The 218,866-nt window shown below is 45.7% G+C and overlaps 3 protein-coding genes across 21 annotated transcripts; all 3 read right to left on the bottom strand.

The window, feature by feature from the left end:
• Positions 1 to 7,729: 7,729 nt before the first annotated feature.
• Positions 7,730 to 166,008, bottom strand: LOC126519271 (uncharacterized). 14 transcript variants are annotated; one of them, XR_008610015.2, is made up of 20 exons: positions 165,721 to 166,004; positions 157,973 to 158,068; positions 156,076 to 156,155; positions 147,707 to 147,782; positions 117,344 to 117,438; positions 113,569 to 113,747; positions 96,125 to 96,171; positions 93,689 to 93,750; positions 88,387 to 88,490; positions 82,877 to 82,985; positions 68,657 to 68,745; positions 65,178 to 65,253; positions 60,295 to 60,333; positions 59,709 to 59,927; positions 56,346 to 56,483; positions 52,301 to 52,345; positions 43,878 to 43,922; positions 24,346 to 24,390; positions 11,563 to 11,682; positions 7,730 to 7,878 (listed from the first exon to the last, which is right to left on the bottom strand). XR_008610015.2 is itself a non-coding variant. In XM_055065236.2 (20 exons), the coding sequence occupies exons 2-20, from the start codon at positions 158,013 to 158,015 to the stop codon at positions 7,872 to 7,874; spliced, it is 1,620 nt and encodes a 539-aa protein (XP_054921211.2). In that variant the 5' UTR covers positions 158,016 to 158,068; positions 165,721 to 166,008; the 3' UTR covers positions 7,730 to 7,871. The 14 variants fall into 14 exon arrangements, 12 of the variants coding, with proteins under 12 accessions (XP_054921211.2, XP_054921209.2, XP_054921210.2 ...); XM_055065236.2 differs by having other exon boundaries at positions 24,341 to 24,390; positions 52,301 to 52,342; positions 165,721 to 166,008; XM_055065234.2 differs by having other exon boundaries at positions 24,341 to 24,390; positions 165,721 to 166,006.
• Positions 166,009 to 175,027: 9,019 nt separating this feature from the next.
• Positions 175,028 to 191,295, bottom strand: LOC129381918 (uncharacterized). 5 transcript variants are annotated; one of them, XM_072284847.1, is made up of 6 exons: positions 191,187 to 191,295; positions 184,093 to 184,248; positions 181,016 to 181,287; positions 179,947 to 180,084; positions 177,998 to 178,023; positions 175,028 to 175,333 (listed from the first exon to the last, which is right to left on the bottom strand). In XM_072284847.1, exons 1-6 carry the CDS (start codon positions 191,237 to 191,239, stop codon positions 175,301 to 175,303), a joined length of 678 nt encoding a protein of 225 aa, XP_072140948.1. In that variant the 5' UTR covers positions 191,240 to 191,295; the 3' UTR covers positions 175,028 to 175,300. The 5 variants fall into 5 exon arrangements, 4 of the variants coding, with proteins under 4 accessions (XP_072140948.1, XP_072140950.1, XP_054921158.2 ...); XM_072284849.1 differs by lacking the exon at positions 179,947 to 180,084 and having other exon boundaries at positions 191,187 to 191,294; XM_055065183.2 differs by lacking the exon at positions 179,947 to 180,084 and having other exon boundaries at positions 178,003 to 178,023; positions 191,187 to 191,292.
• A 3,815-nt stretch (positions 191,296 to 195,110) lies between these two features.
• Positions 195,111 to 204,259, bottom strand: LOC140213746 (uncharacterized). 2 transcript variants are annotated; one of them, XR_011890672.1, is made up of 5 exons: positions 204,173 to 204,259; positions 201,752 to 201,898; positions 200,721 to 200,789; positions 199,586 to 199,666; positions 195,111 to 197,268 (listed from the first exon to the last, which is right to left on the bottom strand). XR_011890672.1 is itself a non-coding variant. In XM_072285036.1 (5 exons), exons 2-5 carry the CDS (start codon positions 201,802 to 201,804, stop codon positions 197,156 to 197,158), a joined length of 312 nt encoding a protein of 103 aa, XP_072141137.1. In that variant the 5' UTR covers positions 201,805 to 201,898; positions 204,173 to 204,259; the 3' UTR covers positions 195,111 to 197,155. The 2 variants fall into 2 exon arrangements, 1 of the variants encoding a protein (XP_072141137.1); XM_072285036.1 differs by having other exon boundaries at positions 201,756 to 201,898.
• Positions 204,260 to 218,866: the final 14,607 nt, after the last annotated feature.

Raw genomic sequence — 218,866 nt, 5'->3', positions numbered from 1 at the left:
GGTCTACCGAAAGTATTCCACTATTTTGATGGAGTATTAGTGTCGACCAACTCATAGGAGGAGCACCTGAACACACTTCACATGCTGTTTTCCCGAGTTCAAGACGCCAGTCTGACAATCAAGCCTTCGAAAACCCATCTCGGATATAGTTCAATTCAAGTTCTTGGTCACGAAATAGGCAAAGGGACGATTAAGCCTGTGAACCATACCGCAGAAAAATCAAGAATGCTGGCAACAACAGACAAAGATGCACGTACAGTCCTTCCTAGGACTTGCAGGGTATTACCGACAATTCATACCAGATTACGCCCAGCTAACCTATCCGTTAACGGTACTAAAAAAACGCGCACCAAATCAAGTCATTTGGACAAGTGAGCACCAAACCACGTTTGAGAAAATAAAAGGGGCCCTTTCCAAAGAACCGGCGCTTAGGGCTCCCAATTTTACACGCGAATTTGTCCTCAGAACGGACGCATCACAGCAGTGTTTAGGGGCGGTACTTCTCCAAGAACATGACTCAATACTACATCCAGTAACATACGCCAGTCGAAAGCTGTTCACAAGGGAAGTACCATACTCTGCCATAGAGCGGGAATGCTTAGCAGTAGTTTGGGCAATCAAGAAATTTCATGTCTTTTTGTACGTTCAACGTTTTCCGTTAGAAAGATACCACCAGCCCCTACAATACCTCAACTCAGCTAAGCACTCCAACGCACGCATTCTCCGTTGGAAGATTGGTGTAAGAAATGTAGGGAAAGGACAAACAACAGAGGCGCACAAAAACAAAATACCCAATAGGGGTTCAGAAAGTTTGATGATAAAAATTCTTAGTGATTTTTTTTTTTACGATAAGTAGGCCATTAGGCAATATAGTAACAAGAGCTTGGTGGCGCAAACCACCGCCCTGTTCCAAAGGGGCCGCTCATAGCACCCCCCCCCCCCATTCATACATCCATATATAATTTTATTTCTGCTAGTGGCGTGAAGTCCTGTGCTTACGTATATTTTATTATTTATTTAGTAAGACCTCAGAGGCCTACGAAGAGGCAAAGGGTGAGGGGGGCATATGGCACACTTTATCAGAAGATACAATTGGTAAAAATACGATACATCGATGCATAAAGGGATTCAAATATTGGCACAACACGATGAAATTTACATATGTACACAAAGATGTCAAAAATACAGAAAAAGATTTCGCTGCAAGACCTGCTTACAACACGCGGTGTTACTTATGTGGCGCTGTTAGCTCTTGTCAATTCTGTATTACTGCTTCTAGTGCTATTTGCGAAGAAGGAGGAGGAGGAAATAACATTAATGTGTGTCCTGCGAGTTGGTGGGTAGGGCCAAAGGCTCTGCTTAGGTGACGGCCAGGAGTTCGTGGGTCCTGGTGGCATCCTCGGCCCGCTGGACGGCCCAATGTTGATCCTCGAGGACGGGGCTGAGGAGCGCGGCCTCCCAGCGCGTACGCAGGCTGCTGCTAGAGGCCGCGCTCTTTTTATTGTTACATATCCCTCGGCATTCCCATATGTTCCAGAGTGGCTCTGAATTCACATTTGTTGCATTTGTCCGTTTGATATATATCCGCATATATGATGTGCAAGAGCGCAGGATTCGGATACGTCCTAGTATGTCTCTGCCGCCATGTGACAGACAGCTTTTTCGTGAATTTTGGCTGAGGTCGCGGGAATATGGCCCTCTGTAACCTATAGCGTTCTGTGGTGTCATTATATCTGGTCATTCTGTCCTCCCACTCCAACTCATTTACCTCGCAGTCAAGTGTGGAGGGTGCCGAGGCGTCGCTTACGACCGTGACACAGTCCGTAAGCCCTCGAGCGGCATCGTGTGCCGCCTCGTTGTTACCGTCCTCCACAAGGGCGTGAGCGGGTGTCCATATGATGTATATCTTCCTTTTGCAATCTTGACCTCCTGCAAGAAGAATGCGTAGTGCCTCCGGGGAGATTGGGCCGTTGGCAAAGTTTCTTCCTGCCGTCTGAGAGTCGACAACTATCACGGTTGCGTTAGTCTGAGCTTCTGCGAGTGCTATTTCTTCCGCTGTCTCGTTACTTGTGGTGCATATCATCGCGCACATCTTACACTGTTTCTCGCTATCGATTACGGCTGCCGTAAACCCCCGTCTGCGATTGTATCGACCCGCGTCTACGAAGACTGCGTCCTTGTCGCCGCCGAATTTCTTCTGTATCCAGCTGCTTCGCTCTGTTCTCTCGTCTATCCTTATTGTGTTCTGGGTGCATGTTCTTTGGTACGGGGGGTATTATCATTGTTTCCTTCGTCTCTCTTGGGATGTCCACCTTGACACCATGCCGTGTGTGGTAACCTATGCCTAGTCTCCCTAGGATGTGTCTGCCTGCTCTAGTCTTAGGCGTTCGTATTGTGCCGTACATTGCGCTTGAATGAGCTCGTCTATCGTGTTGTGTAGGCCTAATTGTAGCAACTTGTCCGTGCTGGTGCTGATCGGTAGCCTTATGGCTAGTTTGTATACTTTTCGAAAGAAGCATTCTAGTTTGATCTTTTCCCCGGCCTGCCATTTCAAGTACGGCGCTACGTATACTATTCTACTTATGACAAAGGCTTGTATTAACCTGATCGTGTTTTCCTCTCATCCCGCTGTTTGTTTGCTAACCTTTTGATTAGCCTCATGATTTGCACTACAGTTCCCTCCAGTCTTCTGAGGGTTTCTCCGTTGTTGCCCTTGGCTTCGATGAGGAGCTCCAATACCCTGATCATGTCGACCTTGAATATGGGTTTTCCTTCAGCCGTGCTTAACTGTACCTCCTCTATATAAGTGAGACCTTCCCTGTAGTTGCCTGCTTTGCGACCTCTGCGAGTCGGTCTGTACAGCAACACCTCCGATTTCTCTGCCGAGCAGATTAGCCCTGTCCCCTCTAGATATCGTCCGACTGTTTCGACCGCTGTTTGAAGCGTTTGTTCTATTTGCCCATCACTTCTGTTTCTCACCCATAGGGTGATATCGTTCACATATAAGGTGCGACTGAGTCTCTCGATTTTTTGTAGCTTGGCTGGCAGCCCGATTAGCGCCAGATTGAATAGCATCGGTGATAATACCGAGCCCTGTGGTGTACCTGCGCTGCCTATCTCGATCTCCTCCGAAACTAGGTCCGCTATCGTGATCTTTGCCTTTCTGCCCGTTAGGAAATTGCGTACGCAATCGTACGTCCGTTCTTCCAGTCTATAGTTCTCCTACTCTAGCTAGTATCGTTGCATGTGTTACGTTATCGAAGGTTTTTTATGGGTCCAACCCGGGAATCGATTTTGTTGATTTGCCCGGATCTTCTATGATCTCATGTTTTAGTTGTAACATAGCGTCCTGCACTGAGAGGTTTCTCCTGAATCCTATCATCGTGGGTGAGAGCGCGTCCCAGTCCTCGAGGCAGGTGGTTATCCTCGCTAGGATCACGTGCTCCACGAGTTTCCCCACGCAAGAAGTGAGAGATATGAGTCTCAAGTTCTCAATCTGCAGTCACTTGCCCGGTTTGAGTATTAACACGATTTGTGCCGTCTTCCAATGCTGCGGAGTCTGCCTTTGCCTACCGGCATTCGTTAATGCATTTTGTTGTAGACTCATTGTCCAAGTTCCTTAGCGTTTTGTTCGTTATACCGTGTAGTCCGGGTGCCGACCTGTTAGTGAGTTTCTGTAAGCCTGCCCCGACCTCCGACTCGCCGATTTCGTTATTTGCCTGTCCTGTGTAGTCAAGGTGCATGACGGGCATCCCTTGCGAGATGTATCTTTTCTCGATTTCCTTGAGGAAGTCCTGCTCTGTTCCTCAGTACGCTTGCATTAGCAGGTTTATATTTTGCCTATGTGCCGACTTGCTCCCGTCCCGGTGTAACAAATATCGAAGGATATTCCACGTTTTTGCCATTCCTCTTTGACTGTCCATGCCGTTGTATTTTCCCTCCCCCTGTTGTCTACATAGCTGCTGGGCGTGCTGTTCTGACCCTGTTCAATTTAGCTACCCTTCTACGAAGCATCCGACTGTGTTTTTGTTTTTTCCATCTCCGTTGCAACCCTGCCTTAGCTTCCCACATGTGTAGAAGCTTATTGTCTACGTTCTCCAACTGCGCTTACGGCGGGACCAGTTTCGTAGCTGCCGCCACGTCTCCCTTTAGTTTTTCGGTCCATTCCTCAATACCTTGTGTTGTTGTCGGCCTCCTCCCTTATTTTCCTGAATTTGTCCCAGTTGACCATTTTAAGTTGTCTACCCTTTTTCTTGCGCGGTCCTGCCCTTGCTGTTATTTCTAGTATATTGTGATCGCTCCCAAAATCGTGTTGCGTATTTGTGCACTGCGTGTCGCGTGTTCTTGGTGTATGTTAAATGTGCATTGTATCCGCGCAAACGTTAGGCCTATTCGATTCAGCCAAGTTTCTCTGCACCTATTCACGGTGCACTGCACCCAGACCCTCGATTCCCCAAGGTGCAGCAGTGCACCCTGCACCCCCGTGCTCGATTGAACGGGGTGCAACGCGAGGTGCCGCCGCGCTGCACTGCACCCTTGAACCTTGCTGCGGGTGGGTGCAGCCCGGCACCCCCTGAACTTTTTCGTTTGAGGTGCCGTGCACCTTTTTCTGAATCGAACAAACCTGTTGGTACCTATCTCGTGGGAACCGATGGCTCAGTCACGAGGGTCCGACCTTCCTGTTGCGCGTCTAGCCAGAGGTTCCTGCCTTTTTGAGTTTCGATATTGTATCCCCATGCCGCGTGTTGAGCATTAAAATGGCCTCCGATCACTACCGCTCGGTTGTCCGATATGGCTAGGGTTTTTCTAAAGAGCGTTCGAAATTTATGATGTCTGCATTTTGGACTGCTGTAAATATTTATTACAAAGAGACTGTCCTAGGTTTTCCGCGTGGGTATACTTCTAGGAGAATCATCGACTGACTCAACTTCTGTGTCGTGTTCCGCGACCGTGTGAATTCACTTTACCAACGTCGTCAGCACCTTCGTCTCCCCTTTGGCACCGCCAAAGGATTTGTATCCCGCAGCTACAGTGTACTACCGCAGCCCGTGCGTTTCCTGCATCAATATCCGAGCTTTCTTTGTCTTTAAGGTGTTGTCGCAAAATGTATCGTTTTCGATCGTATCCTCCACAATTCCATTGCCAAATCGTGTATCTATTTCGTCTGTCTGTGGCGGTATTACAGGTTTTTCAATTCCTCGGCGGGTACCGGGGGCCTAGTGTACGGCTTGATGGCCGTCTTAACCGGTCCCCCCCCACCCCTTACTTGTTTGCTGTCCCCATATTGCTAGTTTCGCTTCGAAGTCAGCCATCATTTGTTGCACTTGCTGTAGTACTGCCTTTCCAAGCGCCTCTATCTTTGCCCCAAGTCCCGCTTCTAGTTGTTCGAGTTTAGTTTCAAATTTGGTTTCGTTCCGTTTGATGCTGGCTTCGATTTTCTGTTCAAATTCCTCCTGTCTTTCTGGGTGCATCGTGGCTGGCTTGGGTTTCTTTACTGCGGTTTCAATCGATGCGTTCTCTGTTTTTCGTTTAACTTGGGAAGAAAATTTTAATTTGCATCTAACAACCTACCAACTCGTTCTTAGATCTTGATTTCCAGTGTGGTCATCCATTATAGAAAGTCTTAGTTGGTGCTTTTCAGCACATTTCCCGCGTACGTTTACTCAAGTTACTAGCCCGGTCTCAAACCTTGCACTTGTCTAGCTGTGCATGTGTTGTCTCAGGCGAGAATTGCTGCACCGCAGCCTCGACTGCGCGTTGGCGGGCAAGCAGTGGTGGAGTACGTGCGAACATTTTTGTTTGGATGTAAGAGAAAGCTGGAATTTTCATCTGAGTTCAGCCCCTTTTCACATATTGTTTTGGTGACAAAGAATTGTTCTAGCATTTATGTAGCTATCACATGCATAATGCAAACTTTAATATATTTCCCGTAGAGAAATTTCTGTACAATCTTGTGCTTATATTTTCATTTTCGCCCCAGCGTTCCATGTTAGTATTCAATATAGTGGTGGACACTACTCCGCATGAAATAAACGATTACAATAAACAAACTTGCAAGACACTCTTGATTTGAACCGAGTATGTGCCACGGTTTGTGCGGCTATAGGGAGGGAACAATGCTCAGCGTTCACAGGCCTGGAGCGCCGCGCTTCTCGTCTCTGAGGCCACGCATGGACTTCTCAGCAATGAAAGTAGATGGCGCAGCGTGTCTAGAAAGAAGCGCGAGAAGGGCCCGCTTGCCGCATGACGAGTTTGCCGCGCACCGGCGGGCCATACATTTCGGAGGCTACACACAGGCTTCGTAGTGGCAACGCTAGACGGCAATGAGTGTTCTTAGGGAAGAACGAAACAGCAGTTACGCTCGAGCCGCCCATCGCTGCAAGCCGCACCGCACGCGTGCGGTCGCGCGAGAGATTGCACGTATAAACACTTGTGCACAAATTTCGGTTCACAATGTGTAAGGTATACACTGTGCACACAGTGTAAATGGTAATTTGTGCACAAGTGCTGGATACGTACAATTTTTCGCGCGACCGCAAGCGTGCGGTGCGGCTGGCAGCGATGAGCGGCTCGAGCGTAAATCGGCCCTAAACACTTCGAACATAACTCGTTTCGACAGTGACAATATCTTGTGTTGCTATTTAAATCGAATTCTAAACGCATTACTCTCTACAGTCAACGTGCGATATGGGTTCCATCAAATTTTTATTCTCTCGAACATAGGCTACTTGCTGGCCGAAAATCTGAAAAATAACCCCCTCGTAACGAACCACAAGCCAGTTCAATATATGAAACTCGGGATACCTGCTGCTACACGCATGCTGCAAATGCGCTGTTCAGGGCCGGTATAACGTAAAGCTATTCCGATCTGTTCTTATTCCAAATCGGCCGTCGGCTCTCCGCGATAGGTGAAAATGGCTTGGGCTCTGCCCATGAGCGTGGTGCCCACCCATGCGGGATGGACACTAACCATCCTGACCTAACACGGAGGGCTAATGGCCGATTTGGAATAAAAATAGATTGCAATAGTTTTACATTAAACGGCCGAAGGAGTTTTCTATCCTTTATTTCGTCTTTTCTGAAAATTCGTGCCAGAACGCTCGGAAGCGTATCGAAGCGACATCCACTTATGCCTGCATTGCAAACATGCGTTGCTTTACTGCTAACACGTGCTTCTGTTCCTAACGCGAGACATCTTAATGCTTTTGCGTAGCATCTTCAGCTTGGTACGGCACTCTTAGCAATGCAGAGAAACACTTAAAAGCACGACCAAAGTTACTGCCTACTACACGAAAGTTTCATTGTAATACATGGGCTCCCTTGCTTTTCTCCACTGCAGATATAACAAATTCGTAAGTAATGAATGCAACACAAAAGTTCGTCATGTGTGTCAGATGAGAGTTTGGGATATCGGAATATTTTCTAGATCAAGCTATTCTCAGTACATTATCTTTCTTATAACAGGATTCAATTGAATTCTCATCTCTTATGTGCCAAAATCATGATTTAATTTCAAGGCATGCTGTATTATTGACTTCGGTTCAATTTTGACTGCAGGGAATCTTCAATGTGTCGCCAATGAACAGGACACAGACGTTTTCGCTTCTTGATCTCATCGAAATGCGGCCGCCACGGCCGGGATTTGATCCCGCGACCTGGTGCGTAGCAGCGCAACACCATAGCAACAAAGCCACCGCAGTTGTCATAACCGGATTCAACTCTACGAAACTGTCAAAGAGCCGCAATAGCACACGCGGCAAGATTTATTGTCACACTATTTCACACTGAAAACAACAGGCAACAGGGACATTCTTTTTTTGCCAGTCTAATCCTTGCAATCTTGTTTGCGTCTGCTGGCAGTGTCGTACACTTCACGACCTGCAAATCACGACCAGTAATTAGAACACACATTGATGATTTTCATCTGTGCAGGAAACGTACGAGAAAGCATATAGGCAGTTTCACTTGCGCATAGTTCGCCAAGCTGCTACACTCGCCAACCTTGTAGCCGAAATTTGGAGATATATGTACAATGGTAGTGAGCTGAGCTAGTTGGCCCATACTTTTCAGGAAATCGGCAAAGTCAATTTGATGTACAGGACGAACGCACTTTGACTAGCATGCCAAGAACATTATGACATCACCATCATCAACATCACGCTGTTTATCTCGACTGTAAGGACTACGGCGGTAGACTACACTAACCATGGCCTCCGAGATTGTCACGCGCTGGCTGGTTTTTCTCCGGCCGTCCCATTCGCTGCGCTCCCCAGCAAGAATGCGTCGCGCGCACCCGTTTACCCCGGAATCGCACTGTTAACTGAGGCGCGCGGCGCCAGCAGAGGCCGTGGAAGAACGCAGACCGCGCGAGATCTCAGCGTGCGTATTGACTTTTTTCGCCTTTTGCAGAGCATTTTTCACAGCCAAGGGGAAAGAGCAGGCCCAGATCTTCCCAACGCATTTATTAACGGGAGTGCGTTAAGAACCCCGTGTCGTAGAATATCCGGTGTCGGCGTTCACCGTATTTGAACGAAAAATCATTCCGAACCACGCATGTCCAACCACGCAGGCCTTCCGCGTAGCGCAATGTTACTGACCTGACTTCCGAAAGTAAAATGCCTCAGAATATATTAAAGTACGACTGGCACACAACCTACAGATATGATAGCACAGGATTGTAATTTGAATATACCAGAACATACAATTTTGTTACGTGGAAACTCAAACATAAACCCCTTTTCCAGCATTTCTAAAACTCATAGGGTGGCGCGCCGAGCTCGGGTTCTTGCATCACCATCCAGATGGCATTCGCATTCCCAGCCTACACAAGAGGCTGCGTTTCCGCCAGAAAGCTCGCCTTCGTACATAGCTTCCGCCGCCAACGTTTCCCCGTGGCCGGGAAGCGTGGAAGCAGTCGGGGATCTTTTAGTGCCATCGCATTTCGCTCTTCAAGGGAAGCTTAAGCGTCCTCCGAATTTACGAAGGAAAACACAGCAACTTCTTCGTTTTTCGAAATTATATCACTGTAAGGACGTACTTTTTTGTCTGTGTTATTATTACATTATTTTAATCGTGTTCGCTTCTTCGCAGCGTAGATTATCTAGATGTGATACCCTGATGTTTGAAAAAATAGAGGTATTCCATTCCATTCCAATTTCCATTCAGATAGGTGAATGGACGATGGGCTAATTGTGGTCGGTGATGCATTCTGTGGTGTTCATACCGTGAAACAACGCCCTATTATTATTGCGATAGCAAACACTCCAGGCCCATCTCTGCCGTCGGCCTCGCCATCGCAGTGATGTTCCATATAAAATCCAAAGGCGGTAATGCATTTCACGCGCGCCCTACGCTGTACGCACGAGTCAAAGCTTGCGAGGGGAGCCGACGATCGCGATTTAATTTCACCGCGCACGCGAAAAGGAGAGAGCGCATCGTCTTCCGTCTTGCGCGAGGCACCCAACGTTGCGAGGCACCAAGGGGAAGGAAGGCTAGGGGGTGGGGGAGGCAGCGTTCCACTCCGGCTGCAATTGCGCATGTGGCGGCTGCATGCGCGCGGTAGCGTGTCCCTTATCTCGTGAGCGATTTGCGTTGGAGGCAGAGTCTAGGTGTGTCGACGGCTCGTAGCTCTGCACGTGCTGTTTTTCGGGGCTGGGTTTGCGTTGAAGCGATAGACAGCACGAAGGTCACTTCGCTCGCTGCAGCTGCCGCGCTTGCTCACGCCAGCGTTTCGACAGGGTGTGTCCGCGGTCACCGAGTGTGATGTGTGCATGCTTGCTGTGCGCGCTGACACCATACTTGTTAATTCAGTTAGCGAGCGAATGTTTACAACTTGATACGGCCGATAAAGTGCTATCCTTACTTCGTATCGATGTCTGCTAATTTGCTATCGCACTCGATGCTTCGCCTTTCTGACGAAACTCGGGACTTCTTTGATCGCGCAGATATAGACGAGGTACGGACGAACCCAAGCAGGGCTGCTTCCTGTGTTATAAGCCCGTTTGAACGCTAAAGCCATTGGGGGTTGTCGGCTGTGGCCCCCCGTAGGATGCTGTGCAATGAAGGCTGGTAGCTCTGAAGGATTTTAAAACATTCTGAATCCCGACAGCTGCTCGTGGCTTACATTCTATTTCAAGGGGCAGACAACCGCTGAGAACATGATCACAGATAACCCCGCTGCAGGAATAATTCCCTATTGTAGTGGCTAAAACGAGTCATGTTTTTCTCATTAAATGTGGATGCATATTTTTAATTCATCACTAAAAGTCGAGAGAAATTGCCTTTGGCGCCCCACGCGGCAAGAACATGAAGCTGCATAAGAGGTTTGCCACGTGACCTTCTACTAGTGTACGCGGTTGCTGGTCTTTTTTTTTTAGTATTGACACGCAGTACACTTCTTATAAATTATTAGTTTTTCCTGGCTTACAATGTGCAGATAATCCTTCCATTGTAGTGAACAGAAAAGTGGCGTTGCCTTCGTCTTCATTTTCAATGAATTAGCTTGGCTCACCTATGGACAGAACGACGACGGAGGCAAGCCAGCCATGGCGAAGGCGTGCACTTCGGGAAAAACATGGTACAAATATAAGAAATGTCTGTACAATTAACAACGCGAACTTATTACCAGCTTTTTATTTTCAAAAGTGGTTCAAAAGGCAACAATGTGGGTGGTTAACCTCAGTTACACTCACTCCCGTGGAAGCAGTACGATGGGCGGCTTTCACAATTTAAAAGGCCGGATATCGAGGCCGCTCTCACAGCATTACTGGAGGGACTTATTTTACAGGCTGCTCAGATAGAAAAATTCTGATTAAATATCCAAGCGCTTTTGGAAATGCTGCAGATGTAAACACTACCAAGGGTGACTTTTGCGTTGCGCCATAAAAAAACTAGGTCCTCAAAAATCTGTTGTCAGTCCCTTTAATGTTTGCATTAATACATATGTCTACGCAAGTCATTTCTTTCCTTCAAATCCTGCACGTATTTCCGGAAGCTTGGCAAAACCAAATAGTATCTGCTGTCAGGCTAGTTGGTGCGGGAACGAGCCTAGTCATTACAATTTAACTGGTATCGGAAAAAAATTCATGGGAAAATTCGTCACAACAGCCAGCTGGTTCGATGCCATCTCAATAAAAATTCTGGACAAGGTGCCTTGTCTTCATTTGGATTTATTGTCACCGCTACTACGCGAACGAAAGCGCTGAGCTCAAAGAGGAATGGAAAGTATGACATAGGCCAGCAAACTCACGGGTCGACTTACTCAAACTTACACTGACCTGCGAGTCTGAGGCTGGCTGAGTGAGCCCTAAGCAAAAAATAAATGTCCTGATTATTTTCTGACAATACGGTGAATTGGAAAACAGGTATCGCTAAAATCGCTCCGACGGCGCCGACGTCAAAACTTTAACTAAGCGGCACGCACCGTACTCCGAATGACTGCATCGAGAGAAAAGGACTCATCACGGAACTGCGCCACCACGGCATTATTGGGCGAACAACGTTAACTTCCCCATTCCTTCACACACGCGTGCGCACGCACAAATACGAGCTCTATGTATGCACCTGTAGCTCCAGGTCGCAGCTGCAGCGACGCTCAGACTTGATGTACGGTCACTTCCACCGCCCTCACCGTCCAGTGCTTCTACTCTTGCTCTCAACAGTGTGCGTCCACATGTCAAGCCTCTGCGGCACGACGAAGGGAGTTGGGGAAAGGAAACGTGGGAAGCCTCGAAGGCAAGCGCGAAGCATTGTGCGTAATGCGAGCATAGCTTTTGCGTTCACCGCCCGTGCCACAGGGTCATAGAATAAAAGCAGGGTCTGGCGATTCCCAACCCACCTCACGAATGTGAGGCGAGGAGGGTCGGGCATCGCCACACCTGGCTGCGCCGGCGACATTGCGAGAGGCGAACATGTTTGATGCCGAATGCCGAGTTTGGTTAGCGTGTGCTGGACCATGTTTCTTTGCAATGCGCGCATGCTGCTTAAACTGAGTGTTTGCACTGTTACCTTGTTCAATGCATTCATCGTAACTGAGAGAAAATGTCGATGTGACCGCCTGGAGTGTCCACATAATCGCTATCTCAATACAAAATTCTGCATGTACGGGCAAAAAACAATTATAAGGCACGCCGTGGTGCGGAGCTCCGACATAATTTTGACCACTCAGGGTCCTCTCACACGTACATCAATCTAAGTAAACTGGCGACTGCGGCAGCTTTCTGTGGCCGTGTCGTGCTTTCTTGCTTCACACCGTATTGTGACGGCGAAATGCACAGACGAAAGCAAGCGCCGATACCAGCTGGCGAAGCTGCTTTCGAACTGGCTACATTGGTGAACCAGCTTTGAAACTGGTTCACAAAACGATATATAAATATATCTATATAACTCATAAATTTCGAAGTATAATGTCATTACAGCACACGACGATGTTTTGGAGACATTTCACTTCTACGCGCTCACTTGAATGTAGCAAGTGTGTCAGCAGAAAAAATAAGTATTTGAGAAAATAGGCTCCAGCGTGCATATTGACCCTCGTACACATTCAGCCGTCATTTCCAAATCAGTAAAATAAAGGTAGGCAGCCCTAATCTTTGGCATAGGCATCTCTCAGTGGCACTCTCACCTCGGCGTTGGTCTTCTTTAGGTTAAGCGAGCGAACGTCTTTCCCCTGGCACAATGTGCAGGCGAGAGACGGAGGGCGAGTAGGAAGCGCAGAACGTGCTCGCTGGCAGGGCCTAGCCCCCTAGCGAGCGGCACATGTTAAACGCCCTCTTCGGTGTTGACATCAGAGCATGTAACGACCGCTTGCAGCTGTTGCCAGAGAGCGGGTAGGTGAGCACCAGGAGAGATGCGAGAGAACGGAGTGACGTCACATCTGCACTGCTAGGCAGATGCTCAGTCTATGCCACGCAACTGTTTTCCATTAATTAGCTGGGTAAATATAATGGCACCTTCTTGTGTGTGACGTCATTAGTGAAATAATACTTCCGGTTTCTACTTCAGGATTTACAGGAATTTCACCAAAGTCGTGCTCACGTGGTGAGTCTCTAACGTCTACGATTCTGTTTTGGTGTGTCGTAATCACTTATGCTCTGACATCACATCTATAATGAAATACATTAACTTTGCACGGTACTACATTTTTCTTATTTATTTTGAATGCCGTCCCCGGTCGTCTCAGGAGGTGAACTGGAAGGCAAGACACAAGAGTGCCACTTGGTGCTCGTGCCATCAAAAATAATAAAACAGCGCAAAAAAATTAATTGCCTCGCCTCATCCAAGTCGCGGCAACAGCACCAGAATGCCCGAAAGCCTCCCCAAAGCCTCGTTTCTGATCGCCGCGAAGGAGGAGCCGGCCATGCCCCCCACCTTTGAAATTGCGCTCTATCCGTGCTATTGGGACGGCCGAAGGAAAGCCAGCCTCCGAGCGCAAATCTCGGAAGCCAAAATGCTGCAGACGCAGCTACGTGCAGCACAAAGAAATGATTTTTAAAGTGAAGCTTTCTTTGCCTCTTCCTTCGACTTTCCCACTGCTGCTGCTGTCAGGCACACTGCGCCATGGGGGGGTCACAGCATGTGCATACCTGACAGGAGCGAGTCAGAGAGGAAAGGTGACACTAGAAACTCGTTTTAACCCCACTGCGTCGAATGTGCACAATGCCCTCTGGAGCTCCCTGGCCATGGATACATTAGCCTCTTGGCAGTTGTAATTATCCGTGACTCCCCTCAGAAGCATTGCCCAAACTTCTACTAAGGTGCGAGTCCAGAGGGGACACAGAACTGTAAGGAGGAGGGAGGAGAAGAGGCAGTTCCAATACAAGGGCAGGGGGGGGGGGGGAGGTGACGTGAGAAGGCAAGCAAACCATACTACTATAAGACTGCGGTTGTGGGGAAACTGGAAAAGCCTAAGTACAAAGTACGGCACAGTATGTTGCTGCTATTTCTGAAAAGTAAACACACTGCAAATATGTCAAGCAAACTATGCAGGGCATGCAGAAGTACATTTGCATTAATTAAAGCACACCGCAGGGTCCAGGCAACATTACGGCAGCAGTCGGCTGTCAAATCAGCACTTCTGTTCCCGCCACTTTAACTTTGCGGCCATGGCATTGCTAGAGGCTGTGGATTTGTTCCCAACCGTGGCAGCCACATTTTGACGGTGGTGAAATAGAAAGCGCACGTGCACTTAGATTTTGGGACGTGTTAAAGAACATCATGGTGTCAAAATTAATCCGAAGTCCGCCACTACGGCATGGCTCATAATTCGATGGTGGCTTAGGCACGTACAGACCCATAATCCAAGTTTAATACTTCTGCCACAATGCGATGTGCCATATGAGGCAATGACTATGCTCAACTCCTCTCAGAGGTTATGAAATATGGTGCGCAACAACGCCTGAAGCAAACAGCTCTCCCTGTATGTTCTGTGTACTAAACAAACAGCAGCAGTGCCCGTAAGATAGCGTTTAACATCAACTCACCACTCTCGTTTTAGACTAAACGTTGAAGAAATTAAGCATTAGCCATCAACATCACCGCTAACTATCGTCAATCAAAGCATCCAGCATGGAATGCTTCACTTACATCGATTCACCCAGTGTGTGGGATCTGCATAACTTCTGTCTTTTTGAGATCGCAGGTATACATAATTTTCAGTCATTTAACTAAATCTAGGAATTATGTATTCTGAGAATGCTCTCACGGTCAAAAAATCAGCCAATGAAATTGGTAGGTCCAGTGGCTTTCCATGACACTGCATGACAGCATTGAAAAAGCGACAGCAAGTGATTCCTTGCTGCTTTCGACACCAGATTGTAAATTCCTTGCTGCATGCAGTACAGTAATATTTACCTGATATGTTCTCTGCACACTTTACGCAGATAGGCAATGTTTTCTTACAATGTTCAAAAAAGTGTTTCATAGCCCCTTTTACGTGCACAAGGCTTTTGTTTTTTGCCCCCAATGAAATACGTCCGCCGCAGCCTGGATTCCTTCCCACACTCTCAAGCTTAGCAGCACAGCTAAGCCACTACGAAAACACAGCGGCTTAGGTGTGGAAACACAACATGGATTTCTTCAAATAACTATACGGTTGCCAAAAATCAAGAGGTTCACAGATAGAGTACTACACTGTGGCATAAATGTTGAAAACAGGGATAAGGTGCCTCAGAAAGACTGGCGAACGTTTTGATAGGAAGACACATTGCTACGGAACAGCAGCCACATGTGGCTGCACTGAGGCGAAAGAAGACGACGTGGACCCGCTTGATATAGCGTCGCCATTTTGGCCTTCCGTTAGCGTCCCTGTAAATAAATTGTATATAGAATTGGGCTCCAGCTACACCTAACATTAATTTGGTGGAAGTGGACGTTCCCCGTACCCGTCATGGAGCTTTGCAGCGGTCACAACGGCGACAGTGCAACTTCGGCTCCTGCTAGCGGCACTTCATCTACAGAACCGTCTCCGCCTGCAGCCCCGACCTACGTCGCCGTTTCCCTCCCTCGGGATCCTGGTGTTTTCAACGGAGTCGGCAGTCCTGATGTTGACGACTGGCTCCGCTTATACGAATGTGTCAGCACCGGTCACAGGTGGGATCCGACTATTATGCTAGCGAACATTCTTTTCTATCTCGACGGAGCTCCACTTGCATGGTTCCAGACTCATGAAGAGATCTCGAGCTGGGATCTCTTCAAAGAGAAGCTCCACGACCTTTTTGGCAATCCGTTCGGTCGCCAAGTCAATGCCAAGAAAGCCCTTGCCACACGTGTACAGACGTCGACCGAGTCCTACATGTCGTACATTCTCGACGTCTTGGCCCTTTGTGCCAAGGCTGGCCCGACCATGTCTGAGAACGATAAGGTTAATCACGTCCTCAAAGGCATTGCTGACGATGCCTTCAATTTACTGGTGTTTACAAACGTCACAGCATCGATACGATCCTCAAGGAGTGCCGCCGCCTTGAGCATGCTAAAAGCCGCCGGGTATCCCAGCACATCACGTGACTTCCCAACACAGCTGCTACGTCATCCTGTGACGACCTCTTCCACCAGCCGTCGCGATGTGACAACTTGACCCACATCATTCGTCGTGAGGTTGAAGCGGCACAACCGGCGGCCCCTTCATTCCCGTCACCTGATCATTCTCCGGTGACAATCTCCTCGATCCAGGCCGTCGTCCGTCAAGAGTTGTCCAACGTCGGCCTGCAATCCATTCGTTCCGTACGCTCAGAACCTCTTTCTCCACGCCCGTCCCCACCCCGCTCTTCTTACTCCTTTTATGGACAGCGCAACCCCTCCGAATGGCGAACCGTGGACGACAAGCTGATCTGTTTTAACTGCCGACGCATTGGACATGTCGCTCGCCAGTGCCGCAGCGGCTGGACTTCTCCGACACGCTCTTCTCCTGATTACCACCCTCGCCCTTCTAGCGCATCCTTTTCCTTCGCCCCTTCTATGCCCGCTCCATCATCTAACCCTGCGACACCTTTGACACGCCCCCGCTACTCCCGCTCGCCTTCTCCCTCCCGTCGTCAATCTCGTTCGCCCCCGTCCCGCCGTGCTCCTTCTCCGACCTACTCGCCGCACCCCCGACCGGAAAACTAGACAGTGCAGCTTCTGGAGGTGAAGCTGCAATGACGACATTGGCACGAAATCCTCGCTTCACATTACCCACGAACAAGAATCTTTTGGACGTTCTCGTCGACAATGTTCCTGTGTGTGCGTTGATTGACACTGGGGCACCTGAAACTGAGGCACATGGAAAACGTCAGCTGGTGGGGTCTTATCGCCCGATAAGCCTTACCAACATCAACTACAAGATATTTATGAAGGTGTTGGCCAAGCGATTGCAGGGTGTGATAACGAGGCAGGTTGGCAGGCATCAGACCTGTGGTATAAAGGGTAGAAGCATTGCCACGAACATACACGTAGCTCGAAGTGTGCTAGAATGTTGTGATGTATTTGGCGATTGAGTGGCTATGATGCAACTAGATCTCGCTGAAGCCTTCGACCGTGTTTCCCACGATGTTCTCTTCGCCATATTAGAGCATTCCAACGTAGGAAGCGTAATAACAGACGGTGTCAGGATGGCGTATGTTAACTGCTCAACTCGGGTGATTGTAAACGGGGACCCGACAGACAGCGTGCAAGTGCTGTGTCCGCTGTCGCCCCCGCTATTCGCGGCTTACCTTGAGCCTTTGTGCAAGGCCATCCTAAACAATGAACGGATAAATGGCTTCAGGTTACAGTCAACACAGGTGAAAATATTGGCGTGTGCCGATGACATCGCCATATTCTGTTCAAATAGAAATAGTATTTGTGAGGCCGTGGCGGTAGTTGAATCCTTCTGCAAGTGCACCGGGGCGCACTTAAACTGCGAGAAGAGTTATGGGTTTTGGCATGGTGAATGGGAAGGAACGCCAGACTACTTCGCTCTACTTCGGTGGTCAACCACTGCAACAAGCTACCTAGGCGTGCCTCTCGACTCTTATCGCGACCGTGAGCCGTACTGGAATGAACAAGTGGCGAGAACAAAGGAAAAGGCTAACGCGTGGCAGGGGCGACAGCTGTCAATGTTCTCGCGCGCCACAGTCTGTAACCTATTTCTTACGTCCAAGATATGGTATGTCATGAATGTGCTGTGTGCTTCGCGGATCAACATCCAAAAAATCCACCGTATCTTCGCCGTTTTTATATGGGCATCGACTTGGGAAAGAACCAGCCGCAAACTTGTTCTTGCCAGTAAAGAAAAGGGGCCTTGGGATGCCACTTTTATTTGTGCGACAAGTTCTGTCGCGCTTTATGCACCTTCGCGATCAGAATGATGTGTTCTTTCGCACAGTCATGCAAATGCTTTTATGTCGTCACCTTCCAGGGTTTGCTGTATGCTCGTGTGAAGCAATGCATGGTGCCGTTAAAGGTTACCTGCGAGAAGTCGTGCTTGAGTACAGAATGTTGCATGTGCGGTTTTCTGTGCAGTATCTCGCCAATATTACTAGGAAAAAACTGTATAAAGACCTTATTGACACCATGTTCCCTGTACCGATTTACTGTATGTCAAACCGTGGAGGCCCAGGAGATGTCCTCAAAAGGGTTAAAAGAATGCCAGTACACCCTTCGGTAAAAACATTTTTCTTTAAACTACACACTAACACTAACACATTATCAGTTAAAACATGGATGTATAACAGGGGTATTTTTGTCCCGTGGTCCATTAACTGCTTCTTGTGCAAGAAACCTGAAACAATAGAGCATGCGTTTCTAGATTTCTGGGACCCCATATTTTTCTGGGATGTCCTACAAAGGACTTTAAAGACAGAGTTACCTTTAGATCTACATGGAATAAGATTCTTACCGGTAGAAACGGAGGCTTTTCCGTATGACGCTATAATGCTCCTGGGCCTCCAGTTTGTGGAAAGCTAGAACGCAGTTCAACAATGCTGATGTCAATTCGCAACCTACACGTGATGACTTCAATGAATCTGTAGTACGGTTCAGGGATGTCCATCGGGCAATCCCCGAACAACCAACATGGATTGACATGCTAGATAAGCTTGCAGTATTTAAAAAAAATTTAATATGTCGTGCCAGCAAAATCCTTGTTGACATGTTTGCTTTTTTGTGTATTGTTTTTGTATGTCAAAGCCGGCAATAAAGACAAAAAAAAAGAACTCGTGGCTGAGTGGTAGCGTCTCACAATCCGGAGACCCTGGTTCGATTCTCACCCGGCCCATCTTGCAAGTTGTTTCTATTCATGAAGTGCCTCCAGGGATTTATCGCTCACGGCTAACGCCGCCGACGCCGACGATACCGGCTTTTCTGCGACACGAGCTCCTTAACGCCGTCGCGTTAAAACGAAACCATTCGACCGCCCGCCTCGTTGTCAGGGGTAATGAAAAATAGTTTCCTTTTCTAGAAATGAAATATAACTGGACAAAGAGCATTTTCTTTTGTCTTATAATGCAATAGAATGATGTTTTCATAATGAGAGGTTGAGTACCATTCAACATTTAAATGGGTGCCTTCGTCATCAAGCAGGTAGTTGAATGTCTCGGAGTCTAATCGTGTGGTGCACTTACAGGGTGTCTACCAAGTTGACATTTCCAAATTCCCCGAGTTTTCCAGGTTTTCCCTGAGTGCCTTTGCAAAATTTTCTGAGTGACCCAGAAATTTGCTTTACGTAAAGATGGGCTAACACCCATGTCGCCCAATGCCGTCACTCTCTAGCAAGCATGCTAAAAAAAAACGACTTAATCTAGTCTGAATAGTAAGGAGCAGCGTTTGTTTTGCTCCAAAAAAAAAAAAAACAGAAGGCAGATGTTAGTAAAATGCACAGCGAATAAGATAGCTTCAAAAAAAATATGGTACAGCTAGCCCATTGCAAATTGAGTCGAGCATTCTCCAATGTGAATAAAAAGGAGATGCATGCAGAAGCAAATGTTTTCAAATATGAGCTATTCCTATCAACTTATAGCAAGCTCATTGGTATGAGGCCCGAACATTGTAACAAGTGAGATTATCTCTCAGCAGCTGGAAAGTCAACCTCAACTCAGCCCGCGCACAACACCTCAGTGTTGTGTTCCACTGCTTTTAAGTGTTTATTTGGTTTAGATGAGGGACACCTGCTTCTCGGCGTCAGCCACCACTTTGCTTTTTGAGCTCAAGCTCCTTGAAAGAAGCGATGGCACGCTTCCTTTCTCGTTCATTCCTCAATGCGTAGGTCCTTTGTGTTCTCGTCCTCCTTCCGCAGCGCGTTCGCCCCACGGCCTATTTGAAGCATCCTCTTGGTGACTTGTACAGTCAATGTCCGACGTTTCGAACTCTTTAGGGGCCGCGAAAACGTCCGAAAAATCGGGCAGTTCGCAAAAAACATAGCATGTCTTTTATTGCCCTTATGGGTTGAAATCGCCACAGGCACATCCTAAAAAATCTGACGGTATGCCAATACACTTATTAGGCATATCGGTGCTCCTACTGTGACAAGAGATGACGGGTGCATGCGCGTATAATTAAGGAATACGTAGTGTGTTCAGGAGAACAGACTGGTGGGCTAGTTGGTACTACATAATTAGCGCTGCGTCTCCGTTTCCTTCTCTTGTGCTTTTTTTTTTGCGCTTTGTCTCAACATGTGTCTCTTACGAATGGTCACGCTGAGAGAAATTCTCCTGCACTACCGCAGAGAGCGGTTACGCTACCCCCCAGCACACAAAACACTGAATAAGTCTCAATCCACCACTTGGCGACTCCTTCAGACACGAACTTTTCCGAACCCCGTGCTTTACAACCGCATGTACCCCGATGCATACTCACCACTCTGCAAAGCGTGCAAGGCCCGCGCCGACCTCAATCATATTATCTGGCAATGCCCCAAAGCCTCACCCACCAACACCTCTCGCACTAACACACGCATCATTAGTACGGCCGAGCAGTGGGAGACATTGCTGCTCAGCTTGGACCCAGAGGAGCAGCTCTGGGCCGTCCGGATGGCCGAAGACGCCGCCAGAAAGCAAGGACTGGCCGCCGTCTGAGGAAGGGGGGGAATGGGGGTTAGTCTCCCAACCCCCGCCACCCCTTAACCCCATCAAGGACACCATAAAGTTTTATCTCTCTCTCTCTCTCTCTCTCTTAAGAATTGCCCCTTCCCACACTTTTGCTTCACCGCAATACACTTGCGTATGCTTAACCGCATGGCTCAACTATACTAAGGTAAAACTAACTTTCGGAAAGCGGCTTTCTGCAACGCATTGTGCTTTCAGAGCATCGAAGCCATGGAATCACGATGACCACAAAGGCGGAGTCGGTGCCATTGCTGACAGCGACAATTCTTTCAATGAAAAATACGGCATCGAACGGCAAGAAGCTTAATAGCGAACGTCAAAGCAGCTAGGCTTAGCGTTGCGGCGGAGGTGGCTACGGCTGCCATCGGATCTATGTGCGAGAGTGCCGGTTCGAGGCGGCGCGGCAATGAAAACGGCAGCGGTGGTGGCTTTGATTAATGCCGTTTTGGACCTTCGGTAACGGCAAAAAGTTCCGAAACTCAGACGGCGAAGGGTTCTTGCGCTCAAAATTTCAGATACGTTTCGAGAGAGGTTCTATGGTGCCGCGAAGCCGTCCGAATTATCGGGCATTCGGAAAGTCGGCCGTTGACTGTACACTGGTAACTCCTCCAGCCGATGACAGGGCGTCAAAGACAATTAGTTGCGATTGCTTTCTCTTACTCGAGTCAGCTCTACAGCGACTTTCGTGCCTTTTCAATAATATTACAGCTAATTTTCCCTGATAGAAGCACAAATTCCCCGAGTTTTCCCTGAGTATTTCCAGACTACTCAAAATCCCTGAGAATTCCCGGTTTTCCCGGTTGGTAGACACCCTGACTTATCTCAATTTCTCGATTACTAAGACTCTTTTCGTGATAATATTGGTGCCTTAGAAGTTTCTGAGCACTAATCTATCGCTTACCTTGTCTTTAGTGTCTAATAGATGCGCTCTAAAAGATATAAGGTAAAAGACTGACTTGAGTAGTGAAGCAACAGTGCGTAAGGTAAATTTTAAGGTGTTAAGATGACGACACAAAGTCTGGGGGCAATGGTAGGGGTAGTTGGAAGGCAGTGGCTTGGTCTGTCCAGGCACACTAGTCTGAGTAGCTCGGCATAGGCATCATCATGGCCGTATACAGAAGTGGTGCTACCTTGTGCAGTAGAGGCGCTGAAGATGTATTCTGGAGTCTGGTAGTTTGAAATGCTTCGTTAGGGGTCTTAAAAAAAGAAACTGAATAAGATGAAGACAAACAGAAGAACAAATAGGAGGGTGACAGCAGAAAAATGATGCAGAAACTTCACCGTAGTTGTCTGAATGGCCTACGTGACATACATGTGTGTGTGCGCGCGCATGCACAATCGATTGAGGCTCAGCCAGCAGGCTTCAGCGGCAGCTCACCATGGCTGCCGCCTCTGCAAGGCATCCAGCCACGGACAGCAGCCTGGCTTCCTATGAGACGTGAAACTGCCACCAGTCCTCTACATATTGTGGTTGTTTAATCTAGAATTGCAGCTTCACATCTCGTCGAAGGAAGCCATACTGTCCGTGACCAGCTGCCGTCCAGAGGCGGCGGCCATGGCAAGCTGCTGCTAAGGTCCTGCTGAGCCCCTAGTCCTGAGTAGAACGTAATAAGCTGAAGGAAGCTTAGCACACAAGTTATGAATATATTTCTGCCAGTTAAAGTTGATGTTTACGGTTACACCAAGAAATTTACTGACGTCAACTTGCTCAAGGAATATGTTATCAAGACAAATATGTAATTGAGTATCTATGACAAGTTTGTGTCTGCAGAATTAATTGCCAGTTTATCAGCATTTAAGTAAGCGTAAGCATGTCTCCAAATGTCAAGTTGGCCTACCCTCAAATTTCAGCTCGCCCATACCCAAAGTTCAATTTAACCCAACCCCGAATTTCAATGTGGCCCACCCTCAAACTTAAGTTGGCCCATGCTTAGGTGTCCCCATGCATTTTCTATGGAGCCCTATGTATTCCCAAGGACACGCATAAATCTGACCACATGGGTATTCTCTTCGATCAATTTTATTTTTTTTCAAGGCTATTTTCAAGCTGCTGTCGTAATGACAAAACTTAGCAAGCAGGCTCATATCCTGCGATGAAAATGTACTCGCGATTCAATTGCTCATGACTGAACGATGAGCCTTTTTTGTTTAACAATTACGCTTTTGTGGGCAAGACCATGTCAGCTATGGAGCCAGCCACCGGAAGCCTGAAACCGATCAATGCATAACTAAAGCGCAATCTAGTTGGCTTTTTCTCAATAAAACTGTACCATCAATGTTCCCACCAGTCGCAGTGACTTCTTTAAGCCAAGTTAACAGAGCTTCCTGTAGCTTAACGTGGTGGGTTTATCTGCCTCCTTTGCATCGACGCTGAAGTGGAGTACATTCTCCATTATTTAATAACGTTGTCCAACGACCGTGCACAATGTCGACCCTGCAAGGTTCAGTTCTTTTGCCAAATCCATGTGTTTGCAGGAAAGTCTATGCTTCAGCAAGTTGTGTAATTGCACCACAATGCCAACAGATGGCGGCATTTACAGCTGCCGACTGATTTTCCAGACTCCAAAAATTCGGACATGCTCGATTATTCGGTCTGCTTCGCTGCACCGCCGTTCTCCCCATAGACCATAATGTATAACAACTGCCGAAAGTTCGGACACCTTGCAACCTCTCACCTGATTTTTCGGACACTCCTTGAGCCTACTCGATTGAGAGCACCATGCACCGACTCTGACCGGTGCATGGTTCGACTTGCTGAACGCCATTTTTGTTTTGAACGGAGCCTCCTTGCTGCCCCACGAAGTGGCACTACTGCAAATCCCCGCTCATCATCATCGTTTCTGCCTGATTCGATAGAGTGGTTCTACTACAGTGGCTCTACAGCAGTTCCGGTTTCAGCTTAGTAAGCCATGTCAAGACAATCCAGCAGCTGATTTGTTCTTCGCGCACGACGCTGCGAGTGCGCCACGTTTTTCGTTTGTGCGACTGGTGTCAGCATGGTGGTGTTTGCTTTGTGTGCTGTGTCGAGGTTCCGGTGATCCAACGCAGCATACGGAAACATCGCGTCAAGTGTCTAATGGCGCCGAGAGTGCCCGTGCAGACTGCGCTGGGGAGTGCCGGCAAACGGGTGCTGGGAGGCCTAAGATTTGTCGCCTTCCGATGTGCTCCCTACCGACGCAGCAAATGTTCTGCCAAGATTTGCGCAGTGATTGCATTGCGATCCCGGACACTGTCTCATTTGACAGTTTCACAGGTGCTGACTCTGCTATACTGACATGCGCAGAACTCGACGACGGCGAGATCATTCGTCAGGTTTCTGCTGCACCGCCGGATGATGACCGAGTCGGAAGATGACGCACCATGTGCTACGCTGCCGTCGCATGCGAAGCGTGTACAAGCAGTGACTGTGCTTTCAGCTGCCTATAGTGACCGTACGACCCTCTCCGAGATTCAGGCTTATCTGATTGCGCGTAAACGGAAGAGCATGCAACGGTGCATTCACGATTTCTTCAAGCCTACTGCCGAGCCCGAATAAGTGTGTGGAAATAAAGGATTTCATTTTTTGTCCCTTAATCTGCTTTTTTGGACACCTGTTCATTCGGACATTTTCGCAGTCCCCGTGAGGTCCGAATAAACAGTCGGCGACTGTACACGTGCGGCCTATAGTCTATGAACATTTGACGCACAAAACATGGCAACAGGTCTTTCTGATCAGCAAAGGAATGTTCATACACAACTTGGGTATTAGAGCTGGCATTTGCTAGCTTACGAAATTGATTACTGACCTTACCTGTTCGGAAGACCGCTCACTGCGGAGTTTTGCTGTCCTTGATCTCTGTAAAAAGACATACATTGGCACAATGCTTTAACACTGGCGTGGTGGCGCAACGAACTTTTCACCGAGAAACATGAAGTGAAGCTGCATCAATGCGCAATGAGGAATGGCTTGGAACATAAAATCACACTTCCTCACAAAAAAAAGGAAGCGGGCTGACTGGGCTAGTTAGTACTCCACTACGCTGCAAGGGTGCATAGTGCGAAGTAATAACAACAGCACGACATCCGAGTCGGACAAGTGCTAGCTTCAGACTGAGGCTCACGGTGAAAAATGCAGTGATTTATACAGCTTACCACTGATTTGTACATATCGTCACAGTGTAGTGATGGTGAAAAATAAAACTGCCAAAAGCTCCAGTTAAAATTGACGTCTTTATTGGGCGAACGAGGAAAAGCAAGCAATTCCAAATGCGCAATGAAGTGGCAAGCCCAGTTGTCAAAATCTGATCTACGGGTCACCAAGCCCACCAAGTGATAACTCCACAACAGTTGCTAGACTGTGAAAAATGGCCACAATAAACAGATAACGTACGTGTGTCGATATTTTCCTTGCACTTGTATATTTATTGGGTCATTCTACACCAACCATTCCAGACACTGCCCTCAGCCATTTTAGATTTCTCCATAAAAAATTATGGCAGATCGGTGCTTCAAAGAGAGCGTTTGCTGAAAGTTATTTTTTTAAATATTACTCGTGTGATCGAATGAATTTTCTTTGAGTGGGTGAAACTACCTACAACATAAAGATCAATTACACATTTGGAATTAGTGCATGCTTTCAAGAGAACCTTTTGCATGATTTAGGAACTTTGTTCATTAGCACTTGCAGAGACTGACATTCTTTGCATCTGGAGTCTTTTATTGCCTTTTTATATTGTAAAGTATAGCACAATTACAAATTTATATTCAAACATAGTGTTACGGCACAAGCAAGAGTGGTGGCAGTCAGAAGACGACAATCTGACGTGTAGAAATGGAACTGGTCTCGAGAGCCATCTTGTTTGTGTATCCTTGCCTCTCTTGTAACTATTGTAAGTACACCATTATATGTAACTTCCCCAATGTTAAAAATTCGCGAGAAGTGTGGGTTAACCTCAAGATACAACAATAGAGCTCCACAGTGATCATCACCTCGGACTGGACAATGTGAGAGATGAAACAGGAATTGATACAGCATGGCCCACATCAACGCCTACGACGGTTCTCTTGGCTTAGCCGTGGCATCCGGGAACATTCTGCCACAGCACCAACCACCTCGACATAGAAGGCTGGATCACCACGTGTGAGCGTGTAAGTGCCCACAACAAATGGGATCTGATGAATACGTTGGCTAACTTGGTGTTCTACCTACTAGGCATGGCAAAGGTGCAGTATTATAACCCAATGAAGAGCTTAACAACTTGGACACATGTAAGCAGAAGCTAAGGAACTTGTTCGGCCATCGCGCCAGGTAGAAGAGCAGTGCTAAGGAAGAACCAGCGATACGCGTCCAAATGTCCACAGAATCATACGTCTAACATCCAGGACATGCTGGCTCTCTGCCATAAGACCGACAGCGATATGGCTGAGTCAGACAAGGTTGTGCATGTACTGAAGAGGATCGCTGACAACGCTTTTAACCTGCTAATGTGCAAAAATTTTGAACCAGTACATGACATCATAAAAGAGTGCCAGCACTTTAAGGAGGCCAAGAGCCGCCACATTGCAAAACCGTTCCCATGTCTGCCGACCACAGCTGCGACATCCTCTTGTGACAACAGGGTAGGAATGCTGCAACGATCATCATCAGACGACCTAAGGCGAATAGCAAGGCGAGATGAAGCCACGGCTCCTGCAGCCTTTTTTCCGCCTCAGTGAGCCTTACTTGCTTACAGTGCCATTTGTGCAGCCACTAGTCGGCAAAGAACTCGCTAACCTTGGAGTTCATTCTGCATGTGCAGTTGCCGCTTCACAGCTGTGTAATAATCCTTGTCCATCCACTGGTCAGCAGAACTGGTCAGCAGTATCAGAGGTTCCTCTGCAGAAACCTCCAATTCACTTACTCTCGACACAGACGAACTTAGCAATAGGACTGCACCTGATCTTTCTGCACAAGCTGCTGACCTCTGCCTTCTCTTGAAAACTTACTGCGACATTTATTACCTTGACAGCCGCCCTTTAGCCCAGACATCGGTGGTTCAGGGTGTCTACCAAGTTGACATTTCCAAATTCCCTGAGCTTTCCAGGTTTTCCCTGAGTGTCTTTGCAAGATTTCCTGAGTGACAAAACTTCATTTTATGTCAAGATTGGCTGACACCATGTCACCTGATGCGGTCATTCTCTAGTAAGCATGAGAAAAATAAAAAAAAAATGATGTGATCCAGTTTGAACAGTAAGAAATAGTACTTATTTTATTCAAAAAGAAAACAGAAGGGAGGGCACAGTAAAATGCATAGCAAATAAAACATCTTCGAAAAAAGAACGGTAAAGCCCATTGTAAATCGAGTCGAACATTTTCAAGTACGAATAAAAGGAGGTGCATATAGAAGTAAATGTTTTCAACTATGAGTTATTTCTATCAAGTGATAGCAAGCTCATTGGTATGAGGCCCGAACTTTGTCACAAGTGAGATCCTGACTCAGCAGCTGGAGAGTCTACCTCAACAGTCCTGACATACTCTCAGCCCGTGCGCAACGCCTCAATGTTGCATTTCACTGCTTTTAAGTGTTTATTTTGGTTTGGATGAGGGACACCTGCACCTCGGCGTCAGCCAACACTTTGTTGAACTCAAGCTCCTTCAAAGAAGTGGCAGCACACTTCATTCTTCATTCATCCCTCAATGCATGGTCCTTTCAATTCTTGCCCTCCTTCTGCCCCACGGACCATGTGAAGCATCCTCTTGGACAGTTTCAAAGTCAACACCCAATTTTTCAGACTCCCTAGGGGCCGTAAAAACGTCCGAAAAATCGGGCAATATAAAAATTGGTATGCATGCCTTTTACTGCCCCCAAGGGGTTCAAATCGCCACAGGCAGGTATGAAAAAAGCTCTGAAGGACTGCCAGTACACTTATTAGGCATATCAGTGCTCGTAATGTGACAGGAGACTGCGTGTGCACGCGTGTACAATTAAGAAATACATACTGTGTCCAGTGAAAATTGTCCCTTCCCACGCTTAAGCTTCACCCCAATACTTTTTGCATGCTTCACCGTGTCACGTTTCTGTATTGAGGTGAAGCCAACCTTCAGGAACCGGCATTGTGCAACGTGCAGTGCTTTCCCAACTTCGAAGCCAATCGCGAGGATTACAAAGGCGGAGTCAGTGCCATTGCTGACAACGGCGAATTCTTTAAATGAAAACCATACCACCGAACGGCAAGGAGCTTAATAGGGAATGTCGAAGCAGCTAGGCCTAGCGTTGCCGTGGTGTTTTCTCTATAGTTATACTCTTAAGCAAAATTACACCCTTTGAGTAGTATTTTGCCTCACAACAATAATCGTCATCTGTCTTGTCTGCCTTTCCTTTCTTTAACGCTGTGAGCCCGGTACTTTCAAGTCACAAACAGCCTGCGTGTTATCAGCGTGACAGAGCATTCTCGACAGGGAAGTAGCAAGCGCAGCGTTTTCAAGAAACAAAACGCAAGCAAGACAGATGACGATTGTTGTGTGGCACATATACACCCCAAAGGGTGTACATTTGTTTAAGAGTGCACGGCTGCCAGCAGATCTGCGTGCGAGAGCTCCGATTCGAGGCAGTGAGATAATCGAAATAGCGGCAGTGGCTTTCACGGCCGTCACGGCAAAAAGTCCGGAAAATAGGACAGCGAAGGGTTCTTGCATCCGAAATTTCAGACGTTTCCATACATTGACTCTATGGGGTACGCGGTGGTGCCGCGAAGCCATCCGAATTATAGGGCATGTCCCAAAAATCGGGTGTCCTGAAAATCTGTCGTTGACTGTACACCGGCAACTCCTCCAGCCAACGACACGGCATCAAAGACAATTCGTTACGATCCCTCTCTGTTACTCGAAGCCAGCATTAGCGCGACTTTCATTCCCTTTCAATAAATTTACAGCAAATTTTCCCTGATAGAAGCACGAATTCCCTGAGTTATCCCTGGGTATTTTCAGACTATTCAAATTCATTGAGAATTCCTGGTTAGTGGACACCCTGTGGTTACTTATCATATTTACACCAGGGAAGGCAATCCAATACTCCGCTGGCCATACCGTGTTTCACATGCTGAACGACAAGTGATACAAGAAGTCGAGATAAGATGTTGACTAAAGGTGTTATCTAGCCATCCTGCAGTCCGTGTGAAGGATGGCAGTTGGTGCTTTTGTGTCGATTAGCGACACCTTAACAAATTCACGCACAAGGATATCTACCCTTGCTGCATATTGATGACACATCAGACTGCTTACACGGAGCTAAGTAAATTTTGTCCATAGACCTTCGATCAGGCTATTGGCAAACCTCGGTAGATGGCATAGATCGTAGAAAAACTGCCCTCATAACACCAGACAGTCTCTACCAATTCAAGGTTATGCCATTTGGTTATCATAATGCCACGGCAACTTTAGAAAGAATGAACTCCTTAATTCGTGGCTATAGACGGTCCACATGCCTGTGTTATCTAGACGACGTGATAGTCTTTTCACCAACTTTCATGAGTCATCTAACGCGTCTGTCGGTCATTGCTGTCTTCCGATGCGCGGGCGCGCCATTGAACTCATCCAAGTGTCACTTTGGACGTCGTCAAATCACTGTTTTCGGCCATCTCGTCAGTACTGCTGGCATTCAACCCAACCCTGACAAGATTCACGCTGTCCAGAACTTCCCTGTTCCGTCATCCACTGCAGGCTCATATTTCTGTCATTTCCTCAAGAATTTCTCCAACACTGCTTGTGCACTCACCGACTTATTTAAATAGGAGGCTGCTTTCATATAAACCCTTGCTCAAACTAAAGCCTTCTCCGCCCTCATATGCTTGCTAATGGCTCCCCTATTGCTGGCTCATTATGATCCATCAGCCCCCATTGAACTTCACACAGGTGCCAGTGGCCGTGGAATTAGGGCCGTACTTATTCTATGGCAGCTTAATGCAGAGCACGTAAGTGCATAAGCCAACTGTCTCCTGTCACCTGCCGCAAGAAATGTTTCAATTATTGAACGGGAGTGCCTGGCGTTAGTTTAGGTAGTGGCAAAATTCTGGCCCTACTTGCATGGCCACCCATTTTCCATGGTTACCAGTCACCACGCCTTGTGCTGGCTTTTGTCAATTAAAGATCCCGCTGGACGACTGAGCAGATGGGCGGCACGGCTCCAAGAATATTCGTTTGCTGTTTCATACGAGGTCGCTTGCACAAGGACGGCGACTGCCTCTACTGTCATCCTGTCAACTGCCCCGAATATGATGCACGACACCAATGCTTGCACCCTGGCTATTTCTAATCTGTGTGACATTCGCGCTGAACAAGGGTATGATGACTGCTTACCGTATTTACTCACATAACGATCACACTTTTCTCTAAAAAAAATTGAAGCAAATTCAGGGGTGAGATCATTACGCAGGTTAAATTTCCCGCAAAAAGAAACAAATTTTTTTTCATCCCGCGTTTGCTGCAGGATGACAACAGGTCAACAAATAGGTGGCTGCCGATGTATGTAGTGCGGGACACCAAAACAAAAATGGCGGCAGGTGGAGCAAGCCGAACGCGATTTTTTTTTTCTTCTCGTGAGTGCATTACGTGCATTGAAACAGCTTCTTCCGTATCAGTAATGAATAATATCGTTAATATCGGCAAGTTTGCGGCAATAACTTAGCCATGTCCACTTTGAGGGGACAGAAACAGGTGGGCGCGCTTGGCTGCCAGTGACATAGGAACACATGGCCGGCATGCTGCGGAAACTGCGGCATTTCTCTTCACTACTATCCTAATACGGCACGTTTCCGCTAAGGGTGGGCGAATATCTTAGATCTTAGCAGTGTTACAAGCGTCGGCGAATGAATAGGGTACATTTTTAACGTATCAGTGTAAACGTGGCTACTATCATTGCCGCTCGCGATTTGTTGCGTGCCCACGAGTGCAGATGAGAAGAATTGAAAGGCACCTTTTTTGTTGTTGTTGACCACAACCATTACAAAGCCTACACATAATAAAGGCAAGCTTGGTTGTAGCTTTTTTTTTTGCCATGGAAGTGCGGAAAGTGATGAAAGGAATAAAATGGGGCATCTGCTTAAGAATGTTTGGTGCGTGCAGACCACTTGCTTTGTCTTGGAGAGTCATTCGCGTAGCCTTCAACAGATGGTAAGCGCGATCATTATTAGCTAGACTTGGCAAACGACATATCGCTGCGGCAAGTTCGAGGTGCGAGCATTACACGGGAAATTAAAAAAAAAAGAATTTTGACGACAAAATTCAGGGGTGCGATCATTATGGGAGTAAATACAGTATGCATTCTCATCGATCGTCTCAATTCTGGACATTCAGAGTACACGCTGCACATGTTCCTACTCCGCGACGACCTTCTCTACAGTCGCAGCTTGCTCCCTGCTGCACCAGAATTTTCACTGCTTGCACTGTGCCATTTCCGGACATCAGTTCTTGAGCAGTTGCACGACGCACCTACTACAGGCCGCCTCACCATTTCTTGTACTTACGACTGCATACGGTGCGCTTTTACCGACCAGGCCTCTTCCGCCCTGTGTGCCACTACCTTGCAGCCTGTGCACTGTCAGCGCCACAAAAAGCTACTGTGCTACCCATCTTCAACCCCATCGATGTGCTCTCAGAACCATTCTTTCGCATCGGTCTCAGTGTTCTTGGACCTTTTCCAACATCGAAATCTGACAATACATGGGTCGTTGCTGCGACTGATTGCACCACCTGGTACACAATCACGCGAGCTTTGCCCACAAGCTGTGCAACTGAGGTGGTGGAATTCTTCACATGACATCATCCTCCATCACGGCTCACCCCAGCAGCTCCTCACTAGTCGTGGCCGCGCCTTCTTGTCCCGAGTTGTTGAAGACGTATGTCGCACCTATTCAACTAAGCACAAGCTTTCTACCACCTAGCACACACAGACAAACGGTCTAACGAAGCAGCTCAATCACACATTCACAGAAATGCGTGTTTCTGACTACAACAGTGGTTGGGACAGCATGTTACCCTTAGTGACCTTCGCCTATAATTCGTCCTGTAAAGAGACCACCGGCTTTTCACCGTTTCACCTTCTGTTCGGCCACCACCCTAACTCTGCCATCTGACACACTGCTTCCTTTGTCGATGAACGCTCGCACTGAATATGCTCAAGACGTCTTCACCCGGGCTCACACGGCACACCAGATTGCCAGCTCCCACCTCAATGAGTCTCAGGCCACGCAGAAGGTCCAATAAGACAGCCAACAGTGGGATGTTCGATTTCCTCGTGGTTCTGTTGTTCCCCTATGTACACCATGTTCCTTTGCCCCTATATTTTTTTAACCCAAATTACGATTCTAAATGCAAAGTTAACATATCAATTCCCAGTGGTGGACCTTTCTTGGATAGGCCCAGCCTCATCTGCTGGTAGCTTCGCGGCACGGCGCTGCTGTCAGTTGTTGAAGATAACGGTTGTGCTTCACACGTCCACGGTGTACGAACAAGGAAGTGTGACAATCAGAACTGTTGACAAGCTCCGGTCATTCTACTGGGAGTCTGGACCACCTACCATACAGTCCGGACCTCGCCCCAAGTGATTTCGACTATTTCGGTCTGCTGAAGAAGTTTCTGGTAGGACAGCAATTCACGTGCAACTATGAATTAAGCCAAGGCAGCAGTTTTGATGGTGGTTCCACAGTCATCCTAATTCTACCACAGGGGCATCTCAAATTTAGCGCTGCAATGGGACGATGTCTGAACCAGTGTGGGGACTAGTATGTGGAAAAATAGTGCAAGGTACGTACAACAGTATGTATATTTGTAATTACGTGTATGTACCTTATTTTGGCTAACAAGATATAGGGGTAAAGACTGATTGGCCCTTGTACACGATATTTTGTCAGCTTGGCGATGTTAACTACGAGACAGCTCCTCTGGACATGCCTGTCCCCACTGACATTGTACATGTGTGTGGGCTGAAGCCTTACTTTGCATCAAGTTCAGTTCCTTTATAGTTAGCACTGAGAAGGCACCTTTCCATGCAGGGGTTATGTTATGGCGCAACCTGTTGGTTTTGTTCAGTACGCAGGGTGACCAGATCTTTTGGGGTCGCGGATTGAGTGGATTTGGCACGAAGGCAACGAAACGACACACAACTGTCAAGCTGCCATTTTGTTTAATAGCGCAGGGCAAAAACAAACGAGAGGGGAAAACAAGAGTGGCTTTGAAAAAGGTGAAACGACGACAGTGCACAAATGGATACATGGCACCATCTCGTGACTGGCGATTACACTACTGACATTTCCCCTTAATAGACTGTCATTGCGCCCACACTTTTGATGCCCAAACATTCAGTGTTGAGAGTCATTCTTCCATTTAAGGCCTTAGTGAAGAGGTCGGCACAGTTGTTCAACGATTCGATGTACTGGAGCTGTAACTTTCCCTCTTCGACCTTTTCTCTCAGGAAATAATACTTGAGGTTGTTGGAATCTCGGCGCTGACTCCCGTTATTGCATTCTCAGCGCTAGCACGAGTTGTTGCATATGGGTTGCAAGCCCCAAGGGTAGCGTTGGCCTGGCGGCCTGGGGCACAACTGGAAGCATCCGAAGGTCCTAGCAAAGCACGAGTCGACTGCTAACAGAACAACTTGTTTATTCTAGCATCGCAAAAGAGCGGGCGGTCAGGTCGACCGAAGTGGAGAGACGGGAGAGCACGTTACTCTACAGAAGAAATCGGAGCCTCTCTCTTGGCGTCCAGGGGCAGCTGCTCTTATACTCTCGGAGTTGAGGGCAAGAGGAAGGCCTCGTGGCGAGGCCACGTGACGGCGGGGCACGGACAGGCTGAGAGACACGTTGAGACGAGTGCAGTGATGCATTCGCCGGGCTGGCGCCGGACAGACCTCCTCGCTTCACACTTGGGGAGTTCCTCTCCCCGGCTGGCGCGCTTTGACAAGCGTGGGCACCACTATGCACACACACACACACGCACACTTGAAGACACGTGGCATCGAAACATGCCTGGACGCGCTTGGCGGGGAGGCGTATCGGCGGCGCTGAACGGGCCAAAATGTCCGCCGCTTTGAACGAAGCCCCGGCATCCGTTGCATCCGCGACGGCTATACCGCGCGTTGTAGGCGAAACGTAACAGACCGCCCCGCCGGGGGAAGGAGATCCCGATGGTCAGGGGACTGCATCCGCTGTCCGGAGGGATGTCGCTCGATGATGCTCATAACCGAAGTCGGGCGTCCTTCGGCGTTTCTTGAGCGCAGCGCACAGAGAAGGCCTCGTTCTCTCGTTCAGGTTCACACAGGACACTGCAAAGTGACTTCGGGAGAGTTGACAGTTTTGTTCTTGTTCCCGGCAAGCGTTAGAACTACGCCGAAACTCAACCGCTCAGTCAGCAAGCACGAAACAACCCTCACTAAGCCATGCCAGGCTCTTTACCCTTTTATACTACTGCCTAGTTCCTTACAGTAGTCTAGCAGCACTCAGAACGCGTCCACAAATTGGAAAATTGCACTAGAAAGCACGTCATCACTTTGAAACACTACACAAAAGCAATATGTTAAAAATCCTGCCTCAGGAAGAAAAACATCAGTAACAAATAACTTTGAGGCTGATTCTTACGTTAGGGGCTTCGACTTAAGCCATCGGCGTTAGCGTTGAGACTCCCCTTTTTGTAACGCACCTCAAAGGAATTTTGTTGCAAAGCGAGGCTCCAGCGCAGGAGGCGGCCATTTGTGGAAGAGATAGTCTGCAGCCATTGGAGAGGGCAGTGATCCGTCTCGAAGCATGCGAAGCGGAGATCGCAGCGAGCGACCGTACACTAGCTCAGCTGGCGAAAACCCCGTAGCCGCATGCGGCACGGTCCTTAATGCAAACTTCACCCCAGGCAGACACAGCTCCCAGTCAGTTTGTTGTTCAAAACACAATGCTCTCAACACGCGCTTCATGACGGAGTGGAGCTTCTCAACGGAATTCGACTGTGGGTGGTACATTGAGCTGTGTAACAGCTTTACCCCGCACCTTTCGAGAAAGGCTGTCGTCAAAGCGCTAGTAAACACTGTGCCCTGATCTGATTGGATTTCCGCAGGAAAACCAACTCGCGCAAATATCGACAGTAGTGCATTGACTATCTCAACTGAGCTGAGTTCTTTAAGCGGCACTGCTTCAGGGAACTTTGTCGCTGGGCAGATCACAGTCAAAATGTGTCTGTACCCCGTGGCTGTTACCGGCAGAGGTCCCACTGTATCAATAACGAGCCGTCTAAAAGGCTCCGTAATGATAGGTACCAACTTCAACGGCGCCCTCGATTTGTCCCCTGGTTTGCCCACCCGCTGACAGGTGTCACATGTCCTCACAAAGTGGTCTGCGTCCCGAAAACATACTGGCCAATAGTACTCTTGCAAGAGACGGTCCTTAGTTTTCTTAACTCCTAGGTGTCCGGACCACGAACCCCCATGCGACAAGCGCAACAGATCCTGACGGTAGCACTGAGGCACGATCAGCTGATCGAACTCCACTCCCCTGCGGTCTAGATACTTCCGGTACAGGACCCCACCTCTTTCCACAAAGCGAGCATTTTTCTTGGCGATACCTTCCTTGACAATGCAGCGTATGTTTTCTAGGCTGCCATCCTTCTTCTGCTCGGCTATCAAAGCCGCCCGGCTGACTTTTAGCAACCTATTAAGTCCGTCTGACGTAGGCGCGATGAGCAAATCTGCAGATAGCTCTTCTAACTTTCCCGTGTCGGGCATTTCCTCTCCAGTATCTGGTGCCTTCAACGCTACAGGCTCAATTTTATTCAGTTCGGACGTGCTCTGAATATCAGCTTGCTGCGCCTCTGATCCTTTCTCATTGTTCGACAGCGTCGGCCCCGCAACTACCGCCTTTGCAGCGAGCTCCCGAACCTTTGATCTGGTTAAGGCCTGAACGCTAGCCTCACCAAACAAAAGCCCTTTCTCGCGCAGGAGGTGATCGGACCTGTTCGAAAATAGGTACGGGTACTGGGGGGGGGGCAGCATAGATGACACTGCGGCCTCCGTCTCAAGTGCTCCGAAAGGTCCTTCAATAAGCACTTTTGCTACGGGCAGACACACGCTATGAGCTTCCACGGCTTGCTTGATCCATGCGCACTCGCCGGTGAACATATCGGGTTCTACGTAAGAGGGCTGAACTACATCCATCGTAGCTACGGAATCGCGAAGCACTCGGCACTCTTTCCCGTTCACGAGGAGGTCTCGCATGTAAGGCTCGAGAAGCTTCATGTTCTCGTCAGTGCTGCATAATGACAAAAACACGACTTTTGTTTTTGTTTCCGGACACTGCGCCGAAAAGTGACCCGGCTTCTGGCACGTATAACAAACGCGCGCTTGCCTCGTCTCGAACCGCTTTCTGCGTTCGGCTTCGTCTGCCGTCTCCTTAGGTTCGGTCGGACTGCTTTCACTCGCATCCGCACTACGTGTGTTCCCCCTTGCTCTCATGGGTGTGAACTTCGGCCTCTCAAACTTGGAGCCAAATTCACCCTTTTGACCGTCCTTAGCTCCGCGAGCCCGACGCGTCACAAACTCCTCGGCTAGCTCAGCGGCTCTAGCCACCGTACTAACGTCTGGCCTATCCAAGACCCAGTACCGCACGTTCTCAGGTAACCGACTATAAAACTGTTCTAGCCCGAAACACTGCAGAACTTTCTCGCGGTCACCAAACGCTTTCTCTTCTTTGAGCCACTCCTGCATGTTTGACGTAAGCCTGTAGGCAAACTCTGTATATGACTCACTTCTGCCTTTCTCATTTTCCCGAAACTTCCGACGGAACGCCTCCGCTGACAGCCTGTACTTTTTTAGCAGACTCGATTTCACTTTGTCGAAATCCTCTGCCTCCTCTCTATTCAAGCGAGCTACTACGTCGGCCGCCTCGCCGGGTAACAAAGTGAGCAAGCGCTGTGGCCACGTTTCCCGAGAGAACCCCTGCCTCTCGCACGTTCGCTCAAAGTTAACCAGGAACAAACCAATGTCCTCTCCAAGCTTAAACGGCCGCATCAGGTCAGTCATTTTGAACGATACTCGTTCTCCTGCACCGTGTGCCTGACTTCCATTACGAGCGCGTTCCATCTCTATCTCGAGACGCTTCATTTCCAAAGCGTGTTGACGGTCGCGCTCCTCTTTTTCTTTCTCTTTTAGCTCTTTTTGCGTCTTCCTCTCCTCAATGGCCTCAAGGCATTCCGACAGCTCGTCATCCTCAGCTTCTAACTCAAGAATAGCCCTTAGCAGTTCTGGTTTTCTGAGTTTGTCTGAGACATCCAGACCCAACTCTCTTGCAAGCTCCAGCAATTTCGGTTTGCGCAACGACTTCAAATCCATGGCTGCTCTGAATGCTGCTTTCTCTACTGCCTACTATTGTCTTGCCGCAAACTAACCCGGCAGCAACGACAACCACAATTACCAGCTCTGTTTCTGACACTAACAAAAGCCTGGCAAAACTCAGAAGAAGAAAGTCCCGCACTCACCAAACCTCGCAGCCAAGAATTCAGCGCAGTCGTTCCGCTGCAGGCAACCAGTCATCACACAGGGCTCGTTGCACTGCTACCGGATGGTCGTTGTGCTGCTCAGCATACAGTCAACCGCATAGCTTCGCTGCTGGCCTCCGTTGTCGCGATCTCACCGCTACCAGCCAGTTGTTGGAATCTCAGCGCTGACTCCCGTTATTGCATTCTCAGCGCTAGCACGAGTTGTTGCATATGGGTCGCAAGCCCCAAAGGTAGCGTTGGCCTGGCGGCCTGGGGCACAACTGGAAGCATCCGAAGGTCCTAGCAAAGCATGAGTCGACTGCTAACAGAACAACTTGTTTATTCTAGCATCGCAAAAGAGCGGGCGGTCAGGTCGACAGAAGTGGAGAGACGGGAGAGCACGTTACTCTACAGAAGAAATCGGAGCCTCTCTCTTGGCGTCCGGGGGCAGCTGCTCTTATACTCTCGGAGTTCAATGTGTTTGCTTCTATCTGAAGTAACTTGGCTTTTCGCAAGCGCAATTGCACCCTGGCTGTCAGCCATTAAAATCTGTGGTTCGTACATGAATTCGTGCACATTAAGTTCCTTCATGAAATTTTGGAGCCACAATACTTCCTTTATAGCGTGACACATTGCTACACATTCCGCTTCGACTGTTCACAATACAGTGCTTTGCTGCTTCTTACTACTCCGGGAAATCGCAGCACCAGCTAGCGTGAACACATACCTGCTGAATTACTTCCTGTCAGCCTTGTCACTAGCCCAGTCTGTGTTGCAAAAGGCTTGTATGCACTTCCTAGCTCTCTGGTAGACTAGTGCATTATTCTTTGTCTGTTCCACATAGCGAAGAATGTGCCTTATGCCATTACAGTGTTCTTCTGTGGGATGTTCATTGAACTGGCTCATGTAAATAGTCGCAAAAGCCAAGTCTGGACTTGTGCCTCCGACCAGGTAAAGCAACACACCAATTGCTTGTCTGTACTTGCGGGGCAGGTCCTCACTTGATGGGTTATTGTTGTCTCCTCTTTGGTACTTGCTTCCAGGATCTAAAGGAGATCATGCAGCCTTTGCATCTGACATGCCCAATGTCTCCAGTATGTCGTTAGCATAGGCCGTCTGGTCCAGTGTCAGTTTTCAATTTTTTTCTTTCCTCAGTCGTATGGAAAGAACGTGGCTAGCTTCACCCAAGTCTCTTGCATCAAATTCTTGACCTAGGCGGCTCTTGAAGTCGGCAATCTGTTTCTCATCTTCTGCGATGATCAGCAAGTCATCAAAGTAGACTCCGATGAGGTTCTTCTTCTTGCTGACATAAACACAGGGTCCTGCTTTTGATCTTGTCATCCTTTCTGACTCAAGCATTTTGTGCAAAGCAAGGTTCCGCTTCCTTCCAGACTGTCGTAGCCCATAAAGACTCTTCTTCAGAAGGCAGACTTCATCCTTCATACAGTCATTCAAAGGCTGCGGTTGTTCTATGTAGATGGTGTTCTTCAGAATGCCATTTAAGTATGCTGCCGTGATGTCCATCTGGTGGATCTTCCAACTCCTCTCAACTGCTATGGATGGCCAGCAGTGTCCTGACGGACTTCAGCTTCAATACAGGAGAGAAGGTTTCCTTGTAATCGGTACCTTTCACTTGTGAGTATCCGCATGCAACCAACCATGCCTTGTATTGCACTAGGTCACCATTGTCGTCGTACTTCTTGCGGAACACCCACTTGCATTTCACGTCTTGTCTGTCTTTCGGTCCTGGCACTAGCTCCCATGTATTGGAAGTTTCGAGGCTGTCCAGTTCACTCTGTATAGCTGCTTTTCATTCCTCCTTGTCTGGTGCAGATAAGACTGTGTAGAGTTTCTGGATCTCTTTGGCTGTTCCGCATGGCTATGTAGCAGCCATGATATTCACTTTGACGTGGTTTCTTGTTTGCTAGTCTTTCCGAGCGTCTTAGTGCCTGTGTGCCACAATTTGTCATGCTGGACAGTCGCTGTGTAGCTCCTTTGTCCTGTGTAGTTGCCTTGTTTTCATCAGCTGATGAGCCAACTTCTTCAGCATAGTTGTAATAAGTATCATTGCGATTTGAACTACGAACATCATGTGGCTCGCTCAAGCTGTCTTCAACTTGTAACGTGATTGTGCAATAAGTGTCGATATGTGCTTCAGTCTTGCTACTTGCAACTTGGGTAAGCTTGCATGGGAAGGACTCTTCTTTAAAGGTAACATGCCGACTTACAAAGAAGCGATCTTCCTTCTGGTTCCACAGCTTGTACCCCTTCACTCCTTCTGGGTAGCCAACCAGTATGCACTCTACTGCTTTCAGGTCCAACTTGCTCCCCTTGTACCCTCTGTTTCGCTCATTCCATGCTCTGCACCCAAACACTCTTAGGTGGTACACTTTCACTTCTCCCCCTGTCCACAGAGCTTCTGGTGACTCTCCTCCAACCGTCTTCGATGGGCACTAGTTTCTGATGTGACTTGCAGTGACAACGGCGTCAGCCCAGAGCTTTTTAATGACCCCTGATTCGATGAGAAGGCACCTTGTCTTGTCAAGCAATGTTTGGTTCATTCTCTCTGCGACGCCATTCTGCTCAGGCATGCCAGGAATGGTCAGCTGGTGCCTTATGCCATGCCTGGCCAGGTACTCGTTGAACTCTTTGCTTGTGTACTCTCCTCCATTGTCACTATGCAAGGTCTTCACCTTCGTGTTGTGCAAATTTTCCGCCATGTGTCTGTACTTGTCAAACGCCTGAAACACTTCGCTTTTGGCCTTCATGGGGTACGCCACAGTATATCTTGAGTAGTCGTCTGTGAAGGTTACAAAGTAACTGGAGCCCCTTTGGCCGTTGATGTGATCTTTCCAACCACATCTGAATGCACCAGCTCCAGTAGAATCTTAGCCCATGTTGCCTCACCCTTTGGGAAACTGCTTTGCCTTAGCTTTCCCAGACAACATGTGTCACATTTGTCCTTCACAGGGTCTTCACTAGCTCCACAGAGGCGTCGAACAGCATCCTGGTTAAGGTGGCCTAGTTGTTTGTGCCACAAAGCTGTGCCTTTTATCTATACCATCTTCGTTGACATTATTTCTTCTTTGACAGAGTACAGTCTTCCTTTTCGAGTTGCAGTAAGGATCAGCTCACCGGTGTCCTTTGTAATTTTGGCTTTGCCCCCCGCGAACGTCATGTGCAAACCTTGCTCTTCAATTCTACTGACTGATAGTAAGTTGCCGTTCAAGTCAGGCACATAAAGGACATCTAGCGTGATGAATGACCCACCACACTCTTCAGATAGTTGAATCTGAACTTTTTCTTTCCCCATGACACTCATGGATTATTTGTTTGCAGTTTCTACTCCTGACTCGCATGGCTTGAAGTCAGTGACCTTTGCCTTGTGCAATGTCATGTGATCTGTAGCACCGCTATCAAGATGCCACACATGAGGAGGCGCTGTTATCACATTTTATCACAAGCAAAGCACCGCACCTTCTTCTTTTGCATACTTGAGGTGCACTGACGAAACTTCTCGTTCTTCTTGACAGTGAGTTGATGATGCACCTTCTCATTGGGTTGCTTGCTTTCAGTCCTTAATTAAGCTTTAGTGATCAGGGCCCTTGTCTGACTCTCTTCGCCGCTTAACCGATCTTCGTCACGACGCAGCTTTCTGTATTCTTCGATCAGCAGCCTTGTCTTCACTGCTTTGGTCAAGAGGGTTTGTTCATCTTGCTCCAAATTCAGAATGAGCGGTTCATATGTGTCAGGAAGCCTCATTAGCATCACTAATGCAACATCTCTGTCCGTAAATGCATAGCCTGCATTTGACAACTTCCTATGCAGCACCATCAATCTTCCCAGGTAATCTTGCATTGACTCGTCTCTTTTCATCTTTATGGTGAAAAAGTCGAGCATCAGCTGGACTATATGCAAAAGTCCAAACTTTGAGTGCATTTCCTGCAGCGTATTCCAGGCTTCTTTTGCAGTTCTGCAAGTCCTGATGTCATCCAGGTAGTTGCCCTCGACGATAAGGAACCGAAAGGTCAGGGCCTTGTTGAAGGTCTGCTTTTCTCGCTCGTTCATTTCTCTATTCGAGAATCCAGGGTGGATCGCTTCCCAGCATCCCTTCTGTACGAGAGCTGCTCTTGCTCTTATCGACCATGTGTGATAGTTATCTGATGACAACTTCGGCAGTCTAAACTCGTCTAATGCTGACATGTTCGCTGATCCTCTAACACAAGAGGGACAACACACTTCTTTTTCGGAGCTGTTTCTCAAATAGCATACGCGAAAACGATTTGCCGGTCACTTCCTCCCGAAAAATTTCGCCACTAACATCCACTGAAAAGATTTTGTCAGCCACTTCTTCCTGACACTTTTGCCATACTCACGCCAGACGTGTCTATGTGTCTTCCGTACATATCCAACATGGAGCCTAAAGCTCCATGTTGGAGCTTTAGGCTAAAGCTGCCACATGATGGTCACCTGAGACAATCAACGTTGGCAAGGCAAATACCTTGCAGTAGAATGTGCTTTGCCAATGCAAAGTTAAACATAGGCATGCGAGTGCGGAGTATACTGTGAAACATGGTAACGTCATACTGCAGTGGAATGTCGGGTAGAAGAATGACAAGGTACTCGCCATCAGGAACTGGTGGGTAATACAACAGTTCAATATAGGATATTGACTTTGGTGGCAGGCGAAGAAAGCTGGTGCGGCGTTAGCGGCACTGGGGTGCATCAGAAGGTTATGCGAGAATCGGCAACTCAAGGCGAAGGCTACTGGCAGAGCAGTCAATAGCATAATGCGCAGAGAGAAAATTGAGGCCAAGAATTAGGTCTTGGGGGCAATTAGCAATCAAGGTGAAGAGAACAGGAGTGTGGCAGCTGGCGATGTTGACATGTGCCGTGCACATGCTGATGATAGGCACAGTACCGCCATCTGAAACGCGGACGACACATGCCGATGCGGGGGGAGTAGCTTGTTCAGTCGTCGTCGAAGGGCAGCACTCAAATTAGAAAGATGTGCTCCTGTATCAATGAGTGCCATGACAGGATAGCCGTCAATGTCAGGAAAGTTCTGGTTCGTAGGTAACGTGAGCAGAGGATTTGAGGGCAGAGTCGACAACGCAGCTTCACCTCCAGAAGCTGCAGCGCCTAGTTTTCCGGCTGGATCCGAGAGGCGATAGGCGACGGAGAGAAGCGACGGGGTTGGGGAGAATGTGACTTATGGCGTCAAAGTGAGGGCGAGCGGCTGTAGCGAAGGTTCGGAGCAGGGGCATCAGCAGCAGTGGGTTCATGGTGGGTGGCATACAGAACAGAAGGTCCAAAGGTGCAGGAATAAGTGGCGGCGTATGTCCAAGGAGGTGGTGGCCATCGGTTGGGGCAGTGACGAGCGACGTGGCCGATGCGACAGCAGTGGAAGCAGATGGGCCTGTCATCAGGGGTACGGCATTCGCATGGGGTGCGGCGAGATGTGGCAGAAAAGGACTGCTGGAGATGAGGAGGACCTCTAGAGAACTGGGGAACACTGGGCTGAGACGCTGAACGCACGGAATTCAGACCCATGTTCTCAAATTCGTGTCTTACGACGGCCTAAATCATCGCAATCGTGGTTGCTGGCGGATCGGTAGGCGTCATGGAGAAAGCTGGCGAACAGGCGGCCTCGGGCTCGCGGCGAACAATATGAGTTACGTCGTCACAGGTGGTGGTCTGACGCGGTCGACCCTCACATGCCGACGTAGCAGCAGTGTTGGGTAGCCACGTGATGTGGTGTGTGATACGGCGGCTCTTAGCTTGTTCAAGGCAACGGCATTCTTTTCTGATGGAGTCGATAGTCGAGACGTTGCTGAAACAAGCAAATCGAAAGCGTCGTCGGCGATGCTTTTTAGCACACGTGCCACTTGATCTGCTTCAGTCATAGTATCGTCAGCTTTGCGGCATAGAGCCAAGACATTGAGGATGTATGAAACGTACGGCTCTGTAGATGTCTGAACACGAGACGCAAGAGCCTTTCTCGCGGCAACCTTGCGCCCAGTGGGGTCGCCGAACAGTTCCCGTAGCTTTGCTTTGAAACTGCCCCAACTGGTTATCTCGTCGTCATGCGTTTGGTGCCACACGTGTGGGGTGCCACCGAGATAAAAGATGACACTAGCGAGCATAATCGTTGGGTCCCACCTGTTATTAGCACTTGCGTGCTTGATCATAGAGCTTGATCCATTCGTCAACGTCCTGTCCCTCCCAGCCAGAGAACACACCAGGGTCGCGATGTTGGGCAACCGTGACGATTGGAGCAGTCGGACAAGCCGAAGCCGTTGCAGAGGCAGTCTCGTCACCGGGAGGCCGGGTGACAAGCTCGATGTACCGACCACTTCGGAGTTGCATGGCGAGGACGGAGATCGCTAACCTCTACCAGAATGTTACGTGTGGAATGACACAGACGAGAGAGGCTATTTACAGGCTATTTACACTGGAGCCAGACAGTCAGGCTGACCCTTGCTCGCGCCAAGGGCACAGGCCCACTTCATTCGTTCTCGCGGTGACTCGTCTCTTGAGCATCTCTCGATATCGTAATAATATACATATATTACAAAATCCTCACATCGTTGAAAAATGGTCTACGAATGAGCGAAGATCAATGATCTGACTACACCAGCCGACAAGTTGTACCGATTGCACTGGCCAATGAAATTGAAAGCCTCTCATACAACTCTAGCACAAAGCTGCAAAGGCTACCTTGTACAGACTTCTACAGACCGCCATATTCAGTACCTGCTGGCCAATGTATGCAACCAGACAAATAATACACTAACAAATGGATAATTCATGCAACTTAATGGAACTCATTGCATAATGGAAAGTATCATGCTCACCGTATTGTAAGTTCGTTTGACTGCCTTTCCAGCACGTCCACGCTTCTGAAAGAAAGGAGAGCATGCTTGAGCACCAGTGCATCCAAAAGTTTATGCTAAAGAGACTGTCTACCACTCAGAACATGTCTGTAGATTGTAGGGGGGAATAGGATCATGTGTCACATTGGCAGACTCATTTTATTCCGTACATAAATGTCTGTATTAATTTGGCACTGGAAGCGGTGCGAAAATAACATGGCATCGTCTGACAGTGAAACGGTGTAAAGCTAACTGTGCACCACCTTAAAACCTGCGCAGGGCAAGTTATTTTGCTTAGATACAGTAACACCTCATTAACTCGAACTCGCGTATCTCTAAAAGTCAGCTAAGTCAAAATTTTCCACGGCACCGAATCATTTCCCATATCTCAGATCGGCTCATTAATAGCCGAGATAGAAATATTTCAGTGCTGCGAACCCGTGACTTCGGCAGGCGAGCTCCACTACCAAGCAAGACACTCTCTCTACTTGTCTCGTCTAGCCTCCACAGGCGAAATTGCTTCCCTGCATTCTCCCATACTGGACCTCGAGTATTATGCGGCGCATACATCACGGGCCCCGCCACTCTTTTTTCTCCTCGCTTTCTTGCAGTGCGTCGCACTCCCACTGACGGCATCGCACATGAGCTGTTGTGATTGTCTTGTTTCGCGCAGTGCACAGTTTTGCGCACTTTGCACGAGGACATCTGACTAGCGCTATAAGTCAGTGCTACACGAATACCGAGGCAGACACAAGTGGATCACAGAGCATGATTCCGCGCTGGAACATGGTAGAAAATGACAAAGTTTCGGTGTCTGTGCGCACAATTGCACAACGGTGGGGACAATCAGACGAAAGGGAAGTACATCTCTCTTGCTGCGGTGCAAAGTAAAACAAAAATGTGCAGACGTTCGGTTTGTGTTTTATTATTTCTCTATGCTTTACGTCCTCAATTCAAGCAACAGATCACGCAAATGACAGATATTGCCTTGAATAATTCTTGAAGTCATGTGTCTCGATGATTAACGTCACACTGCGAACACGAGTACGTATGTGCAGGAACACATGTACGTCACCATCCGGCTTGGAGAGCGATCGCCACGAGGGAAATAGAAAACGGTCTTCAGATTGAAATTTCAGACCTTTCCGTGGCACGTAGCAATGTAATACTTTGCAAACACGATCGTTAGCATGCATTGTATGCTCTGTGCTTCAGCTAAAAATGGGCAGACCTAGTGAGGGGCCCTTTAACTTCTTCATAAGCTTTTTCATTAGCCTGTTGATGTTTCTGCCCTGTAGGCAAGTACCGGTACACGTTTACTGTACTTTCTACTTTAGAACCATACCTTTTTCTTTTCAAAAGGTCACCAGCAAGCCGACAGTCATCACTTGAGCATCATCATCACAGGCCTATTCTTATGTTCACTGCAGGATGAAGGCATTGCCTTACGTTCCCCAATTACCTCTGTCTTGCTCTAGCTGATTCCAACTTGCGCCTGCAAATTTCCTGATTTCATCACCTCACCTAGTTTTACGCCTTCCTTGACTGCTCTTCCCTTCCCTTCGAACCCATTCTGCAACTCTAATGACCCACCAGTTATATACCCTATGCATTACATGGCATGCCTAGCTTCATCTTGATGCGAAAGCATTAAATGGCCCATTGAGCGAAAAAGCCAGCATCTAACAGGGAAACGACACCTAAATTCTTATCGGCTGCGATGCCACATCACGTGCGCGCCTAGACGGAGCAGAACGGGCAAACGGGAACACCTACCACAGTGGCACACCAGGTAATGCACGAGGGGAGAAGACATCGCAACAACACGTCACCCTCACTCTCGCTCTCGGAAGCGTGTTATGCATGCGTTCCTTGTCCGCACAAGCTCTCGCCTGCGTTCTAACTTCGCCATGGTAATCGTTCGTAAGCACTATGAAGAAATTAGTGTATAAAGAAACAAAATAAATTCTAAAAAAATAATGTTGGAGGCAGTGAGTTTCTAACCTACGAGCCCACGCTCAGAAGCCGAGTGTCGTAACCACCGGGCTTAGCCAGCACCCCCTGGGTAGCAGGCCTGTGCACTCTGCTTTATGACATCATGCTACTTGGACCAAAATTTCCATTGCTAAGCCCGGCGTGACGAAAGCGGTGCTGTTAAAATCACCGGGGCTTACTCGAGAGCATCCCCGTTAGGTTCTGTGGCAGTTGGGCAAGGTAGCTTGACATCACGGATTGAAGTGCACCGGCCTTGTGCTATCTAGGAGGCATTGGCCAAGCGTCTCTACATGCTCACTTGCCCACGAGGAATTCATAACTCGAAGGACTACTCAGCAGCGTTGAATTGGCCATTACAGTCAAACCCGGCTATATCGAACTCGCAAAAAAACGCCTATCAGTTCGATATAGGACGTAATTCGATATAGCCTGCTAAATAATTGGATGTCATAAAAGCACATACCATTTATAAAATCACTTTATTGAACAAACTAGCGTAGTTTCGCATAAATTAGTCCTGCATTTTCTTCTGCTTGGGCAATTTGGCTGCCTGCGACGCATGCACTTCCCCACGTTGTCTGAGGAGTCGGAGCAGCTGAGGCCGCAACCTTCCGCATTCGCGCAGAAGCACCGGACTAATGCGAGTGCACCAATCACTTCGGAGGATGTGCGCAAAGGAACGTAGTTGCTTTCCTCAATGTGCCTACTTTCATTTGTGCTCGGTACGATGTCGGCGATGTAGTCTTCGTTTCCGGGCTCTTCCGTGGTCGCGACACCATCATCTGCACTCACAAACTCGTCCACCGTTGATTCGAATGTCCCGGAAATTTTGACAGCTCGCTCCAAACTTCGGCAACACCAGCAACGGCTTCGTCGCATTCATTAAAATTTACAGTCATCACCGAGCACGCGGAAAGCGGCACGTATGAAGAACCCCTCATACGCGGCCGTGCGTACGCGTCGGGCGCCATGGGCACCGGGTTGCGAGTCTGGCCACTTTAGCCCTAATCGTGCCGAGAGTGCTCCGCGGAATCTTGCGCGCTGCGGGAACATCCAACTTCTCATCGCGTTCGAAGCAATTTATGATTTTGAGCTTCACGACGAAAGGCGAATTCTGCCGCTTCATCACGGCAACACTGCGGGAGACGGCCCACAAGGCGCAAACATGATAAACTAGAGAAGCAGCCAGACAACTCGCACTTTCGCCATCTTGCACGAAGACAGCACAAGAGCCTCTTCTGATTGGCTGTCTGAGCGAGCGCTGAGGCGGGCCAGGATCCTTTTTTGCTGGGGAATGTCGATAGATAGTGATCTAAAGAAAGGAAGGACCCTTGATTCTGCAACCCGTGATGGAGCACGGCGAAGCGTCGTCAGGGGAGAGGGAATGGGAAGTGAAAGACGATAGAGAAAGAGGGAGGATGTGGCCTAATAGACTCCACTATGCGCGACAGGGAGAGTGTCGACGGCTCGCCCGAACAGCCCGAGGCAGCGCGGTCACGGTAGGGAGAGCGGTTGGATGGAGCTGCGCCGCCGGGTTTCCCCGCTACCGCGTGGGAAAGCCAACTTCTGGGGGCACTTTTCCGCCGCTTGACGTTCGATATATCGGGAGTCACTGCAATATTTGTTCGACGTAAGCGTAATTTTTGCTATATATACTCATTGTAACTGTACCGTGACCAGAAATTGTTCGATATATAGAATAATTCAATGTAAACGGGTTCGACTGTAGTACTTTCGCATTCACAACTCACAAGAAGTGCTCAGATGTTCTCAGATCCTTTCTCTTAATATAATAGAATATCGGCCAGCTTCGTTTCTTCTCCAATCCACACCACCAGGGTCCTTAAATACTTTCTATCTGGTCGCGAAACTTCCGCATTATGCTATAGGAGAGCTTAATATAGCGCCCGCAGTGGACGCACCCCGGTGCTGGCGCAAGCAGAACTGGAGCGGACGCCGAAAGGACACCACAGGTATTCTTGTGTGAATGCTCGCTACTGCGCACGGGTTGACTGCGTGTACTCGTGTGTGAATATAGCCGACACAATGTGCAAATCGCCACCCTGTTTCTGAACAGGTTTCAGAAACTTCAACGTGAACAATTTTGAAACAACTAGAACGCCTTGTTTCATTTACAGGTTCAACTGCATTCGCAACAGTGGCTTAATTCATAATTCAAATTGTACAGTTGCACTACTCCATCATTGGAAACCGACTGTGCAGCAAGTTCAAGTCACGCTTTTATGCAATTGTACGTAAAACGACCAGCGTGTCAAACTAGTAAAGCTAAATTGTACAGTTGCACTACTCCATCATTGGAAACCGACTGTGCAGCAAGTTCAAGTCATGCTTTTATGCAATTGTACGTAAAACGACCAGCGTGTCAAACTAGTAAAGCTAACTAACTGATTAGTAAACGAATTACTAAACCAACTACTAAATGACTAAACTTATTACTGATTGTTACTAAATTTCTAAATTATCACTAAACTAATTACCAACTACTTACAAATTACTCATTGCCAAGTAATCACTAAAAGCAAATCAACTGTAAACCAACTGATAAACTAACCACACAATCACGTGATTACTAAACTAACTATCAAACTAACAACTAACTAACTGAACATACCGTAAAAACCGGACTATAGGTCAGACCGGAATAAAGGTCGATCCCCGAACTAACGAATTCTACAAATGAAAAAAAAAATATTTTTCAATGGCAAAAGTACCGAAAGACACCCTTACCTTGAAACAAATGCAACAGTATTTATTTAAATGCTGCTCGCATGTGCACCCGGCCAATTTTTAACAGTATCGCGCGACCATCGACCCGCGTGCTTGTCAGCACCTCATTAACGACGCTGAGCGGCGAAACAAACGAGATACGCCCATGTGTACACCTGCGCTTACTTTCGCTATTTCGCCGCTCTATGCCGCGATGATAAGGTGCTGACAAACACGCGGGTCAATGGTCGCGCAATACTGTTAAAAATTGGCCGGGTGTACTGTACATAGAAGGGCACGAAGTGTACAAGCGCTACTCCGAATCAGAGCAATGCCTTTGATCACAGTCGTCCGAACTAGAGTTGGATGACGAGTGCTCTTGCTGCCCAGTCCAGAGGCGCGCGCGATCTCTACCGGTTTCAATTGGATGCATTTGGCAGTCACAGGCAGCGATCTTACGCACAGCTCCCAGACGAACTCCGCAACCTTGTCTTCCAGTTCTGCGGTCCGCCCATGAAATGACGTTTTCTGTTTGTTTGCTGTTTCTGCCTCCGCCAGTACCAAATGCTCTTGTCAGATACTATAAATTCGCGCTGTGCCGAGAGGTTGCCGTGGGCTTCCGCGCACTCAATCGCCTTTTTCTTGAAGGCGACGGTGAATTGCCGTCGGCTTCCGCTCATTTTGAAACAAAATGTGAAAAAGCAGCCTTTAACCAATATAACTTTGTGACAATGTAAACGCAAATTGACGGTGCCACAATGTCGCCACGCCCGCGCTGCTGCTGATGGTGAAGGTGGCTCTTTACTTCATCCGCCCATTGTTGCAAGACTTCCGTAGTTTTTCCGCCAATGTCCGGTATATAAGACGAGGGGCGACTTTTCACAATGTTTTTGAAAAAAAGTTCGACTTATATTCTGGTTTTTACGGTATTAAATAATCCAACAACTACATTAACAAAACTTCATAATGAGCTTGAAGAAAAAGCAGCACTACAAAGACACGGACTAAAAGAAGAACACGTATGATGGACAGGTGCTAGTCCACCGTACGTATCGTTCTTTTAGTCTGCATCTTTGTAGCATTGTTTTTTCTTCGAGTATGTTACACCAACTCGCCCATATCAAGCTCCTGCTGCCTCAGTTAATACTAAGTAACCTAAGAAACTACAGTAACAAAAATGACTCAACCAATTAACTAATTGCACAATAATAACTAAGCCATACACCAACTAAACTAAATAAATAAGGTAACTAACAAAACTCATTACCTAATCAAACTGCCAAACGTAACTGATTAATTATGCAACTGAAATAAAATTATTTACTAATAACCTACCTAACTATAATAAGTCAGCAAATATAACTAACTTAGCAACTTATAATTAACGCACTGAACTAGCTAACCAAATATAGCTGACTTATCCAATTAACTAACTAGACAAAGTGCAAATAGACACAGCCAAACGAAAGTTTGTGCAAGGAAGACTACTATGGGCTAGGGGTGCGACGTCGATCAAAAAATCATTCTGCCAAAATTTCCCGTTGCATGTTCGCTCTACAAACACGCAAAAATAAATGCGGGACAGGTGCCTTTGCTCGTGAAAGATTTGCACGATCGTGCAGTCTGGCTATGCGGAGCAGCCGATTGTTGGCCTTCTACTTGTGCCAGCACCACTAGGTGCCACCTATATGTGTCCCTATATGATACTCTCGGGGAAATTTCATGACCAGATGAAAAGTACTGAAAGACCCTGACACCGTTCTCTTAACTTTATGCCTAACACTTTTCGATCCATTGCTCTTGGTACATGCCATGACTTCGTAATACTTGCCATATGGCCTCGAATCCAATTTTATTTCGCAAATTTCCTTCTCATAATCAGGGTCCCCTGTGATTGGCCTAGATAAACATATTTTCCGCAGAGATTCTAGAGGCCGACTGCCAATCAAGAATTCTCATTCTCTTTCCAGGCTCTTGAACATTGCCTTTGTCTTCTGCATATCAATTATGTACCCTACTCAGACTATGTTAGCTTAAATCCTCAATCGTTTGTTGCATTTGTTTTAAGTTGTGTGGGGTAGAGGAAGAACATCTGGTTTCAATGCTTGCTTTATCATGCCACCATTAAATTTTTTTAATGCTTTATGAGAATGTTTTGAGGCTCTGCAAGTTATTTTAACGGCTAAAGCGGAAACAGGCCAGCATGCAGAGAATGAAAGAAATTGCAATCATGTCGATTACAATTAAATCTAACAGCTTTCTTCGGCCCAGCCTGAAGGTTTGATAGATCAGACGCACAGTGATGTGACCAGACAACACACACATTTCTAGAGTGGGTCTCATGAAGAATTTATAACCGGCTAGTTCGTAGTCCTTGATTGCTGTTTGTAGTGCTCTTTTTAAGTAGCCAAGTAAATTTAGTGTTCCGGAACAAATGAAATCGACACATTACGCCATTTCCGTGTTTATAACAGCTGATTGCAGTAGATGGAAGATGAGTAGCGAATGAACTGTTTGGCTTGAAGTCACTTTTAAGAGATACGTTGATTCCATAGGCCACTGCATAATCATTTTTTTTCTTCTGTGAGAACTGTTCAAAACCCTTACATATAGATACACACATTCAGCCCACTCCCGAGCTTACATCTGCTGTTTACAGCAAAGGTAGAATGCACCGGGCCCGCTTTTTGACAGTTAAAAGGCATCATCGCAATCAAGAACACGATATCCTATCATACTTCAATATATAGCAGGACACGCAATTTTACCTCTCTGGTCTAATGATTCCTGTAGCAATCATAAATGTTTTGCAGGAAAAACCTGACATTAAAAAAAAAGTTAAGTACAAGACTACATTCAGAAATGTGTGTCAAATATTCCATCTACCTGATTTGTCGACTTTGTGCCGCAGACAAATATGGCTCTAACTGATATTTCACAAATGTCCTTGCATCGCGTCCTGCGACGTTAGGGCTCTGTGCTGTATGTTTGGAGCCAGCAGCCTCGTAAACCCGTACCGTAAACCCTTGTTCTAAGGAAGTAATCTGGACAGAAAATTGACTTTGTCATATAAGCAGTATTTCATTAAAAGCAGAGCTGTAAGAGTGTCACAGAAGATCGAGAAGATGGAAAGCTTCAAATAAAGCACTATTTCGGATTCAGCAATTTTGGAAAAAGAGCAGTTTTTTAAACGAGGGTTTACTGTTCTCGGCTTTAGGAGGCACAAAATTGGTCATCAAAATGGACTTCATTGTGATAGCTAAGTAGCCTGAAGAACCTCATGCTGCTTTTCACACATTCTTTTGGCAGTTCATTAGAAATACTTTTAATTCATTGCCATAAGGTTTCAGTGAGACATTACTCATTTTATCCCATAGTTTGTCGTTCATATACTTAATTATAAAATCCTCACATCGTTGAAAAATGGTCTACGAATGAGCAAAGATCAATGATCTGACTACACCAGCCGACAAGTTGTACCGATTGCATTGGCCAATGAAATTGAAAGCCTCTCATACAACTGTAGCACAAGGCTGCAAAGGCTGCCTTGTACAGACTTCTGCAGACTGCCATATCCAGTGCCTGCTGGCCAATGTATGTAAGCAGACAAATAATACACAAACAAATGGATAATTCATGCGACTTAATGGAACTCATTGCATAATGGGAAGTATCATGCTCACCGTATTGTAAGTTCTTTTGGCTGCCTTCCTTGGACGTCCACGCTTCTGAAAGAAAGGAAAGCATACTTAAAGGGACACTAAAGGTTACTATTAAGTCAACGTGGACTGTTGAAATACCATCACAGAAACCTCGAAACGCTTGTTTCGTGCCAAGGAGAGACTTATTTTAAGAGAAAATGCGTTCTGAAGCGTCCGCGTACCTCTAGCGCAGTTCAAATCGCCCGCCCTCCGATCGAGGAGTACTGACATCATGGTCTCATAGTGACGTTGCGCCATCGGTGAATAGAACGGCGTCCGCAGATGGCGCTACGGCTTTTCTGCGCAAAACGCAAATGCGCGGCCAGAAACAGAGCCAAGACAGAGCCGACAGCAGAGCGAAACCGGGAGTATGGTGGCTAGCGGAAAGAGAAACGAATTACGTCCCACATTACGTCCCACAGCACACGGAGAGTCCGTTTTCGTTAAACTATAGGCTGCGGCGAGCTCGCAGCGTGGTCGGCGTGATCTGTGAGAAGTGACGAGCCTTTTCGCACTCGCAACAGGGCATAAAAAAGTGCGAATCGACGCAAAACTCTGCCTAGAAACGTGCTTCGCCACAGCCAGGGCTCAATACGACCCAAGCTGGCGCGACCCAGATGTCGTTTCCCGCACCGCCACCAGGCGCCGCTACTATACCTCAAACTCCAGCGCAAGACGCCCATAAGCTGGTACTTCATTTTATGGCGCAAACTTCGACGCTCGTCGCAATGGACCCTGACACCGACAGATTGGCTCGCGATGGTGGGCTCAACTTCAGCGATTTGAGCACCGACGAGCGCGACCTGCTGCTGAGGGCTCGCACTGCCGGCGTCGTTGCGTACTACGACGGCGGCCTCGACACCGGCTCTCCGGAGCGGGAAAGCAACGAGGGCTTCCCACGACATCACATGGACGTGGCATTCTCGCTGCTTGTTCCAAATAAAACTTTCGCGAGCCAGCAGAACCCTCACAGCACGACGCGATAACGAAACTACTGAAACTCCAAAGCGTGCGCGGCGCAGAGTCGAGTGCGCACAGTCGAGCGAAAACGAAACCTTTCGAACACCCATATTACTGAAGGGTAACCTCAAAATGTTATTTTTTCTTAGAATCGAATAGACGTAGACAAGTAGCACTTTCTTCCGTCTTATAATCAAATGAAATAATATTTTTAATACGAGTAGTTGAGTATTAGTAACACAAATTATGAGGAGTGCTTTCGTCATCGGGCTAGTACCGGAATGTCGCTGGGGGGTCTCAAATCATGTCATGCATATACCTCAATTTCTCGGTTACTAAAGCTCTGTTCGCGATTATATTGACGCCTTAGACGTTCTAGAACATTGCTCTACCACTTTAACTTGAGTTTCTGGTAACCTTTAGTGTCCCTTTAAGCACCAGTGCATCCAAACGTTTATGCTAAAGAGACTGTCTACCACTCAGAACATGTCTGTAGATTGTGGGGGGGAATAGGATCATGTGTCACAATGGCAGACTGATTCTATTCCGTAAATAAATGTCTGTATTAATTTGGCTCTGGAACTGATGCAAAAATAACATGGCATCGTCTGATAGAGAAACAGTGTACTGGTCCCGGGTTTGATCCTCAGAGCAGCACAAATTTTTTCTTCTATTGTAAAGATGTTGTTCCTAGAAGCCTGTACAAGTTTCCTTTACAGGAGTGTTTCCTTATTAGTTTATAGTGTTTCCTTTACACGCCAAGTGGATGAAAATTATCTCTTTTAGCACTCTGCATAAACACAAACCAGAACAAGAATGTGACTGCAAGTGGGCTGTGAACCAGAAGGCACAAAGGCAAATGCACCCTTGATGTCTTGTCACATGCTGTGATCCAAAAGATCCAGTCACTTTAAGAAGCACAAGTCACTAAAAGAGTGAAAGCATCACCAATAGTTCAATGGCTATAGCATTCTGCTGATGAGCACAAACAAGCTTGTGGTTTCGATGTCCAGCCACATTACGATGGGAGCACAATGCAAGAACACTCCACCACTGATCATATCAACTCGGTTTTTAACGAGACGCCTTTTTAACCATTTGAGGGATAAACTTCTATTGCGGAAACCGTGCCCCTAGGGTAATATTTTTTTTATTATTACAGATTACAGCAGTAGGACATGATTGAAAACTCACAAGTACAGCAAAAAATAATTGCAAACAATACTTTGTCTGAAACACGCTTTACTTGCCCTGACAGTATACAAACGAATATGCTTACAGCAAGAAGCAAAAAAAATGCCCTAGCAAAATTTATGGTTATTAATTTGGTGTCCCAAAAAATTCACCGACAATAATGATGCTCCCTAATAAGAAACTTCAGCGCACCTAGTTAGGTGTTTTGAATTCACGCTACACTGAAGCAAATTTGAACCTGAACCTGAGCAGGTTGCTCTTGGCAGCGGTGCCGAGCCTCCGCTCGTGCAGCTTGTTAGCAGCAGTGGCAGATGAAGCTACCGGTTTGTCGCTCATTGTTCAGAAAGGAAGAAAACATTTGCAAATGGCTGGTGGGGCGCATTCTCTAGCGGAGGTGGCGCAGACAAGGTAGCGAACGTGCAGTGGGTCACTGCCGCGGAGCATGTCCTGTGTGGCACTCCCCCACTTTTCTTTCCATCCTTTCATCCTGCTTTCCTCCTCCACCTTCCACCTCATGGTTCTGCTGCAGCCTCCTCCGCTTTCCTCCTCCCACCCTCTTCAGTATTGCCTCCTTTCACACCCCACTGTGATCTGCATTCATTCTTTCATCCTTCGCTGTGCTCATTCGCTCGGTTATGAGGGGCACCGGCACTCAACGCAGGAACGGCTGCTCAAGAGCTGCACTCTAAAACATGTTTTATCAGAAGAAGTAATACGTCAGAAATAATTAAGAAGAAACATTTGAGCAGCCTCCGCAAAAAGAGGCACTGCATGGGGCTATACCGAAATGACAACTGCGCGCACCCCAGTGTACTGGAATATGCGAGCTGAAACCCGAAGGGTGACTGCTACCAAAGGCAAAAGAACCGACGATTAGTACCTCTGACTTTTGGCCACACCACGCTACCGGTAATTCGACATCCTCTAATAAGAGATTGTCGCCCTGGAACACGATAACTCTTAATTCATTTGAACTCAACCGGTGAGCTAACCACAATAATGCAGCAAGGTGAGCTAGTTGGTACAAGTGTTTCAAGCAAGCAGTACTAAAAAAATGCAACAAGAACAAGTGCATGTGTGAGCCAAAGTGTTAAAATGCATGCATCCTGATGACTTATCGCAAGCAACGTGCTCAGGAAATTTTCAAAGCTCTCTGTCGCAATGAGGCGTCACGTGTGTCAGCATTACGTCCACTGGGCTCAGCAACAGAGAAATCGCTTACCTTTACGATTAGTGCATTCATTGCGCCTTAAAACTGCATGATTCACTGCTACCTGTCTCTTTCTCCTTCACACCTGCCAAACTGCAAACTTTGAAATTAGTCACACTTTTGCTGGCACACATTATTTATAAAAGCTTTCCCTGGGTACACACCTTTTGTGGGCTACACATGCACTTAATGATGATTTACCGTTTGACAGCACGCACAAACAGCAGCAAACTATTTCCTAGTGACTTTTTTAGCGACTCGCACAGCGACGTTGTTGTTGCAGATTACGTCTGCATCAGGATTCCTTCCTGCATATAAAGTTGCTCGAAGCAAGAACCTTTCTGTGTAGCCTTTAAAAATCCATAGACTTGCACGGAAAGCTTCGAGAACGATGAGAGAAAGTTTTTCACAAATAATTTCTTTTTTCGCATAACTTGATGAAACATTCATAAAACAGTGGGGCGAGCCCAAATTCATCCACTTTAAAGAGAATTTTAGTAAGAGAGTCGCTTATTTTTTTTTTTTTTCTTCTCTTCCTCTTGTAAGGTTTATAGCTACCATTCATGCAATAAACCTCTCCATCCATAGTCTGCACACCATCTTCTGCCAACTTGTCCTCGTCTCGTTTTTAGTGCTGTTAGCTTCCAAGACCATATTACTCACCGTTTTAGAACGCCGGTTCGATGTGGGCACCGTGCCGTGATCGCTTGAGGGTAGTTCCTCATCCTCATCCATAGTAGAGTATGCGTCCTCTGCCTCCTCATTGGCTTCGGCTGCCGTAGCTTCGGGAGGATTCACCAGCTAGAGAAAGCGAGCAAAATTCTGTAGATGAATAAATACTAACGTAATGTGTAATTCCATAGCTTCCACACAGGCACCATTTTTAATGCAAGGTGTCGGCCAGTATAAATGAGAGGTCAATGAGTTGAAACTATACGGTACAGCGCTGACAATAGTACAAGCCTGATGTACAGTTGTCGTTCACCCGAAATGGAACAGGCAAGCACAGCATTGAAATGTGGTTGTGAACAAAATGCATCCCAATATTACCCCGTGCGAACTCTCATTGTGAACAGTTGACGACAGGCGACAACCCGGGAGATTTTCTAGTAATGGGAGAGGAAACGGAGTGTGTGCCGGCGTTATCACGCGAGATGGGCAGGAGAGTATTACGGGGAAGCTGCTGCGGCAGGCAACTACTACAGTCTAAACAGATGATAACAAAATCCCGCGACAATGAACTGCCGCAGCCCTACAATCCCACATTAACAAAATTTGCCAAAAATTAAGCCCCCGAATTACCTATTTGCGCGAGACTAGCAGGCTCCAAAATGTGCTCAAATGCGATTTGCTTTTCAGAAAAATTTCGCAAAATACCACTACACAACACTTGCATAGGCACCGCCATTTTTGTTTACAAAAACAACCAAGCACCGGAAGCCATCGCATGCGCTGGAAACACATCAGGGCCACCATCTTGTTTGTTGATCGCCCGTTTGTAGCGGCACTCGTGTTGCTACCAACATGTGACGACGATTTTTGCGCACATAGTGCAGTGTGTAATGAGCACCTCGGCGAGAAAAATACAGCAAGAACAAAAAAACCCACGTCCCACCTACATGGAATGGCTTATGGCACCCAAGATGGCGGTCGCAGCATGGAGTACCATGCAGTGAGCCTTCATTGAGCGATCTTCACGGAATACGCATCGCTTGCTTCAAGAACACTGGTTTTGGTGCCAACCGACGGGCATCGCGTGCGGATTCGGTGCCCAACATAGATTTGGACGAAGAGACTGTGATGTCGATAGATTGCCTTTGGGTATACGATACACAATCACTTTTGTGCTCTGCACCGGATGCACTGGCGCCTACGGATGACAGCGTGCGCTGGAGAAATGCAGCTGCATGCGTGGAGCGCCGCTGCTCTGCGTCCGGTGCAGAGTTATGCAAAATTTAGCAAAAGTGATCGTATATCAGAAACTAATTGACAGAGAATACTGCTCCACAGCAGTGCTGCCGCTGCTGATCGAAGCAGGTGGCCATCTTTGTACTGTCGACAGTGCTGTTGTATTTTGACACTAAAGTTTCGTTCTGCATTACCTATCCGTGCCGTCTCGTTTCGGAACAACGAAAATCTTGCGAAAGCGAATGTTTTCGCATTCCCCGCTGATTTTGTTATTGCGAGGTTCAACTGTATTCCCAATCGTGCGCGCCTTCTCTTGTTTACGTGGGATCGCACAGCCGGAAAACATATCATATGATCGCAGTTTGGTGATGTAGTGAATGATGGTGCCAAAAGATCATGTTCTTGGGAAACGTATGAACCAGTTAAAAAGAAGCATAACTGTATCGTGTTATTTCTTGTGTTTTTGATTGCGAACATTGGTGCCGGGAAATTGTACCTAACAGGATTGTATCAACAGGGTTCTACTGTATCACCATTGCAGTGGAGAATTGAACCCACAACTTCCAGCTGTAATGTGGTTCTCTAGAATCTCCTGAAGCATGGCTGCCCACAATTTTACAGAAATGTTGAAGTACAGCCATGTTGGCATACTAACACTGTCATTTTCTAACTTTAAGGACCAAGCACACAGTACTTCGGTTCATTCACATGCATGACAACAGTTGCACAGATGCATTCTGTGTTGTTACCTTTCTGCCACTTAGTGCAAAACTGAGAAAGTGTTTGTGCAACAGCCCAAGGTGGTGGCACCCATGAATTGAAAATAAAATAGTTATACCTCGATATAACAAAGCCGGCAAAATCAGCAATTTCCTTCGTTATATCGAAATTTTGTTGTATTGAAATTTGACCTTTAGCGCAAGTAAGTAAAGTCGCCAACAGATTTTTCTTACACGGAGTGGAGCCACAGAATTCTCCGAATTATCGGGCAATCAAAAAAAGCAAATCTGAAAGAGAAAGCATTTCATTTTGACGTATTAAAGAGCCAGCAACGAATGATATCGTTTCATGCCACGTCTACAATATCTTCCTATTGGCAGTACGAATTAAGCAAAGCCAGCTGCACTTTCGCATCCTTTCGCATCCACTCTGCCACCGCGGTTGATAGCTTTGGCTGCACTGGGACAACGCCGTCATGAAAAGCACTGGCAGCGGGAAGCAAATGCTTCGTCTGGTTCTCGCTTCGAGTCACAGACGAAATTGCGCAACCTCCAATACCAAACATGTGGGAAGATGGCACATGTGATGGCACGCCGTCACGGTACACCCACTCTTTGCACACGCAGCAGATTACCTCCAAAGCAGGGTGTGAGGCGGCGTATGTGCCCAGCCTCGTTGCAGCCATGGGCAGCCACGACCGAGATGCGCACGAATGCCCCCTCACGTACGCTTCATTGGGCTACTGCGAGCGCACTCTCCTGCCCCTCTTTCTCTTTGCTCACATGGGAATGCGGCTCTCATGAAGCCGCCTTCTTTCCCTCCTACTTTCCCTTTCACCTAAAGCATACATTACACACGGCACGATAAGGTCTCATCGCACTTGGACTTTATACGGAACATGATGCAACTCCGCTTCGGTGGTCACTCTGGTTGCGCGGTGTGCGATTTGAAAGGTGCGTTTGAAAGCAACCACTTGTAATTCAGTCATTTGAAGACCTGCATTTGCGGAAGTTTACATTGACCATATTTACTCGATTGTAATGTGCCCTTGAGTGTAACGCGCATCCGTTTTCCGTGATAAAAGAAAGGAAAAAAAAAAAACGCCCTCGATAGTAACGCACATCCATTTGAAAAAAAGTGTGCATTAGAATAAAGTAAATATGGTATGGTCTCGGCATTCCTTTGTGGCAGCAGTGAAATTTCGTTACGTTGAAATCATACACAAACACACTTCATTATACTGGGGGTTCTCAATATGTGGTGTTCTATGAACAAGAGGTTATAAAAAATTAAATACTTCATTATATAGAGAATTTCATTATATTGAAGCTTGTTATATCAAAGTTTAACTGTAGACTGAAGAGTAGATGATCGAAGTTTCAAATATACAACACCCACCGACACGTCAGCTGATCTAACACTACTGTCCACTTGAGCAGATGGCGACAATGCCAGTAATGCCATGCGTTGTGTTTCAAGGCTCCTTGGTCTGGCGCCAGTTAACGGGGTTGCATCCATGATGATTGCTACTAAGGATGCACTGCTGTGTTCTTCAATGGCCAGTTGCGAAATTTTTGTTTGTTCAGTACTGTGTTCGAGCTGAACTGGCTGCACATCCTGGAGGAAATCAAAAAGAATGTACAACGGTAGGCGAAATACAAAAACATTCTGCACCAGCTATGTAGGAAAAAAAACGTAAAGTGGCAGGTGTGGGAATTTTACTTTGCGGTAGTTAAATTTCAGTAAAACCACATCCCTCTAACAGATATTTAAACTGAACTGATCCTTGAATTGACTTGTACAGTGCAAGAAACCACACAGACGACAGAGAAGCGCACATGGACAGCATTGTGGGATTAAAAGATAAATCAAGACCAATTAGCCCAGCTGTCAGTTCCGTTATTTAAACTTAAGCTAACCAACCTTTATCAACAACTAATAATTTTAATAATCACATGGGAAAGAAAAAAGAGCAGCTTCTTACCCCCAGGGTGCGTTCCATCTGCGTTCTGGAACTCATGTTCTGCAAAATCAGAATGGAAAAAATCGATTAGCATATGCAACAGCACCAAGATTACGAGGGTGCCAATGTACAAAGAATGAATGGGATAATGAATAAATGAATAGAACACTTACAGAGCCCTCTGTCTGAATGCAGTGATTTTTTTTTTCTATTTTTATTCTAAATATTGTTAAAGGCCTGCCTCTGAGTTTGTTATGTAAATAGGGGAGAGAGTACAGACATCAAACAAATGACTCACTACCACAAAAATAGGGAGTAGGAAATGAAAGCAAACTGATTATAAGATCTAAGCACTACAGCAAAACAAAAGATACAAAATAATGTACGAAGATATATTTATGCAACACCTGCAGTCCCCCCCACTAGTCTGTAGGTTAAGGGCGTCGGCTTTTGTACATGACATGTCAAATGTTCCAGCATAATCACTGGTGTTCGCATACATTCCAGAAAGTAGAACACTATTCACATTGTGCATTCAGTCTTAATTACATAGGTTTGGTGAATGCAAAGAAAACAGATAAAATCAACGACAAGATTCGAGTAAGTTCCAAATGATACAGGCGCATCTTGCACTAAGCGATAAGATTAAGTTGCTAGCAGGTGCCACGGTTCCTGGAAAAATGATAAACAAGTACGCATGGCAATATTGTCACGTAGTAGTGACGGTAAAGAAGGTAGCAAAACTGTGATTGACGAAACTAACGTTCTATTGGGGGAACCTGTGCCCTCAAAAGCAGGCTACACTCAAAGGACAACGATAGCGGCGTAAACAGTTGACGATCGTTGAAGATCTGATCTGTCGGTCAAGTGCATCTGTTTTTATACACGGATCATTGAAGATTCCAGAGTAATTGCAGGTGCCTGCGTGTCATCCAGAAAATTCGATACAATTTGCATCGCACATGCAATCATATTACACAAGCTTGCAGGAGAACAGACAAAGGGTAGAAACATCGATAACATTCAATATTCGATTTGAAATTGAATATTTGAGTATTTTCACACCTCTACTTATTAGGCGTCTGGGTGCAGGCATTGTAACTGGATGCAGCAGATGCGCGCCCTTATAATTAAGGAATGCATACTACGTTTCATGACAGTTGTAGCTGTTCATACTTAATATGCTTCACTGCATAACATGTCCGTAATGCGGCGAAACTGACAATTTCAGGAATTGAGTGTTAGCATCTGTTCCGGCAGAGCTTAAGCGACAGCGACTACGCTGAAGATGCATAGTCTCCCTTCGAAAACATCTATTAACGCAAAAGCGTTAAGGAGCTCGTGTCGCAGAAAAGCCGGTGTCGTCGTCGTCGGCAGCGTTGGCCGTGAGCGATAGATCCCGGGAGGCACTTAACGAATCAAAAACAACTTGCAAGATGGGCTGGGTGGGAATCGAACCAAGGTCTCCGGAGTGTGAGACGGAGACGCAACCACTCATCCACGAGTTCGATGCTTCAAATCGGTACAAAAGCGCCACTAGTGAATGCGGTGTTGCCATAGAAACGTGCCGTAGAAAGTTATACTGCGGTGTATATCTATTTATCAGCATGTAACTTACAGAAGCCGCAGTTACACGAGTAGCGAAGAACATTTCCGCTACATTTCTTCTGTGCTCTGCGCACACGCAGAGCTATCTTGCGGCAAACACAGAAGACCCCATCCTCGCAATGTGCGGCGCTGCACCAACACGTGGCGCGCCACTCGCCCACTTCTCCCCTTCGAGCCATGCGGGGACCGGTGCGAGGATGCCCCACTACCTATGCGTTTAATAAGTTTTCTCACTCTCTCCCCTTCCAACTTCACTCGTCACGCGCACCCTCGCGTTTTGGCGACGTGGCTCCTCTTTCTGCTCACAGCGCGATTCCTAGGTGCAGCGTCCGATGCGGGACGCCTCTGACCTGATCGCGTCCCCTGCTATGCGTGCCGAGCTGCTTCCGAGGAGTCATGCGGCTGTGTGGTGCTCCCAAGCGAGATAGAGGACGATCCCATCGAGGCGTCAGCCCCATGATCGCGTCGGCCTTCATGGCGCGTCGCGGCCAGGCTTTCCGTGCTGATCACGACGTTTGGCTCGCGTAAATAATTTCTCCCTCCGAGACACCGAGTTCTTTGGTTCGTTCCGCTTGCTCATGCGCACGTTTCGTTGCCGCGCTGAACGCTGCGTTGCTCGGCGCTCACCGCGTGATTGGTGGGTGCAAAGTCCGATGCAGGGCGCCTCATAGGTGATCGCTGCACCGTAGCGCAATGTCTTACACCCCTTGGCGGGTCGACGGGAATGCTATCGTGTTCTACACTTGAAGGCGAAGCTTAAGCGTCCTCCAATTTTTTTCGCCCTGCTCGAGGTCGATTTTCAAGAAATAACCACTGCAATCACACATGAAACCAAAACTGTCTTTGCAGCGTTTTAGGCTTTACCACATAACACAAATATACTGCACTAAAGCTGACTTTAATGTGTGGAAAAGGAGACTTCAGGAAATCGGCCACCAATGTGCAACACGTATTAGACGCTTGCCCATTTTTCTTGCTAAAAATTGAGTGCATGTTAGATTTCTACTTTGTTTAGGTGCTTTATTGTCATCTGTACATCAATCGGCTGCTTTGGACACATAGAAAGCAAGGGCCCGTTTTGTTTGCAGGCGTGTTAGAATAAGGAAAATATTGCCAAATGAATCAGCGGGTTGTTTTGTCGCTTTTGCTGCATCTACTTTATTTCTACTCACTGGATAACTCAATCAATTGATGTATTATATAGTGTAGTAACTTATATATTATACGCATGGGTTCAATCTTCAATCCAGTGTCTTCTCTCCCTCTCTTTCTCGAGAGAGAGCTGATGTGGTGTCATGGATCTCTGCATGAAGGGTTTCGGTTTCAAAAGGATTCTACAGGGAACACCTAGTGTTAATGCAACGGTTCAAAGTGACATCATTGAGCCCCATGTATATAGACTGTGTGCATATTGAAATCAGTTCCAGCCCAATACTCTGTTTTGCCTGACATCCTTTTGTCATGCAATCTTTCGTTCAACGGCATTTACGTCGCCTTTGCCAGCGATACGGCAGTAACCAACCAGTCGGTCGCACAGTTTTCTGTGCGACCGACTTTCGGCCTTGTCTCTACAGAGACAAGGCCGCTGCAGTAATATCTAGCAAGAATACCTCGCCTGCAATGCATTTTTCACAAAGATATCCCTTCCACAGTGCATCAGAAAAATATTTTTTTGCCATTACACAGAGCGCAATGAAAGCTATGATCAACCAATGACTCACGCATCAGTGAAAGCATAAAATAATCACATTGTAAAGAAATCTGCTCAAATAAAAGAAGTATACCACGTACATTCGTGTACATGGTACTACCTTTACACACTCTTGATAAGGTGTAGCCCTTATGCAAGGACAGGCTCCATTTTGATTGAAGTTTTCCAAGCATACGTAATCCAGGTGCTACTTTTGTACCAAAATAATAAATCCTACCGATTTGCTGATGCAGTTATTTGTTCATGCATGCACACCATGCATCTGGCACCCGTCCAGTCCTCACCACTGTCACTGTCCGTCTCGCAGGCTTGGTTAGCCATCCCACTCATGGATATCTGCCATTGTCCATGCCATCGATGGTGTTGATATGGCAATAACATCAGATTTTTTCACAACCCTATCTGAAGTCAGCACACACCACGCACTCGGAATAAAAAAAATTATGCAGCTCCAACGCACTTGTTGAAATCTATGTGAAATGAAGCCTTCCTGAAACATTTCTTCAAATGCTATAAATTTGCCTGTTTCGTTCCTGCGTCTTTGGCAAAAAAAGGTATCATCACCCCATGAAGTGATCGTCTCAAAGAGTTATTTGGTGGCATTATGTGTACCATCTACTTATGGGCTGATCCCCCATTGTGGGTAAGTGCCCCCCCCCCCCCCCCCCCCCCATAGTATGAAAATTATCACAATAACAAAGTGAACGCGCTTCCAGATTGATATCATTAAAAACTAAATTGTGGAGTTTTACGAGCTGAAACCACAATACGACTATAAAGCATGCCGTAGTGGGAGACTCCAGATTAATTTTGATCACTTGGAGTGCTTCCAATGTGCACTCAGTGCACGGAACGTGGGCATTTTGCACTCTGCCTCCATTGAAATGCAGTCGCCACGGCCAGGATTTGACCCCGCACTCTCGGGCTTAGCAGCACGAAGCCATAGCCACTATGCCACCACGGCAGGTAGGCTAATATCATGCTGTGTGTATATGCTTTCTTATAGAAACCATAATCATGAATGCGCGGGGATCATCTCGAAGAGCTGATTGCTGTTGACACAATTTGTACGACCCCCATCTTTGCCAATTCCATGTCGTGGGCATGTACCACAGCATTGAAATCATCATCATAGTCAACACGCGGTGACCACCCAAAAGAGCTACTAGGTGTCTTGGCACAAGAGAAGTATGCATGCAATTATGGCCTACTAGTTAGAGCTTTGGGCTGCTGCATGCGGGGGTCGAGGTTCGAATCCCGCTGCCGGTCGCACGTTTCTTTTTTAAGTGTGACGAGGAATCTGTAGAGTGAGAACCCGAGAAATGACGAGCCGAACCTGGAGAGACTACGGGATCGTAAGCAAAGAAAGCTTCTCTTTAAAAGCAAAGCTGCAGTAACACACTCCCTCCGCTTCTTTTTTTTCATTAACATCATTTTGGGGGGGGGTGGGGGGTGACAATATGGCTACTACATCAGTAGGATAGACACTTGGGCCGGCTGCTCGAACTAGCCTCTTACATGAGTGCAACAATAACCTTTTTTTTTCACTCTGTTTAACTGGTACACAGGATGGAACACAACATACTGTGTTTTGCTGCAGTTGCTCTTCCTGGCTGGTTGCAAGGCTGGTGACGGGGTGCCCCAAGTCCCGAACGGCGCCACTACGCAACACAGAAAACAGATTTGTCGCAATTCAGTATGCAGCTCCCAAACACTTGTACAACATGCATTTAAAAAGGCAGCTTTCTCAGCAGAGAGAGAGGGAAACAACTTTACCTGACCAAGGGGTTCGGGCACGTAGGTCCCACAGTCCCCGCACGACCGCAGTGCATTACACGTTTGTGAGTTCATGGAGTTCCATGCAGTCTAGTTTTTGAATCACTTGTAGGGGGGGGGGGGGGGGGGGGCGCATATATTTGAGATTTTCAAATAACGAATTGGATACTGTCCTATTTTATCCACACCTACAATCAAACAGTCACTACTTGTACATAGACGCAAATATTGTTTTAATACTTGACATTGCCAGCTGTACACAATCAATCATGAAACTGAAGCAAAAATGAAGCAAATTTCACCCCTGCCACAATGGACATAAGTGACGGGATGCTACGTAGAGCACCCTCTGTTGCTCAGGGAGCCAGACTTTTCGAGTTAAACTACAATCATTTGCACTCACACTTCACCTAAACATGAAATTGGGCAGCGTGTATTGTTTTCTGGCACTCCTGTATTTATCGATGCTGCAACTGTGTGTTTTCTTGGGATTAAGTCTGAATACACTTGATTGCAGCACTGCTCATATTAGGGGTGTACGAGTACACCAAATAGTAGATTTCGAATCGAATGAAGGAAGAAAGTCAAATGTTTAATAGAATATCAGGAAATATTAACAAGAATGTTTAAGCTTACAAATTTTGTGCAAAAAATATTGTACTGCACGTGCTCAGGAGGTTAATCACATTACTTGAACAGACCCTGAAACCATTTTGACGATTTTGTACAAATGTACTGAGTCGTTAGGGTAGGCCCTTCTGATCATTGAGAAATGCATTTAGGCGCTCCATGTAATGCACACAATTTATTATAGGGGTTTAAAAATGTGCATCACTACCGATAACCGCGGCAGGGCTCTCGGATTTTCGGCCGCCCCATCAGTCTACGTAGCGGGTGTGGGTGACGTCACTCAGGCATGCTATCCGATTGGCTACCGACATAGCGTCATCGACACTTTTTCCAACTTAACTTTTCTTAAAAAATGTCAAAACCAAGATCTGCTTATGAGGCTTCCAGTAGTCGGGGGTTCCGGAAATTCGGACAACCTGGGGTTCTTTAACGTGCACCTAATTCTTAAGCACATGGGTGTTTTCGCATTTCGCCCCATCGAAATGCGGCCACTGTGGCAGGGATTCGATCCCATAAAGGCTTCCTTCTCATTTCCTTACAATATTTCATCTCACCTTCTGACCGAAGTCAGCGAGTACAAGTATCTAGGAGTTACAATAACGAAAAACCTTAGCTGGAATAAACATGTGTCCAACGTATGCTCCTCAGCCTTTCGTAAACTCTGCTTTCTTAGACATAAACTAAAACTTGCCCCACCTGAACTTAAAAGATTAACCTACTTTTCAATAATAAGGCCATCACTAGAATATGCGTGCACCGTCTGGGATCCCTACACTAAACGTAACATCGAGGCCCTTGAAATGATTCAACGCAAAGCCATCCGTTTTATTTTTTCAAAGTATTGTGTAACTGACTCACCAACGACCCTCATGCGAACTCACGGTATTGAAACATTACAGCTGCGCCGGAAAATTCAAAGACTGAAACTACTGTTCTTACTAAAAAACCATAAGCTGTCTATGAATGCAGACCCCTTCCTTAAACCTAACACTACGCGCCAAACACGAAATCATCATGCACAATCATTAACCCCTTACAGTGCTAGGATTAACGCCTTTAAATACTCATTTTTTCCACGCACCATTGAGGGGTGGAACAGGTGTCCGCCAGATCTTTTAACCAGAGCTGATTCTTTTGACTCAATGTTTTCTTCACAGCATTTAATTTGAGAGCCATTTATTTCTACGTTTACTTTTTGTATTTTGCATCTGAGCCTTGTATTTATTGCTGTATTTTGTGTCACAACTTGTATTTAGCATTTTTCAATTTTGCTAATCCTGTTCTTTTGCATATATTATGTATTCGCCCCTCCTGCTTGGGCCTACTGTAGGCCTGCAGTATGTTCTAAATAAAAAAAAAAAAAAAAATAACCTCGTGCTTAGCAGCCCATCACCACAGCCACTAAGCGCAACCACGGCGGGTCTTTTTCCAACTTTACGGTGAACAAATAAATGTTGTTCGTAATAGTTGGAATACAGATTAATTTGTTTCCATAGAAACATAATGGAAAGAGAATACACAATGACAATTTATCACTAATCTCAAGCACTTCCAGCACACAGCAAGTGTCGTCTGCTTGTTTTATAACGTGCAAATGCAAATCTTCTGTACTAGCATGGCAAACAATGTTCAGTTAGCTAACTGTCATTTCATTAATTACAGATGACTTCATTAATTTGTACATTTTGATCATTATCTGCTATTAATATTCCTGGTTGGACAGCTATTCTGTGCAGTGCTGTCTTTGTTTTCTGTCATTATGGTGAATAAGAATTGTATCATGTCTGCCACTGCTGCGTGCCTTACGAAAAGCAAGTGCTAGTCAATCTTTTTACCTCCCTGCTTTTAAAGTGAAAGATATCAATCCCTCCACAAAAAAAGTTTCCCACACTTAAAAACAACACAAAGCACAAACAAAACAACTGCAGAACAAAGACTGGGTAGCAATTAGGTAATGCTCATTTAGCAGAACTGTAACAACAACCACCACTTTTGAAATATCTTTTCTCAAGATGTGAAACAAAATGTACTGGTATTCTATTTAATAATAGGTTTCTCAAAAAGCTTCATTGATGCAGTCCTATGCAAAGCTAAATGGAGTGCAAGGGTATTTCACATTTTGTAGATGGATATGACCATGACAGTACTATACTCCCTCAATTTTGGCTAAGTGGATGTTTATTTATTTATTTTTAATTATTTATTCATTTGTTTATTTATTGCATGCTGTTGGGCAACTTCAGGCAGAGCAGACAAAGAAAATAAACAATACTGAGGTGAGGTCATACAAAGTGAAACACTGGTGCACAATACTCCACATGCACTGCAAGTTGTTTCACTTTATTTATAAATTAGAAAAAATTCAGTACTCAATATTAGAAGGCCCTTTTTCTCTAACGTTTGTACTTGATACAATTTCAATACCCGAAAAATTATGCAACATTTTAATTTACCTAGCTGAACATCACAATGTGTCCTCTAAAACTAATGTCTGCTTTATCGAGCAACCAATGTAGAGAGCTACCTGCTCAAATATAATTCTCACGCATGCTCAGATCGACATTTTCCTGGGGTCACAGCGCGTGCAAATAAATTAGCACAACTCCGGAAACGGACAACCAAGTCAGCACAAAGCATTAAAAAGTAGGCATGGCAGACCTTGGAGCCTCTGCGACGGCAACCGCCATTGTGCATGGCTGCAGTCTCCCGGACACGTGCTGCAATCCAGCCAGCTTCTCTTCCGCCGCCTGGTGGATTTTGCAAAAGGGCAGTAAGATCAGGACTTTAGTGCCATAAAGCAACTAGCGCCCTCAAGTGGTCAAGTGATAAACATAACAAAAGAAAGTAGCATTTCATCTCTTTATGCCAGTCAAAGCAGTCCTGCAGCGCAGGTTGCAAGAAAACACCGCCGGTGCCATGTGCAGGACAGTGTCAGCATTCTAAACTTTTACAAGATTGCAGAGAGTCTACCACGATGGCTACAAGGACGGCTTTGTGGCCAAGTTAACCAGGTACAGTAGAACCTTGTTCATACTTTTTCCCCAGAACACAAGGTTGTACTAACCTACAATCCGACATCCCTAAAATATTTGGTAGACTCAACTCCAGTTGACATCTACATAATCCAAAGCATTCAGCACGATACGGCCACGCAAATTAACCAGGTAGGGCCCAAGTGACTAGAAGACGCGTGTTTTCGTTTTACTATTGCATAGTATTTTGAGCAGCCGCAGGAACTTGAAACGAAATCGAGCTGGTAGGAAAAGCCTCAACACGATATGCCAAAGCAAAACATTAAGCAAAGCCTGCACCTCGAAACAGTGGCACGTCTGAGTTTTGCCTATTGAAAATGTGCAGTGCGCTTCCAATGGTCCTACACCGCCCATGCTGAGAAACTGATAATGAAGATGCTTATCGGAACAGGGCTGATAGCTATAGCTGGGAATGCAACGTGCGACGAGCCGCGAGTAGACTTGCTGGTATTAGAAGAGGAAGCCGAGTACACTCCAGCATTTTTGCATGACGCAAGCAGGCGAGTGCTGCGGGGAAACTGCCGTGGTGAGCCCCTACTGCTCTCAATCCTGTGAGCCTCGTGGCTCTTCTTCACACAGGATATAGCAGCCGGGAAATGTATCATACGACCACAGTTTCGCAATGACGCAGTCACAAATCGCAGTCGACGCTGACGCTGAAAAATCGAGTTTTCCTCAATTGTACGAAGGCAAATAGGAAAGTCATTGCCCCCATTTTTTTAGGAAATTACTGCTGTAAATGTGATGTCGACATATCCATTTCGAGCGGTGGACCTTCCTTGGATCTGCCCGGACTTATCTGCCGGTAGCTCCACGGCACGATGCCGCTGTCAGTTGTTGAAGACAGCGGTTGTGCTTCACACGTCCATGGTGCACGAGCAACAAAGTGTGATTCACTTTCTTTGGAGCAAGAGACGGATGCCCATCGAGATACACAAGGAAACACAGCCCACGTATGGGGAAAGGTGTCTCGCTTTGAGAAGTGTGAAGGTGGTGGTCGTGAAGACTCGCACGACAACGAGCATTCGGGGAGGCTGCGTGTGTCGTTCACTAACGACAACATGGCAGAGGGGCATCCCAAATTTACTCCTGCGATGGGACAAATGTCTGAACCAGTGTGGGGACTATGTGGAAAAATAATGTAAGGTACGTAGAACAGTATCTACATTTGTAATTACCACTTGCCTATGGTTCAGCCATAGAAGCACCTCATACTCTGCCCAGAAGGCAGGCACTCGTCAAGACAAAGCAGACACTCCGTATCAAGACAGAACGCAAATTCCTTGCAAGCAAGAGTTGAATGACCTAAACCGGTGCAAATGGTGTCTACCTGTGCTATCAGCACGGATGGATCGACACACTAAAATCGCTATCTTTCAAAGGGCAGTGGCCACCGCCAGCGAGCTCATTTTCCATATTCGTCGTAATTGTTGCTTCTTTCCTTAGTTAACCTTTCATCTCATGTCGAGAAACTGGCTACTAGATATTAGCATTAGTGTTAACTTACATCATGATTAAGCTTGCGTGCTAGTTGTCACACTTTTTGTTTTTCTACCGCCAATCTTTTACCAGTTTCTACCACACTTTCCACCACTGCCTTTACATTCGAGGACCGCAGCAAAGCTGACCGTATGTCTGTATGTACAGTGCGTTGAACTGTTAGAAATAACATGTAATCACGGCTCAAATTTTTCAAAGACTTCAAGCCAGGCAGTCTGCAGGAGCAGTACACTGCACAGGCACGTATAGTTGTTGTAAAATGTTTATGAGGCGCTGGTTCCACGATAACAGAATTCTCACACTGCTTTTCCGTGCAGCTGGCAGAACAATGTGCACTATGATGGATGCGCATACTAGTGCAAGGCCTGAATTCCACTCTGGCTGCACACGCTGCAGAACCATCCAGCTCTCTTGCACGTACCGTGCACCATACGCTTTTAACATCAACCATATGAGCAAGAAGACCGTCTCCTGCAAGTCATCTACCGCTGCAAAGTCGCATACTTTAAGACTTGTCACAGCGGGAAATATGCTCGTGCTCCATACGCTTGCGCATTTCTTTTAAGAGAGTACCTCAGCTTACCTCTATGCTGATAACTGAGAAACTTGAACATGTTTGACACATCAAGAATGGCCATGCCACACGTGACATCGACGCCCCAGTTTGCTCTTGCTTGTGCCGGTATGTATTTCTTTCTCTTTTACAGTGAAGCTCTTAAGGGGAGTTACACGACTATTTTATTTCAGCAGTGTGGCAGGTAGTGAATGTCGCTCAAAGAAATGTCAGCGTCACACCGTGCACGGGAGCCCCGGAGCAGCCACATGACCACAGCGACAGTGATGAACCATCACCAAGAACAGCTAGAAATGCAGATTGTACCACAGCCCCAAAGCAGCCATATGACCAGGGAGTGTGCAGCCAGCATAAATAGAGCCAGTGCAGAATAGACAAACATAGATCACTCATAGCAAGCACTATAGAAGAGCCAAGATTTATGTAGTGAAGTGTTTCAAAATACTCAGGGCAAAGCGAAGGAATCACAGCAGTTATAGTGAAGCATTTGCTGCAAGGACTTTGGGCAATGGCATACCAGATACAGTAAAAGCTTGTTAATTCGAACCGCGAGGGGAAGCCGCTTCAGTTCGAATTAACGAAAGTTCAAACTAACGAAAGTGAAGGAGAACAACAGTACACTGCGATTTGGAAGCAGTAGGGCATGTCAGAAATTTAATGCTTGAAAAAGTCCGTGATTGTAGTCTGCCTTTTTTCCTTGAAGGCGACAGCTAGCACTTCTTGTTCTAACGAGCGAATGTGGTTGAAGGCCTCCTCTTCGCCTTCTTCAAAACTGAAGAGACGGGCAACATTCAATCCAGCCATGACCTTCGCAGCGGAGGGACACACTGGCGCTTCGTCTTCCTCCTCCTCCTCGTCACTGGCAGCGACAGGTTCAGCGCTTCTGACCTGAGAAATTATGTCCTCATCTGTCAGCGCACCACACACCACTGCACTCTCGTCCACGTCGACAGTCAGCAAAGGAGATGTCATCCAAAACGTCCGCCATGGGAGCGGTGACAGCATGTTCAAGCGCAGGTGGCTGGTTTCCTCCTTGTAGAGCTTGCGCGCCGAAGCTGCAATGGCGATAGCAATTTGCTATCGTAACTGCAGTCACTTGCTCCCAAGCACGTACAAGCATGTGTAGCGCACTTAGGAGCGTCACCTGATGATTATTACACAAAATAATTTGCTCCAACAGATGGCGCCGGTAAAATGATTAAAAATTTTTAATGATACCTTGGTCCATTGGCTGCAGCGCCGCTGTAGTGTTAGGTGGAAGGAAGGCTAACTCAATGGCCTTCATCTCAACGTCGACCTTATGAGCCCAACAGTTGTCAACGAGCAGGAGGGCTTTCCGTCCACAACGCTCAAACTTTTTGTCCACCTTCGCTAGCCACTGTCCAAACAGTTCCCCCGTCATCCATGCATTTCTGTTGGCCGCGTAGTCCACTGGGAGGGACCGGATCTGGGAGGTCAACGTAGAACAAAGAACGGCTCTCTCCCTTAATAGATCGCTTAATTTTTCGACTCCTTGCGACTCTTGTTTCCACTTACCAATTTTCCACGAAAGCTGCTGTACAATGAGGCAAAAGCCAGTCGAGGTAACAGGTGACATTCATATTGCTTATGGGTTTAACAGCTATTGCAGGGTTTGATGACGGACGCTGCTTCACACAATTTTCTTTTCCAGCATACCTAACCCATATCGTGGGTATATGGTTGCGAGAATCTGCCAGGGGTCGTGGCGAGGCGTCACTCGAGGAAATAATGAAGCAAATGGAAAAGTTCAATACAACTGCCGTTTTTCTTCAGCCGGAACTCGGTCCACGACCTTACAGACCAGCTGACTATGCACTGAATCTCACTCCTGGGCCCTGGATCAGTCTAAACAAAGGAGGTTAAGCTACCGAAGCAACAGCAATACGCGTAACCGTTGCAATAGATGGTGACAACTGAATGCACCTCGAGTTAATTGCACGGGCACTGAATCAATGAGAAAACTGGCCTTCACAGCCCAGGAGATGCCAGTAACTACCGCCATCCAAAAGGAGCCAAAAAGACAGCAAAATATTGGCCACTGAGTAGTAGTCAACTCTCAAGATTGATTGTGTGTGAGGAGTGGTGGCATGGATGCGGGGCGGCCCGGGCTTCCCCCCCCCCCCCCTCAGCTTCCCTGGGTATGTGCCTGGAGCAAGAGTTATACATGACTCTTCTTGCTAAACCATAGGCTTTTCCGTGCTCACAGTTTGCACATAGGTAGCACTTTGCCACAAGTTTAGTTTTTTTTTGCCACATTTCAAGGCAACACGTAGCCCCCAGTTTCATCTACAATAAATCCAAAGCCATCTGCAGCAATGTCACTCAAACATTTTTCTTCCCATTCTGGTGAAATGCCACTTCTAGACTAAAAATGCATTGTTCATAATGTTTGACCCTTTCCCTACGGCGAATACTGGAGAGAATTCTACCAAATTTAGCAGAATTTTTTTTTTGGCCTTAGTTTGTAGAGCTTTTTTTTCTGAAATCTAAAACGGCACCATTATTTCAGTTCAACCTTTATTTCACAAGTTGCGTAAAACGATAGGTTGTAGAAGGCTTCACTGCATCGCCCTGGTGTCCTGCAAAAGCATTTGCAAGGATCAATATACTATGAAAAAGGAATATGAAGAAACAATAACCTAACGTTACAAAAACATGCACATGAATAGTGGCTACTTTTACGCAGCTCCTAAAGCAGTTAGTAGGTCATCTTCATACTGCCGCCAGCATTGCGAGAAGAAATAGACGGTCGACACATCCCCACTGCGTTTCAAAGAGCCGCCACACCGCGAGCGTCAAGCAAAGCACCACAAGGCAACGCTGGGCCAGTGCTGACAGACCGGCGGCTCGCGCGTGAGAATCGGATTATTGGCACGCGACAGCAAGCGACGAAGACGAGAACGACGTTCGAAGAAGCGAAGCTCGAGGGACGTTTTTGTTGTTGTTGAGTATTCAGTCGGTTTTTGTTGACGGGCAGAGGTTCGCCCAGAATAAATTAGTTTTCGTAGAAACGGTTGTCGTAACTGTTGGTTACATAACTGGTGGAGGTGCACGTGCCAGGGAACGTAGCCCGGATCCCCGAAGTTTGGAGCCAACGGAATTGAGGCCTGTCCACCAACGCACGAGCCGCCGCATACGAGGTGAGGCCCCCGAGTTTGGTCCTCTCGCCGATTCACCAAGGGCAGCGGCAGCAGTCAGCCTAGGTACAAGTGCAATGGCTACTCAAGTAACCCCTCCTCACGTCGTCGTTGACTCACCCCGGACGGCAGAATCCTTTCACGGAGACACATTCGAGGATGCCGAGGACTGGCTCGAAAACTTCGAGCGTGTCGCCAGGTGTAATGGCTGGGACAAGACAAAGAAACTCCGGTATGTGTACTTCGCGCTGGAGGAATCTACACGCTCATGGTTTCAAAACCACGAAGCGTCGTTATCATTGTGGAACGACTTCCGACGAGAGCTGCTTGCTACGTACCCGAGCACGGACCGCAGAGGGCGGGAAGAAGCCGCTCTTCAGGCGAGGAACTAGCGGAACAACGAAAGTGTGACTATGTATATTGAAGACCTGACCCACCTCTTCCGCCGAGCCGACCCAAACATGGCTGAGGACAAGAAATTGCGGCACCTAATGTGCGGTGTGAAACAGGAACTCTTGCCGGCCTGGTTCGTAATCCGCCCCGTGCTGTAGCCGAACTTCTATCAGAGGCGACTATGATGGAGAAGACGCTGCAGCAGCGTGCGAGGCAGTACAACAGAGATGTAAGCGTCGCATCATTTGACGTTGGGTCAGGAGCACTCCCAAACAACATGGACATCCTACGCGAAATGGTGAGGTCCGTCGTAAGGGAAGAGCTGCAGAAACTGCAGCTGGCCCAAAGCTCTCCTACGGTGTCCTCACTTGCTGATGTCATACGCGAAGAAGCCCGGCAAGTAATTTGTGAGCCAGAGCCTCAGGTGCGGCCCCGCGCACAGCCAGAGCGTCAGCCGCGGATATCGTACGCCCAAGCTTTACGTCAGAACCTAGGATGCACCGACTTTGGACGAACGGCCGCATCACCCCAGGTACTTCCTCGCAATGGGCCGCCCATGCCAGAAGGAAGTCCACGTAAAAGCGATGTATGGCACACTACAGACCGGCGTCCCCTCTGCTACCACTGTGGACAGGCTGGTCACCTATACCGGGAATGCCAGTATCGCCGAGTAGGACTACAAGGCTGCTCTGTGAATGCGCCTTGCCCCCGAAACGGTGAGCGGCCCTATGAAATTGAAGCTTTTTTATCTACGCGCCAAACTATTCGGAACCCCCAGCAACATGAACCTCGATCGGCAGCGCCTATGCGTCATAGGTCGTCCAGTCCGCGACCCTCATCCATTTCACCGAGGCGTCACTCAAAAAGTCCGCGACGAGAAACTAGAGCCAGCGACCTGTGGAGGCAAGGCCGCTGACGCCCGGAACACCAAAGGCCCTCCATCCCCAATCCGACAAGACAGCAGTGACGAAACAACAAACAAGTGCAGCGATGACGCCATTACTTCCGAGTTGCGCGTCATCGACGCCTTCGAAGTGACTGCGTTGATAGACACTGGTGCGGACTATTCAGTTATTAGCAGTGTACTCGCCAGAAAATTGAAAAAGGTATTAACCCATTGGACCGGTTCTCCAATACGTACAGCAGGGGGACACTTAGTCGACCCCGTAGGAATGTGCACCGCAAGAATCGGAATTAGAGGCTTTAGAAACATCAGCAGCATTATTGTTCTCTCTGAGTGTTACCGTGATCCGATACTGGGCATGGACTTTTTGCAAACAAATGGCGCAATTATCGACTTGCAAGAATCACGCGTTGTTTTCCACAGAAAATGCTGTTACCGTTTCTGATACAGAAGAGCCACATATTTCCTCTCTCCGTATTGTGGATGAGCACGTGACGGTGCCGGCACGGTGCAGTCTGACTGTTGTTGTAAGGAGCGACGCATTTCGCGACTATGAGGGACTTGCAGACAGAAATATCGGGCTGCTATTGGAAAAGCAAATATGCGTGGCAAGAGGCCTAGTTCAACTGCGTAACGGATGTGCGGACATCCTATTGACTAAGTTTGGCAATGAGGCACAACACGTGGCGAAGGGAACAACCATAGCGTCTCTTCATTACTATGCACAACTTGCGGATGTGTCAACCCTCGATGTAGCATCACCAGCTTCTGTCACTTTAGACAGTGTCCGTACCTCTATCAACATTGACCGAGAGCTGTCATCACTACAAAGAGATAAGATTGTGAACTTGGTCACAGAGTTTGCAAATTGCTTTTCGACTTCATCGAAAGTCCGTCGTACTCCCATCGCAAAACACTGCATTGTGGTTGAAGAACCTGCAAGACCAGTGCGCCAACACCCGTACCGGGTGGCTCCCAAAGAAAGAGAAGCGATAAGAAGTCAAGTACAGGAAATGCTCAAGGACGATGTAATACAGCCATCCAATAGCCCGTGGGCATCTCCGGTAGTCCTGGTCAAAAAAAAGGATAACACTAAGATTTTGTGTTGATTACAGGAAACTCAACCTCGTCACGAAGCGGGATGTTTATCCACTCCCACGCATCGACGACACCTTGGACAAACTACGCAATGCTTACTTCTTCTCCTCTTTGGATCTCAAAAGCGGATACTTGCAGATAGAAGTGGACGAGCGAGATCGCAAAAAACGGCGTTTGTGACACCGGATGGTCAATACAAGTTTAAGGTGCTTCAATTTGGTTTGTGTTCTGCACCCGCCACATTCGAGCGGATGATGGACACTGTTCTCTCCGGACTGAAATGGCACTCGTGCCTCGTCTACCTTGATGATGTGGTGGTCTTCTCCACTACATTCGAGCAGCACATGCAGCGACTGAGAGCAGTTCTGGATGCTATTCGCACGGCGGGATTGACCATAAAACTCGAAAAATGCCACTTCGGCTTTCGCGAGCTCCGCTTTCTCGGGCACATTGTCAGTGCTGAAGGCGTCCGCCCCGATCCTGAGAAGATCACTGCAGTAGAAATGTTTCCGAAGCCAAGAGACAAAAAAGCTATTAGACGTTTCCTAGGACTGTGTGCCTACTGCAGGCATTTCGCAGAAAATTTTTCTAAAATTGCTGAACCACTCACGCGACTGACAAAAGAAGATGTCCCTTTTGTGTGGGAGGAAGAACAAGAAGACGCCTTCTCTGAACTACGACGGCATTTGCAGAGTCCTCCTATACTTGCCCATGTTGATGAAAATGCCGAAACGGACATCCACACTGACGCGAGTAACGTTGGTCTCAGTGCCATACTTATTCAGTGGCAGAATGGAGAAGAAAAAGTCATTGCGTACGCAAGCCGTACCTTATCGAAAGCCGAGACAAATTACTCAGCTACAGAAAAGGAATGCCTGGCGGTTATATGGGCCATCAGTAAGTTCCGGCCATACTTATATGGTAGACCGTTTCGAGCCATAAGCAACCATCACTCATTGTGCTGGCTGGCGAACCTCAAGGACCCTTCTGGAAGACTCGCTAGATGGAGTTTGCATCTACAGGAGTATGACATCACGGTCGTTTACAAGTCCGGTCTCAAGCACAATGATGCTGACTGCTTATCACGCGCACCAATCGAAGCTACGTCACCCGAATACGAGCAAGATTTCCCATTTCTTGGGGCTGTGAATACAACGGAAATGGCTCATCATCAGCGTACTGATCCGGAATTACTCCTGCTCATCGAGTACCTGGAGGGTCGACAAGTGAAAGTGCCTTGAGTTTTCGCCCGTGGATTGTGTTCGTATGTCCTCCGGAACAACGTCCTCTACAAACGAAACTTCGAGCACAGTGGTGAGATGTTTCTACTTCTCGTACCATCATCGTTGCGAGCTGAGATCTTAGGGGCTTGCCATGATGACCCTGCAGCTGGCCACTTAGGCATTAGTAGGACTCTGGCGAGAATCCACCAGAAATATTACTGGCCGAAGTTGATGAATTCAGTGCAGCACTATGTCAAATCGTGCCGAGATTGTCAAAGACGCAAAACACCGCCGCTCAAACCAGCAGGTTTTCTGCAACCAATACAGCCACCAGCAGCGCCATTTGAACAAATAAGAATGGATTTACTTGGACCATTTCCCGTTTCAACCTCAGGAAAGCGCTGGATTGTGGTTGCAACCGATTATCTGACCCGGTATGCTGAGACCTCTTCTCTTACAAAAGGAACTGCCATTGAAGTGGCTCAGTTTTTTGTCACACACATAGTGTTACGACATGGCGCACCTAAGGTACTCATAACAGACAAAGGAACAGCTTTTGTGGCCCGTTTGATGCAGTCTGTTATGAAACTAACACATACTGCTCATAGAAAAACCACAGCATACCATCGGCAAACAAACGGCCTGACTGAACAGCTCAACAGAACGCTCGCTGAAGATCTCAATGTACGTGGACGTCTAGGACAGTATTCTACCATATGCCACCTTTGCGTATAATACTGCAGTACAAGAGACAATGCATTTCCCGCCATTTGAACTTGTCTACGGTCGGACAGTAACAATGACACTAGACGCAATGTTACCCGTAAACAACAGCACCGAAGACAACCCTAACGTTAGTGAGTACATAGAAAGGGCAGAAGAAGCACGGCAGTTAGCAAGGCACCGTATTGTACAACAGCAATACGTCGACGCAAACCAGTACAACCTAGGGCGACGAGAGGTACAGTACAACCCCGGAGACAAAGTGTGGGTGTGGACGCCTATCTGTACGCTCGGTCTTTCGGAAAAGTTACTGCGCCGTTACTTTGGCCCCTACAGAATACTTCGCCAGTTAAGTCCCTTAAATTACGAGGTAACTCCTGAAGGCCAAGTCTGCTCCACACGAAGCAGGACTCGCCCAGAGGTCGTACACGTAGTACGACTGAAACCATACCATGAAAGGCATTAACAGAAGTTGCATGTACGATCAAGCCCAGCACCGGCCACCATCTGACCTCTCTCCTTTCAAAGCAGATGGCCTCTCTAGGCATTTTCTACGCATCGGGACGATGCTTCTTCGGAGGGGGCTAATGCCGCCAGCATTGCGAGAAGAAACAGACGGTCGACACATCCCAACTGCGTTTCAAAGAGCTGCCACACCGCGAGCGTCAAGCAAAGCACCGCAAGGCAACGCTGGGCCGGTGCTGACAGACCGGCGGCTCGTGCGCGAGAATCGGATGATTGGCACGCGACAACAAGCAACGAAGAGGAGAACGACGTTCGAAGAAGCGAAGCTCGGGGTCGTTTTTGTTGTTGTTGAACCTTCAGTCGGTTTTTGTTGACGGGCACAGGTTCGCCCAGAATAAATTAGTTTTCGTAGAAACAGTTGTCGTAACTGTTGGTTACAGTATTGTGGACTCACAGGCAGCCGCAAGGTCCTCCGAGCCATTTATAGAATAGTTGTCATAAGACTCCCCAGATGAAAACACATCGCTTTCCATTTCCGAGCAAAACTCTACAGAGCTGTGGTCTAATAAGGAGTCGTGAAAATACTTTCCTTCACACGCACTTTCATTTGCCGCGCTTCGAGGAGGCAGCCATGCTTTATGCAGGGTTGTCAGAGGCGGCAATATTGACACGTGTACTTATATTTATCGGGCGACCACGTTTCGCCGCCTAACAAATCTTATCGCACAGCGCGGGACGCGCTTGCATGTATCCGAAGTTTCTGGAAAGTTATCGATGCTTCTATCCGCAGTCTGTTGTCGCCGAACCTTGTGTTATCTGATTTATTCGCCTGACGCGAATGGTGTAGAACTTTGTGGAAGGCACGCGGGTCCCAACGATTAGTCTGGAACATTCGACGATTCTGTATAAAAGCCGACGCGCTTGACCCGCTGATCAGATTTCCGACGATCGCCGACCGTGTTCGCCGCTATCGTTGTGCTATAAGTGTAGCCTCTTTTGTGGGCACCTTGGATTCTCCCGGACGCTGTCGAGGATACAGGAAAGGTATTACTGGCCGCGTCTGACCGCCGACGTCGCCCGTTACGTCAAGACATGCCGAGACTGTCAGCGGCGCAAGACACCACCGACAAGGCCAGCAGGGTTACTACAGCCGATCGAACCTCCTCGTCGACCATTCCAGCAGATTGGGATGGATTTGTTGGGGCCGTTTCCGACGTCAACATCCGGGAATAAGTGGATCGTCGTGGCGACGGACTACCTCACCCGCTTCGCTGAAACTAAAGCTCTACCAAAAGGCAGCGCAGCCGAAGTGGCGAAATTTTTCGTCGAGCACATCCTGCTGCGACATGGTGCCCCAGAAGTCCTCATCACCGACAGAGGAACGGCTTTTACAGCAGAGCTCACCCAAGCCATTCTGCAATACAGCCAGACAAGCCACAGGAGGACAACTGCCTACCACCCGCAGACGAATGGTCTCACGGAACGCCTGAACAAGACCCTCGCCGACATGCTAGCAATGTACGTCGACGTCGAACACAAGACTTGGGATGCAGTCCTGCCGTACGTAACATTCGCTTACAACACGGCGGTGCAAGAAACAACACAGATCACGCCGTTTAAGCTGGTTTACGGCAGGAATCCGACGACGACGCTCGACGCCATGCTGCCGCACGTCACTGACGAGGAAAATCTTGACGTCGCTAGCTATCTCCAGCGCGCCGAAGAAGCCCGACAGCTCGCCCGCCTGCGGATCAAGAACCAGCAGAGGACTGACAGCCGACACTACAACCTCCGACGACGCTTTGTCGAGTACCAGCCCGGTGACCGTGTTTGGGTTTGGACCCCTATACGCCGACGAGGACTGAGCGAGAAGCTCTTGCGTCGCTATTTCGGACCGTACAGGATCATCCGACGTATTGGCGCACTGGACTATGAGGTCGTGCCAGACGGCATTTCGCTGTCACAGCGGCGCCGCTCACGACCTGAAATTGTCCACGTTGTGCGACTCAAGCCGTATCACCAGCGTTGACGAACTTTGGGACTTCACATAACTGACCTTTGGACTTGATTTCTTTTCGTTGTTTTGTTACTTATGTTTAATAAGTGTCCTTTTGTGTTTCGCTCTCTTATATTTGTAGCATCGGGACGATGCTATTTAAGAGGGGGGTATTGACACGTGTACTTATATTTATCGGGCGACCACGTTTCGCCGCCTAACAAATCTTATCGCACAGCGCGGGACGCGCTTGCATGTATCCGAAGTTTCTGGAAAGTTATCGATGCTTCTATCCGCAGTCTGTTGTCGCCGAACCTTGTGTTATCTGATTTATTCGCCTGACGCGAATGGTGTAGAACTTTGTGGAAGGCACGCGGGTCCCAACGATTAGTCTGGAACATTCGACGATTCTGTATAAAAGCCGACGCGCTTGACCCGCTGATCAGATTTCCGACGATCGCCGACCGTGTTCGCCGCTATCGTTGTGCTATAAGTGTAGCCTCTTTTGTGGGCACAGGTTCGCCCAATAAAAGTTAGTTTTGTGTTCCACAGTATTGCTACTGTGTTCTTTGACGTCACGACCACGTGACAATATAATGAAAAATGAGATGCAGATGGCCCAACATGGGCAAGTGTGGCCATCTAGTGTCAGGAATCGCAACTAGATGGAATAGGACAAATATAGTCACCGTAGGTTTACTGTATGACAAATTTTCGTTTATGATGACTATATCATCACCGATTATATTGGTACAAAATTTCACGACTATACTCGTCAACAACCACCACCGGTCAACGACCACTCTGCTCACCATTCTGTTCCAATGGCATCGTCCCATTTTGAGGGGTGTCATGCCACAGATGACAAGCACTTTAGATTTATTGTTGACAAAACCCAGTGGGCGTAATCACATTTAGTGGGTCCATTTCAACAGCCACTGCAAGGAGATGGATACCCTTGGGTTGTGCTAATTTCTCCAGCCGACATCCTTCGCACCAGTGTTTGGTCACACTTTCCGTGTCCTGAGGACATCCCGTTGTATGTGCATGAGGAACATCATGGTGACATGCTGGGTATGTTGCATGAACACGTTAGGGGAATTTTGCACAGTTTGCTATAATGAATACAGGTGGCTCCCAATAATTTGACCCTCCCGAGACCCCGAGATCTGGCCAAATCATCCAAAAGGTCAAATAGCGAACAGCAGCAAGTGAAAATTTTCAAATGTGTTTTTTGCTTTAAGTAGCCTGTAAAGTCTTCTCGTTTTTTGGTCTTGGAAGTGCAACTCAATCAGCATGAGGTGAAGACTGCCTAGAAGTTTAAGCACTGCCTCAGTGTGACACAACACGAAACAAGCAGCTGCAGACTGCTTTCCGGACAGAAGGAGAGTTGGCCTCTCAAAGATTTAAAGAAAGAAAGAAGTATATAAAACAGCATCATGCCTATGGGAAGCAAAAGCATCGTCTAATAAATTTCTTATGTTTTCAAGCTTTACTAACTGTTGTGCACCTGAGGGGGTGCTGCTGAGGGTCAAATTGACTGCAATGGCAATGCTTTTGACTTTTAACTAAACAAGCTTTTTTTTTCTTTTCCATAGCAATGTATGGTTTTTCGCTCTAGTCCGTTCGAGTTAACAGAGGGTGAATGAACAGGAGTGAACTGCAGAGTCTTGGCGCTTCTATGCTTGCAACACAAAGTACAAGTCGCTTGGAAATGCATACACATCCGCAAAGGGTTTTCTTTTGTTTGTTTCTCTTACAACTGCGTATACATCGCCATAGCATACAGCAACTGTCACATTCAAACCACACCTTGAGCTTCTCTCGAAGATCCATTATCAAGCTGTCTTTTTCGTGGATCACGGCGGCTTCTCGGCGGCAATCTTCTGCAGAACTGCCGGCTGTAGCCAAGGACTCCCTGCTGGTGTGTACATGCAAGCAGCCACCAACACCATTAGCAACAAGCTTATGCAGACATGCCAGTGTGCAATACAAGGAGTGCAATAGAAGGACAAGTCGCCAGGCCTCATTCATACAGGTTGTCACCATCGCAGTGGGAAAGGAAAAAATTTCAGCAGGCTCTTTGCCCCCAAGTCAATGGCAAGCCTGAGCTCCTAGGGTTAACTTGTATGATCACCTGAAGAGTGTTGCTGCAGTGTTGTTGCATGTGGTGCGTTGTATGTACATGCATACATACAAATTATCGTTCATGCTATAGTTACGCCTTAGGAATCGGGTTATGTTTTCCTTTGTTACGGTTTGTTTGAGAGGCAGCACAATGTGATGTAAAGAAAGATGTTGAACTGAAACAGACGTTATTCACTGCCAAGCCCATCATTCAACCACTAAACCACGGCCAGACTGTGCGTGGGAACAAAAGATGTTGCGTTGAGTGCTAAAAAACTACCATACCTACAGACCTACCGTGCCTTCTTTCTTGTCATGCCCACCATCAGCAATGGATAATTCACCAACTGCCTTCACCTTGCACAATTTCTCAGTTGTGTGGGTGCATTGTTCTTTCAGGAACAGTTTTCCCCAAAGAACGGCTGTTCCTGAAGAAAAGTTATTCCTAAAAAGTGAAAAACACACCTTCTTTGTGAAAGCTCGTGCAGGACTATCTGCAGCAGCCATGAACCTTTTATATTCAAGGGAGCACTTTGCCTCACGTCACCCTTTTTGAGACATCCCCATACTTCAATGCTGACAAAATTGACCATGCACTGAACACTCTCATCACAGGTTCCTACAAAATTTATTAGAGGAAACTCAAGCACTAGTTGCTATAGAAGCATCAAGTGTGGAATTTCACCCGGCACAGGAATGGTGTTTAGCATACAGATTTGGCTAAGCTTCGTCCTTCTGGCTTTTAATGGCTATTCAGCTTTTTCTCAGATCTCGTGGTCCGTAAACTTTTCTGCCCAACTGTGCTAGCCGTCATTCCCATAGTAGCTGAACAATCGCCGTTCCAAAGTTTCCTCTAGTAGTTATTATAGGAAATTTTGGTCTATCTGGCCTGAATTCAACAACTGCGCAAAACGAATGCATAAAATGCACTCCCCACGAGGAATCGAACCCAAATATTAGTGTACAATTCAGGCCCCTCATGGTGCCTCACATTTAGGCAGGCTAAAGCAACAGATTTAATGCAGGGGAGTGAATTTGAATACCATGTGATGAAGCCTGGCACAGAGAGAGGCGAATGGGAGCCAGTGTTTATGGGTTCCAAAGTGAAATGAGTTCCTGCCTATACAAATGTAGTGTTCATTGCCAAGCACAAGCCACACTCGGCGCCAATCATCTTCACTTTCTGTTCATGCCACGAAACCCATATTGCCCCTCAACAAGAAGGTTTCACCTCCTGTACTAAATGTAAATAACAAACACAGTACAGCCTTTGCCCCCTCTATGGCACCCTGCATTAAGAATTCAAAGAGAGGCAATGAAGTGACAGGAGTCAATAGACACTTGCAGTTCCATTCACTGTCTATGCTGTTTATAAAGTAGCCCAGATACCCTCAGGTTTGCCCGCTTCTGTCTGTTTACATTGCTAGCCTTCTCCACGGATGCATGCAAGCTACTAGACATGCGATGCAGGCCACGATGAGAAGTCACAGCAGCCAATCACAGAAGTCAGTCTGAAAAGGATGTCATGTGGCCTTCGCAACGTGGTCTACCCATGGCCCAAGGAGGTTCCAAAACTAAATTGTGGGAGTGGAGATACGCCATCTTACCACAGGCATGTAACAATATTCGCACATAGTGGAGAATACAGAAAGCACTTTGCTCCCACTTTGTGCGGGCTAAGACGGCTAACATTGCCCTACAGATCTCTGTCGACATCTTATCTTTGTGTCACCGGCTAGAGAATAAAACCTCAACATCTTGTCAAGTTTTATGGCAGATGACAAATCAGTACTGTGCCTAAACAAATATTTTGTCCAGAAATAACGAGCTATGTTGCCATCATTTTATACACTTTTGCGAGTTGCCCAATGGCTGACATATGTAGTTTGCAGTTTTATGCAGTTATACTTGTTATTAACAATCATGGAGGAATGGAAAGCGTAGGAGAGGTCCCGGACAGCACGGACACGTCGGGGAAGTGTGGCGGGATTCAACGTGCCATGGAAAAGCACAGGAGCACGTCTGCGTCATCTAACTGTTACAGAAGTTTCGTAGGCTTTGTACTGACATGCGTCGGCAGCACACACTTCCAGCGGCTTGTAGCAATGCAAGTTCAAAGCTCGCGCCTATCTGCTCAGGCAAGCTGATTGGACGCACAACGGGAGATCGCACACCAACACGGCTGCCTTTCAGGCTTCAAAAATGTGACGTCAGGGCCTCTCCTATTTTCGTTTCTTTCCTCCATGGTAACAATACTCTCTTCCCATGCTAGTGTGTGCTCAAAGTTTGTATTTCTTTCTTAGCTGCTTTTAAAATGTACTATACCTTCTTTCATGGACTGGATGCCCCCATACAGCTCTATGCTCTAAGACCACCTCTGGCATAATATTCCAATACGAAAGTTGCCTGAACTGAAAATGAAATGCGATTGAGCTGTGAGCACACTCCAGCTGGCGTGGCTCTTTATTAGAAGTGAAGTATGGGTGAAGCGCCGGCTTTACTTCAGCTGGCAAGGAGTTGTAGGGGACTGCCACTTCAGCAATCTTGTTTTAAAACCTCCTCAATCAGGCCATGCAAGACAGAGCACCAGGCAAGGCTGTATTTCCAGGACAAAATGTTAGAAACAGGTACCTCAGAGCAAGCAAAGTAAAACGTCGTTAAACCGTACCCGCTTAAATAGTAGCTGCGTTTTAAAAGTAGTAAAGTGAAATCTTCGACTCAGCGACCGTTGAACATAATGCATTTTGCATCCACATAAACAGTACCAGCTTATTGTGCAGGTTTCGGTTAACATGTAGCGTTTTCACTTTTCGTCGCAAAATCATGGTGGTACGTCGGCCCGGCTGAACGAGCTTCAGAGATTGGAACGGCCTCCAAGCGCAAACGCAGAGGGCGCTTGGAAGGGTGAAGCCACATAAACATCTACAACATTTTGGCGCCGTCATAGACACCGTGCCAGAGTCAGAGCGTTGTGGCCCATGTTGTGGTGCTGCACAAGCTAGGGCGAAAACCGGGTGCTCAGCATAGAAGAAAAATTGGACGTCGTTCGTGCTGTCAAACGTGGCACAATGAAGTCGGTGCTGGCACGCGAGTGGGATCTACCGTTAACTACAGCATGTGGCATTTGGAATGCGAAGAAGTTCGTCGGCAATGCTGCTGCGACCCCAGAAATACATCAGCTACGACTTTAAACTTTTCACCACTGTTGCCTCTGTTATTTCCGAAGTGTCACCTAACGACAGTGATGAGGACGACACAGTGACAGCAGGAGCAATTCAGGCCCAACAATGGCAGATGCTGAGCGTTACGTCAGCCTCATGCGGGTGTTAGCCAAGAAGAGGGGACTGGAGGGAAAGCTGGCTAGTAGAGTGAGCGAGTTTGACGCCACCGTCGTCGCTGCTAGCTCGTCGCGGTATCAAATGAAAATAACATACTTTTGTTGCATGAGGTGAACAAATACTGCACGTTTTCCGTTCTTTCATCGCACTTTCTCATAGTTCTATACTTGACAGGTAAGTGGGCGATCTCGCGCTATTTCGGTTAAGGAGTACTACCGTTTAGTATGTACTTTTCCTGAGCTCCAGCCAACTACGGTTTAACGAGGTTTCACTGTACTTGTCTTACGCATGACTAAACAGGCTAACAAAACAAGACAAAAGGTTAGTATTCACAGCAAGGCAGAGATTTCAAGTGATATCACCAGTGTGCAAACAAGGGGAGTGACTCGAGCAGACGTTCCAACAAGGGGACCTGTTTTCGTTAGGGCAACAACTTATCTTTCTTGCATTGTTTATACAGTAAGCTTTAGCTCTTTTGTGCCAAGCCTTAAATAAGCTAGGTGTGGTAAACACGAATGCACAAACTCAGCATTGTTGACTATCCTCACGTGCAACACATGTTTTTATATGAGCCTAGGTCATTATTCAAAAAAACTTAATAACCTTTAAAGCATAGACTCAAACACAAAACATCTAATGGAGATATTGTAGAGTGTATTCATAAATATCTAATTCATTACTTTTCATGAATATGAGCTCCAAAGACAGCACATGAAATCTCAAAATGCGCCACGTGACTGTGTGCTTGCTCGCAGCAACATTAATGCCCTCGAACATGCTTGGAAAGAATAGTCGTCAGTACACAAAGACGTGATACATGAATAGGGCGTAAGCAGCAAAGATGGGTCGAATTTAGCAGCTTTGGCTTCAACTTTTCCAGGATAACTTGTTTGCGGAAGCAAATGGAGCTGCAGTACAGACAGATAAATAGCAAATAAGTATTCTTCAGGCTCTGTCGGCTGTTTTGCTGTCAACAGACTGCGTCAAGGGCAAGGATGGTTTAGTAACAGATGGCAACACTGTCAAAATGAGTCGCGGCTGCCACACCGCAACTGCCATTTTCATTTGCGGCTTATTCATATATCCTCTCTGCATGAAGCCCTGATAATTAATTAAAAACATGCACAGGGGGGGGGGGGGGGGGGCACTAGAGTGACTGAAAGCAAGTGCCTAGTCACCTGCTAAATTTTCAGATTTCACACCCTTTCTTTGGAGCACCGTAAAAAAAAAAAAAGATAAAAAGCAAAGCAGTGATCATGTAAAGAATTCAACTGGACGTTTCTCAATACGCTCTTCAACTTTTTCTTTGAAGGTATTGTGTTTCAGTCAATACAATTGGCTAATTATGTTAATGACTGACTTATACATTTTTTTTTTCAGAGTTGCTGAAGAAGACACTGAACAATACTACTGAACTGGTCGCATTTGCATAGTGCCGACCTAGTTTTTTTTTTTTTTTTTTTTTTTAAAGGCTTGGGAGAAGTTAGCTGCAGCACTGTGTATATGTAGCTCACTAACATCCCATAGGCAAGCAGCTTAAGAAGTTGCAAAGGAGTTTGGTGAGGGTTAGATAGCTGGAACGTGTTCAATAGGAGGAATTAGGGTAGTAAGGCATATGGAGATTGTGCCTCAAATTCTTCTAAGAAGTAAGGTTGACATTACAAAAAAAAAGGAAGAAGAAACAGTAAAAGACTGATGTATAAGCTGACAAGGTTTATGTGGTGGCCTTAGTTCTGAATTGCAGCCGAGCAGTTGCTGCCCTGATGACAAATTCCCTTGTTGAAACAGCACCAGAGACACACCTGGTTAGCCCACTGTTGAACGATCACTGCTACAAAGCTATGATAAATCACAAACTTCAAAGATGTGATCTGTTCTTGGGCAATGGCCAGCTCTCTGTCCTTTTCTGCGGTAAGCGCCACGAAGTTTTCAACTCCTTCGCTGAGGACTCGGCATTCGTCCTGCAAGTAATCACACAGAGGACCGACTTCAAATGGTCGACTTCGAGCAAGTTTTCTTGTTCTGTGGCAGAGGATTTGTTTAACGCTGCTCAAAACGAGGTGGGTTCGACTGCTCCAATGCGAGTCGCTCTTTTGTGCTCTTTAAGCACCCACCGTCTTTGCCAGAATTAGGTTGTAGCATTTTACAGCCGAGCGTTGCTTCTGCTGACTGCACATGTCAGCTCCCACAATGGTGCAGCAGGGACCAGTGCAGGCAGATGTGCATTTGTGAAGCAGCAGGGCTATCTAAGCATTCATTCACGGATTTGGGTATACTTTCTTTCAAATGGCCAGTGCATTTTGCCTTTCTATTTTTCACATATGTGCAATGCCAAATTATGAGATTACAGCGTAGGGTTGGGAGGCAATAGGACAAGTACAACAAAGAGTGCAGATCAGTTGAGGTTAAGCACAAATAAATAAAGTGAACACAGCACTAGAAAGAAGAACGCAAGAACGATTACTGGCAGTCACACATCACACGTTACAACCATTTGACGACACACATCACATCACGCACATCAAGAGTAAAGTAGCCTCACTGATCTTAGGTTAATCAAATCAAATCTTTGTTTACAAACATCCTTGTGGTGCAAATATACATTTAATTCGAGTGACATGGTACGCTAATACATTCAACTGCAAGGCTTTTTCGAAAAGCAGAAACCACGGAAATGTAAATTTTCTTGTTGCCCCACAAGGTTCAAACTTCTGGTTGCCACAGCATTGCCCACACTGCACTGTTTTTATTCTAGGGCGTAGGTGTCGGTGTCGAGGAAACTTTGTTTTCCTGCAAGATTCATGCTCTAAACAACTTTTTGAGGTTAGAGCTACTTTATAACCTCTTTCGTCCTTTGAATTAACCGAGTTTGCCAGGGTACTCCAACTAACATTCGTTTCTTTTTTTTTTTTTTCAATCTCAGCATTAGAGACTGGAAATTAAGTTAATATGGCATCTTTTTCCTTACGTCCTTATGGTGCCCATTTAACTTATAACTACAAACCATGGGCCCAGAAACCTTTTAGTGGCAGTACTTTTATAGCGCTTATAAATGCCTATTTTGATGTTGGTGCCTATAATGAATTTTCAGAGCCTGAAACTGCCCTTTTCATTGTTTTGTCCAAGCTTAATTTTGCATATCATGTTACCACCCGCTGTGGAACTTGGCTGAAGGCCCAACTGAATATTAAACACTCTGCTTGCATAAAGGGTGTTATTAACAGTGTTGCTGCAAACTAGAGCACTGCTGTGAAAAAGGGTTCGAACTGCTCTATGTGACAATGCACTTGAAGAGCACTTGGTGTACTTGCATGCTCACCTCCCCCTTTTTAGGTGACATCATCTGGAAACTTGCATGCCCGGGTGCTACAGCAACCCCGAGTGGGGGGGGGGCAGTTATTTCGGACGTTTAGGAGAGGTTTGCCACACTCCCCAAACGACCTGTTGCTGATAGAGTTTGATTGAAACCGCAATTTGTTATGGATAAAAAATTCTGGGTTGCCAGTACTGAAAGAACTGTCAAAGGTTCTGGCCAGTGCAACTCTGCAATTCTATAGGGCACTGGTTCATTGAACGTTACGAAGTACAGGTTTGTGCTGATAACTTTGATGGGCATTGAGCGTTCCTTTTCTGCATGCAAACTAACATTCTTGTTACATTCTTAACTTGTTCTTAACTGGATCCAGTGTTTTTTAACTAACCGAAAACAGTTTGTATATGCTAACAACCTTACATCTTCCGTTCTATCTGGTGTACCTCAGGCTACTGTTGTTGGGTCACTCCTATTTTTAATCTACATTAATGACCTGCCATTCACTGTAACCTCTGCAATACATCTTTTCACTGATGATTGTGTCCTATACCGCCCTATCAATACCGTCGCCGACGTATCTTCCCTTCAGGAGGACCTCTTTCATATTCAAGACTGGTGTGCTACATGGCTCATGTCTCTAAACGTTAGTAAGACCGTGCATATTTCATTCCATCGTCGACCTAACTACATCCCCCCTGCCTACAAGATTAACAACTGCACTATATCTACTATTGACTCCTTCAAGTACTTAGAAATTCACCTATCCAAAGATTTGTCTTGGACAAATCATGTAAGCCACATAATTAATTAAGCTAACAAAATTCTTGGTTATCTTCGCCGTAATCTCTTCATGGCACGACCACCCGTGAAATCAGTTGCCTATAATACGCTTGTGCGACCAAAACTTGAATATGCATATGCTATCTTTGACCCTTACCAAACTAATCTCACTAAAGCCCATGTAAATGTTCAGAACTGTGCTGCTACATTTATTCTTTCAGATTACTCATATCACACTAGCGTTTCATCACTAAAATCTGAACTAGACCTATTGCCTCTTGCCTCTATCACGTTTTTTTTTATTCCATACCTCGTGACAGCCAGCTGGTCCAGCTGGCTAATTGTGTTCGTCGAACAGGCCATCCGAACTCTGTAATCCCGCCACAAACCCGCCCCACTACGTTCCTGCAGTCATTCTTCATCCGAACTGCCCGAGACTGCAATGGCCTTCCCAGAAAAACTGCTCTCATCCACAATACAGCACTCTTTAGATCTGCCATTGAGTGTTCCGACTCATCTTTCTAATTTCATCATAATCAATCCCGCCTTTTCGTGCCCACCCCTCATATAATGTCCTATTTTGGACCCTAGAGGTATTAATAAATAAATAGATAAATAAATAAACATTCAATGAAAAAAGGCACAACATGGAATTTAAAAAATCTCAGGGTGGTGCTTGTTTGTCACTTATGGAATCAAAGGTAAACATGCGGCAGATATCTGCCTGGTTGGGACCAACTGAATTTTCAAGCAACATTCATAACTCGAGACCTTTTACTCATGGTCGACACGCATAAACAGCCCCACCCCTAGGTTTGACAGCCTCCCAAAGATTAAAAAAACAGGAATTCCTCTACGGCCCGTAGTATTTCACGTGTTACCCCCGACGAGCTGTGTCAACCTATATTCGTAATATACTCTCTCTTCTCACCGGAAAAACGGAAGACTACATTTGCCATTCAAGGCACTTCGTGGAAACAGGTCCAATGCGGGTCCCAACGAAAACAACTGCGTGGTGTTCTTTGATGCGGTTTCACTGTCCACACTAGTGTGCCTGTACCCCTCGCACTTTATGTGGCAAGTCGTGCGCTCGAAAGCGACCCCATACTGAAAGACCAAGCCCCCCTCTTTCTATTAATCACATCTGTCGGTTACTGACTGCCTTTCAAGCACTTCTCTTTCAACAACCATTTCTGCAAACGTACTAGCGGAACTGCCGTGGGTGCCGCAATCTCGGTCACTGTCGACATGGAGGACGTTGAAAAGCGGGTGCTTTGCACTTTTACAAATGTTTGCCCACTACGTGGACGATAGTTTTTGCAAGGTGAAGATTCATCCGAGGTGAACAATTTGCTTGTGCACTTGTACTCCATATAGCGTGCCATACGGTTTAGAGTGGAATGTGAAAATTCTCGTTCTCATCCTTTCTCAAACATCCTCACCAAAAAGAGATAGACTGAACCTGTCCTCTTCCGTATTCAAAAAAACCAACACATACATAACAATATCTTCACTTTATTTTATTCAACCCACCTGCCACAAGCTTTCTGTAGTTTCCGAAGCCTCAACAAGAGAGTCAAAAGAATTTGTTCATCTCCGCACCTCCAGAAGGGAGAAAAGAACACGGTAATCCATGACCTTGGGATGAATGGTTACACAAAGGCATTTATTAAATGTTGCCTCTGCCAACGGCACTAGAATGAAAGGACGACTGTGGCTGCAGCACCACCCAGCCAACAGCACAGTGTCTAGATGACATAGGTTCGAGGCGTCAGTGAGACATCAGCCTGTGTGCCATGACGGGCGGTCATTGACATGGCTCACAAGCCTCTGCCCACGGTTGGCAGCCTCCTCCCTCGTCCAAAAGACTGCGTTCCTGACAAAAAAGCACAGGACATTGTGCACAAGATTACCTGCACCGAATGCCCCGCATCACATATTGGTGAGACTAAAAACTTCACGGAAAGAATTCATGAACACAAGAATGACCTTCGCCACCTAAACGGAGAATGCAGTGCTAAGTCGGAACACTGCGTGCCTTTTGATCACCTAATTAGCCTCGACGGCCTTGTCGTCTCTGAGAGAGAAAACAGCCAATGATGGTGGCTCATCTTGGACTTTTGCCATGTCCAAAAGGGGCCGGGCAACATCAAATGTTCGCCAAGAACTCTTCCCGCCACTCAACGCTCAAGGTCTACGAAAAGCGTCTGCGTGCCTGCCATAGCGCCAAACATGCATATAAGCAGTGCTACACCCCACGCCATCTCACCCCTGGAGAAGCTGGTCTGGATACGAAATGTCAGGCTTTTAAACCAAATTTTAGTTGGCGTTTTTTCTCTTTTTAATTGTTTGTCACTGCTTTCACAACTTTTCCCATGTTGTCAAGTCAAATTAGGTTTCAGATAAATCTTGAAACCTAAGCAATCTGCCTAATTCAGTCTTATAGAAAATGAATTTCACGAAAATGGGCTTTAGTGGGTTGTGTGCATTAAAAAAATTATAACTATTCCTCAGATGCACAGTACAAATTCTCATTATTTGAGCCAATATATATCTATAGGACCATAATTCCTACCTATATATGCCTTAAATGGCAGCTTTAGTGCCTGGTTTATGCAGCTAAAACAATATTTAGTGCCTAAGCATCTGATATATACTCATAACTGACATCATTTCTGACTGCATGCAGTGTCAGCTAAGGAACCAGTATGGTGGAAGTTGCAATGTGTGTTCTTTCAATTTGTTGTAACCTGTTAAAAAAAAATGCTGTTAGGACCCTACAGTAACAATCAAATATTTCAGCTCTTCTCATGATATGATGCATCATCTATGGCAGACCAATACATATATATACATATATATATAATTAATTTTTGTAATCCTGATGACTGGCCTAATTGACAAGTAATTTGTGGTACAGCTCCAAAATTTCTTTCTGCAAGGTCACTACCATGTTTCTAGCAGAAACACTTAAGTACTGAGGCCTTGAGAACACTTTCATAATTTGTGACTGAAGCAATTACAGTGAACGAGAAAGCTGGCATTTTTATGGCTAGACCAGCCCACCTGGAGGTCGTCGTAGTCCTTCAGCTTTCTTCTTAGTCCTTCGTTATCTGCCATGATCGCGTCTAGAAGAAAAAAAAGGGGGGGGGGGACAAAAAAGGAAAGAAACAGTGATGAGTATGTGTGGTGTCATAATCTCTCCAGAAGATGCAGCCCATCTGGCTTACACAAAACAAAACAAAAAAGGCTTGTTGAATGAGACAAAAGTTCACAAACTGTAACGAGACTGACACAACATAGTAAAAGACTAACATGAAACAGCTAAAAGGGTTAGAGGGCAATGAATGATGAGTGAATGAATCAATTTTTACTGATAAGTCACGTGGGATACTAGATATGAACTAGCTGGATAAAGTATAGCCTGCTATCACTAGTCGCTGGCACAACAATGAGTACATCAAACAGGACAGCAGTGCAAGACAAAATATATATAGTAAAAATGTACGAGGGCATGTCGGTAACTGCATCCCTACAATAGACGAACAGGCAACATAACTGAAATACACTGCGGACATCAAGTGAAAAGATAGCTTTTTCCTACCCTAATTTTCAGGGGTAGCCTATTGCAAATTTTTGTTCCATGGAATTGAATGAATCGCATGGAACCGAAGACATTGTATAATGCCATGAGTTTCACTCACCTTCACTCTGCTGATTTGTTATCTCACTCCTGCTGTGGCATAGGAATCCACTTGCAACATCAGGTAAAACACGATCCTTAACAGTCGCCGACTGATAATTCAGACATGCTTGGTTATTCGGACACCTCTATGGCACTGCCTCTAAGCCCATAGATCAAACATATAAGGACGATCGCAATTTTGGACACGGTACAGTGTACCCTGCTATAATTCAAACCCATGACTACATGACCAGTGCTAGCCTGACAAAGAGACGAGCAGAAATAGCTATATCTTGCGCCTGGCTTCTAGTGCCCAACTTAAGCAGGTCAGATAATGCAAAAAGACTGATTTGTTAGCAACAATACTAGCCATAATAATGCCTATATATTATATGTGGGAATGCAGTAGCTTCATGAATGTGAAAATGGGCGAGTATTATACAGGGAGCATTTGTTTCTACTCATTGCAGCAGGCACCTGGTTGGTTCTCTACAGCATTGCTTACGCTCGCAAAGCGATGGTAGTCAGGTCAGGGAGCGTGCAGAAGCCTCCTCATACTTGATTATTGCGTTCGATCAGCTTTTCTGTGCAAGCAAGGTGACCTAGTGGACATTCGAATGGCACTGGAGCTTCCACGTGCATCGTTCAGTTCCTGTACAGCACTGTAATGCAGTGTTGCACAATATTGTACAGTAATGAATGATAGCACTTGCACGGGCAGTGTTCAAAATGTAAGTGATTAAACTACCCATCAAGCTTCGGTCGAAGGTCAATCCGCAGAACTGTGTCTTCTTGTGCGAGCAAAAAGTATTGTTGAAAAGGATGGGAAAGACTGCTCGTAGTAATTTGTACATACGCTGTCGAAACGCTGACGGATAAAAGCAACCCATGGTGGGAAAAACGAAGTACTTTTTGCAGCAAAGTAGTTCTGAAAGAGCCTATTTTTACTTAAAATGCATTTCTCCATTTCTATATAAAGTGGTTCAGGGCCCTTTTAAAAATTATGTTGCCAAGTCGACCAAAGCGCTAATTTTCTGTCATTTTATAGAGCAAGTGCAACGAGCACTGGAACCTAGTTTCGACGACACCTCCAGTTGAAGTTATATTTTTTCCCTTTCCACCAATCCACCAAAAATTGTAAAATTTGGCCAATAGTTCAGTCATCCTTTCGGACGGCGCATGAGACTGCTAGTAAAAGAATCGCACTGGAAATATTTAACGTGTAAAAAAACTGTTGATCAAATTGCCCGATTTCTATCGGCCCGGTAAGGAGAGAGTTAGGGTATACTCATGTGGCAGTTGATGCGCACTCATGGCCATGTCTGTCCATCTGTGTTCGTGTGGTGTACACGTGTGCATGCGCGCACATGTGACACGGCTTGCGAACTGTCAGTGTTGCTGGCATCTCATTTTTTTATACGACTGGCACAAAAGCCTGCTACTTTTCGAGAACTCTGATTCAGAAGGCTTGGATATTGATTACGAGGTATCCTCAAGAAACAGTGACAGGGACACAAAGGTATTTTTGCCCGAAACCTTAATTAACCTAATTAAGACCGTTATAAGGCATAAGGTATCACCTTTGTTTGAATTTTCAGATTTACAAAGCTTTAGCAAGTTGAGAAACATATCGCAAATAAATAGAATTTAAATTTAAAGCTTTGAAGTTGTTGCACTTCGAAGAACACCTGATATCCGAATTAAAGCCATAGTAAAGCTTTCACAAGGGTTGAGTAAAAGTAATAAATTAGAGGCCTTGTGGCTCATATTTCCAAGGCAGAAGTATAGCTAGCACAAATGGATCCATTGGAAAGTACCTCTTTCTGCTGATAAAGCGTCGACTTTTGTCTGGTCCCAGGATTCCCTGTAAAACAATTTGAAATGCCGTGTTTTTGAGAAGTTATACAGCTGGGGATAAAAAAGAAGGAAGAGAAAAAAAAGGCCACGAGGACCAGTTTTAATCAGCATCACAACAAGACAAGACATAAATGCACAGTGACTTAAGGTTTACTCCGGGAGCAAATATAGGAACACTCGAGGCACAATTCCACCATCGTCATCAGCGTCACCGTGATGTTCCATACGACGTTCAAGGGCGATAACATCATGGCCCCACGCAGTATGTTGCAGGTGCAAGTGAAAGCATGCTGGATTGATCTCACACGCACAGGGGAGGAAGGTGGGGAGGAAGTGCGCTGTGTTCCATTGCCCACAAGGCACTAGGAGGGGAGGTTCCACTCCAGTGGTGGCTGCATATGGCACGGCTGAGTACAGCCGCGCGGGGCCGATCTGGAAAGCCATCTGTGAGGAGTACAGAGTCTAGGTGCATCGAGTGCCGATAGCTTTATGTGGGCTGTGTTCTCGCCTCTCAGTTCACTTTATAGCGAGAGGCAGCACGAAGGTAAATTCGCTCACTGCTGCTGCTGCTGTTCTTCCTCCCGCCAGTATTTCGACAGCGAGTGTCCACACTCATCGAGCGAGATGAGTATATGTTTCCTTGTGCACACGCGACAGCATGTTGTTAATTTAGTTAGTAATGTTTTAAAAGTTCACACGGCCAATAAAACTACTATCGTTACTTCGTATGGCTGTCTACTAATCTGCTATTGCAATCGATGCTTTACATTTTGGAAGAAACTGTTAATGTTTTTCTTTTACCCTAAAAAAAAGGTAAAAGGTAACGCTTTTGTCTTGCTCAAGCTTCGAGGCAAGATTGCATTTTATTGTTCAGATCATTCAAAGAAACCCTTGGCAGTGACACTGGCCTTGTTTATGCACAAACACACAATGGAAATACGCTTAAATAGGTGCGCGGCCCATCCTTAGCGACAAGAGATAACCCAGACCTGAGCAGATGTCATCGAGATATAGTACTATGTCTGGGAGAGCTGGTGTGGAAGGCGCAGCATCACCACCCATCGTTCATTCTTACGTCTTTTCTCACTTAGCACGCCTCCCTTCATGGTAAGAGTGGCTTTTTTTTTTTTTTGAAGTTGTACAAGTGCAATTTACTAATACGCCTCAAATAAGTTTTCTGTTTGGTGCCCTTTTAAAAGAAAAATTTATGAGAAAACATAAATCTGTTACGTGCAAACAGAAAGACAAAGCTCTTTTCCAGCTGCCCTTTGAGGTCTGTCTGAGTGGCACGGCCCGTAGGGGGGGGGGGGGGGGGGGAGCAGTACTGTTAGGATAGCATACATCCTCATTCATGTCGGCCCTCTGCCTAACATAAGTGCACTATTGAACTAATTGAATTTCTCAAAGTAAAATGCATCAGAAAACCTGAAAAGTACAACTTACACACCACCTGCACACATGATAGCATCAGACTGTAATTCAAATATACTAGAAAACGTGATTCTGTTACGCAGAAACTCAAACACAAACACAGGGATGAAAGTGGCCAAGGAAGTTTTTGGAGCAGCTCTGGGAGCAGTAAATATTTATTTATTCAGCATTGATTTAGACACAGTGATGGTCTTGGATGGCAAGGCTAAAGGCAGAACATTGTCTGCCTGACTAAGGCCCTATCACCCATACATTGCTCAACGGTAAGGTAGCATATCATAAAATATAGTATACACACATATCAATAGCGTGGATTACACGTACATAGCATACATTACAAACATACATGCATTAAATACAAGAATCATTGTGCAACTTTCTAATTAGAAACAGTTTAGGTCCAACAGAGTAATATGGCACCTTGGAACAGGTTTGGAGCAGCTTAGTAAAGTGCAATAGGAGTGAAATGCAGGCATATGAAGAAAAGGTGTTCCTTATTTGATTTCACAGAACACTATTAGGCTACGGCAGATCAGTTCTGCGGAAGCCCACAAGGCAGAGCAAAATTCATGACAGGGAAAAATTGTTATCTACCCAATTCCAGCATCAAGTTACAAAGGACACCCATGCAGGCTTCTAGAAACCAACATTAAATTGCATACCGGATGTGACAGCCAAATGTGGCCGATAAAGAAATAACCAAGCTTTCCGTGAACAATGCCCACTCTATGTTGATATGCTTGCGTTAATGCTAGTCGAGCTTTTTTTTCTTACTGTGAACAAGCAACTAATACATCACTTTAATGAACTTTGAAGAAGAAGAGTCGTCTCGCAGCACAGCCGCATCGCCAACTTACGGCTCGGCTCGGCTCGGCTCACGCTGTTGATTGCTGGCGTCTTTTTGGACAGTGTTTCGGGCTGTCTTGCTGTTCCCGGTCGCTGTGCCTTTGCATAAGGAGCCGCACATAAACCTCTTCTCAATTGGTGGAGGTGCGGGGATTCAAACCTCGTCGCTTCAAACCCTGGAGCTGTGATCAAGAACGCTACCGCCCACCATGACTGACAGTTCATCCCAAACGGCACCGATGCCAGAGTCCGTCACCTGCACCGGTGTTCCACGACAACGGGACCCCAAGATCTTCAGCGGTGCAGAGGACGAAGACGCAGAAGACTGGATTGCGTCATATGAACGGGTGAGCGCGCACAAGTGGGATGATCCAGCAAAGTTAACCCATGTCATCTTTTATCTGGCTGGTGTTGCCCAAGTCTGGTTTCACAACCACGAAAGTGACGTACCCACATGGTCAGTCTTCAATGAATGAATGAACGTATAGTTTTTATTGGCGCAAGTGCAAGATATGGCCAAAGAGCGCCAGGTCTGTGGTGATGAGTTTGCAATGTAGGTATGAGATCTATAAAGTTGGTGTGGCGTGGCTGTAAAGGGGCCTTAAAAATAGTCGCTGTATAGTGCGTAAAATCTTTCTGTAATAAGATTATGTCGATAACAAATGACGAATACTATGAACATTAAAATCCATCGTAAAAGAATGATGCAGAATAGAAAATATATGAGATGGTAAAAATACCTGGAGCACTGTTGCCTCGCCGGAGCCCTTGAAACACAAGGGCCTAGAGGCACGTGCTATACGAAATAACTATCACAGCGCCATCCTCTGAAGAGAGGAGACGCTACGAGCATGTGGGACTAACAACATGCAACACAACATCTTTCAGATAACTTTGGACTGCGTTGGTGTCAAATAGCGGGTCTGGGCCGAGTAACATTACTGGATGAAGGGGAATGTGCTGCCGGTATGCTAAGGAAAAATGTTTCTTTCTTTCAGATTCGGCTTTCCGGCACTCCAGGAGGACGTGGAGGACGGTAAGCCTCTCCTCGCATCTACCGCAGGTTGGAGGGTCATTTCCGGTGAGTAGAAAATTATGGGTGCCAAATGTGTGTCCTATTCTGAGACGACAGAATAGGACATTTGTTCGGCGCGATTTTGTAGTAGAGGGCGAGAATCCTAACTGTGGTTTTATCAGGTGGAGCTTATTATCCGTTTCCGCGTCCCACATGCGTTGCCAGTGGTCTCGCAATCTCCTTCGCGAGAAAGGCCTCAGATCTGTGACAGGCACCGCAGCGGTAGGGTTAACAGCTTGCGATACGATAGACGTGGCCATCTCGTCCGCCAGAACGTTACCCTCGATGCTCCTAAGGCAAGGCACCCAGCATATAATGATATGCTGGTTAGATATGTACGCTTTACACAAGACGGAGTACAGTTGATTAAGTACTGGATTCTTGTGTCTATAGAGTGACATCAAGGCCTTCACGACGCTTAGAGAGTCTGTATATATCTCTGATTTTTGAAGTTTTGATTTTCTTATGTGATTTACAGAAGACAATACTGCGTAGGCCTCGGCCGTGAAGATACTTGTTTCCGGATGTAGTACACCAGATTCTGAGAAGGATGGGCCGAAGGCAGCATAAGACACCCCGGCATATGACTTCGAAGCGTCTGTGTAAAACTCTGCGCAGGAGTGCTTGTGCTGGAGTTCTAGAAAATGCATTCGGATTTCTATCTCTGGTGCGTGTTTTGTTACTTCTAAAAAGGATATGTCACATTCTATCAGCTGCCACTCCCAAGGTGGTAACAGCTTGGTTGGATGCATTAGGCGAAGCTCGAGGAGTGGGAAACGCATTTCATTACTAAGCTCCCTCACACGAAGCGAGAAAGGCTGTCTTACAGAGGGACGGTTATGGAAAAGTGTAGTACATGTCATATCGTTAACAGTGTTAAAACATGGATGTTGATGATTGGAATGTATTTTTAGGAAATATGTAAGGCTGATGTAAGTTCTCTGTAGATGGAGGGACCATTCATTTGATTCCACGTATATGCTTTCAATTGGGCTTGTTCTGAAAGCGCCAGTGGCTAACCGGATACCTAGATGGTGAACAGAATCTAGCATCTTTAGCGCGCTCGGGGCGGCAGAGGTATATACTACAGCACTTTAATCCAATCGAGACTGAATTAGGCTCTTGTATAGGTTCATTAGACACTTCCTGTCACTACCCCATGTAGTCTGGGATAGAAGTTTCATTAAGTTAATTGTTTTTAGACATTTTTCTTTCAGATATTTAATGTGTGGAATGAAAGTGAGTCTGTAGTCAAGTATAATACCCAGGAATTTGTGCCATTTGTTGACAGGTATTTGGTGTCCACACAGTTCTAAGGAAGGATCCAGAAACAGGCCTCTCTTTCTTGTAAAAAGAACACAAGAGCTTTTGTGGGGGTTGATTTTAAATCCGTTTTTTTCTGCCCACTTGGAAATCTTGTTCAAGCCCTGCTGCACCTGTCTCTCGCATACTGAAAGGTTACAGGATTTGAAGTCGATTTGAATGTCGTCAACGTAGACAGAATAAAGAATGGCAGGTGGTAGCGAAGCATGAAGCGTGTTCATCTTCACGATGAAGAGCGTACAGCTCAGCACGCCTCCCTGTGATACACCTGTTTCTTGCGTGAAAGGTCGCGACAATACGTTGCCGATTTTCACTCGGAAGATGCGATTCAACAAATAGCTTTCAATTATTTTCAGCATATTGCCACAGATGCCCATTTCCGACAAGTCTCGCAAGATGCCGTAACGCCATGTTGTGTCATATGCCTTCTCCATGTCAAGGAATATTGACATGAAAAACTGCTTATGTACGAATGCGTCCCGAATATATCCTTCAATGCGTACAAGGTGATCTGTTGTCGACCGGCCTTCTCTGAAGCCACACTGATAGGGATCAAGTATATTGTTGAGTTCAAGGAAATGTATAAGTCTGCGATTAATCATTTCTTCAAAAACCTTACACAGGCAGCTTGTAAGAGCTATCGGACGATAGCTTGCCGCCATGGATGGGTCTTTCCCCTGCTTCAAAACAGGGACCACAATTGCTTCTTTCCATGCAGTTGGAAAGTATCCTGCAGCCCAAATAGTGTTGAAAATTGTGAGTAGTGTAACTTGGGTGTCATTGTGTAGGTTTTTGATCATTTCATACATGATTCTGTCAGAACCCGGTGCGGAGCTCTTGCATGATCTCAAGGCAGCTCTGAACTCAGCAATACTAAAAGGACAGTTGTATGGTTCATTCCTTCGACATTTTCTTATGGGTGGCTTACATTCTTCTATTTGTTTGTAATTGAGAAAGGATTCTGAATAATTTGTTGGACTTGACACGCTCTCAAAGTGCTCCCCAAGTGAGTCTGCCTGATCTTGCAGTGTATCGCCCTGTGTATTTACCAGAGGGAGTGAGTACGTTTGTCGACCTCTAATTCTATTTACCCTGTTCCAGACTTTGGCCTCATCTGTGAACGAGCTAATACTCGATAAAAAGTTCTGCCAACTTTCTCTTCTGGCCTGCCTGCGGGTTCTCCTGCCTTGAGATTTTACTTTCTTAAAGTTGATAAGATTCTCTGCAGTGGGGGAAGCACGTAGCAGCCCCCACGCTGGTCAGTCTTCAAGACAACCTTTACGGAAGTGTTCGGCCGACCTGCTGTTCGCAAGCTGTGCGCTGAACAACGCTTGCATGCCCGAGCACAGCAGACGGCAGAAACGTTCACGAGCTACATTGAATACATTGAAGACGTCGTGGACCTTCATAAACGAGTCAACGCCGCCATGCCCGAAGCTGAGCGAATTCACCATATAGTGAAAGGCATTGTTGATGGCACATTCCAGATGCTCCTAGCCAGGAATCCGCGCACCATTTCCGAAATCATCAGCCTATGCCACAGTAACGATGAGTTAAGGAAGAAACGCGCTTCGACTTGGCGTGCTCTGGGAAGCGACAACTAGTTGGCGAGCCTTGACAGAATGTACGACCCATCCTCATTCTTTCAGCGGGTCAAGGACTCCATGCGTGAGGAAGTTGCCGCCAACTTTCTTTAGCCCCCCTTCACTCAGGAGCCCACCTCCCGTCTTCCAAACATGCTCCGCACCCTCATTTCCGAAGAGGTTGCTCAAGTTGTCTCTTCCGCACACCATCAGCCGCCTGCAGCCGCGAATCTCAGCTCTGTGCTGACAGTGCAGCCTGACGCCCCGCCTCTCACCTATGCACAACCAGTCCTGCCTGTGGCCGCACCTCTTATGTATGCGCAGGCAGTACGCAGACCTCTGCCAGAGTCTTTCTCGACCCAGTCCCAACCAGTGCCACCAGAAGCCCATGCTGCAACTTGGACCGCACCTAGAGCTATTCCTTGGAGGATGCCTGACAATCGTCCCATCTGTTATTCTAGCTGCACTCCCGGACACATCACATGATATTGCCGCCATCGCCCTCAAGCTTTCGGTGACGGTTCTCGGCCCTTCCAGTATGGCAGCCAATCATTTCGCAAATACGCCACTCCTTCCCCGCAACAGTTTGCTCGTGCTGACCTCCCAGAATTTTCACCGCGTTGCTCGTCATCCCTTTGCCGACGCTCGCTCTCCTCAATGTGTCGGCGGCTCGCACCATCTGATCAGGAAAACTGAACATCGCAGTTCAAGAGGCAAGAACTGCGCCCCATTCGAACTGTCTATGTCCTCGCACCTGTCCTGCTAACGTGGTTCAAATTTCTGTAGAAGGTGTCCCAGCATTCGCTCTGGAGGATACCGGCGCAGCCGTTTCTGTGATAGCCACCAAACTGCCGTTCACTGCGCCGGTGACCAAGCGCTTTCTGGACTGTCACTTCGTACAGCAAGCGCACACCACGGCACTCCGCACCACTCCGCACGCAGCCTGTACTCTATGTGTGCTTATCATGGCATTATTTATATCGTCGAGTGTATTGTTCTTCCTGCCTGCTCGCATGTCATCCTCGGAGGGGACTTCTTATCCAGTCATAAAGCCATGATCAACTGCGCACGCGCCGAAGTAGAACTTTACCCTCTGTGTGACGCACCATTGCACAAAGATTGTGATCGCCCTCCTAAACTTACCGTGCACAGGGACACAGATATTCCGCCTGGCTCCTTCGCCCTCGTACCCATCTCTTACTATGTCATCACTGATGCAACGGTCCTGTTCGCACCGTCCAACGTCTTCATGAGCCGTAAATATCTCCCACTACCCTTTGCAACACTTGACATTGCCGGCAGCTGCAGCAATATATATTTCTAAAATCCCCTGTGTGCGCCTATTACATTGCTCGTTGGTGAATGCCTTGGCTTTGTAAAACTCCTCGACTCCTCGTCTTTGGTTGACGTCCCCGGAGACTCTTTTGATGTCGACTCCGGCCAGTGATCTTCGATTTCTGCGCTTCAGGAGACGTCCAGAGATGCGTTCTCTAGTGCCATCGCCGATACCCTCACACCTGCCGATCGCGCCGACCTTCTTGATCTCCTGCACCACTTTCAAAATTCATTAGATGTTTCACAACCTCAACTGGGCCGCACATTTCACACAGTTCACATTAACCGTTAGTCAACGACCGTACCACGTCTCCGCCGAAGAGTGTCATGTCATTACCACCCAAGTCGAAGATATGCTGCGCCGTGATGCTATTCAACCTTTGCACAGTCCCTGGGCATCTCCTGTCATTCTCGTTCGCAAGGATGGGTCTATTCTCTTTTGCGTCGACTACCATCGGTTAAATAAGGAGACGCGCAGACATCTGTTCTTTGCTGTGCATCGACGACACCCTCGACAGTCTTCAGGGAGCAGAATTCTTCTCATCCCTTGAATTTCATTCAGGGTACTGGCAGGTCCCGATTGCTGCGGCCGATTGCCAGAAAACCGCATTCATTAAGCCTGACGGCTTACATGAATTTAATGTGATGCCTTTCGGGCTTTGTAACACCCTTGCCATGTTTGAACGACTCATGAACACACTGCGTGGCCTCAAGTGGTCTATATGCGTGCGTTACCTCGACGATGTGGTTTTCTCGCCCAATTTTTCAACTCACCTGCTCCGCCTCAGACATGTTTTGACCTGTCTAATGAAAACTGGCCTCCAACTCAACCTCAAAAAGTGCCGCTTCGCTGCAGGAGAGCTCACCACTTTAGGCAACGCTATGTCCAAGCACGGCGTTCTACCCGATACTGCAAAACTTCAAGCAGTCGCTGAATTTCCAAAGCCTCAGACCATCAAAGAACTTCGAAGCTTTGTGGGCCTATGCTTATATTTCCGGCGCTTTGTTAGGAATGTCGCATCGATCGTGGCGCCATTGACTCAGCTTCTACGCGGTGACGCCGCCCTCTCCTCCTGAACAAGCTCGACATGCTCCTTCAGCACGCTCGTTCCATACCGTTCTGACGCCTCCAAGTGTCTACCTGTGTCCGACGTCGCCCGACAAGCCGAAGAGTGCCTCCAGCTAGCTTTGCTCCTTTACGACAGAGCAACAGCAGCGCCAGAAAGAAAACCGCACAGACTCGCTACCAAACACCACCTACGCTCCAGGCGTTCTTGTGTGGCTATCTGTCCCTTTCCAAACACCGGGGCTTTCCTTGAAACTCGTCCCGAAATTCGAAGGGCCTTATGTAGTCTTGGAGCGAACATCCCTAGTGAATTTTCTCATTAAGCCACTGTCACCACCTGATGACTTGCGCCGGCGTGGACGTGATACTGTCCACGTCTTGCGTCTCAAGCCCTACCATGACCCTCTGCCTCCCGATTCTTAAGGTGCCAGGATGGCTCTTTTTGTTCGGGGGGAGATTGTGAAGAAGAAGAAGACACATCTTGCGGCACGGCCGCATCGCCAACGCGCGGCTCAGCTCGCGCTGTTGATTGCTGGCGTCTTTTTAGATAGTGCTTCGGGCTGTCTTGCCATTCCCGGTTGCTGTGCCTTTGCATAAGGAGCCGCGAATAAACCTCTTCTCAGAACCATCTGTTATTACCTTATCTATTTAACAAGGTGCCAATGCAAAGGTTATAGAATGTGTCGACAAATGACCAACAACAGTGTACATAACGACCTATAGTTGGATATTTTAGAAAAAAGGGAAGCCCCGCCCAGATGACCGAAGCGTGACAGCCGATTGCCTCCGCGACTAAAATAATTCCACTCAAGAAATCGTGCTTCTGAAACGCGCAATTCTCGGCATAAATAAAGACTTTGTATTTTGATGACTGGTTTAGTAGAGCTCTCATGTGCTACAGTGCATGCCGGATAGCGACAGAAATATAACCCCGTGCCTTCCACAACGCTGCCCGTCGTCTGCTCCTTAGCTTCATTGCGCAACTGACAAAAGTAGAAAGACCAGCTCTGCATGGCTTCTGCGCTTGTTTACATGTATATGGCACATTTACTACTCCTTTTACGAGCTTAAAATGAATCATTTGCTATTGAACAAGTATTTATACAAAACAGTGCATTTATCACAACCATTACAAACCTGGGGCGTGAATACTCGAGGCAGGAAAGGTACAAAAATGCTTCATTCATCATTTTAAATAAATACTCTTGGTGTTAAATAGCATAAAATTTATATTTTTTGGTTTTGTGTTTTCACAAATTGATTCCTTCTCACTTTTTTTTTGCGAGCCTGCAATCTCGCCAGTTCACGCAAGGCATTCCGTGCGAGTTTTCCAACATGGAGCGCAGCGAGGTGACATCGGAATGCGATCCTTTGTCGCCGAACGAGCCTTGTGTCACCTCGATGTCCACACGACCAAGGAACCTCGACAAGAACAAGAGTGGCCACATCCTGAACAGCGATTCAGGCAACATGATCCTCCACTTCTACACGTATTAGCGTAACAGGGAGCCTGAACACAGCGTGGAGGCCACGACCAACTTTGTCGCAGAGATGCTCGGTCTCTGCGAAAGCACAGTGTTCAAGGTGAGGAAGGAGGTCAAAGCGTCACATATTTCGGGTGGCAAACTGTTGACGCCCTCGCGAAAGCGCCCACGAAATGCGGAGAAAAGAAGACGCAGCACGAAGTATGGCACCTTCACGTTGTGCACGCTGAGGTCATGTGTGCACGATTTCTTTTGCCGCAACGAGATAGACGGTCGAGAAGATAACTAACGAGTTCTCGAAGCGTATGGATCTCCTATCACTGAAGTGGTGTACTGTGCGTCGTCTGCTCGTCGAGATAGGATTCAAGCACGAGAAAAGGAGCCACAATTCGCTGCTTATTGACCGGGATGACATCGCTGTATGGCGGAATCGCTATCTTTGTGACGTGGAGCGCTACCGGGCAGAAGGCCGAAAGATCTTTTTCCTGGACGAGACATGGGTAACGGCGGGACACACTGGGTCGATGGACGGCAATCGCTTCGAGGGATGGTTTAATGACGTTCTGCGGAAGTTGCCTGCTGGTAGCATCATTGTTTTGGACAAGGCACCTTACCATTCCCGGCGAGAAGAGAAATTACTGACAACAGCTGGGAAGAAGGAAAAAATACAGGAGTGGCTCAAAAGCAAAAACATCCCCTACAGCAAAAGGATGGTTAAAAAGCAGCTGCTTGAGTTGGTAGCATCTGTAAAGCCACACTTTCTGAGCTACATCGTAGACAATGCAGCTGAAAGGGCCGGTTGCATTGTACTCAGGCTCCCACCGTACCACTGTGAATTTAATCCTATTGAGCTCGTGTGGGCAAAGGTGAAAAATGGCATCGCTGCGGACAACAGAGACTTCAAGCTGTCCGCGGTCGAAGACGTCCTGAGGGAGAAAATCAAGTACGTAACGGCGGAAGACTGGAGGAAGAACATTCACCACGTGATGGACCTGGAGGGAAAGTTCAGGCTTGATACGTCTGGAAGTGACCACATCCAACCCATCATCATCCAACTGGGTGAAGGTGACAGTGAAGAAAGCGACTCCGACTGCGAGCTGTCCGGCATTAATCCACTCAAAGCATAACAGCTCCTTATTAACAAAAGAAAAGCCCTTATTAGGGCTACCAAAATTTTGCCGGTGGGTTCGCAGCAGCCAAGCATTCTCCCGTGACCTCTCAAATAAATAAGCAGTTTATTTCGGAACTTCCACGTGCTTGTCTCTTTGTCCTAGGTGACCAACTTTCCTGAAATTAATTGGCAGAACCCATCTGACACGACTAATTCTTGTGCACACGATTTCTTGAATACTTGTCACACTTTTGGTCTGACCCAACTGGTCACCAGCCCAACAAGGCAGAATGCTCAATCATCGAACATATTAAACCTAATACTAACGTCACATACAGAAAACTTGATATCACTCTTGAATCTGCAGGGAATCAGTGACCACTCAGTAATACACGCCACGTTTCTCAACCGCTTACCGCACCCAAAAAAACTAAAACAATCACACTTTATGACAAAGGAGATTATGAAAGCATCAACAGTGAACTTGATACGTTCCGAACCTGGTTTTTAACTGATTCTCGTGATCGCACTCCTGAAACTAATTGGCTACTGTTCAAAAACAAAATGCATGCTCTAATTGAAATATTTATACTTACCATCACCGTAACTGAGCGCCATGAATCACCTTGGTTCAATTCCGTGCTAAAATGCATGAATAACAAAAAGAAACGACTTTTCCGAACCACCAAAAATACCAATAACCCCACCACGTGGCAAAATTATTACGAAGCAAAAAGATCCTATAACCTACAAGTATACAAAACTAAACATTAATTTTTTTCTTCTACTCTACCCGACATGATTAGTACAAACCCACATCAATTCTGGAAGTGTATCAATCCTAACCCCACAAGAAATATAACAGTGTGTGACGATGATAATAATACAATTGACGATCATGACGTTGCAAAAGTTTTGAATTTATCATTTAGCTCAGTTTTCACTCACGAACCAGATAACGAATTACCCAATTTCCCTTCTTTTAACTTTCCACCTATGCTGGACTTCAGCTTTGAACCTGATGGTATTGTCAAAATAATCGACTCTTTCAAATTAACCGCCTCCGCTGGTGCTGACAGAATTAATACTAGTGTTAAAAAATACAAAATATGCAACTAGCACCATATGGTCTCATATCTTTCAGCAATCCCTTTCATCAGCCATTATACCCCATGACTGGAAAATAGACAAGGTCATCCCAGTCCCCAAAAGAAGGCCTTCATCTTCTCGCCATAATTATCGACCAATATCTATCACATGTATCACCTCTAAACTAATGGAACATATAATTTTCTCTCAAATTATAAAATTTCTAGTGTCCATCAACTTCTTCCACCCTAACCAGCATGGCTTTTAAAAGGTTTATCTTGCGAAACACAGTTAGCCCTCTTTATTAACGACCTTAGCTCTACCATTGACCTTAACATTCCTATTGACGCCCTCTTCCTCGATTTTGAAAAAGCTTTTGACAAAGTTCCTCACAAACGACTATTCCTAAAACTTTCTCGTCTCAATCTTAACGAACATGTTTTTAATTGGATATGCAGCTTTCTCACTAATCGGCAACAGTTTGTCTGCTAATAAATGTTCATCATCTTATTCCTCTGTTATATCTGTGGTACCTCAGGGCAGCGTCTTGGGCCCTCTTCTTTTTCTCATATATATTAGTGATTTGCCTGCTAACATATGTTCTAACATTCGCATATTCGCTGATTGCGTTATCTGCCGGCCTATTATTAACACCGATGACATTATGTTTCTTCAGTCTGACATTCAGCACGTACTAACCTGGTGTAATTCATGGCTAATGTCCTTAAATGTGAAAAAAACATCTCTGCTATCATTCCACCGACGTCACTGACAACCATCTTCAAGATATCTAATGGGGAATGCAGAAATCACTTCAGTATCAACTTACAAGTATTTAGGCATCCATTTGACACCTGATCTAAATTGTTTTTTTCATATATCACAGGTTACTAACGAGGCAAATTGCGTCCTTGGTTACTTTCGACGAACCCTGCAACTAGCGCCCCCATCAGTGAAATCCCTTGCTTCCTTAACACTTATCCGTCCCAAATTCGAATATGCATGCACGATCTGGGACCCTCATCAAAATAACCTTTCCACTACTCTCGAATCTGTACAAAATTGCTCAGCTCGTTTCATTTTCTCAGCCTATTTCTATCATGTAAGTGTAACTGAACTAAAACGTAATGCTCATCTCACAAGTTTAGCGAATCGTCACGTACCAGTGCGTGTGGCATAGAGCCATTAGAAGCATACTGCATACTTTTAATAGGCGATAACCCAAACATGCTGCCATTCCCTGCTGCACATTGTGCAAAGTGACCTCCATGTTTTGTTCATGAAGCGTTGGACCCAGGCGTTGCCCACCAACCCAATTTCAGTTTCCTCTCAGTCTCAAAACACTATGCAATAGGAAAGCAACACTGCATGTCTAGGGTTGCTTGGGCCCCACAAGCCTAGCATGTGTCAGAGTGTCGTGCTGCAACAATCCTCGTCATGCAGGTGTGTCGAAATTTCATGCCAATTTGCACCACCCGGAAAAGCTCCCGGCATGTGGCAGAGTTCAAGGAGCGCAAACGCAAGCTTGCAAAAGACGCAAGAACGACACCGTGTGTCTCGGGCTGCTCAAACTCCATCAGCTCGGTGTGTGTTGGTGTCTCTGCAACAATTCACGCAACGCTTTGCATTATGTAGGTGTCAGCTATGGCAGTCTGCTATATTATTTAGAGAGTTCAGGTGGTACATTTTCCCTGTTGCTGCATTCTTTCTTGCATTTTTTTCTAGAACTTATGAATGATGTTCTACTGTACTTATCTAGAACAGGAGTATCTGATATGCACTCCAAAAAAGTTCAAATATTTGTACAATCCCTAGAACATACTGGTATTATTCATATCTACGTCAATCCTTTCTTTTTCTTTTTTTTTTTTACCATGAGTTATGAAATTTCTTAGTTGGCTTAGATCAGGGAATTTCATTAGGAGCCATCTAAACAGGGCCTCTTGCATGAAGGGAGATTTACGAAAGATATATGCACACTGTGATTTACAAATGGATTTGTACAAATATTTGAACTTTTTTGGAGTGCAAATCAGATACTCCTGTTCTAGATAAGTACAGTAGAACATCATTCATAAGTTCTAGAAAAAAAATGCAAGAGGCATTCGCCAAAACTAGCGAAGAAATTCCCAACACAACACCACTGCAATAGTAGGCAACTAAACTGAAACACACATGTCTAGTGTGCTTCTAGCCACTTCTTTTATTTAAAGAATCCTGCACTTAGTGACAGTCACTCCATCTGCTGTCTCCTGCAAGAGTGCAGTAGGGCAGGTAGGGCCATTGGCCTCCCGCAGCCGATAGCCGATTGCCCTCTAAACGATGTTGCACCACTGCACGGTTACTTTTGGGACTATGGCAAGCTTTTCTATATAACTTTCGTGACCACAAAATAGGAAGTATTAACAGAACTCTATCTAGAAGGATTTATTTCAGCTGTATTACCATGTTACTCTCATACAGCACAAAAAAAAGCCATTCTTCCCATTAAAAGAGGCTTGCTGAGCCATAAAAGCTGCAAAAAACGAAAAACAGGTCAACACTGCCCTGAAGTTCCCGCTACAACGCGCCACGAGATGACAAATTTTGATGGTGTCTGTTCCAGTTTAGTTGATTTGTAATCAATAGAAATCGACCACACTGCATTCTACAGGTTACACAGACTGAACTTGACAAGCTTTGAAAACTTATTGCAAACCACAATGGCCCAAATACGAAAAAGTACTTGGAAATCCGTGACGTCACACCGACGTACTGGCACCAGGGTTCGGTCTGAATTTATTTAAGGCTTATGGGAACCTTGATGTCAATTTTATTCTCTAGTGCACAACCTGTTCCAGTGAAATCAGTCAAATCCACTTACCGTATTTACTCGATTCTAACGCGCCCTCAAATGAAACGTGCACCCGTTTTTCGTGATCAATAAAAAAAAAAAATAAGCCCTCGATCATGACCTAAAGAAAGAAAGTCCTTTACAGTACCGCACACCTTATTTTTCACGCAGAAATACAACTGTCTCTCATTTGGAAAAAACAAACATTTACTCCCAGTGTACTAAAGTTGCGATAAAGAAAAAGATGCCACAGTTTTGCACAAAAGGTGAAGCATCAATTACGATAGCAAAGTAAGGGCAGTAGTTTTATCGGCCATGTAAACTTTTAAACATTCGCTTACTAACTAAATTAACAAGCATGGTGTCATGCGCACACAAGCATGAACACATCTATCTCAATGACCGTGGAAACTCTCTAAACGCTGGAGTGAAAAAGCGCAGTAGCAGGTGCGAGGGAATTGACCTTTGTATGGCCTCTCGCTTCGAAGCAAACTGAGCCACGAGAACACAGTGCGGTGCGTCTCCGCCGCAGATCGCTTTCAAGATAAGGGCTGTGCGACCGTGCCGTACGTAGCAGCCGCCGGGGTAGAACGCCTCTCCTGTTTGCGCCAGTCCCGCACGCAAATTTCGGAGTCCCCGCACGCCCGTGATGTGGCCCAATTTCCATCTGTCTCCGCACACGTGATTGCTTTCCTTTTAATTGTGGCATTGTGATCAACTCGGCATGTCTTTGCAATCGGCACTTCCATGCTGATAGAGCAAACACAGAAAACGGGAAGACGGGCGTTGCACCAACCTAAGTCAAAGGAAGCATTGCCTAAGCACACATACTACAGCACATGGAGAAAGCTACGGTAGCTAGGCTCGAAGTGCGTCTGAGGCGGCCATATTGAAATGTCTATGGCAATATGGTAACGTAGATTTAGGGTCGTACCAGATTCTAAGGCGCATGCAATTTTGGGACCCGTTTTATCGGAAAGAAAGTGCGCATTAGATTCGAGTAAATACGGTATATCGAATTTCCAAAGGAAACAAAGGAATTAGTTTGATATATCGTACAATTAGATATGAAACCTTTAAAGAATGTTAAAATATAAAAACACGTACCATTTGTAAAAGCACACTATTCCCGAAATGGAGTTAAACGTGGCTCGGTGTGGCACAAAATACTCCTGAATCTTCTTCTGCTTCTATATTTTTGCCTGCCTGGGAAACACTGATTTTCTTTCGCGTGGTCCAAAGAGCATCTGAGGCCACAGCCTTTCAGGTTAGCCCAGAAGCGCCAGGACAGGGTGAGCTTATGCATCAAGTGGGTATGCTCTTATGCTCTTCACAATTCACAGTGCTGACTGTGAAGTCCTCATTCTCGAGCTCTCCCACGGCAGTGGCACCTTAGTCCGCAGACACACACTTGTTAACCGGTGACCCATAAATGGCTTCAGGAAATGCTAACAAATCGCTCCAGGCTTCATCGATACTGGCGACGTTTTCAGAGCACTCGTCAGACGACTTTTGAAATGCTTTTCACAGTTGTCATCGCGAATGTAGAGGAAGTCAGCACGATAGACGCTGTCTTGAACCATTTCCTTCTTAATGTCAGCGTGGCGATATGTCGGATTTCTTTTCACTCTGCACTCTGCTCAATAATTTCCTATGCCACGGTTAACGACAAATTCTGTCACATCACACTAACCGTCACCCATAAACAAAGGAAACGCGTGGTAAAACTACAAAACGAAACAGTGACACAAGCTCTACAAGCCAACAATGCGTAGTAAAGGATCTGTGGCTGTGTGAGTGAGTGCAGGCATCCATGGCAAGTGCTGGGGGGCAGACCAGAACCATTTCTTGTGGGCGGCGGGGACCGGGCTAAACCACTTCTTCTGAGGGGGTGTTGGCAGTTGCCCACTCACCCAGCCGCCACGCAGGAAAGCCAACTTCTGGGGCAGTTTTGCGCTGTTTGCAGTTGGACAAGTCGGCAGTGGCAGCTATTTGTGCTCGATGTACCCACATTTTTTGTTATATATTTTCGTTGTAACATTGCAGTGTTCTAAACTTGTTGCATATAAGTGAAAATTCCATGTGCACAAGTTCAATATAGTCAGGTTCAACGGTTACAAAAATACAGTTTCAAAAGAATACCTTATCGGGCTAAGCTAATTTAGTATTACTCTTTGGTAATCTCCTCTTTAGAAGGCTACGTAATATTAGGCTGATACCATACTTACCTTTCCTTCCATAGGGATTGGTATTTCCTACTAAGTAGCTCATATTCATGCGATAGGTGGTCCACCATGATACTGATGCCATTGGTCAATTCTGTCGCCGTCATGTTGCTGAAGTCATACTTGTTGCACAGTTGGCCGGCAAGTCTCCGCAGGTACTCTACGAGCCGCCTATGCTCCTCCTGGTGGGAAGTGGGACAGGCAACGGTTTTACTGCACAGTTTACAGACGGCCAACGAACACAAGAAACAAAACACGCACAGCACTGAGTTATAACTTGGCAGTTTTGCTCCTCCTTAAGAGGGCCCTCACTAGGCACCATTGCAAATTTTGGTCATGCAATGGAAGTTGTAGGCCCCCATCTAAAGAGCATTTTCACACATCATGCCATAAGAAGGCGTGCGTCACTGTCAATCGAGACACTGTCCCCCTTTGTGTCGACTGGCATTTGCAAGGCGCCTTCCTTCCGTGCCTTCTCCTAAACTAAGGCTGAGGGACTGCATTATGCTGACAGCATTTAAAAAAATTTTTTGTTTTATTCTCTTCGTTTTCCTTGCCGAGCTTCCAGTCAGCATTGCATGTCCTGCATTGGATGATTAACCGAAGTACTATGGTGGTGTCGGTGACGTTATAAGCAGTGCATCTTGCGTAGAAGCATTCTTGTGTGTGTGACCTCGACTCTCTCAAGGTGCGGCTCACTTTAGAGAAAGGGCGTGCAGCCTTCCGTTTGAAATTACGACTGTTTTTGCAACACGCAGTAATTTCATACTGCAATCTACATGCTGCACTGGTCTGTTCGCAATGTCCAAGCCTGGTGTGGGGCCCGGTAAGGAAGTCAGAGAATAACATATATAAATGATGGCTTCCACTCATGCTTTCCCTTTTAAAAGTATGCCGGCTTTGTCAAAACAACAGCGCAGGCGTACCTCACTACAATGCACCAGCTAGAGCGTCGCAGAAAAGGCTCGGATTTCAGCAGCAGTGCCAACGAAAAGACAGACTACACAGACCATGCCAGTAGAAAACAGGCGAGATTACATGTGACTAAGAAAAAGAAACTGATGACTTATTAAACCAACTGCATGCCGGGGTTGGCAATTAGAGTCATAAATTCAGTATTTAACACTAAGTGACCATTCCTGCAGAAACTTTATGTAGTTCACGTTTCTCACTCTTACTGGTACAGCGTTATTAGCGGGCATGCATGCGAAGTTTTAAGAGGAGACTATGCAGCCAGAAAAATTCTGTCTTCAATTTTTTTGTTCGCTTCTCAAAGAAACCACTACATATTCAAACACCTTGAATAACAGGCTTTCTATTGTGCTACAATATAGGAGGCCCTTGAAGAAGGTAAACAGTCCCTTTGCGAACGCCTGCCTTGTTAGTGTCAACGCAACACTCTCGGGACACACAGAGTTTTACACAAGGGACGGGTCCCAATACTCAACCATAGATGGCTAAGTTGATCATGAAGTGAACAGTGGCCAATTTAAGTCTTGTTTCAATTCTGACTAAGCCAGCATAGAGTGGAGGCAACATTGAAGCCGAGAATGATGCAGGCTTCTTTGCTGTCTAATAAAATGGTGGCTCAGTAGCTTGTTCAAGAGTCCGGCAAGAAGTTTTGTCTGCTTGAAGCCCATGCTTCAGAAAACGTCATGTTTTCCTGTTGGCTTTGACGAGACACCAAAGAGAGAAATTATTTTAGCTGTATTAGTAGACTACCTTTCTGCAGCACCAAAAAAGCCCCTTGCTGTGACAGGCGGCTTGGTAAACAGTGTTCGGCCATTGTGGGAATGGATCCTTCAACTATTTCACATTAGTTCATTAGTTTTTGAGCACCATGCATGAGTGCAGTAAAACCTTGACACCGTGAATTTCCATCAATTCAACCCTGACAGGATCGACAAAATTGACTGAGTTATCCAGCGGGTCGAATTAAAAGAGATGCATAAGAAATTCGGCGAGGATTATGATACTCCCTACTGCGAAATTTGAGCGCAGCTCTATACGCATTTTCATTTCGCGTTATAATGGATGGCACGAACAATCTGTCTCATGCGGCATGTTGCAAACGAAGCGAAATGTGGTGTGATTGGCTCGTTAATTGGGAGATCACGAGAGATGGGGCGTGGGTGATGCATGGGCGCGATTCACAGCAGCCGCCGCAGACAGACCTCCGCTCATGCAGTGCTTTGTTTACATACAGATGACGCGCGCTACTCTGGCACCATTTCGTAGCCATCATCGCCGCAAAGACCGTCTTGTGCGGCACTACGCTTTTCTTGTAATGCTTTTGCCATACTCTCCTCTTCCACTTTCAATCCCACGGTTCCCCTGCACCCTCCTCCTCTGCTTTCCTCCTCCCACACTCTTCCCTGTCACTGTCTTTTATCCCCCACTGCGCTCCACACATTTGCTCTTTCATCCTTTGCTGTGCTCATTCGCTCAGTTACGAGGGATGCAGACGCCCGCTGCAGGAACGGGCACCTAAGAGCTGTGCTCTAAAATGTAAACACACACCATCGATTAATTTCGCAGTATTTCACAGAATCCAACACAAACCAGAATGAAATACGAACCCACAATCTAGACCTCTGCAGCACAGAACAAACGTAGACATTAGATTAAAGCCGCTGAACAAAGTAGAAATCTAATGTGCACCCAGGTCTTTAGCAAGAAAAATATGTTCTACAATGATGGCCGTCTTTTTTTTTTTTAAATCACTTTCGTCGCAGTACACTTGTGTTATGCAGTAAAGCATACAAATGCAGTTGTGGCTTCATATTCGGTTGCACCGTGCATGCAATTTATGACCCAATTTTGCTGAAAAAAAAAAAAGAAATACAATTGCGTAAACACTGCAATCAGGCACTGTTAGCTGTGGTTATAGCTTCAACAATCTCAAGGGGAGGTCGGAAATATGTGTTTTCGACTCGAGATGACATGTATTCGACACATTCACTGTCGCCTAAGCTCAGCCCAGACAGACAGAAGGGGTTGCTATTGGGGTATCCATAGTGGTCAGGCGCATGCATGCCGACTAGGTAAGTTCCAATTACACAGCAAAGGCCAATTTTAGGATCGAAATAATAAGAAGTCTATCGGCGACTGCTTGTGTACATGAAAGGTTAGAATTCAATATAATGAAATTTCGATATAACAAAGCAAACTGCCGATTTTACTGTATTCGTTATACAAGATTTGACTGTATATACCTAGCTTGTCACCAATGCACACGCCTTAGCTGTGCCCGAATTAATTCATGAAGAACATTCGTTGACTGGTTGCATCATCTACTCGGAAGTTAGTTAAACTAAGATGTTATGGCAAGTTTTGTTTTTTACCTGACCTATGGCATGACAAGCTTATCGATCAGTCACATTGCTCACATCTAATTTTCTTGCATGACCGACCCCAAAGCGTGCATGGGAAGGATGCAGAAATTCAAGAACTTCTTATGAACTACAATCCAGGGAACTTCAATGTTGATTATGAGGTGTCTTCAAAAGTCAATGACAGTAACATAGAGGCCATGTTCCCTGAAGAGCACTATCCATCGTAACTAAGGTCATTTCTTATTATGTCGGATTTTTTTTTGTGTGTGAATTTTACAATGAGGAACTTTTGTAAGATAGTTACAACAAAGCGGCAAAAAGTAGCACTAGAACAGAAAGTCGGCAAATGTGTCACTTAATCAGAAATCACACAGGTTGCACTTTTGAAAAACACATGGCTACCCAAGGGATTAGAGAGGCTGATGATGACATCGCAAACAGACCTTCTTCTGCCTGCACTCATCCTCCAACGCTTCCCGCTGAGCCAAGAGTTGGCAGTGCTCGTCGGCTAGCAGGGACATTCGGTGGACGTTGGCATCTGCATAGCAGAGAATAACTACATCAGGCACTGTGCATTGAGGACGCTGCCATTCTGAAATCACAGTGCCATCGTCTGGTGCCATGCTGGCATGTGAAGAGGCGAGGGAGGGTGCACGACAAACATGCTGTGGACGAGTGGCAAGTTCTTGGGTTTTCCGGAGAGGTGTCAAGTTTTGGGAAGTAGAAAACTTCTTGGCATATCGTTACTAAGCTGTGAGCTTCAATATGCCTGCAATATTGAACGACAACAGGCCTAAAGGCACTGCCATGGCTCTGCCTGCAATCAAAATAAGAGGCGAGTCAAGTCCGAACATTGTCGATACGTAACACACCTGCAACATGTTGTTATTGTATATCACACAGGTGATAACAATCAGAGGTGCCTCCGTGTGCCATGCTGTGTGCCACACCAATTAGAGAAGCTCCGAGGAAACGTTTTGCTAGCTTTCGTACTCCTAAAATTTTCGCAGTACAATTTTCAAAGTATTGTTTACCTGGCGACCAGTCATCAAGCTGTACGAAATAAAGGAACTGCAAAGTAACTCGACCAGAATGGCTGGTAACATGCATAAAGATACCTGATGACAGTGGCCACAAATTTGCCATGATCAACCAGATGCAAGCGACGTGCTGAAATAATATTTGCACTCTTAGGTCTTGAGCGGTGCCTGTGCAAGGGGCACCTAACTGACTCGAGATATGAAAAACAAACAACTACACTTTTCAACGGCAACTTTATTTCTGAAGTAAAACAACACACATGGTGCAGAGTTGCCCAGACAGCTTGCTGGCTTGATTCGGAAATGTGGGAGAGCTCATGCGAACTAGGGGCGGCCAGCACACAATAGGCATGCCATTGGTTGCAGAACAAAAAAGAACCCACTTTCATTTTTTAGCCGGCACACCATGTTTTCGTATGACACCCAAAGACAACTTCCACTAGGACGTTGCCTGCCAAGCATGATAATCTTAGAACACATTTTAATTGAATGAACGTGCTTGTACGAAGAAACAGTAGACTTCATCTATTTGCAATCACTGACCGACACATGCTTTTCGCTCATATCCAGGAGCATAGAGTTTCATATTACTATAACTAGAGGGAAATCTGGTGCTGCGATCGTTCAACTATCATGGGGATGATGGGAAGCACAGGCTACGGATTGGTATTCTGTTGACTGGCGAACTAGTCTACAGGTATTTTTTGGCAGTATTGGTTTCGCTCAAAGCACAATTGCTATAACCTGCAGTGGGACAGGGTGACGAAAAGCTCTCTGCCTTTTTTCTGTTGCTCGAAGTGGCGACAGCGCACTGGGCTGATGTTTGTGTCGTGATGTGGTGTCGAAGCCCTGACAAGAAAGTGACGGCATCGTAAACTTTAAAAGAAAGTGTTTTGACTATTTTGACCTTGGTTTGTTAAGTAAGTTAGGTTGGCGCTGTAGCGTTACATGCTCTATGAAACTTCAGAAGAGCAAAGAAGATACTACTGATACAAGACATATACAGTTGTACTTCTAGTGCCTTGACAATCAAATTTGATTGAAGGCTTCATTACACATTGCTCGTTTACGTGCTCACTGAAATGCGTGTTTTAGGACTTTGAGAACACAAACTTACTTGTGGTAGGAAAGCTTGCTGCTTCCTGGCTGTAGTCTAGTATCGCAAAATGGGTAAGTGCAAAGCCACGCCGTAATGCTTCGGAAGCGGTACGCAACATAAAATAAAATGAAGCATGCTCATAGGAAGCCTCAAGCATCCCTGCTAGCAGTCCAGCAGATGTGCTTAAAAGTGCTTGAAGACGTTCAGCCATCGTGACAACCGACGCAGCCCTTCGAAAGAGCGAGAGAGTTTGCAAGTGCCTGTCGTCTGCGAGAAAAGTCTTGCGTTCACTGCGAGCAGGCGTAGTAGCAGGCAACACCTGTAGCATTCCTCTCAAAGGTGCAACACTTTCTCCCACTACAATTTCCATAAAAACTTGATGAGTATTTTTACTTAAGTACATGCACAGCTGTTATTGCTGTTGTAAAAATAAATAATTATTCTCTGGCACTAAATCGGGAACATAATTGCAGAAGAATGCATACACTGGTGTGCCCTGGTGGTAAACCGTGCTTCAATTTCAAAGTTATAAAGTTTATGTAATGTGTTGTGCATTGTATAAGATGCTGCAGTAATAAAATGAGATTTCACGCGATAATATTTGAGTATAGCTTCGTTTACTGCGCCACAAGCAAACGGCACTAGTCTAAAGATCGAAGTCAATCCGAAGCCTGTACTTCCCATCATCCCACGTAGGTTGAGGCAACGCTCAGAAGAGGCCCCGTAGACACTAGCGCCACATTTCCCTCTAGGGTATTTATTAAGAAACTATGTCCTGGGTGCCGAGTTCATTGCCGAGTGCTCAGTGGAAACAAACTCCTATGAACACACACGCGACGAAGCTGATGGTGTCAAGTCCTTTCTGTATATGCTGGCAATCCAAAGTCAACGCATGTCTGCAACCGCAGTGGTGGAGTCCACGGAGTCGGCACAGCTGAGGAGTCGCTTCAAGTTCGCTTGCTGAAGTTATTTTTTTGCAGCCAAATACAGCACAGTGGTAGCTCATTGACTTTCAGTCATCTGACATCACAGCAACCACAGCCAGAATGTGATAGAACCACAGTAATTTGCAATAACACCGCTACTTTTCCAAGCGGCCGCTGGAAGAAACGGCGATCTGCACATACAGTGCGAGGAGCTGAGTGGCGCACTGGTTTGAAGCTATGTTCCTCCTCACCAATAAAACGGTCTATGAGTAGAACCTTTTTGAAAACCATAAAGCTAGCGTTCTTGCAAGGCAGTTTGCCCATGAGGGCATGGTCATTTTTGCAAATGGTTTACCGTTTACTGTAGCTAGAGAAGCTACAGGTAGCGTCCTAGAGGCCCTGTCAAGCCTTAAAAATGGCGGGCCACACTAAAGAATTTTATCATATGGCAGTGGAACTGTGCCAGTTTTCAGAGGCAAAAGGCCCCACAGCAGCAGTTGCGACACAGGCCAACAAACCACATCTTATCTTACTACAGGAAACTAGAAATGAAATTTCGTCATTTCCAGGTTACTGAGCTATCTCGGCAACCAGAGGGCAAACTTGGCCTGGCGGTTCTAGTTGCAAAGAAGTGCTCCTTTCAAGAACATAAATTGCAGTTGGGCAACACGAGGGTGGGGGTTATGCTCATCGAAATCATTCCTAGTAGCTGGCTTAAAAACAATGTTTTCATTTTAAGCATTTACAGTTCCCCGAGAGACCGTCACCAGGCAGTCGTGTCGATTATAGCCAAGGCGGCGGCAAAAGCAAAAGATGCTGAACTTGTGGTAGCTGGAGACTTTAACGCGGCGCATCAGGCTTGGGGTTATGTGAGACACTCCCCTAAAGGAATAAATCTACTTCAAGCGGTTACAAACTGCTCATTAGAGCTAGTTACCGACCCACAGTTTCCCACACGTATCAGTAATTCAGTGTCGCGTGACACCACGCTGGATCTGGCCTTCGTTAAGTACGCCACCTCTGTTAATTGGCAAAATAAGCAATAAAACCTGGGAAGTGGCCATTTTATTGTGGAAATGTCTCTGGAAGTTCCCGCAGGCCCCCTTAGGGCATTCAGCATAGTAGACTGGGACGCCTTCCGTAAACGGCAGGAGAATCAAAGAGGACGTCAAGGCTGTTACTAAATTAGTCGAAACTGACTTAGAAGTAAACAGGATGCGCACTTGGCGCACCTGGTAGAGGTAAAAAACTCCTTACTCGCCAGATGGCAAATGCAGAGGCTCAATCAGAGGCTGTGTAAGAAAGTAGCGATGTTAAATCGTGAAAACAAAGCGTATTGCCAAGTTGAGCCGGCAGCAATGGAACGAGGTTTGCTTGGTAGTTGATGTACAGGTGCGTACGGCAGGCAAATGGAACCTCCTGAAGCAACTGCTGGATGACTCACAATCCAAAAGCAATCAATGCCTAGCTATTCATAGAATAATCCATGATCTTAAAGGAAAGATGTAGACATACTCCAGAGCCTAGCAGACAGGTACCTCCCCGTAGGCACCACGGGGCACGAGGACTACTCAGAGTATACAGGTGAACCCATAGAGGAGCTTGATGCCACGATGACTAAAGCAGAAGTCAGAAAGGAGCTACACGACCTAAACGGCCACTCGGCACCTGGGCCAGCTGGCATCTCCAACGGACTCCTGCGTAACCTTGATCAGAAATCAATTGAGAAGCTTACGGAACAGATCAACCGCACGTGGGAAACTGGCTGGGTCCCAGAGGACTGGAAGACGGCCTCTGTGGTCCTTATCCCGAAATCAGGTAAAGCACTCACACCCAAGAACCTCAGACCAATCTCAGTCACGTCCTGCGTGGGCAAGGTGGCTGAGCACATCTTCCATGACAGAGTAATGAGATACACACAGGAACGAGAACTGTTCCCGTAGAACATGGTAGGCCTCAGGCCCTCTCTATCTGTGAAGATGTCGTGCTTCTCATCAAAAGGCAGATCATCAATGTTAACACCAGGGATGTCAGAGGTATTTTGGCATTAGATCTCGTCAAAGCGTTTGACACCATCACACACAGATTCATTCTGTCATCGATCTTGCACCTAAACTTAGGGAAATGCTTTCACACTTACGTCAGCTCTTTCTTAAGGGACTGTAAAGCCACTATTAAAATCGGTCAACTAAGATCCAACGAGTTCAAGTTAGGGACTAAGCGCACTCCGCATGGTGCAGTAATCTCGCCCATCCTTTTCAATATAGCAATGAAAGGCCTCTCGAAAAGGTTTGCTAGGGTCGAGAGTGCGAATCATGCCCTCTATGCAGACGACATCACTGTCTGGAACGGTGGGGGGTCCAAGGGAGCCGTAGAGCGTGCCCTTCAGGAGACCTTGGATATTACTGAAGAGTACTTAAAAGGGACGGGATTCTGCCTGTCACCATCAAAGTCAGGACTACTGCTTTATAGACCAGATCGCAGACACAAGAGACGCTCTACCCCTCTCGACCAGATTCCCATTAACCTATACGCAGAATCTGGTCATATGATCCATAGAGCTGAATCGGTCAAGATTCTAGATTCTAGATACTAAATGCAAAGGAAAGCAACAATCAAACTGTTGTCCGTGTCAAGGTAAAAACGGAAAACATGCTCCGATTATTCACAAGAGTCTCGAACCGCAGAGGCGGCCTCAACGAGAGCAATCTCTTTAGACTGTATCATGAGCCACATAAACTACGTAACATCGGCGCTCAACTGGTCCCGCTTGAAGGAGGCCAAAATTGATGCGCTGATGAGAAAAAGTATCAAATGCACACTGGGAATTCCCACTAGCACCAGCACGGAGCAGCTCCTTCAATTAGGGGTTCACAATACCCTGACGGAGGTAATTGAAGCACAGAGAATGGCACAAACCATCCTCCTCTTGTCTTCAAAGGCAGGCAGAAGCATATTAATGTATGCAGGTCTGGCCTCCTTGGCCGTTGACGCGAATGCCATCATGCTCTCTCACACCGTTAGGGCACACCTTTCAGGTTAGCCCTTTCCCTCGGAATGTACACCCCCAATATAATGCAGCTAGACGCAAGGCACGAGCCCACTCTCTCACCGAGTGAGTTGGCAAGTGTGAGTGAGCATGAGCGAGAGTGGGTGCCGGTTAAGTGTGCACAGAAGCGACTGTGAATGCAAATGAGTGTTCATCAGCATGAGTAAAAATTTAAGTTCTGACGAGTGTGAGTGCAAATACGTACGTTTGTATAAGTATGTATGTATAAGTACGTAGCGCGTGAAAACATTTACATAAGCAAAATATAACTGACTACTGACTAATTCTGCCAATTTATGCCAGAGAACATTGTTTTGCATGTGCACAATAACTGTGCACATCACATAACATTGCAGTGGTCAATATGCATTCATTACCACAAATCAATAACAGAACACTGTCTTTTTCTGTTATAAATGCATGAATGTTGTGTTACTGTAGATGCCTACAAGATGTTTCTAAAAATAATTCGATATGGTGACCATCTCCCATGTAAATGGCGTCTTTAAGCTTATTTCTGTCTTTTTCCAAGCCTTCACATTCCCTTAAAAGTTGAACACAATAAATTTAAGAATCTGAATTTCAGCGCAGATACTGCAGACACTTTTTTTGAACTGGTGAAGCACAGGATTTATGCTAAGTAAATCTTTATTTCACTGCTGCTCTGTTTCAATTCTGCAGTTGGAACATGTGCTCTAAGGTGGTGAACTCTTTCCCTACCGTGGGGAAAATAGGTATTTTTGCAGGTTACGCAAGATTTCTTTTTTTCTGGAGTGCACCACTGCACTTAATATTTTATTTAATACAAAAACACAAGGCAGAATGAATGCATTTTTTCCCACATGAAAGTTTTATTAATGAGACGCATGTCATACAAAAATTATAAATTGCCAGAATCAAGATTGTGGGATAAAATTGAACAAAGTTTGTAAAGACGCTCGTGTATCTACTCACATAAAATGTAACAAAAATTGTGACATATACAAAACGTATTGCTGCCTAATAGGCACTATCTCCGACAAAAAAAAAATCTAAACTTTTCATAGAACACGTCTTCCACTACAAAAATTTACCTGAAAGCATTACAATTGGGCGTGCAATGCAGCGAAGCGGTTCCTTGTAAAACATTGCGGAAACTTACATGTTTTGCGGTAAACTCTAGTATTTTGTCATTGTAGCATTTCTTGCAGTTACTATATGCCTCCACCTTGTCAGGCTCTCAGGCACTCCAAACAACACAGACTGGCCAAAGCAAAACGCAGAACCAATTGGGCTGCGGTCGCCAACGTTCCAGGCTGGTTTGTGTTGTCGTCGCTCTCAGAGTCAAGTCTGCTGAAAAGACAGCATCCTCAAACTCGCCACTGCTTTATACATCAATAAAATCATCCACAGATGCAGCGTAATCATGAGATCTGCCGAGATCACGAGAAATGGCTGCTTCCGGAGGTTGTCGTTTTTGCTTTTTACTCTGACGATCGCGAAGCTTCAGAGCGTGTTCAAAAATCACCACCAAGCAGGAAAAAAGCAAACTGCTTAGGAAACAAAAATATAGTTCTCTTCCTCCACGTCTGATGGTGCAGCGAGTTCATGAGTGGCACGGAAGGTCTCGAAAGCGACGTTCCAAACTATCGATAACAGGCTAACCATTCCCAGTGGGCACGGTAGAGAAAGAGTTAATTATCAAGTTGATAAGTAAAAGTGTATAATTTAGCTGGCATCCTTCTGCTTTTTTTTAATGAACGAGAAGGAAAACCGAGGGGCCAAGTTTTCTTAAGTCATAATCGCACGAAGCCAACAGAGAATGACACCAAGGCCAACACAAAGTGAATTGTTGTCATTTTAATTAAAACACATGAATGATAAAGGGAAATGAAACTGGATGAAAAAAACAACTGGCCACAGGTGGGACACGAACCCATGTCTTTGTAGATGTGGGTTCATGTCCCACCTGTGGCCAGTTGTCTTTTCGTCCGCTTTGATCTCCCTTTATCATTTACAGTCGAACCCGGCCATATCGAACCCGTTTACATCGAATTATTCCATATATCAAACAATTTCTGGACACGGCATAGTAACAATGAGTATATATAGCAACAATTATGCTTACATTAAACAAAAACAGCAGCGACTCCAAATATATCGAACATCAAGCTGCGGAAAAGTGCCCCCATAAGTTGGCTTTCCCTCGTGGTAGCGGAGAAACCTGGCAGCGCGGCTCCATCCAACCACTCTCCCTATCGTGACCACGCTGCCTCGAGCGAGCCGTCGACACCCCCCTGCAAAAAAATTATCCTGGCCCCCCCTGCAGCGCAGCGCTTGCCAATCAGCCAATCAGAGGATCTTGTGCCCTCGTCATGCAAGATGGCGAAAGTGCAAATTGTCTCGCTGCTTTTCTGGTTAATTGTATTTGCGCCTTGTGGGCCGCAGTGTTGCCATGATGATGTGGCAGAATTCGCCATTCGTCGTGAAGCTCAAAATCATAAATCGGGTTGAAAGCGGTGAGAAGTCGGATGTCACCGCAGCGTGCAAGATTCCGAGGAGCACTCTCCGCATGATCTTTCAGAATAAGGGGGACATTAGGGCTAAAGTGGCCGAACTCTTGACCCGGTGCCCGTAGCACACGACGCGTACGCATTACCGTGTTCAAGTGGTTCATCCAAAATCGATTCAGACGTACCGGTTTCCCCGTGCTCCGTGATGACTCTAAATTCTGATAAATGCGACAAAGTCGATGCTGGTGTTGCCGAAGTTTGGAGCGAGCTGTCAGAATTTCCGGAAGCTGTTGACGAATAAACGGTAAACGAGTTTGTAAGTGCAGATGATGGTGTCGCGACCACGGGAGAGCCTGAAAACGAAGACTACTTTGCCAACATCGTACCGAGCACAAGTTAAAGTGGGCACAATGAGAAAAGCAACGAGTCCTTTGGCCACATCCTCCGAAGTGACTGGTGCACTCACACTAGTCCGGTGCTTCAGCGCGAATGCGGAAGGTTGCGGCCTCAGCTGCTCCGACTCATTAGACAATGTGGGGTAGTGCTTGCGTCGCAGGCAGCAAAATTGCCCAAGCAGAAGAAAATGCAGGATTATTTAATGGGAAACTAAGCTAATTTCATCAGTAAAGTGATATTGTAAATGGTATGTGCTTTTATGAAATCGAATTATTTAGCGGGCTTATATCGAAATATGCTCTATAACGAATTGATAGGCATTTTTTTACGAGTTTGATATGGCCGGGTTCGACTGTATGCATATTTCACCTACAATGAAAGAAAACAAGCAGGTCACAGTTTACCCTATGCTTTGCTTGGTGTCATTGTCTGTTGGCTTCATGTGATTCTGCCCCTTCTGTTGTGCAGGTTCTGTGGCCTCATCCTGTAATAGAGCTGATGTTACCAGAATTACAATATCTACCCCAGAGATCTTACATAAGTCTGATTTCATAAACCCTTTCAGTACCATGTTCAAATGTGCACTCATTTGGCTGTTGATGCACACTACCAACTGTGCTCGGGATTCATGGACGTGAAACATCCAAAGACTGGTTATGCCACCTACTCAAAAGTTGGTTAAGCTAAAATTTATGGCAAGTAGTATTTTCATACACAATAGATGTCGCGCCGAAGCTCATCGGCTGCTCGCATCCCATCGCTTTCTGATGTGACCAGCACGAAAGGCTGCAAGTTTTTTGAACGCATCAAATTCAAGAACCTATCAGGAACTCATGATTCACAGGGCTTCCAAGTTGAATATGAGGTGTCCCCAAGGGACTATGACAGTGACAACCCAATGGACCAGATATCCGACAGTCATCCCAATGAAGTCCGAGCGTCAACATCCATAAGAGTGCATTCTAGGATACCAGCTCGACACCCTGGTAAGATATGAACGCCAACGTCCTGCACAGAACATTGACGGATATCTGCTGGACATACGGATAACATCCGAACATTCAAATCCGATATAGGTGGTTCTGTGGACAAACAAGTTTAGAAGAGCTAATTAGTTTTATCCAGTGGATATCCTATGGACATCATTACTATAGGATATCCAACACGGGAAATTGCTGGGGGCTATACTCACTACAACAATCAAATGTTGATACACCATGCTCAGCGTTTCTCTCTTCTTCCCAAAGGTTTACTGTGCAGTAATATTTTTGCACTATGCAAATACAGCTCACTACCCATGCTAGTGCAGGTAACCCACAGCGCAGCAAATGTATGGGTGGTAATACAGCCTGCACTCTGTCATTTAAGATAATACCAGGAACTAATTTCTACAGTCAGCACCAAAAGTATGTCATATATGCCTGTGTGTTGTTTTTCTGTGCGGAGTTGCTGCACCATGTCTCCGTGTTTCCAAACTACGCCGGTACACAATGAGAAGGAGCACAGCCAAGTAGTCTGGCCTTCCGACAATGGCGGCACAAAGAGTGATCGGCTACATCATCCATTTATCTACAGCCCCCACGCTTTGATATGGCTATTCGTGTTCTTGACAACATTGAACCTGGAAATGTATTTGTTTATTTATTTGCCTCATGTCGATGCCATAGCAAGGAGGCATATGATTGAATGTCGGATTTGTACAATGAAGAAAGGAGCATGTACATATGCATAAAGATATCTGAATATGTGCAGGTTTAACAAGCCGGTTAAATGTACACATTTACAACAACAATTGTGCCCAAATCCTATAACCAAAAAAATACCAAGTAGCATGCTCAGTACACTTGTTAGAATGAGCAGCAAGTGAAGTGATTGTAACGAAATTTGCATGCTCTATATATGTTTGACCGTGTGTTCTAACGCGCTGACCAAAACAGCCAATCATCACAACACAATCAACATTAGATCCGTGACTGATAAATCATTGCAATGAAGTCGGAAGTGCTCGTGGATCCCTGTCGTGTTCAAGGCGATTTGTTCCATGAAATCGTCGTAATACAGTCAATGACCAATTTTCCAGACGCCTTCGCGGCCACGCACACCATACAGCCGTATGAAATTCCAGATGCAAAAGCCCTTCGCTGTCAAATTTTCCAGACTTTATCCTGCGACCAAACAGGAATAATCAAACAAAAACAGGAATAATCAAAGGCACATGCCACCACTATTTTAACTATCTTGCAGCCTCAAAATAGTGCTCTCGCACGCCAATCTGCTGGCAGTCGTAGCCATCACCATGGCAACGTGTTTTTCATTGAAAGAATTCACCGCTGTCAGCAATGGCACTGACTCTGCCTTTGTAATCTTTGCCAATGGCTTCGATGTGAGGAAAGCATGATGCATCGCACATGCCGGTTCTCAAAACTCAGCTTTGCCGCAGTAAAGCGGTGTTACGCAGTGAAGCTTATGCAATGCATTGCAGTCAAGCATGCTAAGAGTAGAAAAGGGCCACTGTCACAGGACCCAATACATACACTCAGAAGACATGTACTGTCTCCTGTCACCGTACGAGCAGTGATATGCCTAATAAATGTACTGGCAGGTCTTCAGATCTATTTCGGACATGCCTGTAGCAATTTGAGCTATTAGGGGCAGTAAAAGGCATGCATTCATTTTTTTCGAACATTTAAACATCCCCAAGGGAGTCTGAAAAATCCGACTTTGACTGTATTATGAAGATGTTGCCATGCATGCAGATAGCGTGCTTTGCTTGCATGTCAAGTATAGAAAGTGAGCTTGTTGTTCACTGTTGTGGGAAAGCTGTGGCCATGTATTTACTACAGCCGTGCCGACTACCTTCAGTCTGAAGTCATTGTCATGCCTAACACTGAACTGCACGAGGCACATCAAGCTGTTACAGTACGTATTTTGCAAAGTGCCATGCACCACATTGAAATCATGTATGAACATTTTGAACAAAGCAGGACAAGCTTAGTTTGCACACCGGCTGTTTGTACATTTGTTTAGCTCTGTTCAATTATTGTAGTGCGTATAAGGCTTGGTGAAGATTAAGATTTTTCTGCTTTGTGTTGAAATATGTATTTGTAAGCTGAAAAAAAATGTTTTCCTTGTTTTCTTGAGTACGTTCAACGTGTGTGACTGCGTGATTCATCCATTGTAGCACTTTTTTCTTGAAACTTGCAAAGTTTAAGAAGGCATCAATACATCTGATGTTTCAGACGCACATTGACTGAGGAATCACCGAAAAGCAAGTAGCTTGTTGAAGACAGCCATACAGCATTTTTTAGAGCATGTGGATAACACGAGTTTGCCGACCTCCTTTTCGTAAATGTTGCGTAACCTGCGTAGAAGCCGAGGCCTACGTCACCTGAACAACCTTTATGTTAGGCCGAATGCCTGCACTTGCTTGAAAAGTGATGCGGTATCCAGAAGTGCTGTGGAGGGACATGCATATTTTGCTTAAAGTATTTGAAACAACATTTTGCACCCACCACTGCACTGTTCTTGCTCAAATTTCGTAGAAAGGTCGCATTTTGGAGTCTACGTCGTTCTGTGCAACCCTTGGCACAGTTACTTGCCCATTTTTTAAAGAAAATAATGATAAACTGCTTTCGCCTGTGAGAAGAATCGCTACCATGAAGACGACGCTAGCACTGACTTGTGTAGCCGCCTGCTGGCAGCTGCAAAAACAACTGTTCAGACAGGGTTGCCGCAAGCTCCAGAGGGTGGGCAACAGGTGGCAGCCCTCCCTGACCGACTGCTTTCTGCAGCTGTCGGCAGGCAGCCACAAGTTTGTGCTTGCAAAGGCAACTTCGTACTTTTTTTTTTCTTAAAAGCCAGGCAATTGACTGTGCCAACTGTTAGACACCAACATGGACTCGAAAAGCTCATCTTTCTGCAAAATTTGAGCAAGAAGAATGCAGAAGAGCGCAAAATCCTTTTTCGAACACTCACGCAAAATATGTGCGTCTCTGCATTTTGACTGCTACATGTTGCTCTTGTGCCGCAAATAAATCTTTAGAAGAAGCGGTATGAAGATCTGTTCCTAGCTTTGCACCAGCACAATGGGTCTCTTCAAATTGGTGCCATAATTGTTTGTGTGTTGCAGCCTTTAAACTGCGGTAAAAAAAAAAGAAAAGAAACGTGTGTGAATGTTGCAACAGCGCTGACATGCTGTTGACCTGAGAGACGGAAGACCAAACCTGGTGCCAGTATACAAGGTGTCCCACGAACACTCGCGAATACACTCAAAGCTGCCGCTCGATTGGCCACTCTAGGCACTTTGCTTGAATTCAAAGATATCTTTTGCTTGTATTCACAGGCATCTTTCATGCTTGGAAAAACACTTTTATGTAGCATGTATTTAGCAAGACAACAAAGCTGTATTGGGAGTTTTTCATGTTGCTCTACAATTCTCTCTCACACTTTTCATCTAATTATAATATATTAGGAGTTGATTACTTAAGATGAATCATTTAATTATGCACAATGTGAAAAATAATCTGAGTATCTCCAAGCGATGACAAACAATGTTACCTTGGTTCTGTCCAGCTACGTGGCATTTGCATATTTTTAAATATTGGTGGTAAAGTATTGGGAAGAATTGGGGATAGAAGTTAATGGAGAATACCTTAGTAACTTGCGATTTGCTGATGATATTGCCTTGCTTAGTAACTCAGGGGACCAATTGCAATGCATGCTCACTGACCTGGAGAGGCAAAGCAGAAGAGTGGGTCTAAATATTAAGCTAACTAAAGTAATTTTTAACAGTCTCGGAAGAGAACAGCAATTTAAAATAGGTAGCGAGGCACTAGAAGTGGTAAGGGAATACATCTACTTAGGACAAGTAGTGACTGCGCATCCGAATCATGAGACTGAAATAATCAGAAGAAAAAGAATGGGCTGGGGTGCGTTTGACAGGCATTCTCAGATCATGAACAGCAGGTTGCCATTATGCCTCAAGAGAAAAGTGTACAATAGCTGTGTCTTACCAGTACTCACGTACGGTGCAGAAACCTGGAGGCTTACGAAAAGGTTTCTACTTAAATTGCGGACAACGCAACGAGCTATGGAAAGAAGAATGATGGGTGTAATGTTAAGGGATAAGAAAAGAGCAGATTGGGTGAGGGAACAAACGCGAGTTAATCACATCTTAGTCGAAATCAAGAAAAAGAAATGGGCATGGGCAGGACATGTAATGAAGAGGGAAGATAACCGATGGTCATTAAGAGTTACGGACTGGATTCCAAGGGAAAGGAAGCGTACCAGGGGACAGCAGAAAGTTAGGTGGGCGGATGAGATTAAGAAGTTTGCAGGGACGACATGGCCACAATTAGTACATGACCGGGGTTGTTGGAGAAGTATGGGAGAGGACTTTGCCCTGCAGTGGGCATAACAAGGCTGATGATGATGATGAAATATTGGTGCATAATAGTTGGGACACCCTGTATATGCAATGAAAAAGTTGGCAGTCACTTTAGCATACGCCAAAGACGATGAAGGAGAAAGCTTGTGCGTTCACGAGACATTCATTAAATTACCCGACATTCCCATTTGAATGCACTGTTACCTCCTATTGTTTTCTCCCACGAAATGCTGCGAGTTGGACTCCCACCAGTGTTCGTGGGTTCGATCATCAATTTTGGTAACAGTGATTTCTGATACCACCAAAGGTCGAAGCTTAGACTCGCACCAAAGGTAGTGGGTTCTGGTGCCTTAATTAAAGGGCCCCTGAAACGGTTCGGACAAATTTTGTAGACGCGTAGGGTACAGCTTAAGTAGAACATTCGCACCACAATTTAAGTGAAGCGTTACGTATTAATGGAGCTACAAGCGATTAGAAGTTACCCTCCTCCCCAGCCATGCTTTTCCTCCTCAACTCGTTCGCCGAGCGAGCGGGGCTAAGCTCCGCCTTCACTGGTCCTGCGTCACGATGCGACGTCACATCGTCCACTTCCGGTTGTTTTGAAGCCCTTCCCGCCCGCGCGAAACCTCTCCGCTAGCCGCTTGGCTGTCGACCCCAAGCGAGAGCTATCGAAGCAGCGTGCGTTGCGAGCATTCTGTCGTAGCGCCGAACGTGTCTGGTATTCCGTTAGCCACAGGCAAGCTGGTCATATTGGCAAATGACTGGAGGCATAAACTCAAGCTGATGAAGGAACTTTGGCGCAGACGTACGTGAGCGGCCTGATCGGTCTGCACGGTCCAGACACTTGTTGGCGCAGCGCTTAACCAGCCAAACACAGCGCTAATATTGCTCTAACCAAGTGTAAAACATTTTAAACATTCATAAAAACAATGTGTTGATGATTACACTCCTGTGAAAAATACGCACCAGCAGCAAAAAAGAATACGCTTCGTTGCTGCTACTGTGTATGGTTGAGCTCTATGCCACCAGGTGGCTGCACCGTGCAGACCATTCACATTTGCCCTTCTGCTCATCTCGGCTCATCCCGTTACGGCACAGTCAAGCGGCCAGACCCTGTCCCCTTGCGCTTACGTTTGCCCTAATACGGGACTCGCGAAACGCTAGTGCGTTAGTAATCTTCCGGTGTAAAGTGACGGCCACAAACGCGCAAATCCTGGCGCCGATCGGATAGCGGCAGTCCGATGCGCAGCAGCCAGTTCGCTCGTACGCTGCCCTGCAGAGGGACACGATGTCGCAGCTTGACATATTGCCAGTCACTACGTTTGCAGTCCACAAGGCAACAAAGTCAAATCATAGTGCTCTGACCGCGGAGCTCTCGTCAAAATGGAGTACGTTGTAACACAAGCAGACGACACTTGCTGTGTGCTGGAAGTGCTTAAGTGTACTGAAAAATTGTTCTTGTGCATTCTCTTTCTGCTACTTTCTCTTTATAAAAACAAATTAACTAACATTCCAACTATTACGAAGATCATTTGTTTACCATAAAGTTGGAAAAATTATCGATCACGCGCCCTGGTCAGCCAATCAGATAGCTCGCCCACGTGACGTCATATGGGTTATTTGCATCATATGGGTAGGGGCGGCTTAAAATTCCGCCGAGCAGTGCGCTGCGATCGACAGCGATGTGCATTTTTAAAACCTTATAATAAATTACACGCTTTACGCAGAGCACTTAGATGTGTCAATTAATGATCAGAAGGACCTACTCTAACGACTCAGTACGTTTGTAGAAAATCGCCAAAATCGTTTCAGGGTCCCTTTAACTCTGTTTTAATTACCTACGCTTTATTTAACGCCAGAAGTCTCGAGTTAAACACCCAACAATGGCCGTGGGTTTGACCATGAACGGTGGCACCATAAATTTTGGTGCCACTGAATTTTCGTCGCACCAAAAGTCAAGGGTTCGAGTGCCTTCATTAACTTTGCCTTAACCGCTTAACCATTTCAGACAACCCAGCTCGTATTTGCCAAACTGTCCCAAAACCATATTGAACAAGTGCACCGCATCCGCTTGAGATCATATTTCCTTTTGAGCGTTTTGAACGAGTCACACTCGTTTGCGGGCTAGTTGGTATGTCACTTTGCAGATGGCAGCATTTTGCAGGTGGTTTGTTCTTTTTTTCAACTGCCGTTTCACATTTCTCTGGTAGGGCAACTCGTGTTTCAAAAAAAGACCTCCGGTGGAGGCAACGCATGTGCTGCTGGTCCGTCATCACGGAAGATAAGCCTTTTGCCACCGATTCAGACACTGAAGTTTACATTGTTTCTAGAAAGGAAGCAAAAGCGACAGCGATGATTTCAAGATTAGCAATTCATCAGATGGAGACGACCGCTCAGAAGACACTGTTGCCAGTGAGCGTCGTTGGTGGCTCACTGATACTAATGCCATCCCCATGAAGCCCCCATGGTTGCCGTTTTTGGGAGTCCCTGGTGAGGCGTTGTCGGAATGATAAATCTTTCCCAACTGCGCTCTTGCTCTGTTTTTTATTGTTGATTACCAGCAGGTAGCTGGCCTCATTTATCATGAGCAATAATAAATTTTATTATGGTAATTTGACTTAGTATGTGTTTTAATTTCTTTTTCAACATCGAAAACTCACCTTTTAGATGCAAAATATTAGATATCTATTTTTTTTTAAATAAGCAGTTTGTGCATGGAAATTGTTAAAGTATATAAAACAGGTAAGGGGTTAACCCCAAAGGTTGTGGGTTTGACTCCTGCCAATGGTCGAGTGACACCATCAATTTTGGTGCCATAATGCCGGACGGCCAATTTTCTGATAACACCAGACGAATTTTTCTACCCATGAGACACTTAAGGATTTACCCTTAACAAAAAAACATCGACATCACTCGGACAACCCATATTTGTTAAATATGTATCTTATGGATGTCCCACAGGCATTTTGAAAGAGCGAATGGCCAGTTGTATGCATTCCTTGGAAATCTGAATATCCGGCTTTGACGTCCATGGGATCTTTGCTGGACGACCCTTTTGGTTTGCGCCTTAAGCTGCACGAATGTCTGTAGCAAATTGAGCGGATAAATGCGGATGTCCCCACGACATCCAAATGTCCACTAACTGTTGTCCTCTGATTATCCAGTGACATTCATAGTCATTTGGGAAAGATACCATATTGCCTGAGGGATGCTACTTATCTTATCAAAATAATTAGCATGTCTTATATCCTATGGCAGCTTTCAGAATATAAATTTTCAAGCATTCAGCAACATATCACCAACACATAGCACTTGAATTTAAAGCCTGCAATAATGTGTTACTTATACAGAGATTAAATTTATTGCACTTCAGAAAAACACCCAGCACTAAAAGAACCAAATTGCTAACGTACTTCTGCAATTTGTTGCGCAGGTTGTGTCCACCCTCTTCAAGTAATCTAGCTGATAAATTCAATAGAATCATGATATCTACCACACAAGATCTTACATAAGTCCGTTTCTGTTAACCCTTTGATGGTCAACGATGTAAATATACGGCGCCGCGAACAAGTCCGAAAATGGTCGATGCCGTATATTTACGGTGCCATCTGTAAGCTTAAAAAGCGCGCCAATTTCCTAACTTTTTCTTTTCTGTCATGTGCTGCCACTATGCGGGGATACAGGGAATTTTTTTCGCGTGTCTCCCTTTCTCGGTTTTCATATCATCGTTTGATTTAGCGCCAGTTTTTTCCCGCGCGTCTATATAGTACTGCTCGCGCATTGGCGTGCGCGCGAGCGGGTGGCCGTGTGGATTTTTGTTTCACGAGCGGTTTCGGCTTTTTGCGCTTGCGAAACTGATGGCTATCTCGTTCCTAATCGTTCGAAGGGCGACCACTTGTTTCACGCTCATTTACTGCTCACAGGGGTGCACATATGATGATGATGTGTGGTGTTTTGTGGCGCAAGGGCCAGGTTTGGCCAAAGAGCGCCATGACAAGTGGTAATGTTGATGTATTATGGATGGCGTGCACAATGAATTCCTTATGATAGATGTCACATGGCTGTAAAAGGGCCTAAAATCTGTAGCTGTAAGTGGAGTAGAATATATAGTTGCTAAAATAATGACGGTGACTAGGCAGCGATGTGGGTTATGGCAATGGGCTGTCGTAAAAACACTGTGCAATAAAACAACACTGACACCAGAGTTTTAAGAGAGCCCTTGAATGCAGGGCTGTTAGTCACGTGCTAAAAATTGCCTGGCCAAATGATTTTCAGGATGTCGGTTTCTTCTAAAAAATCTAAGACTGTTTGCAGTTTGAAAAATGGTTCGTCACTAAGAAAAAATGCAGGATGGAGAGGTATATTTTCGCGATATGCAGAAGGGAAATACTTTTTCCTCTCCGTTTCTATTGCAGGGCACTGGATAAGAGCATGGATGACTGTGAGGCCATCGCCGCACCTACTACAAGTAGGAGGATCCCCGCCAGTCAATAGGTAGGAGTGAGTACTGTAAGTGTGTCCTATTCTTAATCGGCAAAGAAGTACTTCTTTGTACCGTGCTGTTTTCTCACTTATCCAACTCCGCAATCTTGGTTTTATAATATGTAACTTATTCAATGTTTGTGTATCCCACTCTGATTGCCAATGTTTCCTCAATTTACGGCGTAAAAAGGGCTTTAGGTCTGTGGCAGGAATGGGGATATTTCCATCTGTGTCGCTAAAACTCACTGACGTAGCGTTTTCGTCAGCAGCTACGTTGCCTTTTATACCTTTATGGCCAGGCACCCAGCATATAATAATCGCTTGGTTGCAGATATATGCGGAGCACAACAAACTATACAGCGCATTCAAAACGGGATTCTTATGTTTTCGTAAGCTAATCAGGGCTCTCACGACACTTAGTGAGTCTGTAAAGACAACAGCCTTAGCGACATTTCTGCGCCTTATGTGTTTAACAGCCGAAAGTATACCGTATGCTTCTGCCGTAAAGATACTGGTGTGTGGGTTTAGTGGCCCTGATGTTGAAAATGAGGGTCCGAGAGCTGCGTAAGCAACACCAGCAGGAGACTTCGAAGCATCTGTGTAATATTCGTCACAGGAATACTTCTCTTTAAGTTCAAGAAAATGTGATTGTATGTGAGCCTCAGGTGCTTGTTTTGATATTTCTAAGAAGGAGATGTCACATTGGATAGTTTGCCACTCCCAAGGCGGTGGAAGCCGAGAGGGGACCATTAAGACATTCTCTAAAAGAGAGACTCCTGTTTTTTCTGAGAGTGCTTCCAACCGGAGGGACAGAGGAGGCCGGACACCTGGGCGGTTACGGAATAGCCTGGCCGTGGAGGAGTCGTGAATAATTGAATGACATGGATGATCCACAGCTGATTTTACCTTCAAGGCATACGAAAGACACAAATATGTCCTTTGGTAGTACAGCGACCATTCATTAGATTCGACGTAAAGGCTTTGCACAGGACTAGTTCTAAAGGCGCCTGTTGCAAGGCGGATGCCTAAGTGGTGGACAGGATCTAGCATTCTTAGAGTACTAGGTCCAGCAGAATTATAGACTATAGGCTGTTTCACATGCTGCGACTGCAACGACGAAAATCGGTGCTGTCGCACGCGTCGCAATGCGATTTTTAGAGTGCTCATTTCACATGATTGCGATTTCAACAATGCGACTGGTGCGACGCCCAGGGTTGCTTACTGACAGGTTTCGTGGCACACGCTGCATAATTCTTTTATTGTAGTGAATAAAACGTTTAAACTATAATATTATTGACTTCTCTTGATTATAAGCAAATAATATGTACGTTTACTAATTTAAAAACGTTAGTTAAGATTTGTCTTGGGGTGCGCGACGGCGGTTTCTGTAGTTCAGTGCGACATCGCGCACGTAAACAGCTGTTCGCAGGTGGTTCAGCGGTTCTTTATTCTATGGTTCAGCGCTGTGTGTTGTCTTATCTACCTTCTATTACCGTTTCGTTCTGCCTGCGCTACAACAATCTACAACATGACCTATCGACAAGTTCATATAGCTACCCTCACCGCATATGCAGTATTCGGAATTCGGCTGCCACGAAGTTGTCGTGTCAGCCCAACAAGATCCTCGCGCTACCCGTGCTCGGCGTCAGCTTCTGGAGAAATTATGCGTGTATATTGCCCGTAATTGCGCATATGTGGTGCCTGCTCCTAGCCATATTCTTACGCCAAACGCAACAAGAAGCATCAACCCGAACGCCCGCGTGTGCCCCTGAACGAAGCCTCAAACGATCTGTGGGATTACGACGTGGAATGAAAATTGTGTTGTGAAATTCAACCTTAGCGCTAGCCTGGTTCGTCCATCGCCGTGCTTGCGCTGCGAATATATATATGGGAGCCCTCTCTAAATATTTCTAAAGGCGCAAAAGCCGACGCATCAAATGTTTCGAGCAGTTACCGTCACTTTTGTAGAAACCTGTACGTCGTAACATAGCATTCTAAAAGACACGCTTCTCGTCCACTTTGCTGTCCCGTGTCTCGCGCTGGTAGTATACTCGGAACTTCTAACAAGAAGACCATATCAATACGCGCTATTCATAATGCAGGATCGTAGGCCCACGGCAGGCGCACTTGCCGTAGAATTTTTCAGCTTTCTGCTCAGCCTCGCACGCCTCTCAAAGTTAGCCTGTTTTGTGGAAATAAATATTATTATTATATTATTAATGTTATTAGATATTATAGTTTCTTCACTGTAATTTATAGCAATCATCCAGATTTCTTAAGCTATTCATGCATTTAACCTGTATTAGATCAACATTGTTACAACATGCTTATGGGAGTCATTTCAAACTAGATTGCTCAGCCAGAGAAAGTACAAATGCAAGCGTCAATGTTTATTCCAATTTGGTATTCCTAAACAGATTATATTGGCAGAATTTTATGCCTGCTTGCATTTCCTGCAATTCAATGTTCAGAGCTGGAAAAACTGATTCGTTTTCTTGCTGTCGAAAGGCTGCTTCAGTGTCGATAGCAAGCTATAATTATTCATTTCAAAAGTGTGAAGCAATGACTATATGTCTAAGCTTATCAATGCATTTTTGTTCCATGAACAAAATGAATGAATGACGTGCTTATGTACTTATTTATTTATATACCTCGCAGGCTGCAAGGTTGGAGTATTATGCAAGGGGGAATAAAAAAGTTGTTACAAAAGGAAGAAGGGCACAACATTAAGAAAAAAAACAGCAAGAAAAGCAGTACCAATACATTGCACCAACTAGCCCAACGTGTTTTACTGGCACAACATTATACAATACTTAACAAACAATAACAGAAAAAGTTACTGCCCATGCACCCTGTAGAGACGGTAAACCAGCGAAGCTGAAATGTGCGGCCCCGATGTTTATCACTGGGTTAATTCCAATGGTTTATTCAAGTCTTTCTATATTATTGCTTATGTCTGTGTTTCTTAATGAGGTTATGCACATGTTTGGCTTGGATTTATCACACTGTTTATTTGGAATGCCACACATTGCACTTTGCAAGATCACCATCATGGAAAGTGCAATGAGTGGTTCATTGTGTTAATCCAGCGGGTCCATCAAAGTCTTTCTGAATTATGTTACGCACTTGTGTTTTGTAATGTGTTAATCATAATGTTTATGACTCAGTTATGCACTGTAGTTACGAAGTGACACACCGGGGCTGCACATTTCATTTAGTTAAATACAGGGACACATTTTCGAACCTATTGGGAAGTCTGAGAGACTGCTGCATGCGCGCTCTGCTGCTAGAGAGAAACGACGTCACTATCGGTCTAGCCAATGGCCCACCACACCTTTGCTGTGAGATAATAATGACATCATGATCTTGTCTTAACCCCATCCCCCTCTGTGTCCCTTCCCTGCAATAATACGCAGATAAATGTATGTTTGTAATGCATAAGCATTTCTATGTCTGCCCAACAAGAAATGTCTCCGTCCATCATGCAAGACGAAGGCAATGGCTCACACCCCCTTAAACAATGGCTCATACCCCTACACTAGGGTTTTTGGGATCAGACCATGAGTGTTTCGCCTAGGCATATACAGCTTCACTGTAAAAAGAATGAACGCCTTTCTGCTAGAGACCAAGACAATCATGAAGTGTATTAACAAATGAAAGTTTATTGAACATGCCGAGTAAATGCTGTTCGACAAGCAATAAATCGAATTTACACAAAAAGCAGAAGCAAGATCTGATGTGTGTCCATACAGATCCCAACAGGAAACGCATCCATATCTGAAAGTGTAACAGCGGCCATGCTGACACAAGATTCTCCCAGTGTCTTTGCATCTACAGCTTCCGTAATTTCTCTAGGCAGCCGATCTCCACAGAATGCTAGCTTCTTCCTCTACAATGCACTCTCCACATCTGAGCGTGCATTGTAGAGGAAGAAGCTAGCATTCTGTGCAGATCGGCTGCCTAGAGAAATTACGGAAGCTGTAAATCTAAAAATACTGGGTTAATCTTGTCAGCACGGCCTCCGTTAGAAATGGATGCATTTCCTGTCAGGAAACGCACATGAATTTTTGCTTCTCCTTTTTGTGTATGTTCAGTCTATTGCTTGTCAGCGAGCATTTACTCAATGTGTACATAAAACTTTTTGTTGTTAGATCATCTTGGTTTTCTTGTTTGTCCTATGTGTTCTCTGGTGCCATTTGCAGCCAGGCTATTCATTTTTTTTTAGACTGCAACAAGTCACTTTAATGGCCCTCATGATACCTTATAAAATCTTTTATTTGGCCAATGTAGCAAGAATGTACAGTGTGAAGCAGTAAGAACAGGGTATGCTAACTTCTAAGTAGTCGTCTTTGCATCTCATATGCTAGCTGGCATAGTATCTTGGGACGGGGTTCTGAGCTCTTGAGACAAAGAATTTGTGCTGCAGGCTGCAACTCTACTCTGTCTAAGTGCTTGTTCGTTAGCTCTTTCTCATAGAGGTCTTCAAGCATGGTACAGTTGGAAAGACCTGTTATTACTACCCGATGCCTGTATTCGATGAGTTGTCTTTTTTGTGTGCTGCTGGTAATTCATACCGTACCATACCTTGGACACAAGCACAGCATCTGCGATTTTCTATAGTATCCACTCGTCCACCCCCATTATTTCGAGATTATTCTTTTCACCAGGTGTGGAAGTTGCGTCCAGGCATTGCATAATTGTTTCACCCACGTGCTGGCTCTGCCGTCATGGGCTTACACTAGCTGAGGATATGTGGATGTTTACTTGCGGGCATATTTGTCCAGCTATGTGGATCACAATGTGAAATCTGGGGTAGTTCTTGATTCTAGTCTTTCTTTTTTTTCCGACGTCGATATGAGCTGACTTATCAGAAAGCGAGAGGCCAGACTGGCCAAGAAAGTTGTTGAGGGCTTGTTGCATCATTCTTGATTTCTGTATAAGATAGCTTTCCCATAGACTGTAATACACCATAGGCTGTAGTGTTTCTTGTAGTATGCCCGTGTTGTTGGTGTGTGTGGGCCTAATGTACCTCCAACGCTCACCTGGAATTTTCTGTCTTTCAGAAAGTTACTGTTTAAGTGCTCTACCAGAAATGTTTTTGCTCATCGTTCCTCTTATTAGAGCAGCATGAGGTACTGCTGTTAAAAGCCTCTTCACTCTCTTCATTCTTTCATAAGCGGTATTACACAATGTCCTGTAATAAAGTTTCTGCTGCTTATGGCCCACTCATATCTGCCAGAAGGGACAACTCTTGAAAAAGGTTTTTTTTTGTGCTATGTGTGCGACGTAGTATGAGCATTCATGCCTTGACATTTATACATCTGTAGAACCAGCTTCCTGACAGAGTACTTGCTATACTTGATCGTGCTTATTTGTGCAGTGCTGTTGAATAGTACATATTGATGCAATGAATATTTACACACTCGAATTATCACGAAAGATGGTTGTTTTACAATTCTGCCCTTTGCTTTCTATTGGTGTTAGATTTTGCATAAGCATGCCCCCCTATGCAATAGTATTTTGAAGTGTAAGGGTTCAATAAAAGGCGATGAACTAAATCTAAGTGCAAGAGATTTTTTTCTCACCTATGACTCCCACCGAAATGCGACTTCCATGGCTGGCAAATCAACCCCTCGCCTTGTGTTAGCAGCAGATTTCTATAGCCACAGTGGCAGGTGAACAAATTGAAGAACAATATTTCTGTCTATAACTTTTTTTCTTCCCTGTATGTAAGTAAAGTTTGGAATAAGTTTGTCATTGCAAAAAAAACCAGTTTGTGGTCTTTTATTGAATAAACCACATATTGTGTATAGTTGAAATGCCGAAATTTGTTCTAAAATCCTCGGGTGATATATGTTCTTGCAAGTAGCATGGTATTTCATTACTCATAAAGATAGTAATCGCAGCGGATATCGTTATATGGGTTTACACACTAATGTGTGTGATCACAAACTTATTAGAAACTTACTAGAAACATGCAAGGCATGAATGTTTCTGCACACTTGATCAGCTGTGAACGTGCAAGAACTGCTTGTACTGGCTGACTTCACTGCACAGTTTTGATTTACTTTTCTTCAGCGTGTCGTTTTATACTGTTTTATTCCCACAAGAACAGGACGTTTGCCTGCTTTTCGCATTGTTGCACGAGTTCTACATAATTGTGCAGGAGGGTACGTTGTCACTTTGCCACTATAGCAAGGAATTTAATTAATCTACTAGCTGTACAGTTAATTACCTTGCAGAGCAAGTGTTCATACAGATGCAGTAAGGATACAAAGTCCGCAACATAGTGTATGTTTATTGGTTTCTGTGCAAGAAAAAAAAATTCTCCAGAGAAGAGGTGCAACTTAACGTGCATGTAATATTTTATTCAAGCCACGGATTTAATGCTATCGTAGCAAATTCATTACGATAGCCTACACTTTTGCTCTGTCAAATTTAATAAGAGGCAAGATAAGCTTTCAAGATGCAACTGAACATGCAACTGAACGGTACCGCGTTCAGCGCAACGTTGAAACTTCGGGTACTTTGCTGTCTTGTCATTTGCCCTTGCCGAGGTTGAAATAATACAAGCTGCTCCGTAAGCGCGATTTTTGCATGCTACTCAACAAAAGAAAATTGTGACGACCTCGTCGTCTGCTGGGGATCGAACACCTGTTAGCACTGACAACTCGCAAAGGCGTACGAAGCAAACGTGAAAATGCACTTCATTTGCTGTGTAGCGTGTCAACAAACGCATAGCAATCGGAGAATGCAATCTGCGGTACAAGTTTTTTTTATTCTCCCTTCGCGTACGTACCGAATTCGACGATCCACGTCTCCGCGCATTGCACTTGTCGTACGAGACGCCATTTTCCAAAACAAACCGGCGAAATAGCTCCGTTGACAGCTCTCCGCGCAATTTCGACGGAAAATCGCAGCGATCGGTGCGATGGTGCGACTGTGCGACCAACCGGTTGGTCGCAGCCGAAAATCGGGGGGGTCGGCACTGCGACTGCGATTTTCATCGCAAACGACGGAAATCGCACTTCCGGTGCGACGAAAATCGCATCATGTGAAACAGGCTTATGGCCCCATAGTCAAGGCGTGTTAATATTAGGCTTTTGTACAACTGTATTAGGCATCTCCTGTCGCTTCCCCAAGCTGTGCGTGACAACAGCTTCAGAAGATTCATAGTCTTGAGGCACTTTGCCTTAAGATACTTCAGGTGTGGCACAAAGGTTAGCTTACTGTCTAGAAGGATCCCTAAGAATTTGTGTTCACAGCTCACAGATAACCGTTCTCCATTGAGATTGATTACTGGTTCCGCCTGAATACCTCTTTTATTAGAGAACAGGACGCACGTACTTTTTCTCGGATTTAGCCTAAAACCATTTTCGTCCGCCCACTTAGACAATTTATTTATGCAAAGCTGTACATGTCGCTCACAGATACTTAGATTACATGATTTAAAACCTATCTGGATGTCATCTACATATACAGAATAAAACATACTACGTGGTATGGCAGTCTGGATCGAGTTCATTTTGACTATAAAAAGAGTGCAGCTGAGCACACCTCCTTGTGGAACACCAGCCTCCTGCGTAAATGGACGGGACAGAACATTACCAATTCTTACACGGAACGTGCGATTGGAGAGGTAACTCTGAATGGTGTATAGCAAGTTGCCTCGAACTCCCATTTCAGACAGATCGCGGAGGATTCCAAAGCGCCAGGTTGTGTCGTATGCCTTCTCCATATCTAAAAATACAGACAGGAAGAACTGCTTGTGGACAAAGGCATCGCGGATATTTGTCTCGATGCGGACAAGGTGATCTGTTGTGGATCTACCATCTCTAAAACCGCACTGTAAGGGATCGAGTATCTTGCTGCTTTCAAGAAAATGGATGAGGCGATGGTTAATCATTTTCTCAAATAATTTGCATATACAACTTGTCAGAGCTATGGGCCTATAATTGTTGGGTGAGGAAGGGTCCTTGCCCTCTTTGAGAATAGGGATTACGATTGCTTCTTTCCAAACAGAAGGAATGTAGCCTGCAGAGAACATGGAATTAAAGAGTGACAGTAGTGTTCTTTGTGTTTCGGGGTGTAAGTGTCTGATCATCTCATACATTATCCTGTCACTTCCTGGAGCGGACTTGTTGCAACAGTTCAGTGAGGCCTGGAACTCAGCCATTCCAAATGGACGGTTGTATGCTTCGTTGGATGTGCTTTTCCGATCCAAATTCATCTGCTCTGCTAGTCGCTGGTATTTTAGGAATGTATCTGTGTAATGTGATGTACTGGAAATGTGCTCGAAATGTGCTCCTAGACAATCTGCCTGATCCTCCAGGGTGTCTCCTTGTGTATTTAATAAAGGTAAACGATGAGTTTCGCGGCCTTTTATTTTGTTAACCCTGTTCCAGGCTTTTCATTCGTCTGTATATGAATTGATGCTGCTTATGTAGTTTTTCCAACTTTCGCGTTTAGCGCGGCGGCGCGTTCTTCTCCCTTGCGACTTGATCGCCTTGAAATTAATGAGGTTCTCTGCGGTTGGTGAGTTACGGAGGAGATTCCAAGCCTTGTTTTGCTTTTTCCTGGCTTCTATACACTCCTCATTCCACCATGGAATACGTCGTCTTGAGGGCGACCCTTTTGTTTGGGGGATACATACTGATGCAGCATCAATAATGAACGCTGTTATGTATGCTACTGCGTCGTCTAGGCTAAGTTCACAGATATCATTCCAGGGCAGCTGCGTTAGTTCGCGAAACTTCGTCCAGTCGGCTGAATCAACTTTCCATCGAGGAACATGTGCAGGATACTCACTTTGTTTTTTAAGGTTTAGGACGATGGGGAAGTGATCACTGCCATAAGGGTTATTAATGACATCCCACTGGAGATATGGCACAATTGTACTAGACGCTATGCTTAGGTCTATCGAAGAAAATGTTTTATGTGTAGAGCTGTAAAACGTTGGCTTTTTCTTATTAAGCAAGCAGGAACTCGAAGTGAATAGGATGTTTTCTATAAGCCGTCCTCTCGCATCACAGCGTGAGTCACCCCACAGTGTGCTATGCGCATTTAGATCACCGACGACTATGTAAGGGTGACGCAGCTCATCAATAAAGCTTTGAAATGTTGTGCTAGAGAGTTGATAATTTGGGGGGATGTATACGGACGTGATAGTAACTAGTTTATTGAATAGTACTGCTTGGATAGCAACTGCCTCAAGGGGAGTTCGGAGTTGCAGTTGCCGACAAGCAACGCCTCTGTCTACTATAATTGCTACGCCGCCGGACGATGCAACAGCATCATCTCTGTCCTTCCTGAAAATAGCATATTGCCTAAGAAAGTTTGTTTGCGTAGATTTAAGGTGTGTCTCCTGAACACACAGCACCTTTGGATTGTATTTGTGTAAGAGTTCTTTGATATCATCGAGGTTGTGGATCAGACCTCTCACGTTCCAGTGTAATATTTGTGTATCCATATTGTTTGTGTTTATGTGCTGTGTGTCAAGAGGTATGAATTAGGTTGGCTCAAAGGTCCTTTCCAGGCCCCTTGATGCGGGGTATTTCTTTTTTCTTGGCGCGCTCCAGGGAGCAACGCCGTCCCTTCGGCGTCTGAGACGCCGGAGAAGTTTTTGTTACATCCATCGCCTCGTCAGAGGCGCTGGATGACGCCCGCTCAGCGGGCACGCGCGGGGGTTTTTCGGGCCTGTCTGCACGAGCAGTGGCCCTGGGACCAGCAGGCTCGGAGGTCTGCTGGCCGTTCGTGGTAGGGGGCGGAAGAGCCGTGGCTGCTCCCGCCAGGGGGGCTGATGGCGTAACCGCCGTCACACTCCGTGTGGCTTGCGCGGCCGCCTGAAAATGTAGCGCTGCCCCCCGGCGCGCCACATCGGTGTAGGAAGGACTGGACTGATTTTGGAGTGAAAAACGCTTACGTGCCTCTGGAAAAGATAGGTTTAGTTTGACTTTCAGTTCAATTATTTGTTTCTCCTTTTTCCACGAGGGGCACGATCGCGAGTAGGCGGGGTGATCTCCTTCACAGTTGGCACAGTGGTTTGGTGAAGTACAGATGTCAGAAGCGTGTTCAGAAGAACTACACTTAGCACAAGTAGCACGTCCTCTGCAGGTTTGCGACCCATGCCCAAAACGCTGACACTTAAAGCATCGACGCGGATTTGGGATGTACGGTCTAACACGAAGCTTGCAGTAGCCGGTTTCTATTGATTCAGGGAGAATGCTGGTTCCAAATGTTATGATTATATGCCTAGTTGGTATTTCTTTGTCATCTCGTCTTATTTTAATCCTTTGCACTTTGACAACGTTCTGTTCTTGCCATCCTTCTAGTAGTTCGCTTTCACTCAGTTCGAGAAGGTCATCTTCTGAGACGACCCCGCGCACTGTGTTCATGGATCTGTGTGGGCCCACTGAGACTGGAATTTCTCCAAATGCAACAAGTTTCGAGAGTTTGTCATATTGCGCTTTGTCGCGAAGTTCGAGAAGAAGATCACCACTTCCCATCTTAGTTACTTTATAGCCTGGGCCAATTGCTTCAGTGAGAGATTTCGCTACGACAAATGGTGAGATCATTCTGACTGTTTTCTTATCGTGCTGACTATGTACAACGTGGTACTTTGGAAAGGATTGTTTTGGCTGCATGAAGAAAGTGAATGTTTCATCGGTGCGCCCCCTCTTCAGGGAGCGATCAGGTAGCGGAGGAAAGTTATTTGCCATATAGAGCAGGAAAGTTCGGCGGCGATGGTGGCCACCCACCACCGAGCCCAACAAGGGGACGCTACAAGGTTGGAAGAATACCTGCAGACGCCAGCCATACATCGCCGCTATAACCTAATATATATATACCCAAGGCAGGATATATAACACACGGTTAACCCTTGCCGCCAGGAAATACGGAAGTAATGAGAAGTGAAGAGAAGACAGAAAAGATGGAAAAGTGGGAGAGAAAGACGAAGATTGGAGTAGAGGACAGGAAAAGGCGACTGCCGATTTCCTCCAGGTGGGTCAGTCTGAAGGTGCCGTCTATGTGAAGCCGAGGCCGAAGAGGTGTGTTGCCTCCGCCGGGGGGCCTTAAAGGTCCAAACACCCAGCATCGGCTCAACCCCCAGGATCCCCTTCTCCCCAGACACGGCTAAGCCGCGCACGGCTACACGCGGGAGGGTCCAACCCTCGTGTGCTCGGGTACGTGGTGTCGCAACGCACCAAACGCCTGCTTGCGCAGACGCCCCTGCGGGGTGGGGTGCACATAGGAAGGATGCCGCTGTGCATGCGTTTCAGTTTCTTTTCTTTTTCTTAATGCTCGGGAAAACTAATTTCCCTAGCTGCTTGGCGATAAGATGAAGATTAGCGGAAGTTTGTCACACGTGTTGCTTTTTTTTGATGGGCACACAACCAAACAGTTTTCTTGAGTGCGCGCACCTATGCAGTTCGATTACACTATGGACGTACCTATTAGTGTAAGAGCAAGAACATTTGAGGCTTGTGAAATATTCTCGTGTGTGGACTTTCAAAGCCTTGAACAATGTCCATAAAGATGCATCAAATTTTTAATTCTGATAAGTTTATTTTCTTTTTTGTTGTTGCTATTCATGAATGAAGAGTGCATGTATACCAACGCAAAATATTTTTTTCTCACTTTAAAGTCACCCTAGAAAAATTACGGTAATTTTTTTTCGAATTAAGTCCCCAAGAAGAATCGGAATCTGCAACAAAAAAAAAATCGACCCTGGGGGGTTGCATATGGCGAAAGAAATCGACCCTCAAAGGGTTAAAGTAAATTCCACCAGTGCATTTCGTGCTTCCATCCTAATGCTTGCAGTGAAGCTGTCCCAGCATTATTGGAACTCGCAGCTGCAAACCAACTGGAATCTCAACAAAAAATCTAGATCTACGCAGCTGCTCTGCCCTTGAACAGAGCAGCAGGGTCAGGCTCACCATTTTTGTCACATAGAAGCTCCATTTTCACCTTGGAGGCAGCCTGAGCGGCAGGTGCCTCCTCCGAGAGACTCCACTGCAAAGATTTGAATACATCAGGCAAGTGCTTGCATTTCTTCCGGTATACGCATTGCTCAATAACGCAGCAACACAAAAGCTCATGCAAACTGATCTCTGTGCCTGTAAAACACTTGCAATACCAGTAGTGACTGGAAAAGCCTGCAGTTTTTTTCCATGCCAGAGCAGCTTAACCTCACTTTAGGGAAGTTGCATCTGAGACGGATCTCTCTGTTTCCGATAATCCGTTATATCCATGTTTGCTATATCAAGGTGTCACTGTAATGTGGGCACTAGCCACTTACAGAATGCATTAGCAAGAAAATTTCTTATATTGCCATTAACGCTTTCTGTTGCTTTCACTTGCTATTATCAGGTTCTATGTTCACAAGCTTAATCTTGCAACATGACAGAGATGGAAGTGGCACTTGGTCTTCAGGAGCAGTTTTTGGAGCAGTTCTTGGGGCCAGAAAAAACAGCAGTCCAGAGCAGAAATATATGCTTTCGTAGCAAAAAAATTTGCCGTTTAGAGTAAGGAACAATGCTTTGGAGCAGTAACTTACTGCTCTCGTGCAAAGAGAAAGCTCAGCATGCAATTAACAGAAAAAAAATTGTGCATGAGTTGGTAGTTTCTGAAAAATTGCGTCGTGATAAAGATGCAACTTTCATTCTTCAAACTGCTGCTCCATTTTCTTATTATTATATAGAAAGATGAAGATAAAAGCAGATTTAACCCAAATTCACAGTTAATTCTGCATTTTGATAAAGAGTTTATTCCTCCCAAGCTGTCATTGGCTTCGTTATCCCTTTCATTAGCTGTACATTACATCTGCCAAACTTACATACATTGGTTGATACGTACAGCCGCTCAATTCAAGAACGCCATTTTTGTTGTTGTCCCTGCAGGCATAGATCATAAATAGAATGGCGTCTATGTTGTGTAGCTTGTGCATTCGTGTCCACTTGTCCCGTTCTTGCAATTTTTTCTCCCCATGTCCGGGCCCCCTAATCGTAATGAAATGCGCCATGCACAAAGGTGTGTCGAGCAGCTGTACCCTCGCAGTTGTGTGTCACCATAATTACATAAATTATTTCTAAACTACGCACAGCAGACGTAAAAAATTTAATCCAAGGCACGTAGATACCACTAACGGATCACGAAACGGGGGGTATGCAGGTATCTAGTACTACTTGTAGTATTGAGAAATATTGCACCACAGAAGTGCACAGTGACAAATAGGCATTAATAAATGTGAAAAAAAAGAAGAGCACATTTCAGCCAACCAGCCGAAGTGTCTGTCCGCTGCAATATTTGATCGATTTTTTGCACCCGATCCAATTATTCAGACTTCTTCACCACGGTACTTCCGCATTCTCTACGGACATTGGTGGAACCACAAAGGGAAGGGGATGCTGGGCCCCACCTTGGATATGCTCAAATACCTCAGCGCCAATGAAGTTTAACGTGTTGTTCTGTTTTGTTCCGTCTGCTCGAATACTCTGTGCAGGTGCATGTCGGTGCAGGTGTGGCACAATAGATGCTACAAATGGTAACTCGGCGCTGCATTTAGCAGCACGTCCCTCACAGCGAAGTACTTGCATGACTGGCTTTTTCGTCTGGTTCCTCTCTAACAAATTCTATTTTTTCTCTCTCAAGTGCCTTCAGAAGATTAAAGAATCAAGTCTTTTGTGTAACTGCTTTTTTTTCTCATGTAACTTGCTAATTACATTGCTTCTTCCTATCAAAGGAGCCCAGAACCAGCCCTCGGGCTTGGTGAAGAAAGCAGTCCGCGGATAGAATACGCTCCTGTGAACATCTCTGCCAAATTTTGCAGTCCAGCACGGCATGTGGATCTTGCAAGCGGAGCGCAAAGTCAACTTTCTCGCAAATGCTCTTTTTTCAACAGAAGCCTGCTCTTCACTCTTTTCTGGTCAGTTCATTTCGTAATATAACAGATTCCTATATGCGGCTGCTAGTGACCAATAGCCAACATCTATCCAGAAGGGTGTTTGAATCAGTGCGTTTCTTCCTACTGTTACTGCATATATTTAATGACGCAGTTTAATAAACAGGCCGAAGTAAGTGAAAAAATGTTTTCAAATTTCCCTAATATTGCATAGTTCTAGAAGAAGCTGACTATCGTCTGCTCATGCTCGGCCATGGCCGCCCATGTAGGAATTAAACTTTGGCCACCCCACTTAGCGGTGTCATAGCCACTGGATCTCACTAATTTTGTCTAGTTCTGAATGCTCAACTAGCCTCGAACCACGCAAAATTTAAGGTCAGACCACATGCACGCGTACCAACACGCGCTGACTTCTTGTCCCTTCAGGTTACATGCCTAGGCAGACTTTGCTTCGCAATGATTAAGCTATTGACAGCACTTAAAAATGCACAAGTTGGATGTGGCTACTATCCGTCGGTCAAGCTGGTGCAGGACAAAGCTGGTCTGCACCACGTATCACGGCCAGACTGGAGCATGTGTGCCTGCGCACGCAGTCCAGCCCTATCACGCACAAAAAGCAAATGCTGTAGTTGCACGTTGCGGCGGTCGTTCTGCTACGTAGCGTAGATACCGCGGCTGCCGTGGGGTGCTGCGACGAGTCCGCTGGCTGAGCGCAATGCAGCTTGCCGAGGACAACCGCATCTGGCCCGTCTGTCTACGCTTGGCACGTCGTAGGCACCAAAATCAGAAATAGTGGCGTCTATGTGAGCATCCAAAATCAATTTTTGAACTGCGCCCTACAGTGGCATTCAGTAGGCAGAGCGTTGTGGGCACACCCATCTCTGTCGTAGCCTTTTGCAGGGCAAGTCGTTAAAGAAGGAGTGGAAGCACCACGAGGTGGGTGTGTTTGATTGCCAATAACTCAGCTTCTACTGAACGCACTGAACAACTTTTTGCAGCAAAGCATTTGTGAAATAGATTTAACTTCAAGTGCATTTCTAGACTTCCATAAAAAGTGGCTCAGGGCCCCTATATATATCTTGCGAGGCAGGGCTCAAGAATACAAATGGCCACAGAGGTTTTGGGCCTGCCAATTTGCCAATCTGGAACAGGTTTGGTGCAGGCACATTATTGTGTGTTGTGCACTTCAATGTGAGCATCTCGTGGACTTTTAAAGCACAAGATGAGCTATTTTGAGCAGCTTGGCAAAGCTCCACTATGAGTGAAATACAGGTAATCAACAAAAGAATTCTTTACATGACTTTGCTTAAAGTTACTTAATAACCCACCACATGGTAAATGTAAAGTTACTTCCCTGGTCACTGAATATTTGCCAGTTTTTACCATTGATTACAGGGAGGGACACTTTCACAAGAATAAGAAAGAAAGAAAAAAATTGTTCACTGGCTTTGTTCTCTTTCGCCACACCCAGTATCCTGGTCCTATACAATCACCAACCAATTTTTCTTCACCTGCTCAATTATTCGGACTTACTTGCAGCCCTTCCACGGGCCCCATAGAGCCAATGTGTAATGGCAACCGGTATATTGGATGCCAAACGATCATTTATTCGATTTCTCCAACTCAATCAAGTCAAGCCATGATTTGTCATCACTGTCACGAATGCAGTTTTTAAAAGATTGCTTCCTGTTTGACCAGCATTTTACGACCTTCTGGCCGCTAAGATTGACAAAACAGTGACTAAACCAAAATTCAATCCCCGACGTGTTCTGCCACAGCAGAGGCCTTATTTAGTATGGTAAGGTAGTACAGAAAATGGGGTGGCCAGAACTCAAAACTGAGTTACGATCACAATTGCCACTGGAAATTCGCAGTCGGGAAGTTTCACGAGAACAAGCACAGTGTTTGTCGACCTGCCACAATGTCATCCCATGAGTGCACATGCAAAATAGATCTGGAACATTGCATGCGATTATTTAAAGTACATTTGCTCATAAGGCACAACAAGCGAGCTCCAAAATGTATTGGTATAGGTAAACTGATGAGCTACATGCTGAGCAGACCGTAAAACTTATTCACTCGGCTAACTACACACCTTCTTTTCTGAATGACGCATAAAAAAAGTGTGCCTGTACGACATCAAATCATCTTTGGCGGGCCAACATAGTTCACAAACATGTAAAACTTATAAACAGGCATAATGCGTTGAATAGCATAAAAAAAAGTTTCGTAATTTACCGAAGGCCGAGTCGCAATGCCCTATGCAAAAACACACAAGGATGCCGCCACTAAAATAGATTGCCTAGAATAGGACACGAGTGCTAAACGCTACCCAACCCAGGGCTATGACTCTGTGGTTCCTACTGAACATGCATGTCCTGCTAAATTTAGTGACTTTATTAAAATTTTCTGTTTTGGAGCAGAATGGCACAGCTTAAATGTGCGACGCAAGATGCCGCAATTAGTGCAGTACTTCCACCTATAAATTTCAATGCCATGATAACGACCATCCCTAGAAGCACACAAAGGATAAACGAGATCTTTCACAAGAGATGTTTGAGTGATGATCTCGCATGGGCCGAGAAAATCTGAGACACCTTTCATACAAACCGTAGTTCCATAGGAGCCCAGAGAAGGGCTTTGTTGCCAAAGTCTGACTTTAGAGGAAGACTGCCAATATGACTAAAATATAACTAACGAAACAAGCATGTGCATTCTTGACGTAAGTTACAAAACTGCCACCTGTCTTACTGCTTCCTATTGCAGAAAGTACAACACTCCTAGACATTTTCTGCATCAAAGCAGATTGCATTTTTCATTTCATTAGGCAAACGAAAGAAAAAGTGATGGTAAGTGTTGATGACTGTCACAAACGGCTGACGGGCCTATGTGCCCTCTGTCCCGCAAGGTACACGCTCGAGTCAAGGACCTGCCCCATGGCCCCTTTGTTAGCTGCATACCCTCCCTACTTTTTTTTTCTCCTGCCACCTGTCGGGGTGTTGCCCTTTCCTTGCGCCTAAGGAATGCAATGGGATGCTGGTGGCTGACATAAGTACAGATGGGTGCAGGAACTTTTTGCTTATGCCAGTGGTCAACTTTTGGACCTCAATCGATGCGGCCGTCGAAGGATATGCATGTTCGAGGTGGCAACTTGGTATCCGCAAGAACTCTGGCCACCCGTTTTGTGGGCTCACCATCGTCATCGACCCAAGTCACCAGCCCTCCTTCAACATCTAGTCAGCTTCGATACGCCACGATACCAGTGGATGGACAATTTGTTGGTCTGCACAGAATTTTTTTTTTTCCTTCTGTTCTTTATGTATATAATTCCAACTGGAATAGTGTGCGCTGCATCGCACCCACGTGATGAGTATAAACTTCTATAAGGGGCACATTTTTTTCTTTGTCATACATGTAATTCAGCGTCTTCCATCTCGTAGAATATTTTACAGTTTTTCTTTCTTTCTCTCATGCAGAGCTCTTGTGTTACTTTGTTCTTCCTGTGGCACGTTCCGATCATTTCCTTTGTTTCGATGATTTCTATCTGTTATTTTTATTAAATGCTTTTTTCTGTTCTCGAATATGTGAATACCCGTGTTCGCTTCGAGTTTCTCTCATTCCTCCAAGACATCGACAAACGTGGCCACCACAAGGGTCAACTGTCGAACCACAATATTGTGATTAAGCACACGGAGGCTTTTAGGGCGTCACAGACGAAAGCGTCAAGTGGAAGCCTGCGGGTCTATGGCGAGGTGCTGTCACAAAATGGTGGGCCGCACCAAGTGAGTGACAATGATTCAATTTTAGTCAGCTATGTGTGCAAAGTTTTGTACCATGCCTTTTTATTTCCCCAAATTATTTTACAAATACCCACAGCGCCTTTGCCCCACCCTGTCATCATGCTGTGAAATACTGCAACAACGTCCTCCTCCATATTCTTGACACTGACCACGCTGCTACACATGAAAACAATTACTGAACTGCTACACCGTGTAGCCTTCCTGTAAAAAACAGAAACAATGTGCCCCATCTGGTGACACATCCGAGGCAGAGCTCATTGCAGACATGCCTCTCATCTCTCCTGACTGCTCCACCGGCTTCCATTTGCATGTTTGTGATGAGCCCAATGTGAACTTAGCTTTAAGAAAGCTTGTAGTTACAGTTGCGCAAATGTTAAATGTTGAATACAAAACAAGCAGTCCTTGCTATTCTAGCCTTATTCAATTTCAAAATTCCCTGTTCGAAATACACAGTCTAATAGTATTTGTTACTGTTCAACTCTAAGAGATGACAGCACTTACTAAAGCCTGCAAGAAGACCAATGCGAGGGAGTGACTGCTGCGAACGATTTGCTGCAAATGAGCCACGGTTTGCTGCACTGGTTCTTCAAGAAGCAAACAAAGTTCACAGCTTCAAATAATTTTCAGCCATACAATGCAGATGCCTGGCCTCTAGGCAGCCTACAAATTCGTTATTTTGATTTAGGAACAGCAAGCTACTATTTGCCCATTTGGCTAACATCCCTACATTTGCAACCGTTTAAAACAACGTGCAACACTGCACTGAACACTAAGCCCGTTCATGCATATGAGCCATTCTGCTCCGAAACCCAAGTTCAAGCGAGTACAATACTTCAGGTACATCTGGTGCCACAGCACTCCTTTTCTTTTATTCATTATTATCACAGTGCAGCAAATACAATCAACTCTGAGTCGTTTCTCACAAGCAGATGACCAAACATTCACTTCTGAATTGCATTCTGTCTACCAAATAGTGTGAATAAGCCATGTTTATTTGCACACCGCATGGACTACACACACTAGTATATAACTTTTATATTTCAATTTGCATACAGATAGTAAAATATGCAGTACTTGATTTGATGGTCAAAGGTCATTTTCATCAAATTTTTATATATGATTTAATTAGGAAGCTGCACTATTCCAACATCCATACTTTCAATGAGACCACCTAAAAATGTGGCAAATATTCATCCCCTACATCTGCATTCCAAGTGTCATTCTTTTCCCAAATTATTAAAGAGTGGAACGCCCTTCCCGACACTGTTGTCACCGCCCCTACTGATGTTTTATGCTGCGCTCTGGCAGCATTTGCGCATGAGTGCAACACGACTTCAATTGCTTTCATTGAGTGTGCCGCTGTCACCTGCTGGTTCCACTGTAATCTTTGTCCAGTGCTGCAATCACACCAAACATATTTTTATGCCGCGCTTGTAACTTTTTTCGTTTACTCATGTATAATACGCCCCCTACAACAATGCCTCAGAGCGAATGTACAGGGTGTCTACCAAGTTGACATTTACAAATTCCCCCGAGTTTTCCAGGTTTTCCCTGAGTACCTTTGCAAATTTCCCTGAGCGACGCAGAACTATGTTTTATGTTAAGACTGGAAACCATGTCGCCCGACACTAGCACTCTCTAGTAAGTGTGTGAAAAAAGTTGGAAAAAAAAAAACAGACTTAATCCAGTTTGAATACTAAGGAGCAGTGTTTATTTTATTCAAAAAGTGAATAAAAGGGAGGGGTTAGTAAAATGCACAGCAAATAAAATGTATTCGGAAAAAATTGCAAAACCAGTCGCACATTCTCAAATACAAATAAAAAGGAGACGCAAAAAGGAGCAAGTATTTTCAAATATGAGCTATTTCTATCAACTCACAGCAAGCTCAGTGGTATGAGACCTAAACTTTGTTGCAGTGGGATTCAGCTGTAATTCAGCTGTAACTCCTTGGTCCAGCTGGTATCATTTTGCAGAAACCCAAATAATACTGGATAGCCAAGTACTTGCAAAATGTTTTGCACAACGGATTCGTACAGTGCGTAGCATTCGCACAATTTTTTTAGTGTTAAAAGGACTTAAAGAAGAGACACTAAGTAATTATATCTTTCTTTAAATTGCATTACTCCGTAAGTCCAATTGCAATCAGAACTCTGCATAGACAAGTAATTCTGCCTGCCATCTCCTATTTGTGATGGCAGGCAGAATTAGTGTGGCTGAATTACAAATTTGACTGAATTACAAATTTGGCTGAATTACCACTTTGGCTGAATTGCAAAGGTTCGGCTTAAGACTGAAGCTTTGCGGTTCAGCCTTTGGTTCTTATAGAATACATAGCAGCCCATCTTTATCGAGAAAAAATTGAAAAACAGGCACCTCAAAATCTACGACGTCATGGTGAGATAGCGCAGGAACTTCAAGGCAGTGCTGCCGCCTGTAGTATTTAGTTCTCCCATCTTTCTTTTTGGCTTACCAAACCTCTTCTCAAAGTAGGAATTACTTTGTTTGGCAGTGCAGTAGTTAACTTACTAATACAGCTCAAACAGCTCAAACTATTTTGCTCTTTAAAAACACAATTTTTGCAATCACAGTGCAGTAAGTATCATACCACTTCGTGTGCGTCTGGCTCCCGTCTATGGGCAACACAATCGATGTCTGGTGGCTCCTCGCACAGGGGCTCATCTGAAACTATGTAAAGTGAAAAAAAGAAAGGCGTTACTTCACGACAAGAGGAGATCCAGTAAGGGGGTGTGAACCTGAACTGAGGAACGGTTAGGTGGAACCAAACTATTGATAGGTCGTGCTAGGGTGTTGGGACGATGTGACAGTTGTTCTCCATCCTACACACTTTGCAAACAGCTTTGCTTGGTAGTTCAACAGGTGGCCGTGGTTCTCCCTAGCAGCTTTACACATTCGCTATGGATAACTAAATGAAGCTACACAATGTTGCTGCAGCAGGTCTGCATACAGAAGACAAAAAATACTAAAGCCACATGCTATTAAAGTGTCACGGATTCCATCAACTAAAAGAGGGACAGAATATAGAAAAATCTAATAACTAAATGAATTTATAATCTTGCATCCTCAAAAAAGTAACTGCAAGGTGATACAAAATTTATCTCTCCTAAATAGGCCCAGCAACACTTCTTTTTGAACACAGCAGATAAGCTTGCTTAGTCACTAGCTGATATTGTCATCAACATCTGAGCCACTTATTTATCTTTGCGCATGCACATGCAAGTAATGACCAGCAGCCTTATTGTGCTCCCTGAAAAGTGCACGATCATTAGTGCAGACTGTTGGGCCAGTTGGTGAATCATGTAGTGTTGTTGAGTAAATATGGGCGAAGAGAAACGAGTGTCTGTCCTGTACACTCAGTTTTTTCCCACCCGTATTTTGCACTCGATGACACTATATGTACGATCATTCTATTTAACCATTAGTACTAACACGTATGGAGCAAAAACTTCTAAGTGAAAAGAGGGTTTAAGAGAGAAGCTTCAGAAGAAGTTGAAGAACATACAAGGAGTGATGGAATTTAAAAAATACAGGTGTAACATTAAGAGACAGGAAGACAGCAGTGTGAATCAGAGAGCAAAAGGGGGCAGCCAATGTTCTAGTTGACATTAAGAGGGAGAAATGTAACTGGGAAGGCCATGTATAGGGAATATAACTGGTGGTCTACCAGACTTACAGAATGAATTCCAAGAGAAGGGAAGTGTAAAACAGCAAGGAACTGTGAGGAAATTAGGAAATTTGCAGGGATACGATGTGGTCAGCTGGAGCAAGACAGAGGTCACTGGAGATGACTAGGAAAGGCCTTCATTCAGCAGTAGACATAACAAGGCTGATGATGATAATAATCGTGATAATGCAGCTGCAAGCCTACAATTTCGCTGAAAAGGCTATCTGATTTTTCTGAGATTTTAAAAAGTCACACATATCCCTCCTTTATTCGAAGTAAGTACCATGGCTATGGGAAGTATTACTTTAGACATCCCCACGAAGCAATGGCTCTAACAAAAGCAGGGGCAGGGGAAGGAGAAATATCATTACTGACGTGGTAGTGCCACCATCTGACGGTGAGCGACGCCGCTGATAGCACGGCCTCTGAGACGAGCGGTTACAATTAAATGTCATGGTACACTACCTTACCATCACACTGATGCAAAGTTTGGCACCAAGACGGACGGAGCATGGTGGGCGACACTTGCTTGGGCACAGTGGCATGTATTTGAGTGGAGTTTGAACAATATGAAAAGAGTGGAAAAGCTGCAAGGCCATGACAGCAGGAGCATAATGTTGCTGACCACTCCGCCCACACGAGGCACATTCAAAAGCTTTTTGCTAGAAAAGACCCGTTAGGCGGATGACGCACAGACATTAGACATGTTCCACACCTTTCACAAAAGGCATTGCAAGGCCTCTTCGCATACTGACACCCAGCACCCGTGCAACAGGGCACATTGTAAGCAACACCAAAGTGCACAAAAGGCCACACCAACCCTGAGACGAGGACTCTGCTTTTATTCCCACCGGCTTCGACATGATGTCTCAGTGAGGCTGCAAACAGGCAGTGGGCTGCATTCACTTTCCGGATGCTAGAACAAAAATAACAGCACTGTCACCTCTTTCACATCCAAGCACCACAAAAGCATGGAAACTAGTCATACACTCATATTTACTAAAGCGAAGCTTTTTTTTTGCCTCTTCCCCCTCCCCCTTTTATGGTTGTTGGCTGCAGCTGTTTTGCCAACTGTACAACTTGGATCACTGGGTATGTGAAAATTGTAGGACTGCACAAATAGCAATATTTGAAACCAAGTTGAACACAAGTTGAATAGTGCCAGAAGTGAATCGAATCGAATACTTTTCAAGCAGATCATTTTATAGCAATGAATAGTTGTTATCACAAATAACATGAAACAATGCTCACATCTCAGTTATCAAGTTTCTGTCATTACACACAATACATTATGAAGCATCATTAAAAGCATGAATGAAGCAAACAAGTAGTTCTTTCACACGCACAGGGCTATTCAGGGATTGCAAATGATCGCTCTACAGCCTGGTAAATATGGCTACCCACATGATGTAGCCTGCTTCCCTATACAATTTCTCATGTTTTATGTCTATACTATGCCCACAGGGGTGAAAATTTACTGTATTTTTGCTTGTATTGAATGTTTACTTTGGCACAGTTGGTGTCCTGAAATATTACTAAAATATTCGCATTTACAAACAGCGACCTTTCGATTTGAAGACCCTATCAAATAGGACACTATCCGATTTCGTTATTCGAAAGTTTCGAATGCTCGCACAACCCTAGCAAATGGGCCTGCGAACATTCTTAGCTAATCATGAAGAATGGGCGTGTTCAGAATAGACAAGCAGAACAAAAGACTAGTTAAGTTGCCAAGTGAGAGAGAAAAAATTATTTACAGAAAGGCGGAAAGCTTGGCCTTAGCTATAGCTTGCTCTGGCCTGCTACTCTACACTGGGGCAGGAGAAAACTGAAGAAGTCAGCGACAAAGAAGTGAAGAAGTGGTCAACAAAAGCAGCCGAGTGCAGACAAAGAAGTGAAGTGATGAGGTCCGGACCACACCATGCAATGAGCGAGAAGCGTTGAGCTACAGAGAAGTGAAAACATTTCTGTAAACATCAAAGAAAGCTTCAATTATCCCCCTGATTAACGCATGAAGTGGGAGCTGCCAGTTTTTGATGCATCGCATTACATGATTGCCAGTCGAAAAATTTGTGTGAAGCCAAGCCCTCTTCCCAATACAGGGCGAGCATGTGCAGTTTCAGCTCATTGTGTGCGCAGGTGATAGCTGCCATCCGGTGAACGGTGACAAACGATCCACTGTCCATGATCACAATAGCCAACGCATAACATTCTACAAGCCCGTCTGCTTTCACCGTTCCCCATACACCATACGCAGAAAGGAGACACTAAACCTAGGCAAGAAATGCCTAGGCCTATACAAAAAGGGGGATAGCAGGCAGTATAATACGCTCACATAAATACCCGACCAGTGAGAATGGAAGCTGAACTAATGGGGACCCAAAACAACAAGATACACCACTCGTGCATTAATTACGCATGCACATATTGGTTATGCCACACCAGGCATCCCGCAAACAAATTAAGCAGAGCCTCCTTGAACGGGAACGGTCAAAGGTATGCGTAGTAATATAGGGCAGTCGGCGTTTTGCGGAATGTGTATGCTCAGCAGTGTAAATATGTGCATCTTTCTGCTCGTACTCCTTATGCATACATAAATTTAAAAATGCGCACTACATCAGCATAACTGCCCGCAATTCATTATCATGCATAACACATTCCACACCATGCTGACTGGCATTAAATGCTATATATATTTTGTACAGTCCCGCTTAGGGAGGTTCCTCTTTAATTTTTTTTACAACAGCACTAAAGCCCCGCAGGTGGGTGCATTAGGTAAAGGGATGTGCAGTGAACAAGGTGCAATGTTAACGAACAGCACTAAATAGCACACAGCGCTGCATAAAGTTCGAAGATATAAGTTAAATAAGAAATGTTCATGCGAATATACAGCAGCATACAAAAAGAAACGGTGGAAATATAAATCAAAACCAGTGTATACAGCAACCAGAGCTTCTATAACAGCAACTTCGAAAGGAGATGTTGTACTTTTCGTTTCCTTTGTTCTTGCTCAGCCTTTGCAGCAAGATTGCATTTTTCTGCCTACATCCATGAATGGAACTGTACGTTCTCTTGCGTGTTTTATCCAGGAAAAAAAGAGGGGCACTAGTGTATGCACACCTCACTATGCAAGAATTGAGCTCTTGAAGAGACATGAATTGGCTTCCTGGATGTCTGAAAACAAAAATCCAGACAAATGCAAGTGTTTCATTCTACAATGTGGACCGAAATATTTAGAACTTGTTACGAATATTGAGCAGTAACAAAGTACAGGTTAGCCCATAATTTTCTACTAAAGGTGCTGGAATAACAACATTGGTCGACGCAAAAGCATAAAACAAATCCTCAAATAGTAGCGACCGTAAACAACAAGCAGTGGCCCCTGTCACCTGCACTAGGCATGAGATTTTCGCTTGGAATTGGATGCAGTGTTGGCATTTGTGAATTGCCAACAAACCCAGCAAATGAAGCAGGACAAATGGCAGTTTTGATCACATATTGTTCTCGAAATTGTGCATTATCAAGGTCTGTGGCAGCATACACAACTAGTGCAAATTATCACAATTATCTTGCCCTGTTGCACAAATGCCACCATAATATTTCCAATTATTTTTGCTGCATCTGCAAAGTAACTCAAGCAGTTTAAATACTGTGAGCAAAATCGTGGCTTTGGAAGACTTACCACAAATTCTTTCTGCCCGGTATTATGGCAGAAAGACTTTTTATCGCTAAGGGAATGGTAATAGAAGTTATCTCCGCCATGGTGTTAAGCACGCGACTGAACAGGGCCAAAGATTTTGCTGTAAGGCAGTGCTTTGATAGCGTTTCTGTCTTGAAGTATGCGAGAACGCACAAATGAGCAATTGTCTAGGTTCTGGATTTTGCAAGGTTCAGTCAACGACGAACGTTGAATCCTTTAGCCTCAAAAAGGGTGATGTCACCTCACATTCACTTTCTATTTTCTTGATTTATGCTTGAGATCTGGTACATATATCATACCTTCCAGCTAAGCATGATGCAAGATAATGGTGACACGATGGTTACAATGACCATCGTTTAACACAGTATGCAAGCACAACATCGTGTGAAAGAAAGAGGGCATTGGGACACTGAAACACCAACTTCATTGCTTTTATGCTCAGTGAAAAGATTTGCGACTGTTGCAGTGGTCTTATCTGGCTAGACAGTATAATGTAAAACCCTCAACTACACATTGTACAACCACGTGCAGTACACAATTCAATGTATTCAGAAATGATTTCACTCCAATGAAACAGCTCCACCTATAAGAGGTATTTCACATGGTGGGCTCTGTACGCCAGGACAGATGAAGTCGAGACAAGGAACCCAACACAAAAACAGCCTGAGGTAAAATTTTGCAACACGAATAGTCTGTGCATATGTTACCCAGACAATTGTCACAGATATCAACAAACAACACAAAGAGGTATCTTCTTTCCATAACAAACAACCCTATTCGCAGATCGCAAAGACATCTCATTAGTGTCCCTAACCTTTGCCATCTACCAAAGGACACAGTTTTGTTCTCCACAAATGAACAATACGGTAGGTGCAAGATAAACTAGAGTCAAATGCTGTACCCACTGATGTGTTTGCAGCGTACCATTGGTGTGACAGGTGATCAGCAATATGCAATTACTTTGCCTACACAGCTTGATTCTAATCAATTCAAACAACTTCCCCTCTTCGCCCTGTTTCTTTCATGGAGGATATTTTTACTTCTATTGTGGAGCACTCAATGATAAAGGAAAATGGCGACTGAGTAAGTCACTGGTCCCACACACAGCTAGACACATATTTATGCAGAATGTCACACAGGCAGAAAGCTGGCTTTGGAACTTTGCGCTAGCCACCGTGTCCCAGCCACCAGCAGTTGGAGTCATAAATGCCATTGATAGCATAGTGCCTAGCTGCTGATGAGAGCCGAGTCAGGTTGCAAGCATGTAAAAAAATTCTAACACACATATAAGCCCCTGTCTTCCTTTTGTATTTGCCGGTATGAGCCCACCGGCATGAAGCAAACATCACAGGCCCGTTAAAGGTTCCACTTCCTTGTCCTCTCCAATTCATCTGCCTTCTGTCAGCCTCTTCCTTACAGATCATAACACCCTGCACAGCGACGGGACTGTCAGCAAGGACTACCACCCTTAGTTTATGTCACAGGACAAGATTCACTGGTACAAGACAGCGTTAGCCAGCACTTGGAGGTCATCCCTTTCTATGTTGAACAGGCTTGTAGTGGAACAAGCAAGTCATTGGGTAAGTCTCCAGCCAAAGTTCTTAGACGGCACTGCCCACTTCCTTGATGTTTTGCATCAGAGTGCACCAGAGGCTGACACAAAGTAGCCTCAGGGGAGGGCAGAGGAGCTCACACCAAAACATAGGAAAGGGTGAGAGGGGTCATACGACAATCACTGCACACACAGCTTTGCTGCCGCTGAAGCCTGAGCATGTCTCGGGAAGCCCCCCTCTGGATCTGTCAGTGGGGTAAACACTGCAGTGTCCAACTTGGTCACTGCATTTTTGCAGCTAGCGGTGGCTTGCTATGCAGACGTAGCCTTTATGATAGTACACTCCTTAGTCATGTGCCCCTTGGCTAAGTAATGTCTTCAGCATGAGCCAGCTGTCTAGATGTTTGCCCATAGGAAGGAGTCCTTCGGAACCTGATTCTGCAGCAACTTATGCAACATGCTGTCCTCAAGCTTCTTCTGATAAATGCTGTTGTTTGTGACGTTCTCCTCATTCACGCTCTTGTGCATGCCCGATGAGATGCAGAAGGTCTCGCCCCGGCCAAACGTGTCCTATATTGCAATGTCGTCCTTGCTGCATGTCTTCAGTGATGCACAAACCAAGAGCAACAAAAACAAGCCCAAGCATCCACTCTTTCGAACTTCAATGATGAATTGTGAACTCTGCACACGCCGTCAGTGTAGACCTGCATTCATTCCACCACCAGGTCCTGGTTATCATCTGTCAGCTCCAGCTTTAACGCGACCCACACAATGGTAGTCATGGTCACATTGTCCTCTGTAACTGACACACTCATGCTGGCTCTTAAAGACGTACTGCGCCATGACCTAACCGTTTCATTTGGCATTAGCACTTAGTATGGTGTTACTTTACAACCGTGTGCTGGATACAAGTTCCAAGTATTTCTGACTGCAACAAACCAGTGGGCACGACTGTCAATAGTGACTCCACTCACAGTTCGTTTCCTTGCTTGTCATTCTCTTGTTTCTATGGAATCTGTGCCACGAGTGTGTGTCGGGAGTTGGTCTAGCTCTGTCAACAGAGTACCAAGGTGCCACTTCAGCCACACCCTTCATTTCAGATACGGTGTTGTCCTCTTTGTGCTCAGTCACCCATTCCTCAAACGCAGCCTCCTTCTCACTGAATGATCCGGCTATGCGACTCATAGCAGCAGCAGAAGGCCCAAGTCTGTTCGTCTTATGAAGGACCACCTGCTTCATCACTGCCTTTCATTTGCAATTATTCAACTTCAAGCCTCATCTACAGTGCTCACCAGCTTGTCCTTGTACCCTTCCATGTTGTCCAATCTTACCAGTATCCCCCCCCCCCCTTCCCCGTTATGTGAAACATCATCACATGGGTATGAACTTTGCTTTTGGCCTGCACGCTACTCAGACTCCCAGCTACCAGCGCTTCTTCTGTGTTATTTTCTATTGAAATTACCTGCTTTGTCACCTTCGTTCTATTCAGTACAGCATATATATATATATATTGTGATAAAACTGACTAAACCCACGCTTGAAAAAGAAAAGCAAGGAGTGAGCAAGATTGTTTCGAGGATTGCAACTCCATTTCTGTTGCGTAGGTGGCAGGACAGCAGCATGAATGGAGTTATGCATGCTGTCAGTAACATACCTGTCAAGCTGGTTGTAGCTAAGTAAGGCTGCAAGAATTTCATTATCCTAACTTCTTATCAATAGACATAACCAAGCCACCATTCGTCACCTGCTAGGCGTGCTCTCATATACATTAAACGAGCATCATAGGTGCTCGGAAGGTTCCCGAATTCAGATAGTGTCAAACTTCGTCTTCACCAAGCTGGACAAAGATGCCTTGCAGATACGATTCCGTGTTTTAATTGCAATTAAGTTTTCCGACAAGAGATTGCAGACAACAGCGGAATCTAAGATAGCACACACCGAGGCCGTGGGGTTGCTCTAGAATAAATGAAACTTCACAGCAGAGTAGTTTTAGGTTGCCCTCAAAGTGGGGTGCTTCGAACGACTGAAACAACGGAGTTCTATGCGCCCTCGAACTGTTGTGCAAGTGCGAAAATGCCCTAGACGTCTTTATCATCAAAGTCGCGAAAGAAGCTTGAATAAGCGGTCCCCGGGAAAGTGCAGTAAGTACGTGCTCAGCGACTGCAACGCGTTAGTCAGTGCGCATGGCTGCCGACGCTTTCTGCTCCACCGGTGAGCGTGGTGGCCTAGCTGGGCGATCGCTCGGGAGCCAAATGCAGCCAGAATGGGTCAAAGATGCTCCCGGATTCACCATATACCAAAATCATGGAGGAAGGAAACTGAGGAGAGGCCCTACCCCCTCCGCGCACTAGGAGAAAAGTGTGGAGGAAATGACGTATAGGTTCTCCTTTGTTTTGCTTTTTTTTTTATTTCTTTGCTGTAGTGACCCCGCCTTTCGGGCCACAATGGCGGCTTTGTTATTGTTCTGTGCGCTCACACGTGTTGCTCCGTACGTTTCGTACCGTGGCAAAGGCGCCGTGCGGGCAGGTTTGCGTTGGCCTCCGTGATTTGTTGCGCTGCGTTATCTGGACCGTGCTGTACCGGATGTTGCTGTGGCCAGGTGGGACAGGAGAAACTAAAGTTCGTGAAATGAACGCGCATGCAACGCTGTACGCAATGTACCGCGCCACGGCAATGGCTACGGACGAAGGAATATCCGCGGGAAATGTTGCCCTCTTTCGCGGAATCATGCTAACGTGCTAACGATTGCTTAGTATTGCTGCGAAGCGCGAGGGTCCGGGCAGCACGGTTGCGCGCGGCGTGGTTTCGCGAGAAATGTAAAGAGAGATGAGCTGGCCCGATAGGCGGAGCAACGCCATGAGCAACGCCAACTTCCGGCTTCACTTTAGCTTCACAAAGAGTGACGTCAGGGCCTCTCCTTAGTTTCCTTCCTCCGTGACCACAATGCTTCAGCTCGGTATGTCCCTAGCGCTCACAAGTAGCACAAAAAGAACCAATTGCCATGCGCTCCGAGCAGCGGGCGTTTCAATCGCCAAGCACTACTTTCAACAAAATATATTGTCAACGCTTTGAGTGCATACTAAACTGCTACTCAGCGCTAACAACTTGAACTTTTAACATAGCATGTCTGCATATGCGCGGAATAGCGAGCACGACAAACACACACAATAAGAAACAAGATTGAGCATGGTTCATGTTGCGGAGTGTAAAACTGAGCGAGTGTAGAGCGCGATTTAGCGCTCGTTGAGCAACTAGGCAATCAACAAGTCCTTTTAACTGCATCTATGGTCACGAATGACATATCGGTTAAACTTACCTCTAGCAACCAGACGAACGCGGTCGACCTGAGCCTCCTCGTTGTAGAAGCATTGGCCAATATGGCGCTCCGTCTGGCGGTTACGCGTCTAAATCCGCCAGAAGCGAACGCGCGTATACCGACAACGCGCGTCTACAGACAACGCTGACGTTTGAACGAGACGCTTGGTATTGATTTCCGACCATAGAGTATCCTACCACTTCGACAAATTTTCATGAAAAATGCTGGCTTTAACTTCGTCGGCGTTGTGTGCTTATCTTCTCGCACGTTTATCCAACATCAAAAGAGCGGCGCGTTTTGGACGTAGCACGCCACCTGCGTGCATCCGCGTGCAAAAATATAGTGCGGTCATGTATTCAAACGAAAACAGAAATAAAAACATTTTTCACAGTTAATATGTTGTTATAACCTGAGTGCTTCACTTATAGTACACTATCCACGCTTAAAAGTTTGCACCCTTTGGAGCTTATCTCGTTTCAGAACGACAATCGTCATCTGCCTTGCTTGCGTTTCCTTTCTTGAAAACTCTGCTCTCTGTATACTTTCCTGTCGAGAATGCTATGTCAGGCTGATAACGCTCAAGCCGTTTCTGACGTGGACGTACTGAGCAGCGTTAACCCTTTGACGGTCAAAGACGTAAATATACGGCGCCCTTAACAAGTACGAAAATGGTCGAAGCCGTATTACGGCGCCGCCTGTACGTTTAAAGAGCGCGCCAATTTTCTAACTTTTTTTTTTCTGTCATGTGCTGCCACTATGTGGGGATAGAGGGAATTTTTTTCGCGCGCCTCCCTCTCTCCGTTTTCGTTGCATGGTTTGCTTTAGCGCTAGTTTGCTCCCGCGCGTCTATGTACTACCGCTCGCGCATTGGCGCACGCGCGGGCAGGCGGCCGTTTGATTTTGTTTCGCGGGCGGTTTCGGCTTTTTGCGAGTGCGAAACTGATGGCCATCTCGTTCCTAATCGCTCAAAGGGCGACCGCTTGTTTCTCGCTCGTTTAGTGCTCACAGGGGTGCGCATAGGATGGATGCCGCCGTGCATGCGTTTCCGTTTCTTTTCTTTTTTTAAGAGTCTCGAAAACTACTGGCCCTAGCTGGTTGGCGATAAGATGAAGATTAGCGGAAGTTCGTCACACGTGTTGCCTTTTTTTGATGGGCACACAACCAAACAGTTTTCTTGAGTGCGCGCACCTACGCAGTTCGGTTACGCTATGGACGAAATAAATCCCTAAGAAGAATCGGAATCTGCAATAAAAAAAAAATCGACCCTGAAAGGGTTAAAGGAAGGAAACACGGGCAAGACAGATAACGATTGTTGTTGTGAGATAAGCCTCAAAGGATGAAAGTATTTTAAGGGTGTAACGAAATATTACGTAAATATTCGTTGCACTGTTTTTCGTTTGTTTCGTTTTTGTTTTCGTGTTCATCTCGAAAACAAATGTTTTGAACGCTTAAAGCACCTTTGTTTTACAGTGGATCTGCTGATGTAGCTAGAAATTCTAAAAACACATTACATGCATGTCATCCCAGCGTCATAAAAAGAAAAAAGAAAATTGATGATTCACCGAGCTTATTTTAGGAGCAAGTGGTTGGCATGTGCTAGGGATGATATACACAGGCAAATTTTGAAGTGTGAGCTTAAACAGATGCTGAATGAACATTCCCAAATCCCCGTTGTCTGCCTGTTTAGCGGCGTTATATGAAACGTTTTCAAACACTTCCTTCTGTCCTGGTATAACCGCGTATACACTCTTAAAGAAGTTTGCGCCCTCTGGGCCTTATGTTGTCCCACAACGATAATCGTCGTTTGCCTTGCTTGCGTTTCCTTTCTTGAAAAAACTGCTCTCTGTATACTTTCCTGTAGAGAATGCTATGTCAAGCTGACAGCGCGCATGCCGTTCGTGACCTGGAACTACCGGGCTTGCAGCGTTATAAAAGAAAGGAAATGCGGGAAGATGATTATCGTTGTAAGACAAGATAAGCCCCAGAGTGTGCAAACTTTTTTATGAGTGTACCGTTGGCAGGCATTTTATATTTATATGCTTAAAATAGAATTTGCAGCCATATTTGGTGCCATAGGTGCAAAAAAGAAAGAAGAGCTTTAAATGTGTTGGTTAGTTATGGGTATGTAAAATATTTCCTAAATACTCTCTTTTCCAACATTTTCATGCGTTATTGGAGACACGTGGTTAGTTACCGTGGCCTCCTCGCCGAAGTAAATGAGGCACATTGCTCACATTTCGTAGAAATAGGAAGCGTATCCATGATGGGTGACGAACGAAATAAAAGGTTAAGACTGTGTATAGGTAATTACAGCCTTCGTAGAAAATTGCTTACACAAGCGTCCCGAAGCTTCAGAAGCCCATTTTGCCCTGAAATGCGCTGAAAGAACTTAACGGGCCACTGACATGACACTTCGACGGCATAGCTAGAGGTCACCATATGATTGACAGGCCGGCAAAGTTTCGACAAAGGCTGTTAATTACGGGCTTTGTAAGAACGACCGCAAGATGGGCTCGAAAGCGTCGTTATACGACCGGCAGTGTTTTCCAATGACCCGGGAGAGCTTCACGTAGGCCACGTAGCAACATCATACTTCCAGAACACGGTCGGGGGGGCATGTTATGCGTAATTTGTGACGAACAGATAACACCTAGCTCTGGCTTAATCATGAACTATGCAAGTATTCGCCTGGTACTCGTTTTCTTCCCATTTTCATGCCTTATATATGTTGTGGTACTATTTTCCGATTTCCGAATGTACTTGGCGATAGATCTATATTTATTTATTTTTTTATTTTATTGTACGCTCAAGACCGAAGTATTTCAGAGGGGAGTGGGTAAAAAACATACACAAGCAAATAATGCAAAATGGTTAGTTATTATAGCAAAATTGATTAGTTAGTTGTAACCGGGAGTGATCACGTCTGATAAGGCCGAACGAAACTTTGAGTTGTCCTTGATTGCGACAACACTGCGCCGGGAAGGTGGTCGCATATTCCTGAGAGGTCCTAGGAATAAATTATTCGTTAGAGGTTCTCGTGCGGCATTGAATGATCCCAACCTTATGGCTATGATCGATGCGAGAGGAAATGTAGGTAGGAGATCATATAAGATTATTGCGCAGGAAGGAATTGTGGAAATATAGTTTATGAAATAAAGCAAGGCGAAAGCACTTACGCCGGGCTGAGAGGAACAAGCAGCAAAAAGTTTTTCATGGCAGTTACGCTTGATGTGCGGCTGTAATTGCTATGAATGAAACGTACGGCATTGTTTTGGATTAGTTCAAGTGATTGACTAACGGTTTCGAGGTGCGGGTCTCAGATGGATGAGGCGTACTCCATTTTACTCCTAATAAGCGTTTTGTATAGGATTGATTGTAATGATGTGGGAGCAGAAGAAAAATTTCGGCGAAGGTAACCTAGCATGCGATTAGTATTGTTAATTACGTTGTCGATGTGCAGCGACCAGGAAAGTGACGAGGCTATGTGGACGCCTAGGTATATATAGGAAGTTACGACCTCTAGAGGAGTATCATTAGAGTAATAGTTCGGCGGAGGAATATTGCTGTGAGTTACACGCATACATTTACATTTAACTGCGTTAAGTTGCATTAACCATACGTCACGCCAGTTAGAGATAGCGTTTATATCGTCTTGTCAGAATTTGTTATCAGATTTGTCCGAGATTTAACGGAGGATAACACAATCATATGCGAAAAGGTAAATATTAGAACAAACGTCATTGGGTAAATCGTTAATGTAAATTAAGAAGAGAAGAGGGCCTATAACTGATCCGTGGGGCACAACAGAGTCTACAGGATTAGATTGGGCCATATGATTGTTTGACACAACATACTGTGAACGATTAAGGAGAAAATGCTCAAGCCATGCAAACAGGTTAGGATCAAGATTAATTTTTACTAAGTTTAAATAGAAGCAATTTATGACACATTTTGTCGAAGGCCATGGCGAAATCAAAGAAAACACAGTCTGCCAATGAACCTTTGTCGAGCATTAGATGAAGGCTGTGAGTAAAAGCAAAAAGTTGAGTTTCACAAGACAAGTTTTTTTTTGGAACCATGTTGTGCTTTTGTGAAAATTGAATTATTGTCTAAGTGCTTTGCTAAATGTGAGTACAAAATATGTTCAAGAACCTTGCAAGGAATGCTGGTGAGGGAAATGGGGCGGTAGTTGAGGGGCAAATGTTTGCTACCGGACTTATGAGGTGGAATGACCTTCCCTACCTTCCGATCTGCAGATGGGTATCTAAGGATTGCTGAAAAATTTTCGAAAGCAGACCAGATGAATAAACAACAGTATTTTTTCAGAAATTTCGCGTTAACAAATCAGCACCAGGACTTGACGATGACTTCAGATCTTTAATTACATTTTCGACCCCAAGAGGTTCAATGATAATAAAGTCCATAGGTGGGTAATTGCAACATTCGAGAATTGGAAGCACAGGGTTACTACATACGACAAAGTTGTTACAGAACAGAGAATTAAGGATATGGGGACATACATCTTCGGGTACCGGTGAACCACTGGAATCAATCAACGTGACTGAATTATCTTTGGAAGGGTTAATAACACGCCCAAACTTTTTAGGGTCATTCGCGAGCATTGTGGGCAAAGTGCGCACTTGGAATGCCTTTTTGGCAAGTTTTATAGCTTCTGTGTAAGTACTAAACGCCACGTAGCTGGATAGAACAAAAGAGAATGTTGTTTGGCGTCGCTTGGAGATACTCAAACTACTTTTTTTTCATTCCGCCTAATTAGATAATTAGTCTTAGTATTTAATCAACTTCTCAAATATTATAATTAGATTAAAAATGTCATTGACAAAATTGTAGAGCGACATGAAAAACTCCCGATACAGCTTTCTGTTGCTCAGTACGTGCTACATAAAAGTGATCTTCCGAGCGTGAAAGAAGCCCGCAAATCCACGCAAAATTGCCGCGCGAATGGCCGCTCGAGGTACCTTGCACCTTTATTTATCATATATATCATATATAATTTATCAATATCAATATATATATTAATATATAATATATGTACGTGCGTGTGTGCGTGCGTGTGTGTGTGTGCGTGCGTGTGTGTTATTTGTGTTATTAACATTATTTTCCGTTAGTCACTGTCACACTCTTCAACATTCACCGGTTTGTCGAACGGCACGGCTGCCGCCGACGTTCGTATATTCCTGTTTCCGTGTGGACTTCGAGGCCACTCCTCTATCTGCCCGCCCACCTGCTTTTTGTAGCGGTTTCGTAGCTTCCCTAACCCAGTACCACCCTACTTGACATATTTCGCCCTGCGCAAATCAGCGTTCTTTTAACGCGAATCTCTCTTTTTTTCTCTCGAAAGTTGGCCTGCGTCGGGAGTGGTTCAGAGCATGTATATACGTAGAAGGAGCGTGACAGAGAGGAAAGAAGACGCGAGGAACTCGTTCGGACTTTTGCACCGCGTCGAATAGGCACGATGCCCTCTGGAGCTCCCTGGGAGTCGATCGCCCCATTTGCCTCTTGACAGCTGCAATTATCCGTGACCCCCCGCAAAAACCACTGCACACATTGCAGCTCTTACTTTTCTACTAACCTATGTCGAGAGGGAACCTAGATACAATTGTAGAGAGGGAGATGAGGGAGAGAATGGGTACAACCGACGTAGCCCAACACCTCCTAGACAAGAAGGCCTGAGTGCTCGGCGAGTGACGTCACGGCGAAGAGGCCAGCGGCGCGCTTGGGGATACGGGTTGAATGAAGGGATCGCGGCTTGGTTCACCTAGCAGCAGTATGCTTCCATTGACCACTCCACATTTTTTCTTCGTCTGAACTGCGGAATGAGCAGCAGACACCTTGCCTTTATTTAGAGGCACAGATACAAAGCAGCTATGTAAAGCTTGTGCAGGTATTGATGCCAGGAGCTTTTATAGCGTAGCGCTTTGTCGTCTTTGTAACGTACGTTTTTTGTGAATTATTATTATTTATTATACCCCATACTTCATACCTGTTACTTCAAATAAATTGAATCCATAAAAACCTTTCCTTCCGTATTTTGTACTTATGGTTTTTATGGCGCGGCAATGACGAATGTAATGCACTCGATTAGCTTCACAATTACGTATGAACAATTTTATTGGGGACACATGTACTTATTCCAATCTAGATTATGCTCAAACGAATAATTTCGCTTCCGACGCACTAATCACTGCAGTCCACTAATTTACAACAACTCAAATGAGTTTAGAAATGGGATATAACATATTCGTGCAGCTATTTACACGGAAACAGCTGCCTTAATGCGCAGAGTTTCAGCTTTCCTCTTCCTTGCCTTGGCATTGGCATCCAATATTTTGTCATTCATCTTGAAGCAGTAGTTCTTCAATAAAATATTCGTGCTACACCACAAAAGGTGCCTTAACACGAATTCATATTTATGTCTATCCTCGCAGACGTCGAACTCTGAGGAATCATCACTTTCTGTAACGACACTTGCTGTAATTGAGCAATTAAAATTTCCGTATTTTTCAAAAGTAACTATTTAAAGAAGTTCTGAACATCTTATCCTGGAGTGCGCTAATACAATGAAGTCTGTACGTGGTAGCGCCCTAATCCAGGCACTCTGGGCTTCTTCATATTACAGAAACTTGAAGACATTATTTTTCTGCCCCGATTTGTACATGTAATTGCTCCGGCAATTGGGCACGCAGCACTTATTAGGCATATCTTGGCATGGCACTCCACATTCCGCGGCAATGAAGACTCGCGGTACACACAATCGCAAGGACAGCACAAGTGTTGCGACTACATGCACTGGTCACGTCTAGAAAAAATGTGCGTTCGGAAGCATGCAGCAGCATGGCCGAGCATGCCGGGACTTGTTTAACCCCGAAGCTATTGAAGTAGCGGCAGGGGTCCTGGAACTAATTGAATTGTTGTCGCCGCTGTCGTCCCCTTGGTCTTCTCCGAATAGCCGGTGTTAACCAGTGTATATCTTCCGCGCTTCATTTTCAAAACTGGTGCGCCGCTCGTAGCTTAGTAGCACGCTGCACGGAACTTCTATGTTGTCCTCTTGTGCGTGACGTAGCTCAAGGGGAGAGGGTCAGCCAGAAGGCCTTAAGTTCTCTAGAGGGTGTTGCGTAGCCGCGAAACAAGTGAATAACAGCCTTGCTACTCTTCGCTCGCAGTTCCAACACAAGGGGCGCGTTCTTCAGGTCAGTTTAAATTCGCGTGACCTACCTCTTGTACGACCACCAGATATATCTTAGCATACACAATAATAATACCAGAAAGTGAAGACTCATGTTACGTTAACATTCGTTGCGTTCGTAAATCACGCACAAAAGGCAACTACAACTATAAGTTTCTTGACGGGAGATAGGGAAAAGGTGACGTGAGAAGGCAAGGACAGCGGTTGTGGGCAAACTGGATAAACTTAAGTTTTAGGTACGGTGACATGACAACCTCCTTCTCCCCCTCCCGACTTTCCCTTTAATCCATGTCGTTTCTCTTGAAACCTTGTTCCCTTGCCCACTTTCTGTTCGTCAAAAAATTAGTTAACAGCATGCACGCCTCCTGAAAGTATCGCGTTGTCTAAACAGTTGCAGCGTAACGATACTTCGTAATACAGGGTGTTTCAGCGAACACTCAAAATTTTTTAAAGGTTGCATGTGGCAGATAGCTCAATTCTAGTTCATTAGTCGGTCTACTCGAATCGGCGGACGCTACTTGCACAAAATAATTGAAATGCAAAATCGAATAATTAACAAGAATTCACTAAGTAACTTCTAGTTGATTATCTTATGATCCATATTGCAATTTACAAATTCTAGCAGTCGACTTCGTGAGGCGGATCCACTTGAAACGAATTTTCAGGATGACACCAGTTTCGAGATATAAATTCCCAAACATTGCGGAGAAATGTATTGGCGTTCCAGTTAGTTGTGCACTTCAGGGCATGTAACGACGGTTTGTTAACAAATTAACTGGAACGCCAATGCATTTCTACGCTAAGTTCGGGAATTTATATATCGAAACTGGTGTCATCCTGAAAATTCGTTCCAAGTGGACCCGCCTTGCGAACTCCACGGCTAGACTTTGTAAATTGCAATATAGGCCATAATGTAGTTAGTTAAAAACTTAATTATTGAATTTTTATTAATTAGCCTATTTTGGATATAAATTTTTTGTGGAAGTATTATCTACCGCTTCGAATAGACCAGCTAATGAACTAGAATTGTGATATCTGCCACAGGCAACCTTCAAAGATTTTTCAGAGTGTTCGCTGAAACACCCTGTATATGTACGTGCGCAAAGTTTTAAAGATAGTAACTTTAATTATTATACAGTTAAGCGTGACTTACGCGGAACATCATCATCATTATCATCATCAGCTTGGCTACGCCCACTGCAGGGCAAAGACCTCTCTCATATTTATCCAACTACCCCGGTCATGTGCTAATTGTGGCCATGTTGTCCCTGCAAACTCCTTAATCTCATTCGCCCACCTAACTTTCCGCTGCCCCCTGCTACGTTTCCCTTCTCTTGGAGTCCAGTTCGTAACCCTCAGTGACCATCGGTTGTCTTCGCTCCTTATTACATGCCCTGCCCACGCCCATTTCCTTTTCTTGATTTCAACTAAGATGTCACCAACTCTAGGTCGTTCCCTCACCCAATCTGCTCTCTTCTTATCCCCCCACCCCCTCTTAACGTTACACCCATCATTCTTTCCATAGCTCGATCGTTGCGTCGTCCTCAATTTAAGTAGAACCCTTTTCGTAAGCCTCCAGGTTTCTGCCCCGTGAGTAAGTAGTGGTAAGACACAGCTGTTATACACTTTTCTCTTGAGCGATAATTGCAACCTTCTTTTCATGATCTGAGAATGCCTGCCAAACGCACGCCAGCCCATTCTTATTCTTCTGATTATTTCAGCCTCATGATCCGGATCCGCGGTCACTACCTTCCCTAATTAGGTAGTGGAACAAGATCCAACTAATGCTCGCGTTATGTGGAATTTCATCATGAAAGTGGATGTCTTAGTAAAAACGATTGCAGGGGCTAAGCGTTAGTGTCTCCTCGAGGAATGTACACAAAATCTAGACGGACGGTAAAACATATGATACCGGTACATAACAAGTGTTTTATAGCCTCATAAATAATTGCGCGTTCTTCAGGTCAGTTTAAGTTCGCGTAACCTACCTTTTGTACGACCACCAGATATATCTAAGCAATCACACTAATAATACCAGGAAGTGAAGGCTCTTGCTGCGTAAAGATTCGTTGCGTTCGTAAATCACGCACGAAAGGCCACTACAACTTTGATAATTTGTTTATTTTACATTCACTCCTCTCAGAATACATAATTAGCATGCATTCATTTTTCATTCATTCATTCAAATAACTTTATTCAGTGCCCTGCGATTTGGTGGGGTGGGCCTGGACCCCGCCTAGGTTTCAGCCAAAGGTTGTTGGCCCTTGGCTGAAACCTTCATTTTTCATTCATTTTTGTGCGAAGAAAACAAATGAAACCTATGAATCTGGAAAAAAAGTCATTAAGGGGTAGTAGCTTCGTGCGATATGTTTGTCATCTTCGTCTTTGGAGGCTGCGCAGCGATGTCTGAAAGTAAGGAAGCAGAGAAACCGCAATTAAACGCAAGCATTTTGTCAAAATATAAAAAGAAAAACAACGAGATCATTTGACAAGTAATCTGAGCACTGCAGCTTTCTCTATGACGTGCAATGGGCGATAAGACAAGAAGCAACTCTAGTAGACGCTCACTCGCAACAGCCCAACAATTATGCGAATTTCAGAATTTGACATGCTTTACCTTTAGTATATCGCAGTCGAGTCAGACCTCGGTGGTCCCTTCTCACCACAATTTCTTCTGTTATATCAACTATTGGCAATATACTTTTCTGACGGGAGCTCCCTGGGACCCTCTGACGGCTGTGAACACGAGCGTGCATCTCCCATAAAAGCACCGTGGAAGCTGCAGCACGAGTCTTTGTATTCAGGGATGGGGTGCCCTTTCTTCCCGATAGAAAGGAGGTCTATATTCGGCGATAAAATTTGACGAAAAGAAAGCTTGCAAAAAGCCGGAACAGCAGCTTGAGGCGCTTCATGTTGCCGAAACAAGCGGAAAGCTTAAACCAGAAAATCGCAACTCCATTAACAAGAATGTTAAAGTAAGCGTACTTAAACATAAACAAGTCAGGATTTTCAAGGAAATAAAAGTTCGGTTGTAAACTGCTTCGAGAATTATTTAATGCTGTTAAGAATTGGTGGCACTACTACATCTTGCTCGAAGCAAAAACAACACCCCGGATGTGCTTCGAATGTGAAAAAAAAGTACGCTTGTGTTGCTTTTAATGTCCTCGAGATTAACTTTTTTTTTCCAGGTGCACTCCTTTGATCTAAAATCATGTTCAGAAAGTAAGCAAAAATTAAAGGCAAAGGTTATTCATGATGCTTCTCACAAGCTAACGTATAAGAAATTTGACGGACTGTAGAGGCGTTCTGTTTACATCTGCTAATGCACAGACGTGAAGCCTCTTAAGAAATTGGATAGCGTGGACAACAAAGACGGAAGAAACTATGGATGATGCCAACAAACGTCACGGCTTGCATCCCGAAGTTCATGAGTGTGTGGTTAGAGAAGGCAAATTTTCAGTACTTTCAAGATTCGCAGCTTTAGTCCAGCTAAAAGGTGGCGAAAGGTTTATGCACACTGTGTACTTACATGGATTTCTTCTTGTGCGACAAATACGCATCATGTAGACAGCCATGTGTGACAAAATAAAACAAAGGAGCGATCCAGCTGTCAGTAAACGAACACAAATACTGAAATGTTATGCAACAACATTGTTGCATCATATTTTTCAGCCGTACAATGCAACACTGTTCTCTTTTTTTGTCAAAGAAGTGAAGAAATAGACAATACTTACGAAGCTCAAAATGAATCTTCAGCATCACTGAACTTTCTCTAGAATGGCATTTTCGCAATTATATATATATCTATGCACTTAGGCATTAAGTTTTGCATTTAAACTGTATACGCCGCAGTACCACTTGCAAGACTCGACCGATATACAGGACAAATGTTGTATGCTTCGTTTGCTTCGTCACATTCAATACATCCAATTTATCAAGCCCTCATACGAACGAATGAAGGCTTAATACTCATGCATGTTTCAGGCCAAGTGAGCACCATGTCAGCATCAAAATTGTACCAGCACATCACAGTTTCATAGTTCTATTAGCAGATTGCGTAAAGGCGACCTATCTCAACAAAATCTATGGAGGCTTTGAATTCATCACTTGGCTTAATCTAGGAAACTGAACCTACTTTTTCTTCACGCATATGCTCTTTTGCTCATCACTTTGCAGAAGAAAAATATTCCAAAGTTTTTGCCTCTGCCCAATAGTTCCACAAGCGTCGATATTATTCAGTGCAAAAAAAAAAAGGGAGAAAACCTACTCCACACCTGCACCAGTGCGCAATGGTTTTATGTTTCCCTGCTTGATAAAACGCACAAAGCTCCACCAGCATTTGCACCAGCACCAGCACCAGTACTTAGACCAGCACTCGAAGCAGCTACGGTTCTTATGCAATGCACGTAACTAAATCAACGTCTCAACCAATACGTAAAGGTTATTTGGTCGATGTTTCTTTCTCAATATGAACCAGCACTCGTACCAGCACTCAAACAATCCGTATCATTCGCGCTTGCATTCGCGTATTCTAGAACTATAGAATGCACAATTTCAACCACAGTAAATGCATTTGTGAGCAAAAAATACAGTTTCAAGTACATTACCTCCAGTCGGCGGAAATAACTGATTATAATGCGCGCATTGACACGCAACTTTTGTCTAGAGCTGCCTGCGCAACGATTATACAACAAATGATGCAGCAGCTCATTTGCTCTCACAGCGCTGTGCCAAAAGTGCCTCGTTGCACCATGTGACACATTCGGCCGATCTCAAATATATGGGTGGTTTTTAATTCAGAACTTTCACATTTCTTGCGCTATGATTCACAAATACCACATGACGCAATTTTGGCCGAAAACGCATTACTTTATAAGATTATGCGCTTCGTTGTAATTAAGTTGCAGCAGTAAGTTGGAACAGCCAACGAAACTATAAGAAAGTTTCAGGATATGCGATTGCTCCTTTTATACGAAGCACTGTCACAATGTCGAATCCAAGTTTGTTCTTAGGGGTTCCGGCAAACGGTTAGCGTTTCTTTATTGAAATTGATGAAAAACAAGTGTTTACGTCACCCAGTTTGTTGAGTCCATTCGCTAGAAAAGATATAAACAGAAGAAAGCGTTAGACGTAAGAAAAATGGTCGACAAACTTCACGGCTAAGAAAGGAAAGGCATCAAATGCGTACTATCGATATAAAAAGCTCGAAAAAAAGAAAACGAGGGCAAGGTAGGATGACAGGACGGACACTCACTTATAGTTGAGCGTTTGTCTTTATTGAAAAAGGCTTGCGCACGTCTGGAAGCCCCATCGAACTTTTTTTTTCCTTTAGCAGTATATTTTAGGTCCAAGTTTCATTCATTTTTGACTATTATGAATTTGGTTTCGTAGTACGCCCGTGTAATGTAAGCGCTGTCGTCATAAATCGAATTTATGTCTTCCTATGTAGAACTATTGCGGGGACCGTCGTCGCCCGATCCACAGGGTTTGTGCACGTGAAGTCGCTCGAGTGAGGAGGTTTGCGTGGAATGCTCCCAGATGCGGCGACTTATACCTCTTTATAGCTGCCATAAGTGAAGGTTGAGAATTCATTTACTCCTATGCTACAGGCGCAGACGCGTAAAGAGAGATCAACTGTTAACTGTCTACTGTCATTTCCTCGTATACTAGCTGTAGCGTTTTGAGACGACCAGCATGACAGCCACGATGCATCGCAGCAATTTTGCTGAGGTATAAGAGCGCGAACAGCTGCGCGTCCGCCACTCTCTCCCACGGGCTCGCACAGCCGAGAACCTAGTGCGGCTGAGAAACCGGCCGAGAAGAAGAGGCGTGCAGTGCAAGGGTAGTGCATTATACGCGGTGCAGGAAGGGTGCAGGGACAGTGCCTTCTATATCCCGGGAACGCGAGGCCCTATGCTTTGCATAATTAACCCGCTTTGAACGCGACTAGGACCTGAAATAACTTTCCCACAATGATGTTGGGCAGTGCACGTGAATATTTAAAGGGACGTTTTCGATTTATTCATTTATGCGTACACAGCGCTATAGACTTTGGTGTCTACCCGCCGTGGTTGCTCAGTGGCTATGGTGTTGGGCTGCTGAGCACGACGTCGCGGGATCGAATCCCGGCCACGGCGGCCGCATTTCGATGGGGGCGAAATGCGAAAACACCCGTGTGCTTAGATTTAGGTGCACGTTAAAGAACCCCAGGTGGTCGAAATTTCCGGAGTCCTCCACTACGGCATGCCTCTTAATCAGAAAGTGGTTTTGGCATGTAAAACCCCATAATTTAGACTTTGGTGTCTGATGTTGGTGGAAGAGGAAACTACAACAGCGTAGACAGGTTGACAAAATAATGTCTAACCGGATAACTGAAGCATGATAGCAAAGGATATGGAAATAACAAAAAATAAATAAAAAGGGACGGTGGTAAGTACACCGGATGCTTTTTTAACGTGGCTAAAATTTTTATAAATCGCCTGTAGCCTACACACGAATCTGCTCATTGAGTTTGATTGATCGAAGAGGCGGCCATTGCTTAGACTGCAAATCAAAATACATATCTGAATGTTGGAGAGATTTCACTAAGCAACTTTTTAAACTAATTACTTTAGCGCAGATATAGCAACGCACGAATTGAAGCCAGGAATTTCGCTAGGCACATCCACTTGGAACGAACTTCGAAGCTAGCACCACTTTTGAGGTAAGCGCTGTCAAAGTTGGGATAAAAATACACTGTTGCTCCAATTAATTTTTTATAGAGGAGCTGTCATACGCTATGTTCTGGCGGTTTGTGCGCTCAGGCGAGAAAATGGCGGCCACCGCAGAGCTAAAGCATAAAGCAAAAGCGTATCGCCCGGTGTGCCTCAGCTGCGTTTAATCGCGATAAGTGTCAAAACGTATTGTAATAAAAAAATATCGTAATAAAAAAGTAAAAACGGAATAGACACTGTTAATACAGATTGCGGTTTGACGTCACAGGTTCAATAAACAACCACGCAACATTTTATCTCAGTTACCTACATGACGTGCTGTCCGGTCGCCGGCACTCGTGCATACACCCTGTTGAGTCTCGAGAGAGTTATTGTTGCGTCCACACTTGGCTTCGTCGCTTTTTGCAGCCGAACGCCCTGCCGGGTATTTAGCCGCATTCCTTCCTTCAGATTGTAATGCACCGAGTACAACCGATTAAAACTAGGCAGCTCACGTAATCCCTATACTCCGTTTCATACAATAAACTATGGGGCTTTACATGCCGAAACCACTTTCTAATTATGAAGCACGTCGTAGTGGAGGACTCCGGAAATTTCGACCCCCTGGGGTTCTTTAACGTGCACCTAAATCTAAGTACACGGGCGTTTTTCGCATTTCTCCTCCATCGAAATGCGGCCGCCGTGGCCGGGATTCGATCCCGCGACCTCGTGCTCAGCAGCCCAGCACCATAGCACTGAGCAACCACGGCGGGTGGTTTCATACATCGTGTGCAGCGCTGTGGAGGTGACAGACCCTTTTGCAGTGGCTGCTTTCAGCCAATGAAACACTGCGGTGTTCTTGCCAACAATTAAGGGAAATATATTTGTACTTATAAAATCTAAGTGATAAAAATATGTCTTAAAAAGGAAATAATGTATTCTTACGGCTGCTAATAGATTCTTTTAGATTAGCTTTTCAAATTAAAAAAAAATTTGCATTTGCAGCCCACTGCGGTAGCCTCACGTGCATGCTCGCGCGTGTTGCGTGAGGCATAGACGGAACGCGCGCAACGATATATTTTGTTGATCCAACTTCGTGCATCGCTTTCGCAGCACTGCTCGTTAAGTACGAGACGGCGTATAGCTTTACTCGCTTTTTCGCCACATCTGCTCCTCCTCCTACTTCCCCTCTATTTCCTCTCATCTGATTCGCTTCGAATTGCCGTCACTGCCTCTTCCCAACCTTTGCCGTCAGCCTTTCCACTCGCTTCCTCGCACTCCTTCGTTAGAGGGCGATGGCGTTAGCGCCTGGGAGGCAGCGAAAGAAATGCAGGGACTGACATCGCATTTAAACTGCGCGACGCAGATACATCCGAGCGAACCAAATCGCACTCACGCAATGGCAGTTCCCGCTCGGCGCCTGGGGTTGGGCTGCTCGCGTTGGCGGACGCGTTGGCGGACGCGTTTGCGCTCGCGTTCTTCCACGGGTAACGCGGCCCTCGGCCCAGACCTCCGCCGAAGAGCAGCCCCAGGGCGAGGATGACGAAAGAGAGCGTCACGCCCGCCACGCACAGCGCCGCTGTGACGCGACGATGCCAGCGCTGGCTGCAGCTGCTCTCGAAGTGCGTCTCCGAGTTGCGAAGGCCGACGCGACACCGGGTCCCTCCACTGGAAAGCGGGACACCGTCATGTGGAAGCACTAGCGGCAGCGACCGATCTGACGATCACTGTCATTTTAAGACAATTAAAATCGCACAAGAAATGGCAACGTGGAGGCAAGTGGAGCGCGAACTCGCAGCTAGGCGCTTATTCAGCAAACATGGTAAATATCAAGAAGCTCAATGCTCACACACACACACACACACACACACACACACGCACACACACACACACACACACACACGCACACGCGCGCGCGCACGCTCAATACATATAAACGAGAAGATAGAAAACCGAAGGGCTAGATTTTAATTAGCCATATCATATGAAGCCAACAGTGACGCCAAGATAATTTCCCCCATGCTGTCGTTGGTGTCATTGTTTGTTGGCTTCTTATAATATGACTTTATGCATCCTATACACATACACACGCCCTTATAAGCTCTCACATATACTCTCTACTTCTATCACGTGACCAACATCCCCCACACATACATTTTTTCCACTTTGACACTCCCAATGCTAACGAATGAATAAAACCGGGTTCCGCGGGTTTTTTTTTTTTTACAGCGGAGTTGCATATTTCTACCCTCCCATACCTTTTTCAATGTCCGTGCCTCAAAGCTCTCGCTGCATGCGTCTATGAGGAGACAAAGCAATCCAGCAAGGCATGTGCTGACGCCTGGCGTAGCAAGAGGAAAGCTAGGGAACCACCCAGTGCATAGTTTCATACACGGAGGAAGGAAACTAAGGAGAGGCCCTGACGTCACTCTTTGTGAAGCAAAAGTGAAGCCGGAATTTGTCGTTGCTCATGGCGATGCTCCGCCTTTTGGGCCACCCTCCTCTCTTGTTTACATCTTTCGCGAAACCACGCCGCGCTGCGCGTGGTGTCGCGCGCGGAGCGCGCGCGCTCGCGCAACATCTGGCAGAGCAGGGTGCAGGTAACACAGCGCAACAAGAGACGGCGACTAACGCAAACCCGCCCACTCAGCGCCTTTGCCACGGCCCGAAACCAACCAGAGCAACACGTGTGAGCGCTCAAAACCATAACAACGCCGCCATTGTGGCCCAAAAGGCGTGGCCATACAACAAAAAAATAAAAAAGCAGCAAAAAAATGAGAACCTACTACGTCATTTCCGCCACACTTTTCTCCTAGCGCGCGGAGGGGGTAGGGCCTCTCCTTAGTTTCCTTCCTCCGTGGATTCATACAATAATTACTGGAGGGAATGGTGGCGCTAGTGTGTACGGGAGCTGCAGTGGAGGCGGTTGAGCTAGCGTGGGAATTATGGGAAGAACATGGGCTCGACTAAACTTCGGTCTGCTTGCTTTAAACGTCTCTCCGACTTCGTAAATTCGTCATTTTCAGCGAGGAACTGCGTAATAAATAATTAAATAAACGTTATTAAAATATTCCGCCTGCAGGATTCGAGCACAGGACCTGTAGCGAAGAAGACCGACATTGAGGCCAATACCTCACGGACGCATGCTCAGAAAAGTGGCATAGAACGCCCTTACGAATTTCTCGCGGGCAAGCTAGCGTCTTGAGAGTCTTGGCGCTTTTCAATTTGGACACCTGGGCAGGTTCAGCCCCTATTAAGCAGTTTTGGCAGAGCGCTTCCGCTCCGCTCGGCTCAGACCAGTGCGTCCTAAGAATTTCAACACGGCTATCCAGTGGGTATGACCGTCCGCGTGAGCATAGCGCTCACACCGGCAGCGGAACGTAGGCTGCCTACGTTCCGCTATACGAGACCGAGCGTAGTGTAGTCGTTTTACAGCCACGCCGAAAGCGCGTGGATGGCGCCTCTGGTAAACGCGCTTGTCAAAAAAAAAAAAAAAAAAAGAACACCAACTTTTGCCTTACACGGAAAATGGGGGTAAGCGAAGCTTGTACTGCGTGCACCTGACCTTCGTCATGGTTAAGTAACCCACAGGTAACGGTGCCGGATTGCTTCGGTCTCCCGGTCCCTCAGTTTAAAGAAAATGCCGAGGGCGCAACTCTTTCGAAACAATTTTTGTTAGTCAAGGCGCAAAGCTCATAAAACACCGTCCTAGATGTCGCGGGCTTGTCATTACGCAACGGTACGATGTGTGCCGTCTTCTGAAACTTGTGTATCACATGGTTACAAGTCCCGCAATTGTGGACGTATGGTTGCAAAAGTGCGAGCTGTTTCAAGATGAGGCATGGTGCTAAATACTGAAATAGTGGGGAAAGGAATTAAAAAAAAATTCTGGCACTCTACGTCCCAAAACCACGATCGAATTATGAGGCACGCCGTGTAGTGGGGTGGCTCCGGAACAATTTCGGCCATCTGGGTATGTTCAACGTGCACACGATTGGGCGGCACAAGGACTTCTTTGCATTTGCCGCCATCGAAACGCTACCGCCGCGGCCGGGATACGATCTCGCGAACTCGGGCTTTTCGAACGGATGGCAGAAGCGCGAAATGTCGCGAGCGTTAAAAAAAAGATAGAAAAAATGCACCATCATTTTATAACACAACGTAGAGGGAACTTCAGAAAACATTCAGCGGCGCCTTTACGCGATGTTACGTGTGGACGGCTCAGGGCGTTCTGCCACAGAGCACGTGTCGCACGTTTGTACCGGCCGCAGCGCCCGCATTCCGGTTAAACCGCAATGCAGGAAGGGTTGTGCACCGAGCCTTTCACCGTTGCATCCCTAAAAACCCATCGTGCAGTTCCGGGACGGTAAATGCCGTAATTTCCTAATACCGCATGCAAATCACTCGTAGCGGCAATTCAATGAATTCTAAAAATTGTATGCACTGCTTCGCAAACGAAAATAGCACGCTTACCCGCTGCATGGATGGAACAGCTGGTAAGGAGTGCCAAGGGGGCCGTTGGGGTTCGCTGCACGTGCTCTCCCTTCTCTCGCACCTAAACGCTGCACTCCCAGGTGTCGCTCTTGCTGTTGTTTCCAGGCTGCAAAGGGCGCCTGAACCGTCTGGGTCCTGTTTCAAAATTAACAAGTCGGCACTCTATTTGCCTCAGTTTACTGGAAACGGCAACTAAGGAAAAAAAAAAACATGAATGGCAGAGAAGATACGTTTACAAGGCGCTTCACAGTCGTCTTGCTGTCTACTTGGTCCTTTTATGTATCTGTGGTCGTTAGCAAGCCAGGACAAACTTTCTTAAGAATATATGCATTGATCAGCCACTTCACTAATTTAAGTGCGAAATAGCCCAACAGCAAACTTGTCTGACAGTTGACTGTCAGGTGGACATTTTTTCCCTTTTCTGAAAGTTTCTCCACCTTGCTGATCTCTGCCGAAGTGACTTGCCATGACGAGGGTTCATGCGCTTCTAGTTTTCAATTTATTCACCCTGACCCTGCTATCTTCTAGCTTCCTGATTAGCACAGACTGTAGAGCAACCAACCCGGAACGGTATTGGTCCCGAGTTCAATCCCCCGACCACGCCAATATTTTTTAAAAAAGTGCTAAGCTTACTCTTCGACCAACCCGTATGTGTTTCCTGTGCAGACTCACGTTACTGTCGGATGAGTGACAGTCTTACACTTTCAGTAAGTTAACTTGTCGTTCCGACACAGGATCGATGGCTCGGCATCTATCGACTCCGACTCTATAGAAGAGGCTGCATTTGGTCCATCAGGCTCATTTGGTTTGGCAGTCCAGTCGTTGTGCTATTCAGAAACTATGAGTATACTTGAAGAAAACACGGTTGTTAGACTTATGGTATGCATTGTTATCGCTTAAGTTGTTATATTTGTCACATCCTAAACGCTAAATGTTTTTAAATCTTCTGCTTAACATTTCATAACAGGAAACCCGGTTTTGTCGTGGCTTTTTCTGGCCTACATTGCAGGACAGAAAGGGACACACAAATGTAAAAACACTGTCCATAGTCACAGCAGCCATATTTGTGTCTATCTTCCCTGTACTGCAGCCGCAACAATACTAAACGGATTAGTCTACCAAGCCATGTTTTATCGTGACATTTGTGGACGCTTCGATGATAACGAAACGGAACATACTAAGCCAGAATTCAAACATGCAGCGTAAGGCATAACGCAAAATCGATCAATAAATAAGTGGAGACGACCTGCAGTTATGCAAAAAAAGAAAAGAACCGCATGGTTCTTTTACAGGAATTTGTGCGCAGTGGCATACAACAGCTTGTTCCAGCCAATTCGAACGATTTCGCGACGTACTTTCTGCGCTCCAAAGGTGGCTCACGTCGGGAAAGCAAAAAGAGCCAGATAAAAAAAAAGAGAAGCCGCGTTCGGACATTCCAATTGTTATATAATAACGTGTAGGTATGTCAGGATCTTTCACTCAGAAAATTGCACTCAGTAAAAGTATGCACTGCTATAGATTATACAATTCGGGAAGCAAGATGACTCGGGAAAGATCGGGCCTCTTCGATTTTCGGAGTTCTGGCAGCCCACTTGCAGTTAGAAGGCAGCGAGCTAGTTCCGGTCCTGATAGGAAGTCACGTGGGCTGGGATCCCAAGACAACCCGAAGCTACCCGAAGTTTGTAAAATCGAGCACCGGGACAAGTGGCCGCGGGATAAACGCAAACATGCGACCGAAATGGCAGCGGTTCAGGCGCGCTCGGCGTAGACGGCCCAATTATGCGTTACTGGCTTGAAAATGCATCGTTGCATTGGGGAACACGATCACGTCTGCGAGATTTCGCGTGACTCGGCATAGGACGCGCACTGGGCACCTCACTTTGCACGGTGCAACAATGGGCTCACAAGACGTCCGATGCCAAGGCGCGAAATTGCGCGTAAGTGATCGTATCCGTGAAAGCGATCGCTCGGGGATGCCTACTCGCAGCGATAACGTCGGCCACCGGCGACATTGATGCATTGGCGTTTTGTCGTCATTTGACAAGACACGAATAAGCAGGATATCGGGTACATCTTATACGCATAAGATTTCATGTCGACATACTTGCATGGACTTCGATTTGAAAAAGTCTATTTCCGCGGATGGTGCTTCTCTTCTGCCCCTGTGCTTAAGAAGCAGGGGCTGCGGTTGGCGAATGAAAATGCGCGCCGCCTGTGACCAGTGGAAAGTTTCACACAAAAAATAGTATTGGTCAGTCATGAGATCAATAAGCTTATGTACGTGTGTCCATTATTCAACTAGTGCATTCCTTTAACATCAATTTCTTATTGTTAGAACACGTCGGTTTCGAGCTGCCACCCAAGCATACGACAGAGAGGCGGAGAGAACACAGGCTATAGATGCGACGCCATCGCTAGCTGGAGAAAAAGGTCGCAGTTTCGCCTGAAAGGCGAAGATTTGATTGCGATATCAAATTTGATGGACATATACCAAGTAACTATGCGAAGTAAAGATATTAGTTTTAGCAGCCGTATAAACTTGTAAACATAGGCATACTAAACTAACAAGCATGGTGTGACGCGTGCGCAAGCAAACATGCACGCATCTCACTTGATGGCCCCTGAAACTCGCTGTCAAAACGCTGGAGTGAGGAAGCACGGCGCGAAAACACAAAGCGCGCGGCCGGACTCTGTCCCGGTAGCAGATGGCTTTCACGATACCGCGGGCTGGAATGACAGGCGCGGCCAGCCGGGCCGCCGGGAGTAGAGCGTCACCCCCTCCCTACCCTCGCCCGCGGAGCATTGTGGGCGACGGAAGACGGCGCGCTTCCTCCCCGCTTTCTTCCTTTGCGTGCGCGAGATTGAGCCGCCATCTCCGGCTCACCCTCGCACGCTTTCACTCGCACATACAGCATACAGCACACGGCGAGAATTTTATTGCCCTTGGATTTTGTACGGAACCTCATGGCGACGGTGACGGCGATGCCCGAAATGGGCCTGTGTTGATATTGTTGAACTGGTATCTAAGTAAAAGGAGATATCACCGCATATACGCAAGAGATTTGCAAAGGGATAACACCAGAGAAAGATGAATCGAAAAGGCGCCGCGATTGGAGGAAATGAGCGTACTGCAACTCGTCCGGAACACGGTGCAAATAGCATGCACACATGAGAGTCCGGCGCTGTGTTCACGGCCGGAATGAAGCCTTCACAGGACACACATACGCACAAAAGAAAGCTTCAAATTGTTCGCCGCTGCTCGTATCGCACCACCTCGCAAGGCGGAATGGTGCGTTCCAACCTTGGAAAATAATGCTAGAACTAATGCCATTCCAAGGTGACCGTAGTCAGGTGGCTGAGAGAGGTAAGAGTCCTCAAGCGTCCGCGTTGCCATCCGTTAGGTCCCCCCAATGACGGCGGCGAGCGTTCACCGTCTCTTTTGGTCGTCTCCTAGCCAGTGAACTTCCAGAGAGCAGTCATACCAAAATTATCCTGGCAGCTTCTGGCAGCCCGCGGGTAGCCAGAAACCCACAGCACAAGGAAAACGAACGCGCGGCGCAAGTGCCTCGCGCGGTGGTCGCGAAAAACTTGCTTCGGGTGGGTGAAAGAACCCAAGCAAGTTTAAAAAAGGAAAAATTAAATTATGGGTTTTAACGTGCCAAAACCACTTCCTGATTATGAGGCAAGCCGTAGTGACGGACTCCGGAAATTTCGACCACCTGGGGTGGGGTTCTTTAACGTGCACCTAAATCTAAATACACGGGTGTTTTCGCATTTCGCCCCCATCGAAATGCTGCCGCCGCGGCCGGGATTCGTTCCCGCGATCCCGTGCTCAGCAGCCCAACACCATAGCCACTGAGCAACCACGGCGGGTTAAAAAGGAAGGCGCTCTTGCTAGCTATGGCAGCCCGCAATTAGCCGGAAGTGGGAAATTGAAGAGACCCATTATTAGTGCAGCCAAATAAAGGCAACAGACCCGCCGTGGTGGCTTAACGGCTATGGAGTTGCGCTGCTAAGCCCTGGGGCTCAGCAGCGCAACTTGTTATGGCGGCAGCATTTACATGGGGGCGAAATGCAATAACGCCCACGTACCGTGCATTCGGTGCAAGAACCCCAGGCGAACGAAATTTATCCGGAGCCCCCGTCTACGGTATGCTTAATAATCATACTGTGGTTTTGGCACGTGACACCCAAGGAATCTAATCTCTAAATGAATCCAACAGAAAGGCTGTTGTTTGAGCGCCCATTGGCGGAAAACTGTCTTTTACAACCGTGAGCCTCATGCTAGTTCTTCGTAGGGTTTCACGCAAAGTAGCAGCGGCCAGAAAAACGTCTGCTCCTGTCGCATCCCAGAACTCCTCTTATTAACCTTTCGGCCTTGAAATTTTTTTATCACACTGATATTTTTTCTACCATGTTATTTCGGTTCTTTGCCGCATAAGAAACCGAAATTTATGAAAAAAATGTTTGTGTTGAGTCTCATGTAATGTCTGGGATCATGTCCTCAAATGATGCCATGAGGGCCCAGTGGGTGTAGAAGCGACAAAAGTGGATCTTTTGTAACAGTTTATTTTCCATGTTACAAATATACTTCGATGCAGTAAATGTTGCTAATGTTGAGGCTGCAGTGTCGCCTGCATATTCTGGGATGTTTTAGAAGCCAAAGAAGCCGACCCGTCAATGAAGACAAACAGCTGCTGAGTTCACGCGATGTGTGCGCGTGGAGCCAGATGAGCTGCTGGCACTTCTTCCTTGCTGACGTCAATTTTCCGTTGTTTCGTTTGGTATTTCTATTTCCCAGTACTTGAGCTACTGGCAATATGCCATTTTCAGTGATGGCTTCCAGTATAAGCGCAGACGGGGGTATTTACCGACTCCCATTAGCAAGTGTAGAGAAATAAGTTTCCTTATTTCTTCTTCATTCGTTTGGACCGGTTTTCCTTCTTTGAACACAAAATGCAAGTTTGTTTTGTTAGCCAGCTCAACAAACACGTTCTTTGGCACGTAGCGCGAGAAATATTCGTACCGAATTGGCAGCTTGTCAAGACAATGCTCATTTTCGTCATAAACTCCACTAAAATCAGCAGATGGTTTGTCAAAGGCTCTTCTGGACCATGACATTTCATTACACGGTTGCTCTTCATCTAATTATCCAGAAGTTTCCGACGAATCGAGGACGCAGTCATCGCTTCCTGTTTCTTCAGGAATTAAGTCGTCATCTTCGTCATATTCTTCATTCTCCCCAACGTCTGAAGTTGGGCGAACATTTCATCTGCGTCTTCGAGCGGCGCAAATCCAGACCTGCAGGCCCTAGTCGCTGAGTAGAAGTAGTGAGGTTTCATTCCGGCGCCTGAAAAATAAACAGAAGTCGCTTTACTTCAAGGCGCCACCCTAGCCCAACATGCGAGATGCGGCACCCACTCAGCCCTCGTGTACTCAAATGAGTACACACATTATTACGCATGCGGTGACTCAACTACGAATACGTGCGGGATGTTTTAAATAATTATATATTCTATAGGGAGGTAAAAACATTCTCCTAAATTCTCAACTAGCCAGTAACAGCGCCTCACAAGTAAAAAAAAAAAAAAAAAGAAAACGCACTTACTTGGTCCAGCTTCGACGTTGTCGTCTTTCATCTTTGTTGTTTCTTGCCGGTTCTCTGGCAAACACGAGCACACGAGAAGTGATGTCCATGGCGATGGAGATGCCTGCTGAGTTATATGGGTTTCTGTTTTTGTTTCGTTTTGCTGTTTATCGTGCAACCCACGGCTTTAATGTCTTGTCCTCATTTGAGGACACCAGGGCCGAAAGGGCTAAGGTGTTGTAATTAAGGCACTGGTGCTGAACAGATGGCTGTGAGGGACGCTTAGTAGACGGCTCCGGATTTTTTTTATCACTAACTGGTGCTCATTTAATGCGCGGCAAAAAACGCCACCATGCAACAGCATTTTCGCATTGAGCCCCCAACGAATGTGGTCGCTGTAGCTTGAAATCGAACCCGGGACCTCGAACTTAGCAGCACAATTCTATAAGCCCTGAGTCACCTCGACGCAAGCGAATCATCTGGTTTGTTCACCCAAGTACACGTATAGTGGCCTCCGAGGTTGCAGCGGCGCACACTAGTTATCTTGGAGGCCACGCACGCATCAGCCTATATCAGAGGTGGCTCTATCTAATTAAAGATGGTTAGATGGGCAAGCTGGTATACGTGCATTGTGGGATCCAACAATACCGACCACCTCGGTTGGCGCACGCACCAGTCGAGGTGGTCGGTGTTGGCTGTGCGCTTGTTCCCACCAATAGTACATGTTGAAGTTAAAGAAGTCAACACGTATGCCATGGAACAAAATTATTTCGCAAATGCATGCTTTCATTGGAGTCCAGTAACTTTCTCAGCTAACATGCAAAATGATGCGGGTTAACATGACAAGTTTTCGCCTTTATATAAAGACATCGCATGACCAGCGAAAAAAAAAAATATTACGCGATACCGATCTCACTTGATACCTTAAGCACCTTGCTTATAGAACGCTGATCAGACGTTCAGAAGAGTGCACGACAATGGCAGTGTTCGAAGAAGAGTAGCTTCACAGTTCTCGTTAATCCCATTCGAGGCAAAAATAAGTTTTGTGTAAGATTGAAAGCCCGGTCTTGAAGAAGGCACCGTCTGTTAGGTTTGTGCATAAAGGAACCTTAGAGAACAGGCAGCATTTAGCGGACTCTTCAATGACCAACACAACGACAAACCAGGACGGCTCACACCGGGCTGCGTATCCACAAAGACCATCCTTACCGCTAGAATTCAGATTTCAGCCAAACTTTTCATTCGGCATATTACCGAAAGCGGCCGGCCAATGACAAGCAGCACTCACGAACTAAATCTTTGTAAATGCGGCCCGGATTCCTCGTAATATGTATTGTCTACCGATACGCCATTATCGGGTGGTGTGCAGGTCGCGCTAGGCCTTTCCGACAGCAATCTATTGCAAGTGCTCATCTTGCGCAGTCTCGAATACGCCCGAATGGGTGCGATTGTGTTCCGATGGTGCCTTTAACGTGCTCGCACTTACGTGGCATCCGTGCAGGCGTGCTCCATCGTGCTAGAACTGCCACTCGCCGACATGGCGCACACAAAGGCTTCGGACCTCGCTCAGCTTGGGTCTGCAGCGATGACAATGGTGATGCATCCGAGCCGCTGTCACATGCCCGCTGGGGGAGTGGGCCTAGAATAGAGAAACGGTGTCCAAAGGTAACATGCTATATAAGCTAAATGTACTAGGTAAATAGAAGGGGAAAAAAAGCAAAATGGCCAGGCGTGTGTTAAGATAAATATTGTGTCTCACAAAAAGAAACCGAGGAAGCGTTTGTTGAAATAATCAACTCCAATGGAAACTTGTCGATGAGAGAACGAAGTTTGATCTTACCACACATGCTCCCAACTAGGTCTTCTTTTTTTAGCTTCTTTCATACGTGGACGCACTCAGCACCCAACGTTACTAAAATGAAGTTTTGTTTTCATTTGTCAAGGATAACGACGTTACGGTAAATCTCACAGAAGAGGAACTTACTATATACAGTGCGATATTGCTAAAATGAATAACAAGCTATGTCTACTTGCAGTACGAGGGCAAGATAAACGAACGGTTGTAATTTGCCCTAAAATTCCAAATTATGGGGCCACTGACCTGTAGAATGCACTCTAAAAACTAAGGGAGTGCCGGGCACTCTCTTTGAGGGAGTAGCTGCTTGTCCCATATTTCACTCTCTTTTCGAGAGTAGATCGACCCTCTTTGAGAGAGAGTAGGTCAACTCCTCCTGACAGAGTTTTGTTACTCCACCGCAAGGAATTGCTAGTACTCTTCCGCAGAGTGCTGATACTCTCCCCGCAGGGTTAATGGTACACCGCCAGACCGAGTACTTCTACTCCCCCAAACAGAGTGCTTGTACTCCTTCAGAACAGAGTGCTAGTACTCTTCCCAATACCCTCTAAGCCAAGTCCTGGTCACGCATGCAGGCAGGAAATCAGATCAAATTAGGGCCGCTGATATACTGTTCCCTAGGCGGCTCCTCAGAGACACTGGCCCGATTCCAAGCGGTCTTCAGAATAGGCGTGAGCAAAGTTATGCAGGATTTTAAAGTCATTTTTTCCTGGCTATTTGCTGCCTACCGTGAGGCGTGACTGCTCTGAAGTGGCCTATGCGTATGCGTCACGAACGCCACTGAGGAGAAAAAAAAAGCGAATTAACACTTAATCTGCAAATTTCACAATCAGGAGTCACACAATCTAATTAGAATACAATTGTCAAGGAAATCACATACTTAACAAGAATCACAATGCTCTATACATCACGTGAATTCGAACCCGCGTACACTCGCATTTGTACAATTCAAAACACACATCATAATCATTACACCACAGCGCCGCCACGCCCAGTCGTGTTCTTTTAGAGGTTATATATATACCAAACGTATTTGATGAATCGGCTGTGGTGGGTGGGGTTTCTCTGCAGTGTGCTGTGCTGTTGTGTACTGGAATACGTGTGCGTTTGCATCATTTCCATTCCTTGCTACGACTAACGAAGGAAGACAACGTAGACGACAACGTGAGAACTATTCACGGCTTGTCGTCACCGCAGGAAAATAACAAATGTGCCGTTCAGCTCATGATCGAGTGCTTCTCCAGTCCATGTTCTCCAAAATACGCGGATACAAAGTATTGCGCCAACCATCCACGTATGTGAATTTAATTCGCGCGTATACTGGTGAGCAACTGCGACGCCAGTACCAGGCATTTCGACGTGCCTCACGCTGCCGTGTAGGCGTTCTTTTCAAGTGCATTAGTTTAGAGTTTGGTTCAGTCCGCTGTGAGCTGTTGTCCAGCATTAGCAGCGGATCGTTAGCGTTTTGAAGCGCGTGCATTCCAGCATTTGGAGACTGCTTATGCCGATAGCCGCGTCAAATGCATTGGCACGCATGTTTAAATGACTAATGTGTCCACTTGTTACGCGTGCACTGCTCGTATCCTGTGGCAGTGCTCGTTCTAAAAGCTTCGAAGACCATCTACACTCATGCGTGTGTTCAATTTATATATGCACAGGATGGACTTGCCGGCTAGCTGGTTGAGCATTTTAGAAGAAACAGCGCAACACAAGGACGACGCAAAAACATGCCACACCACGAAGCGCTGGTGTGGTTGATGCTTTTTTTCGTCCTTGTGTTTGCGCTGTTTCTTCTTCCACGATACACGCACACCACAGGTACGCGAAAGTTTAGGAGCATAAGTGGTTAACTCTGTTTTCCCCGTTTTCTCTCAGTGTCAATGGCACAGCGTGTTGCCCGGAATTGTGCACGCTTACCCCCATATGCAGAAATGCATCATAACTTGAAGCCCATGCTTGACTTGATCTAAACGACGCAAGTCGTGAACGCACCAAAAGAAAGGCAGTGAGCGTCTTGGGGGACGTTCGCACCAGGCGTCGTTTATATCAAGTCAAGCATGAGCTTTGTATTAAGATACATTTCTGAATACGGGGGCTAGACATCTGCTTCTTCCAGAAAATGTCGAAGAAACGCCCGCCAAAACCAGGCACATTCGTAAACTTAACTAGGCAATACGAAGCTCCATAGAAAAAAAGAAGAGTGGTATTAAAAGCTTTCAGTATTTTTCTTTACTCCAAAATAGTTGCGCTCTCGTGGCTTAACTGTACAGAGATAGTGCAGCGTTAGCTAGAAAGCATGAATTTCCTAACTCCATGCCAAAATAAGCTTGTAAAATTATTTAGGTGCTAGAATCCAGGGTTTGTAGCGATCCTTGAAAATCCTTTATTTCTAAAATGCCATTTTCAAGGCATTGAAAACCCTTGAATTTTTAGAAGTACTGGAAAGTCCTTAAACTTTTACACTTGACTAGACTTAGCAGACATTGCCAAGCGCTTTTTTTTCCCTTCTGTGACACTCTTTCGCATGTCACAGAAAATTGTCTCTAGAGGTAATAGAAGGAAAGCGACATCCTTAAAGTTGAAATTACAAAGGCGCTGCAGATACCAGTTTTATGCACATGGAACCGGCGACAAATGTGCTTGGAGGAGCAGAAGCAGGAAGCTCAACAGTTGAGGCATTCGAAGAGAAGCCGTGAAGAGTATATTGAGAGCGACAGACACAATAAAAAGAAATTAGAAATGACTATTGCTTATTTGATGGTGAAAAAAGCTGAGACAACAGATGACATCACATACACTGTCAAACCAAACAGTATTCAAAAACTGCAAATGTTGCAGGTCCAAGTAGTTAATTGTGCTATTGCAGAAAAACTTGGAGCGCTTTCTTGAAATGCTTCCTTGTGTGCGTTTAGTGGTGGGCGGTGAAAGGCAAATTAGCAGTCTTTCAAATGTTTGAAATCACTGAAATGCGATTTGTTTTGTTTTCTTTTGTTTGCATTAAAGTTAACGGTGTTCTTGAACAAGTTATTGCCTGTCCAAACTACTACACACATTGCACGAGGTCCTTAAAGTTACTGTGTCGGGGCCTCGAAAGTCCTTGAAAACCATCGAATTTTTTTCTTCAATATTGCCACGAACCCAGTAGAACAACTGTCATGGAGTAAAAACCTTGGCTGAACAGGGGCTTATACGCAGAGCACAGGAAGACTAGAAATGCAGTAGTAGGCATGGAGGGCCCTGAAAAAAATGTGCCACATCCGCTCGTCTGCCTTATGTTTCTGCACCGACTGTCGCATTTTTAATAGAAGTGCACTTTCTGTTCTACTCCAATAAACGCAACATTACGAACTCCAGTGTGGGGCAGTCCTTCAGCCAGTGCAGAACTTTTTCTGTACATCCGAGTCAGCTCTGTCATTTTTCCAGCATTGTAGTACAAGATTTGTTAAACTGGTTTAGCAGAATATGAGCAGTATACTCTTAAATTAGCTGTTTATTTGTATGCACAAGTTCAGGTCCTCAGTTTGGTTGCATGACAAATTGCCATACCTCAATAGATACAAGAAACAATTTTATTACAGTTTAATAAAATCCAAACAGTAATAATCACAACAATATAATGACATACATTTCTTTGGTACGTATACAGCCCATGTCTTGGCAGTGTATAAATTCAACTATACACCGCAAGTACTGTGTCCTGACCACTATTATTCACATGTGTAAAACCATCACAGCAATTCAACAAATATCACAGTAATTAGTGACATACACTTTGTAACTGCTTTACATGAGCATAATGTATACAAATGGTCCCTGTGTACCTACACATGACTAGTGCCACCCGAGTACTATTACTCACAGGCGTAAAACCAACAAAGCAGTTCTTTAAAAAATATCACAGCGCTTAGTGACGTACATGCTGTAACTCCCTTGTAGAAACTTAATACAAACACGTGAGGACACAGAAAGCTAGCAGTGGGCATACATGGGAATACCACCGCCTCAATACTAATTCACAAGTGTAAAACCAACCAAGCAGTTCTTTAAAGAATATCACAATGCTTAGTGACATACATTTTCTAACTAGCTCATATAAGCTTTATACAAACATGAGAACATACACAAAGCTAGCGGTGCACCCGCATAGAAGTGCGGCCATCTGAACACGATTATTTGCAAGTGTAAGCTCAACAGAACAGTTCGTTATAGTGACCCACATTTTGTAACTGCCTTATACAAGCTTGGTGCAAGCACAAGAATGCAGAAAAATATAAATTAAAAACTTGCTCTATGTATACACAAACAGATCAACACAAATGGTAAACACCGCTTTGAAGACAAATGTGACTGTGGCAAAGCGCAGTGCTGTGCCGGTTGAAATCGCCACCCACAAAAGTATTGAGCAATGCTTAAACCACAGGCAATAAAGTGCTGAAAGACTGCGTCTCTAACGTAACTATTTTAATTCAAATTTCTTGAATATAGGGCTCGCTTGCAGATAAGGCATGTGATCCAACTGACCTGATTTTACACCTGCTACATGCAAAAAATGCACTCAGATATAACTGGTAATAATAATTATAAAAGGCATTTAAAAACTTGATAGTATGATGAAGATGCATGACTAGAAAAGTTCTGTCCCCCTCGTACTTGTTAAAAAGGTGTAAGTACGACACATGTTCTTTTTTTCCTCAATTTTTGCATTAATGGACAGCCGGGAACCTCGAACCGACACAAAAAAAAAAAGATACTGCTATGTTAATAGTGTTATGAATAATTTTTTGTGAAAGCTTTTTTACAGACAAGTTGCAGTCTCGTTTCTGGAGGTTGAGCTGTATCTTGCAAAATAACTTGAAAAGTGGTCACATGGGAGCATGACACTATATCATAATGTTAGTTTCAGTTGACTCTCTTGCCCTACAAGTCGCTGCTCACTGTGGCCAGTGATGCAACAGCAGTGTCTGTGTGATTTTCATCACACTTCTGTCCTATGCCAATCTTACCAGAGTTGGCGGCACATAGATACCCAAATTTCGATAGTGTTGCTTTCTCAGGTGGTTGCTTCTGATTTGCTCAATATCAGTTGGCACTTCAGCTGCATCAAACTTCTTTTTTACCTCTTCAACAACAACATCAACAACGATCTTATGACACCTGTGTTGTCCTTCTAGTTGCCTACAAAGACCAGTCAATCTAGCAACAACACTGACAGTCTCTACTATATTGTAATGGGGGAGAGGTGTGTCCCACCATGTGTTCAACATTGTTGTCACTATGTGGGCTGGCTGGGGAGGCAACAACTGTAATATGTTTGCATTTGCATATATTAAAGTGATGCTTGTACTGTGTTATAACACCTAACTTAGTCTTGCACTTGCTGCACAATAACACTGGCTCACTGTCGTGGTGAAAAGCTTTTGTATGTTGAGCAAATGAGTTGTATCCACTACAAAAAAAGTCAGTGATAGCACACATGTTGCTCTACCAGGCCTGGTGTGGTTCCTTCTGACACTGCTGCTGATGCTGACGCGCTGCTGCTTGCCTCGTACACTGTTGCAGCTGCAGTAGACATGGCAGTCTCTGTATCTATGGCTGCCGTGTCATCTGTCATGGTAACTTCCAAGTGGTATCGGGCTCACTTCTGCAACAGAGATGTTGTTTGCCCCTTGAGGGCTCTCATGATCAGGGCCAATAATTTCATGGGCATTGTCTCCTGCATCGAAGAACCAATAAGAACAGCATGAATTAATAAATATAGCTCTAAAAAGTACGGACATCAAGACTTAACCACAAGCTTTGCACATAAGTGACCGGGCTTAATGAATAATACTTGCAGGAGGAGTTACACAATTGTTTGTGTATATTACAGTAAAGCCTCATCAGAAGATATTCAAGAGGCACGGGAAACATGTCTCTCGAAACCAAAAATTTTGAGACACTGAGGAGCCCGACTAGATCACTTTATTATGCATCATCACTAAAGTATGTTTTGATATATCTGAAGGAATAAATGCTCAGGGTGGCTTAAAGGGCCCCTAAACCACTTCTCGACATTTTTTGAACATTTCAAGTAAACACGCGTATCAAAATCAGAATGCCGTCACGATCGACGAAGCCAAATGCCAGAGTGCGTAGCACTGCCGGAGCACCACAATATGAAGAAAATGACCCCGTGCGCCTCTCTGGACCTATCCTGCACCCCCCAGTTTGTCCTGACGTCACCAGGCTGTCTCTGATGATGTCACCAGTTTCCGGTGCTGTCGATTGGTCGAACGAAAGTGTACGACTGCCGGCAAGGCCTGCAAGCAAATACACACACTCCTTCTTCCTCGTCGCGTTGCGCGCGATGCCATTGTGGGCAGCCAATGGGGGCAAAGAACAGAAACGCCAACAGAAGGGTCTCCCTATGAGGCTCTTCAACACGAGTCACCATACAGTTCCGTTGTATTAGCGCCACCCCTCGCAGGACGACGGGCCAGTGCGGCAGCAACAGAGCTCGTTGGTGTTGGCCTGTCCCGTAACATTTGGAGGTGTACTAGGCAAGGAAAAGACGATACTGTCCATATGGCGTGTACCAGATGAAAGAGTAAAATGAGTGGGGACTACTTTTCGATAATCAAACACACGTAGCTCCACTATTACTGCACCGTTTCGAAAAATTCTCGTGGCTACCTGTTCATTGCCTTATTGTGTAGAACTGCAACACCGCAACTAAATTTCAACCTCGGTGGTTTAGGGGCCCTTTATAGAAGACATTCACAGCTTTTTAGTGACTGTAGATTGTGTTAGCTTCCTTCCCAACTTCTGGAATTTAAACACTTCACTTTGCAAGCCTTGTTGCTCGCTGTACCTTTGAGGTGCTCTTAGACGCTCGTCAGCTTCAACTGCCGACACTTTCTGCCCTGCACTGTCCTCGTTACCCTCCTTTTCTGGTTCATGCTAAAAGAGACATGCGCGATTGACTTGTGTAAGGATTGCGTGATCTTTACGCCCTTCGGAGCACACAAGGTGCACAAAGTGAATGTGTCTGGGTTGTGTCCCTTCGAAGTAGTGAATACTTAAAAAGTCACCCTTAGTAACAAAGGTGTCTCTTGTATACAGTATTGTTAACGTGGCAAACATCGGAAAACCAACCAAACCATTTTCAGATGTCTCTTACAACCAAGTGCATCTTGTAATGAGATTCTACTGTACTGAATATTTTTCAACTATGGATCATCTGCATGTACATATAGTCACAAATACATGTTGTGTGGAATGGCGAATCGGGAAACAGTTCGTACTCTTACTTTTTGTCGCTAACATAAGCAGCTGATAACAATATGATAAAAAAGCAGGCAATGAGGCTAGAATGGAACATAATCCTTCAGCTCTAAACAGTTTTTTGGGCCCACATCATTCCCTCATATGACATAAGGAAACAACTTGATTGCAGTAATGGCTGCATGTGATCTGAGTTGATTGAAACAAACTATACGTAAGGTTGTCCTGTATGTAATTTTATCAGAGTGCTTTTTAGATGTCCTGCTGGTGATCCTGGCTGCGCGATGCTTCTCATGCTTTTTGGCACGATTCCTTTTTTTCCACTCCACTTTTTTTCAGATTTTCTCCCCTTTCCCTTCCCCCTTGAGTAAAATAGCACACTTGAAGTATCAAATCTGTTGAACTAACGTGTGTATCAAACCTGTTAACATGTGTGCTTCTCTGTGGTCTGTGTTGTATTTTTGCGCTGCACAATTAAATTCAAGATGAAAGATGGAACGTCCCTGCCTTTAGTTTAATTGTGTGTGTGTGTATGTGTGTGTATGTCTCTCTCATGTTTTGAAATATATGTACATTCAGGAGTGCCTGCATGCCCTTCTCTCCTGCTCCAGTGACGAAAAGGAGAGCCTGTTTATGTACCATAGTAAAAAATTCAAAGGTTTTCGCTGTGCCCATTACATCCCTTATCATATGGATCTGTCACAATACAGAGTAGCAGTGGTCCATAATACTAGCCCATCCCAACATAATTATAAATTAACACATACCGACATGCTGTGAAACAGCTGTTGCAAAGCCGCTGGTGAAGGCAATTTCCGCAGCACTGCAGTGGTACAGCCGAGTTCCACCTGTATAGTGCCAAATCCATATGCGCGTTAGCAACTCAGTAGTTGCTGATGGTTTCATAAGCTTTACACTACACAATAAAGTAATCTAGACAACTTTGTTGGAACAAATGCACATAATTAGGACACCACTTACACTAACACGATTAATTGCCCCCAATCTCTCACTCACTAAGGGATAATACTACTGAAACATCGGTGGAGAGCTCAGATTAACACAGCCCATAAAGGACAAGCGTTCTTTGAGGAAAACAGCTATAACAGCGGTTAGTTTTCTTGATCATTTTATGTGGTAGCTTTGATTTAAATGTCATGCAGTACTATAAAATACGAAGTGCTGCATTTCTAGCACCAGAAGGCGTCGTCAGGCTCATGGTACAACAGATTTTTGCACTGTTTGTCAGTGAGCCGACACATACAAAGAAAACCGAATTCACACATTCATATACAGTGTCAAGTGCACTTCTCCTTCTGAAAACGCAGCCACCAGTTCCAATGTTGCTGAAAGGAAAGGTTATATAAAGTGCCAGACTGCATGGAACTGCCACTTATGACTGTAAATGTATGGTCTGCTGATTGCAGAGGTAGTCACATGCTATTTCTAGTCTCTTTTAGAAGCATTACTAAAGAATAAATTAAAATCTATTCATAAGTCACAAATTTCATGCATCCACAGTTTGGCTAAATAACCTGTGAGAAAAAGACATGTTTACCTGGAATAGCAACCTTTTTTCCTGCTGCGAAACTTTCCTTCGAATTAATGAAATAACTTTACAGCGTCATAATGCGTTTCTCGCAACTACTTGCCGGCAGTGGCGAGTTAGTGTTTATATCCAACTCATTGGGCGACAATACTGCCAAACACAAATGCTTCACGAACACGAGAACACGTCCCTCGCAGAGAATAGCAACCATATATGCCTCTGTGAGACATGATCGCACCTTTGTGGTCAAAATGTACATTAGAACGACATCACCATCTCATTAAAAAAAAAAAGCCTCCGTACAAGGCAGCCGCCAACTGCATAATGTGAAATTGCAACTGTTGTCCACTTACTGGTGGCCTGTGTTTGAGTCACTTTTGGCAGTTGACTGGGTGCTGAGAAATGCACGTCCTGGGTTGTCCCTGCAAAACATACAGGGTTACGTCAAATGTGGAAAATATATATATGCCGGCATTTCATCAGTCGCAAAACAAACGAGTAAACTAATAAACAACTGTAATGTAAACAGAGTACACATCATAAGATAGGCTGTCAACTGCTAATGCATTACGCAAAAAACCTAATGCATAGGAAAGACTATATGTATACACACGAAGCTGACACACAATTTAATTCGCTCTAGGTTTTTCCGTGCAGTATATTCAAGTTATTATGTCTCGTGGTTAGAGCAAAATTAGTGTAAATTACGAACTAAATTATCTACCCTGGAAACTTTTCTTCAATATGCACCTGTGCGCGCTTCGAACGAGTAGCGTTGTAAAATTTACGTACATGGCATTTAACATAGTTACTGAACACGGATTTCCTTTGCCCTGTGTCGTGTACAGTGAGCTACATATATCTGCCCCCCCCCCCCTTTTTTGTACTAGCCATACTGCGTGCCACTGCACCTATACGCACGTCAATAAACCTCACGACACAGAAATAAAAAAAGCGCCAATCACCCATGCCTGCATGTTGTAGTTGGCCTAACCTAACCAAGCATGGGCTGTTGCTTTTTATAGTAAACACAGGCACCGTGCTCATTGCAAGTATGTATCATGTCGCTAAGCAAATATGCAATTTCATTGTACCACTATTTTTTTATCACATGGATATATCTGTTGAGAGGCAAGACAAAAAGCAGTCACTTCTCAGAACTAATCAGCTTTCTTAAAACACATTTTTAACTTTTCAATGACACTTGCTGCAATGTGTTTGTCTCCAGAGAGCATACTTGATTTGACTTTCCAATCAGAGACATTACATAAATATACCATGTTAAGATGACTGCCTGGAGCACGTGAGAATTTTCATCTTCGTGTAACATACTGTATCTTGATTTTGTTGACATTTGGTCAAATGGTACACCCAATATACCCACATACTAGTTTTCTTGTCCAAATAACATGCCAATGTATTTTGATTTTTTGGCATTGGCTCCTCTGCACTACGTGAAGTCGCGCTGCACTGGCTCTTTCACATCCTCGTGTCCTTGCAGCTGCCTTCTTGCGTTATATAAAGCGGGTGCCTGAAAAATATCGTATGCAAAAGTCAACACAAGGGCATGGTGCAAAACAACAAGACAGTCAAGGCCATGGCAATAAAAAAGTCTTAGCTCTCAGTCTTCCTAGTGAAATGCATGCAAAACATCCAAATGACTGCAACAGTCAACTGCTAAACTAACTTCAATTTTTAGATTTACGCAAAAAAAAAACAAATAAACCACAGTTCATCCTTGTTTTTCATGAATGTTAGAATACTCCTGCTAATGAATAGAATATTGGTCATTTTCAGACGTCATAGGTCTGTCATGAGTCTGGTGTATCGCAAACACCACTTGTGACACATCCTAAGCACGTGCCCAGTGTGCCCCCCCCCCCCCCCCCCCCGCACCATCCCTGGTTGTGCCACTGCTGAAGCCATAATTTGAGAATTATAGCTGCAAACATGATGCTTAGTAGGGATGAAAATATTGTCCTTCAGCTCAATGGATATATGGATGTGCCTATAAAAAAGGGCAACAAGGCTTGTTATGGCAAGCTTACCCACATTTCAATACTAACAAGTTCACTGCGGCCTGCATCTAAGCTTACTAAAAGGTATGAACTTATTTTCATGCATGAAGTGCGCAGTGGAGTTCATTTTTGACAGACCCGACTACTGCTGCAGTTTGAAATCTAGCATTTTAGATTCTTGTAGGCATGTAAAAGTTGCAGTTAAACCGCAGTTATTAGTTTATTACACCAACCTATTGTTCTGTGTACGACAGACTGGTAACACGGAATTAAAGCAACATTTTATTTTGATATTTTATTTCTCTACTAAAAATATTCAAGCGATAAACACATCTTGATCTGCCATGCTATAGCAAAATGCACACATTACGCTTGTAACCCCCAGAGGAAGGCTGATTTAGCTGTTCATATGACATAACTCTGACACGCCAACTCATATTAGCAAATGCACAGGCATGTCCAAAACAATAAGCGTATGCAAAGCGCCCCTGCAATTGTAATTCCACACAGCAGCCGTTATATTCGATGCCGATGCGTAACTAGCTGCTCGACAATTCACCGAGTTCGTAGACCATAAGCATCCTTTCAGTTTCGCACCGTGCACGAAAACCGCAACAGGAGACAAAACCAGACCATTAATCACACCATTTCAACATGAGCAAAAACAGTTCAGTCTTAGGGATAAACACTGTGAGAGCGATTTAGTGCGCGACGGCGACGAGCGACGGCTTCGAGCGACAAAACGGGCCGTCGCTTGAACAGATGACTCGGTTCTGGAAATCTAGAAATCGTCGCTCGTCGCCCAGAAGTGCTATGAGCGACTAGCCAATAGCGCGAAGCCGGAACTGGACGTACATACATCGCTCAAATACTACCGATTGTCGCGCGGAACGAGCAAATGATTCAATTTTTATACGTGCAAGGATAAGAACGTACTGCAAGACCTCCGGAAATATTTTATGCTACTTTTTATAGTAAAATACATCAACTTAAATTACTAAAGCACGCGTCACGCGTGACTGCAACCCTCATGCCGGCAACACCGGGGAGGCGTCGCTCAAAATCGTCGCTCGCAAGGAGTACGACTTGTAGGCGACGAGCGAACGCGACAGCCATCTCCGTCGCGTCGCTTGTAGCTGCCGCGCGCAAGATCGCTTATATGGGGTTTATACTTTTTTCAGCATAAAACATGGATTCCTCATGCGTTTTCAGTAAGTTCAAGATAACGCGCCCAACTGACCTCTTGCAGCATGCAGCTGAATGCCTGCGGCAAAGTTTCTAACTAGCACTGGTGCTGCACGTAACTTCAGTGGTCGCAGATTCCCTCTGCGCGAGACACCGTCAAGCGCGCGGTTTATTTATAAAAAAAAAGCATGCTGCCAGCAAAATGACGCCTTCTGTTATGTGATTCCTTAGTTCAACAGCGTTCCGTACACAGTAGACTGCCAAACTGAATAAATTCAAACACACAAAACGCACGCTAATCACGCTCCGCATAGGCTCGGAATCACGGGCTGGTGAACTAACCATTTTAAGCGTCCTCTCGCCTGGCGTCTTATTGAACATACCACAGTTCTGGCAGCGTTTGCGATTTTTAAAGCTCTTACAGACAACGGCAAAGTGATAAAATCACATGCAGTTATCGCGACGACTGGCTTTTTAGATTGACATCGAGAGACAGCGCGTACGCCTAGTCCTTTGTCAATCGCGTCGGCTAAGCGCAGCGACGACTTCCTGGCGATAGCATGACATACGGAGAATGTGCACCTCAGTTAGAATTCACTTACCGTGGAGGATTTGTTGTTATATCCAAGGCATGACGAACGACTGTCGTGTTTTCGTGGCGACGCGAGATGGCCGACACACGATCTCCCACGGCTGGCCTTTGCTCGCTGGACGGATCATCTTTCTCCAGGGCTGTGTTGTTCCGCGATCTTGAGCGCGCGCGCGCGCGGTGGAGCCACTCCGAGTGAAAAAGTAGAGCGCTCGCTACGCGTTCCTTTGAACTGCGGCGGCCTGTTCTCTTAGAAGCAAAACGATGTGTTCTTTGCTCAGCGTGCATGAATGATACATTGCCATGTTCGGGGCCAGCCACCTAAGGTTGAAGCAGAAGATTACGCTACGTTTTGTTTTCTATTGCCGCAAGAGTCTCTCTTTTCTATTGTCGCAAGAGTCTTTTCACTCCCTCTCTCTGAAGGGGAGAGTGAAAAGCGCATTTCACTCTCTCCTTGGTGACAGAGTGAACAATGCATTTCACTCTCCTCGACATTTTGCGAGAGTAAAACGACACTTTGAAGAGTGAACCGGCAGTTTCACTCCTGCGATACCCTTCCTAGTTTTTAGAGTGTGGCAAAGTAGTTACCAGTAATGAAATAAAAAATATTTCGCAAGTGCCACAAGTGGGCAGCTGGATAAACATCGTGACAGTATCAGTGTTACAGGATGACCGCGCCACTCGAGACATGCACCAGATAAAAACTTATGTTACCAAACTTGTGCCATGTTTAGGAGTAATACCTCTTAAATTAACCTTTAAGTTGATCGACGAATGAAAGTAGAGTATGGTAATGCTTGTTTCTCAGAACGGCACATGCATTAATGTAGTCGAACACTCCCAACTGGCGCGACATATATAAAACATGCCCGGCAGGCGCGTCACGGACATCGAGTTGCGACGCTATAGATCATGACCCGGCTTGTCTTCATACTGCCTGCACAACACTTGCGATCATTCAAGACCTGCACTTTGAGTGTCTGCCACAATCTCCTTTCTCATCAGATGTCACCACCCAGTGGTTATTGCATGTTTGAACACCTCAAATAGGCACTTAAGCAGAGAAGTTCGATCAGGTTAAGAGGTATTATGAGCGACGCATGGATAATTGCACAGCAAAAAAATAAATAAATAAATAAACCGAACTGTTTTTATAAATTTTATTTTTCGCCCGTTCTTCGCGGTAGGCGGCCGGACTTTCTCCACTTGTGGCACGTATTGTGGTACGCGTTGGTGGCCGACGCCTAGATAAACACATGCTCTCGCACGAGAGCTTGGGGTTTACATGCCATGGTCGATGGCGGCGCGGTGTCACGTGACGTTTGTGGGGCGCGAATACAGTCGCCTTCAGTACGGGTTGTCTCACCGGCGCCAGTTGTTGGAGGAGCTCCAAGACCGTGCACGGTGGCTTTGACATACGCGACATTTGTTTGATAAGTACCCGACATTGGAACTGCGGCTGGTTCTGCAGTTTCTCGTTTGTCGGCGCCGCCATGCAGTGCCCTTTTAACCACGGGTGCAGGAGTTGCAGCTCGTATTGAGCGTGGCTGTATGTTGCCAAAGCCCGCAGCGCGTTTCTTATGTGCGTTGCAGACAACACTTGACCATCACGGTGTACGCCATTTTGTCTAGCCGGCTCACAACAGCTTCGCATAGGCCGACTTCCGCACTGCGTGGAATATGCATGAGTTGGAAGAGAATGGTCGAATGAAAATATCAATTATCCGGAAAGTACGAACGGAGAACGAATTACGGGTACATGAAGCTGTAGTGTAGCCATCGTCCTCATGCTGTCGTCGTCGCACCGTCGTGGTTCCGTTGTCCATACCAACAAAATGTCCCGTTTTCAATTATCTCCGGAATGTTGTAAATGGGTATGAAGAAGGGCTATTGGTTCTGTTTACCGTCGTTAGAGAAATTTTTGTACACATTTCTGTACGTCGGGAACATCTAGATCCTTCACGTGGATGCTTGGAGCAATTTGATGGCCCGTCCTGTGCAGTGCAGAGACAAGCAGAAAGGTTCTTTAACGAAAACTTGGAAGTACAGAGTACAGTAAGGTGTAGTACAGTACAATGCAGTATAGTACAGTACAGGAGAGGACGGCGCTCTGCAGGGAAACCGGAGCGCACAGTACTCTGCACTCGTTTCGCTGCAAACTCAGTTTACGGGTGCAATTTCGTAACTTACGACTGGGGGAACTGTTCTCGGAGGTATCGCAGGCATGCGACCTACGCCATTGTATACACCTGAACGATTCACGTATAGGTCTTATGGTCTAGTTTATGACGCATTGCTGGTGGCTCCAGTGTCGTCATGTTGTGCTTCGATGGTCCTTTGTGCCTTCATGAGCCCGATAGTTTACTGGTGCTGGAGAATTGCGTGCTGTATTCGCATTTCAGAACCTTGTTACATCTCGGCTCAGAAAACAATTGTCTTTATATTGGAACGACAGAAAGCTGAGCTAGTTGGTAAGCATTTATTATGCAAAAGAAGAGTTGAGGACTCGTTTCCTGTCTTGATATATTCTATACAATATTTTGATTTTCAGACAATGAAAGTGAGTTGAGCAGACCATGTCTTGCGCAGAGTATGAATAGGTGGTCTACGTACTAGAGCGACGGAATGAGTACCATGACACGGAAAAGCCAGTCAATGACGGCAGAGGATTTGGTCATGTGTGTTGAGATTAGGAAATGGGCAAGAATACGTTGGAGTTAGCGGACGCAAGCCAGAGGCCTTCGAACAGCAGTAGGCGTAAATTAGGCTGGTGACGAGGGAATTCGTGGTTTTCTTTTCGAAGTTCTATCATATACGAGATCATCATCATCATCATCATCATCATCATCATCATCATCATCATCATCATCATCATCATCATCATCATCATCATCATCAGCCTGGTTACATGCATTCACTGCAGGGCAAACGCCTCTCCTATACTTCTCCAACTACCCCGGTCATGCACTAATTGTGGCCATGTTGTCTCTGCAAACTTCTTAATCTCATCCACCCACCTAACTTTCTGCCGCCCCCTGCTAAGCTTCCCTTCCCTTGGAATCCAGTCCGTAACCCTTAATGACCATCGGTTATCTTCCCTCCTCATTACATGTCCTGCCTATGCCCATTTATTTTTCTTTATTTCATCTAAGACGTCATTAACTCGCGTTTGTTCCCTCACCCAATCTGCTCTTTTCTTATCCCTTAACGTTACACATATAATTCTTCTTTCCATAGCTCGTTGCATCGTGCTCAATTTAAGCAGAACCCTTTTCGTAAGCGTCCAGGTTTCTGCCCCGTAAGTGAGTACTGGTAAGACACAGCTGTTATACACTTTTCTCTTGAGGGATAATGGCAACCTGCTGCTCATGATCTGAGAACGCATGCCAAACGCACTGCAGCCCATTCTTACTCTTCTGATTATTTCAGTTTCATGATCCGGATCCGCGGTCACTACCTGTCCTAAGTAGATGTATTCCCTTACCACTTCCAGCGCCTCGCTACCTATCGTAAATTGCTGCTCTCTTCCGAGACTGTTAAACAATACTTTAGTTTTCTGCAGATTAATTTTTAGACCCACCCTTCAGCTTTGCCTCTCCAAGTCAGTGAGCATGCATTGCAATTGGTCCCTTGAGTTACTAAGCAAGGCAATATCATCAGCGAATCGCAAATTACTAAGCACGAGATGGTCCTCTTCAAGTCACTGCTCTAAAAGGAGCGCACTCGCCCTGCTTGGATTACCTTACCTTCACTGTTGTTATGGGCCAGGACTAAATCCGCTTGGGCACATCAATGAACGTTTTCCTTCGGTCATAAGGAGAGAGAAGGAGAGAGAGAGGTAAGGGCTATACCTTTAGGCTGCTTTAGGCTGTGTATGTTAGACCCGGTCACATTGTGTCTATTGTCGTGCCATAGTTATACGAGTATAGCACTGGCCTTTTCCGATTGATGGTTAAACGATCCCCGTCGTTTAGACTTTAGGCATTTCTTGTTTTTGTCATTGTTTCTTTTTTTATTTTGTGCTGCAGGAGGCGTTGCTTTACGATTGTGAGTTCAGCTAATGCAGAAAATATGCTGAGCTTCCTAGTGGCAACGTAAGTGGACCGTACTTTATTAAGTATGCGACAACAGGCTGCTGCCACGCATTCACCTCAATATGCAGCATGAAAGCCACTTCGACGCTGCTTTCTGGCGTAGTTGAGCAGAGTACAGTAAAAAAAAAATAGTCGAGCGAGAGAAAAATTAGAGGAACCATGGTCACATCCGGGAACGGGCTTCATGATCGACGCAATTTTTATCTTTCCAAAGTTCACGACAGCTCCGTGAGTTCTTGCTCTTATGTGAGCTTTATCAAAGTGCCGAAATAGGAAGTTGGTTACCGTGACTATAAGACCGTTCTAACTAGTGTACAAGAGGTGTGGTTCAGCACTTATATACGGTAGCATATGTTGTCGCTGGGATACGAAGGGTTAACGTGCAATCGAACGTAATTACGTGAGCTTTTTTTGCATTCCGCGGCCGGAAATCAAATCTGCGTCCTCGTGCTTAGCAGCTCAAGGCCGTAGCCACCAGCGGTGGGTTCAGAGACCGCGTTTGATTGATAGCGGCAACAAAACATATTGCTGGCATACAGGGCAGATATGAAAGCTTGTCTGAGAGATATAGTCGCCTTTAATAAGAAAAAGAGGAAAGAAAGACGCTGTTAGCCTACCAACAGTGATGTAACAGTGACCCATGTTAAAGGAATATATGGCGCAATGAATAAAAATAAGAACAACAATTAAAGCGACCTAGTCTCGCATTGTCGCATGTAGTTGTAGTAGCAGCAAGCAGCAGTAGTAGCAGCATGCAGCGACAGTAGTAGCATGCTGCAACATGTACTTCTTGCTGGGAGTGATGGACTACCTTAAGAAAGAATGAAAAACAAAAAGAAATGGTGAACTCGCATCGCGCAGGAAGTCTGGTAGCACTCACTAATTATCGTCACCTTGAATCCACTAGCTCAAGACAGCATGGCGGTCAAGGCGGAGGCCAGACAGTCTGAGCAAGGGCTCCAAGGTGTGTCGTGTGCCTGGACAAGCCCACAACGGGTGGTGGCAATAACCGGTGTCGTGTGCCACACTCGTACAGTTCGGGCAGGTGGCGTCGTCATTGATTAAGCCCTTCCACTTGCAGCTGGCAGCTGGGATGAGGGCAACCCCCGCCCATATCGTTCTCAGTGAAACTTTCCCTTTGCGAAGTTGAGCGGCGGTAAACATGCACACGGTGGGGTAAGTGCATGCAATTCACGTCAGAGGGTTTCTTTTTTTCTTGGGAGGGGGGGGGGGGGAGTGACTAGGAAGATGGCACACGAGTGCGCCACAAGAGATCTTGGTGGATGCGTGTCCTTAGTGTTGTCGTGTTCTTTGTTATCTGACACGGAATTTAATGCACTCGCAAATGCACAAGCAGCAACGTGCGTCAGTAGCAGCACAAGCATACATCAGTATAGTTGCAATATGCAGCACCAGTTGTAGCATGCAGCGGCGTGCAGCGGCGGCGTACTGCAAATGAACGTATAAAACACGGAAATTTTTAGCATGTGGGCACAAGTGCGGCCGATTTCCTGAACTACAGAAGAATGCGCTGAACTTTTCCACACCTGGTAATGCTGTCTCGTCGGTAGAAGATATCACGGAAATACTGCAGGGGCGCCCCAGAGGGCGCATGAAAAAGGTACCGATAAAGCTTTCTGCATGCAAATAAAAAGCTAAATTAGGGACAGGACAGGGAGAGAAAACAATGTAAGACTTAGTTCGCTGCGTCGAGTAAAATGAAGCATGGATTGACAAACACCGTTTGAAGTTAATAAGCTCGAATATGCAAAAAAAGATTGGTTAGTGTTCTTTAAATGAAAATTAACAGCCGAATGAGGCGCAGTCACGTGTGCCAGTGAGAAAAGGACATGCGTAGCTAGGAATGGGCCTAGAATAGAGAAACGGTGTCCAAAGGTAACATGCTATATAAGCTAAATGTACTAGGTAAATAGAAAGGAAAAAAAGCAATATGGCCAGGCGTGTGTTAAGATAAATATTGTGTCTCACAAAAAGAAACAGAGGAAGCATTTGTTGAAATAATCGACTCCAATGGAAACTTGTCGATGAGAGAACGAAGTTTGATCTTGCCGCACATGCTTCCAACTAGGTCTTCCTTTTTTAATCTCATTTATACGTGGACGCACTCAAAACTCAACGTTACCAAAATGAAGTTTTGTTTTCATTGGTCATGGATAACGACGTTGCGGTATATCTCACAGAAAAGGAACTTATGTACTGTGTGATATTGCTAAAGTAAATAACAAGCTATGTGTACTTGCAGTGCGAGGGCAACATAAACGAACGGTTGTAGTTTGTCTTAAAATTCCAAATTATGGGGCCATTGACCTGTAGATTGGTGAAGTAGTTACCAGTTATGTAATAAAAAAAATATTTCGTAAATGCCACAAATGTGAAGCTGGATAAGCGTCGTGACAGTATCAGTGTTATAGGATGACCACGCAACTCGAGACATGCACCAGATAAAAACTTATGTTACCAAACTTGTGCCATGTTTAGGAGTAATACCTCTTAAATTTGCCCTTAAGTAGATCGACGAATGAAAGTAGAGTATGGTAATGCTTGTTTCTCAGAACGGCACATGCATTAATGTAGTCGAACATTCCCAACTGGCGCGACATATGTAAAACATGCCCGGCAGGCGCCTCACGGACATCGAGTTGCGACGCTATAGATCATGACACGGCTTGTCTTCATACTGCCTGCACAACACTTGCGATCATTCAAGACCTGCACTTTGAGTGTCTGCCACAATCTCCTTACTCATCAGATGTCACTACCCAGTGGTTATTGCATGTTTGAACACCTCAAATAGGCACTTCAGCAGAGAAGTTCGATCAGGTTGAGAGGTATTATGAGCGACGCATGGATAATTGCACAGCAAAAAAATAAAAAAAAATAAACCGAAATGTTTTTTAAAATTTTATTTTTCTCCGTTCTTCGCGGTCGGCGGCCGGACTTTCTCCGCTTGTGGCACGTATTGTGGTACGCGTTGGTGGCCGACGCCTAGATACACACATGCTCTCGCGTGAGAGCTTGGGCTTTACATGTCATGGTCGATGGCGGCGCGGTGTCACGTGACGTTTGTGGGGCGCGAATACAACAGTCGCCTTCAGTACGGGTTGTAACACCGGCGCCAGTTGTCAGAGGAGCTCCAAGACCGTGCACGGTGGCTTTGACAGACGCGAAATCAGATAATAAGTACCAGACATTGGAACTGCGGTTGGCTCTGCAGTTTCTTGTTTGTCGGCGCCGCCATGCAGTGCCCCTTCAACCACGGGTGCAGGAGTTGCAGCTCGTATTGAACGTGGCTGTATGTTGCCAAAGCCGGCAGCGCGTTTCTTATGTGCGTTGCAGACAGCACTGGACCATCACGGTGTACGCCGTTTTGTCTAGCCGGCTCACAACAGCTTCGCATAGGCCGACTTCCGCACTGTGTAGAATATGCAGGATTTGGAAGAAAATGGTCGGATGAAAATCTTAATTATCCGGAAAATACGAACGGAGAACGAATTACCGGTACGTGAAGCTGGAGGGAAGCCATCGTCCTCATGCTGTCATCGTCGCACCGTCGTGGTTCCGTTGTCCATTCCAATAAAATTTCCAGTTTTCAATTTTCTCTGGAATATTGTAAATGGGTATGAAGAAGGGCTATTGGTTCTGTTTATCGTCGTTAGAGAAATTTAGTACATATTTCTGTACGTCAGGAACATCTAGATCCTTCACGTGGACGCTCGGAGCAATTTGATGGCCCATCCTGTGCAGTGCAGAGATAAGCAGAAAGGCTCTTTAACGAAAACTGGAAAGTACAGAGTACAGTAAGGTGTAGTACAGTACAATGCAGTATAGTACAGTACAGGAGAGGACAGCGCTCTGCAGAAAAACCGGAGCGCACAGTACTCTGCACTCGTTTCGCTGCAAACTCAGTTTTCGGATGCAATTTCGTAACTTACGACTGGGGGAACTGTTCTCGGAGGTATCACAGGCATACGATCTACGCCATTGTATATACCTGAACGAATCACGTATAGGTCTTATGGTCTAGTTTATAACCCATTGCTGGTGGCTCCAGTGTCGTCAGGTTGTGCTTCGATGGTCCACTGTGCCTTCATGAGCCCAATAGTTTACTGGTGCTGGAGAACTGCGTGCTGTATTCGCATTTCAGAACCTTGTTACATCTCGGCTCAGAAAACAATTGTCTTTATATTGGAACGACAGAAAGCTGAGCTAGTTGGTAAGCATTCATTATGCAAAAGAAGAGTTGAGGACTCGTTTCCTGTCTTTATATATTCTATACAATATTTTGATTTTCAGACAATGAAAGTGAGTTGAGCAGACCATGTCTTGCGCAGAGTATGAATAGGTGGTCTACGTACTAGAGCGACGGAATGAGTACCATGACACGGAAAAGCCAGTCGATGACGGCAGAGGATTTGGTCATGTGTGTTAAGATTAGGAAATGGGCAAGAATACGTTGGAGTTAGCGGACGCAAGACAGAGGCCTTCGAACAGCAGTAGGCGTAAATTAGGCTGGTGACGAGGGAATTCGTGGTTTTCTTTTCGAAGTTCTATCATATACGAGATCATCATCATCATCATCATCATCATCATCATCATCATCATCATCATCATCATCATCATCAGCCTGGTTACTTGCATTCACTGCAGGGCAAACGCCTCTCCTATACTTCTCCAACTACCCCGGTCATGCACTAATTGTGACCATGTTGTCCCTGCAAACTTCTTAATCTATTCCGCCCACCTAACTTTCTGCCGCCCCCTGCTAAGCTTCCCTTCCCTTGGTATCCAGTCCGTAACCCTTAATGACCATCGGTTATCTTCCCTCCTCATTACATGTCCTGCCTATGCCCATTTATTTTTCTTTATTTCATCTAAGACGTCATTAACTCGCGTTTGTTCCCTCACCCAATCTGCTCTTTTCTTATCCCTTAACGTTACACATATCATTCTTCTTTCCACAGCTCGTTGCATCGTCCTCAATTTAAGCAGAACCCTTTTCGTAAGCGTCCAGGTTTCTGCCCCGTAAGTGAGTACTGGTAAGACACAGCTGTTATACACTTTTCTCTTGAGGGATAATGGCAACCTGCTGCTCATGATCTGAGAACGCATGCCAAACGCACCGCAGCCCATTCTTACTCTTCTGATTATTTCAGTTTCATGATCCGGATCCGCGGTCACTACCTGTCCTAAGTAGATGTATTCCCTTACCACTTCCAGCGCCTCGCTACCTATCGTAAATTGCTGCTCTCTTCCGAGACTGTTAAACAATACTTTAGTTTTCTGCAGATTAATTTTTAGACCCACCCTTCAGCTTTGCCTCTCCAGGTCAGTGAGCATGCATTGCAATTGGTCCCTTGAGTTACTAAGCAAGGCAATATCATCAGCGAATCGCAAATTACTAAGCACGAGATGGTCCTCTTCAAGTCATTGCTCTAAAAGGAGCGCACTTGCGCTGCTTGGATTACCCTACCTTCACTGTTGTTATGGGCCAGGACTAAATCCGCTTGGGCACATCAATGAACATTTTCCTTCGGTCATAAGGAGAGAGAAGGAGAGAGAGAGGTAAGGGCTATACCTTTAGGCTGCTTTAGGCTGTGTATGTTAGACCCGGTCACATTGTGTCTATTGTCGTGCCATAGTTATACGAGTATAGCACTGGCCTTTTCCGATTGATGGTTAAACGATCCCCGTCGTTTAGACTTTAGGCATTTCTTGTTTTTGTCATTGTTTCTTTTTTTATTTTGTGCTGCAGGAGGCGTTGCTTTACGATTGTGAGTTCAGCTAATGCAGAAAATATGCTGAGCTTCCTAGTGGCAACGTAAGTGGACCCTACTTCATTAAGTATGCGACAACAGGCTGCTGCCACGCATTCACCTCAATATGCAGCATGAAAGCCACTTCGACGCTGCTTTCTGGCGTAGTTGAGCAGAGTACAGTAAAAAAAAAATAGTCGAGCGAGAGAAAAATTAGAGGAACCATGGTCACATCCGGGAACGGGCTTCATGATCGACGCAATTTTTATCTTTCCAAAGTTCACGACAGCTCCGTGAGTTCTTGCTCTTATGTGAGCTTTATCAAAGTGCCGAAATAGGAAGTTGGTTACCGTGACTATAAGACCGTTCTAACTAGTGTACAAGAGGTGTGGTTCAGCACTTATATACGGTAGCATATGTTGTCGCTGGGATACGAAGGGTTAACGTGCAATCGAACGTAATTACGTGAGCTTCTTTTGCATTCCGCGGCCGGAAATCAAATCTGCGTCCTCGTGCTTAGCAGCTCAAGGCCGTAGCCACCAGCGGTGGGTTCAGAGACCGCGTTTGATTGATAGCGGCAACAAAACATATTGATGGCATACAGGGCAGATATGAAAGCTTGTCTGAGAGATATAGTCGCCTTTAATAAGAAAAAGAGGAAAGAAAGACGCTGTTAGCCTACCAACAGTGATGTAACAGTGACCCATGTTAAAGGAATATATGGCGCAATGAATAAAAATAAGAACAACAATTAAAGCGACCTAGTCTCGCATTGTCGCATGTAGTTGTAGTAGCAGCAAGCAGCAGTAGTAGCAGCATGCAGCGACAGTAGTAGCATGCTGCAACATGTACTTCTTGCTGGGAGTGATGGACTACCTTAAGAAAGAATGAAAAACAAAAAGAAATGGTGAACTCGCATCGCGCAGGAAGTCTGGTAGCACTCACTAATTATCGTCACCTTGAATCCACTAGCTCAAGACAGCATGGCGGTCAAGGCGGAGGCCAGACAGTCTGAGCAAGGGCTCCAAGGTGTGTCGTGTGCCTGGACAAGCCCACAACGGGTGGTGGCAATAACCGGTGTCGTGTGCCACACTCGTACAGTTCGGGCAGGTGGCGTCGTCATTGATTAAGCCCTTCCACTTGCAGCTGGCAGCTGGGATGAGGGCAACCCCCGCCCATATCGTTCTCAGTGAAACTTTCCCTTTGCGAAGTTGAGCGGCGGTAAACATGCACACGGTGGGGTAAGTGCATGCAATTCACGTCAGAGGGTTTCTTTTTTTCTTGGGAGGGGGGGGGGGGGGGGGGGGAGTGACTAGGAAGATGGCACACGAGTGCGCCACAAGAGATCTTGGTGGATGCGTGTCCTTAGTGTTGTCGTGTTCTTTGTTATCTGACACGGAATTTAATGCACTCGCAAATGCACAAGCAGCAACGTGCGTCAGTAGCAGCACAAGCATACATCAGTATAGTTGCAATATGCAGCACCAGTTGTAGCATGCAGCGGCGTGCAGCGGCGGCGTACTGCAAATGAACGTATAAAACACGGAAATTTTTAGCATGTGGGCACAAGTGCGGCCGATTTCCTGAACTACAGAAGGATGCGCTGAACTTTTCCACACCTGGTAATGCTGTCTCGTCGGTAGAAGATATCACGGAAATACTGCAGGGGCGCCCCAGAGGGCGCATGAAAAAGGTACCGATAAAGCTTTCTGCATGCAAATAAAAAGCTAAATTAGGGACAGGACAGGGAGACAAAACAATGTAAGACTTAGTTCGCTGCGTCGAGTAAAATGAAGCATGGATTGACAAACACCGTTTGAAGTTAATAAGCTCGAATATGCAAAAAAAGATTGGTTAGTGTTCTTTAAATGAAAATTAACAGCCGAATGAGGCGCAGTCACGTGTGCCAGTGAGAAAAGAACATGCGTAGCTGGTCGCATCAAATAGCCACAGCAGCCGAAAGTCTACCCCACGAGGCTGACGTCAGCATGTACGGCACAGGTTGGTAATGATATATATCTGCATCATGTAATTTTCTTTATAGTGTAACACAGCTTCAACGCGCCATACAATTATTCTGCTGAATTCTGTGTTAATCAGCAGTACACACGGTTCTGGCCTCGTATGGTTTTAGTGGATTGAGCAGATTGCGCTATTTCACTCCCGGCTAATCAAGCAACTATAACTTACGAAGGGAGATGGAAAATCGTCAGTGTAGATGTCTTCAGCTATGTTAGTGTACAAGAAATGAAAATTAAATTCTTGGCTTTGACGCGCCAAACCAAAGATCTTATTTGAGGCGCGCCGTAGCGGGGCTTTCGGATTATTTTATTGCGATAGAAATTACATGGATACTCCAGGCGTATTTCTGCCGTCGGCATCGTCGTGATGTTCCGTAAAAAGTCCAAGCACGATAGCATCGCCAGCGCGCACCGTATTTTGTGTGTGTGAGTGAAAATTGCGAGGTTCACCCCACGATCGTAGCTCAATCTCGTGCGCGCAAGCTAGGAGCGAGGGGAAGGAGCGCGCCGTCTTCCGTCGCGCGCGATGCACCGGGGCGGGGGGGGGGGTGCGTTCTACTCCGATGGCTGCTGCGTACGGCGCGGCCGCGCGGGCACCTTATCTTGAAAGCGGCCTGCGATGTGGACAAAGTGCGCCGAATGGTGGTGGTTTCGTGTGCGCTGTGCTTTCAACACTTAGTTCGTGTTGTAGCGAGAGGCAGCACTAGCGTAAATTCGCTTGCTGCTCCTGCCACGCTTCCTCACTCCAGCGTTTATACAGCGAGTTTCCGCGGTCATCGAGTGAGATGTGCTCCTGTTTACCATTGCGTGCGTGACGGCATGATTGTTAGTTTAGTTAGCAAGCGAATGTTTACAAGTTTGTACGGCCCCCAAAACTACTATTTCTTACTTCCTATACACCTCGTGCACCGCCTATAGAGTCGCCAGTGATAGCCACCTAGCGGGCGCTTCCAACAGTGCGCGTGGGAGCAGTAGCAGACGACAACCCTTTGCAGCAAGGATGGCTGAAGTTCGCGGCTGCGATTTCTCCTTTGTTCGGGCGCCAGACTGCTTCTTCTGTGGTGACAGCTGTAGGGAAGACGCTGATGTCTGTGGGAGCGGGTATGAACACGATGATACGGGTGTTTGGGCCAACATGGTCCACATACGTGCCAGGTGCGTCCCGCAGCCAAACGCCATGAATCCCATTTACATGAAGTTGAGCTCATCTTAACTAGTCGATAAATTTTGTTGAGTAATGCTATTTCTCAATCGTTTTTTTCTACCTTTGCCGTAATGCTGCTTCTGTACCTCAACAATCAGCACCCGTCCTTAGTGCAGACTTATATCAAACAAATCCGCACGGTGCCATGTCTGCATATGCCGTTGTGATTTTTTCTGCCGATGAAAACATGTGGCGTCGCCGAATAAGTGCAGTCGAAGTCGCCTCAAGGAGATTAATTGCGAATTTATTGATGGAAACGCGCACACTAGTCAACGAATTCACCAAACGCACGGGTAAATAAAAGCGCGTGTTAGGGCTGTACCATCGATGTAATTCTGCTGCATACGCCGATGAACTGTCGTTCCCGCTGCAGTTAGTCCAATTTTAAATTCCCCAAGGCAGCTGCTTGGAAACGTACAAAGCTAAAGTCTGACTAACTTTTCAGTACTTTTCTTTATATTACATAGAGAGAGGTGTCACAGGATATATTTAAAGGCAGAGCAGCGCCAGTCAAATTAGATGAGCGCTGGCGGCAAGGCCGGGATTAGTCCTCTGCAGCGTAAGCATAAGAAAGAATTCAGTTGAGTACAAAACTCGCATGCAAGAAGGGACTACGTTGTGAAACAAACAAATCGCTCGGCGTGTTAAGTCGGCTCAGGCAGCATCGAGGTGTGATGACTTCCCAAACGTGGTGCGAACTTTTCAGCGAAAAATGGCACAAAAATACCATATGCAGCAACTATTAGCAATTATCGCCCTGAACTACCTATTTTCTAAACACATTAAAAAAACACGATATCTAAGATGCCCTCGGGCGAAAAGAATAAAGCTGTTAAAGAAGCACTTCCTTGGTATCATTCCGATAAGACACAGCGTAATTTATGCCCTTTACAAACGAGGCAGGGTGAAAACCTCGCAGCTCAAAAGAATCAACAAGAGTCATGTATTGATCAACTAGCAACAGTGCGATGTGCGAAGCCACGCAATGTGCGAAGCCACGCATAAAATAGATGTAAAAACATGAAGTGCGCCACAGCTGGTGCGAGGATTTACCGGGCCACATAAAACCAACAATGTCAGTTCTTGCAAATTTCAGTAGCTTTAACATATAACACATTGCGCTCGTGCATTCGTGCTGCCTAGCTAGCGCAACGAGGTAAAGAAGCGCAAAACAATATAAGCGGCAAATGGCATTCAGCACATTAGCGAAATGCCGTTAAACCGCATACCCGCCGTGGTTACTCAGTGGCTATGGTGTTAGGCTGCTGAGTACGAGGTCGCGGGATCGAATCCCGGCCACGGCGGCCGCATTTCGATGGGGGCGAAAGGCGAAAACGCCCGTATACATAGATTTAGGTGCACGTTAAGGAACCCCAGGTGGTCGAAATTTCCGGAGTCCTCCACTACGGCGGGCCTCATAATCAGAAAGTGGATTTGGCTAAAACCCCATAATTTCATTTTTTTTTAAACCCCATGCTGCACTGCAGACGAACTGCGTCGCTTACGCGTCTAACTATGGTCGAGTGCAAAAAAAAAAAAAAAAAAAACACTGACGAGACAAAGGAAAGGATGAGAACAAGAAATTTCCCGCCGAAGCGACGATCCATTTCTGCT

This window comes from Dermacentor andersoni, chromosome 10 (genome assembly GCF_023375885.2).
Source record: "Dermacentor andersoni chromosome 10, qqDerAnde1_hic_scaffold, whole genome shotgun sequence".
Taxonomy (NCBI): domain Eukaryota; kingdom Metazoa; phylum Arthropoda; class Arachnida; order Ixodida; family Ixodidae; genus Dermacentor; species Dermacentor andersoni.
This window is presented reverse-complemented; position numbering and strand designations above follow the sequence as displayed.

Excerpts from the sequence above, each read along its gene's own strand:
- LOC126519271 (XM_055065234.2), bottom strand. The coding sequence starts at position 158,015 with ATGTCGAAGCCGGTGGGAATAAAAGCAGAGTCCTCGTCTCAGG. Across the intron at positions 113,748-117,343 it reads ATGAGTGCAGGCAGAAGAAG|GAGGAGCATAGGCGGCTCGT; the intron begins GTCTGTTTGCGA and ends ACTTCCCACCAG. Across the intron at positions 59,928-60,294 it reads AGATGGAACGCACCCTGGGG|GATGTGCAGCCAGTTCAGCT; the intron begins GTAAGAAGCTGC and ends GATTTCCTCCAG.
- LOC129381918 (XM_072284847.1), bottom strand. The coding sequence starts at position 191,239 with ATGTCGGCGAGTGGCAGTTCTAGCACGATGGAGCACGCCTGCACGGAT. Across the intron at positions 181,288-184,092 it reads CTGTTCCATCCATGCAGCGG|TGGAGGGACCCGGTGTCGCG; the intron begins GTAAGCGTGCTA and ends CCCGCTTTCCAG. Across the intron at positions 175,334-177,997 it reads GACTCAACAAACTGGGTGAC|ACATCGCTGCGCAGCCTCCA; the intron begins GTAAACACTTGT and ends CCTTACTTTCAG.
- LOC140213746 (XM_072285036.1), bottom strand. The coding sequence starts at position 201,804 with ATGCCAAAAAATCAAAATACATTGGCATGTTATTTGGACAAGAAAACT. Across the intron at positions 200,790-201,755 it reads TTATTTGGACAAGAAAACTA|GGACAACCCAGGACGTGCAT; the intron begins GTATGTGGGTAT and ends TATGTTTTGCAG. Across the intron at positions 197,269-199,585 it reads AGCTGTTTCACAGCATGTCG|GAGACAATGCCCATGAAATT; the intron begins GTATGTGTTAAT and ends TCTTCGATGCAG.